This window comes from Echiichthys vipera (genome assembly GCF_963691815.1).
Source record: "Echiichthys vipera genome assembly, chromosome: 4".
Lineage (NCBI taxonomy): Eukaryota > Metazoa > Chordata > Actinopteri > Perciformes > Trachinidae > Echiichthys > Echiichthys vipera.
In genome coordinates this window covers 5,838,731-6,082,523 of record NC_139829.1, presented here as the reverse complement: position 1 = coordinate 6,082,523, position 243,793 = coordinate 5,838,731, and the positions used below count along the sequence as shown (strand labels likewise).

The following is a 243,793-nucleotide window of genomic DNA, read 5'->3' as shown; positions in this document are numbered from 1 at the left end:
GGCGTAAAAAGACCAATATTCACCTCTGAGGTTGAATATATGAAGTGTAAAGTAGCAGAGAATGTAAACACCCCAGTGAAGTCTGAATGTGTACTTGAGTAAATGTACTTATAAAGCTAGAGGTCAGCTAATGTTATATAACAGCTCTACATGTGCATGTGCTGATCCCTTCCTGTTAGAGGATCCGTTTGCATTAATGCTGCATTAAATCTCCACAATCATAATATGGGATAAATCCTCGGGGTCACATGTGATCTAAGTTTACTGACATACTTTTACCCACACTATTTAACTAAACCACATCGTTTAATGAGTAACACAGTTTAGAATTGTCTCCAGGCAGAGAATGTTTCGCTTGTTTTATGCAAAACATTCAAATATATATTATAACACTCATATCACTGTTAAGCAGCCTGGAGGTTCATTCCTATTGTATAACTCATAAAGCCTCTGTCTTTTATGCATGTGAAGGTCGGGGTTCACTAAAATGATAAATAAAGAAATATCTTATATCCCAGCAGTGACATACAAATACAATAGAAATAAGAAAACCTTCAAGTATAATTAGTCTGAAAGTACTCTGGCAGGTTATAAAACAAATAAAAACTCAAATTGAATGATTTCAGTGTGTAGCTGTAAAAAGGAGACTGCATTCCAACTGTCAGGACACTGAACCACAGAACTAAACATAATTACTGAGGTGGAGACGTTTGGCTTTACACCGGCCTCGCTCCAGAGGAAGCCACTGATATATACATTTTATTTATATTTATATATGTATATGTATATATATATATGTATATAACAGAGGTAAAGGAAATACATTTGTATAAATACGGGACACTTGTGTGATTCCTGGAGAGTGATCAGGCTGAAATGAATTAGTAGGAGTAAAAAGGCAGAAAGTGAAGAAATACATGTTGTTCTACTACTTCTCTTATGTATGTGGAGATAGAAAAAAACAATGGTCACTGATATTATTATAATGGTAGTATTATTGTTAGAATTGTCATCATTAATGTAAACATTAGTGTAAACTTTACATATATAATAAGAAATGTTTATTCATTGTTTTTTTAATATTTATTTTGTTTTACCCTGAATAGTCTGTTTTAAGTGTGTGTGTGTGTGGGGGGGGGGGGGGGGTGTGTGGGGGGTGTAAATATTAATGTACTGTGCCAATAGAAAGTCATGATACCCTTTTTTTCAAGTCTTTATTAAATAGGAAAGACAGGAAATGGGGTGAGGGGGGGGCATGCAGGGAAGGGCCGCAGGTTCGACTCCGACATGCTGCCTCGAGGACCTTCAACCTCTTTATATGGGGCGACTGCTCTAACCACTGTGCCACCGGCCGCCCTCGTTGCCCTTTTGAAATAGTCACTTTTTTGTTTTACAGCCAGAAATGATAATGTGTATGTAAAGAATATATTTTTACACATTTTGCCATACAACATTCAAGTGGATTTTCTTTTTCAAAATTTATAAAGAATAATAAAAAAAAAAAATGAAAAACTAGAAAAGCATTGATGGAAAAGTGATGAGTCCCTTTAGAATAATCATTATAAACATTCTCAGGTTCAACCAATCACCTTCCAGATCACACACAAAGTTAATTTGCCTCCATCTGACATCACCTGTGGTGTTTTTGATTTGACTTTAGAATAAAATCAGCTGTTCCTTCGCTTTGACTTCAGAATAAAATCAGCTGTTCCTTTGATTTGACTTCAGAATAAAATCAGCTGTTCCTTTGATTTGACTACAGAATAAAATCAGCTGTTCCTTTGATTTGACTTTAGAATAAAATCAGCTGTTCCTTCGCTTTGACTTCAGAATAAAATCAGCTGTTCCTTCGCTTTGACTTCAGGATAAAATCAGCTGTTCCTTTGATTTGACTTCAGAATAAAATCAGCTGCTCCTTAGATTTGACTTCAGAATAAAATCAGCTGCTCCTTTGATTTGACTTCAGAATAAAATCAGCTGTTCCTTTGATTTGACTTCAGAATAAAATCAGTTGTTCCTTTGATTTGACTTCAGAATAAAATCAGCTGTTCCTTCGCTTTGACTTCAGGATAAAATCAGCTGTTCCTTTGATTTGACTTCAGAATAAAATCAGCTGCTCCTTAGATTTGACTTCAGAATAAAATCAGCTGCTCCTTAGATTTGACTTCAGAATAAAATCAGCTGTTCCTTTGATTTGACTTCAGAATAAAATCAGCTGTTCCTTTGATTTGACTTCAGAATAAAATCAGCTGTTCCTTTGATTTGACTTCTGAATAAAAATCAGCTGTTCCTTTGATTTGACTTCAGAATAAAATCAGCTGTTCCTTTGATTTGACTTCAGAATAAAAATCAGCTGTTCCTTTGATTTGACTTCAGAATAAAATCAGCTGTTCCTTTGATTTGACTTCAGAATAAAATCAGCTGTTCCTTTGATTTGACTTCAGAATAAAATCAGCTTTTCCTTTGATTTGACTTCAGAATAAAATCAGCTGTTCCTTTGATTTGACTTCAGAATAAAATCAGCTGTTCCTTTGATTTGACTTCAGAATAAAATCAGCTGTTCCTTTGATTTGACTTCAGAATAAAATCAGATGTTCCTTTGATTTGACTTCAGAATAAAATCAGCTGTTCCTTTGATTTGACTTCAGAATAAAATCAGCTGTTCCTTTGATTTGACTTCAGAATAAAATCAGCTGTTCCTTTGATTTGACTTCAGAATAAAATCAGCTGTTCCTTTGATTTGACTTCAGAATAAAATCAGCTGTTCTTGAGGAGTCCTCTCTTGGTAGTTCATGGTAACACAAAGGAGAATTCACCACGGTTGGAACGATGCTTTCAAAAGAGCTCCAGGATAAAGTTGTGGATAGGCACAAGTTAGGAGAAGGATATAAAAGATTTCAAAGGCTTTAACTCTCCCTCTGAGGACCGCTCAGAGTATTGTCCAGAAGTGGAGGCATATGGATAAGCCTGTGAATGTTCTCATGTGTCCAGGTCATCGTTCTCCTCAAAGCAATGTCAGTCAAAAGCAACTGGACTTGGTTATTTGTCTAGGAAGACGTTTCACCTCTCATCCAAGAGGCTTCATCAGTTCATGTACGCATCTGACCAGGCTGGGACTTAACCTCTCACAAGGAGTATGGATCCACCCAGACCTGGTCTAGATCAGGCAGCCCCTCCAAACTGGAGGACAGAGCCAGGAAAAGACTGATCAGGGAAGCTGCCAAGAGGCCCATGGTGACCTTGGAGGAGTTAAAGTCCTAATGGCAGTTGGTCGATATGTGCATGTGACAACAATTTCACAAGATCTACATGTGACAGGGTGGAGAGAAAGAGAAAGAAGCCTCTGCTGAAATAAATGACTCAGAGTCTAGTCAAGTTTTAGTAGAGTCCTATTATTACTTTCCAAAACAGTGAAACTAAAAAGCACCATTAAAACAACAAAGATGAAACTGAATAGTCACATCTCATAACTTCTTAAATCTGTACAGAAATGAAGACAAAGACTCAACATTACAAGAATTTGCATTTTATTTGCTTCAAATGGTCCATTAAAACAAGACTAAAAGTCATTCTTCTTTACAAAAGAATTAAATCCATATGTCTGGATTGATATGACATTCATTCAGAGGCCCTTCCAGCATTTATTAAAGTGCATGATGTCGCTCATCTTTTCCAAAGCCCTTGTTTTTCCCCCATGTAAGAATGTGAAAACTAACAAAACCACTGTGTGCTTTTTCTGTGAATTAAACAACAACCTGCCCTTTGAACCTGAGGTGAACATTAAGACATTTACGGTTAAACAGGGCCAACACCTGCTCACATTAACTGACATGATTTTTCTGTTGCTCAAACATCAGCTACAGTGACTCCTGAGTACAAACCGCAAGCTTGTTTTCTCCTAACATTTCAGACAACCACGTTTAGTGTTCCGAAGCCACTCGTTTAAGGCTGTTGCCCACTCTGAATACAAATCACTGCATTTAAAACTGTTATCAAATCGCACATTTGGCTCTTCTGCAGCACTGTCAGTCCTCTCTCTCCTACACAATAAAAACAATAAATACAGGACAGATGGAAATAAATACTCCGGTCTGTCATTCACAAAACCCTTACATCTGTTCATTCATTCTTTCGGGACAGGGGTGGAGAGAGATCAAACTCACATGTGCAAAATCCTCCTGTTAAGGAACAAAAACATTTCCTCCTATAGGCAGAAGTGTTAAATATTAAAGCGCCTATTAATGCTATATCTGCCGTGTAAATAGTACTCAGAGCATCTTGGTTTTAGTAGAGTTGCGTAATACTGTTGTGCTCATCTTAGAAACGACCAAAGCCTTCAAATGTCACACCAACACGAAAAAAAACAAAAAACAGGACGTTTTGCTCCGGCACCAAAGTGGCAGGAAGAGCAAAAAAACAACCTTTGGTCCCCGATTCTACAGATCATTCACATCCCTCGCGTTTCTCCTTTCAGCTCTCAACACTTTTTTATAAAAACATAAATAGCAGCAGCATGAGCTCACAGAGTCCATATCCTCCACCTTGGCCTTTCCTGACGTGCGGTGTCCCTTCTCGCCTTTCGTCAGCTGACATTCACAGAATGAGATCGCTCCACGAACCCCCAGAGGGCCCACTGGGATTCCATAGCATGTAGTGGTGTGAGGAAGGGAGGGAGGTCAGGGGGTGAGGGTCACTCGTCACATTAAAGCTTCATTAAGTAACGTGACAGTGGGAGGGGGAGTTTCAGCGTGATTTCACTCCCAGCTGTGTCTTCATGTGCTCGTACACCACGTAGCTGATGCTGACGGCGGGGATCACTTTGAGGAAGTTGGGGGCCAGGCCCCTGTAGAGCCCCGTGGGGCCCTCGGTCTGCAGGATCTGTCTGAAGAGACCCGTCATGGTCACCTGCTGGCTGCCTCCTGACGCAGCTGCAATGATAAAGACAGGTTACCCTTCGATTACAGGAGAAATTACATTACTATTTAACATGACTAGCTTTCTTTTATTATTCTTAACATTTATTTCTCCCTCATTTCATTTTAAATAATTACTAATTATTATTTTCATGCTATATCACTTTTAGAATGTTAATGCTTTATTTTATTATTTTCATGCTGTATTACAATTATTATTATGCATTTTTAATTTCATCATGATTATAGCTCAGGTCCACAACAAAAAAAATGTTATTAATGTGAGAAAAAAAAAAGGCCAAACATGAAGTTACAGGTTCGCAAATGTAATAATTATTTGCTGCTTTTCTTTTGGTTAAAAGTAAATGAAATACTTTTGAATGTTTTAAGATAATTTATAAAGCAGACAATTCAGAAGACAATAAGCAGATTCGTTTATCATGAAAGATTTCCCACACTAGTTACATTTACCAGAAACCAGTAAGGATATCAGTTCAATATCTGCCCTTTTATTGGCCAATAGAATCATTGAATCCTGTCATAAACCTCTGATATGAACAGCCCTCCCTTTACCACAGAAACATTAAAAACAGGTGTGGTCCTTTAAAAAGGAGGGACTTCTACGTCAAATAACATTTTAATGCTCCATGTGTCATTTTTCCCCAGAAAACTATATTAGTATTATTAAAAAGGTGGAAGAGGGCCTCACCTTGTGCTTGCATGCGGGTGCGGACAAGAGCCAGAGGATAACTGGCGAGCTGGCCGCAGGTGCTGGACACAGTGCCGCAGGCCAGCAGGATGAGTACGCCGGGGTTGGCGCTGTTGGTGCCGTACTGCTGCAGGTAGTGGTTCTTCAGTGTCTGAAGAAGGAAAAGAAGAGATTTAGATACTCAGTCGTGTCTTTTGGTGCATTAACAATAAACAGCAAATGTGTTGAATTTGCAGCTGAAAAGATTAACACTCTTGCTCTGATTCGAAGCTACATCACAATAACAGAAGGTTTTATGGCTAAAGAATGAAGATGTAAATGCTCACCTCGTACACCGCCAGGTCGATGCCAGCGTAGGGGATGATGCCCAACATGTTGGGGACGTAGCCTTTATAAAATGCTCTGAGTCCTTCTCTTCTGAAAATCTGCTTCGCACAGTCTGAGATACCAGCGTACTGCCCTGTCATCCTCAGAGCCAGCCGGGTTTTCAGGACCTGGGGGGCAGAAAATGTCATGATTTATGGAACAGTTTAGTATAGAGAGTTCCTGAATATGGATCTGTTAGCTAGTATTTGTATAATTCATGTAATCCAGCTGATATTCACCTCCATGGGGTAGATTGTGCTCTGGGCGATTACTCCGGCCAGAGACCCGGCAACAAACCGCTCCACGATGCTCACAGTGTCCTTCTCGCTGCAGATTAATTGTTTAATCTGGAGAAGACGATTGAGAAAGAAAATCACATTAAACACACGAACAATCACACACTATACACATTGAGTACATTAAGAGCCATTTCTCATACCTGCTCATACGCCATGAACTTGAGGGCCGTTTCAGGGGCGATTTTGATTATGTTCACTCCGTTTCCGCGCCACAGCGACCGCATACCGCCCTCTTTGATCATCTGCATCATCCCGCTCATAATGCACATGTTGTTGGTTCGGGATCCATAAACCTGAGGGGGAAGAAGTCGTCATTTAAGAGACAATCAGCACACTATTCCGAGATTTGACTGGATTACTATGGCTGGTGAAATAATGAAGATGATGGTTGAATTTTGGGTTGAATCGTGGAGCTGTGCCATGTAGAGCGAGGGTTGAGTTTTCACCCAAAAACTAGGCCCGTTTAATTAACCATGAGGGAAAATAACCAAAGCATATAAACTCTTAATCGGCTGGGGCTCAAAGTCGACTCTTCACCAGACAACTGACGCACACCAGGTTCACTGACCCAGATTGTGAAGCCACACAGTTAGACCTTCATCTCATTGATGACGCTGACACTAACGCGGCAAAGGGTGTGACACCTGCATGAGCGCGGTCATTGGTTGGCAGAGTGGCCTGGCTTTGACATACAACCAGCACCTGGACTCTGGCCCCCCCTACTCCTACACACACACACACCTGTTAAACATTAAACCATTTACAGCCCTTAGGTAACCCAGTCTTGAGCAATTGTTACTTCATAATTGTGACACCTGCAGTTATGAAAGAAGCTTAATTATGGCCTCAGAGAAGCTCAATTCAAATGCAATTTATAAAAAAATGTTTTTTTTAGGTTTAAATCTCTTGATTCAACTTAAAAATTGAGCATGTTTAATCATGATGCACCTTCCATCAAAACAGCTGACAACCGGGTCATCGTCCTTCAAACACACTGTCCGGCTCCCAGACTCTCCACCTGGCCTGGACACCATAACTTTCCCCAGCTTCAGCACCACTTTAAACAAACAAAGTTTAAGCTGCCATGTTAGTCGTCTCACCTGCATCATGACTTTGAGTCGATCCAGGGGTGCGGTGCACGTCCTCGAAACCGCGCCAGCTCCTCCACCTGCCACCAGGTGCCTCCACCACATCCCGGTCTGCTTCTCCTCTATAGTAAACTCATCGGGTACCATCAAGTTCTCACCCACATCAAATATCTGCCAAGAATAGAGACATGAATGATTAGGGATGGATACAAGTAAGTGGAGAACAAGAAGCCTCTTTTAACTTTTAGAACATTTGTTTTAGCGTTCTCTCCAAAAGAGACTTGGTAGAGGTGGATGTCACATGGACAGCCTTTAGATGTTTTAGGAGAAGTTAGTTTGTTTTCACCACCACCTGCCATCATGTAGAGTTCCTAACATTTTTCTTGTTGGCAGCACAAGTCACCGGTAAATGGTCAACCAGCGTGACTGTCATTGAGCACAAAGTTTGTTTTCACAGATGGCGGTCGAGATTTAACTGATTAACTGAGCATGGACACACTGTACTGCTCTGAAATCTGAGTCATAATGTTAATGGCGCTCAACGGACAAAAGGGTAAAGTCTATACGGAGACAAAATGATCTGGGTCAGGAGCAGAACACCGACATATATATATGTTACAAGTGGATCCGTTTAAACCTTTTAAAATGCAACTTCACATGTAGAAATTCATAATTATCACAAAAAAGCTGAGCTGAATGACAATCTTCTTTTCAAATAAGATCCTCCTGTTTTTTTTTCTGTGAAATTTATTTTTGATTTATCATAGGTTACAGAATTTTATTGAGCCTATTAATTGCCCTTCTCCAATTAGACGGCATCAGCAACCTCCTTGTTGTAAATAGCTGGTTGGGGGTCTTAATGTCCCTTGAGGACACGCTGGCCATGCTGCAGGGATTCAGTCTGTGGCCACACATCGCATTAAACATCTGATTTTGTGCACACTGGAAATGACCCAGCAGGTCATGTTTCACCAGTAATTTGGCTGTGTTCTGCTTGGCCTCACAGGAGGGGTAACTCCAGCACTATTTTTAGCTGCATCAGTGTCCTCTGTGCAAACTTGAGGCTGCTGGATTTGATGCGACTTGTACAACACCTCAAAGTCACATGAGTCTCCTGTGATAGCAGAACTACATCAGCCCAGCCTCCACCTGCTCTCTTTTACATAACAGCCAGATAAAGTATGAACAAATCCTTCCGACATAATCCCCCCCGAAATGGGACCAATTCCTTTCATAGCTTAATGGGGCTTAATTGCTGACGTACGACTTGTGCTGATAAAGGCTTTCAGGGAATTTGCTCTTCAATCGACCTGTTTTTCCCCAGACACCAGGAAGGTACAACACCCTCTGAACTTTGATTAGTTCCAGAGCAATACTGTTATCACACCCAAGGATGGGGGGGGGGGTAAGACATCAGGTTTCTGTAACACCAACATCTGATACCAAGAGAAGAATTCTCTAGTTGTTTCCACACTAACTTTTTTTAAACTATCAATTCAACTTCCCTGTTTAGGTTCTGTCTCTATATCAGTTCCCTTTTGTGGTTTAAGTGCAGACTGATTAACTAACCGTGGAGTGCTTCCAGTAGAGGATGATCTCAGGAATGTTCTCCGTTTTCTCCACCATGGCATACTTGCTCCAGTCTTTACTGCTGATTGTTATCATTCCGTTCTTATCCATGCTTTAAAAAAAGAAAAGAAAAAACAAACATAAAATTGAGACCCTTAATCTAACAATCCATGAATGGCTGAAACAGACAGATGAAATAAAAGTACCTCTTAAGGGCTTTCTCTGCATGCTGTGGGGAAATATGCACACCAAGGTCCTGAAGAGACTGCATGAACTCCTTAGGATCAACGTGGCCTTAAAAAGGAAACAAAGACAAGTTGTAAGAAATGTATCATTCTGTGGGTGAACTACTGACAGAAGCAACCAGGCGAGCGCTGGCACATCTGAGGCGGCCTCATACCTGCATTCTTCCTGTTGAGGCTTTTCACCACAAGCTTCAGGTCTTTCTCATAGTCTTGCAGATAGTGAACAAACTCGTCAAAGTCCAGCTGTCCATCTGCATTGTGTTGTTCCCTCTTTAGGGTTTTCTGCAAGGAAGAAAAAGAAACACATAGGGAATGAGATGAGGCACTTTGTAATAAGGCAAGTAAGAAGACAGAGGGGAGTTTGAATAATAAGGGTCGCTGGGAGACAGAGTTCCACTGTAATTATTTTTTCACATGGTTTCAGAGAGAAACCACAGGAGCAGACTATATCTTGCAGTGGTACGCAGACAAGTAATTTGTGCTAACACACCCAAATAATTTACAGTCACTTATGAATCAGGTACAGCAAGTTGTGAAATAATACTCTCTGTCTGAGTGCCGTCCTGAATACGGCTGTTTTAAACAAGGTGGACTGGTTGGCTTGTGTTTCATGACCTCACTGGACAGCACCATGACCCATTTGCTAAGCTGAAAATGCTCTTGGCATTCTTGAATGACGTCCATTTCAGAGGTAATTAGGTAGTAACCGGTCTATCTTTGACCTCAACCAAAAGCCGCTCCGCCGACAAATTTAATCCAGTCTAAGCTTGAAGCTCCCGAGTTAAAAGAAGATAGGGACACCGGCACTCGTCCAGAGTACAGGCCAACAGAGCAGATACCTGACCCTGCTGTCCACAGTACACGAGGCATATGACTGTAATGATACTCTGCGAGACATTCTGCGCTCCCCTGAAATGCACAATAAACTACCTGCACAAATGCATTAATGTGACTCACAGCCAGGAAAAGGGGAATGTTGTGTCACTAAATTTACTCCATTGATATTCCTGCACTACAGGACACATGTTGTTCTTACTGCTATGTCCCCATCACTTCATAAACAAAAAAAAACTGTTAACTAACTTGGGTGCAAAGAACTGAAACAGCTGACAGGCCAGTGTCCAATTGATTTCAGATGGAGCATGAGCCAGTTTAACCTCTCAGCACTGAAATCTAGGTTCAGTTTGACAGTTTCGACTGTTAGTAACAAGACTTTATTAACCCCAGTGGGAGAAATGTGCATGTAACAGCAAATCAAGAAAGCCCTAAGAGTTAGAGAACAGATATGCTTTATATTTGGAAGCAGACAAAGCAGCCACATATGTCTAGTTGCCTGACTTGCGTTGAGCTTGTGTCTTTGTTTGCTTTTCTCTACAGCAACAAGTGAGAAAATGTACTGCCAGATGTACTAATTTAGTTCTGGTGGGCACATGGGATTTGATGAAATACAGTGTACTGTAAAAAAACGCAATAACAGAAAGACAGGAAAAAGAGAGTGTAATTGACATTAAAAGAAATAACAAAACTTATATATCAAATAATTTGTAAGTAACAAGTCTTTATTAACCCCAAATATTGCAATGCCCGAATTGTTAGAGTTTACATTTGACAACTGCTAATTTGCGCATTTGAGGCTATGCTACGAAATAAATGCATAAATTCCTTATTAGGGTGGATTTTCTCTGAATGAATGAATGACAGTCAGCGCGCGCATGTGGTTCAGTTTCTGTTTTTTAAACTCATGGAAATTATATATTACTATTGGACAGGCGGAAACTAACTAGCTTTTGCATTAACTAAGGTCAAAAATGTATAAAGTCGTAAAAAAATAGTTTTTACGCCAACATTAAAAAATGTTCTCGTGGCGACTTTTCCAGAAGCCGGTCAGGTTTGCGGCCTAGTCGTAAGGCTTCACTACCCCAAAGCTAATCCTTCCGGCGCCCGGGAAAAAAGGATTTACTGACGGTTAGAGTAACGAGATCTAAAGACGTAGGTGACTATAAATGGCGAACAGACTGTGTTGACATACAAAGCGATAAAAAAGTTCGTGTTTTTAGTGGGGTTTTTCCGCTCACCTTCCGCCATTTTTGGTAGGCTGAAAACTCCTGTGACGGCAGCAGCACGCTCAGTTGGTTAAAGAGAGACTTCAGCTCCGACGGCAGCCCGTTAGACTCAAAGTATTCCACTTCAACCGTGTCTGAGTTGGACACGGGGACGTAAAGGCACAGGCCGAGCATGTTTGGCTTCGGAAAATTAAAAAGAAACTACAATAAATAAATAAATACAATCACCAAGGCGTGTCTCCTCCACGGACTAAGACTGAAATGCCGGTAAGGGAAAAAACGCCGGCTTCTAAAGAATGCCACGAAGGTCGCGCCCCTTCCCGGAATAGCTCTACGTAATTGGCTGTCCCGCCGGCCACAGTGACGTCACGTTACTACCGACCAATCGCTGAGGCCACCCATTGATGGCTCGGCTTGGTCCCGCCTTCTTCTTGTGTAATGAAACGTAAAAAAGACCAGCCAATCCCAGCCCTGCTTTCATCCAGCATGTGAAAGATTGACCAATCCTGTGTATTGTTTCATTCAAACTGTGGCAGAAGCGGACAAAAGAGGCTGCTAGAAATTGTAATTGTAGAAATGACCTTCTACAATTACTGATATAAATAAAATGTAATTACAAAATGGTATATTGTTTTAATCCCAATAATACTATGGGGTTCATAATAATTGACTTTATTTCTTTCTGTCATAATATGCAAATAACACAAAATCAAGAACTATAAATTACATGCATAATGTGCGGCTGTGGATCAGAGGTAGAGCGGATCGTCTTCCATTCGAGAGATTGGGGATTCGATCCCCGGCTCCTCCGGTCCGCATATCGAAGTGTTCTTGGGCTGGACACTGAACCCTGAATTGCTCCCCGTGCTGCGCATGGGTGTGTAAATGTGGTGTGAATGGTTAGATTAGAGGGTATGTAGATTTCCACTGCCATCAGTGTGAATGGATGAATGTAGTGTGAAAGCACCTTGAGTAGTCAGAAGACTATAAAGGTGCCATAGAAGTACAAGTCCATTTACCATGATAAGAAGTCTTTATTTGAAAAGTACCTTTTAAAACAAACAAAATAAAAAATATGACAATATCTACATGTCCAAAATAATCTGTTTGCTAGATGTTAATTAAAGAGAAAGTTACAACCTGTTCGGGGTCCTGGGGCAAATATTTATATTTATAGTCAGACCACGACTGATCCTGACAGGGCCACAACATAAGCTAATAATGCAGGGCCTGCCTCCATTTATTTTGTACTTCAATCATGCAAGTTCACAAATAATGCAGTGCAATTAATTATAAAAAATGCATGGAAAATAAAAATTTTAACCTTAAATAGACCCAGAAAAATGGTATACTTTATGTGTCATTATTAACTTTTAAGCATCTTCATTTATTATTATTTTTCAGGTCAAAAATGAATCATGAATGCTTTATGCTGGTTTCAGTTCAGTCTTCATTGTCACAGACACATCAAAACAGACTTACCCATCAGTTACACATGAAAAGAAACTCACCACAGTGATAAAAAGGTAAAAACATGTCAAATCAATGGACAAGTTTTTATTTTAACCAATAGTGAGTGAGTTTAAGAAAACCCCACTCTCCATCTGTTCCCTCACTTCATTTCTGCTACTTCAGTCTCACTTAAACACCTTCTGCATGTCATATTTCACTTTTTACGTCTTTTCCTTTTGAGAAGCTAAAATGCTGCAGTCTCTGCAGCATTTTATCCGTGTTGATGTTCCTGCAGACACTGTTACATAATGTGATTTGGCCGCTGATTGTAGTGATATCTAAGCCTGATGGCTCTATAAAAACCAACCGACAGGCTGCAGGATGAAGGCTGCAGAGATAAACTGGGACACCAGATGAGCGCCAAAAGGTGCTGAAGGTACGCCAAGTGCTGCCATGAGCTGAAGCCCAGAGGCTGTCAGCTGGTCCTGTCTGGGTTTGCATACGACACACACACGCACGCACACACACACACACACACACTGTGTTTACTAAGGTCACTTTTGGGGATAGACTTACATTAAATTCCTGGGGACTTATTCCAACTCTAACAACTACGTGCCTAACCTTTACTTTAAAGGGCTCAGTTCCTAACACTTTAAATCACCAAACTCACACAATAACACAAACAAACGAACCGATTTCAGCAGTAGAAAAGTAACTCCTGCGTTCTGTGAGGTAAAATTACTGTTTTTGTCAATGGACTCTGGTGGCATTGAAGAGAGCTATCTAAATAACAGATAATAAATGATTTAAACTAATATTACTTTCTTATGTGTCTAAAATGTGTTTACCTGCTGCCTTATCCACAGCAGGACATTTCTGTGAACTATCCCCTTGACCTGTCTTCAAAATTGTCCTTGAGTAAATGTAGAATACATGTAGTGCAATAAAAAGTAATTGCAGTAGTGGAGCGTAACTAAGTACAGTTACTCAAGTACTTATGTTGAGGCAATTATACTTTGAGAAGCTACTTTATAATTTTTAAACTACATTTCAGAAGTAAATATTTACATTTTAAGACAGATATAACAAACAGGAAACATTACAATAATAAAATCCTACAGAGAAAAATAGTTTAATATTAGCAATAAAAACAATATCAAGATATAAAAAGAAACAAAACAAGTTAAAGAAATAATGAAGAAATATCAAATCATAGTTACTGTGTTGAAAAATGAAATAAACAGATATATATATATTTTTTTAAAGTAGAAAGGGACTGTGTTTGTTGCATGTGCTGTGTATGTAAGTATTTATCATCGTCAACAACAGCAACAACAACAACAACAACAAATATGAGTTTGATAATTTAATCAGCTCCCTGTGATCACTGCAAGTCCGTTCTCCTGGGATTTGGACATTTTTAATCATAATACTTATTAATATTAATATGATTTAATATTTTTTCCCCTAAAAAGGATAATCAGTGGAAAAAATGTGTCCTATCTGTGATGCAATAAAAAGAATAGTTTCTTAACTCAATATAAAAAAGAGAAAGAAATATCAAATGATGGACATGATGTTAGAACGTTTTACTTTTTACATAAAAAACATGATATTCTTATGTGCTTTTCATTGCAGTATATATATTTCTAACCAACTCATTAGTACACAAAGTATTTCAAATTAGCTCCACGTTGATGAACTACAACATTAAATTGTTGTACACACTGAGTACTTTTACTTTTGACGTTTGGGGTTCATTTGGGTGATAATTCTTCTAACTTCAGTACAATTCTGAAATGATAACTTTAACTGTGTTTATAGAACTTGTATTTATTGTATTTAGTTACTTTCCACTTCAGGTCTGATGTTTACGGTCATTCCTGTGGCTCACAAACTCCAACAGTTAAGACAGCAGCTAAAGTCCAGTGTGGATAAAACAACATGCTGCTGCGTAACTCAGATGAAGGTAAACGATAACTGCTGCGACAGATGGAAACACTTTAACCTGCAGAATCAGACAAACAGTCTGTATCTGCAGGAGGGCAACAGGTGAGAGGTGGGGTGACGCAGTCTTATCAACAGGGAGGTCCAACACAATCCTCTGTTGTCAGGAAAAAGGTGCACTTTCACTCAGATAAAGATGTTTGTATAGTCGCTAATGGCTTGTTATTGTTTTTGTTGTTGGGACAGACAGGTAACAGGATGTTCCTCATTATCACCTTAAAAAATAAATGTGTTTTGTTAGGCACTTGATCAAATTGTATGAGGGCTTAACATTATGATGGCCATGCTCGATCATATCTCATTAGAGAAACCTATTTGTTACACACTTGATGCTGGAGAATTGATCAAAATGGTCAAAAATCCTCTAAAATCCCACATTAAGACACCCAGACCTTAAGGAAAACCAGAGAAAATCCATGCTGTGATTTGGTGTGATTTGCATTCATTTCTGCGATTGTATGGCGAGTACTTGTGTTGTGTTGTGTGGTCAGAAACCCTCTTATATCATGAATCTCCTGGTGAAAGCCATGCATCCTCTGAATGCTCCAGGTCTCTAGTTTGTGGCTGTAAAGTTTCATGAGGCTGTGATTTTCCTCGAGGTCACAACGAATACTTTTAGACAATGAAATGTCTCCTCTAGGGACAGACGTCATCACACATGAAGACAACTGGGCTCATTGGATCCACAAGAGTCTCATGTTTACAGTAAGACCCAGTGTATGACCTTCAGCACTGTCGATGGACCCCAGGATGCAAAAATATTACAATAGTCCATTTTAAAATAGAAAATAACACATGTGTAGGTCAGAGGTCAACAGACCCCTTTGACAATGGGCAGGCCAGTTTTTCCCCATGGCAACATTTAACTTTGGAGCATTTTTATGGCACTTTCTTCCACTATGATGATCGACAGTATCCAGCCATAGTTATGTAAAAATACAATAAAAATCCAGCAATAAATAAAGAAAAGAGTATAAACTGAGCTGATACTGTATGATAACTGCACTCATATGTGTTGAATGTGTCTGATTTTTCTTATTATTAGTATTAGTATCGAGTATTAGTATTGCTACGTTTACTTAAGGAAAAGATCGCAGTACTCCTTCCACCTGGTTGTTATATACTTTAGGATTAGTATAATTCTAACTCATTTGACCTATTTTCGCGCAGCGTTCAGTTCGCCTATTTGGTCCCCCGCAGGCTCCCGTACCAAAACAAAGACGAGGCAACACTGAAGGATAACACAAGAACCAGACGAAATACATATAATCTGCATGTGTTACTTTAACTAGCTACATGACGACTTTAGAAACTGCATATGTATTTCCTAACATGGCTTAAATGTATTTGTTTTGATAAGTATTTGTTTTATTTTTTATTTTAACTATGTTGGTGCTAACGTGGCTAGCTAAGTAGCTAGCTAGCCACGTTAGTTAGTAGCGGTGCAAAAGAAGAAAAAGGGATATTTCTGATATTTAAAATGGTTCAGAACATGTTCCGGACCGGGTTTGTGGTTCGGGCCACACACACCCTGCTCACCTGGGTCATAACACTCATTCTGTTCCTGCACAACACCGGTAAGTTCCTTCAGACTGGGCTAACCCCCTAAAACAACACGGAATAGTAAACAGTGGAGTAGTTTGGGGTGTTCCAGGACGACCTGTCCAGATCCAGGTTCTCTGACCCAGAAAGTGTTGCTTTATTTAATTTGTCCTGAAAAACTCAAATACCTCCTATATAATATATCAGTGTCCAGGTCCCTTATTTAAGTAAAAGTATTAATACAGCACTGTGAATATACTTTGAATACTCTAAATATAAGTTTTTCTTTTTTTCAGCTATTTATCTTGTTTCATTTTCTACATGTGTATAATGTATGTATGTGAATCTGTTTTACCATATTAATAACACAATAACCACAATATCATGCCTCAAATTAAACGAAACTAATTTCAATCAAGTTAGTAACCAAACATGTCATGTAGACTGAATAGAGCTACATCTTATTATTATTATTATTATTATAGGTCAATCTGTCGAAAGAAAAATAATCGCAAACAAAAAACCCAACAACGAACAGAAAACAAATACATTTCCTTACATTGAAAATGCATTATCAAATATGACATGTCCAAGGTTTGTTTCTTTGATCTATTTGCTGTTGATCACTTTATATTTCCATATTTTTTTGATCTTGTGAATTGAGTTATACATCTTTAGTTTCTTGTCAGTTTTATCCCATAAATTCATGCATTTATTCATGTATGTATGTCAGACAAATGTAGGACAGTAAAAACACAATATTTGCCTCTGAGATGGATTTGAATAGAAGTATAAATCAGCATAAAATACTTAAGTAAAGTACAAATACCTTGACCATGTACAGCCTACTTTAGTAAATGTACTTAGTTATATTCCCGACTGTCTGAGATCTTTATTCAGCCTTACTGAATATTATTTATGCTCCATGTTGTTTAAGATGTATTTTTATTCTGTGTGTGTTTTTAAATGTTATTTATATTTTCTCTACTGTTTTACTGGATAATTGTCTTTTGCTATTTAAGTACTTTGTTGCCTTGGGGAGTAAGACAAGAAATATTCCAATGTACCTACTGCCCTGTACCGTGCAAATGGCAACAAAGTTCATTAATTTACTGTTGAAGAAGTAAAAATCCAAAAGTGTGAAGCTGGAACCATATATTTTTGTCTTTTCCCTGCTGGGGATCAATAAAGGTTTATTTGATCTTATCTTATCCAACTTTTTCCACAATCAAAGTAGTAAAATCTGAAATAAATCAGTGGAGGACCCCCGTTGATATAATTATATATGAGATATAACACATTATCCTGGTGTTTGGTTGTTGTAATATTGTGATGATACATCCTAAATGTTAGGTTTACTGCTGCATGGAAGCACCAATAGTCCAAAATATCATTGATCATTGCCTGTGTGTGTGTGTGTGTGTGTGTGTGTGTGTGTGTGTGTGTGTGTGTGTGTGTGTGTGTGTGTGTGTGTGTGTGTGTGTGTGTGTGTGTGTGTGTGTGTGTGTGTGTGTGTGTGTGTGTGTGTGTGTGTGTAGATTTGCGGCAGTGTGAGGAGCGAGGAGAGCTGCTGCTGCCGGTTCTGTTCTTCCTCCTGGTCGTGCTGTCGGTGCTCTTATACTTTGCTGTTTCTTTAATGGACCCCGGTTTTGTCCTCACTGACTCCGTCACGGTGAGATGAACTAACAAGCAGATACATTACAACATGAAAAAAGGTCACGTTGTGCTCAAAAATACATAACGGTGCAATAATAATAATGCAACTGTGACCAAAATATCGACGTTTACTACAACAGAAAATCTTTTCACTCCATTGCATGTTTTACAGTCCGTGAAATTGATTTTCTTACAGCTGGAGTTAAAGTGATAGTTTGGATATTTTGAATTTAGGTACTTATTCATAGTCAGTGTGTTACCTATAGATGACAGCTAACATGCTGCCAGTTTGGAGAAGCAGACAGGAGTATGGACACAGACGCTGCTGTGGACAGGGACAGCAGCTTAACATATTTTAGACACCTACAAGTATTGACATCACTTTAAGTGTAGACTATATATTTTTTCACCACTTTACCTTGCTGTCAGAAATTCCTTTCCTTAGGGGAACTAAAGGTGTTATCTTTACTCCCTTCAAAGCCACCAGACTCCTTTGACAAAAACAGTCATTTTTACCTCAACTCAAACTTTACGGTCGACCAAAGTGCAGTACTGTCCAGTAAACAATACAATAAGAAAAATAAGCATAAAATACAGTAAACGAGTGTCTTGCTCAGCCTGAATTGAAAAAACGTGGAGAAAAGGTGGATTAGGACCTAACCCTCCAGGGTTTGGGCTGATCTAATATGCGAGGGCAGGCTAATCCAGAGACTAGGGACAGCCTCCGAAAAGGCTCGATCACCTCTGGTTTTTAGTCTGATCCTGGGGACTTCCAGCAGCAGTTGATTTTCCGACCTTACCGAGTGTGACAGTGTAAAAGTTCAGATAAATCCAGAGGTTCCAGCCCATTTAAAGTTTTAAAAACAAATAACAAAAGCTTAAAATCAATCCTGAAGAGGACAGGGAGTCAGTGTAGCGAGGCCAAAAATGGTGTAATATGGTCTCCCTGAGTTACAGTAATAAAGGCATGGATCACTCTCTCTAAGTCTGTGGGAGGAAGATGGGCCTTAATCATGGATAGGAGTCAGAGCTGGAACTAACCTGCTTGTCAAATTTTAAAGCACCATCTAATGTCACTCCAAGGTTCCTGACACAGGACCAGACCAGCAGAACCTCACAGCAAAGAGGAGTTGCTGGTCTATTGCTGCGTCCATCGGTGAGTTTGGTTGTGTTATTGTGTGACTTTGGTGAGTCTGAACTAACCATTTGAAACACCAAAGCCACACAATAACAACAACAAACTAACCAGTTGAAGCAGCAGTAAAACAGCAACAAGTTCTGCGACGTAAAATCACAGTTTTTGGCAATGGAGCCTGGTGGATTGAAAAGAGAGCATAGATAACATCTTCAGTTCCCCCTGTGTAAATTTAAAATTATCTTTTTAGGTGTCTAAAATCTGTTGAGCTGCTGCCCTCGTCCAAACTGGAGCTGTGCCGACCTCGATCTACCTCAGGCTACACACGTAAAACATGTTTCAGTAAACAGACTAAAACATGATGTAAGATTAGAGTAAAGTCCTTTAAGTCAAGGTCACAGTGTGCGTACTGTATGTGTGTTTGTGCACGTATGACCCACATCAATCTGTGTTGCATTCAGGGTTCAAATGAGGAAATGGAGTCAATGATTCCTCAGTCTCCAACCCCGCGGCTGCGGCGCTGTGGACACTGTCTGCTGCAGGTAACCAGCTGTTACCTAACACCAGTTGGTCTTTAACCTCCTCACATTTTTGTTATATTCTTTGTATATTTTATATTCTGTTTCATTTTCAAGCTGTCCAACTCAACGGAGATTTTTTTGTTTATTAATATGTATTAAGCCGCAACCTCCTGATCTGAAAAGTGAAGTCAGTGGTGGAGTGGTGAAATGGTGCCTTAAAGCTACAAGAAGTGTGATTGTATAGAAGTAAATGAGCCTAAACTTCTCTCTTGATTTTTTTCCTCAGTAAACATTTTCCTAATAGAGTTTATGTCTCAGTCTCTAGTTTCAAGTCTTCTTCAGTACAGCATGATGTTCATTTAGTAAATGATGGTCCCATTTAGAGTCAAATGGACCATGAAGCAGGGGATGCTTTAGGGCGGGGCTACCCTGTGATTGACAGGTTGCTATCGCGGTGTTGTCCCGTTTGGATTTGTCCTTATTTTTGTGTTTGAGTGTTTTAAGTTCATCAAAATGAGAAAGATTTTAAGAATTTTGGTGGCCTATAAAATGACTGGATTGTTTAGGGTTTGGTTGTACTAAAAGACACTCTTAAAAGTCGTCTGTTCATTTTTGCACCTTGCTATAGAAGTTAGCTAGCTAGCAGTAACACCAGCGATCATATTGAATAACTTTGCTCCACCGTCTGTTTCAAAAATGGTCACTTCTGGCCAGGTACGGGGCAATCATCATTAAATCAAGACGCTTCCCCAGTTTATTACTGATATTATACAGTTATTAGTGTTTTGAAATGTTATGTTTAAATATGCAAATGAGGCATTATCTAATGAAGATGTAAGGAAGGAAATCATGTCAAAATCATGACATAAAATAGTCTATATCATTTTTCTCTCTCTCTGTTTCTCTGTCTCTCTCTCCCTCCCTCTCCCTCCCCTTTTTCCAAGCAGCAACCAATGAGAGCAAAGCACTGTCAGACATGTAAACGCTGTGTTCGCCGCTTCGATCACCACTGCCCGTGGATCGAGAACTGTGTGGGAGAGAGGAACCACCGCTGGTTCATCGTCTACCTGCTGGTGCAGCTGCTCACTCTGCTGTGGGCGCTTCACATCGCTCTGTACGTCTGCTCAACACTCCCCGTCTGTCTCCTTCAAGATAAACCTTCCTATCTGATGGAATATGTGTGTTCCCCGTAGTTATGTGTCTTTGAAAATGTGTCACATCTGTTCCGAAGGTTTATCTCTTCAACGTGAGGCCGCATTAGGAAACCTGAGAGTTTGAGAGTAGCAGTGAATTGATTAATCTGTTTACATTTGGTAAACAGGGGTTTTAATGTGTTGCTAAAGTACAGTTTCAAAGTTCAAAGTGATCCTCATTTCAGAAATTGATCCAGCATGCTTTTATAGTTGCAGAACTGTGGAGTGTATTTAATCAGCTCACTGGTTTGGTAAAAGTAAAATATAATCTAGCAGACCTTGGTAAATGGATTATTAAACCTGTGTTAGGCAGTTTATTTTTGGCATTCTTGGGCAGAAAATCCATAATAACACACCATCATATTGTAATTCAAGTGGTTTTGGAGACATCAAAACTTCTGTACCTCCTCTCTGCTCTGGTTTCAAGCTTTAGAAAATGTAAGGCCAGAGGGAGAAATGTAGGAAGAGGTTGCACTCTGCCTCAGATTCTAGTGTTTCTTTTTGCTTTTGACCAAATGCAGCTTTAAAGTGTAATTCCGGCGCAAAATCATCCCATGGTCTTTTTCGGCACTTACATACATCAAACAAGCCATAGAGACATCTGGGAGAGTCGCTAACAGCCGGATGTGGCTAACAGTGATTAGCTTGGGGCAGCACGGTGAAGGCATTTAAACGTCTTTTTTAACCACTGATACTGCTGAAAATAACAGCAAACCTCTGCAGCAGCATGAGAAGAGTCCCTACACAGAAACAAAGCAGCAACAACGTAGTTAGTGAACCCAGAGTTTATTAAAACAGTGTTTTAAAGACTTACCTACTGGCCCCTGTACCAGCTCCTCTCATAGTAAAGTCCATTCAAGTGGATTACTAAAGTCAATCCAAAAGGAAGGAGCCCATTGGTGCTTTGTTTTCTGTGTAGGGACTCTTCTCATGCTGCTGCAGAGGTTTGCTGTTATTTTCAGCAGTATTAGTGGTTAAAGAAGACCTTTGAATGCCTTCACTGTGCTGCCCTGAGCTAATCAGTGTTAGCCACGTCCGCTGTTAGCGACTCTCCCGGATTTCTCCGTTAATAGTTGTCACATGAAAAAAAACTCGCTCGATGTCTTATTTGATGAATGCAAGTGCTGAAAAAGACCATGGGATGATTTAGCTAGAATTACACTTAAACTATAAACTGACAAGCATGCGACTGTTTAATGCCAAAAGTACAGCCGATGTAACCCGCCTGTCCTAATCCATATAGTGGCATGTAACTGTCAAGTAGCTGTTGTTGTGAGCGCCGTCCAGCAGTCAGACGTAAAAGCCATGAACTTAAAAGGAAAAAAAGAGCTCCCCTCTCCCCACGTCTAAAAATAGAACTATTTAAAATATACCTGTTTTTAAAGTTGAAGAACGGTGCAGTTTTTGTCCAGGAACATGCAAAAATATTGAAGGTGCAAAATATTGACCAGGTTATGTGCAAAAGTTTACAGTATAAAGTGCAAAGAATATGTGCATGGGGAGATGGTAGAGATTTGTGTTATTGTGCGTGTAAGTTTGTGTCCTTGGTGGGAGGGGTCAGCCACAATCTCTCCGGCCATCTTGAGTCTGAAATTATTATTGTTTTTAATATATTACTCATCCAGAAAAACTCCTCTCAGCTTTGCTCACTGATGTAAAACCCAACCGGTGACCGCCAAGAGATAAAATAAATCAAAATCTAAAATAATAATGAATGAGTGTATCGACACAACAACCACATAATCTACATAAAAAAAAAAAATAATAATAAACGTTAGTGTTCTCTTCTCCAGGTCAGGCATCTCTCCCAGCATCACATGGGAGCTGTGGTTCAGAGCGAACGGGTTCCTGCTGGCGGCGCTGGCCGTCGTTGGCGTCTTCTCCGCGGTGGTGGTGCTGCTGCTGGGCTGCCACCTCTACCTGGTCTCCATCAACTGCACCACCTGGGAGTTCATGTCGCGTCACAGGATCTCGTACCTGAAGAACTGCGGAGACGAGGAGAACCCGTTTGACCGCGGAGTCTTCTGCAACCTCTGGGATTTCTTCTGCATCTGCAGGGCGGTGGCGTGGGAGCAAACGTACGACAGGAACACTCCCAATTCTGTCTGACCTCCCACCAGACGGAGCTCCACCGCCCACACCGGAGTCAGGCGCTACTCTCAGGGAATTAAAAGTCATTTTTCAACATTAGTGGCAGAGTTTTACAACTGAAGAGGAACGTGAAATGCTTCCTAACTACCTGCAAAAATGACTTTTGACTACAAACACATTTTTTGTTCTGTTCATTCCACTTCTTCAGTCCACGCTGAATCGATACTGGATCGATTGCGAGTACATTTATCCAGACGTTCATGTTCCTCAGAGGATGAAACCTAATGACTTTGTTGAAGCGCATTTAACAACATACTGTACAGTAGTAACACCGCATTTATGGGGGGCTGAACCTGCCAAAATCAAAACTAAATACATACATTAATGCATGACTTTATAAATCAATTAATATACAAAATAAATGTAGGTATTAATTGATCAAATGTGACAAAAATGGATGCTAATTTATTTATTTACCTCTGTATTAATTCCTCTCTTTATTTACTTTGCTGTTTATTATTCTCTTTTATTTATTTTTAAGTGTATTTATTTTTTATGTATTTAAAATTTATTTTTAAATTATTTATTTCTGTATTTTCTTTATGCATTCCCTCTATATAATGAAAGAAATACAGAAATAAATATATTAAAAAATATAAAAAAAATTGTAAAAAATAAATAAAAGAGGAGATGAAATAGGAAGGTAAGTAAAAAAAGAAGTTCATTAAAACAGAATGATCTTTTAATGCCACATGTTCTCATCCTCTGTGACGTACAAACACCAGATTTCTGCCGTTCTAACTGAAGCTTAATGGTGGTTTGTGACTTCTCCTCAGTTTTGACAGAAGATTCCTGAATATTTACTTAAACTCTTTGGACCCTGAGCAGTTTGGGTGTTTTTTGTTTACATCTTTAGTCACCACAGCCCCTTTTTTACGAAAGCACATTGCCTTTACAAAAGAAATGGAAATAAATTGGACACCTTATCTTGTCATTATGAGTTAGTATTAATACGATCTCATGATTACAAGATATTTTCTCAAACTTACGAGATCCTAATCTTATTATTAGATCTGTTCCTGTTATCTTGAAATGGTAATTCGTAATTACGAGATACGGTATTTTATAATTGTTGACTTTTGTGAATGCAACATGGTTCTGTACCTTTCTGACCAACTGAGTTTTAACGTAAGTACAAAACTGTACTTTCTGTCTGTTTCGTTGAAAGTCATTTTATTCTCAGGTGACCTCCACACTTGTTGCCTTTACATCTGGCACGATTCATGTCTCGTGCCTTTGGTTTTAATGTAACTGCTCGCATATGAATGATTCTTTTGACTGCTACAAAATAACTGAGATGATCTTCGAAAGGAGGCAAATATTTGACTGTACTGTATTTTGTTCTGTTTGTATTTATTGACAACAAGAGTACATTAAAACACTGATGGTGTGCATGTTGTTATAGAGTACATCTGTACAGAATACATAAATACAGTCGGGACACACAAGTAACATTCAGCAGCATGAACCTAAAGTGCTACAGCAGCTAAATCGACGCCCGGCTGGTTGTCCTCTAGAATTGAATGAATTCAGCTGAAAGGCTTCTCAAAAACAGGTGGACGGTTCAGTGACTTGCTCAGGGACACGTCAGTAGGACATACTGGCTTTTAAAAAAATGTTTTTTACCCTTATTCAGTTTCAGGACAGGCTTCATATTATTTAAAGAGCAACTTAACACCCTGTTGTTACTCTTATCTACCTATAGAAGTAAATCAATAAAAGAACTGAGAGAGCATGAAAGAGAGACGGAGCACGGACCCTCTATAATGTATAAAGAAATTGCGTATTAAACTGGGCCCACAATAGCATGTAGGGACGCCCTAAAGTCTATACACGTACCTATTTAAGGTACATATAGTAAATAATAATGACATTCATACATTAATACATCATGTTTTGATGTAAAACATACGAGTGGAAGAGAATCCTTACCTCTAGGCATGAAAACCTGTTTTGTTGTTTGTTCTTTCACAAATGGGCTGAATTATTATTAATATGTTTGAGTCGTGTTAATGTTTATTTTCAGACATTTTCTGAAAAAAAAACAACATTATTAAACAATAATTTTGCAACTCCCAAACACTAAACACAGACTAGTTTAATTAATAGTATGATAAAAAGCCTGCACGTATAATTTGATTTAGTGTTAAGTTACTCTTTAAAGTCCCTTATCTGATTTTGATGTTGTGCACAACAGTTCCTCCAGCTCTCCCTTTAGTTAAATAAACAATGAGCTTAAAGGATTTTTTGGGTGCACGTCTTCAACAAAATCCAGACATGCATGTTAAAGCTTCGTCCCTGCCGCTCTTCTTCTTTTATTCTTTTATTGCACTGACATCATTAAGAGCTTCATGTATCACAGAGTATGATTTGCTAAATTTGCTAAAAAATAAAGTGTTTTTTGTACTATTATGGCTATATTAGATTCTCTATGGCTTCTCTTTATATATATATATATATATATATATATATATATATATATATATATATATATATACACACACACACATATAGGCTATGTATCGCTTGCACATTTACAGGGTTCCTAGTGCACAGGTTAACCACGGTGCCATGCACTTCTACTGTTAGTCCGCCGGACACTGATATGTGAATATGAGTCTTTGTTACGAGGGAATGGCAAATACTTGAAACATTTCCATGTTTTTTAAAAAAGGCTTGTAACCAGAAATTGGGTTAGCTTTCATTTGTTTGGTCAAGGCAGTGGGCGAAGCCTGTCACAGTGATGCATAGAAACGGCAGCACGAACTGTACCTCTGAAGATTAAATATTGTAAATAAATATATATTAAGCAAAGGCCACAAAGCAAGCTCGATCTATCTCAAACACACAGTATGCTTGCAGAGACTATACAACTGGTTATTAGAGGCAGGAATTACATTTTATGTTCATTGAAACCATTCATTAAAATAGCAATAATGTTTGAACTTTTAAACAGAATTAGTGTGTGTACTGTTTTTGACAAAAAAATTACAATGTCACTGCTTTTATGTTTAGCTGACCCTGATTATTTAACTAAATGAACAGGATGTTTCAACATGATTAGCATGAAACTGGTAGAAGTTAGCATCAGTCAAGTCGAATGGGAGCGTACCTATGTTCCCCGGGTCCTGTGTTCCCCGCTTTGTATGAGAGCAGGGAACATAGGACCCCTTTTTTTAAAAAACAGTCTGATGTTCCCCGCTTTGAAGGTGACCCTGAGAGGAAAGGGCCCTATGTTCCCCGGTCTGTTATATTTTTCACAACCAGTGCCTAATTCCGCGGTAAGTAGGCCTATGTAGACCCCAACCCTATACCCCCAACACAATGCTGAATTAAATCCTCAAAGGCAGAGGCTTATGAAACCTTGCAACATAGTGATGACACCAGTCAAATAATGCTAATGCATTGTTATCTAACGTGATTAATGCTAATCATGCCAATGACTGGCTTTAGTAATAGTGGTTAGCATAAGTTAATTCAGTGTGATTTAACAGGCCTAATTCTAACAGCTAGGGTTTTACTAGAAGAAGTTAGCATTAATTAAGTCCATTTTATCTGACTTTAGAAATGCTAACTGTAGCTAACTTTCAGTTGTTGCATCTAGCATTAGTTAAGTAAATGTTATTTACAATGCTAACAGCTACGTTACAGTTGTAGCAGTTTGCAGCTATGGTTTCTCTAGTAGCAGTTAGAATAAGCCAAGTCCATTTGATTTGACTTCAAAATGCTAACTGTTGCTAACTTCCAGTGGTTGCAGCTAGCATTAGTCAAGTAAATGTTATTTACAACGCTAACAGCTATGGTTTCACTAGTAGCAGTTAGCATTAGTCAAGTCCATTTGATTTGACTTGACAAATGCTAACTGTTGCTAACTTTCAGTGGTTGCAGCTAGCATTAGTCAAGTAAATGTTATTTACAATGCTAACAGCTATGTTTTCAGTAGTAGCAGTTAGCAGCTAACCACTGTAGTTTCAGTAATAGCAGTTAGCATTAGTTAAGTCAATACAATCTAATATGACTAATGCTAACAGCTATGGTTTCAGCAGTAGCAGTCACTAAAGAAGTAGCTACCTAACTAATTTAGCTACCTGGCTGAACTAGCTCTAACAGTTGGCTAACTATGCTGAAATTGTAAAAGACTTGGAGTAGTGCTGTGAAATATTTGATTTACGTGATCACACTATCCTTTTGGCCGCGGCCAAAACCGGTTTTTCAGCTAAAGTCTAGTACCTTAAAGGGCGCGCTCACACTATCCTCCCGGACCGAGACCCGGACTTTAGGGTACTTGTCCCCCCTCCCTCTCCCCCCGCGCCCCAGCCCCGTTTGTACTCACACTACCTGGGCCTCGGCCAATGCTTCTTGCTGTCCATACGCCTTCAAGCCGTAACACGTCACACGCATTGATCGCGTGTGTGTGGCTTTGTTTACAAATCTTTCCACAGACCTCGGAGTTTTTGTGCGTCTTGTCGACTGTTTTTGAATATTTTCATCCGACCAAATCTGCAGTAAACACAACGTGAACCTTTCACCACCATTGTTGTTGTTGTTAAATGTCCGCGCATGGTCCGTCCTTCTATTTACATGTCCGAACAGGCGGACATAACGCTACTGCCGTAGGGCTCGTGCTCGTGCTCGTACACGTGCGCACGCTCGTGCTCGTACATGTGCAAACGGCTCCGCTAAAGCCCACCTCTTTCAAGCGGGCCGTGGAGGGCCAGCTGGCCCCAGTTGAGCGCGGAGCGGGTGCGCTCACACTACTTAAAGGTACTAGACTTTAGCTGAAAAACCGGTTTTGGCCGCGGCCAAAAGGATAGTGTGATCACGCCCTTAAGTAGTGTGAGCGCAACCGCTCCGCGCTCAACTGGGGCCAGCTGGGCCGCCACGGCCCGCTTGAAAGAGGTGGGCTTTAGCGGAGCCGTTTGCACATGTACGAGCACGAGCGTGCGCACGTGTACGAGCACGAGCACGAGCCCTACGGCAGTATTGTTATGTCCGCCTGTTCGGTAAGTACCCTAAAGTCCGGGTCTCGGTCCGGGTCTCGGTCCGGGAGGATAGTGTGAGCGCGCCCTGAGTTCAAACGGGGCTGGGGCGCGGGGGGGAGAGGGAGGGGGGACAAGTACCCTAAAGTCCGGGTCGTGGTCCGGGAGGACAGTGTGATCACGCCCTTAGATCTATTTTTTAACACCTCATGGATTTGTAGCATTCAAAATGTTACTTTTTGTCTTAATATGTTGACATATCTGCGTATCTGCACTAAGTCTATTCCCAAGATAATCGATGTGAAATTACAGTTAAAGACAGTGGTGTAATATATAATATAATAAACAATAATAATTTGGTTTTCATTGAGACTATGGCAGGTGTTTTTATGCTTTTGATTTGAATCATTTCTGGTAAGGAAATTTCAAGGGTCTTCAAGTCAGTGTTGTTGTTCCTCTTTGTAGTTTTCCTGTCTGATATTATGTCATGATTCTTGCGACATTTCCTCTCTAACCATATTACATAATTATAATATTTGTGGCTGATGCACCAGCAACTGAGGCAACCAACAGAGGTGCTAAAGAGGTGAATACGAGTCAGCATTACAGTAGGCCTATGCATTAAGGTATGACAGTCAACATTTTATACATGAGGCAACCAGAGGCAGCTTACAGTACAGAGTCCAGACAGTTGCTGCCTAAACTACTGGTAAATCCGGTGCAAAATTAGTAAAATTATATAATGTAGAAAGAGTTAAAGTGTCTGAAATGATGACCTCAGAGGGGGAACACTGGACGCATGTAGGGGTTCACCAATACTGACTGAAAGGCCAGGATACATCTTAAACTTCAACCTTAAAAATGACAGGAAATGGACTCACCTCTTTTGACAGTCTTGCTATTTTTTTAACCCCGGTACAGAGCAAATCCTCCAGCACTGAAGTATCGAAATGAAACCGTGAAGAGGAATAAATACGGGTAAGAAACTCTTCAAGCATCCTGTATGTGTTTGTAAAACATTCCACCTGCGCTGCTAACAGTCACAACCACGCTCAATTCTCCACAGAGAATAATAATATAAAGGGTTATTATAATCACTTTGTTTTGCTCTGTTAGTTAAAAAAAAAAAGGGATGCTGCTTGGTTTATTAGATAGACGACTGGCTGTCAACTGGACGGCGTTGAGAAAACAGTCAGCAAAATCAGCCATGGGATCGTTCGTACGTAGAGTCTATTTTGACAACGACTGAGCTGCAGAAATATCCAAAACTGTTCATTTTATTTGGTCGTACTATCAAGACCAGGGTGGGAAACTTTCTTTTGGTTTGAAAGGTTGTTGTGTCCACAGAGGGGCCAGTTCCTTGCATGAGTCTTTAAGTTGATAAACTAATCAGCAAATGTATAGTGTTTGTATTTAGCACAGGAGTCCTACATCTAAACAGCTAAACCTTGAGTGTTTTTAATCTAAAATATATGTAAATAAACTTGCTAAATCACTTGGTTGTTGAGCTACACACTTAAATGTGATCATTTTCCCACCCTGGTCCTTTCGGCTTGTCGTCTTTCATCCGTGCAAAGCGCAGAAGTCAAAGTCAGCAAACGCTTCCTGCTGCTCTGCAGAGAGGATGAAGGGTTTGGAGGGAGGCGACATGATCGGCTGGAGTCGAGTGAACTCGCTGTCAAAGTTTCCTACGTCCATCGACTCTTTGATTGACGGCAGGAACGGCGGCTTGACCGTCTTGGCCAGAAGGGCTTCCCAGTTGATGGTCTGAAAGACAGTTCAAAGCCTTTCATGTCGAATCAATATTAACTGCTGCCCACCACGAAAAGACGCAAAATGACTTAAAAAAAGATGCTTAATCACCACGAAAAGATGCAAAATGTGTAAAAATAGATGCAAAACAATCACAAAAAGAAGCAGATTGTCTAGAAATAGATCCAAAACCAGCACAAAAAGATGCAAAATGACTTAAAATAGAAAAAAACAACTAAAAATGGACGTAAAATGAGCACATAGAGAAACAAAATGACTGACTGGCTGAATCAGTTATGTCTGCAGAACTTCAGAGAGGTTTAGTAGCTATAACTGTTTATTCAGAGAGAGCATAATGTTAAAGAAAGTGATTCACCTCAAAGAATTTCTCTCCTTTGACCTCGTTTGCATCCCTCTCTCCGGCTCCGAGTCTTTTCAGAGGATTCTTCTTCAACAGCTGTAGACAAATGGTCCAGGTTTGTAAATGAGTTATACTTCAAATCAATAAGTATATATATATATAGATATATATACAGCATATACACATGTCATGTAGTGAGTCGGACTACCTTCTGGATGATGCAGACGACATCAGGAGGAAGAGACCCTGGATACTGCACATCATCATTGACGATGCTGTCAAACACCTCCTCCTCATCCTCACCAGGGAACGGAGACTGGACTCAAAGGAAGAGAGATGCCCAGTTAGAGACTTAACTCTGCTATATTCTGAGTATCCAACTGATGAAAAGAAAAAGAAACTACCTCTCCCACGAGCATCTCGAAGATGAGGACGCCCATCCCCCACCAGTCCACTGCTTGGGTGTAGTTGTCGTCTGTCAGGACCTCCGGAGCCAGAAACTCTGGAGTCCCACAGAAAGTCGAGGTCCGATCTCCGTGACCCATCCCTGCACGGAAAATATTGACAAGAGAATCGACTCTTAGATCAACTTAAGAGGCATTTTGAGTTAAGATTTAAATCAAGAATCGTAATCACAGAGCTTGATAGCCTGCAAACAACGTGTTCATTGATTTTCACTGGGATTTTCTCATTTTTCTGCAAACAAAATCCTCACAAAAAGACACAGAGGCTTTCTATGAATCTGTTAAATGTTTTACGGAGTGAATCCAGAAATAAGTTGTAGCAGGAAACCAAAACAGTAAGGTGACGTTTTATTTGTTAGAGATTAAAAAGTGCTACATCAACACACCTTCTTTACAAAGTCCGAAGTCTGTGATTTTCACAAATCCATCTGCGTCCATTAACAGGTTGTCCAGCTTCAGATCTCTGTGTAAGATTATTCCTATTATTAATTATCACAACTGAAGCAACAGAACAGTAAACTGTACAGTGACATGTACAGCAACATGTACAGTGACATGTACAGTGACGGTACGACTCACCGATAGATGATTTTATTCAGATGCAGGAACTCTAAACCCAGCAGGACACATGCTGAATAAAACCTGTAAACAACAACAACAACAACAGATTATGAGTTAAAATACTGAATATGACTTTTCCCATACCATATAAGTTTTCTTTGATGTACCCTTTTATAAATACATTTAAATTATTTAAAATTAAAACTACTTTATTGGAAGAACAGTTTTTACTATATTTAAATTTTAAAAAAGACTGACCCTCTGATTTTAGAGTAAAGTGTAAAAATGCTCAAATATAGAAGCTTTTACATTACACCACAGGTGGAAGTACTTTTAATTAAGTAAAAGTAAAAGTAGTAATACTGTGGTGTAAAAAAAACCCCTCTGTAACAAGTACAATTCCATAATTCAAAATTTTACTTAGCTAAACGTAGCATCAAGTAGCACAAATTGATCACAAAGAGATGCCAAATGACCACAAATATACACAGAACGACCAAAAATTACCACAAAGAGACAAAAAATGACTATAGGGATGCAAAACAACCATGAAGAGATGCTAAATGACTGAAAATAGACACAAAATGACGACAAAGACACACAAAATGATAAAAAATAGATGCAAAAATCACAACAAAAAGATGCAAAATGTCTAAAAATAGATAGAAAACCACCACAAAAAGATGCAAAATGACTAAAAATAGATGCAAAACCACCACAAAAAGATGCAAAATGTCTAAAAATAGATAGAAAACCACCAAAAAAAGATGCAAAATGACTAAACATAGATGCAAAACCACCACAAAAAGATGCAAAATGTCTAAAAATAGATAGAAAAACACCACAAAAAGATGCAAAATGACTAAAATTAGACGCAAAACCACCAAAAAAGATGCAAAATTAGTTAAAAAGAAAAAGAAAAAGAAAAGAAATAGATGCAAAACAATCAAAAAGATACAAAAACAGTTTGAGATGGTAAAAACTGTTTTGAATGCATATTTAAGGTTTCTCTCTCTTGATCAGTGAGGGACCCTCTCTGTGTGATGCTTTTACAGCCTAAAAAAGCTTTTTACATTACACCAGTGGAGGAAGTACTCTTCCTCTTCCACCCCTAATCTGTTTTTCTGTAAAAAGTAGTAATACTGCAGTGTAAAAATACTCTGTTACAATTACAATTCCTGTATTCAAAATCTTATGTAGCATCAAAAATTACCTTAAGTAGCTTAAGTAAGTAAGTACTTAGTATCTAAATGGCCCATTTAAAGATAATATATTATACTACTGGATAATTATTGATGCATTAATGTGTCCATCACTTTAATGTTGCAGTTGGTGAAAGTGGAGCCTTTACATAATGTTGTCAGATAAATGTAGTCGTAAAAAGGCGTAGCAGTATAAAGTTGCATAACATGGGAATTATCAAGTAGAGTTCAAATAAGTCAAAACTGGACTTGTAAATGTTTGAGTTACTTTCCAGCAGCGTTTGCATGTTTAAAGAACAGGAGCAGAAATACGAGCCTGGTCTGGGCCTCGGTGAAGACGTCGTTGTGGATGTGGATCATGAGGTCGCCGCCCGGTAGATACTCCATGACGAAGCAGACGTGGTCCACGGTCTGGAAGCAGCCGTGGAGGTTCACCAGGAACGGGTGTCTGGAGGCGTTGATCATCTCAAAGATCCTCTTCTCGCTCATAAGGCTGCAGAGTAAAAAAAAACTCACGTTAACACCAGTTCTGAAGCTCTTTGTTTTACCTCGGGGTCTTCTTTTATTTTAAAACCCCATTAACTTTGAATTTGACCTTATTTCTCTGTAATGGCTTCACTAATGTGTTAATGAAGAATCCAATAAAGGCTCTTCACTCTGTTAAATGGAGTTTAATTAAGTCAAATGCGTTAACAGAGTCAATAAAACGGAAACGGAAAAGTGGACTGTGTGTTTTGTTTTATCTGAAGCAAACTCTGTAGAGAAAAACTCACAAAGTGGGTTATTAATGTTTGAATTATCTTCTCTTCCGGTTAATGTACTTCATGTGGTGTAGTGTCCATGCACATGATTTGATATATTACGCGCTGATTGAATGGAAGTTATAAGTTGTGAACAAAATGACTAAAAATAGATACAAAACCACAATAAAAAGATGTAAAATGACTAAAAATAGATGCTAAACCACCACAAAAAGATGCATTTAGAAACAGTTTTTACTACAGTATATTTACGGTTACTCTCCTACCCTGTGATTTTAGAGTGTGATGATTTTTATATTTTTATACTTTCTACTGAAGAAAGAATGTTCTGTAATGTGGGTGGACCCTGTTATATCTGCTCTTTAAAGCTTTCCTTTCACACACACACACACACACACACACACACACACACACACACACACACACACACACACACACACACACACACACACCTGTCCACTTCATCACGAGTCACAATGTCTCTTTTCTTCAAGGCTTTGATGGCGTACAGTTTCCCTGTCTTCTTAAACTCTGCCAGCAGGACCTAAACAGAATCAGTCACAACCAAATGACTGAGGACAAACACCACAAGAAGAAGATTTTGATGAGCTTACATTAAAAAAACAAATTGTTACCTTCCCAAAGTGTCCTCTGCCCAGAACTGAAATATATTTAAAATCTTCCATCTGCGTTCTTATGAGAAAAGACAAAAATACAATTATTATTCTTAACATCCACAGTCTATAAGACATAGAGTGTGTGTGTGTGTGTGTGTGTGTGTGTGTGTGTGTGTGTGTGTGTGTGTGTGTGTGTGTGTGTGTGTGTGTGTGTGTGTGTGTGTGTGTGTGTGTGTGTGTGTGTGTGTGTGTGTGTGTGTGTACTTTAGGGCAGATACAGGCGGATCTTCACTTCCTTCTATGTTGTTTATCGACGACTGCAAACAAGAGACAAACATTTGTGACATTTTTACATATGTTTAAAGACACAAATCATGTTGTCATGTTTCTCTTCTGTTTCTCCCTGACTCACAAACTCTTTCACTTTGGATAAAAGCATAAAAAGAAAGTACCCCAAAAAGTACCCTTTTTTCCTGCGATGCAGTCGATGTTTTGTGTGGCGCTGCAGTGATGAGGATCGGGTCGTCTCCCCGGTCAAGGCTGACGGGAGACGGCGGCTCGTCCTCAGTGAGTCTGATGCGGATGTCTGGAGCTTGGCTGCAGTTGTCGCAGAGACAAGAAGGACAACATGTACAGTTTTCAGTCTTTTCTGAATGACCACTAAAAAAAAAGATGCAAAACCACCCCAAAAAGATGCAAAATACAAAAAAAAAAGATGCAAAACCACCCCAAAAAGATGCAGAATGGCTAAAATTAGATGAAAAAAAACACACAAAATAACAGAAAAATGCTTAATGACCAGAAACACAAACAAAACAACTGCAAACGACCCAAAATGACTGCAGAGATGCAAAATGAGCATGAAGGGATGCTAAATGATTGACACAAATGGATAAAACATACACATATTGACTACAAACAACCAGCAGAATGCAAAACTACTAAAGATAGATGCAAAACACCGCAAAAAGATGACAAAAGGACTAAAGCATAACAATCATAAAATGACCACAAGGAGTTGCAAAATGACTGAAAGTAGACTTTGAGTTTGGGTGTCTAGTTCAGGGTGGGGGGCCTTTTACGTGTCTGTGCCCAGGGACTCGTTTTTTCTCATCATACGTCCATGATCTGACAGCTTAGTTCATTTACAAATTAAGATTTTTGCATAAAAACACACAAAAAGTTGATAAAATATGATGCATTGTCATAAATGCATAAAAGTACAGCTGAAATGATTAGTCCATTAATCAATTACGTGATGGACAGAAAATCAATTGGACACTTTTAATAGTTTGATTTAATAGCTGAATAGTTGAAGTCATTTTTCATAGAGCTTTTCCGATAACGATACCAGTATCGGAAATGTCTCCAGTAACGCCTGAAATGCTGGTATCTGCGAGTACGTGAGTCTGAGACCCGATACCATGTAGCTTAGCCCGGAAATAATTCTACTTTAAAGTCATTCATTTATGTTCTTTTTCCTTTTTTACTGACTGTCACACCTGATAATAAAAGAAGGCTCTCTGTCTGTATGTGTTCATGTCTTAGAAAGGGATCAACTTGAGCCAGGACATACAACAATGGGAGCAACAGATTTCTTTTACGCACAGGTATTGGAGCAGTCTCAGAATCAGAATTGGTTTCAAAAAAGGAAAAAATTGTTATTGGAGCATCTCTCATTTTTCATGTAAAAACATTTCCCGCTGTTCTTCCTTCCAATAATGTTAAGAATGTGAAAGTATTAGCAAATAATGTTGAGGTGTGCACAAAACAAACGCTGTGAAGATGCCACTTTGGATTAATTGTGACGCCATTTCTCCCCATTTTTACAAACCCAACAATCAATCGATTGTTGGAGAAATCAATTCAAATCGAGAGACAGATGAATGCATGATGGAAATAATCATTAATGTTTAATTCTAAACGGAGTGTTTCTGCAGTGGTGGATTAGTACTTTTACTGTCTGTAAGTATGTATATATATCTGACCTCGGCAGTGGAGTGGTGGTTTGAGGCTCCTTCTCAGTTGGACGTGGCGTGTTGTTGGCCACCGGGTCGGGGGTCGTGGAGAGGGGCGAGCTGAAGGTGGTGAAGGAGCTGTAGCGAGGGAGAACGCTCATCATCAGATGACCCCAGGTGGCAAAGTTCATGTTCATCTGAGCCGCTCTGAGGAAGTTCTTCCCTGGAGAAGAAACACAAAAATCCTACATGAACAAAGAAGAACAACACGGTAGAGAACGTGACGACTTGTTGGTCTGTACCTCTCTCTTTAGTGAAGATGCATCGCTGACGTCTCAGTTTCGGCTGACGCTCAACAACTGTGTCCATGAAATGAAGCTGTGAAATCCACAAAAGGTTTTTTCAGATATTCACTTTGTGTTTATGTCTAAAATGATTTGCATCTTTTTGTGGTGGGTTTGCATCAGTTTTTAGTCATTTAGCATCTTTTTGTGGTGGTTTTGCATCTATTTTAGTCATTTAGCATATTTTTGTGGTGGTTTTGCATCTATTTTAGTCATTTAGCATTTTTTTGTGTAGTTTTGCATCTATTTTAGTCATTTAACATTTTTTTTGAGGTGGTTTTGCATCTATTTTTAGTCATTTAGCATTTTTTTGTGGTGGTTTTGCATCTATTTTTAGTCATTTTGCATCTTTTTGTTGTGGTTTTACATCTATTTTTAGTCATTTTGCATCTTTTTGTGGTGGTTTTGCATTTATTTTTAGACATTTAGCATCTTTTTTTGGTGGTTTTATATCTATTTTTAGTCATTTTGCATCTTTTTAATAGAATAGAAATACTTTATTGATCCCAAGCTGTGAAATTGCAGTTTTTTTTTTTTTTTAGAATAGAAATATTTCACTTTTATGGTGTTATTGTATCTATTTTTAGTCATTTAGCACCTTTTTGTGGTGGATTTGTTATATAATTATTGAACATAGTCATATAACAGTAGGTCATTGTGTGGTTACGTTACCTTAGCGTAGAGGCGGCCCTGCGGCTCCAGACTTAACTCCTGGTTGTGGTTCGGATCGTCCATCAGCTCCTCCAGTCGCAGGAACTTGACCGCACACATCGGCCTCCGGTCCCCCCAGAAGACAGCGACCTCCAACTCCCGGGACTATCAGTCGTCATAATGCAGCAGACACAAGAAGCACACAAAGAGTCACTGAGAAATGTGAATTCACACCCGAAACAGAGGGTTTGTGTGTGTTTTTTTTCTTTTCTTCAAGGTTGTACAAAGTGCCTGTTTGGTTTTTTTGAATGTTTGTCTTGAGTATAAATGTATGGGTGCACGTGTGTGTATGTAGATACATATGTAGTTATTTTACAGTAAAGATATATTTATCCTTTACTGTAAAATATCTTTACAAACAGAAGTTTTTATTTAATTTTTACCTATTTATTTTGCACAATTTAAAAACATACATAGAAATGACAAAAATGATAAACTCTGCAGGAAGAGGAAAAAACCCCAGAGGGATTATTTGAACCCTTCACCATAAAAAAAAAATCACAAAGTTATTGAGATTTCAAAATGCAGAAAATAATAGAAGTAACAAAATATGTTTGATAGCAACAATGATAAGAAAGAACAATGATAGATTCATAAAACAGCAGTTAAATGCTTTTTTAAACATCTTGTGTAACTCTCAAGATGTGATGATTTATGAGTTGCTCAGGAATATTCCCTTCGCTTAAAAGTATTTTGTAAATGAAAACACTGGGGTGGACGATTAACTTGAGGCCGTTGATTGTTTGACACTTGAATTAACTTTTGCCGGAGTGCCACTTTTGTCTTTCCCCCCAATAATATTCTGAGAATTCAAGGTTTTTTGATTTGTAGGTTAGCACAACAACAACAACAACAACAAACGCTTCAATCAGAGGTATTGATGAAACTTTTTTATCCTCTTAATTCAAAGTTTTAATTGGGTTTTAATTGAGTGAAACTGAAGTACTTTAACACTGAGTTTAATTTAGTTGTTAGCTGTGATGAATGAACATCTGCAGGTATTAGGGAGACACCTGCTGGTCGCACACAGAATTACAACAATAATGAATAAACCAGTGTGAAATATCACTGATTTGATTTGATTTGATTTGATTTGACAATTATAAAACAAAGCAGCAGAAACACAAAAACACAAGAAATGAAGCAAGTTGTGAAGATAAGATTTTAAAATGACCTAGAGGCTTATAGAATAAATCTCATCTTAATAAGTATTATATTGCCTCTTGGAGGCAAAGTGCAGTTAATATGAAAAAAACAAAAACAATAGATGAGTAGAAAACTTGTTTGCTATCCGGGTCCTACGTTTGCATAGCTCACATTGATTTGACTTCGTATTTATCCACAAAAGTAAATGCTGTGGCATTATAAGAACAATATTTGGCTGTAAATAGACACAAAATGATCATATAGAGACAAAAAAATAGCGACAAAGACATGCAAAATTATTAAAAATAGATGTAAAATGACCACAGAGAGAAACAAAACAACGACAGAAACATAAAAGGTCTAAATATAGATTTAGAGTATCCCAAAAAGATGCAAAATGACTAAAATAGATGCAAAATCATCACAAAGAGGCAAAATGACTAAAAGTAGATGCAAAACCACCACAAAAAGATGCAAAATGACTAAAAATAGATGCAAAACCACCACAAAAAGATGCAAAAAATGTCTAAAAATAGATGCAAAACCATCACAAAGAGGAGAAATGACTAAAATAGATGCAAAATCATCACAAAGAGGCAAAATGACTAAAAATTGATGCAAAACCACCACAAAAAAGATGCAAAATGACTAAAATAGATGCAAAACCACCACAAAAAGAGATAAAATGACTAAAATAGATGCAAAATCATCACAAAGAGGCAAAATGACTAAAAATTGATGCAAAACCACCACAAAAAGAGGTAAAATGACTAAAATCGATGCAAAATCATCACAAAGAAGCAAGATGACTAAAAATAGATGCAAAACCACCACAAAAAGAGGTAAAATGACTAAAAATCGATGCAAAATCATCACAAAGAAGCAAGATGACTAAAAACAGATGCAAAACCACCACAAAAAGTGGCAAAATGGCTAAAGTAGATGCAAAACCCACCACAAAAAGATGCAAAATGACTAAAGATAGATGCAAAACCACCACAAAAAGATGCAAAAAATGTCTAAAAATAGATGCAAAACCACCATAAATAGAGGGAAATGACTAAAATAGATGCAAAATCATCACAAAGAGGAAAAATGACTAAAATAAATGCAAAATCATTACAAAGAGGCAAAATGACTAAAAATAGATGCAAAACCACCACAAAAAGAGGTAAAATGACTAAAATAGATGCAAAACAACCACAAAAAGATGCAGAAAATGTCTAAAAATAGATGCAAAACCATCACAAAAAGAGGGAAATTAATAAAATAGATTTAAAACCAGTACAAAAAGATGCAAAATGACTAAAAAGAGATGCAAAAACCCCCACAAAAAGAGGCAAAATGACTAAAAGAGATGCAAAACCACCACAAAAATATGCAAAATGACTAGAAATAGATGCAAAACCACCACAAAAATATGCAAAAAATGTCTAAAAAGAGATGCAAAACCCCACACAAAAAGAGGCAAAATGACTAAAAGAGATGCAAAATGACTAGAAATTGATGCAAAATGACTAGAAATTGATGCAAAACCACCACAAAAAGATGCTAAATGACTAAAGTAAATGCAAAACCACCACAAAAAGATGCAACAAATGTCTAAAAATAGACGCAAACCCACCATAAAAAGAGGAAAATGACTAAAATAGATTTAAAACCAACACAAAAAGATGCAAATTAATTTAAACATAAACACAAGTGAATATTTCACAGCTTCAATTCATGTTAAATGGCCACAGAGAGAAACAAGCAAATATAGAATCAAAACATGAAGTCAGCAACATATATCAAGCAAACGCATGAAACAGATCAAATCATGTAGTATCGAAGGTCATCAGTAATAAACTGGAATCAGACATTTATAGCTCCAGATTGTTAACATTTCAAACTGCATTTCAAACTCCCCATCTCCCTTCATTCTTGTTGAATTTGAATTGTGGAGATAGCCTGTATCATCTCTTATAAAGAAGACCTTGGAAACATTTTTATCCGTTTATATTTATTGAATTAAACACACTGCCAGCATCGTCTGGGTCCAAGCACGTCCTGAGTCGTGACAGCTGTGCAGTTAATACAATTAAGTTTCATTATAGATCATTATGTGTTTTTAATGTTTGTTTGTAACCTCAACTGTCAAGTAAATGTTGTGCAGTAAAAAGAACAATATTTCACTCTGAAATGTAGTGAAGGAGAAGTATAAAGTAGCATTAACTGGAAATACTCAAGTATACAGTATAAGCTTTTTTGGGGGACAAAAGCAGTAATCTCCTTGTTAAAGCGAGTCGTCCTTTTCAGATCTGTCAAGTGTATATTTGCTGCAAGGTGTGCTTGTTTGGTCTGTAAGGTCCTGTGGTTTCTCTCTTATGTGTGTCAGCACATGCAGCCGATAAGCTGCTGATGCTGTTTGTATCTGCACCAAAGTCAAAGAGACAAAGTCCCATCCATCCATCATACAAGGAGCACATGTTGTCTCTGATCTGCAGTATTTCACTGGCGTCTTGTTTCTGTAATTCGACTTTATTTCAGGTTGAAACAGAATGATCTGCAGGGAGTGAAGAGGACGGAGCGCTCAGATGTGGGCGGCTGAATAAACCAGAAAAATGACTCACAAATACTGGCTCTAAAGTTTAAAGAGGGTTTGAATGATGACAAATCTGTACTGGAGCTTTTAACACAGATATTATAATTGATCATTATTTTTTAAAACTACTGACTGCAAAAAGTGAAGACCCGAGTGTAGATGTGCTGGGACTGACTGCATGTGAGCATGAATGGATTACTGAACAGGCATACTGGGCTCAGGCCCAGGGGCCCTGTCTCTTAAAATGTTACTGAGAAATGATCTTTAAAAGATGCTAAAAGACCGCAAATATACACGAAACGACCGAAAATTACCATAAGGAGACAAAATGGTTATAGGGAGGCAAAACCACCACAGAAAAAGATGCAAAAAGATTAAAAATACATATAAAACCACAACAAAAACATGAATAGTGACTAAAAAGAGATGCAAAACCATCACAAAAAGATGCAAAAAGATTAAAAATACATATAAAACCACAACAAAAACATGAATAGTGACTAAAAAGAGATGCAAAACCATCACAAAAAGATGCAAACAGTCTAAAAATAGATGCAAAACCATTACAAAGACATACAAAACAACTAACCACGGATGTAAAATGACCAAAAGAGACAAAAAATGACTATAAAAAGTAAGCTCTGAATATGGGTGTCCTGTTCCTATGTAGACCGAAGTGGGGGGGGGGGGGGGTGGCTCTTACATGTCTGTGCCCAGGGGCCCATGGCTCAGAATACATCTATGACTGTGAGTAGTTGGACTCACCCGCTCCAGCTGGATGCAGAACGTCTGATCCCAGTTCAGCCTGCTGACAGCTGCCCAGCGCGTCCGGCCGACCACCCGGTTGTCGAGTCTGAGAACCGCGCTGATCTCCACTGAGGGACAGAAAAGATATAATTCACCTCGATCCAAACAAATGCCAAATGAATGTTCTGAATGCTGAGTAAGTGTTTGGGTGCAATAAATGAAATGAGTATGTTCAAAAGCTGCACAGTTGTGGCCAGCTTATTGAAACAAATTAACTAAAAGGGGACCTATTTTTGCTCATTTTCAGGTTCATACTTTTATTTTGGGTTTCTACAAGTACATGTTTACATGCTTTTCATGTTCAAAAACACTACTACCTGTTTTCACCCTGTCCGTCTGAAACGCTCCGTCTCTTGAAGCCTCTCTCCTAAAAAAGTCCCACGTTGAATCATGTTTTCTGATCTCACAACACTGACTGGGTTGTCTTATTTCACTGTTTGCGGGTTGGTAGGCCCCTTTAAAGCTGCATTAATCATTTTGTTGACACATATCGCCATACTTTCCATCTACTTGCACATCCAGCAGACACAGAGCAACATCGTCCTGTCAGAATTCCTGTTTGATGAACGTACGTCAAATATTCACTCTGCTTTTACCTCTAGTTCGGTCTCACCTCAACTCCTGAGGGAAATCGCTGCCTCTTAGCTGCTAAATGTTCCTCTTTTCTCCACCAGCTAGTCTCTAAACTGTGTCTTCCTGTTGTTGAACAGGTGGTGTCCTGCAGGTTTATAGGAGCAGCTGCTGCAGGAAACAACACTGATGAGAGCAAACAGACAGCAGACACTACAACTAACATCACCGGCTTCATATAAAAATCAACCGTATTCCCTCTTAGCCGCAAAAGAAGACTTTAACAAGTTTTTTTATCATTTATTTTCTATTCACTTTTCATGAAATTAGAGAGTAAATGTCATGCCATTTAGAAAATGACTTCCAAACATCCTTGGCAGAGGACGTAATGTAATAAATTGCAATAAGCTCACTGATCGAATTAACCTTTACACAAGTTATTTCATACTTTACAGCAGACATCGGAACGTAACAACTTTAAAATAATAATAATGATCGACTATAAAACTAGATTGAAAGCTCTGACTTGTATACAGACCTTGAGTTAACTTCTGTTCACAAGGTCAAAAACTTTCAACTTAATGTCCCTCTCATGAATGAATTCCTCATTTTTACATACATATGTATATACACCGTGACCCTACAAATGTTTAAATTGTACTCTTTTATCTAATTGTCTTTTTTGAGACATTTTATTTCATTGGTTTCCATCTAATTTACATAAGTATTTATGTATCATTAGAAAACCTCACTCTCCATAGTTGTTGTTTTGTATTCTTGTCACGTCATTGCAGGAGAAGAATATTTTAAGATATCACCATGAAACTTCCCCAGTTGACATTAAGACTAATACTCTTTATATTACACGTTTTTTTTTGTTGTTGTTTTTTCAAATATGAAAATGGGGCATTAACTAATGTTAACTTTGGTGAATATAGACAAAATCTACACAAACAGACAAAATGAAGTCAAATAAATGTTTTCTTTCCACCAGTCTATCTAATAAAGGCACGAAAAGGCCCAAAAAATAATCTTTAAAAAAAAAAAGAGCCTGTTTGCAGGTTTGAAATATATCAGACCTCAGTGATGTCTACCCCAAAATCCTTTTCCCATGCATTTTTAGGTGAGGCAGTGGGAACTGGACTCAAATGAGCAATCTTATTATAAATGACAGATATTAGTCGCTTGTGTTGTACGTTAAGAGACAGGAATTGGTCCATGTCAGATTCAGGGGGCGGTTTGAAAAATGTAGGAATTGCTGTTGGATAAAATGTCTCATTTCAAGGTACCGAAAAAAGTGGCTCTTAGGCAGGCTGTATTTGTCCGACATAGATGCAAAGGACGCAAAAACACCTCCATCATACAGGTCCTTAAGTGTTTTGATGCCCTTATCTGACCATATGTGGAATGTAGGGTCGGTGCAGGAATGGTGCAGGAATGGAAAAACACATAGAACAATTATGTTCAAAACTGGGGCAAGGACCGAAACTATTTGCAAGCCGTAAGGCTTCCTGAACTGGATACAAATTTTAATGGTACTGACAACAACTGGATTGCATGAGACCTTGTGGGCAGTTATGGGAAGCTGTGAGAAAATCAAAGAGTGCAAAGAGCAGGAGAAAGATGTTATCTCAGTATGAGCCCAGGGCAGGCAGACGTCTGCAACTTCACCGCGGAGCCAATATAAAAATGTATTATAGTTGCAGGCCCAGAAGTAGTGGTGTAAATTAGGGAGTGCTATTCCCCCTTCAGGTTTAGAGAGTTGAAGAATATGTTTTTTGATAGGGGCTGGTTTATTCTGCCAAATAAAGGCGTTGGTCCAGATAAGTAAAAAACGATATGTTAAGACAAATTGGGAGATATTGAAAAATATACAGAAACTTTGGGAAAATTACCATCTTAATACCATCTTTTGGAAAAATTACCATCTTAATCAGATTAACCCCACCCATCTAGACAAGTCTGACTTGTATTTATCTAATAGGGACTGGAAGTTCTTTTGAAAAAAGGAGCTGGTGATAAACACCCCCAAATAATTGAACCCTTCGTCAGCTGTTTTAAAGGGGAACACGGATTGTGGTAGTGATCTCACCAAGTTGATGTCAAAGAATAACTCACTTTTCTGAATATTCAACTTATACCACGATAGGTGTCCAAGCTGATTCAGGATTGATAAATCTGGGGGTTTGAAATAAATAAGAGAAGGTCCGACCGAAATGAGTATTGCCTTTAAACTAATTTTGGTTTCGGAGCCAGACGGCTAAAGGCTTGATGGCTATATTGAACAATAAGGGGGAGAGTGGAAAGCCCTGCCGGGTTCCGCGTTTGAGAGCGAAATGTGCTGAACGGACACCATTAGTGTTTACAGATGCAGAGGGGGTTACATACAGAAGCCTAACGCAAAAAATAAAATTAGAATGAAAGCCAAATTTCTTCAAATTAAAAAAAGAAAGCCCCACTCTACCCGGTTGAAGGCTTTCTCCACATCTAGCGCCACTACAACCGCAGGAGTGTCTGATACATGTGAGAATATAATGTTGAGCGGTCTTCTGGTATGGAAGAAAGAATGTCTCTCTAATATGAAGCCTGTCTGGACTAGTGAAATTATCGATGACATCACACTTTGGAGGCGGAGGGCTAAGACTTTAGCAAGGATCTTACAATTTACATTTAAAAGTGAGACCGGTCTATAGCTGCCACATGAAGTAGGGTCCCTGTCCTAGGAGCAATAAAATAGATGCCTCATACAAAGTCGTTGGTAGTCTCCCCTCAGTAAAGGATTCATTGAAAATTCTCACAAGGATGGGAGCTAATAGCATCGAGTACACCTTAAAGAACTCGACTGTAAAACCATCGGGACCAGGAGATTTCCTGTTCTGCATAGACTTGATCGCTTCATGCACCTCCAACAGAGCGATGGGTCTACCGAGTTCCCTAGCGATATTCATATCAATCTGAGGGTACGTTAAGCGGTCTAAGGGATTAGGGGTCGATGCAGTAATTGGGCTGAACAGAGGCCATGTTCCGAATGCAATAGTAGCCGTTTCTTATATAAGGAGGGGGCAATTTCCACCAGCCTAGCCCGATCAGCCCTTCTCATTTGAGAAACATAGGATATCACTTGTCCCTGAACAGTAGCTTTAAGTGCTTCCCATAGAGTGCCGCTGCTGACATCAGGGGTGTCATTAAACTCTATGTAAGAGCGGATTTGAGTCGCAACAAAATCTTTAAACTTACTATCTGACACTGAGTGTGAGTTGAACTTCCATGGTGAACATGGAACTGTATCCCATAAAAAACTGACTGTGGTAGGAGCGTGGTCAGAAGTGACTATTGGGTGATATTCACATGCATTCACGCAGTCGAGGAGGTTATCGAGTAAGAAGAAATCAATTTGGGAGAATGTGTGGTGTACATGGGAAAAAGAGAAAGCTTTCCCATGGGGGTTTCTAAATCTCCAGGGATCAGAAATTCCCAACTGTGATGCATATGTTTTTACTGTGTGTGCTGATTTGGATAGTGTAACCTGTGTAGAAAAAGATCTGTCGAGAGTCACATCCTGCACCAGGTTGAAGTCTCCTCCTATGATAATGCGGTGACTATCAGCGTTTGGGATTTTGGCAAATAGCCTTGTAAAAAACTGTTTATCGTCCCAGGTGGGCGCATAACCAAAACTAAGACCACCGGTGTGTTCTGAAGTATGCCCGAAACTGTGACATAGCGGCCGCCAGTATCTAGGATTACATTTGTTGGCTATGAACGATGATAGCTGCCCCTCTAACTCTATCTGTACATTTCTAATAGAATAAGTGACTTATCCATGCCCTCCCTTAACTAACAGTATTTGACCCCTTAAATCACATCGGAATGATAAAAATAAAATAATAAAAATAACAATTCAGAAGAGACAGAGGAAGCTGTGTAAAATAAATTAAATTAGCCAGCACAGGGCGCCAAGATGCCTTAGGGCAGGCAGGCCATGGAAGCCTTTATCAAACAAGATGAATAGGATGGGTGTATGAAGCCCCACCGTCCACCATGGGCCAGAGTGCATAACACTGCACTGGTGCAGGTCGCTTCCGCACATCAGCCTATAAGTGCCAGGCTGCAGTAAATCCCTTCGACCGAACGAGTCACAGACAATAAAATACTTTGGATAACCCTATGGCGATGGGTGATAAACATCTAAAACTAAATTTTTTAAAAACTGTGAAGAAAATATATGTGGACAAGCTCCCAGTACCTGGTACAGAGGCCAATTAAGGATAATCCAAATTCACATTATAGTGTAAGCAGGCACAGAAAGAAGGATGAAAAAAACGGGAATTAAAAAAAAATCAGAAAATATTAGAAGACACCGGATCTCGAATCAAAGAATCGAATGTCCACAGTGTGTTAAAATGTCAATTTAGCAGTTTCTGTTCAAAACTCTTAACAGACAGAATATCAGCAGCCTGCCAGGACTTTAACTACTAACACTGCAGCCTAAAAATAAGCTCCGGCCAGTCCGGGGCTGTTAAAGCACAGCTTTACAGTAAGCACCACATCGACTCACGGTTATCCAGATAACATTACAGTGGCTCGTCTGTGGAGAAATCAACAACCCTCCAGGGGTCATCAGGGTCCGCGCGGGTGGATGCTATTAATGCTTTCGCCTCTGTGAGGGAAGAGAGCCTCTTCCTGCCTCTGTCCTTCATTGTGATGACCAGCCTGGCAGGGAACAGCAGTGCTTCTCAGCTAGCGTGCGTTGAGCCCTGCCTCATTCCGGCGGTGACTCCAGGATGCCTTCGCCAAAAACCTCCATGAGCAGCTCCACAAAGAAGGCTGTCGGCCAGGGCCCCTCCACTGCTTCAGGTAGTCCAACCACACAGAGATTATTGCGCATGCTGTGAGACTCCAGTTCACTGACTTTAGCTAAAGCTTAGCGTTGCTCTCTGTTAGCGTTGCACAGAAGGCCTCCAGCGGTAGCAGACGCTCATCTTGTAGATTCGCATTTACCTCGAGGGAGCCTATTTTCTGAGCGTTGGCGGACACTGTGACATGGACGTGGTCCAGCTTTGCTTCAAGCGTTGAAATGGAGGCTTTGAGATCAACAGAGAGGGCTTTGAGATCGACGGAGAGGCCTTTGAACTAGGCGGATAGGGCTGCATGGTGCTCTGCCCTGAGGTTAGCAATAGCCGCCATGCTAATCTTGCCACCTGCCTCGTCTGCGGTGCTAGCCTTTGCCCCCTGGTCTTTTACAGTCTGTCTGGTCGACATATTTCGGTGGTGTATCTGTCAAACATGACGAATATTACTCTTTGTAGTGACTTACAGGGTCCTGAAACGTGAAATTATCAAAAGTTGCAGGAGCAAGACTCGACCCGTGTCTATTCCATCTCAGCCAAACCGGAAGTCCTTATTTTATTTTATTTTTGTATGTGTGGTCTAATTTTTTGTTGACTTCTTTGTTTGAAAAAAATACAACAAATTACATAAATATACAAATACAAAACTCTAAATCCAAAAATATGTTTTTTACTTTATCCATAATGAATCCAAAATGTCGTTGATCTTTCTAGAACTTACCCCATGAAATGATGCAGAAATTACAGACCTGTAAAAATGAAGAGCCACCTTTTTCTTTCTCTTTGCATCAGTAACATTTCATCCTGCTGTATCTTCAATGGAAAACACAGCCAAGAAACAAGTTAAACTAAACTATAAGTTTAGTCACTTACCGGAGTGTCCGTCCGTCCTGTGAGCAGCAGGTGAAACGTCCTCAGTGAGTCTCGTATGGTTGTCCTGCTCTAGTATCAGTAAATCCTCACATCCCAGAAGACTGACTTCAAGTTTGCCTGAAAGAATAAAACTGAATATTTGACTCTGAATGTAGAACTAGAGCATCTGCTTTCTAGTGCCTGGTGATGAATCTTGGTTAAGTGAATGCAGTGTTTTAAAAATAAAACCTTTCATTTGTCTGCATGAATAAATCTCTCCAACTGAAGCCTCTAATCAGTGCCTGTCTGCAGCTTTCACATCCTAATTTTCTTCACTTCACTGTATAGCGCTAACAGCTGTGGCGCCAAGTGTTTCCACCGCTCTGAGACTCAGTTCTCATTCTTCGCTGCCAACAGAGCAACTCCAGGATTTGTCTCCTTGTTACATCATCAAAGGCAGAAAGGGACTGGCTCATAACTGAACCGTCCAAAACCAAGAGATTACATGTCCTCATTATCCACTGCCAGAGGTCAGCATATGGAAAACCATGTTCAAACACTGGATATACATGATTCTACTGAGAACAACTGCATATTGAAGTGAAAAAAATACAGAAATACAGGTTAAATATGTGAGAAAATGTTTGACTTCATCCAAATCAGGTAAACCTGAAGCATCATGTGGGGCCTGAAGTAAAATTAGGCATGCGAAATAGACTTGATCTTTTTTAGATAGATGGAGTACTAGAACCAAAGGACAAAGATATAGAGGAAAAAAGACAAAGATATTGAGGAAAAAAGACAAAGATATAGAGGAAAAAATGCAAAGATATAGGAAAAAAATACAAAGATATAGAGGAAAAAATACAAAGATATAGGAAAAAAAGACAAATCCCATCTTTTTGGTCAGTATTGCAGTGATACACACCAGTCAAGGCGGCAGGTCTGATGGAAAAGATAGACGGCGAGGTGGACAGGGGACGTTCAGAGTCTCGGGGAGACGGGGGACCCTCTGAAGGGTCAACTCCCCTTGCAGGCTCCTGTAGAGGCTCTTGGTTCTTTCCCTTCATGCATTTCTCCATAGACAGCCGCAGAAGATCCAGCTTCTGGGAAGACTCCTGCGCCCGGGTCTGAGCCTGACGGGGGAGACATAACATTGCGTATTTTATTTTAGTATCCAAAAGAAACAAATATCTACATGTTTCATATTTACAAGAAAAACAAAATGAACAGAATAACGGGTGAACCTGCATCAGGAGTGTGAGACTAAAACGTAAGTTAGTCTTATCTCTTTACAGATTGGCATTAGCAAAGTCTTTCTGACATTTTATAAACCAGCAACTTGAGAAAATTAAAATAATCATTAGTCGAAGACCTATTACCCACCAGATCTCCTATATCTATGTCCCATCATTCAGGACAAAGATAAAGATGAAGAGGAAAAAGGACAAAGATAGAGAAAAAAAAGACAAATATAGACAAAAAAATACAAAGATAGAGGAAAAAATACAAAAGTAGGGATAAAAAGACAAAGATAGAGGAATAAATACAAAAGGTGGGAAAAAAAGACAAAGATAGAGGAAAAAATACAAAGGTGGGGAAAAAAAGACAAAGATAGAGGAAAAAATACAAAGATAGAGGAAAAAATACAAAGGTAGGGAAAAAAAGACAAAGATAGAGGAAAAAATACAAAGGTGGGGAAAAAAAGACAAAGATAGAGGAAAAAATACAAAGATAGAGGAAAAAATACAAAGGTAGGGAAAAAAAGACAAAGATAGAGGAAAAAAAGACAAAGATAGAGGGAAAACAACAATGGTAGAGGAAAAAAGACAAAGATAGAGGAAAAGAGAAAGATAGAGAAGGAAAGAGACAAAGATAGAGGAAAAGAGAAAGATAGAGAAGGAAAAAGACAAATATATAGAGGAAAAACAACAATGGTAGAGGAAAAGAGACAAAGATAGAGGAAAAAGGACAAAGATATAGAAGAAAAAAGACAAAGCTATAGAGGAATAAAGACAAAGGTATTTTTTATAGACCAAACCACTTAACCAAATGAAAGTAATCATCTGTCACAGCCCTATCACCCACCTGATGACACTCCTGTATCTATGTCCCATCATTCTGGCTCCCCTGAACTCCAACTATACTTTCAAATAAGATGAATCAAGAGTCCCCACCTCGGTCAGCGCCTTCTGGTCCAGCGAAGAGATTCCCTCCAGCTGCTTCACCACATCTTTGGCCAGCACCAACGCATCCATCTCCCTCTGCAGGTAGTGCTGCAACTCTGCCAAACGAGCATCCGCGCCACTGACCGTGACCGCAGAGATCCCTGAGAGAAAGAGGAAGACGGAGAGAGGGAGAGAGAAAGAGAGAGAGGGAGAGAGAGGGAGAGAGAGAGAGGGAGAGGGTATTTCAGTACGAAGGAATTCACTTCAGATGAGCGATACATCCCTGAAATCAATATTTATACCTCTGAAGTGAGCTCCTTTTTCTCTGAAATGTCACTGTTCTCCAGGCAAAGGGCATAACATTACATTTTTTACGTTCCTGGCATTTAGCTGACACTTATCTGAAATGATGAAAGCTCTAAAGGCATAGAGGATAAAAATGTCAGGGAAAAAACCTTCACTTGTTGCTGAGTTAATACAAGGAGACAAGATGTAAAATGAAGTACTTTAGACTGAAAGAAGCATACTTTTTCCTCTTGCTGCTCGGTGGCTTTGATAATATTGACTTCTACGTGCCTAGCTTTACAAAATTGATCCATTTAATCACTCAGTCTGCAGCAATCTGCCCAACTTAACATTTTCTGCACAGCAAACATGGTGAAATTGTGTCTGTGCTTTGTATATTTGTATAGGAATAAACCTAATTAACCATATACCTAATTTCTATTTATCTATGTCCTGCTTACAGGGTGTGAAAAATGATGCTGCTGCTAAAAACAACAGTTATTTTAAGTGAAAGTTGGGTAACCACACTCCATTGACAAAAACAGTGATTTTATGTCACAGAACACAGGGGTTTCCCGCTCTACCGCTGCCTGCATTGGTTAGTTTGTTTGTGTTATTGTGTGACTTTTGTGTTTTTGAAGGGTTAGGAACTAGCAGAAGTTATAAACTAACTAATCGGGTCGAGGCAGCGGTGGACGGGCAACTCCTCTATTCTGCAAAGGTTAAATTACTGTTTTTGTCAATGGAGTCTGGTGGCTTTTAAGAGAGCACAGAACGGCTACAGTCCTTATCACGTAAACGTATACAGCTGTCCAACAGCAAGGTAAAGCTGTGAAAATATTCCAAATATAGCGTGCACTTGAACTGATATTGATCTTTTTATGGCCCACCGTCGTCTACTGTATGTACGAAAGTCGGAACTGAACCTTTAATCTCTACTTTGATTAGAAATATGTTACTTTCCTGACACAAAGATGAGTAAAATGGGACCAAATGTATACATCAACCTGTTTTATTTTTATGCTCCTTGCTGTTAACTGTTTACTTTACAGTATATTTTAAATGTGCACCTTGATGTTAACATTAGCTTTTTTGCACCTTATTGATGATCTTTATTGTTTATATTTTGTTCATGTGCATTTTCTTCCTAATTTTGTGCTGCAACTGCTGCGCCGTTTCCCCTCCAGATAAATAAAGTGTTTGTAACATGCCCTAATGTGTTAGCATTTGCTTTTTCAAAATTTAGCTGATGCACAGTGAATAAAACTGCTTGCAATAGTAGACTCCAATTACCTGCAGACCAGAATATTACAAAGACTCAATGAGAGGAGATAAGGTCAGGGGTCAGGGAAAGGATATATGAGCCGAGGAAACACAGTTGCCCGTCTCCTATTTCATACTCTTTTTTAAAAGTGTTATAAATGACATATGTCTCATTTACTCTCTGTCTCTCCCTATTTTTGCTGCCAGAGTGGTTTCACTTTCCGGATTATACAAACAACACCCACAAAGATGACAGTTGGCAGGAAGCACGGTTCAACCACTGTGGGTTTCTAACAGGCAGTAAACTGTCACTCAGTATCTCCGAACTTGACCTTTGTTACACTGGAAACAGTATTTAAACTAAAGTAAAACATTTTTTGCAGCTTGTTACAACATGTCATCTTAAGCTCTGGCATTCATTGCTGGCTTTGGTTGAACTAAATCACAAAATGTTCAAACCACAGATCTAGATTAGCATTGGCAGGAAAGATGCAAGATAATGTTTTCAAAAATGCCTAAGATACATCAGAGAGGAATGTCATTTTAAAAAAGTCTAAATGTTACAATTTCACACAGAACTGATGCTCATAACCCCGACTTTTAACTCAACATCAGTGACTCAGTGATCCCACATCCTTTTAGTTTTCAATTTCTAGGGCTTCCCACCTCGATAAGTCGACAAATTATCATTTTGGACTATGTTTCTTCAGTTCTTTAGTCATTTTTTTGGCCTTTTCATGGCTTTATAGGGAACGGTGGAGAGAGAGAGAGAGAGAGAGAGAGAGAGAGAGTGTGAGGATGACATGGTCAGATTTGAACCTAAGCTGCTGCAGCGAGGATTTTAGTTTTTTCGCCCACTCTACCACTGAGCCACTGGGCGGCCCCTATTAATTATTTTTTATGCTCTTTTCCATGCTGAATGTCTTATTCCCAAGAACACATCTCCAGTCAACAAAAGCTTTAAAGTGGTGATTTTCAAAGTACAAATTCATACGAGTGTTAGTCGAGTAAAAAACAGCTTGGCGCTTTATTTTCCTCTGTATAAAACATCCCATGGTCAGTTTTCTGTCAAAGTTATTTTGTAAATAACAAATGTACAAACAGACGGTTAAAAATGCTGTCAAAAACATTTGATTAGGAAGAAAAATGATCTCTTAGAAACAGTTGTTTATCCTGTAAATATGGTAGTCACTTCTGTTTCTCCGTTGTTTTTTCCTCTTCTACTCTTAAAATATAATTCAGAACGTCTGAACACTAATATTTAAAATAGACTGATAATTAGTATTTTTACACTCTGTCTTTTGAATATGTGTGTGTGTTGTTTTAAAATATAAGCCAACACAGGTTTCTACCACACCCTCACATGTATATTTCATTTGTCTTATGTGAGTGAAACAAATAAATGACCAATATATGTTCTTTGGAGGTTAAAAGGTAAGCCAAACAATGGCATAGCAGTTGATAAATGTTTGGTTTAATGAGCCGTCTTACTCCTCTGCCTTTAGAAATTCTGACTCTAAACAAAAACACTTAAGTTGCGTCACAGATGGGTTGATGTTTCTGGTGATAAAAGACATCATTTGATTATTGCAAAAAGATTATTTCAGCATTTGCATCTAGTTCATTCACTAGAAGAAGGTGGAAATATCCATCATTTTACAAAATGAAGGCATGTCTCTAAAATAAAACTAATTATGACAAATCATGTGAATATAAAAATGCAATTTTTAATATCAGTGCAGGACTGTGTGACCTTCTATGAGGAGGTCAAGGCCCTGGACTCTGACCTCCATGAGTGGAGCTGTTAAGGTGTCCGTCACCGTCTCCGCCAACACCGCCCCCTCTGCTGCTGATGCTGCTGCTGCCAGCCTGGGTGACTTTGATAATCTGCAGTCGGATCAGCTCGATCTTGGAGCGGCTATCCTGCAGCATCTGCTGAGCTGTGGACAACATCTGATCCTGGATAAGGACATCACATCAAGAGACAACAAGCCCCGCTTTATTATCACCACGCTTTTTTATCTCCCCTGACAGGTCAGCTGGGACTGAGGGGGAGCTCTGATTGAATATGGTTTAACATAACAAGTGGCAGCAGACAGCACTGCACACACACACACACACACACACACACACACACGGAAAAGTCATTTCCATATTGGAGCAAAAACAAGTGGCAAAGAAGAGATGGGATAACAACATGACTTTGCACTTCACTAACCTCAGGGTGATGCTCTCGCTCCTTGCTGAATAAGGACTAATCTGTCATCCTGTGTGGAGGTGGAGGGGAGGACTTCTCAGGTTGCGCCTCTCCACCTTCACTATCCTTGAAACACAAGACCCCTGATGTTTACACACACATACGCACGCACACTCTGACTGAGGGCTCTTTTGATGCGGCTCCTACATCTTGAGACCTGGATCACACAGACTGTCCTCTGGTTTGTTTTTGCCTCTGTGCAGCCTCCTCTGCAACATCGCCTTCCCACTGCGTCCTTATCCTCCTCGGCTCTGTAACCAAATCCCCCTCTCTTTCTCTCTCTCTCTCTCTCTCTCTCTCTCTCTCTCTCTCTCTCTTTTAGGGGGCTTTCTTTCTGCAGGGGGACGGACAGCGGAGTTTCTCTCCAGTGCCAGCACTGCTGCTAGTCTGACAGTGCTGATCGCCTGCTCTGGGCTCGGCATTGGCCGCTGCATGACCACATGTTTGTGTGCTGTCACCAACCAAAAGACAAACACAGAGCTGCTGCTGCTGCTGCTGCTCTCTTCGGGACAAGGCAAAGACCAGCCTGCATGCAGTGTTTAAGAGATTTGTTGAACCTGCTCTGACAAGAAAGGGGGTGTGAGACATTAATAACCACAATGATAAGAGTCAATATGCATCCAGGAGGTGGGGGAAGGATGGAGCCGCTGCTGAACATGATCCCGGACATAAAGCTTACTGACAGAGCCGCGGATGTTTACAAGCCCTGGATGCATGTACACGTCTTGTCTGCAGCATACATGACAGTCCTGGTGTCCTCTTCTCGGCTGTCTGTTGCCCTGACAAAGGATAATGGAGATTGATTGATTTTTAGGAGTTAAAAGGATATAAAAGGACAGCAGTGGTGGAGGAAGTATACAGATATTTTTACTTTAGTAAAAGTACAAAAATAATCTATACTATACTAAACTATAAGGAAACAAAATCTTATGTAAATTACAAAAGGTAGAAAAGGTATTAGCATCCAAATAACTCATTGTGCGAAATGGCTATTTCAGAATAAAACTATTATATCACTGGTTTATAAAATAAAGTATGTTTTCCTATGTTTATATTGTCGTAGTAGTAGGGTAGTACAGTTTTATTTATTTATATTGTAAATTGCTAAAGCTTTTTTTCTTGTGTTGTGTATTGAGCTATTTTACTGAATTGTATCTGATGTATTTATTTGGATGTTTCCCTCACTAAAATAGGCCAATTTACCAATATGACTTAAACATGGCTTTGTTTTATAGATTCAAGTAAAAATAAACATACATTTATTTTATTTCTTTGTTATTATTATTATTGTTATTTCTGTATTTATTTTCCAAACTCAACTAATTTGTTTTTTTTAACTTTACTTATCAAATATCTTTCAAAATACATTGTATTTCTTTCTTCTCTATAATTTCTTGCATATTTATTTAATTTAATGAAAAATGAGAAACTTATTGATATATTTTAGAATCCAAAAAATAAATTAAATCAGAATTTTAAAATAAATAAATAACAAAAAATACAAATACAAAATAATAATAATAAATATGAGGGCAAGGGAAATTAAGAAAGAATAAAAGAAATATATGAAACGGGCTAGTTTACAATGACTAACAGGACTTAAGTCTCACCAAATAAATAAATAAATAACTGCATAATAGAGGAATAAATTTATAAATGCACAAATAACAAATACAGAAAAATATAAATGAATAAATACATGCTTAAAATTAATTGATATAAATCTAAATCATTTATTATAAATTTATTTATGCATTTTGTATTTTATTTGTAAATGTTTTCATGCATTTATATATTTTTATTCATTTATTTCAGCATTTATTTATAAATGTATTCCTGTATTTATTTGTTTATTGAGACTTAAGTCATGTTTAGTCCACCTCCATATGGAGGATTAAACATAAACAGACTTAACAAGTATCTTACAAAATACAATGTATTTCTCATATATTTCTATGAAATATACATATATATATTATAATTCATTCCATATGTATTTTATTTAATCAAAAAATATAAACGCATTGATATATTTTAATATCTATAAAGCAATAACAAAAAATACAAATAATTATTTAATAAAATAGTGGGAAAATGGAAATGAAGAAAGAATGAAAAATATGCAAACATATGAATAAGTGGGCTCATTTTGCACTGAGTGACCACCAGAATGAGGTTCCTGCTGCCTACACTGATATTCAGCATCTTTTTTTAAAGTGCGCAAGTGCGAGTCGGTCCAACTGACGGTTTGGCCTGGCCTGAATAAAGGTTATTTTTCGGGGCATTAGTTGATGTAAAAATCGTTTATGAGATAAATACCAGTACCAATTGGAGGTTTATGTAATTTCGGGTGTCCTTCGAAGAGGAGAAAGAGGAGTAAATTGGTGAATTGTAGCCGAGTAGTGAGACCTACTTTGAGAGGCGGAGCTCAACGCTTCTCCATTCGGCGAGGCGCGTTCGTAATGAAAGGAGCGCGTGAGCGGCGGTTGCTGTGACTTCCTCGCGCATCGGGCAGCTACATTGTGTGGAAGGAAAGAAGCAGCACGTTGTTGGCTTCTTCTGCACGCGCTGAACTCAACGGCCAAATTCTCCTGTTTAAAAAGGAGAAACCAGATCATTTTTTTCTTCAGACGTCTTGTAAGTTAACCCCCGAAAACATGTCGGCCTCGGCGGCAAAAGTGAGTAAAAAGGAGCTGAACTCGAACCATGACGGAGCGGACGAAACCTCCGGTAAGAAGAAGAGGAATGGCGGCCTCCTCCACTGTTCAACCGCCATTTTTTTACTTTCTTCTTCTAACGTCATTTGTTGCACGCGGGGTGAAATATTCTGTACGGTTATTATTGTGTGTGGCGCTTTGCTTGTGCCCCGGAGACCTTCTTTATATAGTTGACCAACGGCCGCGCGTGTTCAACATTAGCTCGCGCATTTATTAGCACGCGCCGCTGTTGTTCAGTTCAGACCGGTGCTGAGAGGCCGTGTTAGCATGTTGAGTTAGCATCATCAGCGTGGCCAGTTGTGTCGTTGGATACTATCCGAGTGACCGCACGCGATGCGGGAGGGTCGTTGTTCCGCGTGCTGTTATAAAATCACCTCAAATTCACCCGTATATATTTAAATTTTGACTATGTTGTTTAAACTCAACCAAACTTTGTCCATTTCATTCGTGCATTAGCAGTTAGCCAGCTAACTAGTGTTGTTGTTGTAATGACGTTGTGTCAAAATGCATTTAAATGCACCAGACTTTAAATCAGTTCAACTATGCATTTATTATATTTAGACACATTGATGCAGGACTACAGGTTTAGCAGTTTAAAAGGATTTATTCTGGCTTTGTTTCTCACGATATGTGTGCAAGTCAGATGTCCCCACATTTTTAAACCACGCGGCCTTGTCTTGTGGGTAACAGCCGTGCAGGAAACGGCGAGTGTCTGAGCCCGCTAGAGCTGCAGCTTATTGGACCCGCTCATACTGCCTTAACCTCCGGGGAGAGCCTTGTATATTAAATCTGCTTAAATAACCCCGAGGATTACCGCGATTCACCGCGAACTAATGTTTGATTTAATATTTTAAACATCGAAACTAGTGGAATTGGCTAAATATCCCTCGCTTAGACCTCCAGGACTCTTCAGAAGAGCAGAAAACTTTAACTCTATATGATCCAAATAGACTAATTGAAATACGCCTGATGTGTTGCATGCGTGCACGAGTTAAAACACGTTTGTATTGATTACAGTATCCATAATTTGTTTTTTTGTCATTAACAATGCGGAGTTTATAACTAATGTCCCCTTTTCCCATACAGAGAAAGAGCAGCAAGAAGCTATTGAACACATCGACGAAGTTCAAAACGAAATTGACAGGTAATAAAAAGTTGAAAGTCACACCTTGTCCAGGAAACAAATGTGCAAATATATTTTATTATTAGGGGGTGGTTGTCATGCCAATCTACATGATATCAGCCCTCTATGGTGCACTGTTTGACATTCCTGTTCCTAAATTTAATCCATTAAAAATAAGCTTTTTTAAATTTTATTTTGCCTGTGTGGACAGTTAAAATTGGTTTTAAATTGAGCCGTCAATTTTTGAAAACATTTTTTCCCCTCCTTCAGGTTGAATGAGCAAGCCAGCGAGGAGATCCTGAAAGTAGAACAGAAATACAACAAACTCCGCCAGCCATTCTTTCAGAAGAGGTCAGAACTGATCGCTAAAATCCCCAACTTCTGGGTCACCACATTTGTCAACCATCCACAAGGTAAGCCATTCAACATGTTATTATTGTCATGGTCTGTCTTATTGCAATAACATCACAAGGACAAAAGTAAGTGTGGTCTGTGTAATCCGTTCACACTCTTAGTATCTGCCCTACTGGGAGAGGAGGACGAAGAAGCACTTCATTACCTGAGCCGAGTGGAGGTGACAGAGTTTGAAGACATCAAGTCAGGCTACAGAATAGATTTTGTAAGTATTGTAATGATGCACACGCATACACAACAGTTGTCTCTTATGTTCTTACCTTTTGGTCATTTTTATCTTCTAGTATTTCGATGAAAATCCGTACTTCGAAAACAAAGTACTTTCCAAAGAGTTCCATTTGAACGAAAGTGGAGACCCATCTTCAAAGTCGACAGAAATCAAATGGAAATCAGGAAAGGTATGTTTAGCTCTGAGTTTGTCAGAAAAGTAAACTACAGGGGCGGGTGGACTCGGAAGCTTCTCTTTTTACCTGTAATTGACCAGACCGGCTTACAAAGTTTTCAACTGTTGCATCGTATTTTTATCCATGTGTTTGTAGGACCTGACCAAGCGCTCCAGCCAGACACAGAACAAGGCAGGAAGGAAGAGGCAACACGAAGAGCCAGAGAGCTTCTTCACTTGGTTCACTGATCACGCTGACGCTGGCGCCGATGAACTCGGGGAGGTCATCAAGGACGACATCTGGCCAAACCCCCTGCAGTACTACCTGGTATGTTTCCAACTATTTTAATGTATCCGTAGCTGCTGCTTTGCACTATAAGCAGTTGGGTTTCTTTTGTTGTTTAAGACAAGTTTTGACGGTCATTTTTATCTCCTAGGTTCCTGACATGGATGACGAAGAGGGTGAAGGTGAGGATGACGAAGAGGACGAGGAGGGTCTGGAGGACATAGACGAGGAGGGAGATGAAGATGGCGAGGAAGACGAAGAGGACGACGGAGAAGATGGAGAGGTGAAGTGATGGCAAAGTCAAGCGGTTGTGGTTAAAAGTAAGTTAGTTTTCAGGAGTCACTGACTTTTCTGATATCTCGTTCTTTCAGGATGACGAGGGAGAGGACGACTAAGAAATAACATCACCGACCCAGACCCTCAACCTTCTATTCCCTGTTTGGTTTTTCCACTCACGTTCGGGAGCAAAGGTTTTAAATTTTTTTTTTTTTTTTTTTTTTTTTACTTTTTCTTTTTTTATAAATCTGTGTGCGCTTCATTTTCCATTCTGAAGCCTCGTCACCTTGTTGGTGTTATGTTATGTTCTCCTTTGACTCATACAAGGCCCAATGGCCCTTTGCCCTGAATTGTGAGTACCATCTCAAAAATAAAAAATTGTATAAAAATAGAATCAGCACGGCATCCCGAGTAGAATTTGAAGACAATTCACACAGAATTCCTCCTGTTAACGGTTGTGTGGTAAATTGACTTAAAGCCATGGTGTAGTGACCCAGCGCTAGTTGACCTCAATTTTTTCCCCCATTTAATTTTTTTTTCAGTTGGGGTGTTGATCCCCTGAAAAAAAAACTTGTTCTATTTCCCCCCTATGTGGTTAACGAGTACCAGCTCATTCCTTTGACTTGTAATGTTTCGGGGGAGGGGGGTCGGGTAAGATGGGGAGGGGCAGGTGTACGTCGGTTTTTGGGGAGAGTGGTTATTTTGACACCATTTCTATGGGAATTTTTTTTTTCATTGTATTGTTTTACAGATATCCATGAGATTTGAAATGACATTTTTAATAAAGAACAAAATGGAAAAAAAACAAGCTTGTAAATTTTGGCCCCCACTGCTTCATGGGTAAAATAAAAATACACACGTTCTCTCAGAAATCGCATTTAATCACCTTTCCTTTTCGCTGGGGTGGGGGAAAGAAACTGTTTGAAATTTGAGGTGTTAAACTTGCTTTGTTACAATAATAAAACTTACTGTGTTTACATGTGGGTGCATAGAAATTTATTTAAAAAATAGATTTAGGTAGCAGCAAAGGCACCTTGGTTAGTCGTACAGTCAAAAGTCCCATCAGCTCATGAAGGATTTTGGAGTCACTAACAGGCTCGAAGCAAAGTCTTCTCTTAACAGACTGTGGGTGATCAAAGCCAGGAAAGTGTCCTTGGACTCCTCAAATGTGGTTTTCGTTACGGTGTCCGGCCAGTCACTGGGCTGGAAGGCCCAACCTGGAGCGAGAAAATGAATTTATCAGAAACATAAATGGTGACTTGTCAAGGTGTTTATAAATGAGCCCCACACTATATCATTACACAATGCAGCACATGGACCTGGGAAGTTGGCCTCAATGTACGCAACTTTTCCTTTCAGATGGGAGCAAGTAAGTATGAGATCCAAATCATGACTAGTATTTCAGTGTGTATTACTAAAGCGATTTGGACTTGGATAAGTTAATTACATGCTCCTTAATCAAAATGTACCATACTGAATTCAGCACAGACAGACGTAGAACATGTCTCTTAAGTTACCTTAGTATTCATAACTTTCAATATTTTTTTCCTTTATTTTTCTCGAAGTCCTTTTAAAACTAATGATGATAAAACCCGTAAGAACGAGTGCAATACATTAAATGGCATAGATATTTATTAGAATATATTTTGGTACACTAGTTTTGGGGCATAAATATAAGTATTCCACTCTTCAAAGTGAATCTGTAGTATACTCATGGACGTGCAACTGTTTACACAAGAGTTATTTCTTGGTGGAAGAAGTTCTTCCTGTCTCATCTCAATGTGCACTGCTACTGGTTCTTAGACCTTTTCTAAAGCACGTTTCAAGCATTTAAATGTGCGTTTTCATGCCATAGACATACAGCGCTGACAAACTACACTAAGTATACAGTATACTTATTACACTTGTTCATCCCATTAAATTCGATGTTATTGTGCTATAAACAACCAACATGATGGCTAAACGCTTTCTACAGATGACAAAGTACAGGGAAATAGACTTCAGAGTTGATTCAACGATAAGTCGACTAGCAAGATCGACAGAAATATAATAACCAACTAATTTGATCATCTGATAATCGTCAAATAATTTTTCATGCAAAATGTCAGAATGCTATTTTTAGTCTTAAATATGGATATTTCCTATTCTGTGTCATATGTATGCAATCCCATATAACATAAATGTCAAGTAGATTCAAGCACTTTATTCAAAATCCAAGGACTTCAAACCTTGAAGACACCAAAATAAAATGGAGTGTTTTTAAGGATTTCCAGTACCCGTAAGAACCCTTAGAGCTAACACCACAAAGTACACAAGTATTCCACTAAAAAATAGATAGTGTTAGTGTATTTAGCAGATGTTTGCAGTTACCTAAATGAGTGTTACAGCGAGGGCAGGTGGCCACCGTCCATGAGAACCCGGGGAACCAGGAGAAGTGTTTGTCTGCAGGCCAGTGCTGGGTAACGTCTGCTTTTCTGAACGTAATAACCTCAAACTGGTGTCCGTGCGGGTTCTCGAAAAGCTGCACATTAACCCTTCTTCCCCCGATCGACGTGTCGTTGCGGCTGGACAGCGCCAGTCTGCTTGGAACCAAGTGCATGTCGGTCCCGACCGCCAGCTCGTGTCCACACGCCCTGCACAGTATCAGAGTAGCGGCGCTGCTGGTTCCCCTCTCCTCCGCCCCGGCACCACAGGCCTCACCACCGGGGTGGAATGCAGCGGAATACAGAAGCAGTGCAAATGAAATATAATGCATTTTTAACCTCTCCAGCTGCTTCATCAGCTTGTACATCATTGCTGCCTCTCACGCACATGGAGGGCTAATCACAAACTAGCTTCAACTTCTAGCTAGCTTGTTTTTAGCTGTGAGCTAACATTGATGCGTTTGGTTCGTGCGTTATCAAACACCAGTGGAAAAACACCATATTCATCACTGTAAGGGTGTCTACTCGGCTAAAAACATGAACATATACTAATATAGTGTGATTAGTGAACTTAAAAAGCGAGTAGCTAATAAACTGCTTTTTTTTAGGCTAGCGGGCGGAAGTGACATCGAAAGAAACCGGAAATGCAGTCATCTTAACCATTTCCTAAAGTCGATGCAGCGTCTATGGCTCTAATTAATTATTAGTAATTCTTAACAACTCCAAATATTCGGCATAAGAAACAGACGGAACTAACATAATTAATTTGATCATTATCTTAGCAAACTACTATATCCATAAAATGATTTGGTTTAAACTACCCTTCTTTTATGTATATTCTTAAAGATTTAGATAGGATTTTAAATCCCATTTGCCCTCTATGGAAAACTAAAAAAGAGAAACAAGTCAAAAACTATTATATTAGTTACGCATTAACAATTTACTCCCTTGTAGTTCAGCAGACCACATACTTTTTTTTGGGTCTTCAGTCCTTTTTAAAATTTGTTTACAGTCTTTATACATTTGTTATTATTTATACATTGAGGATACATTTTTGTTATTGTGTATATAACTCCGGAACATGTAAGAAAAGTATTGTTTGTATTGAATCTTTTCACTAAAATAAATAAATAAAACACAGCTCTAACTGCGTACATTTCACACAACAGAAAGAAATCGGCTAACGGGCGGAGGTGACATAGGAAGAAACAGGAAATGGAATCATCTCAACTATTTCCTACTTTAACTCGTTTTAACTGCGTACATTTCACCTTCACGTTACGGTCACACAACGGTTGAATTGTTATTTAACGATACTTTTATATACAGCTATATTTTCAAGAGTCATTTCAGTTGTTTATAAGCTGCCTTTTGGCGCTGTAATTGCGTTTCAACCGTAGGTTTTAACATACATCATCCGTTACTTTCAGTGGTTACCACGGGCAACGCTCACCGACGCACACCAATCACCGACGCAGATATTGCAAACGAGCCAATCACAGAGGTCGTTTGTCCATCCAAACAACACAACCGTCCGCTCCACAGACATACGGAAGTCCAGATTTATCTTTGCACGGTAATAACGAACTTTCCATTTTATCTTTTTAAAACATCAGTTTGTTTTGGTCTAAGTTGATCCTGAATCAATGTTGTTGTAACGTTTGGAAAGAATGAAAACACGGGATTCACCGCCGACGCCGGTTCACGTTCACGTACCGGAGACCACACCTGTGCATGTTCATATGAGGAGGAGTCCCAGCAGGACTCCACAGGTATTCTACTGCTTTAATACACTGATATGCATGGTGATCAACGTTTCAATAGGCCACAGTGATATATGCATGGTGATCAGTGGTGGAAAAAGCACTCAGAGCTCTAACTTCAGTAAAAGTAGTCACACCACACCGTGGAAGTCCTGCGTTCAAAATTCACTTAAGTTAATGTACTAAAGTAGCATCAGCATGTACTGGGGGAGAGTAAAGGTATTTATTATGCAGAATGAGCCATTTCAGAACATTATATTATCAGATTGTTATTTTTGATAGATTCATGTGAATATCACTTTAATGTTGCAGCTGATAAAGGTGGGAGGCATTTTTATATTTTGTATTTGTTGATAATATTTTGTATTAATAGTCTAAATCTGTAAGGTAACTAGTAACTAGAATTACCCAAAGAATCTTGCGGACTAAAAAGTACAATATTTCCTCTTAAATATAATGGAGTAGAAGTATAAAGTAGCTTACTTACTAAGTACTTCACTTTAGTCAGTTTTAAGGTACTTAACTTTGAGTGTTTCCATTTTCTGCTGCTAAATACTTCTTCCCCACTACATCTCAGAGGGAAGTATTAAAGAAATATAGTACTTACGCCACTACATTTATTTGAGTGACTTTGCCGAATACTAAACATAATTCAACTTTAGATTCTTCTGTATTATAAGTTAAACTACCCAGCGATGAACACATTAATGAATGAATCATTTTTAGTCAAATCATAAAATATAGATTATTCTGGAGTCATTCTGCATCATGAATACTTTTTACTTTAGTATGTTTAGTGTATTTGTATGCTAAAACTTTTAATACTTTTACTTAAGTAAAACAATAAAAGCAGGACTTTCACTTTACAGTAGAGTATTTCTACACTTTGGTTTTACTTAAGCAAAGGATCAGAGAACTTACTCCACCACTTTCTGTGACAAGTCAAATTCCGGCACACAGTTTTTTCACTGAAGTAAATGTACCAACTTATCACCATCAGAAAAGATGCTTAAAATACCAAATATTTGACATTATTGTATTATATGATTGATGACTGATTAACTTGTAAGTCACTTTGATGTTATATTTGTTTGTATTACTTAATGCTTTATCTGCTGGTAATTTCACCCCAGTTAAAAGTTCAATATTTTCCTCTGAAATGTAGTGGAGAAGAAGTAGAAAGTAGTACAAGTACATCAAAATTGTACTTGTTTCTTTACAATACCTTGTAATGTTTACTTTTTCAAGTGTTTCCAATGATATCGACTAAATTATTATTGATTTATAATAAAGTTTTGCCCCTCCTCTCTTCCCCTACAGAACAGGACAAAAGAAGCCCAGGTGAGGGGAGATGGAGGGAGGTCAAAGGTCCGGACGCCGTGGATTCCTCCAGGAATACTGTCCTGTAGAAGAGACGTGGGCTCATACAAGTGTCAGGTCTCTATTATAGTGGTTCTCTCTCATTGCAATGCTTTTTCAACCAGAGCCAATAAAATAAACAATATGCTGGCAAAAGGAACACAGTTGGGAAGAAGAAGGGAGGGATTTTCTCTCCCAACTAGACAGACCGGTTTGCAGAGGAGAGATTTGAACACAACAGAGTGAGAAGTGATAATCCCATTTCATGGCTTGTTGAGGAAGTTTGCTGAAATAACTTCTTTAGATTTATGGTCATTTAGAACAGCAACATGCAGAGCAGCACTAACTAAACAAGCACTGAATGCTTTAGTTGCATGATTTTGCAATAACTAAGCACATGAAACATTTTCCAAGCATGATGACACTCTGAATTTGGATAAAATGGAAGATATCCCTGACACGCAGCAGGGAATAAAGCAGCACTGAATCCTTTAAATACATTACGGCTCGAGTATCCTTTCCTTTCAGAAAATATATTTCAGCCCCTGGTTTGATCGCAGCTACTTCAGATATTTATGTTTGTCGTGCAGCCCTGTACAGTACATTTAGTTGTGAGTTGTGTTTGTCTTACGATCAGAGAAGCAGAGCGGAGCCTCGATCAGAAAGTGGATTCGGACATCAGGTGGATGAAGAGGAGCAGGAAGAAGAGCAGTCCGCGGTATCCAAAAACCTCAGCGTCCTCCTCAGAGAGCAAGAGAGCATTCGTCATTTAAAGAGGTAAGAGTCTCTACTGCAGCTGGAAACATCAAAGCTCAAAACGAACTGAAGTTATGGGCTTTTTTATTACTGGGGACATTTTGCTTTGTGATGACATGTTGTTCTTCTTTCTGTGGATATTGTACCTTTCGAAAAGTGGACAATCAGTTTCATGCTGTCATTCGTCTCCTAAAACAAAGTAAAAAGCAAGAGCTTCTATCCGTCAGACGCCATTTTCTACTGACATTGTAAACACAGACTTTGATCATCATAAGTGCTGACTATTTCTGCCGTACCTTGATCTCTGAAAATAACGAGAAAATATTCAGGCCTGTGATAAATACGACAGCTGTACATACAAGGGATGGGCCCGAGAAGCTCATTCCAAGATCGAGGGATCTCATCAATCCCTTGAGAGCAAATCAAGTATTTTTTTTTGCAAATCTATTTTTAGTAGTCAACGCATCTTCCTGCAGGAATAATGATGCACAGCAGTACAGCCTACCCAACACCTACAATAATGCTGATTCTCAATCATAACAGTCACAGTTCCCCTTTTAAGGATTGATTTTTTTCACAACCACAACTTCAAAACATTGTTTCCTCTCAAAAACGTGATTAAATCCTCATTCTCATCCTGGTAATGATCAGTCCTGCTGTGGAGAAAAGGCGCTGCTCTGGCTCAGAGGTGGCAGGGATCAACAGCTGCTACTTTGACACAATGCTCAGTTTTTTTGTCCCGGTGCCTGTTGGACTTCCACCACTCCAGAGGGTTTTTTCAATGCATGGCTCACTGAACTAGTCCTGCTGAAGAGGGTGTCACTTTTTTCCCCTTCATGTCGTCTGGGCCTGGCACAGTAACCCCCATCATGTAGGTCGAACAACCTCTCTGATGGTGAGGAGAAGTTCAGTTCCAAAAAAAGCAAAGGTGTTTGTGTCTCGGGTCAAGCACAGAAGCAAGAGGTGCTGCACAAAAACAAACAAACTGGAGTGCCGTTGTTTACCAGTCAACAAGTATTTACACATTGGTATACATTTCTATACGTATCATACTATACCTTTATTCTGCTGTACTACACAATGTTGTGTTGTACATTGCCTTGGTTTTGGATGCATACAATAAACATACTAAGGTTATTAAATACAAGCAAAGTACTGCTGCAGTCCATAACAGAAGTAAAGAAAAAAATGAAATATATTACTCACAAAATACTATGGCAAATATTTATCATATAACTATTTTATTCATTGGAAAGCTGCACAGTTTTGTGCTTGGTGTAAATAAATATGTAAATAGATGTGTGCAAAAGTTCACAGTGTAAAGAATATGTGCAAGTCTTAGTTTTTATCACATTGCCCCTTATTATTATTTATCTACTATTCTATACTGTCTTACTATTATTATTATTATTATTATTATTATTATGCTGCTAATAAATGAGACACACTAAGGATAATCACTTAATCATATAACTTATTATTCTATGTACGCTGTTTACATATACTAGACTTGCTGCTATTAACCAGAAAGTTACTGTAACCTTGTCTTCCTTTGCTCTTGTATAGTTTCTATTTTACTACTATTCTAGTTTTGTATTCTTCTAATTATTTTTACTGTTCTATCTGTATATATTTCTATGGTGGTGCTGAAACACCTGAGTGTTTTCTCTCTGGCTCACAGGTCAGATTCCAGGGGTCCACACAGAGACACAGACGTGCTCCTGAGGGCGCTCGTAGAAGCAGAAATTGACGGCGTAGCAGTCGCCAATCAGCTGACAGCCCTAAAGGAAACTATCGACAGCCTCTCTAAAGTAAATCTGAGAGCATAGATGCAGGATGAACGAAAGGACGAGGACTTGTTTGGCTTTGCATGATCATCTGCACCATTCTTCTTCTTTGTTTTTAGGACAAGCGTCTGTCAAAGTCGCACGCCACTTCCCTGGGACGGCAGCAGGAGTTGATGCTCGAGAAGATCGAGATGTTTGACAACACGAATCGCAGCCTTCGAGAGCTCCTCAGAGAGCGGAGTGAACATGAGGTGCGAGGGTAGAAGAAAGACTGAGGGAGAGCAAACATTAGCGTGAGATAATTCTCTTCCGACTCTTATTTGCATGCTGTGTTTTGTTTTTGTTTGTCCTCAGAGAGAATCGCTGCTGTGGGCGGAGCAGAAAGACGCCTTAAAGAAGAGATTGACCGACAGTGAATCAGAGAACATTGTGAGTCATTACGCAGCGCTGCACTTTATCATCAGCTACCACATATCTGACAGCATCTCCTTCTCTCGCAGCGACTTTCCGCCAAACTCACCAACAAGGAGAAAGAGGCGTCTAAGCTTGCCGAGCATTTGGACTTTGAGAAGGTTTGGATCAGATTCTGTGGTTCACGACAACGTTGACACGACTTGGTAGAAAAATATCTCCCACACACCTTTTAAGGCTCAGGTCTCCACAAATAAAGAACTGTCCCCCTCCCCCCTCTGCTTCTCTCTGTCACGGCAGGACAACGCCAAGACGACGGCGGAGCTTTCGAGAATCCTGCAGTCGACCCGCGAGCATCTGGAGTCTGAGCTGAGCAGAGCAGAGGCTGAAAAGGTTCACCTGGCCGCTCAGATTCAGGTCTGTCAACGTAAATGTACAATAACACAGACTTGAACAGCGATGGAGGAAATGTTCACATCCTTTATTTAAGAAAGAACATTAATGCCACACTGTGAAAATATTCCTGCATTGTGAAAAGACTGGGGACCATATTTGAGCATCATCAGAGATGGAAATGTAGGCTTTACCTGAAAGGAAGATGTAGGCAACAAACTGTTTTTATTTTTATTTTTTATTCCTTATTATTATTATTATTATCATTATTATTATTATTATTATTTAATTGTATCTATTATTCATGTATTTATTTATTATATTTCTTTATTTTATTATAATAATATCATTCATTAAATATATTATATTTCTTTATTTAATTATAATACATATTAATTCATTATTTATTATATTTCTTTATTTAATTATAATACATATTAATTCATTATTTATTATATTTCTTTATTTAATTATAATACATATTAATTCATTATTTATTATATTTCTTTATTTTATTAAACTAAGTATTATTAATTCATTATTTATTAAATATCTTTATTTCATTATAATTATTATATTGAATGAATTATTCATTCATTATTTTTTATTGATTTACTGTCTGATATTTGTGCAAGTTCAGTGTTTGTGTGTGTGTTTCGTGTGTGAGTAGAGGTGTATGTCTGCATTGAAAAGGTTACTTAATAAAAGTGTAATCAGGAAAATGTGCTATTAAGTGTTCGTAAACGTATTAAATATTCTCTGCAGAAAAATCTCAAAACTGAACTAAACTCAAAATGATTTAAAGAATATTTAAATGATTAAAATAGAAAGTAGCAAATCCTCACATTTGTGAAACTGGAACCATACATTTGTCATTTTTGCACAATTAATGACTTTAACTTTTTGCAAAATAGTTCTGATTTGATTCGATAAGTTAACTAACTAATTTGGTTGTTTAATATATAGCAAAATATAATATTTTATATACTCTGTGTGTTTTGTGTGCAAAAATCTTAATGTATACAGTAACTAAAGCTGTCAGATTTCCCTCTCAGATGTAGTGACGTAGAAGTAGAACGTGGCATGAAAAGCAAAACACACAAGTAAAGTACCTTGAATGGTAGAGTCCCTGAGTTCATATGCTTCAGTTAGTTTCCACCAGCGAAACTGAACGTCTGTGTCCCGGTGTGTGTGGAGCAGAGGATGCAGCAGAGCCACGGGCAGCAGCAGGAGGAGCTGCAGGCTCTGCAGGACGAGCTGCAGGACGAGCTGCAGGCCGCAAGGCAGCGCAGAGAAGAGGAGAAGGAGGAGGAGCGGCGAGACCAGGAGGCGCTGGCCCTGCTTACCCAGCAGGCCGAGCGAGCAGAAGAGTCCGCCAGGCAGCTCGCCGCAAAACTGCAGGAGAAGGTCAGTATTAAGAGGCACCACAGGGTGTGAAAATCCCAGAACATCGGAGCGGTGGGCGAGGAGGAGAGGAGTCCTGTAGCAAAGCAACACAGCTTTCCAGGAGAGAAGGACCTCTGTCCTGCATGCTGAGGAGTTCTCTCACTGGTGGCGCTGTCTTGTCTCATCAAACGCTTTTATGCAAATCAAGTTCAGAGGAAGTTCAGCCAGCGTCTCGGGTTAGCAGCAGAGAAACACACAGGGTTCCGCAGCCCGTCTTCACTGTGAAAGACCCGTTTGTGCAGCTATACAGCCGACAGTACACACGTGATAGTTTGACCTCCTGCCTCCTTTTTTTTCAGCAGGGTTCATGCTAGGGCTGGAAATCCTTTAAAACACTTGAATTTTAGTGTGATGTTTTCGAGGTTTGAAAAGTGCTTGGAACTGCTTGAAATTAAGGTTATATGATGATGGCATATATGATAGAAAACAGAGAAAAGAAGATCCCCATTTTCGAGAGCCTGAAAAACGCATTTTCTGACAAATTTCTGGTTTTTGACGATTCTTTCGTCTGTAGAAATAATTCCTTCTGTAGAAAGCTGTCACAAATTATAATTTTAGTTGTTTATAGCACAATAACATCTAATTTAATGTGATGATCAAGTGCATTAATAAGTTTAATGAATCTACTGTATGCTCTGTATACAAATAGGTTGTTCACTACAGCTGTAAGGTGCTGGAAACGCATGAAAATGCACCTTGAGATGCTTGAAAAGTGTTTGAACTTGACTCTGGAAAAGCTGAAGGAACCCTGTGTCAGGAGGCTCAGAAACAATTCCTAAATTACAAGTGTCTAAACAAAAGATGAGACAACATGTGTGTGTTTTTGTTTAAAGGACTCCCAGTTGGCTCAAGCACTGTCCACATCCAGTGACTGGTGCCTGCGCCACTCTAAGGAGGCGGCTGCTAAAGGACAGCTGGAGGAGGACATTTCTGCTCTAAAGCTGTGAGTACATGTCACACACACTATTTCACTTTGTCTCTGTAAAAAAAAGAATATGCGCAAAAGAAAGGCCCAAAAAACATATCCACTGTTTACTTCACTTTGGAGCACGGAAGAGTAGAAGAGTAAAGAGGCAGACATAAGGGGGGAAATGAGAGGAGGAAGATACTTTTTACTTTGAATTTTGATTATAGTAAGTTCGACAGTTTGAGTTTTTTCTAAACAGTTTGACCAAAAAATATCTTCCTCTTTGTTTTTTTGTACCTTATGCTAATCCTAATACTCTTCTGTAGGAGGCTTTTTCATGACAGAATTTAGATCTTTTATTTATTTTTATAGCACCAGTTTATTATCTACTTAAAGTGTAATTCCAGCGTAAAATCATCCCATGGTCTTTTTCTGCACTTACATACATCAAATAATCCATCGAGCCGGATTTTTTGTGTAACAACTACTAACAGAGAAATCCTGATAGAGTCGCTAACAGTGATTAGCTCGGGGCAGTACGGTGAAGGCATTCAAATGTCTTTTTTAACCACTAATGCTGCTCAAAATAACAGCAAACCTCTGCAGCAGCATGAGAAGAGTCCCTACACAGAAAACAAAGCACCAATGGGCTCCTTCCTTTGGGATTGACTTTGGTAATCCACTGTAATGGACTTTACTATGAGAGGAGCTGGTACAGGGGCCAGTAGGTAAGTCTTTAAAACACTCTTTTAATAAACTCTGGCTTCACTATCTACGTTGTTGGTGCTTTGTTTTCTGTGTAGGGACTCTTCTCATGCTGCTGCAGAGGTTTGCTGTTATTTTGAGCAGTATTAGTGGTTAAAAAAATCAGTTTTTAAATTTCTTCACCTTAATGCCCAGAGCTAACATCCAGCTGATAGCGACTGTTAGCTCAAGTGTGTATAGTTTTCAGTGTCTTCATTTGAAAGGTTTGCAGTTAAACCGTCTAGAAAAATTATTTGAAGATATATTTTTATACAATTAGAACAATAGAAAATCTAATTTACGTCCCTCACAGTCGGGTGACGGAGCTGAACGCTCAGCGTCACTCAACGGAGGAGAGGAGTCGGGCGGAGAGGGAGGAGCTCAGGGAGCAGCTTCATCAGCTCAGCGCTGAGAACGCCTCCACCCAGCTGGACAACCAAAGACTGAAGGTATCTCCAGAAACACCTGCACCACTGCTGTTCTCTACATAATGATAGCTGAGCGTTTATGCTGATAGCTGAGCGTTTATCATTACGTAAAAATTAGTTTTCTTGGATTTATTTTGTAACTTGTCTCTACAAACGTGTGACAGAAAATATTTTTCAAAGCTCAGTTTTAATAGCTTCTTCTTCGGTTATTTCATCATATCTGATCTCTGAAAGGAAATGTGTTTGAGTGTCATTTATTATAAGCACGTTTATTCTAGTGTCAGCTGACGTCCTGTGAGGAGAAGCTCAGCGCTCTGCAGTCTGAAGCCCGTCGACTGAAGTCGTCAATGAAAAAGCAAGAAAACCTGGTGGAGAAATACAAGACGAAGGTGCAGACACACTTTCAGATCCACTTCCTGTCCAGTAAAAAACACCTATCTACAGATGTGTTGAATGTTTGTGATAGAATGAAAGATCAAGTCTTCCTTCATGTGTTGAGAAAATCCTTGTATCATAAATATCCTTTATTTAACCAGGTAAAAAAACTCATTGAGATTTAAAACCTTTTTTCCAAGACAGCAGCACAAAAGCATAACGGTTACAGCAAACACACAAGACACAAATAATATGATAAATATGATCACACACTACAGGAAAACAAGAGTGGGACTACATGATTAGTAATTCTGGCGTAAAATCATCCCATGGTCTTTTTCGGCACTTACAGACATCAAATAAGCCATGGAGACATTTTTTTTTCAACTATTAATGGAGAAATCCGGTAGAGCTGCTAACAGCTGGCCGTGGCTAACAGTGATTAGCTCGGGACAGTACGGTGAAGGCATTCAAACGTCTTTTTTAACCACTGATACAGCTGAAAATAACAGCAAACCTCTGCAGCAGCATGAGAAGAGTCCCTACACAGAAAACAAAGCACCAACAACGTAGTTAGTGAACCCAGAGTTTATTAAAAGAGTGTTTTAAAGACTTACCTACTGGCCCCTGTACCAGCTCCTCTCATAGTAAAGTCCATTCAAGTGGATTACCAAAGTCAATCCCAAAGGAAGGAGCCCATTCTTAAGGGCGCACTAACACTGTCCTTCCGCACCGCGCCCCGGGCTTTAGGGTACTTGTCCCCCCCTCCCTCTCCCCCCTCGCCCCAGGCCCGCTTGTACTCACACTGCCTGGGCCTCGCGCAAATGCTTCTTGCTGTCCATACGTCATCACGCCGTAACGCGTCACAAGCATTGATTGACGTCGTCGCGATGCGTGGCTTTGTTTACAAATCTTTCCACAGACCTCAGAGTTTTTGTGCGTCTTGTCGACTGTTTTTGAATCTTTTCATCGACCAAATCTGCAGTAAACACTCCACCTCCGCATCACACCAACGTGAACCTTTCACCGCCATTGTTGTTGTTGTTGTTAGATGTCCGCGCATGGTCCGTCCTTCTATTTTCTATGTCCGAACAGGCGCACATAAATGATGTCAGAACCGCCGTAGGCGTCGTGCTCGTGCTCGTGCTCGCGCGCACACTCGTGCTCGTACATGTGCAAACGCGCTCTACAAAAGCCCACCTTTCTCAGGTGGCCGCAGTTATGCGCGGAGCAGGTGCACTCACACTGGTCAAACGCACTAGGCTTGACCCAAAAAAACGGTTTTGCCGCGGTGTGGAAGGACAGTGTGAGTTCGCCCTAAAACACTTTTTTAATAAACTCTGGGTTCACTAACTATGTTGTTGGTGCTTTGTTTTCTGTGAAGGGACTCTTCTCATGCTGCTGCAGAGGTTTGCTGTTATTTTGAGCAGTATTAGTGGTTAAAAAAATCTGTTTTTAAATTTCTTCACCTTAATGCCCAGAGCTAACATCCAGCTGATAGCGACTGTTAGCGACTCTGGGATTTCTCTGTAAATAGTTTATACACCAAAATGGCTTATATGATGTATGAAATTGCGATAAAGACCAGGGGATGATTTTCGCGGAATTACACTTTAAATTCCCCCAGAGCTACAAGATGTGTCAACTTCAAGTCCTTCTTCACATCGTTCCAGGCAGACGAGGCAGAACATTTAAAATATTTCTGCCCAGTTTAGTTCTGACTCTCTGGACCTGCATCTGTGTGATGTCCTGAGAACACAGGCCATATTGGCTGAGGTTTCTACACATGTGTAAACACAAATATGTAGGCAGAAGTCCAAGAATAGATTTAGAAAAGTCAGCCAGTGAGAGAGTCTACGGACACACAAAGATGAACAGCGTTCATAAAAAGCAGGTCTCCGTCGTTCAACAAGGATAAAAATGTTGTGGGGATCAAATGTTTCCTGAATTCGCCAATGAAAAACATGATTTACATCTAAAAAAATAAAACCCCTTTTCAATTTCTTGATATGCAGTTTAAAGGACAGGTTCTCATCAATTAGAATGCCTACGTGTTTATACGAGGTGACCATTTCATCCCCATGAACAGTTGACAACCGAGGAAGTTGGGATGGAAGCAGATTTTTTTTGCAAACATGCCTTGGGGAGGAAACAAAATACACACAATTTCTCTTTTTTTTTGCGCAGGTCCAGCAGGCTCGTCTGGAGTCGGAGGAGCACCGCCTGAAAATGGAGATGACGCAGAAGGAGGCGCGGGAGGTGAAGGCGAGCCTGGAGAGGGAGACGGAGCAGGTGAGGAGGGAGCTGCTGGGCCGGCTCAGAGAGCTGGAGGCGCTGCCTGACAGACTGAGGAGGAGCGAGCAGCAGCTCAGAGAAGCCCAGCAGGAGGCCGACGCCCACGAGAGGAGGAACATGGAGTACAACTGCGCCCTCTCTGAAGTCAGACACAAGGTGCTTACACAGCCTGTGAGACATGTTAACGCAGACAGAACCGAGGAGAGGCGAGAGAGTGTGTCCTGGCTGGACTCGAACTGGAGATGTTTCTATTATACGTCCAGAGGTTTAGTCTACACCCACACTACTACCTTTTCATTTTAAAACTCACATCTTTTGCTTTGTTTATGCGTCACGTCCACACTACCCTGGTGTTTCTGAGCCCCTAAAACGGAGACTTTTGTAAACGCGACTGAGCCCGTTTTTGTGTGAAAACTAATTTGGAGACGATGACGCAGACAACCACGTCAGTCAGTCTTATCAGTTAGGCAGGCTGACAGACCTGACTGTGATTTCATCCTGACTGTGTGGCTGCTCCCTTCCCTTTGCCATGGCTTACATACATCAAATAAGTTAAGATGTTTTTTTTATGGTAAGGACTCTTCTAATGCTACTGCAGAGGTTTTCTGTTATTTTCAGCAGTATTAGTGGTTAAAAAACCCGTTTTAATGCCTTCACCGTACTGCCCCGAGCTAATCAGTGTTAGCGACTTTCGCGAATTAGTAGTTGTTGATAGTTGTTAAATGAAAAAAACTGTCTCATGAGCTTATTTGATGCATGTAAGTGCTGAAAAAGACCCTGGGAGGATTTTGCGCCGGAATTACAATTACACTAAGTGTCCTTAAAACCAAATATTTCCCTGAGCTAAGTGGGTGAATTTAGGAGTGTTGCATGAAGCTTCTTAGGTCATCTCCTTGCCTAAGTGTTTAGACTTTTACAACAGTTACTGTCAAAATACAGCAGGTTACGTTCCCATGGTTACGCATACTCACATGTCGGCCTCCTTTGAAAATTGACCAAAGTACAAAAAGAAAAAGAAAACCAAACCAGATTAAGACAACAAGAATGGCGTTCTACAAGAATATAGAAAACGTAAAAAAACTGAGAGATGCGCAGGTCTCTCCATATGCAGAGCTTATTTCTGATAAGGAGCTAAAACGCTGGTGGATGGAGATGGTTCTTTTTGTTTTGAAAGTTCGTTTTCCGATTAAAAACGTAGTAGTGTGGGTGAAGCCTTAGACCCCTGAGCCAGCGGGAATTCCCACGGAGGGGGATGTCTATTATAACCGACAGTTGATGGTGTTCCTCCACAGGTGGAGCAGCAAGGCACTCAGTTGGAGACGTTTCAGCAGAGGAACCTGCTGCTGCAGGAGGAGAACAACGTTCTCAAAGAGAAAATCCACAACGTAGAGAGGTACAGACACGTCCAGAAGTATCTTTGAGTAACAGATAGATACGTTTTTGAGTTTCTATACCTTTACCCAGACTGACGCTGTAGATTTCTGTCAGGTCTAAGCTCGCTTAAAGAAATTCTTAGTCGATATTGTGGGAAATCGTTTGTGCGGGCGTCGTCAGGAAGAGTGCCCTGAAGGTCAGGCTCTGTAGAGTTTCAATATAGATCGCACAAACAGCCCAGCTGGCATCACGTTCACAGCAACATCTCAGAGCACAAGGGCGACTTGTCCAGTATTTTGATACAGGCACACAGTCATAATTATAAATTTCAGTCCCACTCCTATCACATGATAAAGGGTAGAATCTTCACAAGATATACAGGGCAGTACATAGGGAGGGTTTCGTTGCCACCGTACTCTATGGAGGAATTGTTGGGTCTATGTAAATCATAAATAAGTCATAGAGTTTGATCTTTACCTACTCTGTAAAGTGTCCTGAGATAACTTTTGTGATGATTTGGCACTATAAATAAAATTGAATTGAATTGGTGGAGTGGTGGTTAGAGCCGTCGCCTCACAACGAGAGGGTTCCTGATTCGAATCCCGGCTGGGGCCCTTCTGTGTGGAGTTTGCATGTTGTCCCCGTGTCTGCGTGGGTTTTCTCCGGGTTCTCCGGTTTCCTCCCAAAGTCCAAAGACGTGCCTGTGTTTGGTTAATTGGTGACTCTAAATTGCCCGTCGGTGTGAATGGTTGTCTGTCTCTGTTCGTCTCTATGTGCCCTGTGATAGACTGGCGTCCTGTCCAGGGTGGACCCTGCCTCACGGCCAATATCAGCTGTGATCGGCTGCAAATGCTAATAGTAGTAAATAAAAAAGTAAAATCACATAAATGGATAGAAGATCGTGGTAATACATATATAAGATTGAATTAAAAGCCAAACTAAAAAGGTGGGTCTTCTGTAAAACTGAGTTTCTCCACAGAGAACCAAAACACTTGAAGTCTTGCGTTTACCAGAGATGTGCCATAAGGTTCTTGGAAATAAGAAATTCAGCATAAAAAACAACTCAACTGAAGAAATCTTAGTGGACTGAGACCAAGAGGAGCCCTAACTTCTGTATTGGTTTTGTTGCAGGAGGCTGGAGGACATGAGGGCAGAAAACAAAGAGGCATCTCAGGCTCTCCTCTTAAAGGACGCCAGCATCCGCAGCGCTCAGCAGCAGCTGGAGGAGAAGACGCACGAGTGCAGCGTGCTGTCCAGACAGCTGCAACAGACTCTGGACGACGCACAGAGACAGGTCGGAAACTACCAAGTCACTTCTTTGACCTGTCCGTCAGCGTCCACAGGACAACTTTAACCTCGATTCGATCTAAGGAGTCATGTTCAGACTCTTGTCATCTGTTGCAGTCTCATCCCGCTTCTTCACCTCTGTGCTGCTTCTGTCGATTCAGGGAAGTTAAAGCCTGAAATTAAAGGAACACTTCACCCATTCGCATTAAGCTTTGTATCGTTAGAAACCCAGTCATATTTTGGAATGGTCGTGCATCATTCCCTCATTTTCCCCTGAGACGGGAGAGAAATGTATTTACCTCTAACACTTCCTGCTTTAAATGACGCAAAATCGTCATTTCGCGACATTTAAAGCAGGGAAGTGTTAGACAGACGGGCTCTGGTGAAAGTAATGGGACCCACTGACGCTACAAACATATTACAGATCAGTCAGTGCGTCTACATGCAGTATAAAAACCTGATTAAATTCGATTTAAGGCAATACTCCGTCTTCTCAAACGCCATGTAAACACCGTACCTTGGGTAAAATCTGAGTTCTCATACCCCAGTTTACAGACCTGGAGAACTCCTTCAGTACCCCAATTGTTAGACTGCGTCTGCACATGCTCCGTGGGTTATAACTGCCCCTCCCCACTTTTCGGCAGTGGCTTCTGAACAGGAAATAGAATAAACCAGGAAGCAACGGCGCCGAAACCAACTTTAAAAAAACAACAACAATAGAGCGTTACATTTAAACCTAGGGAGGACTGCAACGGCAAGTAGCATCACTACCAAGAAGATCTGTTTCGGTCGTAATTTCGTCCAAAAGTTGGCTGTTGTGATTTTGACAAAGGGGAACCGGAAGAAAAAGCTGTATTCAGATCAGCTGTATGTTGGTGGAGCGAACTTCAATAATCTGGTTATTCCCTTAACAGGGGTAAGGCCATTTTCAGGTAACTGCTGTGCATGTGGGGGGAGGACGAGGTGCATTATGGGAGTTGTTATTTTTAACCCACAAGCGCCATAGAGTCAGTTTCTGCCTTTTTTGGTCATTAAGGCACTAAATTAGAAATGTTTGTTACATAGTATTCCTTTAAAAAGATGGGCCTAACTGAATCAAAAGTGCAATGAAGGTTTTAGTTGGACCACAGAATGCCTTCAGTTATTCTGTTCAAATATATTTTCAATATTTTTGTCTTCTTGTTTAGTCTTTAAATAACTTTTTATAGCAACATTCATACAATAAATGCAGTTCAAAGTGCACAAAAAACATTTCTGCATCTCTCAGTAATTCAATTCAAAGTTGTTATTGTCGTGTGCACAGTAAAGAAGCGATCTTCCCTGTACAATGATAGTCTTCATTTGCTGTCCACAGAATACAAAACAATGTTAAAACCTAAGTATGAAAAAAGATAAAGAAAATTATACAAAAAACAAAGCAATTTTAAGAGACAGCTTATTTGCCAAATAAATAAAACAACAATAAAAACAGTGCAAATGTAAATGTAAGCTGTGCAATAATGAAAATAAAAGCATGATAATGATGACTAATTGTATTTATGAGATATGCGTTATCATTAATGAGCTTACTTTGACTGGTGTGCCGTTCAGATGGTCAGAAAATGCTGTTTGTTCTGTGCAATGCAGTGCATGTTAACATAGTGAGAAAACTTAAACTCTTTTGCAGGTGGATGACAGCATGCAGAAGGTTTTGTCCAAAGAGAGAGTGTCTCAGTCTAAAGCCCTGGACCTGCAGAGCCAGCTGAGCCGAGCCAAAACAGAGCAGAGTCAGCTGCAGCGAAGCAAGGAGGAGGTACGTTCCGATGTCAGTGGGGTTTTTTTTCCCCGTCGGACGTGCAAACTCAAGGTTCTCATGTGCTGTTTCTGTTTCCCTTCAGATGGAGCGTCGTTTCCAGAGTCAGCTGCAGAACATGAAGGACAGACTGGAGCAGTCGGACTCCACAAACCGCAGTCTGCAGAACTACGTTCATTTTCTCAAAACCTCATATGGAAACGTGTTTGGCGACTCTTTGCTTACAAGCTGACTGCAGAAACCTGAGCAGCATTCATCTGTTCCCAAAGCATTATAGCGGTAGAGCTTAATGACATTTATTGACTTGAGAGTTTTATACTATCTATGAAATTAATAATAATGATTTTTAAATGAAATGCTGCATTAGTGATGCCTGAAATGTATTTATATTTTGTATAAATATTTTTCCTGCACAATTCTTGATTCTGATGAGTTTTTTTTCTTCTTCTTTTTGTATTTAATGTCAAAAATCTCTTTCATCTTTCTGCAAATGTATAAATTATGTTATCACAGAACACATTAAACACTCAAAATTATATTTAATAGCAGTGTCACGTTTTTTGTTAGAACTGGAAATAAATATATGTGAACTGCCATAAAGAGATCACCTCGATTTATTCTTGTCTTGCCCAAAACCCCATTATGAACTTCTGTAGTTAAAGATTTCTTTGCTCAATCGCAAACATAAAAAAACCATATGAGGAATAAATAAGGATATATTAAAAATCACCTGGGTCTGAGCTTTAAATCGGCATATTTGATATAAAATCTTTAGCATAATTTAAATTTAAGCAAGTATATGGTATTCGCAGAAAGGGGCGGTAACAGCAGCATGTGCATGTACCTGAGGAAACCGATACATTGAAAAAAATGCATAAAGATGGTTCTTATGCCGAATGTCTCCATGTGTCGTACTGCAATCGCGTGTTAAGTTCGGGGCCTGATATGTGAGTATTTGTATCAGTACATTAATAAAAAAACAAATAATAGAACAAATGTTTTATTAGACGGACTCCCGCCTGAGGGACTGGTGTTTCGGGTTGAGCGACCGGGTCAGAAATACACTCAATCGTAAAAAAATAAACAAAAGAAAAATAGGAAAATTCTGGTTAAAAGTTGGTTAAGCAAATAACAAAATATTAATAGTAATAATATTTGTATAATTCCCAGCCGGAAACGTGTTCTGTTTCTCGTCGGATATTAATTTATGCAACACCGTCCGGCGGTTCAAAAGTTAGCCTGCAGCTAGCATTAGTTTGTAGTTTTGCTTTTTGTTTATCATCCTGTCGTGATGCCGGCTGAGAACCTGAGATGGGAAACTTTACAGGCGTTAAAAAACTCACCGAAAGGAAATATAACATACGACCCGTTCTGGTCCGAGAGAGGAGAGGTGAGTGGAACTAATGTTCTATTAGAAAACTCTCACACGGAAGCTAACTGGCTAAAGGCTAATCAACGCCAACCAGGCCAAGATGTCCCTGTTATTTGCGTATTAACTTAACCAGTCCATTTTCTTTATTTAGCTTAGGTGACCGTTTAAACGCTTATATCCACCAGTTAATTACCACAGATTAGTAGTGATTAGTATCACCATTTCATATGAAGCAGGTGGAAGCTCTGTATTTAATTAGTCAACTTTATTGAAGTCCTGCACATTAAAATACATGATTTAATAGTTTCTGTCGTTCTCAAGCCAAGTTTTCAAAAAGACATACATCATATTCAAGATAATACAAGTTATATACAACATAAACAACCGAGCCAGTGACATCAATAACAGATAAAGAAGTTCTAAAATAAAATGAAATTCAGTCAAAAACAGGGGTCAGTCTTGAAATAAGCTACACACACATTAATACAGAAGTGGGGCTTTGCATAGTTTTATTGTAGTGTCATCCAATGTATAAAACACATCAATCAATCAATACGAGTAGTATTTAATCAAACACATCGGCCTCTTGTTCAGCTCCATGGCAGGTGAATGCAAATGTTTGTGAACCTCCTTTAGCAACATGCAACACCTTCACTGCAACTGTCTCCAATCAGCTGCAACTTTCATGCAAGACAATGTCCCCTGTCACACTGCAAAACAGGTGAAGTAGCTCCTTGGAGCTGAGAATATTGAAACAATGAAATGCCCAGAGTCCAGATCTAAACCCCATAGAGAATCTCTGGAAAATCCTTGTCAAAGTAATGTGTAAGAAACCCATTCCAGTTAGTGAACTGTGGAAGAGAGGGAGTCAGAATGGAACCAGATCAAACCAGAGCAGTGTGAGAAACTAGGGATGTCCTGTGGGCGCAGGTGTGCTGAAGTCCTTCAAAGCTGTGGCCTCTACACTTCCTGTTCATTTTTGAATCCTAGAGAAGAAAACATTGTTGAAATCTTCTCTTCTGACACAATGAACACTGTTCTCTAATTTTGATCACTGTTTTTTTTCACAAAATAAAGGTTTTTGTTGAAGTGCCTTGGTTATTTAAAAAAACAACAACAACAACATGCTAGTACAGCAGTGGTTTAGACAGCGGATATTATATATCAAGTATTTCTTGCATATCATTTTTTCTCTGATTTTGATCTCCAGTGTACATATCTATATATACGATTGTATATATCTGACTACTATATTATAACCAATCAAAAATCAAAGCCCTTTGGTATATTCGAACCATAAAACATGTAGTGATGTATCTGTGTTCTTGCAGCATATTTTGGCAGGATGCAAAGAGGCCCTCAGCCTGTCCTCCAACTCTGGGATCGTGCTGGAGCGTCTCGGCTCGTTGCCCCTGCAGAAGTCCTGCTTCCTGGGCTCCAGCTCCGGAGACTCCAGCCCCGGCCTCTCTGAGGAGATCTCGGCCTCGGTTTCCTCCGCGGGATCCCTCCCCGACCTCAATGGCAGGCACACCGCGCTTTCTGCAACCCCGTCTTTGAAGACAGAGCGTGAGCAGGCGAGTCTCTCGTCCTGAGTACACACAGACATTTCTTTGTTTTTGCATGTGACGCGACATTAAAGGAAACACTGTGTTTTCTGAAGTTATCTCATAATATTTTTTACTGTGACTTTTTTTGAGCTTAGTGTTATTTTGGTGTCGGCATGCAGCAGAGAGCAAATTATACAGAATATATCTATTTTAAACAACCCATCTAACCCCCCACCTATGACATTTGTCTCAAAAAGTCATCAAATTATTTTAGCGTTGCTTTTGCAAAGACACGTGTTTATGAGAATTTACAAGAATTTGTGGAATTGTGGTAAACATTTTCTTTAATTTAATTCCATCTATGAGATCCTAAAAGTTTTAATATTGACTCTCTAAACCTGCAAACTGCAAAGTTTTTAAAGGGATATTTAACTTTTCTGGCTAAATTTACTCAAAATAAGGCCTTAACAAAATAATTTGTTTAGGCCACACACTCCTCACAAATCTGTTTCGTATCAAATATGCATATGAGTAAGAGTGTTTGTGTTTTACTTGGTAAATAATTCTATTCTAGGGCTTAAAATCTCTACTCATTATTCATTATATCCTTTATATATTGCCAATATGGACATGAAGTTGGTAGTAATTTCTGATATTACCTGGAATTTAAAAAGTCTAAAATGTAACTGAGAACCGTGGCGTACCCTGTCCCTATGAAATAAGAACCTTTGCACACATATTTCTTTCTGTGACTCCGTTTGAACTCTGAATTTCTGACTCTGCTCTTAACGCGTTACAGGCTTTTAGTGACGAGGTGAAGGATGAAGATCCAGAGGAAGAGGTCGGCAAAGTTTCCAGTCCTGCATCACAACCCGCCATTTCCCTGCTGTCGCCCAAAGCCATGGAGATGGCGGGCCGCATCATCAAGTTTGAGGTGGAGCAACGAGAAAAGGCCAAGGTCAGTCAGACACAATCATCTGGATGACCCCACCTGAACGGAGATCTGACAAAAGTGTGTTTCAAGCAAGAACATAAACGTGTTTCTATAAGAATTCATTTTTAAAAAGAGCGTCTTTATTTTAGGAAAAAAATGAAATCAACAGAAAACAAATTGAGAATTATTTAGATTATTTTGTTAATGTTTTAAAGCAAAAATACCAAACATTTTCTAAATTTGATCCAGTTTATATTAATGTACATTTATTGCTTTTGTCCTTTGGAGTGTTGGTCAGAGAAAAAACCCTCAAACAATCGATAAAGTGATCGACAGTCTGAGTATTTCAGTTTGTGAACCAAAAAATATATTTGTTTTTGGGAAAACCCTTCACACCTCTTCATTAAAGAAATACAAAGAAAATAACAACAATATATTTTTAATTAGTTTGATTGTTAGTTTTTTAAAATACATTTTTTTTTGGTTTTATTTTTGGTTTTATTTTGATATTACTTGAGATGTTTTTTTATTTCTTTGACTTATTTCATGACTTGTCAACCCGCACATGGCAGAAATATCTTTACAATCTTTAATATTTAAGTATATATAAAAATACATGATAAATTACTTTATGCTTCTTTATACAAAATGAGAAGTCTGTTTTCTATACACCTGTGTTTATGTATATGTGATGTCAGATGGCGCTCAAACTGCGGCAGGAGATGCAGGAGAAGCTGGTGGCAGCGGTGGCGAGCTCTGAGTCGGAGCAGCTGAAACGCTTTGAGGAGTTCATGGAGCTGAAGCAGAGGCAGGAGTTCCAAAGCATGAGGGACATGATGGACAGAGAGTAAGAGCCGCTGTCTTATTAATGAAACCTTTCTGAAATGTTCTATACGTGCGACCAAAACTCCTATAACACTTTGTGCACCGTAGAACTAAAGAGAGCATCGGACGTCAGGAGAAGCTGAAGGAAGAGCAGCGACACAGAATGAAGGTACCATCATCAGCTTCAACAGTCGAGGCACAGAATCGGTCTAGTACCATAAAAGGATACGCCTGATATTTGTAGATCATTTAAAGGTCTGATGTAGTCTGACCGGGCATGGATGGTTTACTGAACGGGCTCAGTGTCCCATAAGGTCAGGGGGAAATTATCAGAAAGAGATGCAAAATGACCGCAATTGTACACAAAATGACCACAAACGGACAGAAAATGACTGTAGGGATGCAAAAAAGGCCACAAGGCTAAATGACTGAAAATAGACACAAAACGACCACATGGAGGTAAAAAATGATGACAGAGAAAAGAAAATGTAAAATGACCACAGAGGGAAACAAAATGACAACATAGAAACTTAAAATGTCTAAAAATAGATGCAAAACCACCACAAAAAGACGCAAAATCACTAACAATAGATGCAAAACAATCCCAGATATGCAAAACAATTACCAAGACATACAAAACGTAAGAATGAACATAAAATGAGCACAAAGAGAAACAAAATGTCTAAAAGTAGACTATTTAAATTTGGATGTCCATAGCACGTTGGCTCAGAATTTGTCCATGTACATCCTGGTCCTCGGAGCTGAAATATAAAAAGTGATATGTTCCCCCAAAATGATACTAATATGCTCATAACAGCAAGTAAAATATCACAACTCTTGTTTTAATAGACACAATGACATCAAACTCTGAGTATATACTCGTAGTGGTAACATCTTTATTTCCTGATCCTTGATAGTAAGTTCTCTGTTGCTATAACAACTGTTGCTAAGGAAACCTTGCAGCAACAAATATTCCTTTCAAATCTTTCTACTTAAATCTGCGGTTTAAAGGACTGTAACTTTACTTCACATGAACTTAAATTATTACTGTGTTAATCAGCCGAACATCAAATGAATTGGATGGAAAATTGAGAAAGCCCTGATGATTCGAACACATTTTGCATTTATTATGAATTAGATGACTCCGTTACCTTTATTTGCCTGTTTACATAAAGCCTGCATAGAAATATATATTTCTATTTTACAGCTGTCCAGTCCTCTGAGTTATCCCTCTCTTTAGGCATGTTTCCATTTGCCCTGTAGAGTGGTCTCCTGGAAAGTTTAAGGCCACGCCCTCTAAAATGGCCGTTCACTCGCCGTGTTTCCATTGCAAAAAAGGCCAGGGATTTAAGAGACTCCGGAGGTGACGTATCACTCTGAATGGGTTTAGATCTCCGCTGATCAGCTGATCAGGGATACAGTGGAGCGCCGCTCTTCCTCAAAGTGAGAAATACAGAATAGTTGTAGTTTGAGTTAAGGTGGCCTGTAAGATTCACAATGTCAACTTATGTACAAGTAACATAAAAGAAAACACTCCACCTTAAAGATTTGAGGCAGATCATTTTCTATGTTGTGTTCTCTCCCACCACTGGATAAAAGTGTCTACTCTACTTCGCCGTGTTGTTGTGGCGTCGGTTCTACCACACGTCACATCCCGCTGAGAGTTACACTCAATCAGCAACCGGGTAAATCTCGGGGCAAAAGAGGCCTCGCTCTCTGATAGGGCCTCTTTCTAGCCATTAAAACGGCCTCCTGAGCGACTCGCATGCAAAATAGGGGCCTTTTTGTTAGACCCACCTCATTCAGGGTAGTCAACCATAGTGGACACCTTTTTGCTGATAGTCTGTGCAGGAAACCTGATCATAACTGAAGTCAAGTGTTCTACTTCCACTTGTGAAACACCTGAACTCACAACTTTCCTTAGCATGCTTGCATGTTTTCTACACTATGAATACATTTTCTGTCCTCTGCGTCAGATCATCAACCTGCGTCTGAGGGAGGCGGAGCAGCAGCGCATGCGGGAGGCGGAGCTCGAGCGTCAGCGGCAGGTGGACGGCAGGGAGCGACTGCGTAACCTTAACACCATCCAGGAGGAGATCCTGCAGCTCAACCAGCTGCTGGAGCCGTCCACCCAGACCAAAACTGATCTCCCTCCGGCCAGCCTCAGCTCCTACTGCACCCGGGGGAACCAGCTGTGCTCGCAGCTGTCAGAGGTGGTGCGGAAGACGGCCGAGGTCAGTTCCACTCCTGAGTCGTGTCTCCTTCCTAAAAAAAACCCAGACAGGAAACAAATCTGATCGTGGTTGCGTCCTTCCAGGGAGAATTTCCCAGCGTGGACGACATGACCGTGGCCGAGCGAGCCCTCCACGAGATGAGGGCGCTGATCCGTCTGCTACAGGAGGAAGTCGCCAAGGCTCAAGAGAAGAAGAAGAAGGAGCAGGAGGACGCAGAGGAGCGCAGGAAGCAGACGGAGCTGCAGGCACAGCAGGAAGCGCAGAAGAAGGCGGCGGAGTCGGCCAAAGAGAAGGCAAAGAGGAAAGGTGTGAGAGCTCAGTCCATCACATCACAGCGACCTCTTTCTCACTACATTTAGTCAGCTGACTGTTTAGAGCAGCTGAGTTGTAACTTTGAGTTTTTGTTCTATTTCTCTTTCTGAACTTGTTTCTTTCAGACTGGTGGAAAGAAAACATTAATTTTCTTCACTTTGTCTGTTTGTGTCTGTAGATTTCTCCTAAAGTTAACGTTAACATGAGATAATGCCTCATTTGCAGATTTAACCAGAACATTTCTGACGGATTTTACATTCACAGCCTCATTTAGACATTTATTCAGAAAAACACGCAGAGAAATGACTTTCATGAGTGATAAAAAAATAAAACTGATTTTTAACCTGCTTGTAGCTAATGTTCACAATAATGTTTGGAAATGGATGAAAATTAGCTCATATTTCATAACATAATGCGTCATTTATGTTTCATGGTGATATGTTAGTTAATTTTTTGATCCTGTTCACCTGTAGTGTCTCCCCTTTTTAAGATAATAATGGTTTTTGGTCTGTAATCCAGTTTTACAGAATACCACGAGTACTTTAAAACGTTTAGCGGTTCTGGTTCTCCAACAGGGCTGCAGAACAGCGCAGAAGTGAGTACTCTGAAGTGGTTCAAGGATCTGCAGGAGTCGGCCGCTCAGTGCGCTCAGTCCTTCGAACAGATCAACTCTGCAAAAGACGTCCAGGTGAGTTTGAGCTTCTCTGCATCAAAGTTTCTAATCTAACTGAGGCGTCTAACTAACAGAAACAATAGTGGGAACAATATTTTATTTAAATGATAGCTTTCTTACACAACATGAAGCTTAAGTTTAGAAAATGCTTAATTTGAATGCATGATTTCCAACATAATCTGGTGTTTTTATCTACACGATCACTCCTGCAAATAATATCTCAAAACAGTCCTCAGATGTGCTGATAAAGGCTTTGGGAGGCGGGAAATCTTTGGGTTAGGTGCCTTGAAAGTGCTTTAAATGTAACTGTCAAAAAGCTGCATGAATTCTGTTTACAAATGATAGAAAAGAGCAGCATGATACAAATTCAGCTTTACCGTTTGTCCCAGTATAGAGTTATTTATAGAGGATGGATTCAGCCATAAAATGACTTTACCTGAGTAATAAAAAGTCTAAAATATGTAATATTTAAAAACTAAATCACAGAAAAAAAAGCAAGAGGATTCTTGATTGGTACTTTGAGCGCTGTTTTGGGGAGGGGGGAGAAAGTGTTGTAGTTAACATTTTAACCACAAATGGATGTAGCATACCCGTCGGGGTCCGTTCTCTTAACTTGATCCAATCGTCCTCACCTACGGGAGTCACCACCTTGTCAGACTTTGACTCTGCCTCATTTCCTCTTACCATAAAAGGGCATGTATGTGACGCTGGGGGGAGGGTGCGTTCATCTGGCTGACGCTCTGAGGAGAAGTGAGGGCTAGAGGCTAGCTGTCACTCAAGAGACCACGCCCCTAATTATTCATAGACTTTAACCTCCAATAAAATAAAAACTAACATGGCACAAAAAAAATCACCCCCTCAGTGTTGTCATGGAGATATGACCATACAGACTAGAATATTTTTTTGTTCCAGGCCTTAAACAGGTTTAATGATGCTGTGAAAACGGCCTGTTTAACATGGGGGTCAATGAGAAACTGCTCTATTAGGAAACCCTAGACCCTAGTGGACACTCGGAGAACTGCAGTTTTTGGCACTTCCTGTTTGCATCAACCAGGAAGTCGCTCGGTTTTAACTGGTTTAATGTCTCATCTCTGCACTCAAAAGACAAAGAAGCTGAAGCTGGAGCTCCAGAAAGTGGCCAGCATCCCCGTCAGTCAAATCTCCAGCAACTCCGGCTCGCAGCTCCGAGAAATATTTGACAAGATTGACAAGCTGCTGTCGGGACGCGGGGTGGTGTCGGGGGGGAAGTCCATCTCCACCTCCCAGCATCCCCAGGGCCTCGACTTTGTCAGCTACAAACTGGCCGAGAAGTTTGTGGTGAGTCTGTTTTTTAATATGCAGTAAATGACAACAGTGGAATATTCCTAATATTTTAGCCCACAACAAACCAATTATCCTCTCCGTAGAAACAAGGAGAGGAGGAGGTGGCGTCTCACCACGAAGCTGCGTTCCCCATCGCAGTGGTGGCCTCCGGCATCTGGGAGCTGCACCCTCGAGTGGGCGAGCTCATCCTCGCCCACCTGCACAAGAAATGTCCGTACGCGGTCCCACACTACCCTCCGATGAAGGACGGCACATCTGTGGAGGAATACCAGAGGTCAGGGGAGACAGAAACGTGGCGCCGCTGCACTTCTCTTTTAACTCCGTTACTATTGTGTTTGATTAATCACAACAATAATCCTTCATCAGGATTCTTGGGTACCGCGTGGACAACTCCGGGGTTGAAGGTCAGGACAGCTTCCTGAAGAGGATGTCTGGGATGATCCGTCTGTATGCCGCTGTGATCCAGCAGAGGTGGCCCTACGGCTCCAAGCAGGGGGTAAGAACGCTCCTTCTCCCCGTCGGTTCCTCCTGCGTCACGCTTTGAAATGACGCCTGAAACCTTTTCTTCTTTCTTCAGGCTGCTCCTCACGGTCTGAACCACGGCTGGCGTTGGTTGGCTCAGATGCTCAACATGGAACCTCTGGCTGACATCACGGCGACGCTGCTGTTTGACTTCCTTGAGGTGAGTTAGTTTCCCTGTTTAGTCCGAACAACCAGAGGTGAGGTTTTTGCATCTTTGCACATCTGGGTCCCTTGTCTTGAAGTTAGTGTTTTGTTTTGCTTTTTAAACGAGCTTTGGTTTAATGCCTGAAATAAACTCTACGAGATTTAGTTTTATGAGATAAAATACATGAGTAAATTATTCGCTGTGAATTTTGAAGCTTGTGCGTGTTGCTAACAAGAAACTAAATGAGACTATAATTAGGGATGCACCGATCCAACTTCTTCATTCTCGGTTCTCGATACCTCTGGGGTGAACTATGTAGCTGTGAGTTAGCGACTGTACCCAGGCGCTCAAAGCCTGGGTCAGCTGTGACATGAAAGTCGCTTTCTTTTAGCCTCGCTGTATCACCATGGTAACTGATGCTTTTCACCAAACCTGGGCAGGACGAGGTTTTCAGGTAAAAATTTTAAATTCCTGTCTGAATTTTTGAAAGGTTTGGGTGAATGTGACAAATAGTGTGAAAGTGCCCTGAGTAGTCAGAAGACTAGAAAGGCGCTATAGAAGTCCAAGTCCACTTACCATCTATTTTAAAAACAAGTTAAAATGAGCTCATCCTTAAACATCTAGAGCAGGGAAATGAAACGGACACATTAATGCAGCAGGAAGATTCCTCCACAAACATCAGATATAATGGAAAACATATTACTAAACTACACAGACTTTTACTTTCACTTTAGTAAGGTTTTTTTTCGGGACTTTTACTTGTAGTTAATTTCCATGCTTCAGTGCTTCTTCCGCTGTGTGTTTTTAAATAGGTAAACTAAAGGTTTGTCTTTTTGTTCTCCTTCAGGTTTGTGGTCACGCGTTAATGAAACAGTATCAGGGCCAGTTCTGGAAACTCATCCTGCTACTGAAAGAGGAATACTTCGCCAGGTACACGCTCACTTTACCAGGGTTCACAAGTGTCCTGGGAAACTTTGGGAAAACAGTTGATTCATTTTCAAAGGTTGAGGTCTTCAGCTGCAGCTCAAATATTCATTTCTCATGTGTTGAATGTTTGGTTGTTTGTGCAGAATTGAAGCGGTGACCAGCAGTGGACAGATGGGCTCCGTCATGAGACTCAAACAGTTTCTAGAGGTGCGTTACCCTCCGCTAACGTTCCTCGCTGCGCATGCATGTTTTAGTTTATCTTGTACGTTGCATGCGGACCTCTTCTCTTCCGCGCCACAAACACAGAAAACATAAACAGGGCAAAGTTATTGAATTAAATAGGACATGGCTTGTTTCTTGTGAATGAACTAAACGTTTCCTCTTTTTCTTTTTGATCAAAGTTCTATTGATTGATAACATACATGCATACAAACAACAACAAGAAGACATGAGACAGACTTCCAAACCCCCACCCTTCCCACCCACAGGACTTGCAGACAAATAATACGTTATAGTAATACTTTTACCCTTTCCGCGGAATCAACTAAAACATTCAAGTTCTTGTGTTTCGCACAGTGTGATCTTGCAACCGACCGTTCCATGTTGAGAACATCCAAAAAAAGCAAGAAGCCATTGTTGTCTCTGAAGAGACCGCGGGGCCTTCCAACATAACGCACCTGTTTGTTTGTTTTTGCTGCCGTTAGACTGGGCCAGCTACACTCGCCTTCGTTGAAAAGAAAAACGTCGTTCAAAAGCAGAACCAGTGGCGAAAATGGAACAGTGCATTCCATGATCACTGATACACATGAAGAGACACATTTCCAAAATTTAAGAACCTCCGGTGCCCAGAATACCCTGTGAGCAAAGTGTGCAGTTAGGGGATTGTCTGGCTTTCATCAGGAATCATTTCCGTGGTGTACAATATGTTCTCGAGACAAAATTATAATGAATCCTGGTTAGGGTTTCTTAAAGAAATTAAAATATTGGACCAGACCCTAGGAAATGAATGATAAGTCATTTCTCCATACATTATCAATTGGCATAGGTTTAAAAGTTGCCTTTAGAAACCAGACCTCACGTACCAATACCAGAATATATAGAATGCAATGACTGCAGTGGAAGGAAGGTTTTTAAGGCATTTAAAGCAGAACGCAGCTACAGATAGAAGAAGAAAGTAGAAGTTGGTAGGTTGAACTGCTGCTGAAAGTCCTGAAATGAGACTGAAATCATTTGTAATATCTGAGATTGTATGGATCCCTATAGGGCACCCTCCCGGTAGTAAGTCATAGTTATGAAATAAGGGAAAATGCTGATTCATTTTTATGTTGCTCTTGGTGTGTTTGCTCACCAGACTTACATTAAATGGGAGATTACAGACCCAAATTTAAGATTACGGTGTTTTCAGACGCATATTACAACGTACTACGTCTTGCAGTCAATGTGGGAACAGTAATTTCTCCTCTATAGGACGCCAGGACACAAAAGAATCACCATTCAACCAAAAGTGCTGTACTTAACGTTTCCTCTCTCACACGCAGACGTCGCTGCAGAGCCGACAGATCCGTCCGCCCAAAGGCCAGCTGAGCTCCATGTTCTGGGGCTCATGATGATGATGATGGAAGAGAAAGGAGAGGAGAGGAGCTGCCATGTTGGATGTTGCTGCATGATGCCGTTTCTGAGGTAGAGAGGCGCAGATGTGGTCTGATGCTGAGAGACTGTCTTTAGTCAGTGATGAGGGAGGAAGAGTCGAAGCTTCTGCTGGAGGACGACGGTCGCTCACACCCACTGAAGCATCAACTACACCTCCTGTAAACACTATATTCCACATGAATTCAACAGATTAGGAAGAAGTTTAGAAAGGCTCACAGCTAATGGAATGGTTTCTAGGTCATCAAAAGGAGCACTTTCTATTTAAACGTGTGTTTTTAACTGTTGTCGTTCACATAACCTGCTCCTTCTTTCAGCTTTAGAGAAGGAAACGAAATAACGTGATTGTGTTTGCAGCAAAATCAAAAGAAAACGTCGCTTCTTTCTTCGGAGTTTTGAGATGATAAGCTGTTTTACTGTTATAATCTCTTCATTTTGCTCTCTAACTTCGGTCACTACTACTGTTTTTGTTTTTATTCCGACCGTCGCTGTTCAAATCCAAAAACGCTGGGGAAGTACTTGGACTTTTTTTTAATATTTATGTTTTTATGAATCCACCGTGTGGAGAAAAGGCTCGATGATCATTGTGAATGAAGATTAGAAATGTATAGATGTATATAAAAAAACACAAAATGGTGAAACAGGAATCAGAAGATTTAAAGGGAACTGAGCGTTATTGAGGAGGTTTAGGATTATATTGTTACTGTTATTATTATACAGGTTCATTATCAGTGATTGTAAACTCCATCTTTAAACCAAATGTCTGAAATAAAACCTCATCAGTAGTTTACTGGAAGTCTTTGTCCTCCTTTTCATTTGAGTAGTAAGAGTCACACGATTCTCTAGACTTGTACCACACGAGCGCCCAGTGGTCAAATTGAAATAATTTATTTAAAGTCGCAGATCTTGCTTCTGATGTGTGATTGATATTTATTTTGAATAAGTGAGAAATTAAAACACTTTCAACTTATCTAGTCTGGTATCGATAGTGGGTATTATATGAACATGTCATATATGATAATAAAAAGCCATAATAACCATAATTACACCGTTCTATCAATGTATATAAATAAGCATAACTATACTTATATGTAAATATAAACAGTTATACATAAACATAAATAACTCTATAGAGATATTTTAGTGGTGTTTGTGGGTTTTGAAAAGTGACTGTATACAAATGTGTAGTTAGTAAGTGCTGGGAAAGCCTGAAAATACACCTGGAAATGCCTGAAAAGTGCTTAAATTGACTTTTTAAAAGCTGCAGGAACACCTGTTTTACCTACACGTCAAGAACTTTCAAACTTTGTGTTTACAAGGATTTCCAGCACCTCTAAGATTATTTTAGACGGCTAAAAAAAAACCATCCCTTGTTTGTGGAAACCTACTGTACTTTAGTTTAAAATACTACATTATAGTATTGATGTTAGAAAGATCTGTGCAGAGAAGATGTAATACTCTGAAAACGTGAACATAATTCAACACATCTGACGTTTAAATATGATCGATTGGAAAAACGACACTATTCCTAATAAGTGAATTAATGCTCAAACAAAACACACAGCTCCAGATGTCCTTTTTTTATTTTCACCTTTTTACAACTATGCACATGGAGTCTGTTTTTAATACAATGGATTCAAGAAAAGGATCTGCAGTTTGCATATGAAGTACATTCAGTTCACCAGTTCATTTTCTTAGATTTTACTCCAAAGAGAAGAGCAGCAGAGCAGAGGAGTTTATCGCTGTCAGACTGATCCTGCATCAGTTACAGAGAAACTATCACCTGAAATAAATACGAGATGACCCGATGTGTAACAAGCTCAAACTTCTGAACCAGACGCTGCGATGATCTCGTGTCTGCCTTTAAGAAATAACTGACAACCAAAACATCCACATTTAAACTAAGCGCTGCATCCTTGACCTCCAGAAGAAGCTAGTTATTTCTCTTTGTTAGTTTTTTTTTTACAGTCAGGAGGTTGAGAGCCACACTTTATTTATGAGAGAAAATGGGAAATAGATTTATACGTTTTATTTTTAATAAATACAATAAGCTTGTGAGTCCTTACAGGAGCCCAAATCTCAGAACTACAACGATGTTTTGATCATGTTGAGGAAATATTAAAGTGTTTTTGTGACATTATTTAAGCCCTGGAAATGTGTAAAAAGGATTTTTCTAGTGCTGCATTCATGTGGCGTCAGAATAATTAGAGAATTGAGTTTTCTCAGAAAGTCTGTGACAAATTTGGTGCACGACTTGCAGAATTGGGTTCATATTATGTGGAAACATGGCGGACAAAGGGAAATGTTTTTTTTTAATTTACATATTGAATATGAACATGTCATTTGTAAAATGGTATTAGGTAGAGGGGCCTAGAGAAGTTAGAAAAGTTATTTATTAACTCTGATTTTAGTGGTTGTAGGGAACGTACGGGTACAGCAGCAAGTCTGGGACAAAACAAATAAAACTGTATGTAAAGCTTCAAATCTTGGGAATATCAACGTGTTGTTTCCACATTACGACTTAAAGCTCCTGAACGCATCACAGTAAGAGGAACGACTTCCCAACTCGAGGAATCTGAGGAGCACCTGAATGCAGCACAAAATGATATTTTCCCCTCCTCATAATGAAAAGTAAGGCAAACACGTTTGTAGGACTTGACAGGACGGCTGCATCAAAGATGTTCTGACTTTATTGTGTTGATGAAGGGGAGACGACGTCTTTTTTAAATAATTTTGGTCTATTTCTCTTCCTGTTTGTTCTCCTTACAGACTGGCGGAAAGGAAACATTTGACTTCACTTCTGAATTCACCAAAAGTCAACATAAGATAATGCTTCACTTGCATATTTAAACATAAACTTGGAATACAAAAAACATTTGTCTTGATGTCAGTAATAAACTGGGGGTGTTTCATGGTGATATCTGTGACCTAAATATATTTGTTCACCTGCAGAGTCTCCCCTTCACTGTTTGCTGCGGTTCCCTCAGTTCACCAGTAGATATCAGTGAAACACCTTTGAAATGAAGAGCAGCAGCTTCATTTACGTGCAATTAGATTTCTGACAGTGTTTTCATGTGTGAGATCTCTTTATGTACATAAATGTCTGTAGTTAACAGGTTTAGATTCGTGTGTGCCAATTAGGAAATCAATCGTGACCGCTAAACAATTTACAGAATCAAACTTCTCTGTGCTGGCGGTTCGCTGTTCAGTCTTTCTGAGGCGGGAGGCGTCCCCCCGGTCTTTTCTGCGGTCACTCCTTCCTTAAACCTGTTTCTATTCGAATCCAGCTCGGCTTGGTTCATTCCCGGCCCTCGTGGTTGAGCGAAGCCCTCTCCATCCGCCCGTACCAGTATTTGACCTTGGTGTTCTCCATCATGTCGTCAAACGCCTGCAGGCCCTCCATCACTCTGAGGACGCCGAACACAGCCTGGCAAGACGAGACGCCGTGATGTTTAGGGCATCAGACATCACAACAGAGGCGTGTGTGTGTGTGTGTGTGTGTGTGTGTGTGTGTGTGTGTGTGTGTGTGTGTGTGTGTGTGTGTGTGTGTGTGTGTGTGTGTGTGTGTGTGTGTGTGTGTGCTCACCAAGTCGGCCAGGTTGGGACGATCTCCTCCCATGAACTTCCTCTTCTTGCCGATGGCGGCCACCCAGTCGTTGACGGCCTTGTAGAGATCCTGCCTGACATCCTCCTGCAGGTTGTGTCTGTGGGGGAGGAATACAACTTAAAGTGTAATTCCAGCATAAAATCATCCCATGGTCTTTTTCAGCACTTCCATACATCAAATAATCCATTGAGACCATTTTTTTTGTGTAACAACTAGTAACAGAAATATCCTGTAGAGTCGCTAACAGCCGGACGTGGCTAACAGGGATTAGCTCGGGGCATTACGGTGAAGGCATTAAAACGTCTTTTTTAACCACTAATACTGCTGAAAATAACAGCAAACCTCTGCAGCAGCAGGGAAGAGTCTCTACACAGAAAACAAAGCATCAATGGGCTCCTTCCTTTGGGATTGACTTTGGTAATCCACTTGAATGGACTTTACTATGAGAGGAGCTGGTACAGGGGCCAGTAGGTAAGTCTTTAAAACACTCTTTTAATAAACTCTGGCTTCACAAACTATGTTGTTGCTGCTTTGTTTTGTGTGTAAGGACTCTTCTCATGCTGCTGCAGTGGTTTGCTGTTATTTTCAGCAGTATTAGTGGTTAAAAAAGACCTTTGAATGCCTTCACCGTACTGCCCCGAGCTAATCAGTGTTAGCCACGCCTGGCTGTTAGTGACTCTACGGGATTTCTCTGTTAAAGGTTGTTACACCAAAAAAACTGTCTCAATGGATTATTTGATGTATGGAAGTTCTGACAAAGACCATGGGATGATTTTACGCCAAAATTACACTTTAAAAACAAAAAGAGCATTAACAAACATTACTTCACGTGTTACTCACCGACTCTTCAGCCTTTTAGCGATGAGAAACATGGCCGCAGCGCCGACATACTTGGCAAAGAAACCTTCGTAATTGCCAAACTTGCCCTCGCGGACAATGTAGTCGAAGGATGCCAGGGCCTCGCCGGAGGTCCGGTACACGTTGGGAGAGATCAGATGCACGAGCCAATCGTCGGCCCACTGACGCCACTTCATCTCCTCTCTGAAAAACAAAACGCAGAGTTTAAATCTCTGCAGAATTATTCAGGACAGATATCACTTTCTACAAGTGTGCATCCTTTCAAAACTTTTACTGTAGACTGGTTCTCTACTTCTGGTTACTTTAAAGTCATTTATTTATGTTCTTTTTCCTTAATGACTGACTGTGAAACCAGACAATAGTATAAAGTTTTGTGGCGTTCACTGTCTGTATGTATTTGTTCATGTTTTACAAACCTGAGTGAGAAAGTAAAACCATGATAGCAACCATAACACATCCGTACAAGGTAAGTTGATAGTGTACAGCTGATAAAACTTTTGAAAAGTAAAGGATATGTCGGGTCGACAGCTGCAAGTCGACAGAAAATAAACAGCAACTATTTTTGATAATTAACCGTTAAAGTATTTTTTAATGCAAAAATGCAGGAAAATGTTGTTTTCAGCCACAAATGTGTTTTCTGCTTTTCTATGTTTTATATTATATTAAATATATCTTACATATCTGAACACTTTTCTTCTTTTTTGTGCAATCACCTTATCCACCACTTAAGTACAATAATTAATCTTGCTACTCATTTCTGACATATACAGTCACACATATTTGATCTTATACATTTCCTCTATATTTAACTTATCTGATTTCATTTTCTGTGAATTTTATTTGACCTTTATTCTTACATCTACCATATATACACCCCCCCCCCCCCCGCCACTTTATTAGGCACCCCTGCTTCTTAATAAAGTGTCAGTGTGGTCTTCTGCTGCTGTTCCCTCTCTGTAGAAAGTAGGTGGTGTTGTGTGTTCACAGATGCTCTCCTGCATTCCTCTGTTGGAACCAGTGGAGATTTGAGCTACTGTTGCCTTTCTATCAGCTCCAACCAGTCTGGCCATTCTCCTCTGACCTCTGGCATCTACTTCCCCATTCTGATGCTCTTGCTATTGGTTATCCTAAACTGTATTTTTATACCTCCCTTGTGTTTTTGGAAGCTGCTGGAAACTCAATTTCCTGCGGGAGTTCATCCCAAAGGATCAATAAAGAGAAATCTACGTCTAAGTCTAACTGAATATCTTTGGGTTTTGGACAAAACGAGACATTAAAAAAGGCAACACCATTTTGTTCACCATATCTGTGGAGGAAGGCCTGTAAAAGTGTGGACCATCTGCAGCGAATCAGGTCTGGACCGTACTTACTTCTGACTCCCCTTCTCGGGGTACACGGCCGCGCTCTCTTCCTCGCTCAGCATCACCCAGTACTTATTGTTGTACTCTGTCACCTCCTTCCCGCGGTCGTTCACCGCCTTCATCTCCGGGTAACAGCTGAGGATCTCAGACACGCTTTTCTTCCTGGAGGATAAAAATAAATAAATAAATAAAATGCACAAATGACACAAGTATACAGATTATATTCTCCCTTACGCTCTGGTGCTGTATATGCATGCAGGATAGTTTTGGTTTTATCTGCCGGATTGCTCTCATTATTTATTAACCTGCTGATCACTTTCTTGATGAATCGCTTTTTACATTTCCTAAAAAACGAAAGCGACGTCTTCAAATGTCTTGTTTTGTCCAACCAACTGTCCAAAACACAAAGATATATTTAGTTTACCATCATGCACGACGTAGAAAAGTATAAAAATCTCACATTTTAGACGCTAATCTGAGGTATTTTGGCTTTAAAGGTGACACGTAGTTGCAGAGTAATTTTAACAGTGGAGCTTTTTGTGATGAATGTATAAGAAACTTTTTATGCAACAATTCCCCCCCAAATGTTTCTGGGATGGATGCTCAGAGTTATAACAACAATAATACTAATAGATGATATAACTACAGAGAGAAAAGGTATAAGTTAAAACTTACTTGCTGATTAAATATGTCTTGAGGGAGCTGATGATGACGGACGAGTCGTTCAGTTGCTGCAACAAAAAGACACAAAGACTTGAAGGGTTTCTTTGAGAATAATAACGGCACATTTATGGAATAAAAAAAACTTTTTGATTTCAGTATTAAACCAAATAGCAGCCCTGTGACATTGTCTCACATGTTTGATATCCAGATTATCCAATATTTTAAGTTCTGGTGATTAATCAAGCAGTTGTTTGGTCGATAAAATGTCAGAAAATGTTTAAAAATGTCACGATGACGTCCTCAAATGTGTTTTTTCATCCACAACTCAGAGATATTCAGTTTACTTTCACAGAGGAGGAAAGAATCCAGAAAATATTCACATTTAAGAAGTTGGAATCAGAGAATTTGGTCTTTAAAAAAAAAAAGACTCAAAACGATGAATTGATTAACTTAATAGTTGACAACTTATCGACTAAAGGTAGCAGCTCTACTGTAAAGGCGACTTTAAAGAAGGATTTTAGTGTCTTACCACGCTGTCATCCACCATCAGGATGGGCACTTTCCTGTACGCCGACCACTTGAGCTCCTTCCTCATCACCGGGTTCACCTCAACAATCTCGTACGGCAGCCCATGGTAGTCCAGGAAGGCTCGCACTTTGCTGCAGAACGGACATGTCTTGTACTGGTACAGGACCAGCTTCACACCTCCTCCTCCTCCTCCTCCTCCTCCTCCTGACACCTGCAGCAGGAGAGACGATTATAGGTTGGTACTAGAGGATTACAGGGCAATTCTACATTATCAACAACAACCACCATTATGTTTCTATACAATTACAGAAGTGGAAGAACTACTCCATTTTCCTTTTAGGGTCATTTTTCATTCTTAGCTTCAAGGAACTGCTTCACCTGTTTTACAGCGTTACAGGGGACATTGTCTTGCATGAAAATTGCAGCTCATTGGAGACATTTGCAGTGAAGGTGTTGCATGTTGCTGAAGGAGGTTCACATGGACAATTACCTTCCCCTTCCATGTAGCTGAACAAGAGGCCCAACTCCTGCTGCAGAAGAAAACGTCCCCAAACCATGACACTTCCTCCTCCAAATGGAACTGACTTCTTTACACACTTTGGGTTCAGTCTTTCCCCAGTCCTACGCCCAACATAATGTTTCCCAACAGACCCAAATAAACTCAACGTCCTCTCATCACTGAAGTCACTTTCGACCAGTTCTCCTCTGTCCAAACAACATGCTCCTCAGCAAACGCAAGTCTACTCTTTTTATTCTTTCTGCTGATGAGAGGTTTGGTCACTGCAGAGTGGGCTTTCAGTCCAGAAAGTCTAAACAACGAGACACTGTGAACCGAGACAGATCCTTGTCCTGGATTACTTCCCCATTAAGAGTCTTCTCATCATCCTGTCCTCTCGAGCACTTGTTTTATGTGAACGACCGGCCTTTTTGAGGGACTTAAAGGAATCTGTGTCCTTCTAAAGTTTCAATCTTCTTGAAATCACAGGCTGTGAATGCCCAGCCTCTCTCTGTTGGCTTAGAGGGTCATCCCTTTGGCCTTCATCTGGACACCTGCTGACTCAGGGTTTCAGTCTCCTTAGAGCAGATCACCATCTTACAAAGTAACCAGGAGAGCTGCAGATAAGTAAGGTGTGTCCAACAATGAAGTCAAATGTCGTATAAATGTAGCATAAAAATGAAATACTAAAGTATGTCATAATATTTTCGAGTGCATATACTTAGTTACTTTCCACCACTGCACACACACAAGTACTTTAGATTTGTTCTTAAATGCGGTGCTTGTGTAGTAATAGTACTTTACTGCAGTATTAGTGTCATTGTACTGAGTCACTGTATCCAGGTGACCCTGTCTGTCTGTTTGTCTGCAGACATGAAGTTAGGTAACAACAGAAAACTTCCACCGGAGATCAACGGGACACCAACCGACAGTGTGACCGCGTTAGACGCTCAGGTGACCGGACTCACCTCTGTCTCCTCCTCGGCCAGGTGCTGCTGGAGCCTGAACTTCACAGTCTGATATAAACCCAGACCTCCACCGAGCAGGACGGCACAGCCGAGCACCCTGCCACCTCCTGGACCTACTGCTCCAGTCCGCAGGGAGGACAGCAGTCTGGACCGGTACCCGCCGGTACCGAACCCTCTACTAGACCCTTGTGCACTCACATTACCAACCGGGTAGGAAATGGTACCGGGCCGGCGGGCGGCTGCAGACTGCAGGACTCTCCAGCCGACCTTACAAAGCGCTTTGCTGCAGGACGCCGCCATGTTGGTTTTACATAAACGGCCCAGAGTGCACCGCGAAGGAGACGATGTAAGGGTTTAGTGTCCCTGAGTTCAGCCTGTCAGGCATGTTCCTACTTTCATTTTATTGTATTTTATTTTCGCAGTCAGTAATTATTTTAAGAGTCTTTCTAATATTGTTCTTTTGAAGGATGATTAGTAATTTGTTTCAGCCATTTTATTTATTACTTTAATTCCCTCATGTATTTCTTTATTTATTATCTTTATTTGTATTGTTATATATAATTAAACGCATGCATTTTAATAGTATGTATTTTCTAAGTCTTTTTAAATTAGTCAAACACGTTAGTATTTTCTATCTTTTTATTTGTTATTTTACTATCTTCATTTATTTATTAATTTTATTTGAATGTTATGCATGATTAAAGGCAAGGATTAAAGGTATTTTTTGTTAAAGCCGTTTTAAATTATAAAAACATTATATGTACTTGTATTTTATAAATTTGTGTATTTGACTTATATTTTTGTCTTGCTATTATTGTTCTTTTTCAGGATGATTTGGAATTTCTTTCAGCCATTTTATTTATTATTTTATTATCTTCATTTATTTATTTATTTTATTTTAATGTTATGCATGATTAAAGGCAAGGATTAAAGGTATTTTTCTATTTTTTGTTAAAGCCGTTTTAAATTATAAAAACATTCTATGTACTTGTATTTTATAAATTTGTTTATTTTACTTATATTTTTGTCTTGCTATTATTGTTCTTTTTAAGGATGGTTAGGAATTTTTTTCAGCCATTTTATTTATTATTTTATTATCTTCATTTATTAATTTATTAAATTATCCAATTTATTTGGATTGTTATATATAATTAAACGCATGCATTTTAAAAGTATGTATATTTCTATTTGTTAAAGTCTCTTTAAAATAGTCAAACACGTTTTATTTTCTATCTTTTTTATTATTTTACTATCTTCATTTATTTATTCATTTCATTTTAATTGTTATGCATGGTTAAAGGCATGCATTTTAAAATAATTTGTTTTCATTATATTTCATTTTTTATAAATAATTAAAAGTATGTATTTTCTTTTTTTTTAAAGCCGTTTTAAATTATAAAAACATTGTATGTACTTGTATTTGATAAATTTGTTTATTTGACTTATATTTTTGTTAGAATAAAAGTGTCTGCTTTCATTTTTAAATTCTCTTTCGTTTGACATATAATTAAAAGTGTGTATTTTTATTATAAATAATTTCTTACAGCCTTTTAAATTCATAAATGTATGTTTTAGAATAAAAGTGTATTTTGTATTTATTTAATTTGATATTTAAGTAAAAGTTTGTATCTATGTTATTTTAAAAAATATAAATAAATTAAAAGTATGTTCTTTTTATTTAATTATTTTTCATATAAATTAACAGTATGTATTCTTATTATTCTCATTATCTACGTTTTTGTTATAAATATTTAAAAGCATGTATTTTATTATTATTCAAATCATCTTTTTGAATAAAAATGTTATTTTTATTATTTTTATTTATTTATTTCATTGTGTTGTATACTATCCAAATGACATATATGCATTTTGATTTTCCATATAATTAAATGTTTGTATTTTTTATTATTCTGATTTTTTAAAACTTTATTAACGTATTTTCTTTTTTTTAATTAGTTTTATTGGGGTGTGTTCAAGATCGCCTTTTTCGCGTCTGCGCCGTTCTACGTGTGGTGCGTTCAGGAGCGTAGTTGTTCTGAGATGCTCTGCTTCTCTGCAGCCGCAGCAGCAGCAGCAGCGTCTTCTTGTAGTGAAAGCTGATTCTCCCCCTTCAGCAGCAGCAGCAGCAGCAGCAGCAGCATCCATTTAAAAGCATCAGTGTGGTCAAATCAGCCACATCTTTCCCCGGGATTGACCACTCCTCACTTGGGATGTCGTCGTCGAACAAAACGGGTCGGATTGAGTCGTGAGAGCCGATGAAAGAGGAGCTCGGATTCTTTTGATGAAGCGGAGCGGCGATGGATGGAAGCAGACGGAGGAGACGGATAACATTTGTATAATAGCTTTAGCTCTGCACGCTAACGTTAGCTGGTTGCTTGTTTTTCCCCCATGAATAAACACTCCTTTTATCTGCATATGGATGTGGGGACCAGCTGGACACAGTGAAGGCATCTCTTTTTTCTCTTCGCCGTAAAGCTATTTAAAGCTCAAAATCCATCCTTATTTATTATTATTATTTTTTAAATTCTTTTTGTATCTCACCCGTGAAGATGAAGACGCGTGCAGAGCAGCAGGACTAAACTAACTCTAAAGGGTCTAACCGGTGAGCCTCCATGAAGGTCATGATACTGAGAGAATGATCATGCTGGAAAAACAGGTAAGGAAAAAAACATATTTGTGACGTCACTAGGCTCACATTTTTTACACCTGGGCTCATTTGCATATTATTTGTAATAGGGTGTTTAATTTGACCTCCCTTTCACAGCTCGTATGTGATGAAACTGTCATTTTTTAAATAGTAAGAATAATAAGACATTTGATTTATATAGCACTTCTCTTATAAAGACAAATCAAATTAAAACAACACAGTAAATTAAACCTCTTCTACCAATGACACATATTCCCCATCATTATATGTATTTATTCATGGTTTATTTCATAGGGACATATACAGTACAGAGCCCATAGACAAACTGAGAACAGCAAGTATCATCGTTAGTGTGCTAATTATGCAATTCTTTCCACAATTATAGTGTATTTTTTATTACTGCTATTTGCTCCTTTAAAGTATGTATAAAAACAACCTGTAGTTTCCTCCTAAATCATTTCAAGTGTGTATGTTTTAGTATTTGTATTTATTATTTATTGGGTGATCAGTTACACCTCTTCATCTAACGGCACATATTTCCAATCATATTTATTTAATCATGGTTTATTTGATAGGGACAGACACAGGTAAAGTGAAGTATCACAGTTAGTGTGCTTATTATTTGAAAAATTTTTTCTACAGTAAAAGTGCAGTTTTTATTACTTTTATTTATCGTACCATTTTATAGAATTAAAAGTATGAATATTTATGGTTATTTATTTGCCACAGCTGTTTACAATGAGTTAATACTGTAGACACATGTTTTGTTTGATAATAAAAGTATTTATTTTATTAATAATATCTTTTTCATATCACATATATAATTAAAAGTTTGTATTTATGCTCTATATATCAATAATAATAAGTATGTATGCTTTATTTATTTGTGTAATACTTTTTCATATAGTCATTTTTTTCAGGTGTTTAAATTATACCTCTTCCAAAGATGACACATATTTCCCATCATTGAGATTATGTATTTATGTTTATTTGATAGGGATGTCATAAAAAAGAGAGAGATTAAAATAATGAGGCAAAAAAGACAATAAACTACGAACAACAAGCTACGATAAAAACAGGAGTCCAAGTTTGTTGCTGAATAATCAGGATTCCGTAACCCTTTCTCTCTGTCTCTCCCTGTCTCCCTGTCTCCCTGTCTCTCTCTCTCTCTCTCTGTCTCTCTCTCCCTCTCTCTCTCTCTCTCTCTCTCTCTCCCCTGTCTCCCTGTCTCCCTGTCTCTGTCTCTCTCTCTCTGTCTCTCTCTCCCTCTCTCTCTCTCTCTCTCTCTCTCTCTCTGTCTCTCTCTCCCTCTCTCTCTCTCTCTCTCTCTCTCTCCCCTGTCTCCCTGTCTCCCTGTCTCTGTCTCTCTCTCTCTGTCTCTCTCTCCTCTCTCTCTCTCTCTCTCTCTCTCTCTCTCTCTCTCTCTCTCTCTCTCTCTCTCTCTCTCTCTCTCTCTCCCCATGTCTCCCTGTCTCTGTCTCTCTGTCTGTCTCTCCCTCTGTCTCTGTCTCTGTCTCTCTCTTTGTCTCTCTCTCTCCCTGCCCCCCCCCCCTCTCTCTCTCTGTCTCCCACTGTCTCTCCAGCTGTTATTTGTTTGTAGAAATGGCACCTATGGAGTTTGGCACCGTAGTGATTTTTTAAATGTGTTTTTATTTGAAGGACTTTCACACAGTACATAAATAGTGCTGATGCACAGCTGTAACCGTTCAGGGGGCTCAGAACATGTGTATATCCTTCTTTTACCTGTAAATATAGGTTATAATATATAAATAATAGATATAATATGTAAATATATATATCAGAGATAGTGTGACTTGTTGCTGCTCATGAGGGAATTCTTGGGTCTCTGTAACTCATGTATAAGTTGTGTGGTCTTCGCTGACTCCATATGTGAAGTGTCCTGAGATCACTTTTGTTATCAGTAAATCAAACTGAATTCAATTAAATGCAGAAAAGGCACAAATTGTGTCATAAAATTCACCAGAATGCAGGAAATTAAGTGTTTGACGCTCAAAATTGTCGCCCATCATTTCATATTTCAATAACAATATCATCACGATATTGCATTTGTTCTGGTAAACGGTGAACGATAAATGGTCTCCATGGTAAAACCTATTATTATATGCTTCTGTGTGAATTAAATGCTTCTTCTAAATCTCATTTTAGAGCAAAACGTAAAGCGTCGTCCAAAGGATGTAAATATTGGCCAAACAAAGCGTCGCCATAGAAACGTTCCTTTTTACGGTTGATTATTTTCTTGATTAACTGATTCGAGGGCTGACAGTAACAGTTGCCAGGTTGCCATTCGTAACAATTTTAGGAAATTGGAAAACAATTCTTGCCGTTTGGTTTTGTTTTTTTAAGTGTTTTTAATTTGTATTTCCATTGGTGTTTATTTTTTGCTCACTGATTTTAATGTTTGTGTCTTATTTTAACAGTTTTATTATATGAAGCACTTTGTCTGTAAAAGGTGCTATACAAAATAAATGTATTATTATTATTATTATTATGATTATTGTTATTATTATTATTAGTATTATTATTATTATTATCAGCGCCAACCTTTTAACAGACAAAAAATAGGGACAGCAAAATGTGTGCCACCAAATGAATCCATTTTTAAATATTTGTTGCATTAGTGATATTAAGATATTGCTGTTAGAGTCAGAACCAGTCGAGCTGCAGGTGCGTTGGTGCGTTTCTTCAGATGTGCACAGGCGTTTGTTTAGAGACGACTGAGAGGCTAATTGAGTTTGTTTGACTGTGGGGTGAATAGTTTGAGTAACGAACGTGTAAACTGACCACATGAACATGAAACTAAAAGGACTTTTGTCAATTTTGAGGTATTTTATGTCACATTTTTTATTATAAGGCTGACATGATGGCAACCGTATCTTCAGTTTTGCCCACCAAAAGCTGCTGTTTATCACTTGTTGGTCTATGAAATGCCACAAAATGGTGAAATATTCAGTTTAGTGTCATAAAGGAGGAAATAAACCAGGAAATATTCACGTTTAAGTAGAAGAAAGTCCGAAGAATTTGGACTTTGTCTTCTTAATAAATGACCGAAGACAATTAATGCATTATTAAAATAGTTAAAGTAATTAAGTTTAACAGTATCATAAACTAGTTTTTATTGTCTTGTGACATTATGAAGCTGCAGTTGCCAGTCACTGTAATTGTTGAGTCACAATAAAATGTCAGAGAATCCTGAATAATGCAATCACAAGATACATGCATGAATAAGTTAATGACATACAAAAATGATGAATAGGCTATTACTGTATGTACTGACCACTTTATTAAACAATAATTCATATTCCATTATATATACCGAAATAATATTGAAAATAAATTAATATGCCACTATTTGTTCCAAAAATAATATTGGAAAAATAATTAATATACCATTATCATACCAAAAATAATATTAGTAATAAATTAATATGCCATTATGTTTACCAAAAATAATATTAAAAATATATTAATATGCCATTATATGTACCAAAAATAATATTAAAAATGTATTAATATGCCATTATATGTACCAAAAATAATATTAAAAATGTATTAATATGCCATTATATGTACCAAAAATAATATTATAAATTATTTAATATGCCATAATGTGGACCAAAATAATATTATAAATTATTTAATATGCCATAATGTGGACCAAAATAATATTATAAATTATTTAATATGCTATTATATGTTCCAAAATTGAAATTTTATGTACCAAAATACCAGAAATAAATAAATAAAAAATGACATAAATGGATATCTGTGTTTTAATACGTTTATTTATTTACCTTTGATTTAAGTCTGGCTTTATTAGTGTTGCAGAATGTAATATTTCCACTTGTTGCGTTTCCACCGTCACACTGTTCCTTCATCATCACCTCTCATTTGTTTTTCTTCCAGGCCCGACTGTCCACGTTTGTAACAAATGTATTTATTTGTTTTTAAGCATACATAATAATAATAATAATAATAATAATAATAATAATAATAATAAACATTATCAGTAATTTGATGATTCAACATATTTATTTGAAAAAATCCCTGAAAAAAAGTTTTAAACAAACACAAAATATATCCATAATAGAATATACAATATATAATAAAAATAATAAATAATAAAACGCGTAACATTTTTACATAAAAGACGGCCGAGGAAAAACAAAATAGACAATAACAACAAAGACAAGGCCTGTTTATTTGTGTAGCACAATTCAACAACATGGTCAAAGTGCTCAACATAAAACATTAAGAAAGAAGAAAGAAAGAAACGCATATCAAATGACATTTAGATTATTACAAGAAAATAAAAACAAGCAAATAAATTAAATTAAAATATAAAAATAAAACTTAGAATATGAAAGGAATAAAAGTTACAGTGCAGTATTTGTTTTGTTTACTGTAAGGCACCGGGAAACAGAAAAGTCTTCAGTCCTGATTTAAAGAGCTGATGGTAAAGGCACATTTAAATAAATCGACAGCAGATAAATACATTTACAAGTGTGTTATAAATAATTAAAAGTATGTATTTTTATTATTATTGAAAATATCTTTTCAAATAAAAGTGTAATTTAAAAATTTTTAATTATATATATAATTAAAATTATATATTTATGTTTTTATTATTTTGAATATAATTAAATGCATTTTTATGTATTATTATTATAGTTTTTTTGTAAAATTTATTGATGTATTTTCTTTTTATTTTGTTATTCTTTTTATTGGGGTGTGTTCGAGATCGTATATTTCGCGGTGCCGTGCGGGTCTATGCGTGGTGCGTTCAGGAGCATAGTTGTTCTGAGATGCTCTTCTTCTGTGCAGCAGCAGCAGCAGCGTCTATTTAAAATGATTAGTAAGCATCAATGATAACGGTGATGAACGGCTGCCAAACTTGATCCCTATATTAAAAATTGATATGAAATGTTCATTATGTTTCAGCTTGTTGGAAGCCAGAATCATAAACCTGAAAATAAGTTTGGATTAATCTCCTGCATCACAGACAATCATGATGCATGTGAGTGAAGTTTCCTCTGTGAAGCCAGTTTAAAGGGTCTATTATTTAAACCTCTACACTCTGTAAACAGCCGTATTCTTCTCGTCTCTCCCTCCGCCTAAATCCTGTTTCCTCTCGCTGGTACTCTCCCTGTTTGGAAACATTTATTCACCACTGTTGTAGGAATCCTAGATAATGCTGTAAAGCCTTTTTGCTTGTGTTTCTGTTGCTCCCATTTTGTGCTCCGGAAAAAAACCCAAACACTCTGTTCTTGAAGCTTGACTTCACTCCCAAACATATCGGACGTCTTTGTCTGATGGAATGTGACAAGAATCAGACATTTTTTTCTCCAGTTTTCAGTCCAGAGGGCCTGTTTTCTTCTTTTTTTTCCACAAGCATTAGTTCTGTGTGCACGGAGGAGGACGGGGGCCTGTCCTTGAAAACGTCTTGTCAAAAAGCATCTTTATGCTCTGAGGAGAAATGTATGAAGAGTGTTGCAGAATGTAATATTTCCACTTGTTGCTGAGCGTTTCCACCGTCAGACTGTTCCTTTCATCGTCACCTCGCATTTGTTTTTCTTCCAGGCCCGACTGTCCACGTTTGTAATTTCCAAGTGACTGGATCAGGTGTGTGTGTGTGTGTGTGTGTCTGCGTCCATCTGCGTGTGTGTGTGTGTCTGCGTGTCTGCGTCTGTCTGCGTGTGTGTGTGTGTGTGTGTCTGCGTGTGTGCGTGCGTGTGTGTGTGTGTGTGTGTGTGCGCGTGCGTGCGTGCATGTGTGTGTGCGCACTGTAATCATTTGCAGGCGTGTTCATGCTGAGTGAAGTGAGAGTTTTCCATCCAGAGACTCTTTGCAGAACCAGAAACATGAAGTCCGTCTGCTGCATTTTCAGACTTTAGTTTGATTTGCGGGAAACCCGTTTGTGTGTCCGCTCCTCGCTCTGACCGTACCCGGTATGGGGTGGCCCTCCTGCTCGACCCCCATGGGACCTCTGAGATCTTAATAAATGAATGGGTCTCAATGCAAAAAATGTAATTATTTGCTGCTCCCAGTCGTTATATGCTCCAGATTAGAAATATGTTGTTTGTGGATTTAAATGAAGCTTTTTCATGTCAAGAGTTTGACCATTTATTGCGCAATTGTTCAGTTTAAGTTTAAGGCTGTAGAGAAAACACAATGAGAAAGACTAGATGTCATGTTGCGTATGTGACGTCATGTCATCTCCCTTTCTCACAGCGTAAGTAAAACTTTCCACTCATCCCGACTTCTAATGGTTTTCACCGCTTTCAGTTCTGCATATATCAAAAAGTGCTGAAGTGCAGCACAGAGATCTCCATGTCTGTACCAGAGGACCAAGCCTGGATAGTGATGTAAATCCTTTGCGTCAAGAGCAGTGAAGAGTTGTAGTTCACAAAGCAGCCTCACACAAAAACCGCCATTATCAAACTTCTTTGAGTTAATCACAGTCTTTAAAAACCACAAACAACATTTGTGAAATTCATGGCACAATTCAAACTGGAGCAGAAAATCCTTTTTTTACGAGAGAAGTTTAGGCTCATATTTTCATTGACTTCTATACAATCACACTTCTTTCCGGAGTCACTGCTGGACATTAGAGAGAATGCAGCTTTAAGTGGAGTGTCCCCCTGCTGGACATTAGAGAGAATGCAGCTTTAAGTGGGGTCTCCTCCTGCTGGACATTAGAGAGAATGCAGCTTTAAGTGGAGTCTCCTCCTGCTGGACATTAGAGAGAATGCAGCTTTAAGTGGGGTCTCCTCCTGCTGGACATTAGAGAGAATGCAGCTTTAAGTGGGGTCTCCTCCTGCTGGACATTAGAAAGAATGCAGCTTTAAGTGGAGTCTCCTCCTGCTGGACATTAGAGAGAATGCAGCTTTAAGTGGAGTCTCCTCCTGCTGGACATTAGAGAGAATGCAGCTTTAAGTGGAGTCCCTGCTGGACATTAGAGAGAATGCAGCTTTAAGTGGAGTGTCCCCTACTGGACATTAGAGAGAATGCAGCTTTAAGTAGAGTCACTGCTGGACATTAGAGAGAATGCAGCTTTAAGTGGAGTGTCCCCCTGCTGGACATTAGAGAGAATGCAGCTTTAAGTGGAGTCTCCCCCTGCTAGACATTAGAGAGAATCCAGCTTTAAGTGGAGTCTCCTCCTGCTGGACATTAGAGAGAGCGCAGCTTTAAGTGGAGTCTCCTCCTGCTGGACATTAGAGAGAATGCAGCTTTAAGTGGAGTCTCCTCCTGCTGGACATTAGAGAGAATGCAGCTTTAAGTGGAGTCCCTGCTGGACATTAGAGAGATTGCAGTTTTAAGTGGAGTCTCCCCCTGCTGGACATTAGAGAGAGCGCAGCTTTAAGTGGAGTCTCCCCCTGCTGGACATTAGAGAGAATGCAGCTTTAAGTGGAGTCTCCCCCTGCTGGACATTAGAGAGAATGCAGCTTTAAGTGGAGTCTTCCCCTGCTGGACATTAGAGAGAGCGCAGCTTTAAGTGGAGTCTCCCCCTGCTGGACATTGGAGAGAATGCAGCTTTAAGTGGAGTCTCCACCTGCTGGACATTAGAGAGAATGCAGCTTTAAGTGGAGTCTCCTCCTGCTGGACATTAGAGAGAATGCAGCTTTAAGTGCAGTCTCCCCCTGCTGGACATTAGAGAGAATGCAGCTTTAAGTGGAGTCTCCCCCTGCTGGACATTAGAGAGAATGCAGCTTTAAGTGGTGTCTCCTCCTGCTGGACATTAGAGAGAATGCAGCTTTAAGTGGAGTCTCCTCCTGCTGGACATTAGAGAGAATACAGCTTTAAGTGGAGTCTCCTCCTGCTGGACATTAGAGAGAATGCAGCTTTAAGTGGAGTCTCCTCCTGCTGGACATTAGAGAGAATGCAGCTTTAAGTGGAGTCTCCTCCTGCTGGACATTAGAGAGAATACAGCTTTAAGTGGAGTCTCCTCCTGCTGGACATTAGTGAGAATGCAGCTTTAAGTGGAGACTCCCCCTGCTGGACATTAGAGAGAATGCAGCTTTAAGTGGAGTCCCCTCCTGCTGGACATTAGAGAGAATGCAGCTTTAAGTGGAGTCTCCCCCTGCTGGACATTAGAGAGAATGCAGCTTTAAGTGGAGTCTCCCCCTGCTGGACATTAGAGAGAATGCAGCTTTAAGTGGAGTCTTCCCCTGCTGGACATTAGAGAGAATGCAGCTTTAAGTGGAGTCTCCACCTGCTGGACATTAGAGAGAATGCAGCTTTAAGTGGAGTCTCCTCCTGCTGGACATTAGAGAGAATGCAGCTTTAAGTGGAGTCTCCACCTGCTGGACATTAGAGAGAATGCAGCTTTAAGTGGAGTCTCCTCCTGCTGGACATTAGAGAGAATGCAGCTTTAAGTGGAGTCTCCCCCTGCTGGACATTAGAGAGAATGCAGCTTTAAGTGGAGTCTCCTCCTGCTGGACATTAGAGAGAATGCAGCTTTAAGTGGAGTCTCCCCCTGCTGGACATTAGAGAGAATGCAGCTTTAAGGCTCTTCCCTGTTGACTTCACTTTTCAGAGCCTGAAGATAAAGACGAATCAAAGATGAATGAAAACATAAATGCAGCACATTTCCACGTTTTCATACGAACCCAATCCTCCTTTTTGTTTTGTGATTATATAACCATGGGACTGGAAATCTTTCAAGGTTGTTCCTGCTGCAGAAATCTAACAACAACAATGTTTCACCAAAGTAAATGTTACATGTTGAAGTATTTCCGCTCATCTCCCTCAGTGGCTGCAAACAATACTGACCCTGACTCCAGGTCTGCAGTTGAGTCTTATGTGCAGACGTCCTCCTCCTCTAGTAAACAGGACACATGGATGACTGGGGTCTACAGAGAGAGTGTATGACACCGCAGCCACGCCTGTCATATGTATCATACAAGAGGGAACTCCACCTCCAAACTGTACTCAATGTTCACAACATTAATAATAAGAATAAGAATTCCTTTATTAATCATTAATTAAAAATTCTGTTTTTTCACTCTGTTATTATAATTATACAGGTTACACACACACAGGCCCGAAATACACACAGATGCACAAACAGGACCTATATACATGCAACCAATGGAGAGATGTCAGAGCGAGTGGGCTGCCAATGGATCAGCGCCCCGAGCAGTTGGGGGTTTGGTGCCTTGCTCAAGGAGATGAACTGGCACCTCTCCAGCCACCAGTCCACACTCCATTCATGGTCCACATTCATGGTCCACCACACAGGGACTCAAACCGTCAACCCTCCGGTTCCCAGCCAAGTCACCTATGGACTGAGTACACATATTTTTTATGTAACGGTATAGTGCAGGATGTATGCAGGTTACACTTAATATATTTTAAGACCCTTTTTAAAACTCTTTCCAGACATTTTAAGACGCAACTTGTAGTTCTAACCGGTTACATCAGCGCACACTTGCGTACATTAACTTAACTTACATTAACTACGTGTTGATTATAAGACCGCACAGGTATCTTAACACCTGAGAATATTGGGACCGTTGTGTCATTTTATGAAACGGTTTTTCTTTATTGTCGAAATATTTATTCACAGCCTCTCTGTCGCCAATAAGTGGTTTTATTTTTTCAGTTTACTCTTGTTTTATATGAATGTTTTTGTACTGATTGTTTTAGTTGTAGTGTGTTGTTTTGTTTTTGTCTTTCCTGTTACATTAGTGTCTTTATTGTTTATTACTTTATCTGTATACGGTTCCTCTCAAATGGTTTATCCTAATGAATAAACATAACTGTCATGGTCTGCCACCGGTCGCTCTTTCACTCGTCATATATAAATATATTAATAACAATAATAATGTATAATTCAACTCAATTTTCAATTCAATTTTAATTACAGTAACAGAAGTTATCTCAGGACACTTTACAGAGTAGGTATAGACCACACTCTATGACTTATTTATACATATCTTAGAGCACCTTTCATCCACAAAAGACAGCCCAAAGTGCTTTAGCACAAAGGAATAAAATGTGCTTCGTATTAAAAAGACACAGAATGAACATAAAAACCGGATTATATTATATAAGTGCCATATTAATGTAAAATAAGACGAAAGATAAGAGTAAAATACACGGAATTCATCTTCACGTGGATAAACCCCACTTGATAATACTAACCACAAGTAAGGTTAAAAAAAGAGAAGATTAAAAAAAGACAATAATAAAATAAAAGTTTTGCACCATATTACGAATTGTTTTGCATTCATTTTTCATCACATATCTAAACTGTAAAGCGTCGTCATGTTGTTGAAGCAGCATTTAACGCGAAGAGACGACCCAGAGAGCGGCGATGCTGGTTCTCGGTTTGATGATGAAGTGAACCTCGTGTACCTGCGCCGTCGCCACCGCCGCCACCGTTGCCACCGTCGTGTCCTGCCTTTGTCTGAGTGCACACAGGAAGTGTAGCTGCAAGTCGCAGTCCGGCTTCCTGTCCTGGCTGGTTTATCTGTAGTGGAGGAAGGGTGGAAGAGGAGGAGGAGGAGGAGGAGGAGGCGGGGTCGGTCTTATATAGCCCTACGAAGAGCCGGCTTTGCCTCCCTGTTTCCATGACAACAGCTCTCCTACAGTATTCAGCTATGGGACGGCCTCTGCATCTGAAAGCAGTTCCCAGCGGTGTTTCAGACCCTCTCTTGCTCTTTTCCCTTCAGCTGCACTCTCCTCTTCTTCTTCTCCTCCTTCTTTCACTGTCTCTGTGCTTTAAAAAGCAACAGCACTTCATCTCCACTCGCTGCTGTACGTTCAATTCACAGCGTCGAACATGACTTGAATGTGGATCGGGGAAGAATTGTGCCTTTGTTCCCCTGTTTTTAAATTCCCACAGACTCACTCACTTAAACACTTAAAATATTTACGCCGACCGTCCTGTAAGAATGCAAATATGAGTGAAAGAAAGAGACGCTTTGAAATGTGCGCCCACGATGCTCTTTTTCTCATTGTGCAGGCGGTTGCGTTTTATTTTGCTCCGTATTTCCCCAAAGACACGCAGTTAATGATCACTGAGCGTGGCTGTTGAATTGAGCTCAGTTCAGTTCAGTTCGGTACGCTCGCACGTTGATGCCTCGTGTGATTGGTGAGAAAAAAACAACACCTCAGAGGCTTTCAAAAACAAAATTAAGACGCACGGCTCTGACGCTTTTTGTTTTTCAGGTCAAAGCTAAACTTTCCGTGTGACCTACATACAAACCAGATTGACTAGATGTCTGTTTGAATTTGCAGGAGGCTGTTTGAGCCTTCAGGTTCAGGTCCAGGTGGAGGGGAAGGTGTTTTTCTGATGTATGAGTTTGTCCTCATACAGGGGGAAGCCTGAGAATATTCTGTGTATTGCGATAGTAAAGGTTCTGTTTCTCTTCAGATGCAGCCAGAAGCCTCGGTTCATGTGTTGTTGTTGTTGTTGTTTTCCACCCAGAAAGAGTTTGACTGCAGGCTTTGAAAGCTCAGTCATGTAAGAGCGTCTGGATGATGAAACTAGACTTTACAAAACGAATCACGAGGCCCACGGTATACTGTATAACCTGACTCGTAAAGGAGGCATGATTGGGATGGGAAATTACCTGGCAGCTGATTGGACGAACCATCTGTCAATCAAACTCTTGCTGGAGTCAATCAGGAGAAGAGAGAAGAGCCTTTAGTGTGAAAACTCTCAAACTGATGCTACTGCAGCATCTTAGCTAACCTCTTCAGGAGCCGCCATTGTTGTTTTGACGAGCTGCCAGTAGCTCCTCACAGGACGCTGATTGGTCAGATGACTTATAGCAGAAACACTAACGGGATTTGGATCTTTTTATTCATCTTGCTTCCTTTTTAGCCATTTTGCATCTATGAGGAGTAATTTTGCATTAATTCTTCTGTAATTTTTTAAAGTTTTTTTGCATCAATTTGAGTCAGTTTCCATTAATTTTAGTCATTAATTGTCATTTTGCATTCTTTTTAGTCATGCCATATAGATTTTTAGTCACTTTGCATCCATTTTTGTCATTTTGCATCCCTTTTTAGTAATTTTACGCCCTTATCAGTCATTTTGCGTCTCTTTGTAGCCATATTATGTACCTTTTAGTCATAATGCATCCATTTTTAGTTATTTTGTGTCCATTTTTTTGTAATTTTAGTCATTTTACATCCTATTTAGTCATGGCACATCTATTTTTAGTAATTTTTCGTCCCTTCATAGTTGTTTTGAATCTGTTTGTTAAGTAATTTATTTTTCTTTTTTACGTCATTTTTTTCGGATGTTTAGTCATTTTTATTTTTATTCATAATGCGTCCATCTGTAGCCCACTTTACGTCTCAGGACCTCAGACCTTTACAGTTAAAGTTTCCAAATGTCTTTGGTCAATACCTTACAGTTTGTTACACATTACTTGGAGCCTGACAAGATGGATTTCAGCGTGATCTTGTGGTATTGTTATCCAGAATCAGAATCAGACACATGCATGTCAGAGGAGAGCTAATTTTCCTTTCATTTCTAACAGACAAAGCATTAAATCCTCACATCTGAGAAACTGGACCCACTGTAGTCAAATGTTTGGCTTTTTTGCTTTATGATTATTTGTTTACACAACGGTCTGTCAATCAACAAAAGCTCATAAAAACTGCAAACTGATAAATGATAATAATAATAATAATAATAATAATAATGATGATGTTATTATAAAACATGCATTTTTCTAATCTAAATGACAGGTAATCATAAATGTCTCAGATTGTCAAAGGTAGCACAGCTGACAGACCATCAGAGCGATTCACACGAACATCACTCTCACGCAGAAGTGTGACTTCTTCACATTTAAAGTGATAATCTGTGACATTTTCATGCTCATCACTGAGTCATCTTGAAAGCTTTAACATTTACTGCTCAAAAACACCTGGTGGTTCAGCGGTTCCTCTATGGGGAAATGTGCTGGTGCAATTTCTTTATATGACTGTTGGGTTTTACACAAACTAAAATATACCAAAACCAGGTTATTTTCAGACACAGCAAGCTCAAGATGTACCTTAAGATAATATTCTTATTTGTACAAAACAATGAATGATAGTACATATTATAAACTAGAAGGGCACCACAGGGGTTCTATCCCACAATGTAAAGAAAAGTGAAAAGAAATCTGTGTTTCTGCACCAAAATGTAATGCTACACCCTTCCACCAAGCTTCATGCAAAACAAACCCTGCTGACAAACAGAACGTCACAATCAGTGATCAGTCATCCATTTGATCCTTTTTTAGTCCTTTTGCATACCTTTTTAACCATTTTGTGTCCTTTTTAAGCAATTTGAAAACATTTTTAGTCCTTTTGCACCCAATTTAGTCATGTTGACTCTATTTCGGATCATTTTTTGGTCCTTTTATAGAAATTTTGCATTTATTATGCGTCCCTTTTTGTCATGTTACATCTGTTTTTAGTCATTTTGCGTTCATGTTTGCCCCTTACGTCTGTTTTAGTCATGATGTATCTATTTATAGTAATTTACGTTCTAAATAGGTTATTCTGTTTATTTTTAATCACTTTGAATCTTTTTTTGTCATTTTGAATCCCTTCGTAGTTTTTTTTAATCTATTTTTAGTTAAAAAAAATTCAATTTTTAATCATTTGCATCTATTTTTATTCATATTGCATCCATCTATAGCCCGTTTTATGTCTCAGGACCTCAGACCTTACCGTTGGGTAAGTCTTTTTCTAAAAGTCATAAACACAAGACAATGACATTTCCATGTTCTTCCCATGTAAAAATGTAAAGCAACAAAAAGACTTTTATGAACTATATCAAATATATTTAAGGGAAGCAGCAGGCACTTTTATAGACTTAGCTTCTTTTCATTTATTCTGGAAAATGAATGTCTTTTAAACAAATGTTAAGAACTCTGTATCAGATTGCATTGAACCACACCTTATTGTTATTTATTAAAATATATTGTTCTCTCAATTGCATCGTAGCTCATGTAGATACATATCAGATTGTGTAATAGGAGAGAGAGACACTCCTGACTAGTAAAGCATGATAAAGGGCTGCAGGGTACCTTCTTAACAGGTTGTATTCACAGTAAATTAAATTAAATGGGAATATAAAGCAAGCAAGGACAGGTGGTTTCTGTGTCTGTGACTGACTTTCTAAACAAGATCCATCAAAGATTCAAAAATGCTCAGTAGAAACGGCGCTGCTGGAGGATTTTTTATTATCCCTGATCCCAGCAGATATATCCACAAAAGAAAACAATCCTCAGATGCAGGTTGGTAACCTCCCAGAGCGTCTGCATCCACCTTTACCAGCAGCAGAGCTGATTCATACATCAGCCTCAGAAGCAGCAGCCAGCCTGCTTCATCTTTAATGGGCTCACACAGACAGTCTGGCACTAGAGGAGCAAAAAACGCAACCGGTCCTTCGGTCTTGATTAAATCGCTGCAGCATAATGAAGCAGAAGAGAGTCAAGACGGCAACTCGGTGAAGGCCTCTGTGTACCTGCTGCATTTCATTTGGCATGGTTTCTTTTGTGTGTGTGTGTGTGTGTGTGTGTGTGTGTGTGTGTGTGTGTGTGTGTGTGTGTGTCTGGCTGTATGCGGCTGTGTGGCAAGTCTGAGCGCTTGAGCCTGTGCCGTTACAGAGCAAGAGAGGAAAAGCAAAACACACCACTGCGGTCGTGACATTAACAGCTGAGTGTCGCTGAGCTGTTGGGCAATACCTCCAGAAGACGGAAAGACAAGAAAACAGCTGCTGACAGTTACATCTGTTCCCCGGTGAGGGGAGGGAGGCAGGAGGGGGGGAGGAAAGACGAGAAGAGGAAGAGGGAGTGAAGGAAACGAGGGGGTTTGTTGGTGGCTGGGAAGAAGAAGAAGAGGAGGAGGAAGGAGGTGGATGTGGATGTGGAGGGGTTCCTCTTTTTTTTTTCTTACTCAGACGGATTCCTCGCAGCCTTCGGTGAGAGCAGCCTAATTGGAGTTCCTTCTTGATTTTTCTTTTCTTGTTATTTTTAAATTTTTGTATGTTTTGTCGCGAGCGGCAGCAGCGCGGTGCCTTCAGTGTGCAGCAGCATGGAAACCAAGTCCCTGTTCAGCCTGCACAGAGCCCTCGCTCAGCCCGTCAGGATGTGCATGTTCGATTTCCCCATCACCATCCTGGAAGACCTGGTGAGAGTGTGTGTGTATGTGTGGGTGTGTGTGTGTGTGAGGACCATCACAAAAAAGAGCAATAAAATCTCTAATTTCAAAGAATTTTAGCAGAAAACACACCAAATATTATACTATATAATTAAAATACATACTGGCGTAATATCCATTTATTTGTAGAAAGACCCCGTACTCATGCGTGTGTGTGTTTGTCCATTGCCGCAGTGTTTCACGTGTGTTTGTAGATCTTAATGTCCGTGTGTACATGTCAGTGTGTTTGTGCAGGCCTGCAGCTGTGTCTGAGTGCACGTGTTCAAATGTAAATGGATACTGTGTGAGTGTTTTCTACGTGCGTCAGTGACATATATTTGTGTGTGATGTATTATTAGCATGGTTTAAGAGTGTTGTGGATGTACAGGATGATGGTTTTCTGATCTGGAATTAGGGCTCATAAACAAAAGTCACATGACTCACTTGTCGTGCCTTGTAGTTTAATGAGACCTCTCAGCCCTGCAGGGTAGAGATTTAACCCCAATTTAGAGACGTGAGGATTAACCGATTTTGCCATATCAGCAGTTTTCGTAACCGTAAGAATTGAGGAAACTGCGATATTTAAAATGTCCTGATTCCTGCTTTGTTTTCCTGTGAAAACCAATCTCACGACTCCTATGCTGGTTTGTTGAGCTGTCAAAATCTCAGAGGGAACTGATATTCAGCCTTATATCCACCAAAAAATCTCATTAAATGTCCAACGTGGAGCATTTATTAAGTGTCCGAAATGAGCAGGGAGTTGTTGGAGAAGATGGATCTCCCTTTATCAAAGCCTGGTGCAAAGGGTCCAACACTGTGAATCTGTTCCATAGTGTTGGAGAGAATCCTCCAGCCCTTTCTGCTCAAGTCTGTGTGAAAAAGTGAACTAGAGAATGTAACGTTACTAAGCTGGGCCAAACTAGTTTAAACTGAGCTGGAGGAACGAACCAGTTTAAATTGGACTGGAGGAGTTCACAACGTCTTCCTGTTTCCTGTCTACATCTGCTGGGACATGCAGTAGTTACCTGGATGTAACTCAAGTTCTATGAGGACCTGCTCAACCCTCACCTCGTCATGACTTTCACTTTGATGTGTTCACCTGGATCCATGTGGTTTTCTACCAAAGAGAGGAACTAATTGATCTTGGTGTGAATGCAGCTTTCAGTCAGCTGTTTTTATTTATCTGTGTGTGTGTGTGTGTGTGTGTGAGTGTGTGATGCCAAACCCTACAACTGTCTCCCTGCAGAGGAGGGTGTGTGCCCGTTTGATATTTTGACATGTTTGGTCATGTCTGGGATTATCCCACAGCGCCTAATGAATATGTTCCCATGTCAGCTTGTTAAAAAATCCTCAATCTGTAAACAGCTGACAGAACTGAAGCTGGTTGTTGGTGAAGCAGATCATTTTTACAGCCTCATTGTTTACAGCCTTGTTGCAGTTTTAGATTGTTAATTCTTCTGTATTGGTGTCCCCACTGAGCAGTTTTACGTATATATCCATATCCAAGGTAATGTATTCTTTTGAAGGAGTGTAGTATCCCTCCTTATTCCTAAAGTCTTAAAAGTGATTATGCATAAAACGGTAGCTACTTAAGAACGGCCTTAGAAATGAATGAAAGATGGTGTTGTTCCCTTCGAGTGGTGAGTGAAGGCCGACCCCCTCCTCCCAGAGGATATAACGACGGCTTCTAAAACTGTCGCCTGTAATAAATCTGAGAGAACGATGATACGCAGCATCAAGGGCCTAACTGACAATGGCTTATAGGTTTCGGACCGAGATGGAACTCCACTTTTTGACGTGCAGGTGTTAGACTGGGCCGTCTGCCAAGAACAAATCCTTATTTTACATGTCTGTGGTGCTACGGTTGGGTTATATAGCTCCGTATTCAGCTTTTAAATACAGAAAATGGCAGGTTTTTTCCAATTAAAATATATAACTTGTAATAGTTTATAATACAATATAAAGACAAAAGTGTACTCTGTACTCCTCATGTTTCCTCCAACTTTGTGTAATGTTTGGGTTTCTACATTTTTTGTCCATGTAGTCTTTTATAATGTAGTATTTCCTTCTTTAGAAAATCCATGTGGGGGCGGCCTCATATAGTCTCAGTTCTTAGCGGCGGCTTGGGTTTGGATCCGCCCTGCTGTGGCCCTTTACTCTCTCTCATGAGCTGGTAAAAAAAAATAATAAAAGGCCTAAAAACTGCATTCATGTGCAGTTACACAGGTACATGTTGATGTAAACACAGGCGTTCTGCACAGGCGTCAATAATTAGCCTTCGACAGACTGTTTTAGACGGAGTATAGCTGCACTTTTTTCACTTTTTTTCACAGTGAGAAATCAGCAATGAAGGCTTCTAAACCAAAATGACACAATCAAACATTTCCAGCAAGAATACGATCGGAAATTAGGTAGAAATTTACAACATCAGCAATCAAGATGCAGCTTTCCCTTACGTTAGCATGTAGCTACATGCAACTTAGTTAGCAGTGTGAAGTAATGTTTAAGCAGCACTTTCTACTGTCAAAAAACTCCAATAAAGGCTTCTAAATAAAAAAGATTACACCATCAATCAAACATTTTCCAGCGGAAATGGGAAGAAATTAACAACATTGCCAAACAAGCTTATCTTTCCCTGATGTTAGCAGGTAGCTACATATAGCTTAGCAGGAAGTGGATGGACTATGGATTAACGTTATAGCAGCACTTTCTACCGTCACAAAAACACCAATATAGACTGCTAAGCCAAAAACTACACAATCAAACAAGTTCTATCAGGAATAAGATTTTAAATCAGGGAGAAATTAACAACATCAACCAAGATTATAGCTTTCCCTGATGTTAGCATGTAGCTAGCTACGTGTAGCAGTGTCGTAAAACCGTCTGCTGTTGTAATTAAAACACATTCCGGCACGATCTTGTTGGATTGTGTAGTGTTTGGTTTAAATTGTATTTTCTGACATTTTCTCACATTCCGTAACTGCCTGTTGAAGCTGGGTATTGATGCAGTAGTAGCAGTATGACGTCCCAGACTTCCCTCTTCTTATTTTTGGCGGCAAAACAACAAAAAAAAATCACTGCTCTAAGACGACCCACGACTCATTTTCACGCTTGTTGCTCTTCCAGTCAAACATTGTAAGTCAGTTGTTTAATTTGCTTGGTCCATTGCTCGCTTCCAGCCAATCCCTGGAGGTTCGTTTGTAGAGACCGCCCTTTCTTTGCGAACTCAGCCTGAACAACTGTTTTGAACGAGCCGTGTGTGAAAACTGAAACAGAACTCTGTGAACGCAGGTCCGTCTCCACCTGTGGAAAAACTGAGGGTGTATATTCACTGCTGAGTTCTAACTCGCCGCAGAGCCAAGAACATCCCGATCTAACAGCCAAAATCACGTCCTGTTGTTTCCAGTCTGTGTGATTAGCTTGTTGTTCAGGTTTAGAGCACCTGAGGTTACGTCGTTGCATGAAATGTGCTCTCAGAATAATATTTAATCACATCTGATACTCTGCTGTGTGGTCAGCGTGGGAGGCTTTTCCCTCTCTCTCTCACACTCTCTCGCTGTCTCTCGGCTGATCGTGTTTCATGTGGCCTGGATTCTTCCTCTGGGGTCAAACCGATTCGCTCGCTCTCCCCCTGCAGCGAGCCCCGGTCGTGTGGTGTGATACGATTTGGATTTGAAACATAGTCGTGTAGTCAGGAAAGATTGGTTTTATATTAAAGGCTGTGAAAACTTTAGTGTAAAGCGCTCTGTGGCTGTGGAGGAGCTTTGTGGAGTCTGATGAAATCACGGTGAAGTCATCTGGGTTATCTCAGCCTGGAGAGCACACATTTATAACACGCAGTCTGTGTTACAAAGAGCCTGTGTGTGGGCTGGGTATTGTCTCAGAAATTACCATACCAGTACCCTTAAAGGGATACAGATGAGTCTGGCGATATGGGACTTTTGATAGCAACTTTAGAGGGGAAATTTCACTTTTATTCAGACGATACAGTGAATTTTTAAGCTGGAATTGTGCAAATATGTGCTTTCCCAAACAAATAACTTAATAAAAGGTTGTTGAATATTATTATACATTACATATATATATATATAATATATATATATATTGCATTACAGTATTGTCAACCAATTCTAGAAATGAACACAGAGAATAAAGATTAATTAACAGTGAAATAGAAAACTAAATACAGATCAGTACTGTATGTTCAAACGACGTCATGACACCATTTCTAAATCACCCAAAGCATCATTTCCTGCATTATATGTTCTGTAAATAAGTGAATTTTCATATCCATATTCACATATCTGTGGATAGCAATATGTTTGCGGTAGTCGATATATATCGGAGTGGCCATATAACAGAGTACTTCATTTGATACCCATCATGTGCAACAGAGGCATTCAGATGCATGCAATGCCTCCATCCAAATGATTTATTTAGTGTGCAAATTAGTAAAATATGTAACTAATTTACCTAATTTGTCTGACGTTTAAACAAAGTTAAAACTTAAAAACTAACTCGTCTAAGGCTCCGTTCACACTGCAGTTCCAAGTGACCTGAATCTGGTTTTTTTTCGCTCATATGTGACCCATATCTGGTTCTCTTTTGACAGTGTGAACAGCACAAGCTCCATTGAATCTGACATTTTCAGAATCAGAATCAGGCCTCTTTTAAATGTGCTACAATGTCCTACAATACCGGTGCCGTTGCCATGTTCGCTTCCGTAAACACCGTTGTGGCGTGATGTCATCAATGATCAACTGCTCATGCAGGTCACTTCAGGAGTGTGAGCTTTTCACACAGCAATCTGTAGACGGGCCACATTCAAAGATGTAATGTGAACAGCCGAACAAAAAATCGGATTTGAGAAATAAATCTGAATTGTGCATTAAGACCTGCAGTGGGAACGGAGCCTAAAACTAGGGAAACACTCACTCACAATTGACTCTATAAGTTTAAACATTATCCAAAAATATTGCATGTATCATAAGAAATTGCATGTATCATAAGATAAGATATCACGAATAACGATTTCTAATGGTCCCGTCCCCTAGAAAGTTTTTTTTAGACCTTTTCCCCCCTTTGCCATTTCACAGTATGTGAAGGCTAAAGGCACTGCACACCCACACAGGGTTAGCAGCTATAAGTGTGATTCCATCCCCCTGAGTTGAAACAAGAAAAACACAAGGATTCAGGTGATTATACACTAGTTATAAATATTATATTCCATTCCAAAATAGATCCCTCTAAATCCTCCTTGCTGCTCCTTTAATGCCTCACTTTTATGAGTTTTTTAAATGAAATGTAGTTGTTATAACAATAGTTCTTGATGAAGCAGGTCTGAAGAACAAGCCAACAACAGCAGCCAACTGTTTCTCAGCTGCCAAGTGGTCGAGCTGTCAAACTGTCACTCAGCTGAACAGGAAATGAATGGAAGTCTGCAGACGTGTTGATAATAATGTTCTCCGTCAAGTGTTGGTATCTGATCAACAGCGTCAACATTGAGACCGTTTTTTTTTTTTTAAACAAACAAGTGGGGCATTTTATCGTAGAAACTGACGATTAAATCGGAGACATTTTTCACCATTACCCCCCTGTTGGTTTTTAACAGTATGCAGATTTTCTTCTTCCTCCTCAGGCAGTTAGTGTTCTGTGAGTTTGTACTCACTCTTGGTCCCTGATCTGATGCTGATCTGAGTCGTTGGACTTTGTTGAACATGCAACGGAGTCCAAAGGGGCTCTGGGAGGGAGGCGAAGTCTAGAAAGGGCAGGCAAGGGTCATAAAACGCAAGGCGGCCAGGATAAGTAGACTCAAGGCTGGAAAGCTACAGCTTGGATTGCACAATGGGCAGTCTGGCAGGGAACAATGGCTCAAGGGCAGGTATGAATACAGTGAGAACACACTGGAGACAACACATTAGCTGAGAGGACAGGATAGGACAGGGAGAAGATGTTGGCAACAGAGCAAAAAAGACTTCTTGACTCTTTTATCCTAGGCTCCCCACTGTTGTTTATCTTTTTCCTCGACTCAGGAAGCTAGTTAACGTCCTGAAATTGTTCAACTTTAGTAAAGGGGAGTTAACAGTCACATTTTCCAGCACATAGAGCCTAACTGTGAACCTGGAAATATTGTTTTTTGTTGCAAATGTGCAGTATAATGGGTCCCCAGCATCTAGAAACTGCCAGATAACTTGCATATATCTGTCAAATTGCATAGACAGTATAAAAATTAGTTTAACTATGCTGTGAAAACGGCCTGTTTAACATGGGGGTCAATGAGAAACTGCTCTATTATGAAACCTGCCCCTAGTGGACACTCAGAGAACTGACGTTATTGGCGTTTCCTTATTGGATGGACCAGGAATTCGCTGTGGTGGGGGCTTCACAACGAGACAAAACCCTTACAGTAGATCATTGCAGCGCTGTGAACTGACCCTTCTTGTCTGGACTCAAACTGGCTCATGGTGTCGCCTGAGACTCTGCTTGTCAAGTCTCCAACAACTGTTTTTTAGAACGTAAGATGCGTCAACTGATTCAGCAACCAGTCAGCTCAATCAGCTCGCAACCAAATCCACTGGTAAAGTCACTTACAAACTGTCAGCTGGGCGTAATCAACGTTTTGGCCGGAGGCTCAACGAGAGCGAGAGAGAGGGTCTGGTAAGCTAGAGAATAAATGAAGAGAGGGAGCGCTGTTAACGAGAAGAAAGTGGGAAAAAAATAAAATAAAATAAAATCCTCACAACTAGAAATGCAGCTGTAGCAAGTATCTCACTATATCTGTCCTCATTCGTATTTTATAATGCTACAAATTATATCCAGCTATGAAAAAAAGCCTGAAATGTCAGAGGTTAGAACAGATGTACAGCGGGTCGTTGATATGGGGATGATATGCTGCCTCATTGGTGTAAACTGGCAGGTTTCAGAATGTTGCACACCTGCACGTTGTAAGTTTCACCTGACCACCAACCATTTATACATCCCTATCGTTTATTTTCAATTTCCAAGGGCCGTGCAGAACGGTGCAGAGAAAATGCTTCTGCACGCAATTAGATGTACTCACAAACATTCACAGCAACGAAACGGGCGGGGGCGGTCACGCACTTTCTTAAATTACAGCTAAACAAAGACTAAAATGCAGTGGGTGCAGCGTTTTTTCTCTAGGCGGCCACACACGCTCCTCTCATCGGGAACAATTGAAAAAAGACACTTGTGCTCAGAAAACAATTCAGCTTTGATAGTTTTTGTAGCCCAGCTAATAAGTTGAATTGTTGTTATCCGATAGTTTTACATTATCTGTGCAGTTTGGTGGACAGTTTGTTGTTTTGTCACAAATAGTAGAACCATTCATTTGTGCAGGTTAGATAATAAATAATAAATAAACCCCCTTGGTGCCGACCGAAATATCTCTAAAGAAAACAAACAAACCAGTAAAGTGAATGAAATGTAAAAGGTGGAACTCGATTTGATAACAGATTCTAAACAACGTTGTGGATAAATCATTAAAAAAAACGGTAGAATAATTTTTCTGACATCATTTAACAAACAAAGAGAGAGAGAGGCTGGTTTATTTATTTCTCAGCCTGGGCGACGGTTGTCAGGTTGCCTCTCCCAGTTGGCTGCAGTTGACATGAGAAAGCATTTTTAAATGCCAGGACCTCTGAGGAGTACCTGAATGGCTCTTCTGGCTCATATGATGGCAGGCGATAAATCCTGAGGCTGTTAGAGGCGGATCAGAACAGCTTCACTGGGTGTGAAGGAGAAGCTTCTTCTTCTTGTCTCTTTCTGCAATCAGTCCTTCAAAAACAGGCAGGAAACACAGAATGTGAATCACTGATTGCATAAATCGCATGTTTGTGCAACACTTTTGACTTGTTCATAGCATCGTAGCATCAAATATTAACCGTAGATTCTTACCAGCCTGCTTAGTATCATTTGACAGACCACAAAGATTTGCACTAAAAGAGAAGGTGAACCTCAGACTTCTTATTACATTTAAGCAAAACAACAACAAAAAAATGTAAATTTACAAAATTAGATGCAAAACCACCACAAAAAGTTGCAAAATGACTAAAATAGATGCAAAACCACCACAAAAAGTTGCAAAATGACTAAAATAGATGCAAAACCACCACAAAAAGATGCAAAATGACTTAAAATAGATGCAAAACCACCACAAAAAGATGCAGAATGACTTAAAATAGATGCAAAACCACCACAGAAAGATGCAATGAGACGGACTCAACATGATTTAACTCCTCATAGTCATACAGCATTTGGCCCTGTGTTGACTCATATTAGGCATATGTAAACTTGTCAAAGTAGGAGTATTGGTTACACAACCTTCGAAAGGTGGAACATTTTAACAATGCATGTGCGTTATTGGTGCGCTCAGGTAGTTTAAAAAAAAAATCACTAAACCGCTGCTAAGGTAGGATTGGACAGTGGCTGTTCTGGGAGGAGCAAGAGGAAGCATAATAGAAAACAGAAGGGGGCCAAGACCGGAGCCTCTGGGACCTTTTAGAGGGCATGAGGTAGAGCCAACCACTGCTGATATCTCTGATCATTGGCCTCTAAGATGAAAGTACAGTAATTCCCCTCCTCAGTTAGTCGAGGAAGTCCCTTCATTGCCCCATCTTGAGCTTTCATTTTCTGTTTGACAACGTGTCTCAACACCACAGAGTTGCAGTTGTTCTTGTTGTTGTTTGGCACCATGACTAAGATGTTTCACTTCACCCTTTGACAGACGTGCACCGACCTGCCGAGCCTCTGGAAACCCATTTTCTCTTTTCCCAGCATAAGTTAATTTTTTCTAGTGTTGTTCCTGGCGTTGTTGACACAGCTGGTAAAGTAAATATGCATGAGCAGAGCGTCGGCGGGGGATCAGGCCAATCTGTGACGAGGGGAGTGGGAGCTCCGGAGGCTCGTTGATGTCTTTTTTTTTGCTCAGGGAACATTTTGGATCCCGAGAATTTTTTTGTCTGAGGGAAGTCGTGATGTTGTGCCTGAGCCGGTGGACCTGCGGAGTGCTGCTCAGGACAGGTTTCTGCTGGGACAGCGAGGATTATTACGGGACAGTCCGGAGAGCAGGCAGACAGGTTTGGTTCATGCTGTCTTTTTATTAGTCTCTCTACTCGGAGTTCAGTGTCTCTCTGAGGGACACGCTGATAAAGATTGAACTTGCGACTTTGCTGTCAGTAAAACTTTGTGTAACCAAAAGGTCGCCCTGCTCGTACTGGTGTGATCCGGGCCGCAGTTTCTTATTGATTGGACCATGTTGGGACACTCTTTCCTGGAAAAACAATGATGATGAAATGATCAGACATCTTATTTAGATTCTTTTGGTTGAGATGCACATCATGGAAACACAATGTTTGATTTTGGTTTATTTAGCGGTCGAGGTCGTCATCCTAGCCCTACATTAAACCGTCTTTCTATTTTCATTCAATTAATTTAATTTCCAACAGACACTCACACAAACAACACTGTTACATATAAATGCACTAATACTGCAACAGTATGCTGATCACTGTGTGTATTTTTATCTGCGCTCATTTCACATTTAAAAAAATAGGAACTTGAAGTTTTTTTAGACAGATTATTCTTAAATTGTCATGCAATGTTTCCTGACTTTGCAATGTAAAGAATATAGAAAAACATAGACACATACTAGACCTTTTCATATTGTTTTGCTTGATTGATTTCTTGAAATGTTTATTTTTCGAATATGTAAATAAATTAAAACTGAAAAAAAGAAAAAAACAAATGATCATATCATTGCATACAGACACAAAAAATAAAAAATACATTCACATATTCAAAAAGGTATAGTATAACGCAAGAAGAACTTTATTCACTCCCACCCCTTTTTCATAAGAAGTGGTATTTAATTATTTATAATATTTATAATTCTTATAATTAATAATAATAATATAATTATAATAACTTCAACTTACGTATCTTTAATTTATAACAAGATATAAAACAATTTCAGAATGTTTATCCTGCAAATGATTCTTTGCTCTTACATCAACTACAGCTACAACAAATATTATTTTATATTATGCTTTAATGATATTTATCGTCTTAAATAAGATTTCTTTTTAAAGATATTACTGATGTAGGTATAAAACAGTAATGAGCAGACTTCAGACTTTATTCTGACTGCTGACACTTGACTTACTTGTGATTCACACATTTACACACACACATACATAACGGTATAGGACAAGTGGGACCTTACTGCAGAACAAATATGTATGCTGGTGAACGGTGAGAGACAGACAAAGTCCCATTCTATTGTAACAAACACTGCTCACCCAGCCACGCTGGCCATTGCCTTCTTTGAACCTGAAGCCTCTGAGCCAAGTTTTTCTCTGTAGAGGGAGAACAGCTGACATAAAGTGTGGGTCTATAGGGCGACCATGAGCCAAATTTCTTCTGGAGGATTCATGAAATGTGTTGCTTATACCTTCGTCAAAGAGACAAAAACGACGATAAAGACACAAAATTAAAAATATACACAATGACAACATAAAAATGTAAAATACCAAAATCACCACAATAAGATGCAAAATGACTAAAAATAGATGCAAAACCACCACAAAAAGATGCAAAATTAATTAAAAAAATGCAAAACCACCACAAAAAGATGCAAAATTACTAAAAATAGATATGAAACCACCACAAAATGATAAAAATGATTATAATAGATGCAAAACCAGCACATAGAGATGCAAAATGACTAAAAATAGATGCAAAACCACCACAAAAAGATGCAAAATGTCTAAAAATAGATGCAAAACCACCACAAAAAGATACAAAATGACTAAAAATGGATGCAAAACCACCACAAAAAGATGCAAAATGACTAAAAATGGATGCAAAACCACAGCAAAAGGATGCAAAAATACTAAAATTAGATGCAAAACCACCACAAAAAGATGCAAAACCGCCACAAAAAGATGCAAAACTACCACAAAAAGAGGCAAAACCGCCACAAAAAGATGCAAAACCGCCACAAAAAGATGCAAAACTACCACAAAAAGAGGCAAAACCACCACAAAAAGATGCAAAACCGCCACAAAAAGATGCAAAACCACCACAAAAAGAGGCAAATTGAGAAAATGCAAAAAGTATGCAACATGATTTAACCCCTCATAGTCATAAAGCATTTGGCCCTGTGTTGACTCATATTAGGCGTATGTAAACTGGTCAAAGTATGAGCAATGGTAACACAGCCTTTGAGAGGGCCCCCTGCTGATATCTGTGATCATTGGGCCTTAGGAACAGCTGACATACAGTGTGGGTTTAGAGGGCGACCGTGAGACAAATTTCTCTTCTGGAGGATTCATGAAACATGTTGATGTACCTCCGTCCTCCCACTCAGTCAGTCACACCTGTCCGTCATGTGGATGAGCGAGCTCCTGGCTCCTTCACAGGTGCAGCAGGAGCAGACAGGAAATGCAGGACCAGGTCTGAACATTTAGCACCGCGGCTTTTCTTTTCCAGCTTGTTTCCCTCTCCAACTCTTTTTGTGGTATCTGCAGTTTATTTACCAGCAGCATACAAACATATATAAGAAGCATGTCTCAAGGCATTTTTGACACTGCAACAATGAATGGATTAGTTGTCAGATATTCAATTAATCGCCAACTGTTTTGATTATTGATTAATGGCTTTGGAGCATTTTTTTAAAAATTCCAAAATTCTCTGATTCCAGCTTCCTAAATGTGTATATTTTCTGGTTTGGAGGAGACAAGACACTTTGGGAAACACTTATCCACGTTTTTCAGCATTTTGGGACATTTGAGAGACCTAATTCATACCGTTTACTTTCTGTTTAAATCAGGTGTTTCAAATGTTCTCACTCCACTCAATGGTCGTTAAAAGTGACACTTAGTCTCATAGATATGAATTTGAAGTCTGTACACATGGTCAGGACCCCTTGGCATCACTTTTTAACGCTCAAACAAAACAAAACATTACTTGGTTTGGTTTAGGAAAAAGATCGTGGTTTAGGTTAAAATTCTGATGTTCATAGTGTTTGTTAGGAACGTTACATAATCCGGTCTTTAAATCGCGATGTGACGCCTTTTTTAATTGTCCTTTTACATCTATCAATTCAAATTTGTGTCACTGAAGAAATCTTCATTTATTTTAAGACATTTTGTATTTCTTTGTGGTGGTTTTGAGTCTATTTTTAGTCATTTTGCATCTTTTTGCTGTGGTTTTGCATCTATTTTAGTCATTTTGCATCTCTTTGTGGTGGTTTTTCAGCAACATTTTAGGATTCAGGGCCCCTGAGAAGTAAATGTTTCAAAGCTTGGGCCGTTGATGTATGTTTTCTTCGATGGAGCGCTTGGACTGGGAAATATATTTTGAAACGATGTTACAACACACTTAAAGACTAGATAATGTTAAGTTCAATCAATAAACACGTTTATTACGACATTACAGCGTGTTATTTAACCTTTGCATAATGCTAAATGGAGGGGGTTTAAATGAAACACTTTTTTCAATTAAGTAATTAATAATATATGGTGTCACTGTCACTGCACACCTCTGAAAACATTGTTGAGTGCATTTTTAAACAGAGGAAAACATGAAGCCTTACATCTAAAGGTTTGCACCCCAAAAACCACAGGAGGTCTTTTTCTTCATGAGCAGGCTTTTGTACGTCTTTGCTTTCAGTTTATCAGTTTATTCTCAATTTATTAGCCTGTTTCTCTCCTTTTTTCGTCCTCTTATGTAACTCTGTTCTCTGTCAAATGTCTGGCGCTCTCATTGGCTTTTATTCGCTGCAGATTTATTGTTTGTGGAGCACTTTGGGGGGGAAGTTGTGCGCCTGGCAGCAGCCCAGTGCAACCGCAGGCCTCCACTGCTGCCCGGTAAGCCTCCACCACTGGAGGGGGTGGAGGAGGAGGAGGAGTGCCTTGCTAAATGGCACCCTGACGGCAGTCCTCTTGCAGAACAAAGAACTTTTTTGGACTAAAATACCTCCCTGTGATTTTAGTTTGAACCTCGTCACGATGGAAATCCTTTTGCCTCGTCGAACCTCCTTGCGGGTGCGGTGGCCTTCTTTAAGTGCGCCGTTTCTATTTGTGTTTGCAGTGGGAGCGTGTGGTTTGTTGAGAGAGTGAGGAGGTAAAAGGGGGGGTCACATAGCGTCACTCTCCTCAGGGAACAGTAAAGCATGCCGGAGCTTCAGCCAGAGCCACAGCATCCTCTGGTATTGATTTCCAGCAGATGGAAGCAGAGCTTTAGTTAAATCACAGCACACTCAAATGTTGGCCGTGTCTCTGAGCTCTAGAGATCTCTGGGATTCAGCCAATATGCAGTTCTGTGAGATTGTTTATATACTGACGCTTCTTTGGAGTAAAAATGTGATTTTTAAGCACCCAAAATGCTAAAGAAAAAGTCAGTACTTAGTGTTTTATTTTCTTCTCGCCTGGATGCAAAATCCTCTGAAACAGCGTTTAGATCAGAGGTTTCAAACTGCAAAAACATATTATTATTATTATTATTATTATTATTATTATTATTATTATTATTGTTATTATTATTATTTAAGGGGAGGCGCTGCAAGTAAAAATGTCATGTGTTCATGCACTGATCAATTTTATTTCAGACTGGTGGAAAGAAAACATTCATTTTCCTAACTTTGTCTGTTTGTGTCTGTAGATTTCTGCTAAATTTAAAGTTAACATGAGATAATGACTCATTTGCATATTTACACATAACATTTCAGAAAACTTGTAATATAAAAAAAACTGTCTTAATGTCAGTAATCAACTGGGGAAGTTTCACGGCAACATTAGAGTTAAATATTTGACCTTGTTCAACTTTAAATATCTCATTTCCACACTAATGTCGGCAGAACAGCTTTCAGATGCGGGCACCTTTTAAATTAGGGTTTAAAGTGCCCAATTACATCGTCTCTGTGATTTAAAAAGCTTTATTATGGGATGTTTTTGTTAGGGTTCTTGTTACTGCTCCTAATTCCTTGTTGCTGTATAATTGTGTTGATTGTGTCTCTCTTAGTCTCAATTAAAATGCCTGATCATGCAAAGACTAAATTCAAATCAAATCAAAAGCAGACAAACACGGTTTTATGGAGGGGAACATTTGCATATTTTGTATTTTGTGGCATGAAAATGAACAGATGTGAAAATCTGTTGATATTTTGTTGAGTATTGGCATCAGTATTGATCTCACACACACGCACACACACCCACACACACACACACACACACACACACACACACACACACACACACACACACACACACACACACACACACAGCTGCAGATTACTAAGTTGTGATGTGATGGGGCCGTGGAGGTCAGATGTGTTTGTGGTCGCAGCGTTCAGCCTCAGCTGGTGAAGCCAATGTTTTCGTTACAGTTTTTTGGTCGATCTTTTTCACACCTGTTCTTCCTGTGTGTATTTTTTTTAATCTGCGCTCATTTCACATTTCAAAACAGGAACCTTTGCCCCAATATAGAAAAACATATAAAATAGACATTTTCATGTTGTTTTGATTGAGTGATGATATGTTTTTTTTGGCATATGTAAATAAACAGAAAAAAACACAATTAAAAAAATACAAATAAAATATACATATTTGACAAGGATTGGGAAGAGGTATTACTTTATTTAATCCCACCCCTTCTCCATAAATTGTAATATTTACTTATTTATAATAATAATAATTTATAATATATAAATCACCACTTATCTTTACTTGATAACAAAAGATCTATTTTCTCTAATATCAACTACAACACATATTATTTTATATTCAACTCAATATAAAAGAGAAAGAAACCTTCCAGACAGAGAATAACATGAATTAAAGTGCACATCAATCATGTGTAAAATATGTCTTTTGTAATTGCTCCTCCAGTGAAAAGGCTGAAATCATTGGAGTTTTTCAGCTGATAGATGAGTGTGACAGTTGTCCTGACAACCACCTGCAGGAGGCACTGTTGTCTTCAGTCAGGAGCAGGGGCTGATGGGTAATTCAGGGCTTTCTGCCATTTCAATGATGGACAGAATATTAATCTTTGTGTTTGACAGTTTGACTGCTTTTGGTGCCATTGGACTTGGACTCGTTTGTGGCTTTTGTTTTGCTGACTTTGGTTTTGCTGCTTCGCTCTGATTTATATTCTGCAAATTAATATATAAATATATATATATATAAATAAAATTTTAGACTTTGAGTCGATCAAAATGATATGTTTTAAAACGTCACCTTGCATTTGTCAATACTTTGTGACATTTTATACGAACAAAACAAACCAAATGACAAAAGAATTCATATATAATAATAATAATAATTGACAGATTAATCAATAATTAAGACAATCAGTAGTTGTAGCTCTACTCAGATCATTTAATTCAGTAAAATAGAATCTACACAAAGTACATGTAAAAGTCATTCAAATACTTAAGAAAGTTAGATTAATTTAAGGTACAACAACAACAGTATAATAATAATAATAATAAGGACTTCCGAAATGTAAAAATAAAATGTAACAATATAAGATAAAAACTAATAATAAAATAGATCAAATCAACCGTTGAATTTAATTTTTTTTTAAAATAAAAACAAATACAAAATTAAATTAGTTCATGAAATAATAAGAAAAAATAAATACATAAAGCCTGTTACAACATTGACACGTCTGAAAATGAATGCTAGAATGAATACAATGGCCCTTATAGTGTAACATACTTTATATTATGTATTGCATTTAATCTTATTATCTATTAATGCATTTTGGAGCAAAAATGAATCCTCCCTGGGGTTATTAAAGTATTTCTGATTCTGATTAACATGCACACAGTGAAGTGTTTGCTTTGTATTTTACTGATGAAATGTGTGAAAAAGAAAACATTAAAGTACAAGTAGCTTTAAAGGAATATAAGGTGTTCTATAAGGTTAATATAAGGTTCTTTTCCCAGCAGACAGCAGGGACAGTGAAGTGCACATCAGTGTGTTTTCTCTTGCCTGCTGCCATAGTGAGCAGAAACATGACGTAACACTGCCTTCAGGGACACCTCGTACATTTGCACTTCACGGTATACACAGTGTAAATGTTCACGTATACGGTCCTTGTTAGAAAACAGAAAAAAAGGACTTTGTGACAAAAATAGTTGTTTAATATATTTTGCTTTAAGGAACTTGTTTTATGTTGATGGATGAAATAATATTCTGATATTATTCTAATATTCGTATAAGTGTGTAATAGCAGAATTCATTCTATAAATGCTTAATAAATTTCCTTTTTTAGTTGATAAAATTGAAAAGAAATAAATATGTAAATTAAACTAATTGAAAGGGTGATTATGATATTTTTGAGATTAATCTTCACATGTTCATCTCTATACAAACACCACAGAGCATTAGAAATACAGCAAAAAAAGTGCAAAACAAACATTTAAATACACTGTTCGTTCTTAGGTAAATCTAGATGTTTGAATATTAGTAATCAGTCAGTTTCTCTAAATATAATATTTCTGCTAAAATGTTTTTGAGATCCAGCTGAAATCAGTCCAAAAGAACAGAATAAAATGATTACAATAATAATAATAATAATATCAATAATAATAATAATAATGAGATAAATAAGATAATCCTTTATTAGTCCCACAGTGGGGATATTTACAGTGTTACAGCAGCAAAAGAAGATAGTACAAATAACAAAAGCATCAATAACAGATACAAAATATGAATATTACAGTATTTTTTTATTTAATTATTTTTGAGGGGATCAATTATACCTCTTCTTCTAATGCCACATATTTCCCATCATTATAATTATTTATGTATGGTTTATTTGGTAAGGACAGATACAGTTTACATCGACACATATCATAGTTAGTGTGCTTTTTTTTTTTTTAAATAGAATAGAATAGAATTACTTTAATGATCCCAGACTGGGAAATAATAATAAATAATAATAATGTATTTTTTATTACTTTTATCTTATTCATGTTATATATATATATATATATATATATATATATATATATATATATATATATATATATAATAATAATAAAAAAAGATGTATTTTTTATAATTAAATATATATGTAAATAATTAAAGGTGTGTATGTTTAATTAATTAATAATATGTTTATTTGAAAAAACCTTAATCCTCCGGGTTTCTGATATTTCCGACGGTCCTGAAGGCAGCAAGCCTGTGGGCGGGTCTTAGAAAACCCCCAGCGTGAGTCATGACTCCCCTGAACGCATCACGCAGCAGCGATGACCCTACACAGCGGCTGAACTGCAGACAGCAGACCCGACTCTCTGGTTAGAAACACGGATAAAAAAACTGTCAAAATGTCGGAACCGTTACCGTGACTACCACCCGGCGCTAGCGGGCATCCATGGTCTATTTCCCGGGGATGCAAACCAGCGTCCCGGGACAGCTGGTCGAGATGTTTGACTCGTCGTGGAGGGTGCGGAACATTTGGGACGGGGTGAGGCTGGAGGTGGTGGAGGACCCCAGCCCGGTGGTCCTGCACAGCCTCACGCACCTGGACCCGGACCTGCCGCTGATGGAGGTGAGGTCCCGGGGCGAGGGTGACGGAGAGGCGGGGATGAGGGAGAGAGAGGCCCGTTAACTGATGTGGTTTGTTGTGTTCTTTGCTTTTGGAGGATGTTCGGGATCTAGAGTGGTTTTGAGGGTCCAAAACAATATATATATAAAACAATATATACTATTGTATTTGTTGATAATATTTCGCTTTAATAATCTTAATCAGTGTAGTAACTAATAACTAAAATTACCAAATACATGTAGTGCAACATTGTGGAGTGAAAGAATAAAGTAGGTTAAACTGGAAATATTCGAGTAAAGTACAAGTACCTTAAATTGTACTTAAGTGCAGAGCTTGAGTAAATGTACTTCATTACTCTATAAAAACTAATACTATATAAACTATATGATTGAACTGCTGTCTCTGGCTCTTTCTTGTCTGTTTATTCTACTTTAAAACTACTTATTACACATTTAAAACAACCTCTTAAACAACTTCATCCAGTAGAGCTGCAACATTTAATCAAATATGAACTAGTTGTCAACCATTGAATAAGTCTAAATCTATCACATGTCAAAGTCATTACAAATACTTAGGAAAGTTAGATTATTAAAGGTACACTTTATGCAATATGACAACAATAATAATAATATAACAATAAAAAAGTTCAATATATAAAATATATATTAAAAATAAATATGAGATAAAAACTTATAATAAAACAGATACGATTCTTGTCCGTTTACCCTGCTTTTAAACTACTTTGTTACACATTTAAACTACTTAATCCAACAATTAATCGATTAATTGAGTAGTTGTCAACTATTTTGGTAATTGATTAATCGCTTTGAGACATTTATTAAGTAAAAAAGTGCACATTTTCTGATTTAAATGTGAATATTTCCTTGTTTCTTTCCTCTGTGACAGTAAACTGAATATCTTTGAGTTGTGGACAAAACTAGATCCACATTTTTCACCATTTTCTGGACCAAAAAACTAAACGATTAATCAAGAAAATGATCGACATAATAATAAATACCACTGTTAGTTGCAGCCTTGCCTTACATATACAGATGATGTAATGTATGAAGACATCTACTAATCCTGTGTTTAAACCCTGTAAAGCCTCATTATAATAGTATAGATGCCCTTTAAACAGCTTAGCGTCGTCAAAGCTGAGTTGCCATGTAAAAAAGGGTTTGTGTGAGGTAACATAAAGGACATAAACACAAAACAATAGTAGAAATTTAGAGGGACACTCCTTAGACGTTGGCACCAGAGTACTGTAACAGGATGACTGGCTTTTTTCTGTGGTTATCGGTCCTCCCTTTTGCACGCACACGTATCCAGTTCAATACTGAACAGACGCCAAGTGAAACCTTCCAGTGCAGGTGTTAATGAGTGTCAGCGTAATGGAAATATTAATAATAATGATATTGAAAACAGTTTGATTTCTAGAAGCCACATATGCCCACACGTTATGCTGTTTGTCAGTGTTTGTATCCTGCAGAAAGAGAAGAGTCTGTTACAAATGAATAATAATAAAAGTCAGTGTTTTAGCCTGTGGTGCAGTACAGCTGCAACTGATTGTTTTCAGTATCAAGTCGTCTGCTGATTCTTTTTTTCCTCTTAATTGTTTGCTCCTTAAAATGTAAGAGGATGTTTAAAATGGCATCCAGAATTTCTTAATCCACTTAACTTAATTAAGTTTTGAGTTGGTATAATAGACCTTTTTCTTTTGTCATTATTTGCAATGGGAGTGACAATGCATGTTTTTTTCTGGTCCATGAAAGTTGAAAAACGTGAAAAATGCAGCGCTCAACACTGTCGTCACTCAGCCGTTCAATCACAGTGCAGGAGGGGTGGGACAGGCTACCGTAAAGATGGTCACATCCGACATGTGCAAGTGCTGAACCAACGTATTCTCATGAACAGGTTTATAGGATATTGTGTGATATCTAACGAAAGTCAGACGAAACAGGGTGACGGACCGGCCGTGGGCCGTGACAACAACGCACCGAAACTACCATTACCGTTAGTACCGCGGCTCTACTCCGAGTTCCTCACCGATGGCTGAACTTCTCACCCTCTCTCTAAGGGAGACTCCAGCCCCCCTCCTGAGAAAACCCATTTCGGCCGCTTGTACCCGCGACCTCGTTCTTTGGGTCATGACCCAACTTTCATGACCACAGGTGAGGGCAGGAACCAAGATTGAGCGGGAGATCCAGAGCTTTGCCTTCCGGCTCAGCTCTCTTTTCGTCACAACGGTGCGGTAGAGCGACTGCAACACCGCCCCTGCTGCTCCGATTCTCCGGCTAAACTCACGCTCCACCGTCCCCTCACTCGTGAACATGATCCCAAGATACTTGAACTCCTTCACTTGGGGTAAGGACTCATTCCCTACCCGGAGTATGGAACATGAAGGTCTGAACCAAATTTTATGGCAATCCATCCAATAGTTGTTGAGATATTTTAGTCTCCAATCGACGGATTTTGCCGTCCCCAGAGACCAATGTTACCCTAATGTTCTTTTGTAGCTCATTTCATATCTATAACCTCACTTCTTTATGTCCCACTACGTCACTTTTCTCTGCATCCCCCTGACCCAAGATACTGTTATCTGTGAAAATGTTCTTTTTCTCTTAATGGATTAAGTGGAAACATTCTCCAGCGCAGCGCTCCTTACGTTCCGTACATTTGATCAGATCAGGAGGAGGGAGGATGAGTAATCATATTTATTATTGCTCTTATATAAGGCCCTGGATCGGACGAGGACAGCGTGGTAACTGGTACCACATGGGAGACGATCTGATCTCTGTTGCACTTAGTCTTTTTGATTTTCTCCGGTGTGTTTGGCATCAATCAGACCTGGGCTGACATCACAGCAAGCTCCGTTTGTAAGTTTGTCCTGAGCTCAGAGAGGTAGCTCCAGCTAAACCTGCTCTGCCTCAACGTCTCTCTCTGCTCTAATCTAATCCTCTCCTCTAACACAATTACCTAATGCTTAATCCCCCTCCTGCAGAGGCCGAGAGGGCTTCCTCCACAATCGCTGCCTTTCTTCTCGTCAGGCTGAGTTGGACTTTCTTCATTGTCACGGTTCTTTTACAGTATAAAAGGTCACTGGGGCGGATGTGTGTTGGTTTCAGTTATATGATGATCTCTCTGGCTCCATGTCACTGTACTGTATCTGTATCATATTAGCTGCAGGGATCAAACCACTTTGAAATGGAGTTTTTTCTATAACGTATCAATTTACAGCTGTGTCACACGGAAGAATGATGCAGCGTTGACCCAGTTAATGCTCATTTTCCTTTTATACTTGTTTCCTTTATTGTTTAACGTGACTTTGGCAGAAAAATGAGTAATGGTTGGTTTTATGCTGGTTTGAATATTCTTGGTTACAAACAATCTGGAGCCTCAGTTTTGGTTTCTGCCCGGCTTATTGCCTTATTCCTCTTCTTTTGATTTATTTGTTAATTTATCATGTTGTGGCCAGACTGAACCTTTCTCTGCAGCGTTCTCTGCAGACAACCCTCACACGATGAGGTCTGCGTACATTTTTTGATAACGATATTCCGTGCAGTTTTGTGTAATGGGGTAGAGTAAACTGTTTGAATATAATGCATTTAAGTCTGCTTTTTTTTTGTGTTTTGTTTGAATTTATGTAACTGTGTAGTCCCACTGTAATCATGTTTTCTTGGGAGCTGCAGCCAAACACTATACAACAGTGTATTCAAGCTAAAAATAGTCATAATTAAGAGTGGAGTTCTTAACAAACCAGCAGGATTAGGGGCCAAACAAACATGAAACACTGCAAAACAAAGAATGGACTGCTGCTGCTGCTCAATTTGGGACAAGTAAGTCCTTTAAATGTCGGACTCCCAGAACAGTTGAGACCAGTTCAGGACCGCTGGGGTCTGAACAACAGTCACTTATATAGAAGTCTTCAGATCTATTTTTAGGAAGAAATCAATGCCCACAGCAAGAAAGTGAAATCAAAGACACAGAGCGGATGTATCTTGATACAGTAGAAAGAAACCTGATTGTCCTCAGTGCTAAAGTGACTCAGCCAAGCTTACAAGCAAATGGATGGCCTTAATAACAAAGTACGACTATAGTTGTCCCTCATTTGCAATAAAAAAAAACCTGAATATCTCATTTCAAAAACAGGAAAGTAAACAATACTGGTTTAAAGTTTCCTCATTGAAAAAAAATGGAGAATAGTCTTATTCATTTTTAGTAACAGTAGAATCATACAACTCAAAGAACCCTCGTGCTGTTTCATCCAAGTGTTGTTTATCCAGTCGTATGCTCGGTTTTAATAAACTTAATTTATAAAGCACTTTTCATAAATTAAATTAAATTCAGCTTAACGTGCTTTACACAAAATAAAAAATAAATTAGCAACATGCGTATTAAAAGATGTGACAGTAAAAGTGACAATAAAAACTAAAGTGGAAATGAATTCAAAGCAATATTAGTTTTAATATATTTTAAAACTAAACGGCGGCTGCTCGTCTCATGTGTGGTGGGAGTTTCACAGTCGGTGCATCACTACTTTTTTTTCTTAAAAACAGATGAGCCCCCAAAATTATAATGTCCCTATAGTGTCATAGGGACATAACAATTTTGGGGGCTCGTCCACTATGGGCCAATGTGTCTTGGAGAGGGGACTGACCCAGATGACAAAATGTGACGTCAGTGAGCTTATTATTGATGGCAAAACATAAACAAAACAGGTCTTAGACACGGGAGGAAGAGATATTGGAGCATGGGAGCTGCGGTGAGCAGAGATTTACTGAGATTTAAGCACTGATTGAAGCGCAGTGCGGACAAGGTTTTGGCCGAGCGTCTCTGTGAGAAACAGGAGCCAGTCCGTCCGAGGTCGATGCACACAGAGGAGCTTTTGTTTCCACGGTTTCATTTTTGAAGAGAGTCGAAGAGCCCGGAGTGCTGGATCTGAGCATCAGACACAACGACAGAACCAGAAAGCAGGCTGGAATGTGAAGGCCTTCGACGCCTGGAGAAATACTTAAAACCGTCTGAGTCTGTCTGCTCTGGTTTCATTACCTGGACTGGACTAACTTAAAGAAAAACAATAACTATAAGTGTGTTTTATAGAGATGTGATCATGAAATCTGAAGGTTTTTAATTATGGAGCCGCCTTTTTTTATAGTTCCCATCCGGACAAATCCGATTCTGAGATGTGCAACATGAATATTTCAGGGTCTTTAAAGCCTAGATTACTAAAGGAATATTTCTACAGTTTTGGAAAGCAAGAAAAATATTGTTACTCGTTTTCTCATGCAGATCTTGGTGGTAGTAGCAAATGTTCAAACGAGAACTTTGAAGGCTGAAGTGGAGAAGGGTTCCATGTGAACAGCAGTTGATACATACTTCTCGTATGTATCTCATGATATAAGAGCCACACCGATGCATCAGTCTACTCATTGGCCAAAGATATGATGCAGAAAATGATGCTTGGTGTGATTTTAAAATGTCATCATAGTTATTTTTTATTCAACTGTTAAAAAAAAGCATAATTCATTCTAAACACACAGTTCTTTTTAGCGATGTCATTTTTTATTTATTTCTTTATTTAAATATAAGGACCATTTCACAGTCGTCAACATAAACATTATAAAAATGTTTATCCCCTGTTGCGGTAAATGACATCAGTTGACAGGAAGTTAACAAGGACCCAGGCTGTTTGCGTACCAATAGAAAAAGGTCTGAAAACTTAAAGACTATGAGCCACGCCGCTGCCCTCTGGCAATCAGATCTCCTATCGGCGATCTCGAGTAACCACGATGACAACAACGATATGAAAATAGAAATGATCGCCCAACCCTAGTAGACTCATTTCGTTTGACACTTAAAGTCTCCTTTCATCACTGAAACAGTTTGGAAAACAGATCTTGTGTAGTTCTTACTATAAACAAACTATGGCTGTATTAAGAGAACTGTAAGCTGAGTGGTGCATGAGGCCAAAAAAGTTCAGCTGCCGCGTCTAAAAATATCCGGATGATCAGCACTGCTTCCGTGTTGTGTGGCCTGTAGAGCAGGCGCAGCAAAGACTTCCTGTTTAGTGCTCCCGCTAACTTGAATGGGGATTCAATTATTTAATCACGCAGCTCTTCTAGACTTTCAAAATGTTATCGGACTAAGATCAAATTAGTGAAGTCAAAAAAAGTATTCACAGATTTACAGAAGTCTCTTTACCTGTTTAAAGCAGTTCTTACCTTTCTGGCTTTTTAACACTTTTCTTTTGTAATCTGTAAATGCTCCTAAAAAGCATATGGCACACTAAAATGTAAAAAAAAACAACAGTTGTTGAAACTAATCAATATTAAATTCTCATATATTTATGAGTCTGGCCAATCTTTTTTTTTTTTTTGTCCGAATAAAATTATTTACAGGGCTTCCTGCCTGTCATCGTCACTTCGTTTCACTTGCGAGGCTCATGCTGTGTTCAAGTGTCATGGGAACGTGCAATGGAATACCTGTCAAAGTCGAACCTCCTACTAGTGAATTCTGGATAGGTTCAATCTCCCCCGTATTCGCTAGTAGGAGGTTCCACTTTGACAGGCATAAACGTCCAACTTCCCATGGTACTTGAATGCAACATTTCTCTCTCAACGGAGTGTCAGAGGTCAGGCAGGGGGAAGAGGGTGGTACTTTGGAGGGAAGCGCTGAGTGCTCTAACTGAAACATGCAAGATAGGTAAGAATTGCTTTGAGTCGATGGGAAAAAGTATTTTTTTTGGACCAGAGGGCAACACATGATGGACTCGATAGTTGCTATTCAACTTCTTCAAATTGGCGTCAAATTGGCTTCAAAGCCCGGCACACTTCCTGAGGGCCCAGTACAGACATGTAGATAAAGATATCTAAAAAACAAAAACCGGTACGAGCAACAGTTGAGAATTAGGACACAAAAACTGATTTAAACTTTTCATCAAACAAGTAAAAGATAAAGTACATCAAAAAGTTCTAGAACTCAGTATTTACCTTTTATAATTAGATGAAAACAAGACTTTGTTTATATGCTTGAGCGTTTTGAGTTTAGGCAGCAGAAGGAAGCACAGAGCAGGGGAGATCTGATGGGATTATCTGGTTCCTGTATGTAGAGTATGAAGGTCTTTACTACACTGTCTCCGGACAAGGCGGAGAGGTTTTTTAGGTTTTTAAAGAAGTTCTTGCTCCTGTCCTGGAGCTTTTGACCATACTAAACGGTCCTCATCATCAGTAGATCAACATCTAAACAGGTTTCGCTTAAAAGCTCTCGAACAAGCGAGAGAATAGACCTTGACTTGAAAATGTTTTGTCTGGCAAACAGGTGATATAAACTGATAAACATCAAGTAAATACTCATATTTGAGAAGCTGCAATTACTACATTTAGTGCTTTTACTTTCATTCAGGAAAAACCAGCCCAACAGAAATGTACAATCAGCAATAAAAGCAACTGGGACACGGCCGTTGCCAGAATCCCCACCAGACAACGTTGAAAGATAAAGAGGTTTAATCTCCTGATGAAACTCTGTACACGCATGTCGGTGATTGATATTGGCTGACAAAGCCAGTTTAGCTGCTGGCGGGTGTTACAAATCCCTGTCACAACAGCTCTGTTACCAAGTTTTCGGCAACACATGGACTGAAAAGGGCACGTAGTCACGGGTTAAATCAAGGTTTAGTTTTTATGCCAAAGATAGAAAGTGAATCAAGAGAAAATATAACAAACTGTGCGGGCGCAAACAAACCTCTTCCCCATTACTTTGAATTTAAATAGATTTCTTTATGCTGTAAACAAACAGACGATTTGAAATACGTCTAAAGTTAAAATAAATAAAATAGCAATAAAATAAATTATCTGATGGCAGGGAATGTGGATTGACGTGTTCTTTTTCCAAAATCGAATCAGTTGTTCTTTGGCCCCCGGCTGATCTGTCAACTTAATTTCACAGAAAAGATCTGTTCATGTTCATGTTGTGTGTTGTCGTGGGAAGAGGCACAAAAATAGACGCTTTGTGTTGGTGGCAATTTGGAAAGAAATGATCCAGAACCTTTTGAGATTAGCCCAGATGCAGGGGAAAGTACTGCTAGCGTGGTTCAAAGAGAAGAAGGAAAATAGAAAGGTAGAATCCAACACTTTTAGCCAGGCTAGTGAGGGGGCTTTAGGGGTGAAAATGTCGGTCGGCACGGACTGAAATATCTTAACAACTAGTTTATGGATTGCAAAGAAATATTGTATAAAACATTCATGTTCCCTAGAGGATGAATCTGACTGACTTTGATGGGTTGGATGACATTTCTATCGAGCAACTTGAGGGAAACCGAAAAACAAACAAACATCTGAGGGTGAAAAAGAATGCCGATATACGCAAAGATGCCAACAAAAATGTCAAACTGGAGATACGACAGGATTCAGGAACTTCTGTCGGTAAAGGCAGACAAATTCAAGGCAACGGACTCAGTTGGTTATGACCAAGTGATGAACTGCGTGACCGCGGTGTAATCCACACTATGTCCTCCTTTCCTACACGCTCTACCCAAGTGCCAGTCTCGGAAACCATCGGCTGTCTATCTGACGACAGGGCAACGGCTAATATTTTGAGATTTTCCCTCTGTTCGACGTTCCTGCCTGTTAATAATTATTACTATTTTTATTAAAGATAGTGCGACTTGTTGCTGCTCATGGGGGAATTGTTGGGTCTATGTAAATCATCAATAAGTCATAGAGTTTGGTCTTTACCCGCTCTATATGTAAAGTGTCTTGACATTATTTTTGTTATGATTTGGCACTGTTAATAGATTTAATTGAATTTCCGGTGTAGCCAGTGCCAAGATATCTTCCTCCAAGCAGCTGTCTTTGTTTATGGTCCGATTGGCAACTGGAAGAGTTGAGAATGAAGTTGGAGTTGAGAGTAGGCATCTCTATCATCTCTGACGAAATGCCCTTTCAGATCACCATTACCAGGTCCAAGCCGGTCCAAGCATATTTCTAGTTCCCATTTTGAAAAATGACAGAATTGTTATTTTAACTCTTTCCTATCGATGAAAAAGAGAAGGAGAAGAAGAAGAAGAAAGAAGTGAGCGTAAAATGTTCACAGGTTCGGCCATTGTTGTTCGTGTTGTTAGTGTTTGGACCCGGAAATCGCATTTTGAAAAGGCATCGCGTCGGACTGAAAGACCGGATTAAACAATAAAAAAAAAGTGTAATTCCGGAGCAAAATCACCCCATGGTCTTTTTTGGCACTTACATGCATCAAATAAGCCATTGAGACAGCTTTTTTTGGTGTAACAACTATTAAGGGAGAAATCTGGCAGACGTGGCTAACACTGATTAGCTCGGGGCAGTACGGTGAAGGCATTAAGAAAAAGAAGAAGAATTACTTTATTAATCCCGCAACGGGAAATTCGATTTTTTCACTCTATTATTATTATTCATGTTACACACACACAGGCCCGAAATACACATATGCACAAACAGGACCTATATACAGGCAACTAACGGAGAGATGTCAGAACGAGGGGGCGGCCAGTGGATCGGCGCCCTGAACAGTTGGGGGTTTGGTGCCTTGCTCAACAGCACCTCGGCAGTGCCCAGGAGATGAACTGGCACTCGAACCGGTGACCCTCTGGTTCCTAGCCGAGTCACCTATGGACTGACTACTGCTGCCCAAAAAAACCCGTCTTTTTTAACCACTATTACTGCTCAAAATAACAGCAAACCTCTGCAGCAGCATGAGAAGAGTCCCTACACAGAAAACAAAGCACCAACAACGTAGTTAGAGAACCCAGAGTTTATTAAAAGAGTGTTTTAAAGACTTACCTACTGGCCCCTGTACCAGCTCCTCTCATAGTAAAGTCCATTCAAGTGGATTACCAAAGTCAATCCCGAAGGAAGGAGCCCATTGGTGCTCTGTTTTCTGTGTTTGGACTCTTCTCATGCTGCTGCAGAGGTTTTCTGTTATTTTAAGCAGTATTAGTGGTTAAAAAAGACGTTTGAATGCCTTCATCGTGCGCCGGAATTACACTTAAAGGGAAAGCTCTTTTGAATACTCCAATACTTTTCTTTGTATGTTACAATCAGTCAATCAATTTGAAAAAACGATGACATTTAGCTCTTTAACAGGCTCTGGCGAGGTGATGATTTCTGCTTGTAGTCGAAGTGACGCTGCCTCGATATTTTGACCTCTGAAGAGTTTTCTCCTCCCCTGTCAGTTGCCCCCTCATCCAAATGATCTAACTGGCTGTCAGCAGCCATTGTTAGCGAGGGGAAGTCACTGGCTTGTGCTACAGGCTTGTAATTGATTCGTGCTATTGTTGGCTTTGTTTAGGTGTTGACCGTTTTGGGGGCAGGTTTTCTCTTTCCAATGGGAGTTTCCCTGAGCTACATTTAGACATGGGCTCCGAGGAGCTTTCTAATGCTCTTGTTTGACCACCACTTATAGAGGCAGGTGTGTGTTTTCTGTTGATGAGCGCCGTAAATTTGGCGGACGCCTTCGAAGGCGCTCCCACAGCAATGTTTGGCCCTGAGGGTTTTTTGGCTCAGAACGAGGGTTGACTTTTTGTGTTTGTTTGAGTCTGTTCCTGTGCCAGGTGGCTGTGTTTATAACGACTGTACTTTATCAGATATAAAGATGGGAGGTTTGTTATGCAGGATAAACATTTGTTTTATTTCAAGACGAAGAATTGTGATTGTATTTCTAAGATTAAGAACAGGTCAGCCAACAGTTCAGCCTGTTATTAAGCCTGAGGGTGAGGTTGGGTATGTGTATATCGCTCCCTTAAACATAAAACTGAGGTCTTATTTTTAGTTCATTCCTATCACTGGTAAGAACTTTATACGTTCATGTCTGAGACCAGAATTTATCCTAACGTTGGAGCATTATTCAGCCGCCTTCCTGATTCCTTTTATCGTCGCGTTTCATATTTCCAAATATTCTTTTTATGATCGAAAAAACCTGCATGGCATTAAATCTGATTCTGATCATACTGAATTGAACTGAATTGAATTTTAATTTGTTTCAGACACGAAAGAAAAACTAATACAAAATTATACAAAATTAAATTAGTTAACAAAATACGAAGAAATTAAAAAAAAGCATGTAACAACATGAATTCATTAAGCAACACTGACATGTCTGAAAAGGAGTAGGAATAAGTATAAACTTATTGAATCCTACTCCTTCTCCAAATCAGTTACTTGTTTGTACTTTTGTTCCTGGTTTACCTTTGCATGCTATAATGTAACTATACAATAAATCATATTCAATTTATAAATAACATATCATATATAAAAATACAATATATATATAGTAGCAGAGATAACACTGGCTCCGGGAGTCAAGTACAGCCAGCATTTATGATCTCTGATTTAAACTAATATTCAACACAGTACCATACTCATAGACTGTAAAACACCGACCCTCACGACCCGAATCCTCCCGCTGCTCCAAATTAGCATCTAGTGTATGTGCCATAGACAGCAGACTGTATTGCAAGTCATGGTGCAAGTGCGGCTATTTAATTAGCATAACAAAGCTAACGTTAACATGGTTTGCTCCTAAACCATCTGTTGGTTCAGTTGATTGAAGAGCACACCACCACAGGAATGACCACAGTCCAGGTCGAGATGACGGAGTTAGCATGCTAATAATGCTAATCCTGACAATTAGCCTCCAAGGAGAAGTGAGGGCCAGAGGCTAACTGTCACTCAAGAGGCCACGCCCCTAATTATTCAGAAACTTTAACCTCCAATAAAATAAAAACTAGCATGGTACATGGTGTTGTCATGGAGATAGGACCTGAACATACAGACTAGAATGTTTTTTTTGTAAACAAGTCCTAAATAGGTTTAACGATGTTTAACATGGGGGTCAATGAGAAACTGTTCTATTGTGCAAACTGCTCCTACTGGAAGATCGGAGAACTGCAGCTTTTGGCACTTCCTGATTGGATCAACCAGGAAGTGGCTGTGGTGGGAGCTTGGTCTCTTTGTCTCTTCTTCTCCGTTGTTGGTGTATTTCTGTGGCCGTTACAGCGCCACATCCAGGCCTGGCATGTGTATTACAGAGTTTTTAGCCGGTTTGACTGGTTTCGTGGACGCAGATATTTCTTGAGCTGAGTCCGTGTGGACGGAAAACTTTTTAAGAACAATGGAGGCAAAAAAAGGTTGTTTTCGATCGTGTGTACCCTGAGTCACAGTGTGAGCGTTACATGTCATTGTACAGTCACAATAGCTGATGGAGCCAAAAATCTCTAAAATGAATTCCCTTCATGACGGGCCGTCAATCACAACACAGTGTACAGAGACAATTAGCTTAGCTTATCGGGACAGAGGCCTGAGACACGGAGAGACAAAGTGAAATAACAGTGATTAACGCAGCAGAGTCAAACAGCTGTCAAGCAGCCGAGAACACATTTACGTAGCTGGTCTATGAAACGCAGGAGGGATCACTTGGTTTTTGTTTTTGTTGACCAACGTTTATTTTGAAACTGACTGATCATTTTGTTTGTTGAATGGGTTCCTGAAGAGGACTATTTCTGGTTCGAGAAAAAAGACTCATTTTGTTTTGGTTGTTGGAACGGTGGGTTTGAAATCATTGGATTGAGAGTGAATACTTGTTTTTTGTTAAACAGGATTTGGTCTTCAAAAAGTATTTTTACGAAAATGATTCCCCTTCTTATATCCGGGACAATACGGTAGATGTGCTGTGATTTTTTTGCTTGCTATGCGGGGAAAAGTGCGTTAAACAAAATATGACAGCTGACATTTGGAGTGAGGCGGGGTACAGCAACCATTCACACTTACATTCACACCTACGGGCAATTTAGAGTCATCAATTAACCTAACACCTGCATGTCTTTGGACTGTGGGAGGAACCCGGAGAAAGCCTACGCAGACACGGGGCCCCAGCTCCCAAATACGACTTTAATTAAAAATGTCTATTAAAACAAAATCAGTAAAGCCATTTATGATTCTCCATTACAGCTCTTGTGATGCTTCTTACCCCCTGTTCCTCTTTGTGGAAATGTCTTTCCTTTCTCTCTCATCATCACTCTGCTGACACTTTTATTCGCCTCACATTCCTCCAGCCCACATATACATCCACGGTCATTCAGTCAGGATGGCGTATGTGAACGTACATCTGATGAGTGTTGGAGGAGCGAGTGTGTGGAGGAGGCCCCGCTCTGGATGCCAGACATTTCTGGTGTCCCGGTTGGAGTTTTCTTTTTCACTTTTTACTCCCAGAACCGACACGGGGAGCCAAGAAACACATCACCTAATATTAATTCATTATAATATTAATTAGATAAGGTGAGAGTCTTACATTGCATTTTACATTTAGCAAATACAGCAGAGAGTTCAGGAAGGTTACTTTTTGGTGCATTTGTCTGTTGATTTGTGCTAAACTAGCATCAACAAATGCTTGCCAGTGTTTGTTTTACAGTGCTTTCTGAATGTTACTATATATATTGTGGATATTAAAGATGCACTTTGCTGTGGTTAATTACTTAGATATCAGTGATAAAACCACCACCCATCTGGATAAAACAAACATATTTTTATTATACATACTTAGCAAAGTCTTTGTTAAATGCAGGAGCATGTGGTGTTTAGATTTAGAGCCATAAATAAAAACCTTCCCTCTGGTAGAACGACTGTGATGCATTAGTTGCATCGTTCATTACAATAAAGCATGAATATGTTTCCAAAAATAAAAGTGCCTTTCTGTTTTTTAGTGCATGGTATTCAAAATGAAATGTGCTGGTTCAGCCAGTTTATTACCTGCAGGAAACACTGAACAATTGTGATTTTATGGAACACTCAAAATAAACAGAAATGATGTTTCAATATTTGTTCTAAAAAGGGTTGAATATAAACTATGCAATGAGAGACAGCTACTTGTTTAGATATATTTATTTTGACATAAACATGATGAGGACATGATTACACCGCGGCCACGTAGGCCATTCAAGAATTAGCCATTAACAACAAAGTCTCTGGCCGTTCCTTAACTGTGTCTGATGATTTCAGCTTCTATTTTTCGTTTCCGACGCCGTTGTTGCAAGTGTAAGAACTTCTGGACACGTATTTGCAGTTAAACCGAAAGCTGTTTTAGTTTCAATGAGTTTAGGTGAAAAGTGGCAACTGGGTAGAGCAGCGTACAGCAGTGTTTGGGATAGTTCACTTTCTACATGAACTAGTTCAAAGTTCAGTTCACAGAGCACTGTTGCCTCCCAGCAGCAGGGTTCCTGGTTCGAATCCCGTCCAGGGCCCTTCTGGAGTTTGCATGTTCTCCCTGTGTCTGCGTGGGTTTTCTCCGGGCTCTCCAGCTTCCTTCAACAGTCCAAAGACATGCAGGTGTTAGCGTCATTGATGACTCTAAATTGCCCGTAGGTGTGAATGTGAGTGTGAATGCATTCAGGCACAACACTCTCAGTCACGTAGCCGGTTTCGGAATCTTGTCGTCTCTCCGGTTAGACATTTACCTCGGTGTCTTTGTGTAAATCACCCGTCTTCTTCACCCTTGGGTGTTTGTTTTCTTTCGGTCGGTAAGGACGCATGATAGAAACATCATCAACACGCCCACTGGCTCACCGTGAATCCTCCACACAACAAGCTGCTCTTTTCACACATGGGCTCAATCAGTTTTTGTTTCGTTTTTGTGCATATAACCAAACATTTTTCTTCAGAAAATATGGCTCTAGGTTTCCACCATCAAAGTACAAATCCAGTCACTTTTTCCATAGTGTAAATCTCTTCTATAATTTCTAACCATTGTTTTATAGTAGGGGGTTCAGTCTTGTGCCAGTTTCTTGTAATTACTTCTTTTTGTCTAGTTTTATTTTTTTTTACTTGTGATCAATAGTATCTTGGCTAAATATCCATAATCACCCAAGACACAATCATTTATATTTCCGAGGTACAGAGTAAAATTTGTTTAATGTCCAGTCTCCTCCTCTGGGTTAATGTCTACATAAGTTCAAGTTTGCAGTGAATGAGGAAAACTGGACTTGTCCAATGAAGTATTATTCCCCCTTTATTTTAAGCAGTGTAGTTTTTGCCAAACCAGAGGGTGCTGAGAGGGCTGTCTATCTTTAGAAGCCACTTCCTGTGTGTTTGTCACCAGGGTGGTGCTGATCTGGTCCACGAAGTACTGAGTCAGGCTAAAGGAATGTGAGACAAACTCATATTTATTTAGGGATTCTCTCTTATTGACTCCGAGTTTCGTATCGACTCGATCAGTAAATGCTAGGCACTGTGGCCACTATAGTCTGCAGAAAGACTGCAACCAGGATCTAATTGCAAAAGCCATTTCCACACTTCCACAGGCATCAAATTCAAAATGAGTGGCTTTTTTCTTTCAGAGCCTCCATCTTGTCACATTCATGGTCAATATGTGTGTTGACTCTCTTTATTGAAACACATTCGCATCTCTACTTCCTGTCCGTCCCCTATATGTTCCCCTCTTACACCCCCACACACATGTTCCTGTTACACTTCTGCCCTCACTACAAGCCTGACTCAGAAATTGGAAGTTCCAGATTTCAGATTACAAGTGAACACAGACCGACCGCTGTCAACTGCGCACTAACATGGCGGCGTGTTTCCACTTAGGGCGCACTCACACTGTCCACCGTACCGTGACCCGTGCTTTAGGGTACTTTCCCCCCTCTCCCTCTCCCCCCGTGGGCCAGGCCCGTTTGTACTCACACTACCTGGGCCTCGGCGAATGCTTCTTGCTGCCTATACGTCATCACGCCGTAACACGTCACACGCATTGATGACGTCATGGCGATGCGTGGCTTTGTTTCCAGATCTTTCCGTAGACCTCTGAGTTTTTGTGCGTCTTGTCGACTGTTTTTGAATCTTTTCATCGACCAAATCTGCAGTAAACACTCCACCTCCGCATCACACCAACGTGAACCTTTCGCCGCCATTGTTTTAAATGTCCGTGCATGGTCCCTCCTTCTCCTACCGCAGCTAGGCGCGGTACGCTTGCACTCACACTGGTCAAACGAACTAGACTTTACCCGTAAAACCTGTTTTGGCACGGTACGGATGGACAGTGTGAGCGCGCCCTAAGAGAGGGAATGTCTCCACAGACACACAGATGTGACCGACAACAAGTGCTTTCATTAGCGGGTCACATGTTTTAACTCACTCTTTGATAGAAATTAATTTAACAGACAATTAAATCCATGAACATCTGAAGGATTATATCTTTAAGACAAACCTGACAATGTGTCTAATGTGTTTTTTAATTGAAGTGTTCTCTTATCAGATGTGAGATTCCTGACTTTCTGGTGATGGTTTGGTCTTTACTTCCTTATTTGGTGAATTTTTTAACATTCAAAATCTTCAGAAGTGACCCTGAACCCTTCAGTTTGAAGAATTGATCGCTCTGTGTTTTGTTATCGTGTCTCTGTGAGATGAATCGGAGCATTATTGTGGGAATCGACCCAGCGGGTGGAGCGGGGCGCTGCCCTTGAGCGCACTGCGTTTCTCAGTGCTTGAAGTGGTATCAGCAGCGCGGCGGCCTCTGTGTTTGGGCTGATAAGCACCTCTCCTGCTGTCAAGGCCCTCAGCTGCAGCTGCGACTCAGACATTATTCTCTCTGCAGGATTTACAACAGTCCAGGGGTTTGTCTCCCCCATTTATCTGTCACACACACACACACACACACTCCCTTCTGTAACACACTATGTGAGGAGGTTACTGAAGTTCACGTCCTGTGTGTGCATGGGTCATGGTGGTTTGTCCCAAAACTCACAGATTTAGGATAAAACTTAAAAACTTAAATGCAGGAGCAGGAGCAGTGCTTAAAGATACTGTATCACTTTTTCCAAATTCACAACCGCCATCCTCATTTTGAACTTGTCTCCATGGCAACGGAGACTCAGCGGAGGGGACTTGGCGGTTGACCGAGATGTTAGCGAATAGATGGCTGAGCAGAAAAAGAAAGTAGGCAGTGAAGCACAGGGAGTCACACAGAGCCTTGGAAATGGACACTGATGACTAACGCTCCCAGGATGCACAACAGGGGAGTCGAGAACCGCGCGCACGCCAGATTACACGCCATTCCTCTGCGGCGGCCTCGGCTTTAATGATTCACACTGACTGTGGCTCTGCTATTTGGAGTTGTAGATGTGTTCAACTCTGTGGAGGTTTCTCTTCCAGCAGGAACGCAGGCTGCTGAGTGGAAACACATGCTGTTCAGATGAATTATTGAGTTATTAACTGCTTTAAAGTTGTGCTGCTGAGTTGAGTGATAGCAGGCGGCTTAAGTCCTTTTACAATATAAACTATTTGGCTTTTATAGTTTTAACAAAGACCAGAAGCTTCCAATGTTGGAAATATAAAAACATACATGCTATTTTTTATTTTTTTTTATTTTTTGTTTTATTTAAATGGTCAGCAATTGACTGATACTGAACATAAGGTTTATTATGCTATTTACTTTTATTTATTCTTTATTTAAATGGTCAACAATTGACTGATACTGACTGAACATAAGGTTTATTACGCTATTTATTTTTATTTATTCTTTATTTAAATGGTCAACAATTGACTGATACTGACTGAACATAAGGTTTATTACGCTATTTATTTTTATTTATTCTTTATTTAAATGGTCAACAATTGACTGATACTGAATGTGATGCTTATTTAGGTATTTATTTTATTTTTTATTTTTTGCAGATTCGCATCAGTCCAAACTCCACTAAAAAGAAGACAAAAATTTAACGAAAAGATTTTAGGTGAAGTCAGATTTATTTTATAAAGGCTAATAAAAAGAATCCTCTTTTCATACTTGGTAGCATAAACACAGTGATGTATGGTAGAAACAATATCAATGACTTTGACCTGTTTCCCACTGCATGCTGTGATTATTTTCCAGATGAATCCCTTAGTCAATAAAATATTATCTCAGTTCCTCAGAGTCCTATATTTCATATTTAAATGTCTTGTTTTGTCCCAAATACATTCGGTCAACAAAGATATTAAAAAAAGCACATTCTCACTTTGGAGTTCATGCTTTAAACAATGTTATTTCATCTATTGATTTTACTTATTTCCTTCAAATATCACAACTATTTTTCTTTTCCTTTTTATGCTTTTTACTGCGTTTTATATTTGATATTTTATTCCTACTGTGAATCTTTTCAGCACTCTGACTCTTGTTTCTGTTAATCAGCTAATCAATAAAAGACCCATATGGAAGAAATGATCAAATATATTTGATATGAATATATAAGAAATAAATGGTATTTTGTAGTTAAAAAACATTTGGTTGAGTTTAAAAAAAAAAAATATATATATATATATATATATGTATATATATATATATATATGTATAAAATATAAAAAAAAAATATATATATATTATTTATATGTGTGTGTGTGTGTATGTATATACGATAAATACATTTTTTTTTAAATGTATGACAGAGGAAGCCGTTAACAAACTAATAATACAGTATATGGAGAAGGGGTCAGATTAAATAAGTGTTTACTTCTTTCCACTCTTTTTTGGACAAGAAAAATCAAGTATTTGTTATTCATGTATGAATGTTTTCCAGTTGTGTACTGTTTATTTCACGTTTGAAATCAATTGAAATGAAATGAAACAGTTGCAGCTCCACTTAAGTAAAAGGATCAGGAACGGTGTGGTTTCACTCCTAATCTGTCAGAAGTCACTCTGCTCACTTTGCTTTAAAGTGGACTTTAGTAACACATGGATTGGTTTCTGTTGAGAAGCGTCCAGCAGCGCTAACACGCAGCTTTGACATGTTGTTGAATGAAACCATCTCTGTCAACATCTCTGTGTGTCTTTTTAGTTTTTCATGTTCAGGAGAAAAGACAACAACAAAAAGCAGAGATCGTGACATGATGCAAACAAGCTTACAGAGCTCACATTCATGCAACATGCGGCTTGTGTTAATTCCCTGTTTGGCTTCATACAGGCCACAGCTTGTATTGTGGTGCCAGTTATCCAGTAAGCTCTGTTTGGTAACAAGCTATTGTTTTGTTTGTGCACGGCCGCACACATGAATCACAGAGTGTGACTCAGAGACCAAAAAGAGAAGAGAGCCAGGTCACACACGTGCTCATAATTAAAGGGTTTCATACCAAAATGAGATGTCGGGAGGTTTTGAACGCGACGTCCGGCGTGGTAACGACGGCCTCTTTCCCTCTAATCTGCTCAGAAGAGATATTTGAAGAGCCCGTCCCAATGTGTTATTTCTCTTACAGAGCTCGACGCAGGAGATCGGCGAGGAGGCCGAGGAGGACGCCATCTTCACCATCACCCTGAGGAAGGTGCAGCTCCATCAGTCGGCCAGTAAAGGGCAGCGATGGCTGGGAGTGGAGACGGACTCGGCCCTGAGCCTCTACGAGACCTGCAAGGTGCGGACCATCAAGGCCGGCACGCTGGAGAGGCTGGTGGAGTACATGGTGTCGGCGTTCAGGGGCAAAGACTCCACCTATGTCACCATCTTCCTCTGCACGTACCGCTCCTTCGCCACCACCAAGCAGGTGCTGGATCTCCTGCTCAACAGGTAACAGTGACTCACCTGTCTGTCTGGATGATTAAAGTTTAAAGTGACATTACAAAGACAAGTTTATTTCTGTAGCACAAAACGACATGAGCCCGTGGATCGGGCCTACTGGGCCAGTTAAATCCTAAAATGTTGCTCAAAAAATTATCACAAAAAGATCCTAAATAACCAGATGTAACTAGATATAACTAGATAACTAGATGTAAAATGACCACAGAGAGAAATAAAACAAGGGCAGACACATAAAATGACTAAAAACAGATGCAAAACCACCAAAAAAAGATGCAAAATTACTAGAAAGAAAAGAAAAAAAAGATGCAAAAACCACTAGAAATGGACGTAAAAGGAAATGAAAACAGAAAGAAACCCCTTTATTTTAAGTTCAGCTTATGTAATGTTATGTTCAGGGCTGCCACTAACAATTATTTTCATTATCTATTAATTGATTAGGTGTTTATGGTTTATAAAATGTGGATGAGTGTTTAACAAAAAGCCAACAAGACAACGTCCTCAAATGTCTTGTTTTATCTTAAGATACTGGTTTTATTGTCACAGTGGAGGAAAGAAACCAGGCAATATTCACATTATTCATCATATTCACATTAAATTCAAGATTCAAGATTCAAGATTCAAGAAGCTTTATTTATCCCGAGGGAAATTATTGTGCAACAGTTTCGATACAAAGGCGGAAAAGGATCAGAGTAACAATAAGCATAAACATAAATCAAATCAAAATAAAGCTAACGTCAGATAAATCAAGCAATGAACCAAGTGTGACAGAGTGCAACAGACATCGTGGTTAAGCGTAGTTATATACAATATACAACAATACGCAGCGTGCAGTTTAGCAGCAGATTGAAATAAAATAAGTACAAACTAGATAAGTGAGAAGGAGCGATAAGTTATAAGTGTTAAAAATATTAAAAATGTTAAAAATGTAGCAGCATGTCCTACAGAACTAAGTGACAGTATGGCACAGTGGAGTGTAGCAGCATTTCGTACTTAAGTAAGTTACGGTAAACCACAGTGAAATGTAGCAGCATGTCCTAAAGCACAGTAAGTGTATCAGCAGATAGTTACAGTAAACCATTAATAAATAAATAAAGTGATGTAGTGGTGATATAAAGTGACAGTGTAGTATAGCAGCATTACTTACTGAAGTAAGTGACAGTACAACTGAATAAAGTACAACTGAATAAAGTGATGCAGTGATGGTATAAAGTGACAAAGTGACATTTTCAGGATACAGTGTCTCCACTGTTCCTAACCTGACTGGGGGGAGATGAATTATAAAGTTAAAGAATCGTTTTGAGTGATTTTTCTTAATAAATCACTCAAAGCGATTAATCAATTTTCAAAATAGTTGGCGATGCATTTAATAGCTGATATCACGTTAAAATGAATGATCTCTTTGAAAAGTTTCTTTTCATTAAGTCGGCTGAACGACACGTGTTTCCTGTTTCAGGTACGCAAAGCTCCCAAACGTCCCTGCAGCCGCAGCACACAGAGTCTCCCAGGACGACTGCACCGAGCTGAGGAAGTGAGTCCGCCGCCGTAGTTTTACACCATTGCATTAACTACTACATTAATTACTATTACACCATCATTTATATCTATGGTTAAACTTAAACTTTAACCAAAAACTGGTGGCACTATGGATTTACTCATCTCACACTCTGTGAAAAACTGTTTCTTTGATCAGCTTTTCTCACTAAAAAATGATTTTATTTATATAGTTATTTAATTGATTAATTTATTGATATATTATTAATCAAATGTTTACTTCATTTATACTTTAATATTTTATTTCATTAGGTTATTCATATTTATTTATATATTTATTTTAAACTTAATTTAATTAATATATATTATATTATTTAATTTATTTATATATATTTATATATATATATATATATATATATATATATATATATATATATTGTTATTTAATTTGATTTACTTTTTTACTACTTTTTTACTTATATTTATATTGTTATTATAATAATCTAAAAAAAAAATCTAATTTAATAACATAATAATCTTATGTTATTAAATTAGATTTTATTCATCATTACTTTGTGTGTATATATATGTATTTATCATGGTTATGTTTAGTCTTCAGTATAGTTTGTTAAATGATGCTGGATATGTATTTCTAGCTGTAACACAAATATATATTGGTAATTTGCAAATACACATACTTATATACTTTATACCTTTATGTGTATAAATATCCATCCATCCATATATATTTCTTGTATTTATTTATTCTTTTTGCTCCTTTTTTTTCTTTCTTTTCCTTTGTTAAAAAAATAAGAACATTTCTAAACACACAAAAAAAGATGGATTTATATTTATATTTAGCCAAGCATCTTTCTTTATTTGATTGCGTGTGTGTCGCAGCACTGTGTCGTCTATCCTGGGCGCGTGGCTGGACCAGTACTCTGAGGACTTCTGGACCCCTCCCACCTACGACTGTCTGCACCAGCTCATGTCCTACCTTCGCCACCACTTCCCTGGCTCGGACCTGGAGCGCCGCGCACGCAACCTGCTGGCCCACTTCCACCGCCGACAGCAGTGTGAGCCTGATCCCGATGGTATGAAGGCAGGACAGGAGAGGCACAACAGCAGGGCAGGGACTCCAGACAAACGGGGTCAGGGAGAAACGACTGGATCTGTTTGTGATTTTAAATGTACAGTTTGTCCTCGTGTGCAGCTGCACATTTCATGCAGCATGTCGTTGTAAAGAACACTTTGGTGATAAGTGATAAGGAGCAGTTAGCAGTGAGAGGAACGAAGGTGAAGGTCAAAGGAAGGATGAGGAGAAGTGCAGGAAGTGCGTTCACATACGTTGAGCTCAGGTCGAGGCGGTGTTGTAAAAACCGCTGTTTGTCTCTCTGCAGGGGAACACATCGGCTGCCCTTTCGCCACGCAGGAAGAGAGCGGCTTCGAGGACGAGCTTCCTGCTTTCAGCTTCCTGTCCTTCGACCCCATCATGGTGGCGGAGCAGTTCACGCTCATGGACGCGGTGAGCGCGTTTCTCCTTTTTTTTCCCCTCTGACACGTTTAGTCTCCTTCAGGCCCCGTTCAGTCCCGACAGTCACTCAGCTGCAGAGTTTCACAGCGTTCCAGATCGGTGAGAGGTGTTTGGGTTCTTCATCGAGGGAACATCGGCCGTGACAGCGAGGCTTTTATTCAGGGTTTTTTCAGGGGCTGGAAATCCTTGGATTGAAATCCACTTGAATTTTAAAAGTGTTTTTTCTCTTTTATTGACGTTCATCAGTAAACACATTTCCTTAAAACAGGTTTCAGGCAAAAAGCTATATAGTAGAAAATGATTAGAGCACAGACAGGGTTTGATCAACATGAAGTGCAAACTGTAAATTTCCCCTTTGCGGGATGAATAAAGGATCATGTTGTTTTATGAACTGAACACGTTAAGTAGCTCTAAAGATCAGCAGCTTTTACAAAAATATATTTTTATTTTGACTTTTTAAGTTTAAGTGTTTTAATGATTAAAAATAGATAAATAACAAGAAAAAAGTTCCAAATTCTGTCATCTAATATTTTACTCCTTTACTTTTGATGATGCTTTGTTCTCGCCGTGGTATTGTTTCAGTATCGAGATATTTTAGACAGGTATCAAACCTAAGTCAGAATTTGTAACACTTATGTATGTTTTGAGTTTGCCCCTTTGCCCGCTCTCCACCACATAATCAGAAATGAGTTTGGCCTATGAGGCGTAACAAGGTTAAACCTGTTTTCCCAGTGTGACACAAATAAATACAAAAGTGCTTGAAATGTACAACTTACAAAAATATTTTCAAACATAAAATTTGATGTGTCTTTAAAAAATTTGTCATGAAACGGAACTTTGGTTGTTTTTAGCAAAAAAAACAAAAAAACATCTGATTTATTGTGATGAAGACGTCCTTAAAGTCAAGTATCGAGGCACCGTGTTGTTAACGCCTCACATGTCTTGTGTGTGCAGGATCTGTTTAAGAAGGCGGTGCCCTACCACTGTCTGGGGGGGATCTGGTCTCAGCGGGACAAGAAGGGGAAGGAGCACCTGGCTCCGACCATCCGAGCCACCGTGGCCCAGTTCAACTCCGTCACCAACTGTGTCATCACCACCTGCCTGAGCAACCCCGCGCTGAAGCCCAACCAGAGAGCCCGGCTGCTGGAGCGGTGGATCGACGTGGCCCGGGTGAGTGGATCTTGATCTTATCCAGCTTACCAAACAGAACGGGAGAAAATCACTTACAGGAGGGTCGAGTTTTGTTGTATCTGTCTCTGATTGTTCTCTGTTGTGTTCAGGAGTGTCGGATCCTGAAGAACTTCTCCTCACTGAGAGCCATCCTCTCCGCCCTGCAGTGCAACGCCATCCACCGCCTGAAGAGGACCTGGGAGGAGGTGTCACGGTACGTTTTGGGTTGTTGTGTGCACATTGAATATCTTTGTTTGTGTGCACAAGTTTGCTGGATTTATACTGTATATAATAACTAGAATTATTACTACTTCTATCAAAGATAGTGCGACTTGTTGCTGCTCCTGGGGGAATTGTTGGGTCTCTGTAAATCATCACTAAATCATAGAGTTTGGTCTTTACCTACTCTATATGTAAAGTGTCTTGCGATAACTGCTATGATTTGGCACTGTAAAAATAATTGAATGGAATTGATTGAAAATTGTTTGTTTGTTGTTCTCATGCTCTGACCTCTCTGCGTCCGTTTACAGGGAGAGTTTCCGCACCTTCCGCGAGCTGTCGGAGATCTTCTCAGACGACAACAATTACTCCCTCAGCCGAGAGCTGCTGGTGAAGGTGAGTCCAAGCTTCTCCACAGCACACACACACGGCTACAAATGTTATAACTTATAAAACTAATGATAGGAGATGTGAACAATAGTAATAATAGCAGCAGCAAGAAGCATCATGCAGGACCACGGCAGCAGGCACCACCACGATCAGCAGAGACCTGAGAGACGACAAAGCACAAACTACTACAACTAGTTACATGCAGTGATGAGACATGAATGATACAGACAGAGAGGAGAAAAGCTCAGAGGATCAGGAACAGGATTAGACAAATACAATCAGACAAATCAATCAGTGTTCAGTTGTATAACACCTGTTCATGCAGCAGGATGTTCGGCCCGTTGACCCGTTCATCTGTGAACTTCCTCACGTCTGTTGCATAACATCCTGCAGAGGAGAACAAACAGCATGTACCGTGTCCTGAGTGGGCTCCCTGCAGCTGACAGACTTCTGCCATCATTTATCTGATTGACGGAGTTAAATGCAGAGATGCAGACATCTTTCTCGCGCTGCCAACGCTCTCTCTGCGACGCCAGCAGCAGCGGCAGAGAAACATTTACAGAACAGGAAAACAAGACGGCAAACCTAAATGATGCATATGAGATTAGAATGATACCAGTGTCGTTTAGAAATATTAAGAATAATACACAGACACGATGCACATGTTTTTACGTTCACACTCATTTACTCTTTCCAAGGATGCTATTGTCTTACATGCACGCTCAAATAAACATCCACAAATGTCAGACGTTCCTTTATAACTGCAGAACTTGCCTGAGAATCATCACGTTTTTACATTTTTTGAGTATTAAAATAATCCAGTGGCACTTGTCCGTGCATCCATGAGAACACTGCAGACAAGGAGCTTCTTATGGTTGATTCAGCGTTCTTTAAATGGTGCCAGTTTACCAAAATGTAAACAAAACATCACGTTAAATGTCACACTGGGGCAACATTATACTTCCCGTTTACATCCCTGAAACGGAGCGTTCAGGACGGTCTGAAATCTGATTTTTTTTTTTTAATTACTTTTACATACGTTTTACTTCATTATTTGAAGCCGCGGCCACATTTAATAACAACGTCCGACATTAGAACATCATATATATGAGGAAAATCATAATAGGTCTCCTTTCTTTGTTCTGCTAAAACCCCTGTTTTACTTGATAAAGTTGATCATCTCAAACAAGGCATTGCTGTCTTGTTTATTACATATAAGAGCTGTAAAATGTCAACAATAAATATCAATGTTTTGATATAAAGTCAGGTTCATTGGTTCCTACTGAAGACGTGCATCTTTTTTTTTGAAAGATTAATTTTTTGGTAGTTTTCAAGCCTTTTTATTACAGAGGACGGATATGAAATGGTGAGAGAGAGAGAGAGGGAAACATGCAGCAAAGGGCTGCAGGTCGGAGTCGAATCTGTGGATGCTGTCTCCAGAACCTTCAGCCTCTTTACAAGGGGTGACCACTGTGCCACTGGTCGCCCCAAGACATGCATCTTTTAAAAAAGTTTAGAAGTATATAGTTAATTGGTCGGGGACTATTTTCAGCAGCGGATTGATCCACATGTCGAGTACTTGTGGCAGCAACATGTGGAGTTCTGTGGCACAGAAGAAGAAGATATATTCATTGTTGGTTTGTGTCTCTCTTTACGGGATTTTAAGAAATACAGAATCTTACTTCTATATAGAGTCGTTCTCTGATGTAACGGCGAGTGAGCACCTCTGCCTCCCTCTGAGGGAATCCCCGCTGACGTCAAAGGGAGGAAGAAACCTTTGGCAGGTGAAGATAACAGTCAAGAAAACCTCAGGGTGTCCGTCTGTTGTGGTCGCCCCCCCCCCCCCCCCCCCCCCTATCTGCTGGGGCCAGGCTGCGTTCACTCAGCTCGAGTTACAGAAGGCTGCAGAAGTTCTCCGAACGTTACGTCACCCTGAGGAATGTGACCAGGAGGTTGATTTCCCCCCATTGCCTCTGAAAGTCAGCAACAAGGGGAAAAAAAGACGTTGTGAAGAGCAGTCAGCGTGAAAATATGTTCATGTTCATTTTAATGCTTTTTAAAGACACCAGAAAACTAAACTAATCCACTTTTATGCACCATAGAAAGTATCAAGGAAGTAAAAATTTAGTTTAAGCTTAATACTACTGCAGGTTAAAAGTGCAACAAAAAACACAACATCTTTAAGTGAGGAAGTGTGTGGGGGCTTTTCCACTTTGACTCGATGCTGCCCCACATTGAGATGTGCAGAAATACTGAAAAGCTTAAAGTGTTTTGCAGCTGCAGTTACAGGACTTAGAAACCAACAACAGAAATGAAATGTGCATTTTAAATTGTGTATTTAACATAAACATATCTTCTGTGGTTATTCTGCAGGAGGGCACCTCCAAGTTCGCCACTTTGGAAATCAACCCCAAACGAGCCCAGAGGAGACACCAGCAGCAGAGAGACCTGGTGAGTCCACAGACGACACTAAACACTTTTTCCATCTTAGTGCTTCACTTTGTTTCACTCACACGCTCATTTGCTCCCACACTGAACAACCGGCTGCTTCAGTTTTGAGCCAACAGCCTCATCTAGTGGCAAGTGGAGTTGCTACACTTTGTCTGACAGAATTATTATCAAATCAAAGCTGTTTTCTTTTAGATGTAATAAGAAAGTCGACCTTTTTTATTTGGATTGTGCACCAATATGACTCGGCAGAGCTAATCAACAGAGGACTAGAAATAAATCAATGGGGGCTTGACAATTACATATTATGTATTTTATTGTCAACCAACACTGAGAAGGAGAACGAAAAAAATGAAATCACTAGTAACATAAGTAATATATGTTCACTGTCAGTCAGTTGCTGCCCATTTAACCCATTTAGACTGGATGCAAGGTCTGCATATATAAACCTATAAGACGGATCCAACGTCTGTGTGTATATACCTTTAAGGCCAGGTGAGACGTCTGTTTGTATATACCTTTAAGGCCAGGTGAGACATTTGTGTGTATATACCTTTAAGGTCAGATGAGACGTCTGCATGTATATTCCTTTAGGACTGGATGAGATGTCTGTGTGTATATACCTTTAAGACTGGCTGCGACATATGCGTGTATATACCTTTAAGACCGGATGAGATGCCTGCGTGTATATTCCTTTAAGACTGAATGAGACGACTGCGTGTATATACCTTTAAGGCCAGATGAGACGTCTGCGTGTATATACATTTAAGGCCAGATGAGACGTCTGCGTGTATATACCTTTAAGGCCAGATAAGAAGGTCTGCGTGTATATACCTTTAAGGCCAGATGAGACGTCTGCGTGTATATACTTTTAAGACTGGATGAGACGTCTGCGTGTATATACCTTTAATGCCAGATGAGACGTCTGCGTGTATATACCTTTAAGACCAGATGAGACGTCTGCTTGTATATACCTTTAAGGCCAGATGAGACGTCTGCGTGTATATACATTTAAGGCCAGATGAGACGTCTGCGTGTATATACCTTTAAGGCCAGATGAGACGTCTGCTTGTATATACCTTTAAGGCCAGATGAGACGTCTGCGTGTATATACATTTAAGGCCAGATGAGACGTCTGCGTGTATATACCTTTAAGGCCAGATAAGAAGGTCTGCGTGTATATACCTTTAAGGCCAGATGAGACGTCTGCGTGTATATACTTTTAAGACTGGATGAGACGTCTGCGTGTATATACCTTTAATGCCAGATGAGACGTCTGCGTGTATATACCTTTAAGGCCAGATGAGACGTCTGCGTGTATATACCTTAAGGACTGGATGAGACGTCTGCGTGTATATGCCTTTAAGACCGGATGAGACGTCTGCTTGTATATACCTTTAAGACCGGATGAGACGTCTGCGTGTATATACCTTTAAGACTGGATGAGACGTCTGTGTGTATATACCTTTAAGACCTGATGAGACGTCTGCGTGTATATACCCTTAAGACCAAATGAGACGTCTGCGTGTATATACCTTTAAGACCAGATGTCATGTCTGTGTGTATATACCTTTAAGACAGGCTGTGATATCTGCGTGTACATACTTTTAAGACCGGATACGATGTCTGCGTGTATATACCTTTAAGGCCAGATGCAATTTCTGCTACATATACCTTTAAGACTGGATGAGACGTCTGCGTGTATATACCTTTAAGACTGGATGAGACGTCTGCGTGTATATACCTTTAAGACTGGATGAGACGTCTGCGTGTATATACCTTTAAGGCCAGATAAGAAGGTCTGCGTGTATATACCTTTAAGGCCAGATGAGACGTCTGCGTGTATATACCTTTAATGCCAGATGAGACGTCTGCGTGTATATACCTTTAAAGCCAGATGAGACATCTGCGTGTATATACCTTAAGGACTGGATGAGACGTCTGCTTGTATATGCCTTAAAGACCGGATGAGACGTCTGCGTGTATATGCCTTTAAGACCGGATGAGACGTCTGCTTGTATATACCTTTAAGACCGGATGAGACGTCTGCGTGTATATACCTTTAATACTGGATGAGACGTCTGCGTGTATATACCTTTAAGACCGGATGAGACATCTGCTTGTATATACCTTTAAGACCGGGTGAGACGTCTGCGTGTATATACCTTTAAGACAGGATGAGACGTCTGCTTGTAAATACCTTTAAGACTGGATGAGACGTCTGCGTGTATATACCTTTAAGACCGGATGAGACGTCTGCGTGTATATACCTTTAAGACCGGATGAGACGTCTGCGTGTATATACCTTTAAGACCGGATGAGACGTCTGCGTGTATATACCTTTAAGACCCGGATGAGACGTCTGCTTGTATATACCTTTAAGACCCGGATGAGACGTCTGCTTGTATATGCCTTTAAGACCGGATGAGACGTCTGCGTGTATATACCTTTAAGACCCGGATGAGACGTCTGCATGTATATACCTTTAAGACCGGATGAGACGTCTGCTTGTATATACCTTTAAGACCCGGATGAGACGTCTGCTTGTATATACCTTTAAGACCCGGATGAGACGTCTGCTTGTATATACCTTTAAGACCGGATGAGACGCCTGCTTGTATATACCTTTAAGACCGGATGAGACGTCTGCGTGTATATACCTTTAAGACCGGATGAGACGTCTGCGTGTATATGCCTTTAAGACCGGATGAGACGTCTGCTTGTATATACCTTTAAGACCCGGATGAGACGTCTGCATGTATATACCTTTAAGACCGGATGAGACGTCTGCTTGTATATACCTTTAAGACCCGGATGAGACGTCTGCGTGTATATACCTTTAAGACTGGATGAGACGTCTGCTTGTATATACCTTTAAGACCCGGATGAGACGTCTGCTTGTATATACCTTTAAGACCGGATGAGACGTCTGCTTGTATATACCTTTAAGACCGGATGAGACGTCTGCGTGTATATACCTTTAAGACCGGATGAGACGTCTGCGTGTATATGCCTTTAAGACCGGATGAGACGTCTGCTTGTATATACCTTTAAGACCCGGATGAGACGTCTGCTTGTATATACCTTTAAGACCGGATGAGACGTCTGCTTGTATATACCTTTAAGACCGGATGAGACGTCTGCGTGTATATACCTTTAAGACCGGATGAGACGTCTGCATGTATATGCCTTTAAGACCGGATGAGACGTCTGCTTGTATATACCTTTAAGACCCGGATGAGACGTCTGCATGTACGTATATATAAAATACATATTTAAAAAAAAAGGTTTTCAAATTGTAAAAACATGACTACAGACACTGGTATGTCTGTGATCGGGCTTCCATACCCTCCAAAAGAGTTCCATGTTTTTTGACGTCCTCTCTGTCGTTTGTGATCAGGGAGTGATGCAGGGGACGATTCCTTACCTGGGCACCTTCCTGACGGACCTGGTGATGATGGACACTGCCATGAAGGATTACACTGAGGTCAGACCTGTGTTTTTTACTGGTATACATGTTGTGTTTTTACAGCCTCTTTTATAAGTTCTTTAACACCTCATGTTTTTTGTTATTTATCAGGGCGGTCTGATTAACTTTGAGAAGAGAAGAAAGGTTAGTTCCTTCTGTGGTTTTAACAATCTCATCAAATCAAAACATTTCTACAGGTGGAATTAAACCCCTGTTCTCTGCTCTTCTGTCCCCCTGAAGGAGTTTGAGGTGATCGCTCAGATCAAACTGCTCCAGTTGGCCTCCAACAACTACAGTTTCACTCAGGACAGCCACTTCAGGGAGTGGTTCGCAGGCGTGGAGAAACTCAGCGAGGCGGAGAGGTCAGTCCGTCTGTTTCTCCCTTTGTCCTAGCGAGGTTAATGCATTAAAACGAATCAGGACAAGATCAAATGTTACAACGGGAGGTTGTTGGAGGATCCTTAATACTGCTGGTTGTTTAAAAGATGATTTTAAACAGATTTCAGTTTTGGATGACTGGAATTAGGACCATTGACATATCGTAGTAGCTGGTGGTACATTTACATTGTGGCGATGAGGGGAAATCTTTTTTTTATTTTAGCCATGACTGAAGCATTGGGGTTAATATTATCTGCCTGTATTAATACATTTTAAAAGTGAGAGATCCCGCCGGTTAGACAAACTGCTTGTGCTGGGTGGTGTTATTTATTAGGCTCAACATGTAAATTAGGTGTCCAACCTTACATTTGTGAAAGTGTTGTGTTGTGTAGTGTTGCCTACATTTTAGAGGAATGAGATGGAAGTATATCTAGTTTTTCGTCACCTTGGATTGGGAACTATTTTACAGTCCTTGTTGCTCTCAATTATCCATCCACCATCGATCAAAAGCAGGAGATGCCTGATAGATTCATACACTACTGGTGAAATTTTTGGGATATATTATTTGCCTGTATTAATACATTTAAAAAAAATAAAGTGATAAATCCCGGGTTCTAACCCTGGCGGGCCCCCATTTGTCATATCCCGGCTCTAGAACAGCGAAATCTCACTGCCGGTTGGACAAATGGCTTGTATTGGGTGGTGGTATTTATTTGGCTCAACATGTAAATTAGGTCTCCAACCTCACATTTGTGAAAGTGTTCGTTATTAGTAAGATATTAAAGTCCCTTAAGCAATTTCAGTCAAAAGCAACTGGACTTGGTTATTTGTCTAGGAAGACGTTTCACCTCTCATCCAAGAGGCTTCATCAGTTCATGTTCACATCTGACCAGGCTGGGACTGGTCCAGGACCAGGACCAGGACCAGGCTGGGACTGGTCCAACTAACTGGTGTGGAGATCCAGGTATTTAACCTCTTACAAGGCCGATGATGTCACTGGAACCCTTTGTGCTCCAAGTGCCAACGACCGTTGTTAGAGTGGCAGTCGTTGGTGGGAAGGTTGGTTTGGACTTGGTTAGTGCTCTATTGAGTCTGGGCGACAGTCGTTGGGGTCACAGGAGGCCATTGTGAACAGTTGTTCTTTGAGGTCAGATTGTTGGATCTCCTGGGAAGATGAGAATGTGAATGAGTTCATTCACAGGCTTAAGATAATCAAGCATCAAACTTACATTTTAGAAGAATGTGATGGAAGTATTTCTAGTTGTCCGTCGCCTTGCTCAGCATCACAGCACCATTGAGCAGTGCTTTCTACCCGGAAGTTATTGTAAACAAACCTGGGGATTGGGAACAATTTTAAGAGTCCTTGTTGCTCTAAACTATCCATCCACCATCTAACAAAAGGGAAAATATGCCTGATAGATTCATACACTGAAACCTAAACAAGACAAAGTTTTAGAGCTGCACCAGGGGAGTTGTTTAGTTAAAAGTCTGCAGCTGGTATCAGGATAAATGAAGCTCAGGGTTGTGTTGTGTTTACCTATCAGTGAAGGATTTCTGGTCGTCCTTTTCTCTTATCGTTGACATGAGTTCAGAGTAACATTATCATCACGCTTCTGACTTCCTGTTCCCGCAGCTACAATCTGTCCTGTGAGATCGAGCCTCTGTCAGAGTCGGCCAGCAACACGCTGAGAGCCAAGAAGAACGGAGGGATCATGAAGCGCTGGAGCGAGTAAGTGACAGCGTTGAGACAGGTCTTTGTAATATTCATCTGTGTCCACTGGTGTTGTTAAACCTCTTCCTCCCGTTCATTTCATTTCCTGTGCAGCCGGCAGCTGACGGAGGCCGGTTGCAGCAGCGCCCCGGGATCTCATTCCAAGTCCTTCGACCACTCGCACTACAGGCCCTACCAAGGAGGCGGGGGGGACAGTGGCGACGCTCTCAGTGTCACCTCCGTCAGCTCCAGCGGTTCGGACCTGGAGGACGTGAACCCCAGCTTCCTGTCCGATTCTCCCGAGGGACACGATAGAAAGGTGAGGAAGAAAAGAGACCATTCATTCATTCATTCATTCATCTTCAACCGCTTATCCCGGGGTCGGGGTTGCGGGGGTGCTGGAGCCGATCCCAGCTGACATCGGACGTGAAGCAGGGTACACCCTGGACAGGACGCCAGTCTATCACAGGACACATAGAGACGAACAGAGACAGACAACCACTCACACCTACGGGCAATTTTAGAGTCATCAATTAAACTAACACGTGCATGTCTTTGGACCAGAATATGTTTATTTTACATAATTACATTTAATCAAGTATTTAAGTGTTCAAGTTTCAGGTAATTTACTGGAGTCTTTTCTCTTTGTTGAACCACTCTCTCTCTCTCTCTCTCTCTCTCTCTCTATCTCTCTCTCTCTCTCTCTCTCTCTCTCCGTAGACGTCGACTCCTTCAGTGAAACTCACCGTCTCTGCTTTGGGGAGAGAAGCTCCGTCAGCAGACACGACGTCAACGGTAACAAGTTTGACCTTTTTTATTTGTAATGTTATCCTTGAAGCTTGATCAGTATTGCAACATTAATAGTTTCTTTAGTGATCTCCTGATATTTATCTAGGCCCACCAGCAGCTTAAGCAAACATATTATTTGTTTACAGTTTTTTCAATTTTTTTCATTTTTATAATGTTGTTCATTTAAAAGTACAACCATACACCTCCTGAATTCAATTTCCTCTCTTTAAACTGAACTAAAACGTTTTACTTAAATGACCTCTTTAACTTATGGAAACGTCATTCAAACTGGACAGAGACTAAATTAAAACTCATCAAACACGTCTTAGAGTCTTTAAACTGTTTAGACAATCACCAACTCTGGTTTGGTCCAAATAAAGCCTTCATTCACAGAGTCAGATGAGGAAATATGTCGTCTCTAAACGCAGCTCTTGACAGCTGTCTTTTAGTAAATTAGAAAAAATAAATAAGGTTATAACAAAGGCCTAAATATGCCCCCAAAAACTACAACTAGTGATGTACTCAGTCATTGCCAATATATCGCCCAACCCTTGTGGTCGCTACTGTTGCCGTTATAAAACGGTGGATAAATTGTATTGAGCATCACAAACTTCTCAAAATTACTCATTTCAGTCCGATAACAATTGTTAAGTCCAGAGAGCTGCACAGTTTAATACATTTTCTGTTTTAGAAATAAAAAAGTTAGAGATCCCAGGTTCTAATCCTGGACGAGCCCCCATTTTGTCATAACCCAGCTATAGAACAGCCACATCATACCGCCAGTTGGACAAACTGCTCGTGCTGGGTGGTGTTATTTATTTGGCTCAACATGTAAATTAGGTCTCCAACCTAACATTTGCGAAAGGGTTGTGCTTCCTACATTTTAGAGGAATTAGAGGGAAGTATTTCTAGTTGTTCATCATCATTCAGTTGTTGGGAACTATTTTACAATCCTTGTTCGGCGTCTAACAAAAGTAGATTCATACACTACTGGTGAAATCCTCTGGGAAAATCCATTACAAATTTTCATCACTGAAACATATTCTATCCCCAAACTAAAAGCTCCTCTGCTAGTGACGATCAAACTAAAAAAAAGAACACCGGATCCTACATTTCCCATGATGCAACTGGATCTCACATCTTTATGAGTTCTCCCTCGTTATGACATGTTAACTGGTCTTTATGTGTCTACAGTCGTCCTTTAAGCCAAGAGGAAACCAATGTTTAAAGTCCGGTGCTGTTTTGTCTTCACCAGCTCCTCTGCTCTCCCGTGCAGTTCTGGGAGTGCACGTCTCTGTCATCCCTGGACACCTCCGGGACGGGCTCCAGCTCTGGTTCGGCGTCGGGCTCCAGCAGCGCCTCCTCCTCCTCCGTCTCCTCCTCCACGCCGCTGTCGGCCTCCCGCTCGCACAAACGCTCAGTGTCGGCGGTGTCGAACTACTCGACCCTGTCGCTGCCGCTGTACAACCAGCAGGTGGACGACTGCTGCATCATCAGGGTCAGCCTGGACGTGGAGAACGGCAACATGTACAAGAGCATCCTGGTGAGGAAACGTCCACAGTGGTTTGGATTTAGAAACGAATCACGGTCTCTGTGTCTCTGTGTCAGTGTCTTGGTAAATGTGATATCATCATTATCATTTTGTTTCAATGTGACCTTTTTACTGGCAGATTTTGCACAAACCAAAGACACATTTCTACCTTTTTGCATGAAAAAGTAGACAATAAAGTTTTTTCTCTTCTATTACAATTAAGTCTAAGAGCATTACTGCTTATTAACAAATGTTAGGACAACATGTACTTAGCAGAAAAACAAGATACCCATAATAGACACAAAAACGCAGGACTAGCTCTAGGAAACATCCCAGTTTTCTGATCACACCGGAGGTGATTAGAATGAAAACACACAAAACATAAAGTCATAAAGTTTGGAACACGACTCTTTTTGTTACATGGTGAATTATTTTTTAATAAATAAACACACAATACATACTGTAGATTCAAAACAAGAGTTTATTTCAGTCAGAAAAGTCCCATATTTGGTAAAGTGGTCACTTTTACATGGCAGAGTTTTTAAGACTACAACTATATAAAACCGTTTCTGTACCTTATGAACATGCTGATGAGTCTGTGACTGTGAAACCAAGATGACACAGAAGACACAAACCTCTGACGTTTGTCCACTGTGATCCAGGTGACGAGCCAGGACAAGACTCCGGCCGTCATCAGGAAGGCGATGATCAAACACAACCTGGAGCGAGAGAAGACGGAGGAATACGAGCTGATGCAGAAAATCACTGAGGACAAAGGTAAAACACTGAAAACACTCAACAAAGAGCCGACTGAGGCTCTGCAGACTGTAAGAGATGTAAAGACTGAACCCTGGATCTCAGCTACAAGGTATTCATTAAGAAGCATCTGTGCCTTCTGGCTGTTCACGTCCAACAGGAAGAGGGAAAGATGGAGTGGAGTTTTTATATCTGATATAGCTATGTCAGTATCTTGTTATGTTCTCGTTTCTCAAATCTCAAATTTGGCAGCACCACTCAGGTTTTAGAGTTGCAGAGTTTTTATCTCATCCTACGTTTACACCTCATGTCACTTTTCTCTGGTGTTTCCAAGCCCCTAAGACTAAAGACTTTTGGAAACCCTACCGACCTTTAGTTTGAAAACTCTAAGGTTGTGTTTTATATTGTGACGTGTAGAACAGACACTTTCGGGAATGATGACACTGTCCCTGATTCCCCCCCCTAACAATTCCTCCCCCGAGCTCGTATCCCTCCGGCCGCCCTGCTAAAATCACATGACATAACATCTACCACAATAAAACGCAAAAATGACCTGTTCAACAAGAATTCTGCTGTCTCAGCATCTCTTTTAAGTCTCAAATGCTGGCGTAGCCTTCTCCACCGCTCAAAGGAATCCCCGATGTTGACTCCTCTTTGGTTCCTATGGAGGTCACATTTCTGACATTTCCTCAGTCGTCTTATGTTTTCTCCAACCTTCTCCGTTGGGGCGAGCAGAGGCCTCTTGCTGGTATCGGTCTTTTCCATCTCCATGGTAGCAGGCGCTCCGGTAGATGAGCTGCTAAGCTAATCACTAGCCGCTCAGAGTTTACAACGAGGGGAGACGAGGGAATTGGATGGAGGGTATGAGCCAATGGGAGCATTTCGGACCAGTTGGCTCTCTTTGGTCAATTTCTACGCAGGCCTAGGACTGATAGACTGGATGGATTTGTTTGGTTCTTTTTACTATTCATATTGTGTAATGGCCTACAGGACCATAATCGCCATATAAAAGACGTTAATAATAATTACCAATTATCCAAATAGTAGACCACAGCTTTAAGAAAATGGTCATTTTCTGAAAAAAAAGAAGAAAAGGTTTCATTTTTCATAGTTGCTGCAGCTGTTACTATATCCTCACATCACTATGAGACAGACGGCCTGTGAAAGAGGAGTTACTGGTTTCTGACCAACTCCTGTGTCCAGCCGCGTAACCATAATCTATTTTTTCAGGTTGTTCAGGATGTTTGTTCTAAAGGGAAGAAACTCAAACTGATACCAAAGATTTGTTTTTATTCCCGAACCTTATCAAGTCTGTGTTGGCGCCACCGTGAACAAATTGAAAAAATAAAATAAAGATTGTGGTATAAGGAAACAGCCAGTCGAAGTCGATCTTAAATACAACAATGACTAAAAAAAGCAGTACATACAACGCACCTTCAGAGATAAACATAAAGCTTAGCACCAATGTTGCTGTTGGCATTATCAATTCTTTGGAGACATAAACGGAAAAATAATAAATACATAAAAGAAAGAAACTGCTTCCTCCTTGAAAAACAACTAAATATTTATTTAATCATGTCCTCAATATTGAACAATATTTATTATCAATAATCTTTTGGAACTGTGGGGTCTGAACAGTATTTTTCCAGCAAAGAATAAATCATAATATTCTTTTTCCTTTCATTTATCGTCATTGCTGCTCAACACACACATTTCTACCTAATAAGCATATTCCTGACTTAATTTCTTCTTCTTCTTCTCTCTTGTCTTGTCTCCACAGAGCTTCGGATCCCGGACAACGCCAACGTTTTCTACGCCATGAACTCCACTGCCAACTATGACTTTGTGCTTAAGAAGCGCGGCCTGGCGCGGCCGATGCGGGCCAAGAACGTGGCCAGCTCAACGCTGCCTCGCATGAAACAGAAGGGACTGAAAATCGCTAAAGGGATTTTCTGAGGAAAGGAAAAACAGACAAAAAAAAAAAAAACTGCGCCACTTCCTGCCTCCCCTCTGCCCCCTTTAACCCTTCGGGGTCTCCTCAGAAGGAACATTTGTGTTTCGGGTCAAACTAACCTGAAAGTATCTGAGTTTTGGTTTCAGACAAAGACTCGAGACGCCGGAGGAGATGAATGACCAAGTAACCTTTTTCTGTGGACGACCAGAAAGCAGAGGAGCACCTTAGCACTTAGGAACAGCTGTGGCGTCATCGGGAACCTCCGAAGACTTTGAAAAGGGCGAGCGCGCTGGGGGAAAACGCCCCGAAGAAGCTGTGAGTTCACAACAAGAGGACGCGTTTGGGTCTGAACCAGTCCAACGCTGCGCTCGCTCTGAAATGAACCGCTTGTGCCGGCTTGTGGAGATCCGTTTCATTTCCTTTTACGTTTACAACTGTTTACATGTTACATCGGTCAGCTCTTAAAAGATTTTCGTTGAAGCCTCTTTTGCACCTTCGATAAAACCGTTTTTTAACCCCCTGTGAGCAGCCTTCATCCCTGAACGTCAGTCTTCACGGCACGGAGAGTGTACACACACACACGGACAACACGAAGCCGCAGCAACATCTGGGTGTTTTCGAATGTGTTTCTACTTCTTCAGGGAACTTTTCTTGCGAGTGTTACCATCTTCATATCGTTTCCCGATGTCGACAGCGTTTCTGGAACGGCAGCACTGAACGTTGGACGCCGCTGCCGTCCGGGACTCGTTTTTAAACACCAGCGACGCTGATGTGGAGGGATCTTTTAACCTCTGAACGCTGCCATGTTACACACACACACACACACACACACACACACACACACACACACACACACACACACACACACACACACACACACACACACACACACACACACACACACACACACACACACACACACACACACACACACACACACACACACACACACAGAAGGTCAGAAATGGAAACATGGTGTCAAAATCCAGTGGGCACAGCCATGAATCACATGCCACTGTTCCTTTTTTTTATTTTAAGGAGTGAATCGTAACCACTACACCGTGAAGGATCCTTTGACTGGGACACAAAAACGATCCTGAGGGAAGAACAAAGTGAGCTGAAAAACAAACTTTGAGTGTAAATATCAATTAACACCAACTGTGCAGTATATTCTTTTCCGGACCATGAGATTTTGTTAATAGACTCGTCACGATATCAACATGAGTTGTTTTTTTGTTTTGGTTTTTTTAAAGCTTTGTACATCTCTGTGCTCTGATACGGTGCTGCTAACTGTCCTTATCACTTCTCTTTTCTTTCTCCTTCCTGACCGCCGGCCGCCATGTTGGAAGACGACGGAAACATAGAACTTTTTTTAAATGTTGCTCTTTTGAGGAAATTCAGTCTTAAGGTATGGAAGCTCATTTCTGCCAGGATAAACGTTTAAAAAAATAATGGATGAACCAAAAATGTGATAAAAATAAATAATGACATGATCAAATGGAGTAAAAAACATTAAGAACTGCTAAATATATGTACATACATACTTAGTTATACACATGTATTTAAAGTAATACAAATAGACAAACAATTAATAAATGAAATTAAGCAATTTCAACCAAAACGTTGAAGAACAGTAAACAAAGCACGTAGCCGACCAATCAGCGCTGCGCTCGAGATCAAACTGGATATGTGACCACTCAAAAGAGGGTTCCTGCGTTTGTAATTCTGAAATAGGAAGCACACATTTGATATTTTGATATTTTAAAGTAAATGACGATACAATATTGTCAGTATTGTATATTAGCGGAAACCTTGCGCTCCCTGGCGATCTCCTTCCCACCAGCTGACACTTTTTCTAGTGAAAGTAGGAGGTATCGTAAAGATAACTCCTCATCCTCATCCACTGCGACGCCTTCAAAGCGAGCGACAAGAATAAATAGAAACAGGGCGTTGGATAAAAGTTCAGCTCTCAGTGTCAGTTTAGTTAAGTCATAATACAATAAGCAATAAAAGAGACAGAAATCTTTATCTGACACTGTGCAGAAACCAGGTTTAAACACATCAAATGCCAGTGTTATGATTGAGACCTAATATGTTCTTATTGATTAATCTTCTCATCATTTTCCAGATAAACCATTTGGTCAATAAAACAGAAAAAAAAGTGTCTTAATTAGCTTGTTTTTTTTTTGTCTCATAAAACAGAAAATGTGAAGCCTTCGCAAAGGTTGTTTTTTTAGCATGAATAATGGTTTAAAAGATTAATAAATTATCAAAATAGCTGCTGATAATTTAGACTAATGGATTAATGGATTGTAAAAGATCTAGCCGAGTGTTTTTCTTTTTGTGGCATGAATGAGCTTCCATACATCAGGGTGAAACCTCTTCAGTTTTTCCAATAAATGTATTATGATCAAAAATATCGAATATAACTCATTTTTAGTATTTTTTTCCCCATTAAACATGAATTCTTTGGAAGAATCCAGGGAAATAACATGTTAAAAGACGTTTACGCCCATTTAATCGTATTTATCCAAATCTATTCCTTCTCAAAATACCGCAGAAGAGAAATTTATGAAAGGAGAAATAAAAATAAAAAAAAGAGTATAAAATAAGCAACAAAAAAAGTCTGTCAGTGAGAACTTCTATCCTCACGCTGTTTCTGAAACACTGAACTGGTGTTTTGATTTCACTCTGGACTCTTGCTGTTGCACAGGAAGAAGAGATGGACATTGTTTTGGTGGTTTAGTTCTTCCAACATGGCGGATCATCCTTCATATCCATCAGTAACCACTTTTCCAAATGTGCCATGACAGGCGTGTGTTGCAGACGCACCCGATACAGTCCTGCTGATTTATCCTGCAGGACGTTGGGTTTTTTTATTTTGTTTTTTTGTAGTGTCAGCTGTGGTTTTTACATGCCGGTGATGACAGCCGAGTCTTTCCTCTCTGAGCTGTCTTTCTCTCTCTCTTTCTCTCTCTCTTAAAGAAAGTGTGGAAAAGAGTTGGCAGAGAAGCTGCTTAAATCAGGCGGTTTCAAATCTGTAGTTGCGTCAGAGCCCAGGCGAACGATGGTGAAGCTGCCAAACTTCACACAGGGAGGGAGCAAACTCTTCTCTCTCTTCTTCTTCTCTCTGTGCCGTCCGTGATCTCTTTAAAGGGAAAAATCCAACCTAAAACACCTTATCACTGTTTTAAAAAAAAGCAGTTTTTGGTGATGTCCTTTTCCACTTTTAGGAATCAGATTTCTTTTACTCCCACGGATACAAAGTAGTAGTGATTTTAGTCAAACTTCTGTGATTTCAGCTTCTTAAATGTGTATATTTCCTCCTCTGTGACAGTAAACTGAATAACCTTTGAGTTGTGGACAAAACAAGACATTCGAGGACGTCAGCAACAACTAATTGTCTAATCACGATGAAAATAATCATTGGTTGCAGCTCTAATACGAACTTTCCTGGATTCTGCACAGTTCCTCTCTATTTGCACACGACACTTAACACTTAATGATCTGCTCTATTGACTGTTAGCTTAGCCTCAACCTCCCTTGCTACATATGCAGTTTAGAAAGACAACATTAGCAGTTATGTCTGCAACAATGTGTCCTTCATTTCAGACATTTTCAAGCAATGAAATGACAGCCGTCAACAGATTTTTTCGACCTCCAGCTGACTCGATATTAAAGGAGAATCCTGTAAAAAGGGCTCTGAAATGTGCACTTATGCTTCATACATGATATCATGCATAAACCTGTGGTAGGCAGTTTATTTTTGTTGATTTTGGGCCAGAAAAATCCATAATAATCATTCATTATATTTGAATTCAAGTGTTCTGAGGGGAAACTAGACTTCTGCACCTCCTGTTGGCTTGAGAAAATGTAGCCAGTGATGGGAGACTATGGCTAATCACAGGTCATTTCAGAGAGAGAGAGAGAGAGAGCAATCCCATTGTCTCAGGACAGAGAGCGGCAGGGGGTCTCTTTGCTTTTGCCTACTGCAGCTTTAAATCCTGAGGCTAAAATCCAACATCTTTAGTGCAAATTTCATGCAAAAGGCATGGAAATAAAGAAGAATTAGAAGTAAGATGAGGAGAAATGTATCGTGATGCAAATCCCAGTTTGGCTGCTCAGCTCACATACTTTTCACATCTTCTCGCTTTAAAGATGACGTTTCCGACACACGTAACGCTCTCCTTGGTAACAGTAGAGTGTAAACGCTCCTGAATCCAATAAGGAGCAGGACGGTGCTGCTAATGTAAGCCTAAACTCTGATAGCATCCAGGACCGTAGAGATAAAAAACTACACACAGGATGTGTTAGTCGTGAGTGGGAGGAAAAGCTTTTCGTCCCTGAATGAAACACTCGGTTACTCCTGCAGGTTGTAGGATTGATAGCCTTACATGCTAACGTTTTGAAGCTTACGTTAGAGCACGTAAACATGTCGCATAACATCCTGGGAAATGTAGGAAATCACAGAAGAAGTAAAAGTGGATTCACCAAAAACACTTGGTTGGATTTTTCCCGGACCTGTTCATAATATCACTGTCTGCAACAAAGTACTACATTAGCCTGTTGCACTGCGACCATGTGTTGCCTTTTTGCTTTATTTTCACCTGCATGAAGTTCATTATTCTGTTAACGATCAAATGAATGAAGCCCCCAAAAGAAAAAAATATCTTGCGAAAGCAATACGGCGAGGAGCAGGAGGCGAGTCCGTCGTGGATGTCGTCGGTGCCGCTGTGGCGTAAAATCCTTCGCCGTTGAACACTGTGACCTTTGACCCTTTTCGCTCCGCCCTCTCTGCCTGTTGGTCGGCGCGTCACGTCGAGCACTGTGAATTAAAAAAAAAAAAAAAAAAAGCTCAATGGTGTCGTAGTGAACATCCGCCCTTCACTCATCCTTGTTGGCGAGCAGCGAAGCCTCCATGTGCCAAAAATAACAGGAAAGAGAGAAAAAGGTTGAGTCCTCTGCCTTTCACAGTGAGAAAAAAACAAGTTTGTGTGTTTAATTGTTGTTGCATTTGTTCTGGAAAACAAAAAAGGGCAAGAACACTATGAGGTCTGCGGAGGATTAAAACTTGGAGCAAAGCTGAGCTGCAGATGAAGCTGTTGTAGAAACCACACTTTCATGCATTTCCTCAAGTAGGATTTTGAGGTACTTTTTTTTTTTGTGCAATTTTATACTTTTCTACTCCACTGCATTTCAGAGACAAATGGAAGGGATTAACACAATACTTCATCAATAATTAATCTGAATTAATCTTTATTGTCATTAATCAGGGTGTACAACGAAACTTTGTTGGTCATCCCCTTGTGCAAGAAAAAGAAAAATAACATAAAATAAGTAACAGACAAAGAAATCAACAAAACAAGCATTAAATTAATAGTGATTGTGCAACAGAAAGATGTCAGTGCAACTTAATCATAAGTAATTATAAAATTACTTAAAATTATTATTACAACTGGACTTGGTTATTTGTCTAGGAAGACGTTTCACCTCTCATCCAAGAGGCTTCATCAGTTCATGTACGCTTCTTATTTTTAAGTTTTAATGTCTTCTTTAATATCTCTGTAATCTCTGTCAGGATCAACAGCTGCCCCATTTGCAAATATTCAAAAGCAGCAGCTTTGAACCATAGAACAAACTACATGTGAGATATTAACGACAATCCTGGCTGAAATAATGACCATTTACGACATTCTACCGCTAATCATCAGAATATACTTAAAATAACACTAAAAGACACTGGAATCACTTTTATTAATGATTTATAATTGTATTAAGACACTGATACTTTTATTGCATCACATCTTTTTTTAGTGAAAAACAAACAATCTTACAAACTATACTATGACTTTTTTTTTGAAAAAGGACACCTAATGAGTTATGATAACTAACTTATTAAAATAAAGAAATACATTTGTTGTCATAAATCATGAGGTCTCCTATTATTAAAAAAGTCGTAGTATAGTATCTTTAGTAAGTAAAACCCCTTCGGTCTTCTTCCATCCTACCTTTTTCAGCCATTATGAACCAGGATAACAATAACAACTCAACTGAAACTAGTCAACTCCTCAAAGAAATACATTGAATACATATGCATTCCTAAAAGGAACTAAAACGAAAGTGAAATAAGAAACTAAATCAAAATATAAACACATATTTCCTGAGAGAAGGCCTAATTTGCGTATTTAAACAGAACATTTCATAAAACTGGGGAGGTTTCATGGTGATTCCAGATTCCTCCAACAGGCCTTGAACGCAGCATCAGCTCCCTCTGTATGAAACATCTCCTAGTATCACAGCTTAACTGTTTCTGCAGCAGCTTCACCTCCACTTTGACGCAGACTGTGCACGAGTGCCCCCCCCCCCGAGCGTAGGTGTTGGACTGGTTTGTGTGTCGTCGTGGCCCGTGTTGACAATGAAGTACTTTTTTGTGATTTGACCCGATTCTGTGCGAGTTTGAACAAAAAGGCTGCGTTTACCAGAAGAAGAAAAAAAGTGGGAACCAGCTGGCGTGGTGTGTGTGTGTGTTTCTGATTTCTTGTTTTCGTTCCCCTGAACTGTGCTCGGGTGCCATTTTTCCATTTGAACAAAAAGAATTTCCAACCTTTTTCTAACAGCGGTCTCTTCTTTCTTTTACTTTTCCCCCCAAGAACACAAAAAGTGTGGAATACAAACCTGTCCTTGATTAAGTCTTTGTTTATTTATTAATTTGTATATAAAGATTTTTGTTTTGCATTGTACATTCTCTCCTTTCTTGGTTATAGATTAATATATTCATGTATATACAAATAAACATTAAGTTTATAAAAGTCACTTTTTTTCTTGTTTCTGCAAAGTCTCTGCACGACAACAACCACTTTCATTTGTACAGTTTCATTACAATGCTGGATTTAAATCTGAAAATATGTATTTCGTTATTGGACAGATAGCTAAAACGATAAAGAATATTGTACTTTTAATAATCAGACATTTCAAACATTATAATGTCATTTTTGTGTAGTATGTGAAAAAATGCACTCAAGAAAGTTACTTTTAAAAGTTCTGCTAAACTTTATTCATCTTCATTCATGTGATAGTCCAAATGTTCAGTATACACAGTGGCCTAAGTATAAACAGTAAATATAGGGCATACTAAAGGTATACTAAAATGTGGGTTGATGATTATCTGACTGTGTTTGGGATGCAAATGACCTCTAGGTGGATTTATTTATTATGATACTTCCAGACCTGTTTGTCCACTTTTAATGAGCCTGACTTTCATAAAACACACAATAACTTATCATAATCTTTATTACATTATGGACATATAATCACAATATTTTATTAATTTACTATACAATTAATTATACATTAAACCCAAATTAAGTTCAACAGAAGCCTGTGAAATAATTATAATAATTAATAATCAATAATTGTTGATTAAACGTTATTCAAAATTGTAAGTAAATACTTTTAATTTATTAGACTGATTGGCAGATTGAGTGATTGGTGGGATGTAACTAAGTCCATTTCCTCAAGTATGATTTTGAGGTAATTGATTTATTTTGTGCAATTTTAAACTTATTACTTCATCAATAATTATGAATGACTGAATTATTGTCATTAATTAGGGTGTACAACGAAATTTGTTCGTCATCCCTTTGTGCAAGAAAAAGAAAAATAACATAAAATAAGTGTTATTAAAGACAGGGAAATCAACAAAATAAGCATTCAATTAATAGTGATTGTGCAACAGAAAGGTGTCAACCTTTTGCCCAAAATGCAACTTAATACGTAAGTATAAAATTACTTAAAATTATTATTAAATAATAATTAGTAAATTCTAATCCAATAATATATATATATATATATATATATATATATATATATATACTGTATACTTCTGTTGATTATTGATAGGGCAACACGTGGTGTGGTGGTTAGCACTTTCGCCTCAAAGCAAGAGGGTTCCTGGTTTGAAGTCTGTGTGGGTTTTCTCCGGGTTCTCCACTTTCCTCCCACAGTCCAAAGACATGCAGGTGTTGGGTTCATTGATGACTCTAAATTGCCCGTAGGTGTGAATGTGAGTGTGAATGGTTGTCTGTCTCTGTTTGTCTCTATGTGTCCTGTGATAGACTGGCGTCCTATCCAGGGTGGACCCCGCCTCACGCCCGATGTCAGCTGGGATCGGCTCCAGCCCACCGCGACCCCGATAGGGACAAGCAATTGAAGATGGATGGATATTGATTCATTTGTTGATTGACATTAAACTAGTCGAACATCATCCCCAAAGCAATTTCAGTCAACAGCAACTGGACTTGGTTGTTTGCCTAGAAAAGATGTTTCACCTCTCTGTGGGGCGGCTGTGACTCAGTGGGTTGTCCTCCATTCGAGAGATCGGCGGTTCAATCCCCAGCTCCCCTGGTCGTCCTGTCGAAGTTGGGCAAGACACTGAACTCTGAATTGCTCCCTGAATGGTTAGATTGGATTAGATAGTATGTAGATGTCCACTGCCATCAGTGTGAATGGGTGAATGTGAAAAATAGTGTGAAAGCACCTTGAGTAGTCAGAAGACTAGAAAGGCGCTATAGAAGTACAAGTCCATTTACCATGAATCTCATCCAAGAGGCTTCATCAGTTCATGCATGCATCTAACCAGGCTGGGACTGGTCCAGGACCAGGACCAGGCTGGGACTGGACCAACTAACTGGTGTGGAGATCCAGGTATTTAACCTGTCACAGGGCTGATGATGTGAACCCTTTGTGCTCCAAATGCCAACGACCGTTGTTAGAGTGACAGTCGTTGGTGGGAAGTTGGTTTGGACTTGGTTAGTGTTCTATTGAGTCTGAACGACAGTCGTTGGAGTCACAGGAGGCCATTGTGAACAGTTGTTCTTTGAGGTTAGATTGTTGAATCTCCTGGGAAGGGATGAAAGGGCAGCATTGTAAATTGGAGATAAGTGGTGTCTCAGACCTCCTCCTCTGTTTAGCGATGGTTTCTCCACTTTTACATAGACGGCTTCTTGTGGAGGCTCCTGTCATTCTCCATATGGACGTCACAGTCTAAGAAAGGCAAATTGTTGTCCTTGACTTCTTCTCTAGTGAACTTGAGGTTTCTGTCCACTGAGTTGATATGTTCAGTAAAAGTTTGCACCTCTTTGGATTTGATTTTAACCCATGTGTCGTCCACATATCTGAACCAATGGCTCAGGGTTACTCCTTTGAAGGAGTTCAAAGCCTTGCCCTCTACCTCCTCCATGTATAGACTTGCCATGGCACAGCCGTGTTTCTGTCTGTAAAAAGTGCCATTAAACTGTAAATATGTGGTGTTCAGGCACAAATCCAGAAGTTGGCAAATGTGGTCTGGTTTGAGATTTGTTCGGTCGTGTAAGGAGTTGTCCTGTGTGAGCTGCTCTCTTACTGTGGCCAGAGCCTCCAGGGAAGTCGAACGTCATCTCTCAGCGACAAAGCGTAGTTGCCATTCGCGCCTGCGCAGTATCACACAGCTTTGTTGTTTCACGTCAGTATGGCGCTTAGCAAAACGTTTGGTCAAAAACCGGTTAAATTCCAGCTCGAGGAGGATGGAGACTTCTACATGATCGGGTCGGAGGTTAGTATTTCACCTTCTGAACAAACCGACGCTTTTATTGCAATCTTATTTAGCAGAAAAGTGTCGTTTAACCTGGTGACCGGTCCGCTAGCAGCTAACTTAGCCAGCGAGCTAACGAAGCAGCACCGAACCTCATTCATTCATTGTGGGTTCTAATGTTAAATTCATTTTCATCACACCACAGATCAAACATATTCGCCTCTATGACGATTCAACGGAATACATACTGACCTCGTAATGTTCGTCCTTGTCCACAAGTTCACACAGATTTATTCGGCTGAGCTAGCTGACGTTAAACAATGATGCTAAGCTAACCTGCTAACGGTGATTATCCGGCACCAAGCTAACCAAAGCTTGCGGTAGTATTTTGTTACCTAATGCCTGTTAGCTATAACATTACTAAAACCATAAACCTCTTATCTCCATAGTAACTTATTTATGTAGCAATGGTCATCGACACTGTAGTGTTGGTACAGAAACATCCCAGCCAATAAACTGTGCGACCATATTTAAATACTACGGATGCACCATGTTTAGTAACAGCCATCAGAAGAAGTAGAAGAAGAATTCCTTTATTTATCCCGCAAGGGGAAATTCAATATATCCACTCTGTTATTATTATTATTCACGTTACACACACAGGCCCAACATACACACACATGCACAAGCAGGACCTATCTACATGCAATTAATGGAGAGATGTCAGAGGGAGGGGGCTGCCAATGGATTGGCGCCACGAGCAGTTGGGGGTTCGGTGCCTTGCTCAACAGCACCTCGGCAGTGCCCAGGAGATGAACTGGCACCTCTCCAGCCAATAGTCCACACTCCATTCATGGTCCACACAGGGACTCGAACCGACGACCTTGCGGTTTCCAGCCGAGTCACCTATGATTAAAAATGTGTTCATTTCCAATCTGAAGGGTCACAGAAGTTTTGTAAACACAGTTTTATATGAATAATCTAAAATGTCGTGTGCTTAGGTTGGATGGCAAACCGACACAATAAATCTGTCACTGACCTACATTTACTCCTGTTGTAGTATTGTATGAATGATGAAGCCCATACAATCAGAATCATAAAGTTATGTAACCTTGGTGTCCTATCAATAATATATCTGTAGTTGTTTATGTCAAAGTTAAATCATTCAGGAGCCCATACACCTAAGGCCACACAATGAAGGAAACGTCATTTGCGGATGTTGTTATGTTAAAAGATAGATTTGTTACCCAGGTAAATATCGTTATCGAGATATGAAATCATCAGGATAAAAGATTTTGGCTGTACAGCCCAGCCCTAATGTGCATTGTCGCTGCTAAATAAATGAATAAATAAACCTGGAAATGTTTACCTTTTCAAAGCTTGAATCTGCCAAAAACGACAGTCATTGTCACCAAGTATGTCCATGTAGCTATAGTAGTCTGCCTTCTTGTTAATTCTCTGTTTGTTCTTTTTGTGTGTGTGTGTGTGTGTGTGTTCAGGTGGGAAACTACCTCCGTATGTTTAGAGGCTCCCTGTATAAAAGATACCCGTCATTATGGAGAAAACTGGCATCGGTAGAAGAACGGAAGAAAATAGTGGAGTCATCACATGGTCAGTAGAGTTCCTCAGTCTGAACACATCCACAGCTGGGTGGAAGTTATAGACGATACACTGTTAAGTACTGTTACCAAGAAAGGCCTGTCATTTCAGTAACATGGAAATAATCATATATTCTTTTTAATAATATTCTCCCTAGAACAGTTAAATTAGTTTATCCACAAATAAGAAAACTGCAGTGAAAATGATCTAGACTGTTAATTATGAAGTGTTAAAGAATGCCATCTACATCTGTTTCTCAGCCAAAAGTACATTTCTTTTAAGATTAAAAAATATTCATAAAATGAACAAGCGTTTCATGTCAAATCCAGTACTATACAACTGATTGTTAAATGCATTTATTTTGCTTAAGATGTTTCAATTTATAAATGATTGGGATGAGGATACACAATTGTACATGCTCATTTAGATGGCTGACCACCGTGTACCCCCTTCACATCGGGAGTTCACCCAGGTAGAGTTTGTGTTAGAAAGGGTTCACCCAAGTAGAGTTTGTGTTAGAAAGGGTTAACCCAGTTAGTTTGTGTTAGATAGGGTTCACCCAGGTAGAGTTTGTGTTAGAAAGGGTTAACCCAGTTAGTTTGTGTTAGATAGGGTTAACCCAGGTAGAGTTTGTGTTAGAAAGGGTTAACCCAGTTAGTTTGTGTTAGATAGGGTTAACCCAGGTAGAGTTGGTGTTAGAAAGGGTAACCCAGGTAGAGTTTGTGTTAGAAAGGGTAACCCAGGTAGAGTTTGTGTTAGAAAGGGTTAACCCAGGTAGAGTTTGTGTTAGAAAGGGTAACCCAGGTAGAGTTTGTGTTAGAAAGGGTTAACCCAGGTAGAGTTTGTGTTAGAAAGGGTAACCCAGGTAGAGTTTGTGTTAGTAAGGGTAACCCAGGTAGAGTTTGTGTTAGAAAGGGTTAACCCAGGTAGAGTTTGTGTTAGAAAGGGTTAACCCCTGTTGAGCAACTTGCCTTCAAGACCCAGGTCATACTGTACGTCATTGGTTGCTATTGGGGGTGCACAGTCGTCGCCCACCATAATACTGAGTAGGAGTGTTTTTCAGCTACAGAGGAGTTGAACAGCTGACAATTTGAACTTCATGTGGCCAGACTTTGAAGTGCTGTAGCTCCAGGGTCGTCCTTGATGAGAAAGTAATTAACGGTTACATGACGGGAGCGGTGAGGGACAGCATAGTGTTAGCCTTTGTGAACATAAGAGAGAGACACTTGCCGGTCACAAAACCAGATTGAATGCACAGAACAAGCAGTAAAAAAGCAGCACACTGCCCCATCCTAATACAGTGTTCAGAAACATAATCAGCAGCAGTAATGAAAGGAAGTTATTAAGTATTGGGGTCGGTGATATCATGACCAATGCTTTTAATCAATCCAAACAAAGTTTACATAAACTTGCACGTTATCTTTTCCCTATTTAATTTCGAAGTCTACTCTGTGCTTAAAAACATGGCGCTGACTCTCGATCTTCCCTTTCAGATCACGGCTACACTCAGCTGGCCACCAGCGTTACTCTGCTGAAGGCTTCGGAAGTCGAGGAGATCCTCGAAGGAAACGACGAGAAGTACAAAGCCGTCTCCATCAGCACCGAGCCCCCGGCCTACCTCAGGTTCCTCCGCCACTTTGTTTAGACAAAAAATATTGACGTTGAAGCATTTTCAGCATCGTCGTCATTGATCACGTTGACTAATCGCAGCAGCCGTAAATCCTGTAGTAATCATTTTATTGCCTCTTGTCTCCAGGGAACAGAAGGCGAAGAGGAACAGCCAGTGGGTTCCCACGCTGCCCAACAGTTCTCACCACCTGGACGCGGTGCCCTGCTCCACCACCATCAACCGCAGCCGACTGGGCCGGGACAAGAAGAGGACTTTCCCACTGTGGTAAGGAGTCACTGGCCTTCACCGTTCCCTTAATTACAAACACTCAATAGTTTTCTCTACGGTATCGTGTGTCATTTTTGCTGCAGTCAGTAAGAGTTCTCCTTGTGTGTTGGTGCGTTTTGTCTCATCCAGCTTCGATGACCACGATCCAGCAGTGATCCACGAGAACGCCACTCAGTCCGAAGTCCTGGTTCCGATCCGTCTGGACATGGAGATCGAGGGACAGAAGCTCAGAGACGCTTTCACCTGGAATATGAACGGTAACCATCCTCACGTCTCTCTCCGCTCAGAGAAGGATGGCGTCAAAGCAAAAAAACAAAAACATCCTTTTTCAAAATTTCCAGAGAAGCTGATGACGCCTGAGATGTTCGCTGAGATCCTGTGTGACGACCTGGACCTCAACCCGCTGGCCTTCGTCCCAGCCATCGCCTCAGCCATCCGACAGCAGATCGAGTCGTATCCGACAGACAGCATCCTGGAGGAGCAGACGGACCAGAGAGTCATCATCAAGGTGACGCTCTACACTGCCGTTAGCTCGCATGAGTATCTTTTAAAATGAAATGTATGGTACCCGACTATAAATGTTTTTGGTTTCCAGTTGAACATCCATGTCGGGAACATCTCCCTGGTGGACCAGTTTGAGTGGGACATGTCTGAGAGGGAGAACTCTCCGGAGAAGTTCGCCCTGAAGCTTTGCTCTGAACTTGGACTGGGCGGAGAGTTCGTCACCACCATCGCCTACAGCATCCGCGGTCAGCTGAGCTGGCACCAGAGGACGTACGCCTTCAGGTACCAAAGAGGAGCCAAGTGTGTGGTTTTAAAAAGTGTGTTTGTAAGGCGTCCGGTGGCAGATTCACTCTCACCAATCGAGCTTATTTCCTCATCATCTGCCTAGAGTTTGAAGATTAGTTGACGTCTGTGCTTTAAGACCGACGCATGCTTTTCATACAGGAAACAGTCACAAAAGAGAATGTGGATTTCTGCACACTTTTGTCCTCTACTGGAATCACAAGTGGTGCACAGTTTGTGATGCACTTTCATTAGCCAGCAGTGATTGGTCGACCGGAGAGGGTAGTCAGCGATAACGAAACAGACTCGCTCTTCCACTCACTTGCGTGTGACGCGGCACTCGCACACTAACGTTAAAGTGGTTGCTGTTGCTGTGTCTCAAATCCTGCACGTCCACCCTCGAATTGGCTCTTTTGAGGGTGTCAAAGTCAATAAAATGCAGTATTATGCATTTATCCGGTCCCACCCTCAAAAACCGCCAAAATGTTGAACGCTGGACATTCGTTCATTTTGGAAAAATAAACAAGAAGAAAAGAATAAATACGATCGTCATTTCCGGTAAATGCTCAGCGGCAGTGTTTGATTTGAAACTTAAAAAAACCCTCAGATCTCTGGGAAGTGAGGTCCCAAAACCCACCTGCAGTTACATGTTATTGCCACAGGTGCTGCCAATGAGGACAAAACGATCTTGTTTTGTATTTTATGACTTTAAAGAGACATTTTAACACATTTTATTGAGTTCTTTTTAGGGCCCATCCACACGAAGAAGACGCGTTTTTCTGTAACCCCACAACAGCAGCCGGCGTTATTAAAGCCTGAAAACAGGATCTTTAGAAACCGGGTCCCAGAGTGAGAAGATTTGAAAACGCCCCCCCCCCCCCCCCATGGCTTTGTCGTCTAGATGGCGAAACCGCACACTTTAACGATGCCGTCATCGCCCTATAACACACATAACAACAACAGTGCTGTTGCGTGAAAGGAGACAGACCGACCCATAGACTGTTTACTGAACTGGACTCTGAGCCACATGCATGGGAATGAGATTTCTCCCTTTTCCCCGATGATCTGAATAAGTCGCTAAGCTGCACCCTCTGCTCGGTGAGGACACTAACTGCAGAGTGATTGGTGCACCATGAATCACTCTTTTGTGGTGTCCAAAACATATATACCCATTATACAGTGTCTCCCTGTCTCTTCTTCTCCTTGTTGGTGTATTTCTGTGGCATGTGTATTACTGCGTTTTTAGCCGCTTCACTGGTTTCGTGTGGACGCAGGTATTTCTTGAGCCGAGGCCGCATGGCCAGAAAACTTTTCAAGAAAGACAGAGAAAAAAAAGGTTGTTTTCGATCGTGTGGACGTAGCATTAGTCTCATCATGTCCAACGAGAGACATCAGCAAAGTTTACTTCACACGTCTTGATTCCTGGTTTTGAAAATTTGAGGGAGATAAAGAAACAAACACTGTTGCATCTCTGTTGGTGCCACAGTGCTGTGACCTTTGACCTCTTATCTGTTGTTGTTGTTGTGACACTGATCCTGAAGCCTGAGATGTGTTTTAGTTTTGTTTTATGTAACGTCCGGACTGAAATTATGGGAGGTTAAACTGAGGTCGTGTTTTGCTGCTCTGCTCGTTCTTCTGTGGGTGAAATGTAGCCGACGGTCTGCTGTCTGAGTTTTTTTTTTTAGTTTTCCAGGATGTGAAGTAATGAAATATTTCAAACACCCAGACAGCAATGCTGACCTCTAACACAGTGGAAGAAATAGTTTATTTTCCTGCTTATTTCATAAGATTTGATTTGTGATCTAGCATGCACAACGTTCAGATCTTCACCTCCCACGCTTGTTTTCACGTTTTCTTTCCTAAAATGTTTGGCAATTTGGTTTTCTTTCATGATCCTCTTTATGTCGATGTGCTCATAATATTTAATTACTGTAGCAGAAGCATCATCTTTGAAGCTTCAGGTTCAATTTGGTTTCAAGATTTTAGTCATTTTGCATCTTTTTGTGGTGGTTTTGCATCTATTTTTAGTAATTTGGAATCTTTTTGTGGTGTTTTGCATCTATTTTAGTGATTTTGCATCTTATTGTGGTGTTTTGCATCTGTTTTAGTGATTTTGCATCTTTTTGTGGTATTTTGGTCCCACACTTGTTTCTTAAAATATATGCCATTTGGTTTTCTTTCTTGATCGATCCTTTTTGTCGACGTTATGTTCATGCTTTCAGTTCCATGTCATAATTTTAATTACTGTAGCAGAAACCTCATTCAGGTTTGTCTGCATGTTTCAGGGTCGTATTGACCTTCGTTTCACACAAACTCTGATCTGAGTCGCTCTAAAGATCAACTCACTGCTGAAGCTTTGCATTTGATTCACCTCAGCGCTCAGTTACAAAGTGTTTTTGTTGTTGTTTTGTAGTGAGAACCCGCTGCCCACAGTGGAGATAGCCATCAGGAACACCGGCGATGCCGACCAGTGGTGCCCCCTGCTGGAGACGCTCACAGACGCAGAGATGGAGAAGAAGATCAGAGATCAGGACAGAAACACGAGGTGAGTGTCGGCCGGATATTTGGACCTCCGGTCTGCTTTTCTTCCAGTCAAGGCCTTCAAAATAAGATTTTTATCCGGTTAAATAACAGAATAATAAACAGTTAACAGAATAAAATGGAATATGTGGTGCAGTTGTAAAACGTGTTCAGGTGATAAATGAGTGAACAGAAGGGAGGCAACGGTGACTCTTCTTATTGAGAGTGGAGTCCGTGTGTGTATATCATTCCTCAGAATATAAATAGAAGAATTATTAGTGAGTATAAAAATATGATAAATATGTAGTTGGTAAATATATGAAACTGATACAGACACCATACTTGTTTTAATATTTATGGAAAATAATACAAACAAAACAAAAAGAAATGCCAAAACAAAGATCCTTATTTATGCTCATAGCAAATATCCGTAAAAGCATTATATTCTGTTTGAAGAAGCTTATTCATAGTTTTAATAGTCTTAATAATAAAAGTAAGCGTTTGTTGCAGCTAATTTGAAGACGTCACCTCTAAACTTTGGGAACTTGCGATCAAGGCTACAACTAACGATTATTTTCTTTGTCTATTAAACTAATCCATAATTTCTCTCGGTTATTTGTTATTTATTTGGTTTATAAATAGTCAAAAATGTGGATCGAAGCCCAAGGTGACATCCTCAAATGTCTTGTTTTGTCCAAAACTCAAAGATATGTACTTTACTGTCACAGAGAAGAAAAGATTTACATTTAAGGAGCTTAATCAATTACCAAAATAGTTGATTTGGTAGTTGACAATTAGTCGTGCAGCTCTACGTATAGAGTTTGTATATGCTTGAATTTGAATATACTCTTTGAAAAATGCTTGTTTTTTCCCCAATATAGACTGTTTCATTAACAGCATCACTCGTGTAAACCAAATGTCTTTAATATTGAAGTGATAATAAGAGTTTCAAGAAGAAATGTTTGGGTTTGTGTACCTTTTGGAAAGAGCTTGAATTTAACTTTTAAGAAGCTGTGTGAGCGCTGTTCCTTTTTAAGTATTTAATAATGACTTAATCGATAAAACACTACTTAATTGTAGCTCTGAACTACAGCAGATCAGTTTGTCGCCGTTGTTTTTATTTGAGGTGTTGACGCTCTTGTTCCCATTCCCTCCGCAGGCGAATGAGGCGACTGGCGAACACGGCGCCTGCGTGGTAGAAGCAGCAGCATCACCAGCGCCCCCTACAGCAGCGGTACTCGTCTTGATTGAGGTACGACGCCATCATGGTTTCGCAACATCAGCAACGAAGATGTCCCCTCCATCGCGTGCCAGGATGTCTTTTCTGCTCGAGCGGGGTTCTCCGTCAGACGTTCACCGTGTCATTTCTGTTTATTTTTTATCGTTAATGTTGATATCCTGTTCCGTTTGGGTAGAAAGTCCTTCGTGTTTCCCTCTCGACCCTCGGCGTGGAGAAGCTGCTCTCTCACTCTGACCACTGACTCTCTTTACTTGACCACAGAGGGAGAAGAAAAATGAAAACCGCAGGCTCAGATAATATATTGTTGTGTTGTATTTGTTGTCTTTTTGTACATTTTATTAATTCTTACAAAATAAAAAAAAAAGTGAAAGAGCTTCATTTGCTGCCTTATCTTGTGCATTATTTAAAAAGAATATTTTTGTTTTAGCAAATCCTTGTTTTCTCCCAGGCACATTCATTTTTTTTAAATGTTCAACGTGTAATCTGAAGTTATGCAATCTAAAGCTGCTATTTTAATTACAGCTGATGTAATTAACAGTGTAAACGAGTCGTAGCAGGTGATAATCAAAGGCGACAACTGTCCGCCACTGTAGCTAAACATCTGAGTCGGCAAAACCATGAAATGATTTTATTTCCATATTCTGTGTACATTTACACTCGGTCAAAGATGGTTTTGTTGAACAGGAAACATCACTCTGTCATTTTGGTGTGATGTGTCTGTACACTGTTTTGTTCCAGAAATGTTTTTAGGATGTTTCTGGATGAAGCATTTGAATAACTTCGGTGATCCTCATCTTTTTATTGTGCGCTTATTTTCAGACGCTTTTCTGTTTGGTCATTTTGTTTCTCTTTGTGGTTATTTTACATCCATTTTTAGTTATTCTGCATGTTTTAGTCTTTTTGCATTACTATGTCTTTTTCTCTCTGGTCATTTTACATCTATTTTTATTCATTTTGTGTCTTTGTCGTCATTTTTGGTCATTTTATGTATACTTGTGGTCATTTAGAATCACTTTGTGATCATTTTGTGTTGATTTCTCAGCAACATTTTATGAGTCAGGGCCTCTGACTTTATGGGCCCCTGGGCCTTTGCCAGGTAGGACCCTTCAGTCATCATCCACGCGTTGCCAATTTCTGAAAATGTTTGTCAATTGCAACCCGGCAACTGTTACTGTGGAACAGCTACAGTACTGCCCTGTAAAGACAAATAAAAGGCTGTTTACTTTGCTACCGTTTAAATCACAGTATTAATCAGCAAGATTCCCTTTTGTGAATGAATTCTTCATTTAAAGGACAGTTTGTATCTCTGTTTCCTGTAAAGATCAAAACAATGAAGAGAACCTCAGAGCAGAATCGTTTTCTTGACTAGTACTTATGAACAGTGCTGTGTTCTGAGCATTGATGAGTGTGTTGTTGTTGCCACAGAGACTTGTTTGCGTGGTGTTGTGCTAAGCAGTTTCCATTTTGTCCCTCAGTGTATGACCCACAAAAGGCAGCGGGTGAAAGTGCAGAGTGTGCAGACGGGGCTGATGGGATTTCAGGCCTGTCGGCAGTTCTGTGAACCAGCAGCAGCAGAGACACAACTCATACCATGTTCGTCCTGCTCCTTTCAGTTCTTACAGAATAACTTGACTCATCTGCTCATGTTGGCACTAGAGAAACTAAGCTTATGTTTCCAGCTGTTTTGAAACCTTTTACACGGTTACTGTGTGCTCTTTTAGGGTGTTTGTATTTATTTATGCTCACAGAAAAAGTGAATATCTTTGGAAGCAGATGAGTCATAAGTACGTTACATGCACACTAATATTCCAAGTATGAAAATATTCAGAATTTGATACAGGTTGTGTCGTTGTGGAGCAGACTGCATTTACAGCAATCTTTTTGGCGTTAAGTCTTATCTCAAGTGATGAAGACTATGAGATGCGATCGGAAGCTTAATTTTTTTTTTTTTAAAGCTAGTGAGCGGATGTTTAAAGATACCCCGTGGAGTTTTCTTGAGACCTGCCTGTGAATGTTCTCATTTGTCCAGGTCATCGTCATCCCGAAAGCAATTTCAGTCAAAAGCCACTGGACTTGGTTATTTGTCTAGGAAGACGTTTCACCTCTCATCCAAGAGGCTTCATCAGTTCATGTACACATCTGAGCAGGCTGGGACTGGTCCAGGACCAGGACCAGGCTGGGACTGGTCCAACTAACTGGTGTGGAGATCCAGGTATTTAACCTCTCACAAGGCCGATGATGTCACTGGAACCCTTTGTGCTCCAAGTGCCAACGACCGTCGTTAGAGTGACAGTCGTTGGTGCTCTACTGAGTCTTAACGACAGTCGTTGGAGTCACAGGAGGCCATTTGTGAACAGTTGTTCTTTGAGGTTAGATTGTTGAATCTCCTGGGAAGGGATGAAAGGACCGCATCCATAAAGAAGGCCCATTGTCAGCAGCATAAACTCTGTCACTTACAACATTGCCAATATCCTGGCACCACTGGTGGGCAACACCCCACACCACATCCAATCCTCCATAGACTTTGTGAACAAAGTCAGAGACTTAAAAATGGATCCAGATGAAACCATGGTGTCCTACGACGTGACTTCCTTATTCACCTGTATTCCAACCATGAAGACTCTGGCCACAGTAAGAGAACGGCTCACACAGGACAACTCCTTACACAACCGAACAAATCTCAAACCAGACCACATTTGCCAACTTCTGGATTTGTGCCTGAACACCACATATTTCCAGTTTAATGGCACTTTTTACAGACAGAAACACGGCTGTAACATGGCAAGTCTATACATGGAGGAGGTAGAGGACAAGGCTTTGAACTCCTCCAAAGGAGTAACCCCGAGCCATTGGTTCAGATATGTGGACGACACATGGGTTAAAATCAAATCCAAAGAGGTGCAAACTTTTACGGAACATATCAACTCTGTGGACAGAAACATCAAGTTCACTAGAGAAGAAGTCAAGTACAACAATTTTCCCTTCTTAGACTGTAACGTCCATATGGAGAATGACAGGAGCCTCCACATTGGGGTATACAGAGAACCCACTCACACATATCAATATCTATTGTTTGACTCTCACCACCCTTTGGAACACAAGCTTGGCGTTATCAGAACACTGCAGCATAGAGCTGATAACGTACCCACTAGCTCACAGGCTCAAGGGGAAGAACGCAAGCACCTGAGAGGCGCCCTCACAACTTGTGGCTACCCCAGCTGGACCTTTGTGAAAACGGCAGCTGCTTCCAGAAAGAAAAACAAAGTTGTTGAGAAAGAAAAACAAAACAAGAGAAACAACATAGTTATCCTGTATGTGGCTGGGGTATCCGAGAAACTCAGGAGGACCTTTAACAAACACTGCATCCCTGTATATTTCAAACCCGGTAACACACTCAGACAGAGATCAGTACATCCCCATGACAGAACACCACACACCCACAAAAGCAATCTGGTTTATTCTGTTCAATGCAACGAGGAATGCAAAGATCTTTACATTGGAGAAACAAAACAACCACTGCATAACCGCATGGCCCAACACAGGAGAGCTAACTCCTCAGGCCTGGACTCCGCTGTCCACTTACATCTCAAGGAGAAAGCCCACTCCTTTGTAGGAGGATCCAGGATGTAGACAACAATGTCTACATCCTGGACAGAGAGGACAGATGGTTTGAAAGAGGAGTAAAAGAAGCATCTATGCAAAAGTAGAGAAACCATCGCTAAACAGAGGAGGAGGTCTAAGACACCACTTATCTCCAATTTACAATGCTGCCCTTTCATCCCTTCCCAGGAGATTCAACAATCTAACCTCAAAGGACAACTGTTTACAAATGGCCTCCTGTGACTCCAACGACTGTCGTTAAGACTCAATAGAGCACTAACACAGTTCAAACCTACTTCCCACCAACGACTGTCACTCTATCGAGGGTCGTTGGCACTTGGAGCAGAAAGGGTTCCAGTGACATCATCGGCCTTGTGAGAGGTTAAATACCTGGATCTCCACACCAGTTAGTTGGACCAGTCCCAGTCTGGTCAGATGCGTACATGAACTGATGAAGCCTCTTGGATGAGAGGTGAAACTTCTTCCTAGACAAATAACCAAGTCCAGTTGCTTTTGACTGAAATTGCTTTGGGGATTCATGAGAACAAAGTTTCTGTTTACAGTCAAAGCTCATTTTGTGTAGTGCATTTCTGTCATCATAAAACAGTTGCAGAGCTAATTTAAGAAAAATATTTGAAATACTGCGTTGTTTACATCCATGTTTGCTTGCCCGGGGTCGTCTTCTTCTGATTTCTCCTCCGTCTTGGTTCAGTTGTGCGGCTCGTCGTCCTGCTGCGGACCTCCATCCTGCTGGTAGTCTGGGTCCTCCGGTCGGTCAAACAAGACCCGTCTGTGAGGAAAGAACAAGTCCACATGATGCTGACAGAAATTATATCTTTCTAAATGACACAATTACACTGATATACTGTATCTGGGTGTATTAAGTACAACTGAAAAACCTACTTCATCAGTTTTGATTAAAACCTGCAACGTGCATATGACATTTGAATCAAACATGTTTACAGAAAATTTTAATTTGTTTAAACCTGTAAATACCTGAAACGTAGTTTCTCGTGTGAGAGATTGAAGTAAACAAACCAAAGCATTTGATGCCATTTAAGTCGGTGTTTTGATACAAACTCTCAATTCTGAGAAAGAGTTGGATTCAAAACTTCATCTCTTTCAATTTAAATGTCTAAAAGTAAAACAAAACAAAAAACCCATTCAGATGAGTTCAGGTTCTTACAGAAGTTCTGGTGTCGTCAGCAGCTTCCGTCCTCCTGGCTGGTTCGGAAACACGTCTTCTAGGAAGTAGTACATGTGTCCGACGCTGATACCTGAGAGACACACACACCATCCTGCTCACACACAAACAACACCAGAGCACCAAATGTAGATTCATCCGCTGCTAACAATAGTCCCCAGAAATGCGCCTTTTCCTCCTGTTTGTTTGATAAAAACTACAGTGAGCAGCTGGAAAAATGATTAGTGTTTATTTGTGATCATGCTCCTTTGTTTCTTTTTGCAGCTGAATAAAAGCAGAACTGACATTAATGAAGATAGAAATATATAGTTTACTGATTCTACTTGTAAAAATAGAAATAAACAATAAGTAAACATTTACAAAAATAACCAGACGCTCGACAAAGACGAGACAGATTCAGCTTCCATTCAGTTTTGTATCGTTATGTCTGACTGCTGCATGTGCGGGTTCTGCTTAAACATTAATGAAACCATAATAATAAGATTTGTGAGCTGTTGTTTTTTTAAGATTGGCACTAATATTGATAATACGGAGAGCTCTAAGAAACTTAAAAAATATTGAATTATTCTCCCAGGTTGACCCTGTAAACGTAAATGTACAGTACTTTTTATGTTTTCTGATACAATTAATAAACTTTAAATTGGACTCAGGATCAGTTTTTAAACTGCTAAAAGTTTGATGAGGCACTTTATGCATTTTGAAATTATTTTTGTATTCATTTAACTCTGTATTTATTTATTGATTCCTGTATTTATTCATTCATACATTTATTTGTGCATTTATTTATTTATTTATTTATTCCTGTTTTTATTCATGCATTTATTTGTACATTTATTCCTGTATTTATTTATTTATACATTTATTTGTGCATTTATTTATTTATTCCTATATTTATTTATTTATTTATTTGTTATTTATGCATTTATTTATTTTTTCCTGTATTTATTTAGGCATATATTTATTTTTGTATTCATTTATTTATTTATAAATGTATTTGAGCATTTATTCATTTATTCCTGTATTTATTTATACATTAATGTATGCATTTATTTATTCCTGTATTTATTTATACATTTATTTATTCATTTATTTATTTCTGTATTTATTTATTTATATATTTATTTATTTAATCCTGTATTTATTTATTTATACATTTATTTATTTAATCCTGTATGTATTTATTTATACATTTATTTATTTAATCCTGTATTTATTTATACATTTATTTATTTAATCCTGTATTTATTTATTAATATATTTATTTATTTAATCCTGTATTTATTTATTAATATATTTATTTATTTAATCCTGTATTTATTTATTTATACATTTATTTATTTAATCCTGTATTTATTTATTTATACATTTATTTATTTAATCCTGTATTTATTTGTGCATTTATTCATTTATGTATTTCTTGAGACTTAAGTCGTTTTTTTTGTCCTCCATTGCCTCCATCTGTTAGTTAGTTAGTTAGTTAGTGTTATTGTGTGACTTTGGTGTTTTTTTAAAGGGTCAGAAACGACCAAAACAAAGAGACTAACCCGATCAAGGCAGAGTTAGACCAGACACTGCTGCTCTGTTTTTGTCAAAGGAGTCAGGTGAAAATATTCTAAATTCAGCAGGTGTTTTAAATTTGTGGAGAAATAGCTCCATACAATCACACTTATACATCAGATGTCTTGCTTTGGCGGTGAAATGTTTTTTTTATACCCAGGAGGTCGACCACAATGGAGTTGCCGAGCAGCAGCGAAAACCCCATGAGCACCCAGGGGAGGAGCGGCGCCTGGAAGTTCAGGAGCCCGAAGAAGTTCATGCGTACGAGCGGATGTCTTCTACTCCACACGTACACCAGCATGATGATGAAGGCCTGGCCCAGGAAGAAGACATTGGCGAACAGGCCGAACAGCTGCCGACAGGGCTTAAGGTTAAACTCATAAGTTTATTATTTTCATTCTGACAGTAACAATCAACACCTGGGAGCAGGAAAAGAGTAAAAAAGTTAAAATGGTAAATAATATTAAAGCTGGGGTAGGCAGTTTTGGTTTTTGGAGGGCCGGGTGCCAAACCCTTCACAATAAAAGCAAGTCTCTGTCTATGAAACAACATCACAGGGCTCCAGACAAACCCGTAAACCTGCACGCTTACAGTTTCACAGCTGCCCAGAGGGACGTGTGTGCCGGACAAACCCAGGACCGTTTCATTAAGCTGGAATGTGAACGAGAGCTTCTGGCTTCAAAACTGCTGAGCATCATCAGAAAGACGGGACTACACGTACAGTATCTGATTTTACACGCTTTTAGCCTGAAGGCAGCCTTATTGAGGTATCTCATAAAGAAATATGCAGGATGTTTAGCAACCAGCTTGACCTGAAAACTCAAACGTCTCATTCTCCACCTTTTTTAAAGGGTCTGTTCATCTAAATTACAAAAACACATTTCATCAAACAACTCTTTTAGCATTGAACCCTGCAGATATTTTTCAGATTATTAAGAACCCTTTCTCAAAGTGTAATTCTGATACAAAATCATGCCATGTTTATTTGGGGGCAGCTGTGGCTCAGTGGTGGAGCGGATCATCTTCCATTCGAGAGATTGGCAGTTCGATCCCCGGCTCCTCCGGTCCGCATGTCGAAGTGTCCTTGGGCAAGACAATGAACCCCAAATTGGTCCCCGTGCTGCTCATGGGTGTGTAAATGAGGTGTGAATGGTTAGATTAGATAGTATGTAAATGTCCACTGCCATCAGTGTGAATGGATGAATGTCACAAATACTGTGTAAGCACCTTGAGTAGTCAGAAGACCAGAGAGGCGCTATAGAAGTAAAAGTCCATTTGCCATTTTTCAGCACTTATACACATCAAATAAGACATCAAGACAGTTTTTTTTCATGCATGAACTATTAACGGAGAAATCCAGGAGAGTCGCTCACAGTCGGACGTAGCTAACAGTGATTAGCTCGGGGCAGTACGGGGAAGGCATTAAAACGTCTTTTTTAACCACTAATACTGCTGAAAATAACAGCAAACCTCTGCAGCAGCATGTGAACGGTCCCTATACAGAAAATAAAGCACCAATGGGCTCCTTCCTTTTGGATTGACTCTGGTAATCCACTTGAATAGACTTTACTATGAGAGGAGCTGGTACAGGGGCCAGTAGGTAAGTCTTTAAAACAATCTTTTAATAAACTCTGGGTTCACTAACTATGTTGTTGATGCTTTGTTTTCTGTGTAGGGACTCACTTATCATGCTGCTGCAGAGGTTTGCTGTTATTTTGAGCAGTATTAGTGGTTAAAAAAGACGTTCGAATGCCTTCTCCCGACTGCCCCAAGCTAATCAGTGTTAGCCACGTCCGACTGTTAGCGACTCTCCCGGATTTCTCCGTTAATAGTTGTTGCACCAAAAACTGTGTTGATGTCTTATTTGATGCATGAAAGTGCTGAAAAAGACTTTTGCACCAGAATTACACTTTACAGTGTTTTTACAGCGGGCAGTCACACTGTAATTTGCAGACTTTTATATCTCCGGCCTGATTTAACACCTAATGTGATATCTCGGGCCCTACTCTTAGTGGCGGCTCCATTTCCATGTAAATAAAGTCGATGCGGCTCAGTGTCACAGGCGTGACTTGGGCAGAGGTGTCTATGACGTGAACTGTTGTGTGACCCACAGTCGGGAGTTTTCAAACCGGTAAAACAGCTGATCACAGGAACGAGAGACGGCAAAATATCGTACGTCCCGATGAACGACTGGAAAGCCTGTGAAACGCTGACACTCTTGATTGATCAGATCACGGGGGGAACTTTTTCACACGCAGATGTTGGACGTCACTGTACGCCCGACTTTGTGCTTTACATCACGTCACATGCTCACGCCCATCCCAAAAAGACGTCTTTTTAGAAAGGAGGAATATTGCGCCTTGGTTTCACACAGACAGGACGGCAAATTGCAGCCTTTGTCTGGCCGCAAATGTGAACCATTTCCTGTATAAAAAAAACATTTAGATTCCCAGGTAGATGCATTCACACTGCACAATGTATCTAAAACATAAATATATAAATATCTTTGCAATATCTTGTTAAATGCTAAGCTGCGTGTCGTTCCTCTGATACAGTAAAAACAAGGTAGATGTCTTTTTGTTATTTGTGTCAACTGACCCTTTAACGCAGCGGTGTCAAACTCCAATTCACAGTGGGCCAAATTTAAAAACTGGGACAAAGTTGCAGCCAAACTCAATATCTACTAAAAAAAAAAAAAAAAAAGCCTGTAAATGTGCATGTTTCCCTTCTCTCCAGATGTGTAATGTTGAACATTTTCAGTGCAGCTTCTTGTTCTTCTCGTGGTGTTTCTTTTGTTTGATTCTTTGGTTACAGCCACAGTGACAAACACCTCTTTACCTTCAGACACAGATCATCTGCTGAAAGCTCCTGTTCTCCATCTTTCTTTTGGACGTTTTTGGGGAGGGGTGGATTAAGTTTGTCTGCAGAGACTGGTAGCATGGATGCTCATGTGTGTAAACAGAAAAGTAGACGTGTATGTGCTTTATACTCGCGGGCCAGCTCTCACAGAACCTTGATATGATCTTGTGGGCCAAATATAATTACACTGCGGGCCAGATTTGGCCCACGGGCCTGAGTTTGACACCCTAGCTTTAAGGAATTAACATAACATCAAAACTGAAGTTTGAGCATCATTGCAGTCAAACTTTAGATATATTTTTTAAGGATACCGTCATGACGATTCCTCCAAACAGGAACATGAAAACAAAATCTGCCGTCCTCCCCCGGAAACAGCCTTCCTCCAGCATCCGACAGTATCGATACCTTGCTTCAGTTAAAGAAATCCCTTTTACAGTTGTTATTTTTTTAAAGATAAACTGAGGTATTATTTCTGTGATTAAAAGATACAGAAAGATGATGTTGAACACGAAACTGAATCCAAGAGAACCAAAGAAGAGGAAGCTGGTTATCAGGCGCCATATCTGAGCAAAATAGATAGAAAGCAATAGTGTAAATATAATAAAGTACGCTTTAAATGTTTAGTTAAGTAATACAAGTTACCTGGTATCTTCTGATGATGAGGTCGGGGTTAAAGTAGAGCTGGAAAGGAGTGATGAACTCAAGTTGCTAAAGAAAATAACACAGTTTGATATTTATCAAGACATTATTTAAATAATAAAATACTTTAAATTAGAAGAGATCAAATAGAACAAAGTATAAAAAGTAGCACTAAAGGAAGAAATAAAAATGAAAACTAGTGTACATACACATATAAACAGACATTTGTACTATAAACTTTTTCAAATGTTTCAACTGCAAAACTTTCACAAATGTAAACTTTTTCCAATTAATTTAAAGACACATTTATTTTCTCAGTAAATGTAGAAAAAGCACATGGATATGTATTATTTATTTATTTCCTATTTGTTATAAAGCATCTGAAAACTAAAATTCAGCTTTTATTAAGTAGCGTGATTGTAAAATGTCCCTTACTATATCTAAAAAAAATGATTTCCTGTCAAAGGATAAAATTATAAAGTTAAATGATTTATTATTATAAACTTACCCTTACACATCCTTCATTACTGTAACCGAGAAGTTTCTTTTAACTCGTTTATACTGTTTCAAAATCTCCAAAGAATCAGTGTATTTTAACTTTTTCAAATGATTCAACTGCAGATTTTTCAAAGAGTTTACCTCTTCTTATTCAAAACACATTTATTTTCTCATTAAATGTGGGAAAAGCACAGAACTTTATGCTGCTCAGCGTCTTAACCATGTATTTTCCTTTTAAAAGCATCGGAATTGTTCATTTAAAGAACAAAAATGATCTTTATTATCTAATTGATAATTTCCTCTCTGATCTAAGGATGAAAAAAGGAAGAAATAAAAAAGAGAAAGAAATTATACTTACAATAAACCTACGCTTCACTAACTTTCTAATTTTTAAACATTTTAACTTGTGGATATCGTCTCAAACTCCAAAGAAACTGCAAAAAATTCAAAAACTTTACCTTTTCCAGTTGAAAAACCCCTTTATTTCCCCAGTAAATGTGGGAAAATGACAGAAATGTTCCTTACTATACCTGAATAATAGTTTCCTGTCTGATCAGATTTTAAACATCTGTTTCTGTCCTCACTGTAACTGACATGTTGTTGTTGTTGTTGTTGTTGTTGTTGTTGTTGTAGTTGTTGTTGTTGTAGTTTCTTACCACGGCGGCGGTGGTGAGGACGCAGGCAGTGGTGTACGCTCGGGTCACCACAGGGATGTGAAAGTACTCCTGAGTGAAGCCTGGAGCCATCACTGCTGCTGCTGCTGCTGCTGCTGCTGCTGCTTCACTGTCACACATCAGCATCACTCTCTGAATGAACAGCACAAGCCCCGCCCGCCTCACTGCAGCAACCAATCACATCCTCCCACCAATTAACACCATCCAACCCGAAACACCTTTAACACATTTGAGGCCAGAACAAAATATATAAATACACATCTTATTATCAAATTAAATGCTGCAATAAATTGAGAAATAACTATGTATGTGTCATCATAATTAAATAAATACATAAATTCAATGAGACATGAAATATATAAACGTTGAATTAATTTGTGTATTTATTAATTAATGTATATTTGTACATATATATATTTCTTAATTTGTATATTACTTTATATTTCTACTATTCATTTATACACACATTTATGTATAATTTTACATTTTTTATTAATAAGAATTATTATTTTTATTTATATGTAATTTAATGTCAGCAGAATTTAATGAATACTTAAATTCAACGACATGAAATATATACATATTTAATTTATTTGTGTATGTTATTTGGATTTGTTAATGTATTATGTATATTGTATATTTATTTGTATATTATTATTCAATCTACTTTTTACACGTACTCATTAATTGATACACATTTATTTATATATTTTTAAAATGTATATATACTTTAATTATGCTGTAGCTAAATAAATCAATTCAACTTTAAATTAAATTACATTATTAATTCATTTATTTAAAAATGTTATAAATATGCATATGTTTATACCATGTTTTCCTTGTTGATTTATCATTATAAAAGTATTTTCTTATATCATTTCTTATGTATTTATATATTTAGTTTTTGGCCCTTAAAAGTCCACTGCTCTTCCTTTTTTTATTATCATCCTTTTTATTTTTAACATTTAAAGTAACTTTTAGAAATAAAATGTCCATCAATGTTCGTGGGGTTTAATTTAATGAAATAAAGTATGAATTAAAAAAGCTTAAATAAGTTGCATAACTGACATTTCTTAAAAAACCCATTATTTTTTATAATATTATATTATTGTAATAATAATTCAGTTATTATATAGATACCAATACCAATATATACTAATTGTTATTTAAAATATTGTCAATAATAATTGTAATACATAAAAATAATAATAGAAATTATTCATTTACAAAGTTACATTTAAATTACACAAACATATATTATTCCTCCCCAGGAACCACCACCTTATCGTGGTGGAGAGGTTTGTGTGTCCCTGTGAACCTGAGGGCTGTGTTGTCTGGAACCTAGTGCTCCAGGTAGGGTCTCCCATGGCAGACTGGTTTCAGGCGAGGGGCCGGACTAAGAATGGTTCACAAAGACTCTATGGACAAATGAGGAAGAGGAAGAGAGACCCTGCCCGGAGGAAGCCCGGGGCCCCCGTCTGGAGCCAGGCCCAGACGGAGGGCCCACCCGGCGAGCGCCTGGTGGCCGGGTTTGCCACGGAGCCCGGCCAGGCACAGCCCGAAAAAGTGACGTGGCACCTCCCTCCTCTCCATCCTGTGGGCCCACCACTCGCAGGAGGAACCACTTGGGTCGGGTGCGCTGCTGCACGGGTGGCAGTGAAGGTGAGGGGCCTCGACGGACCAGACATGGGCAGCAGAGGCTGGCTCTTGGGACGTGGAATGTCACCTCTCTGTCTGGGAAGGAGCCAGAGCTTGTGCGGGAGGCGGAGTGCTACCAGTTAGATCTGGTGGGGCTTACCTCCACACACAGTCTCGGTTCTGGAACCGTACTCCTGGATAGGGGTTGGACCCTATTCTTCTCTGGAGTTGCCCAGGGTGTGAGGCGCCGAGTGGGTGTGGGGATACACACAAACCCCCGGCTGAGTGCTGCAGTGTTGGAGTTCACCCCAAGAGAACGAGAAGGTCGCCTCCTTACGCCTGCGGGTGGTAGGGGGGAAAATTCTGACTGTTGTTTGTGCATATGCACCGAACAGCAGTTCAGAGTATTCAGCCTTCTTGGAGACCCTGAATGGAGTCCTGCATTTGGCTCCATTAGGGGACTCCATAGTTCTGCTGGGAGACTTCAACGCCCAGGTGGGCAATGATGGAGACACTTAGAGAGGCGTGATCGGGAGGCCTCCCTGATCTAAATCAGAGCGGTCGCCTGTTATCAGACTTCTGTGCTAGTCACGCATTGTCTATAACTAACACCATGTTCGAACATAAGGATGCTCATAAGTGTACGTGGTACCAGAGCACCCTAGGCCCAAGGTTGATGATCGATTTTGTGATCGTATCATCTGATCTGAGGCCGTATGTTTTGGACACTCGACTGAAGAGAGGGGCAGAGCTATCAACTGATCACCATCTGGTGATGAGTTGGATCAGAGGATGGAGGAAGATTCTTGACAGACCAGGTCAGCCCAAACGAGTAGTGCGGGTGAACTGGGAACATCTGGAGGAGGCCCCTGTCTGAGAGATCTTCAACTCACACCTCCGGCGGAGCTTTTCTGGCATCCCTGTGGAGGTTGGGGGCATTGAACCGGAGTGGGCAATGTTCAAAACTCCATTGCTGAAGCCGCAGCGGTGAGCTGTGGCCTCAAGGTCTTAGGTGCCTCAAGGGGCGGTAACCCTTGAACACCGTGTTGGACACCGGTGGTCAGGAAAGCTGTCCGACTGAAGGAGTCCTTCCGGGATATGCTATCCCAGAAGACTCTGGAGGCAGTTGCAAGGTACTGATGGGCCGGAAGGGCTGCAGCCTCTGCTGTGTCAGAGGCAAAGCAGCGGGTCCGGGAGGAGTTCGGAGAAGACGTTTCTGTAGTGAATGAGCTTTAATTTCACTCAGCGGCGTTGTTGGTAAACAGGTTATGACTTTATTAGAAAGAAAACAATATGCAGTTCATACATTTCAATGTCCAGGCTCGAGGGTACATGTGAGTAAAAAATAATAATAATCAAAGACATGTATGTACAACAAATAACTTTGTCGAGTTGTTTGTGTATAAATATCAGATTAACACTTGAGTTGTAGAAATGATTAAAACAACAACAAAGTGTGAAAGATGAAAAGTGTAACGACTCGTCAGCGTCCTGCACTGAAAAACAAAACACGCAACCAACATAACGGGGACGCAGCGGTTCTCAACCTGGGCCACCGGACCCACAGAGAGGCCGCGGCGTGACTTTTATCAGGTCCGTGAGATCCTTTCACTTTCCAGCAGCGGTGGAAGAAATATTCACATCCGCTCATTATACAAGAGAAATACTTTCATTTAAATGCACTGAAAGTAGTCAAAAGTAGTCGATCTGCAGTCAAATGGCCACTGGGACTGATATATTATCATATGTGACGGTATTATGTTATTAATACTGAAGCAAGTGTTGTCAATTTGCATGTATATTTCCCCCAAACTCTCCAAAAGTTAGCCTCAAAGTTAGCATCAAAGTTGGCATCAAAGTTAGCGCTATTTGGGCTATTTTTAGAAATTTAGCATCTCTGTTTTCATTAAGCACCATTTTGTGTCTATTTTTAGTAATTTAGTGTTTCTCTGTGGTCACTTTGTGTCTATTTATAATTATTATTTTTTTTAAAGTAATTTTGTGTCTACTTTTAGTCATTTAGTGTCTCTATTTAGTAATTTTTAGCATTTTATGTGGTTATTTTATGACTGTTTGTGGTCATTTGTGTCTATTTTCAGTAATTTAGTGTTTCATGTAGTTGTTTTCCGTCTCTTTGTGGTCATTTTGTGTTTCTTTGTCGTCATTTTCGTATCTCTTTTTAGTAACTATAGGGTCTTTTTTGTAAATTAGCATCTCTTTGTGGTCATTTTGTGTCTCGTTATACTCATGTTGTGTTTATTTGTAGTCAGTATGTGAATGACTTTAGTCATTTTGTGTCTCTGTAGTCATTGTGTGTCACTTTTGTGTTCATTGAGCGTCTCTTCGTGATTGTTTTGGTAGTTTAGTCCTTTGCTTTCCAACCACCAGTTAAATCTGATTAATAGAAGAGGACGGAAGAAAAACTAATTTATAGTAGTTTTATGGATTCTTCTCTAAACGTTTTTGTGAAATACTGAATAATTTGAATTCTTTAGGGCGACACACTACAGGAAAATACATTAAAATGAACATTAGATTTAGGGCTATTTTTGCTTTTTGCATGTATTCTCTCAGACTAGTTAAAAGAAAAAACACATTGAAGTGTTTATTTTACTACATTTTTGTCACTTTGCATGTAGATTTCTCCTAAATTCTCCAAAAGTTAGATATTCCAGATAAATAAGTAGAAAAGTACATCAGAATGTATTTGAGTAAATGTACTCAGTTACTTTGCACCTCTGCCCTCCAGCTGCTTAATCTGTGTGAGAACTTGTTGTGAAACACTGGCTTCGTCTAGTGATTCAGGGTGAAAGTTGGTTGAGAACCGCTGGTCCACGCAGCAGCTGCTGTCCCTGAATGTGTCACACTGACTGACCTGAATAAAGCACCGTGTTGTGTTACAGATGACCAACGACTTCATTAAGCACATGAGAGAGAGAGAGAGAGACATAGAATCTGAGGAAACCTCTCTCTCTCTCTCGTCCTGCGGGGTCACAGTGCTGAACTCTAGATGGAGCCCCGGAGTCACAGAGGCCCTGCACACTGGAGAGCTTCATGTGAGAAGAGTGACATCAAAACTCCACCCACAGGGATGTTATCTCCTCTTTCTCCCTCACAATAGCACCTTGTTTATTTGAAACGCAGAAGCCTTTTTAAATAAAAATCAGTTGACATGACGTCTCAAAGCTACACAAGGAAAGGTCGAATGTAGCAGCAACATTTCCTCAATTAGACTCTAAAAAAATAAATCTAGATTAAGTTCCTCGTACACCAGACCCTGATAAGTGTGCAAGAGAGGTCTTTTTTTAATATTAAATGACATCTGTCACAGCCCTACTCTGCCTGTGATTGGCTCGTACTCGTCGCCTTTTTCACAGAATCAAAGATTCTCTGAAATAAAGAACCAATGGAGAGAAAATGGTTGACACTTCCTGTCTCCGAAGTGGGTGTGGCCTCCTTTGAAAGTGTAGTGAGCGTTATGTGGATGGATGAAAACGAAATCAAAATGGTTATAATACTATGGCTGGACTTGAATATTCAACAATTCAGATGGTCTTACATATTCAGTTTTTAGTTTTGGTATTTAAAAAAAAAAACGTCTTTAATTAAACGAGAAACATGTTGTAACCAGCCCCCTACCACGGCGACTTCCTGGTTGATCCAATCAGGAAGTGCCAAAAACTGCTCTGAGTGTCCACTAGGAGCAGGTTTCATAACAGAGCAGTTTCTCATTGACCCCATGTTGAACAGGCCGTTTTCACAGCATAATTAAACCTGTTTAAGGCCTGGTACAAAAAAACATTCTAGTCTGTATGTTTAGGGCATATCTCCATGACAACACTGAGGGGGTGAATTTTTTTGTACCAGGCTAGTTTTTATTTTATTGGAGGTTAAAGTTTATGAATAATTAGGGGTGTGGCCTCTTGAGTGACAGCTAGCCTCTGGCCCTCACTTCTCCTCGGAGGTAAACATCAGCCAGATGGACGTACCTCCCTCCCCCCAACGTCACATACATGCCCTTTTTTGGTAAGAGGAAATGAGGCTGAGTCAAAATCTGACAAGATGGAGACTCCAATAGGCGAGGACGATTGGATGGTCTATTGTCGCAGCACAGTTTTTGCAGAGTAATTTCTGTGTTTCGCTGTCATTTACGGTTTCTTCTCTCTTTTCAGCAGCTAACTTGTTGTTCTGTGACCAACATTAGCTGCTCTGTTTCAACAATGTCAGGCTTAAAAGTTGGCATGCAGGCTGAAATTCACCACGCTGTTTGGAGCAATTACCAGTGATAAGACACCAATTTTTCAATTCCACTGAAACAGTGCAGCGCTGTGCCGTCCAGGAGGCCTCGGTGGCATCCAACTGTGAGATTTGCGTTATAACTTAGCTGTCTAGAAGGCTGTTGTTGTTTTCAGGCCACTTGATGAAGATGGACGTCATATTTCGTAAGATATCATTTGAATTTTTGTGCATTACTTTTTGTGCGATATCCTACGAACCTGTTGATGAAAATACGTCAAGACTCTGCAGTAAAAAACCATGGTACAACTCCCTACAGTTTCACCCTTTTAAATTCTAAACTGTGTTTGATTATCACACTCTAAAAACTTTAAAAACTGTCCAGCATCAACCAAAGTGCCAAAGTTAGTATGAACAGGACTTTTTTTTTTATCAGATTCATGATGCATTTTGCTTTGAGATTTTAGCCATGTTTTGTTGTGGGAAATCTCTTTTATTCTCTTTTAGTTGTGGCGGTTCCTTGTTGGTTTCATCTCTGTTTTCCAAAAAGTAACACAACCTTTGTTTACAGTATATGTTGTGAGTCACGGTCAGTGTGAGTCAGGCTGACAGGGAAATGAACTGCTTGCGTGATCACATCCTTAAACCGTTGTTTATCAGCCTCACGTTGAAGTTTTTTCTGGGTTTATAAAGTTACAGTATTAAAAGTAAACTCTTGCTGCAGCAAATGAACAAATCTACCTCGTGCAGCTTTTAGGTTCGATGTCACTCTTCAAAGACACTCAAGGATCACAGAGTCCATCCACGACGAAAAACCCAGGAAAGCAGAAATGGAAAAACATCCACTAAAGTCTGTCCCGATTCTGTCTGGGAAACTGAAACCAGTCGAACATCTCAGGCTCAAAGACAGGAAGTGAGAGCGATGCAGCATCGGGGCCCAGATCTCAGCCTTATGGTGACAAAAAATGTGCAAAATAAATATGAGTACAGCTGCACAGGAGGTGCCAAGTCTGAGGAAACATTAACTTGGTTTTCCTGAGAAGAAGGTGTAATTTGAGTAAAGCATAAACAGATGGAAAGAAGGGTCGTCTCATCCCTCTTGAATCCGCAGGTCAGGATGAACACATGAACGTCTCTGCTCCAAAAACTCCTCAGTCTTCCTCAGATGAAGACTCACGCGTTTCTGCAGCCAAAAAAGTCCACGCCAATGTAGCGAGGGTAGCCCTCCAAAGAGTTCATGCCGACAGGATCAAACTTCCAGTACTGTCGACCTCGGATGAAGTGAGCGTAGCCTGGAAGACAGAAAACGGAAATGATCAGTCTAAATATTATCGTGCCACAAAAGGACTTAAATGACCTTTTTTGGGGGATACATTGTTTTCCTGGAGACCAGAAGAATCCCAAAACTGCAAAATTTAGGTTTCATTTTTTTCTGGCAGATATGTCAAGCCCCTCGCCCATTAAGACAGAATTACACTCGTCATGGCCCCATGTAGACCAGTCACAACTGTTTAAAATAATGACAGTGTCATCGTCCAGTCTGCAGGTTCAGCACAATTATGACGTTTTATCTCATATTTTTTATCTCATAATTGACATTTTATCTCATATTTTTATCTCATAATTGACATTCTATCTTATATTTTTTAGCTCATAATTATGACATTTTATTTCAGAATTTCTATCTCATAATATTGACATTTTGTCTCATATTTTTATCTGATATTTATGGCATTTTATCTCACAGCTGTTTGTCTCATGTGGGGCGGGGTGAAGACGATGACTGACAGTGTCACTGTCCAGTCTGCACGTTCAGAACAGTTTTTCAGCTTTTATGGGCAGAGGAACACCAGCAAAAACTCCCTTCTGCAACTAAATGAATGTTTCATACAGATCCATCCATCATCAAACAAACTTGTCCGTGAGTAAATTATTTAGAGTAGAATAGAATAGAATAGATGACTTTAATGATCCCAGACTGAGAAATTATTGTGTAAGAGCAGTAGTGGGTCAGCAAATAAAAACTTTGTACATAACATAACACATAACATACATAGTGTATATATACAGTGCACAGTGTGCTATAAACAATAAACAATAATAATATATACAACAAAAATATGAAAAATATACTATAACAATAATAATATATACAAAACAAAAAAACAGTAGAGAGAGGGAATGTTAGGATGCAGCGACTCTTTATTTGTGCTGCTTGATGATTTTGGCTCCCTGTACACAACAGAGTTGAAAGAGGTAATTATTCCTTTAAAAACCTCTTGTAAACTTTCATTCTTTCAGTTTGTTTCCATTCATTTTTCGGAACGACACAAGGACTTTAAAAGATCCTGACTGACTGTTACTAAAACAATAATACGTTTTTCTCTGCAGTCAGAAACTTTCACATTTGATCGTCTCTAAAACAGACGCTATTTTTGCCATGCATTTCTATTTAAAAAAAGAAAATCTTATTTATATGCCATTTAATCTCATATTTTTTAATCTTAGCATTTTAAATCTTTAATCTCACAAATGTCTCTCATAACTATGTAATTTTATGTTATAGTTCTTAATCACATAAAAATGACATTTCATCTCAAATGTATCTCATAATTATGACTTTTACGCCATAATTGTTATTTCATAATTTGATATCTTTTATCTCATAAATTTCATCTCAAAATTAAGACATTTTAGCTCATAATCTTTACCTTATAATTTAGACTTTTTTTAACCTCATAATGCTTCTCTTAGTTTTGTGATTTTTATTTGCAAGGTTTTTTACTTTATCTAATTTAAAAAATCTCATTTATATCTTTTTATATCAACTTTTTATCTCATATTATTATTATTGTTAGTAGTATTAGCTGTATCATTAGGATATTATCATTATTATTATTATTATTCAATATAATGTGATATAGGCTTATTATTGTATATTACATGAATCAAGCAGGCCTCCAAGGCTACAGGATTTGTAGACAGTTTTACCGTAGATGTCTCTGAAAGTGGCGTCCACGTCGTCGGGGACGCCGCTCCAGTCCTGCATGCTGCGCGGGTAGATGGACTCGACCCGGTTCTCCCGGGGACTGAACCTCCAGTAGCTGCCCGACTTGAAGAAGTAGGTGTCGTAGTTGGAGTCGTGGCCCCAGCGCAGTGCCGCCTGGATCCCGGACACCGACAGACCCAACCTCCTGATGGACTCGGGCCCTCGGACCTGCATCTCGGCGTCGAACACCCAGTAGTTCTCACCTGCCGGGAGAGACACGGAGACGACGGACGCCATTCAACACTTGTTGGTCGAGTTCATGTTTCTCATTATTTTTTTTTGCCCTGGAAACAAACATTTCAAGATCTGGCCCTTAAAAGATATGATAAAAATGCATAGATACCACATTTCACCATTAAGAGAAGAAGCTCCCCTTGTCCAAGATGGCCGCCACATTGACTTATCGCTCCAATGAACAGCAGTGGCCATCTTGGACAGGGGAGCATGTTTATCTATGGAGGCAGGGGGTGCATCAACTATTAAAATCACCATTTCTCGCTGAATATCATTTTTGATATATGGATACTTAGTTACATAAAAAAAATATGGGTTTTAATCATAGGTTTTTAAAGACCAAAATACCTCATCTTGTGTGGATAGTAACAGTAAGTGGCTCTAAGTCTTAATATAATTTAAACGATGAGTTGCATAAAACTTCCCCTCCAGTACAGTTATCATAAATATAAAATAAAATATGAATAAAACTACCATATAGGCATGGATGGATTCTGTGGTTTTGCATCTATTTAAAGTCATTTTGCATCTTTTTGTGGTGTTTTGAACTATTTTTAGTCATTTTGCGTCTTTTTGTGGTGGATTTGCATCTATTTTTAGTCATTTTGCGTCTTTTTGTGGTGGTTTTGCATCTATTTTTAGTCTTTTTGCATATTTTTTTTTTATGGTTGTTTTGCAACTATTTTTAGACATTTTACGTTTCAATGTTGTTTTGTTTCTCTCTGTCATCATTTTACATCTATTTCTAGTCATTTTGTGTGTCTCTGTCATTATTTTTTGTCTCTTATGTGGTCGTTTTGTGTCTATTTTCAGTTATTCAGCATCTCTTCGTGGTTGTTTTGCATCCCTATAGTCATTTTTTGTCTCTGTGACCATTTTGTGTTTTTTTTCAATTAGTAGATTGAGAGAACTATTTTGATCTTTTCAATCATTTTTCTTGTTAAAGAAAACAAACAAAACATGTTTCCGGCTTCTCAAATGCGAGGATTTCACTTTTAATAGGTACATACTTGTAGAACTTGTAGTACATACTTTGACTTCCGCAGCTGTGTGTGCATATAATATAGACCTGAAACTTCTTTGCTGCTGCCTCAAATGAACAGTTTCCTTCTGGTTACCATTAAAAGTTTCTTTTTTCAGACTGTTCAGTGGAGACAACAATAAAAAGAAAAGTCTGTTTTCAAGCAGGTTAGAGCAATAGCTAAAGTGTTTATCTCTTTAAGACAAGGTAAAAAAATATTAAACTGACTTTGTAAAATAAAGCATTTGTCCCTCACAGTATGGACAGTTAACTCACATCTGGTTGAAACAAACACACTACCTTTACCCACATCTGGAAGTGCTCACACAAAGACTCAATTGCAATGATTTCACGGCGTGTAAATTAACATTTTACACCCGTTTAAACTTACCTATAAGAGTGCACAGTGATACTTTACATCTGCAGATGATCCTGAAACTATAAACCACATAACAAGCACAGAATCAAACGTCCTCGCTGCCCACCTTGAAAGAACCAAATATTCCCCGACTTGTCTTCAAAGGCGGCGTCGATGTTGTCGGGAATCCCCCTCCAGTGACGGGACGCCAGTGCAGGGTAACCACTCTCCAGATGCCCATCCCTGATCCGCCAAACGTAACCGGACTTGAAGAAGAACAGCTCCCCACGGATCATAGACACGGCATCAAAGTCCGTCTGGCAGGCGTCGGGCTGGAGAACGAGACACAAGCGTGACGTCTTTCTAACGAGGGGTTTTAAAGTGTTAAGAAGCCGTTTTATTGGATCCCAAAATAAAGTCAAGGTCGAGTGAAAAAACTGTAAAGTGAAACAGGTTTTACAAGAGAAAAATAATCTGAAGTGGAAAGTTTTCAAAGGGCGCGCCTGCTGTCAGACTGAAAGACGACTTTGTTGTTTGACCGTCATTCATTCATCATCATCATCATCATCATCATCTGTGGTTCATAAATACACTCGTGTCTGATGTGGTGCAAAGATTTTCACTCTATTAAAGTGTGTTATAACCACAGAAACCGCTGCCTCTTCAGGGAAAAGGGCTTGTGGTTGTTATTCCACATTTTCTTCTTGTCATCAAATTCTGTAAATTAAAAAAGTGTTGCCTATGTACTTCTTCTTCCTCTGTGACACAACAAGCTCCACTGTTGCTCAGAACACATCAGTGACATGTTCCTTCATTACCATGAACACACACACACACACACACACACACACACACACACACACACACACAGTGGAGTTTTTGACTCAATACAAACGTCGTCCTGCTGATAATCAAAAGTCTATTTACTGTCAAATTAAAACATATTTGGAGTTTTAGAGTTTAGCGTGTGCAGGATGATGATGCAGAAACACACAAGTGTTGATAGAAATACATGGGTAGAGTAGCCCGTTCTGTTGTTATGGCACAAAAATGACTCTTTTGTAAAGGGACCATGGGGGACGAATGCTGTGACGAAAAGAGAGCTGAGCCGGAAGGCAAAGCTCTCCATCTACCGGTCAATCTTCGTTCCTGCCCTTACCTATGGTCATGAAAGCTGGGTCATGACCGAAAGAACGAGGTTGCGGGTACAAGCGGCCGAAATGTGTTTTCTCAGGAGGGTGGCTGGAGTCTCTCTTAGAGATAGGGTGAGAAGTTCAGCATCCGTGAGGAACTCGGAGTAGAGACGCTGCTCCTTTGCGTTGAAAGGAGCCAGATGAGGTTGTTCGGGTATCTAGTAAGGATGCCCCCTGGGCGCCTCCCTAGGGAGGTGTCCCAGGCACGTCCAGCTGGGAGGAGGCCTCGGGGAAGACCCAGAGCTGCTGCCCCCCTAACCTGACCCTTGATAAGAGATTGAAGATGATGATCCATCCATCCATCCATCCATCCATCCATTCATCCCTCCATCATCTTCAACCATTTGTCCCTAAAGTTGTCTCAGGGGGGCAGGAGCCAATCCCAGCTGACATTGGGCGTGAGGCGGGGTCCACCCTGGACAGGACGCCAGTCTATCACAGGGCACATAGAGACAAACAGAGACAGACAACCATTCACACTCACATTCACACCTACGGGCAATTTAGAGTCATCAATGAACCTAACACCTGCATGTCTTTGGACTGTGGGAGGACTTAGACTTCTCTTTATTGATCCTTTGGGATGACTCCCGCATGGAAATTAAGGAAGCCGGAGAACCTGGAGAGAACCCACATAGATACTGGGAGAACATGCAAACATCACACAAGAACCAGGAACCCTCTTGCTGTGAGGAGACAGTGCTAACCACCACACCGCCATGCCGCCTGAAGAAGATGATGATGATGATGATGATGACTATTGGGGAAAAATGCCCCCTGCCTGGCGAAAGGAGCAATACAACTCAAAAATAACTAAAACTAGCTAACATTTAAGTTGTACTCTGTCAGATTTAAGAGTTGTTGTTTCTAGCAGCCTCTTTGGCGGTAAGATGTAACTGCAGGTGAGCCTGTTCATTCAGAGCCTCCATTTTCTCACGGTCACTCTGTGTGTTGACTTTTTTTTTGCTCTTTTGTAAACTTTATTGAAACACATTCACCTGCCTACTTCCTGTCCGTCCCCTATTTGTTTCCCTCTTAAATCCACACACACACACATGTTCCTATTACACTTCTGCCCTCACTACAAGCCTGACTCAAGTTGGAAGTTCCAGATTTCAGATTACAAGTGAACGCAGCATAACTGTTAGTGACGAGCTCCAGCGGCAGACCGACCGCTGTCCGCAGCGTCACTAACATGGAGACTTATTTACATGTACATGGAACATGGAATGTCTCTGAATGATTTAACTCACTCTGCGACAGATAGGACAATTAACTAGATGGAAATCTTACAGAGTACATCTTTAACTAAAATCCAAAGTCTAACTCATTGATGGATTATCTAGAAGTTTCTTTCATAGTTTTGATTACAGGAAGTCAATAATCGTCATAATTTTAGCTACAATACTCTACTGACACTACATGTACTATATGAAGGCGCATCCATACTTTATGACATATATACTACAAAATCTAACTTCTCACTTAAAGCCAAGCTCTTAATTTTGCAGAACTTTAAGTCTTAAACTCATTTAAACAGGTGAGTTAAATAAAAATTCATCCCTGTACAGTCTTAATGAATGGGGAAATTAGTGTTTTTGTACCAGGCTGTCAACGTGTTTATGGACTCGCTCTTGAAACCAGCCTCAAGTGGCCACTCGAGGAACTGCAGCTCAGTGTTGCCGTCAAAGTTGGCGCTTATACTACACTATAGCAGCAGGAACTGGAACTGCAACCTGCTGCCATTACTTCCACTTCCAAAATAGTCTCTCATACTGCAAAATAAATCCATTTAACAGTTCTTTTTAAGTATTTTCTCCTCTTTATATTGAGTTTTGTTGCATCAGCTCCACTCACATTGGTGACGATCTCGTTTGTCTCCGGGTTTGAAGGTGGCGGGGGCCGGGGGGGCGGCGAGGGCAGGACTCGTGGCTGAGCTCCGTACAGGTACTGGATGCCTCGCTTGTCGTCCTCACTTAGCCTCAGTGGGTAGGAGAAGGAGTAGTACGCCGACATGATGGCTCCGGGCTCGCGGGAGTGCTGCAGGCCCAGGACGTGCCCGAACTCATGCGCGGCGACCTGGAGAAGGTCTGTGCCTGCAATGGGGAGGTGATCGACAAGAACAAGAGCGCCTCAGAGGATGCAACACCACACCTGCTTCGAGCCGTTTGTTTTCACCTGCTTGCAGTGGCACGATTTTGCTACCTGAGAGGACTCAGTGCCAACAAAGAGGATTGAATAAATACCTCACTGCTTCCTGTTCCTGTCTGTGTCAAATATAATTAACTCTTCATACCTGAGCTGACGGCTGATATCATCACATTTCAGTATCTATCGGTATCAGTGTGTATGTTTTCAGATCTTTTCACAGAACGTGTAATGCAGAATAGATGCCTCAGGGTTTAGAAGTGGTGTCATGTTTTTTATTCATTCTTTATTTCCCCAGGGCTCATTTCTAGAATTGATGACAATGGAATACAGTGTGTGTGTGTGTGTATTATATATTAAAAGATAAAGTCAAAAACAATAAATCAACGTCTGAACTCTTTCTCTCACCCATGTGGTTTCCGAGGGTCCACGACTCGTCATAGTCAAAGTGAATGTCGCCCTGTCGGTGCGTTTTGGGGAAGAAGGCGTGAGCGAGAATTCCACCCGGGCCGTCGAAGGGCAGGTTGTCTCCGTGCCAGTACCTGCAGGTCCGTAAATGATTATAAATAATATTTAAAAATAAATAAACATCATGAATGAAGATTTACAGACGACAAAACAAGGAGACTTATCGAGGCTGCCTGTTTGTTCGACCAACATTTTAAAAACAGAAATATTGTTTTGTGTTTGTGTTTTCTTTGTTTTCCCTTGTGGACATTTTACGCCCACTTTTAAGTTGTTTTGTATGTCTCTGTGATTGTTTTGCATCTATTTTAAGTCATTTTGCATCTTTCTGTGGTGGTTTTGCATTTTCATTTTACCTTTTATTTTAATATTGTTTTTATTCAGCTCTGTAGTACTTTGAGGTTGTTGAATGTAAAGTGCAATACAAATTAAATGTATTAAAAAATACTTTAATAATCCCAGGGGGAAATTATTTAAAGTATTATTACTATTACTAATATGTATTTTTAGTCATTCTGCATCTTTTTGTGGTGGTTTTGCATCTATTTTTTTAGTAATTTTCCGTTTCTATGTCGTTGTTTTGTATCTCTCTGTAGTCATTTTACATTCATTTCTGCGTGTCTTAGTTTTAGTCATTTTTATCTCTATGTGGTCGTTTGTGTCTATTTTCAGTCATTTGGCATCTCTTCACAGTCGTTTTGCATCACTATAGTTATTTTTTGTCTCTGTGGGGTCATTTTGGGTTTTTTTTCCATCCATGGTGATCAACACTGTTTTGTTTAGGCACCTATTCAATGTTGAAAGTTTACAGTGTGTAAAAGGGTTTAAAACATCATAACATGACTTTAAGACGCCCATTCTCAGCTCTTTTGTGTCTTATAAGTTGTTTAAGGTTGATGCCTTTAGTTACACAGATTTGTTCTTACTTTTTTAACACTTGAGAATAGATAAGAGTGCCTTCAGCCTTTCTTCAGGAAACCCACTTGCATGATTCGGACCAATAGCCATTAGGCAAATGCGTTTTTTCATTCTCATTATAAAGGGAAAGCCAGGGGTGCGACTATCCTTGCTCCTTTTGAGCCCTCTGACATCACAGCAGATAAACTTGGACGTTTCATCATTGTTTCAGGCAAACTCTACAATAAGTCAGTGGTTTTGGCCAATGTGTATGCGCCCGATGTTGATGACGTACAGTTCTTCAATAGAATTTTCTCTGAACTCCCTGATCTAAATTCTCATACTTTAATTCGCGGAGGGTGGATTTCAATTGTCATTTGGAAGTATCAGACCGCTCCTCCCCTAAACCTACCACTCTCAGCAAGTCCCCCAGTTACACTAAAGCATTTCTCCATGATTGTAGCCTTTCAGATCCCTGGCAGTTCTTGTATCCTACAGAGAGAGAATACTCCTTCTCTCATGTCCACCACACTTATACCCAAATGGATTCTTTTTTTTATAGATAATAAATAAATCTCAAACCTCAAGTCATGTTAATAGGGGGGTATTATTATTTCTCATCACGCTCCCCTGGCTCTAGTATTAGCTCTTCTCAACGTTGAGTATACAAGGAGACACTGGAGACCAGATCCATTGTTACTCTCTGACGAAAGCTTTCTCTTACACATTTCTACACATATTAAAACTTTCTTAAGTATCAACAGAACAAGGGATGTGTCTAATGAAGTCATTTGGGAAGCTATGAAAGTGGATTTAAGAGGAGAAATGATATCATTTGCAGCTTATAAAAATAAGTGTCCAAAGCAAAAACAGCTAATTCGATTTGAAATATAGACAAACACTATGCAAATTCTCCTTTTGCAATTTAAAATAGTGCATGGTATCCTCGTTTCCACAACCAAACTAGCGTGAATGAATCCTGATGCTGACTCTAAAGGCGCACCTGCTTCACTCCACCACATGTACGTATGTGTTTAAGTAACTTTTGGTCATCGCGGTCTTCCATGCATTATCAGAAACTCTTCTTCACCAACCTGAGCCGAGTCCCTTGACTGGTATTTTTGGCATTGCTTCAGATTTGGACTTACAAAAAGCTATGCTCAACTTTCTGGTTTTCGCCCCATTACTAGCTCGACAAACTATTTGACCTAAGTGGAGGGACTCAGCACCTCCTTCCTACTCACACTCGCTCAGAGACATGTATCCTGTGTGAATCTAAAGAAGATTAGACACATTATTCAGGGATCAGACTACAAAAATCTACAATGTATGGCGCCCCTTCCAGGTATTCTATGAGAAACCTTTGACAATAGTTAGATAGAGTAGTAGAGTAGCCCCCCCTACCGCCTTTTTTTTCCTCCTCGCTTTCTTCTTCTTTCTAAGTGTGCTTGTTAATCGTTTTTTTGATTTTTACAATCCGATTCTATTCACATTTTTTAATTTAATTTCTATTTATTTATCTATTCTTTTTTTCTTAGTGGCTGAATGAGTATGTCCATGGACGAGGGGTTAGGTTGTGTCGTGGGTGGATGTTGGACAGAAAAATCTAAAATGATCTTCCTGTGCAGTGATTGTCTTGCATGCTTTGTCAATAATAAATGAACCATTGAAAGATAAAAATGCCTCCAAAATCCCACATTGAGACACCCAGACCTTTAGGAACACCATAGAGCACCCTTGCTAAACTCTCTTTGCGTGTGTTCGTGCAGCAGGTCCAACAGATCCTGCTGTAACATGAAGAACAATAATAAAGCTTTTTGATAGGATGATTCCAAAGGAGAAAGAAGAAACAAAACAAGCCACATAAAAGAAAATGAAGTCATTTCAAAGATGACACAGATCCCCCATAAACTATCTCTGGAGTTTTTAATCTGTCCATCTCTTCTTTTTATCATCGACTCTCTGAAGCTCTTTGTCACTCAAATCTTTCTCAAAATACGATTTTAAACTGAAGAAAAACAGATTTAAAATGCTGACTGGCCTTGTGGTGAAGAGAAGAGAGAGAAAATCACGAGTTCATTATGGTGTAAGCTTCCATAAATTTTTAGTCATTTTGCATCTTTTTGTGGTGGCTTTGCATCTATTTTTGGACATTTTGCCAGTGGCGGCTGGCCCATAGAGGGTGATAATTTTTTTTTATTGCTTTTATTTATTCATTAGTTTTATCCTATGATTACAATTGTGTGGTCAAAGAGAAGCTTATAATGACTGCATTGAAATATTGATCTTATCTCTCATCTCTGTGTCTGCCAAGCCGAGCCGAGCTGCTTCGGAGGCAAAGGAAGCTGGTCTCGCAAGTTTACAGGTCTCGGACGAGATTGAGGGCGATTTTCAGAGCACCCATCAGTTCCACATACACACTCATTAAAGGGTTACGCACGCAGCTTGCTTTGCTCTATGGGACGAATACATCGAACCTCAGGGCGCTATTTCTATCGCCCCAATCCACTCCCCTAAACTCTTCCCAAGTCTGGCCCGTTGTGTTTCTGATGGGTGATCGTCAGCCTCGTGTGACCGGAAACTGAAACGATAGTTGTACTGGGCTGCTCTACTATGTACATATATGAAAAAGGGAGATTAAATTATTTGCAAAATGAAATATGGAAACAACCTAAAGAAAAGGTTTAGTTATCTCTGCTTCAGCAATGACGTGTCAGTCATTCTCTTAAAACGATGTTTTTGAGGTTATTGATAGGAACCAAATAGAGACAATATGAATTGTGTCTGTGTTCATTATACTGAAACACAATCTTCTCACTGTTTTGTGCAAGAACAGGTTATATTTTTCTGTGAGAAAGTCTGCTTCATTAATAACAAAGCCCCCCCTGAAATATACTCTTTTTGTGGTGGTTTTGCATCTATTTTTATGATTTTCAATTAAGTGTGTGTTTTTGTTTTCAGACCTAGTGAAGTCGATGCGGATGTCGGCCTTCCCGTTGTGAACCTCTGTGAAGGTGAGCGGGGGTGACGTCGCTCCAGATCTTCAGCGCTTCCCGAAAGACACGTCGAACCTTCTCCTCAGTTATCTGCCAGGGAAACCGCACAATCCTGAGGGAAGGATCCATGCAGGTGTAAACACACACACACACACACACACACACACACACACACACACACACACACACACACACACACACACACACACACACACACACACACACACACACAGAGGGTGTTCAGTAGAGCAGCAGAGAGGGGACCACCAGCCTTGATGGTATCCCTCTAATCTGATATCTGCAGTGGTCTCATCAGTGGGAAGGTGTGCTGTTACTGACGCCCTCAGGCTCATCCCTTTCCTTTCAGATTAAACCACCCAGTGTGATCAGTAAGGGAAAAGAAAACCTCCTTATCTCACCAGCAGGACTCCAACTGTTCCTAAATTATATTCACCATTCAGTCAATTATATGTGAAAGTTACTGCTGCAGTAAAATGAGAGGAAATACGTTCACTTCAGTTTGGAATAAAACCCAACAGGTCTGAACGCGATCTGTTGTTAATTCATGAGAGCGACTTTGACTTCTGTCATTAAAGTATCATTTGGCTCATGTCTGTACGATGATCAGTGTGAAGCTACATGTATGCAGCCAGTTAGCTTAGCTTAGTGTGAAGCCTGGAAGGTATACTGAAGGTATAACATGTTTTTTTTAATCCATATGTAAAAAACACAGTGTTAAATCAATACAGTGAGATATTAAAAACATTTTGGGGCTCTGAAATGGTAGTTTTGACACATCATAAATAACATATAACCTGCTAATTAGTGAGCTTTAGCTAACAGTAGCTGGATTTTGTAACAAAAGACCCATGAATGACACACCAGTCATTTCATGGGTTAGTTCACGCCATTTAGTCCCTTAGTCTCTTATCGGGAACTAGTGGAAAAAGTCTGTATGGAGGAAATCAGGGTGGACGGATGGGTCAAACAAACCAAAGGTCAACTCTGATTATTTTAACGCACATGCACAAGTTAATCTACTTAACAAACAAAGTATTTGAACCCAAACCATCATCTTTTCCTACACAGAATAAGGTAGTTTATCCTAAATTCACAACGTGTTAAAAACAGACAATTTGGGAATGAGAACGAGGTGTTAAATGACACGTGAGAAGCCTTCCCAATGAGATACCGCTGTTTTACCGTGACCCTCTGCATTTGGCAGCAAAGCACAAGGACGCATTGTTTGTCTGTGCCAAATGGTCCGAGCATTGGCTATAAACCCGTCCACGGTGATATTAAATGCAGGATAAACTCCACGTGAGGAGACAGGCAAGGGTGTTGGACTTTCACCCAGGAGACATTTCCCGTTCACGTGTCAGGGTAGTTACTTTATAAACTCACAATCTTTGAGTCCACAACGTTAACCACGTGTTCCTCGTGTTTAAAACAGGGAGCGTAGTGGAGCGTAGTGGAGCATCATGTGTTTGGCGCTCAGGGTTACCCAGACGGCAGTTTGTGAGGAGTTTGAATGAGGACGGGTTGTGTATACTGAGAGTGAGACGAGAAGGTGGAAACCACTCATGAGGGTGAAGTGTGGCGCTGTCAGGACGTGTTTCACCTGTATTCTGTGCAGCGCTTCTGGCTACAGAGCAGGTTGTCAATTCCCACTTGTAAGCACAAGTCTGTGGTTGTGGCACAATGGTGCCAAATCTGGCAACCTGACTGCTCAAAAAGAAATAGTTCCAGCACATAACTCCTGCCTGACAGATTACACAAACAGGATACAAAATGTTCATTTACCAAAATTAAAACGATTCCTTTAACCTCCAGCTGATCATTCTGAAAATTAACAGTTAAGTTAATCATGAGTTTTCCTGGAGTCGACATGTACAGGTTTTATTAGTGTAAAAATGGTATAAAATCAGAGGTATTATGTGCAGCATTATCAGCATTAATGAAGAGGAGTTTAGATATTTAATAACATTGTCTGTCCTGAGCATTTTGGCTCACCAGCAACAATTTATACTGGCTATCATAAGATCATGCGGAGGGTCAAGATGGCAGAGAGCAGCAGGGTTTTATGGGATATATGGTCTTTATTGAGAGAAACTATATCATGTGAGTGTTCATCTCAACCACTGTCTCTTTAGTTTACATACAGTATGGACTGTATAACCACCACAAAAAAATGCAAAATCACCACAAAAAGATGCAAAATCACCACAAAAAAATGCAAAATCACCACAAAAAAAATGCAAAACCACCACAAAACGATGCAAAGCAACCACAAAAAGATGCAAAACCACCACAAAAAGATGCAAAGAAACCACAAACAGATGCAAAACCACCACAAAAAGATGCAAAGCAACCACAAAAAGATGCAAAACCACCACAAAAAGATGCAAAACCACCACAAAAAGATGCAAAGAAACCACAAACAGATGCAAAACCACCACAAAAAGATGCAAAGCAACCACAAAAAGATGCAAAACCACCACAAAAAGATGCAAAGCAACCACAAAAAGATGCAAAACCACCACAAAAAGATGCAAAGAAACCACAAAAAGATGCAAAGAAACCACAAAAAGATTCTTAAAACAAGATAAAAAAGATGCAAAAAAAGAAGTCACATTTGATTGGCAAAATCAGGCATTTACATTTGTAACATAAAAATGTAAAGAATGAAGCCGTAAATGTGAATAAAAGCGAGTGGAAAACCAACTCTGCGACTATTCCGCACCGAGCTCAATCCTTTAGCTGTTTCAGCCACCTGGGAGCTCCTTTTCAGCTTCACCAACGGCCGTTAAAGCTGTTAAAACAACCCGGCGCTCGGCTGACTTCAAGCGTCGTGCCAGAACCCGCTTCATGAGCTCAAAATGCTGACTGACTCCACATAAATAAAAAGTAAACACAGGCTCAAGGGTCGGCTGTGGATCAGAGGTAGAGCGGGTCCTCTTCCATTGAAGAGACTGGTGGTTTGATCCCCAGCTCCCCTGGTCCGCATGTCGAAGTTTCCTTGAGCAAGACACTGAACCCTGAATTGCTCCCCGTGCTGCGCATGGGTGCGTGAATGTGGTGTAAATTAGTTGGTATGTAGGTGTCCACTGCCATCTGTGTGAATGGATGAATGTGACAAGTAGTGTGAAAGCTCCTTGAGTAGTCCTAAGACTGGTAAGGCGCTATAGAAGTCCATGTACCCTGACTCATCATTAACTAGGCTCCACTCTTTCGACACTCATATTGGAGTTAAAAAGCCAACCACAGCACTTTGTCAGGTGTCACTGTGAGCGCTTTATTGGTTTCTCGGTCGGTCTCTCTCCGTCTGTCTTAATAGACTGTTGAGTTAAAGAATGAGTACAATGAAAGGGACCCCGGGGGACACAGACAGAGAGGCAGCAGCCAGGAGAGGATTGCCAGACGCTCAACGGTGCCAAGGCCTCAGATGAAAGGAAACCAGCACCCGTTTGTCAGAATCATCATTTCAAGACTTCACTTCTCTTACTCTATATAAGCCTCTCATGTTCAACATGTTACCCTCCAGTTCATCACTCAAATGTAGCAGATCCTGCCTGCGATAGTCATCATTTCTGTTCTCTGTAATGTGCTACCTCGTACAAAAAGTCCTTCTTTAGATCTTCAGTAGCTTCTTTCCTGGCCACTTGGGGGTGACAGAAACAAGTCGACCGTGACACATTATCATGTTTTTAAAGCTATTCATCCCTTTCTTACATGTCCCACAGCACAGACTAAAAATTTGAACATGAGCTCCGTGAGCAGCATAAGTGAAACGGCTGGTTAGTTTACAATAACGCTAATGCTAATCTTCCTTGCACAAATACCACAGTATTACAGAACTATAGTAACTGATAGCATCTGGATGCTGCGTTATCTCATGTAATGCTGCATTCTATCCATCTTCAATCGCTTGTCCCTATCAGGGTCGCAGAAGGGCTGACAACGGGCGTGAGGCTGGGTACACCCTGGACAGGACGCCAGTCTATCACAGAGAACATAGAGATAAACAACCATTCACACTCACATTCACACCTACGGGCAATTTAAAGTAATCCATTAACCTAACATGTGCATGTCTTTGGACTGTGGGAGGAATAAACCAAAGAACCCGGAGAAAACCCACGCAGACACGGGAGAACATGCAAACTCGCCTGCTGCGTTCTAGGATCAGTCAAACTAAAAGGACCTGTCCAGAAAGATGGAAGCATCTTCCAGGTCTGAAAAGTGAAGTCAATAGCGAGGTGCCTATTCTACTCTATTCTATTCTATTCAACCAGTCGATTGAATAGAAGTCATGGGGAAAATGCCCTACTTGTGTCACGGTAGTTGTGTCATAGGGCAAGACACTTTACCACCTTGCCTTGTGTGAATCCACCTTGAGTACTGAGAAAGGTGCTATATAAATCCAATCCATTATGGTTTCAGATTCAGAAAGAGAAAACAAAAAAACAAACTCAGACAATTAACGTACAACCTGTGTTCCTAAAAACAAATTAAAAAAACGTATAAAAATAATTTACACAGGATAAAATTTCAAAATAGCCTTTTATTTAAGATATCTTTGGCAGTTCGAATGAAGTAGAAGAAGTAGAAGGTAGAAGTATTTTTCTTGACTTATAGCAGCAGCCTGATGGTAGCAAATGTAAAGACTTGCAGTGGAGTGCCCTTAAACCAGCAGATCGTATAGAAGTCAATGAGAAAGTGAGCCTACGTCTCACTTGATTTCTTGGCTCAGTAATTGAATGTGTCATGTTATCCGTACCTGTAGGTGAGGTCTGTCTTCTCCAGACGTCCTCCGTACAGGACGAAGCGTCTCTGTCGCCCCCGATAATTTACCTCGTTGTGAGCGGGGTAGTCCGGCACGCCGCAGCGAGGCCGGTTCCACGTTAGAGAGGTGTTTGTCGTCTCCTTTATCAAGTCCTGAGTATGAGGAACCTTCCCCCTCTTCTTTAGGTCAGGGAACTTTTCAGAAACCTGCAACAACAACAACAACAACAACAACAACGGCGTTCATGAGCGAAAAAAAAGGAACATTTAAAAAAAAGTCTGGTTACACTTGCAAGCATGGACGTATGATGAGACAATGGGCCCCTGGGCAGAGACATGTAAGAGGCCCCCCCACCCTTAACTAGACACCCAAACTCAAAGTCTACTTTCAGTCATTTTGCAACTCCTTGTGCTTAATTTTTGATTGTTTTGCATTTGTTTTTAGTCATTTTGTCACGGTTTTGTGGTGTTTTGCATCTATTTTTAGTCATTTCGTCATCTTAACGTATGTTTTACGTCTTTTTTTAGCTGTTCCTTTACTGTTCTGGGGTGTTTAGCATTCATTTTTAGTTGTTTTGTCACCTTTTTGGGGTGTTTTGCATCTATTTTGACTCAATTTGACACCTTTTTGGGATGTTTTGAGTCTATTTGTATTCGTTTTGTCATCTTTATGTGATGTTTTGCATCTATTTTTAGTTGTTTTGCACTTCCTTGTGGTAGTTTTTCATCTCTGTGATTGTTTTGCATCTATTTTAGTCACCTTGCATGATTCTGGTTGATATTTTTTTATCGATTTCAGTGTCAATCATTTAGCATCTCTTCGTGCTCATTTTGGATCTCTGTGGATGTTTTTCTGTTTGTGTTCGTGGTCATTTAGCATCTATTTGTGATTGTTTTGTGTTTTATTACAACAACATTTTGTAACTAAGGGCCCCTGACCCTATGGGCCCCTGGGCCTGTGTCCGATTGGCCTGTTCAGTAATCCATCCATGCTTGCAAGGACTTGGAGACATGGTTGCTTGTTTGTTGCTACTCCTCAATGAAAACCTGTATCTGCTCTTTTATAGAGCCTATAGCTCCCCCACAGAGTCAATATATGTTTAAAAAAATCAAACAAATGGAGACTAAACGCCAACAGTCTTTAGATCAGATATGGTTCAGCTTGATAAGGCTTTATCTGATGTTGTTGACAGAGAGAAACCTCATATCACACGTAAAAAAACCTCCAGAACAAGCAGCAGATTTGAGCTCATCCATAACAGCACTAACAGGCCGTGAGCAGAAACATCTCCCCCCTAATGTGAGTAAGTGGTTTGAGCAACAAAACAAGCAGCTTACATTTTGTTTAAACAAAGTGAAACGCAGGAGGTGGAGGGGTCGGGGGGAGATCGGGGAGGTGTGTACTGTTTGTTCTGTGATCCAGGACCCGTCAGCCGCCGTGTTTCTGCAGTCTGGAGCACATTCCACGAATCCTGCTGGGTTTTGTTCCCCTTAACTTACAACAACGACACGGTTTGAGTCCTGCCGGGCCGAGCCAGGCAACAAAAACATCATTCAGTTCTATAGTTAATGGAGCTAGTATGAATTAATGTCTATGTTTTAATCAAACATCTTAAATGATGCTGACAGTAGATGTTCAGTTAGTCAGGGCTGAAAATATAATTTAAGTTTTATGATCACAGAGAGATGAGGTATTAAACTCATATTTGTGCATGCATCAAAAACAAACCGTGAGATTGAAAGTTTCCCTCGAAATATAATTGAGAACGCCGTTAAGTTGCAGGGGAACCTTAATTGGTGGCTGCTGTCTCGGGTCTTTCTGGTGTTTTGAAATCTATTTTTAGTTGTTTTCGTCACATTCTGTGTGTTTTGAGCCAATTTTTGTCGTTTCAGCATCTTTTTGTGGTGTTTTGCATCTTATTGGCTAGTCATTTCGTCACATTTTGTGTGTTTTACATAAATTTTTAGTCGTTTCGGCATCTTTTGGGGGTGTTTTTCATCTTATTTTGAGTCATTTCGTTACCGTTTTGTGTGTTTTGCATTTATTTTTAATCCTTTGGTCACATTATTTTAGCTTTTATCTTTCTCTGTTTTCCTTAAAATAAGGGCAAAAACCTGAATACTGTGTGCATGTAAATGTCGTCACTGACTCGTCCATATTGTTTCAGAGAAGGATCCATTTAAGCAGCAATCCTTGCAGCATTATTATGTAATGGGGCATTCACACCAAACGCGGTAGATGCAAATTGAACAACAACTCTACATTGAAAATCACTGTAAATGGCACTATGACACGCAATTCAGGCAGAGGCGGCCCTGAATGATGCGTCAGGCGCGACAAGACGCGGTGCGAGTGGTGCATCTAGAGCATCTGGCAAGTCTGAAGTGACGCGAATAAAGTTAAAAATATTGAACTTTTCAGGCGACATTGCGGAGCGACAGCCAATCAGCGTTGAGATTGCGGTTAGCGTCATGGAAGTTCTCCGTGACATCCAGGGGCTCACCAAAGCCACTATAGTTGCAGTCCTTGGGGGAAACCAGTCTGTTCCTGTGGATATAATGTAATGGACATAACTATGCACTGTGGATGGCAGCAATGTGTCTTTAGGCATCTAGTCTGCCGGAAATCCAGAAGAAGAAGAAAGCCGTCAGTGCAGAGTGAAGTTAAAGGGGGAGACCGGGCAGCACCTGTACAGCTACGGAGGTTAAATCACTGACGGCCTGATCTCACTGCAACACAACTACTCTTTCAAGAGCCACACACTTCATCTGAGAGCTCATTTCTGTTCTTTTTAAGAAGCATTCAGACCCCTGTTAGCACTAGCATCGATTTCCTTTTAGCACAACAGCAGAGCAGGCTGAGCCGGGGGTCAGCTTCGGATAGGTAGCCGCCTCGGCTGCTACCTGTGATAGACACGAATGAAGCGATGATCAAAAATGTGACAAATGTGAGCAAGCGGCATGATACAAACACCTGAAGCGATTGTATTCACGTCATTCACGTTTGGTGTAACCGCAACATAAGAGAGAAGATCTGCACAGCATCCGCTGATAGAAGTAATTAGTTTCATGTCAATAAATTGAGAGCATCTTTTTCCCACAGGTTGTTCTGAGCTGCAGCAGAAAAGGAAATGTGTGTACAGTCACAGTGTAATAGGAGGAGAACACCCAGCAGTGAGTGTGTAACTCTGCAGATGTGTTTGACTTCAGATGAGGAGGCTCTCCTCTGTAATTTGCTTCAGTGGAAATGACCATTTCCTTGTTGCCGATAATAGGACGCCCTGGGACGGACTGTCCGGGATGAACTACGTGGCTCTGTGACCTGATTATGAGCGTGTGTGTGCTGTCGCTTACCTCAGAGAGTTCAACATGAATTTAAACTAATGCTGATCCAGCTCTGAGATACATGTCTGTCTCCATTCCCTAAACTGCCTTCTAAATTACGTTTACTGGGAAACTGATTTTCCGACGGATCGGGCTGTCCTCGATCCACATATTAATTTCTGTAGAAATTACTTTCTGAGCTAAGAAAGAAATCGGGTGTATAAGAGGAGGATCGCGGTGGTGGACGAGTCACAAAACACAGGACTGCATTCTCTCTAATGTCCAGCAGGAGGAGACTCCACTTAAAGCTGCATTCTCTCTAATGTCCAGCAGGGGGAGACTCCACTTAAAGCTGCATTCTCTCTAATGTCCAGCAGGGGGAGACTCCACTTAAAGCTGCATTCTCTCTAATGTCCAGCAGGAGAAGACTCCACTTAAAGCTGCATTCTCTCTAATGTCCAGCAGGAGGAGACTCCACTTAAAGCTGCATTCTCTCTAATGTCCAGCAGGAGAAGACTCCACTTAAAGCTGCATTCTCTCTAATGTCCAGCAGGGGGAGACTCCACTTAAAGCTGCATTCTCTCTAATGTCCAGCAGGAGGAGACTCCACTTAAAGCTGCATTCTCTCTAATGTCCAGCAGGGGGAGACTCCACTTAAAGCTGCATTCTCTCTAATGTCCAGCAGGGGGATACTCCACTTAAAGCTGCGCTCTCTAAAATGTCCAGCAGGAGGAGACTACACTTAAAGCTGCATTCTCTCTATTGTCCAGCAGGAGGAGACTCCACTTAAAGCTGCATTCTCTCTATTGTCCAGCAGGGGGAGACTTCACTTAAAGCTGCATTCTCTCTAATGTCCAGCAGGGGGAGACTCCACTTAAAGCTACATTCTCTCTAATGTCCAGCAGGAGGAGACTACACTTAAAGCTGCATTCTCTCTATTGTCCAGCAAGGGGAGACTCCACTTAAAGCTGCATTCTCTCTAATGTCTCTCATTCAGTCTTATATACAGCAGTGGCTCCAAAAAGAAGTGTGATTGTATAGAAGTCTCTAGTTTCAAGTATTCTTCAATACAGCATGATGTTCATTTAGTAAACTGTGGTCCCATTTAGAGTCAAATAGACCAGAAAGAAGGGGATGCTTTAGACATTTGAGTTCTCACATTAAGCTCCTCTGGGTGATGAGGAGATAAGTTCAGGCTCACAGTGCATGTGTGTTAAAAGGGGCTCAGAGAGAGTTTTGTGGCCCAAAATCTTCACGTTGCATTAGTAATAGAGCTCCTCATCTTGGCAGGATTAACCTGTGGCCCCCCGGGCAATGACCTCTACCGACCCCCGACCTACTGTCGCCTCCAAGTTCCCATTAAATCCAGTGAAGCCAGAACTCCGATGCTGGCGTAAAACTATATTTGTGTAGTGGTAATATAAATCACCTTTATTAGGAATATGCATCTTGTGACCTCTTGTGGTCATGTTGTGGTGTCTGCATTCTCTCTAATGTCCAGCAGGGGGAGACTCCACTTAAAGCTGCATTCTCTCTAATGTCCAGCAGGGGGATACTCCACTTAAAGCTGCGCTCTCTAAAATGTCCAGCAGGAGGAGACTACACTTAAAGCTGCATTCTCTCTATTGTCCAGCAGGAGGAGACTCCACTTAAAGCTGCATTCTCTCTATTGTCCAGAAGGGGGAGACTTCACTTAAAGCTGCATTCTCTCTAATGTCCAGCAGGGGGAGACTCCACTTAAAGCTACATTCTCTCTAATGTCCAGCAGGAGGAGACTACACTTAAAGCTGCATTCTCTCTATTGTCCAGCAAGGGGAGACTCCACTTAAAGCTGCATTCTCTCTAATGTCTCTCATTCAGTCTTATATACAGCAGTGGCTCCAAAAAGAAGTGTGATTGTATAGAAGTCTCTAGTTTCAAGTATTCTTCAATACAGCATGATGTTCATTTAGTAAACTGTGGTCCCATTTAGAGTCAAATAGACCAGAAAGAAGGGGATGCTTTAGACATTTGAGTTCTCACATTAAGCTCCTCTGGGTGATGAGGAGATAAGTTCAGGCTCACAGTGCATGTGTGTTAAAAGGGGCTCAGAGAGAGTTTTGTGGCCCAAAATCTTCACGTTGCATTAGTAATAGAGCTCCTCATCTTGGCAGGATTAACCTGTGGCCCCCCGGGCAATGACCTCTACCGACCCCCGACCTACTGTCGCCTCCAAGTTCCCATTAAATCCAGTGAAGCCAGAACTCCGATGCTGGCGTAAAACTATATTTGTGTAGTGGTAATATAAATCACCTTTATTAGGAATATGCATCTTGTGACCTCTTGTGGTCATGTTGTGGTGTTTTGCATCTATCTTTAGTGGTTTCATTATATTTATTTGCCTCAATTTTTAGTCGTTTCGTCACCTTTTTGTGGTGTTATGCATACATTTTTTTGTCGTTTCGTCACCTTTTTGTGTATTTAATTTTAATCTTTTTATCATCACTTTGTGTTTTTTTGCATAAAATTTTAGCCTTTTTATGGGGTTTTGCATTTATTTGTAGTAATTTTGTCACCTTTTTATGGAATTTTGCATCTAATTTTAATCATTTCGACACCTTGTTGTGGTGTTTTGTATCTACTTTAAGTCGTTTACGCAAAAGCCACAACTTTAGTGGGGAAAATTCCCTAAATAAGAGCAATTAATCAAATTATCATAAACATTATTGACCTGGAGCGGCCACTGTGCTCTTACCTCTGTCCCCCAAACAAGACTGTAGCCGCTGATCCCAATCAGTGAGGTGGGGTGAAGGGAGTGTCGGCTTTCAGGGTCGTAAAATTTTGGCTAATTCTAAGTGGTAGGTGCATGGGGAGCCGCCTCTGTCATTTCAAAGGAAGTGTGGTTAAAGGACTGAACCCCCCTCTACCTCCTGTGTGTCAAATGGATTGTTTGACCCGTCTGACCCCACAGCCGAGTTAAACCCTAAATGTGCAGGATTCCCAACAGGTTTCACATCAAAGGTCAAGGTCAAACCCACATAAGAGCATTAGCTCCATCCTCACTTGTTAAATCTCTTTTTGCTCTTGAATGCAGTATAATAAAGAAATAAAGACAACCAAATTCAAAGAGTCTACTTTTAGTCGTTTTGTAGTCATTTTTGGTCTGGATTGGTGTCATTTTGCAATCAGCACTGTTTGTACACGTAACTACGACAAGTAACGCAGTGTAACTTGTGTGTCATCATCACATTTTTATTACTGTAGAAATTACGTCCAGAGCAAAGAAGAAAGAAATCAGGTGACGTAGTATCAGAGCACCAACACCCCCGTAGGGAGGAGGGTCAGGGTGGTGGATGGTCCCAAAACACAGGACTTTCACCTGGAGGTACGGTGTTCAAGTCCTGAAGAATTAAGACAAACCACCACCATTATATGATCTGAACCAAGTCCTTTACTGACTAAACTTAATCAACACCTTTAGTTACTAAACTTAACCGTCGCCTTTTGTCGTTTAAACTTAACTGTCACCTTTAGTTGTCTAAGCTTAACTGTTGCGGTGCACTTCCCATCGCTATTTCACAGATCTAAATAGATGTCATATTTGAAAATCATACGAACATGTTGATGAGAACACGTTGAACATTTACTTCATAATGAAGCTGAAGTTATTTATGCCACTTTTGCTTCTATGGTTTCAAATTAAGGTTATCTTTTCAAGTGATGACACAATATGGTTCAAAGTGTCTTGATGTTGGACTCAGAAAAAAAGGTTTCTTGGTTAAACCTGGTACTGTAACGCAAACATGTGAGGCCCCTCCGCAGACCTGACGAAACCGAAGCCTCCGTATGTGACCGTGTGCTGGATGAACAGGTAGATTCGCTCCTTGGTCGTGTCAGACTGAAGCACGGTGACCTGGTGGAGGTGATGGCGGTGGTTTTGTTGTCAGACAGAGCCGCTGTTCAAACGCCGTGTCCAGACATGTTTCTCTGTGAATACCAATGTCAGATCCCCTGCACCGCTGCTCACACATCGTGTCATCACTGGGTTAGGGTTAGGTAAGCAGAAGCTAGATATGTCCATACTTGTAATGGACCCCCCCGCCCCTACACACACTCACACACACACACACACACACACACACACACACACACACACACACACACACACACACACACACGCGCGCGCGCACACAAGCTCTCGACAACCTCCACAGCCGCCGTCACCTTCATCACAAACTCCTTCACATGTTCATGATGCCTTCGGGCTGTTTAGGAGTTTCATGTCTCATCACCGGCTTCTTGCACTCTCAGCAGAAAGTGACAGACTAATTGTCTCAAGGGTATTTTTGTTAAGTCGTCACAAAGTCTCCCGAAAGGATTTCTATTGTCTGCTCAGAAATGACACATGATGCGTGGCCACAACACTTCTGTGTCAGCGGCTGACTCACTGACATCTTAGCCGTTTAATAAAAACCCTGGAGTTAAAACAAATGTGTGTGTTCAGCTGTTTAACTTTACTTTGGAGGATAAGTAAATAAATCAGACAATAATTTTTCAGAAATATGCTTATTCACTTTCTTGACGAGAGTTAGATGAGGAGATTGGCGCCGCTCTGATGTCTGTGTCAAGCTACAGCCACATGCACCGCAAACCTGAAATTGCCTTAACATTACCTGGAGGAGCTGTACGTGAGAACGCAAACATGCGATTCAGCACAAAGAGCGTTTCATCCCTGGGTGAGCCCATGTGTGAATAAAGCCGCTCATTCTCCAGCCTCACCTAGAGCGAATCTGCCTATTGATGATGTTTATATCATGCTGCAGACAACAAACCTCTGACGGAGAAGCAGAAAAAGGATAATTTAAACAAAAACGGCAACGAAAACGAGATTCAGCAGCAAAAAGCACGAGACAAACACGCCAAAATCACAAGACAAACTCAAGGAACGGCAATAGACTGTTGTTCATGACCGAATAAAGAACAGGCTCCGTCTGTGCGCTGTAATCCGCATCATGTCCTGGGGCCGTATTCACAAAAGACCTTAAGGCTCAGAGTAGGTCCTAACTAGCTGATTTAGGAGTAACTCTTAAAAATAAGGGGTGTTCCACTCCTAATTTTAGGACTCCTAACTTTTTAAGATAAGTGTAATTCACAAAGCATTTTAGCAGTAAAAGAAGCTCCTAAATCTATAAAAGCGTCACGCCGAGTGTTTTTTGACTGACAGGGAACGGGTTCTTGAACCGGTGCCGTTCAGAAGTCTTTGAACCTTGGTGCTCCTAGCGAAAGTATCCGTTTTGTGGGAACCACTGTAATCAAGGATGCGTCAGCAACTGAGGGCATGTACAATGCAAAACATCAGTAAATGTATAGTGCGCAGTGGGCCTGATTTGTTGTGTGTTATTGGGGTGCATAAATGACCTGAACGTGCCATGATGTGGAGTTATTTAGTTCCATGTTAAAGTCTCTCTCATCACATTGTGTTGTTTTCTTCAGAGGATTATAAGACAAAAACAGAGGTCTGCTGTGTGCAGACGGAAAACTATTTCTCTACTTCAACCTTTGACAAAGCAGTGCAGATAAATTAACTTCTTCGGTTCTTACCTTTCACAATAAAAGCTATAGACACACACTATAAAGCTATAGACACAAACTGCATAGGTAACTGTTTACCAGAGGGAACTCAAATTCATTCAAAGCATTTCATTAAGATGAAACAGTTCAGTGTCAGCTGTTTCTGGTCAGAAATCACAGGAGGAGACACTTTTATTTTGTCTCCTGTTCAGAGTCTCCAGAGCTGACCTCCGTCACTTCACACAGCAGCAGAAACAACACACGGGTCATTATTAGTTCTCAAATGAAAAACTGTAGCTGCTGTACATCCACTGATATCTTCACACATATCTAATAACGTTTATTCCTCCTCTGCTCTGATCGCTCTCTCTTATCCACTCAGAACACATCTCCTCTCACATGTTCACGTCCTTTATTGGTCACGGCTGCATTGCTCTATCTTTTAATTGGCTCAGCCACTGATGTTGTCACGGTTGAACCGGTTCACACTGAAAAAACCCCAGCTATCAGCTATATATCAGCTATAACAGCGTCTCTCAGCTGTCAGTCAGGAGGATTTTTCTCCAGACGACAAATTTTCTATCCAGACCTCACAAAGTGCTGCAGTTCATTCACTTCCCCACTGAAGTGTTTCTATCATACATTCACTCTTAGGGACTCATTTCTTCTCAGCCAATCACTGTGGGCATAGAAGGGATGAACATGATGTCATCCATAGCAACGAGGTCAACCCCGCCCTCTAGTCTAATCTAAGGAGTCCCTCCCACTCCTTAGGAAAAGGTGGTCTCAGAGGTTTGAAGAAATTACTCTGAATTAAGAACTTGTAGCGCTCCTTAAGGTGCCTTCAATAAATTAAATTAAATTAAATTAAATTTTATTTACAGTGCCAAATCATAACAAAAGTTATCCCAGGACACTTTACAGAGTAGGTAAAGACCACACTCTATGACTTATTGATGATTTACATGGACCCAACAATTGAGTACACAGTGGCAACAAAAACCTTCCCTTTAACAGACAGGAACGTCGGACAGACTCAGCTCGATGGAGGACGGACATCTGTCTGCATCGGTTGGGGAGGAAGAAAAGGAGAGAGAAAGAGAGAAAAGACAGACAGATGGACAGAGAGAGACAAAGACAGACGCAAAGACAGACAGACAGACACTTCCAGAGATGCAAGCATCCACAAAAGTAACAGTGACTATAGTGATAAGCATTTTGCGCTGGGCTCACCGCGAGGTTGGGTGCAGAGACCCAGTAAACGGCTAAATCAACGTTAGTATTAAAACAACCGTTAGCTCATAAACTGCCTATTTACAAACCTGCTGTGATGCTTATGAACCTTGAAGCATTACGTTTTCTTCCCAGATCATGATAAGACTTTAATGCAACGTTTAATAGTTTGGGAAACTCAGACACACAATACCTTTTACCTACATCTTTCTAACCGGCTTGATGTCGCTCACTGGTTGCTTAGGAAACATAAACATCACACTCAAAGGTCTCATTGGTAGCGCTTTTGAAAGGTCAGCGGCAACTGATTTGAACTTTGAGCGCAGCGGCAGAGAGGCAAATCTGAGCAGTGCGCGCTGCTACCTTGAACGCTTGAACAAAGCGTTGTTACCGGGTATCATGTGTAGGGGTCTTTAGGAGAACTCTTAGCGCTGAGATTAAATGTTTTGTGGAATACGGCCCTTGACTCCTGCACGCTCTACCAGGCGCTCCCTCACCCTGAACCACACTGAGTATTTTCAGTAATTGATATGTGTGTGCTGCATGTGTGAAAGGAAAATTCAGTTCAGAAAAGCTTTCATTTAGCACAAAGACTGAAAACGTGAATGAGCTATAGCTTGCATGTTTTGTTTCAAGTGGAAAAGATCAGGTATGAACTGATTGGTAACTGAGAAATTCTTTAGGAAATGGAAACTCTTTATAACATATTTCAACTCTCTAAAGGTCTCACTGCCAGACTAAACCTCAATCTCCTTCGTCCTCCCTCAGTCTTCATTCTGATTTTTATTCATTGATTTGCTCGTTACCTGTTTCATTATTGCTCCTTTAACAGGGAAAATGTGTTAAGAGGAGGAGTACTTGAGTTACATTGTTTTGACTTTTAAATGTCTGTTAAAGCTAAACTCTCTAATACAGAAATTTATGCAAAACGTAATCGACACACTTCCAGCTCCATTTCCAAGGATCTTTTCAACTTTTTATGTTGGAAAACATATTTGTACAGCTTTCTTTTTTAATTTTGGTGAAAGGAAAAATCATTATAACGCCCGCTTTGGACCGTTTCTGCCTCTTCACCACAACTCTTTCTTGTTGCAAGTTTCTAGCAGCGCAGACCCACGAGTTTGACATCATTGTTTTGAAAATGAACTGTTCAATTAAAGGAATTCCTAAACTCCGAGGCATAACGATTCAGGTTCTGACTCCAATTTGTTACTGGTCCTCAACTGGAACCGGTTCTCAATTCCTGTCCTTAAACAAGTACAGTGTGTGTGTGAAAGAGCAAATTCAAGCAAATCCATCACACGTGCAGAGACCAATTTGTTCAGAGGAACAGCATCGACAGACCAGCATGCATTGCATCGACATGTGTTTTGCATCAGCAAAGTAGGAAATGTATAAACTGCAGCAGAAGAAAGACGGAGAGGCTGAGGGAGTGCGGCCCAAAAGGAAATTACAAAAGTTGATCGAAAAATTCCTCCTGAAATCCACTGAACATCTAAAATTGATAAAATCTGAAAAAAAAGAAAACTGATTTGAGGGTGCATTGACACATATTTGAAAGCAAAATACTATTACTGATTGTTGGCAGGTGCAGCAGCTGATTCTTCTAACGAGAACGAGCATAAAAACTGAGAAGTAAGAAGATTTTTCATCAACCTGATATCTGTGTTAACCTAGTAACAGTGAAGCCGGATGATAGGAAGTAAGTCATAAGTGAGAGTTTACTCGAGGAGACAGATAAGGTTTCAATTTGAAGGGTGTGCTCTCATTGAAAAAACAGGGACAAAGGATTGCTTACAGTGAGACAGGATTTACAGTGGCTGATAGGAGGACGGGATGTACAATATTTCATCAACAAATCCCTCGTTATCATTCTTCTTACTCTCCTAATCCAATATATCATCTGAAAATCAGAAACACCCCGCAGTGGAAGGTGATATAAACCATCTGGGCATCTACTCGAATCTCTTTATCTTTCCTGGCACAGAAAGCTCTTCCGCTGAGACCTCAGACTTCTGTTCGTCTGGCTGCAGGATGACTAACTGGTGATTTCACTGTTGGTTGTGAATATTAATCACAGCATTTCCACAGGGGAGTAATAGTTACCGGGGAAATGATGCAGCCCGTATCTTCTGCTGGAGGTTTCTTTGACCATCTTTTCTTCTTTTTATTACATTACAGGAGATGAGCCTGGCCTGCACAGAATCGATCACCGGCAATCGTCGCACAACGAATGCCGGTTAGATTTGTGTCCGACTAGCCCTGACGTCATGCATCATCTAGTGGGCAACGGTAAGCTCACGAGATTGAGGAGGTCTCAGTTTTTAGAAGAGCCACCAACTGCATGAAAGACCTGGCTGTAGAAGCTTATGCTGCAGTAGGTTGCGTTCTGCCAACAAACAGCTGGTCAGACCTTTGTCAAAATCACAACAACTTGGAAAATGGCTTTTGACTTTTGGACAGAATTGCAACAGAAAAGGCTCTTCTTGGTAGTGATTTTGGTTGCCATGTCGAAGTCCTCGCTGTTTTTTTCGTATGGTTTTTGGTGCCGCGGTTCCTGGTGTATTCTATCTCTGAGTCAAAAGCCCCTACAGCGGAGTGGGGAGGGGGAGTTTTTACCCACGGAGCATGCGCAGACGCGAAACGCGGTTTACATGCACGAACACTCTGATTACTAAAGGAGTTCCCTAGGTCTGTTAACCTAGGTACGAAAACTCCAGTTTTTACCCGGGGTACGGTGTTTACATGGCGTCAACGGAGTTTTGCCTTAATATGAATATAATCGGGTTTTAAAACTGCATGCAAAGCACTGAATGCAAAGGTTTAAATGTCGCAAATTCCATGCAAGGATAGAAATTCACATCATTTGAGATTCTCCTGGAGAAGGAAGAAACAGAGCGGCGTCTTGTTGTCCAACGTATCTGGGACTTCCACAACAGGGACAAAGCCGCAATTCTGTTCATGTTGGGAATTGTTGATGGTGGAAAGAAATGTTTCTTGCGCTAGTAACGCAAATAAACACATAACATTGTCAAATGAGCATGAAAGTTCACTTTGCCTTTGGTTTGAACACAGCACTAGTCTTGTTTCCTTATGTTGGTCAGTATAAACACAGTATTTTTTATAAAATGAGTTTGTTCATTTTAGAATTTAAGCTGGTTCCTGCGTTCCTCTGACATAATTATCAGTTCTTCATAGGAATGAAATGAAAATTTAAGAGTTGTTATTTCTATGAGTTAACTTACAATAGCCTGTACAGCTGCGTTTATCTCCTCCACACTGGTTTTCTGGCTATATTGGCTAAGATGACATCCGCATTCCAACTCTGTCAGTCTCCATTCGTTGCCACGGTCAAAGATAAAAACCGGATATTGTAATGGGGTATTGTAATTTGTTTGGGACAGGAGATGGAGACGCAGTTTGTGAAATGAATCAAGATGCAAACTGGGGCTCTGCGCCAACCAGAAACTCAGTGAAGTGCACTTTAATGAATTCATGTATGGACACCATCCTGCACAAACTCACCTGACATCCAGCCAGCAGAATCACCTGAGCTGGAAATACCTGCCGTCCTCTCGTTAGTGAGGGATTCCCAACCTCTCTACCGCTTACTAACAAAACCATCTGATTAACTTTATGAGGGAGGGGTGCATGCCTTTTAACTGCACCCCCCCCCCCCCCCCCCTGTTGTGTCCCATCAACCACTCACAGTCCGGCGCAGCTGTGACCTAGATCTGCTCGATGGGAACCCGGGCCCAGCTCTGATGTCACCTTTGCTCTCACGGTTCCCCGACCAATTGCTTCACCAGAAGACATGGATAGGATGGGGCAAAACAGAAAGGAGAACCAAAGGGACTGTGGGTTTATTGACAAAAACAGTTAGCTGTTAGCTCCCCCGCTTCACTGCAGAGGGAAAACAGGCACTTTGTGAATCCCGCTGCCCCGAATGCCACAGACACTGAGGCCTGTCCGGGCCTGCGTAATCACTCACTCTTTTGTCAACAACACAGGAACAAATTGACAAAAAATACAGATTAGACTTTCCCGTGAGATGACCAGCAGACATAACAAAGCTGTCATCACAGGTGCTACGCAGTTCTGATAATGTGTTGCTGGGAAAAAATAAAAATAGAGTAATTTTGCATGCAACTCAACACATAATCACACCGTCGACAAAGACATGTCATAACACTGCAATGGCCCGGCTTCTGATTACTGTGGATTAAACTGTACAGAAGTATTTCAAGTATGCGAAAACATTGTGCGGAGACTAATGAATCAACACAAAAGGACGCACGTTAACTGATAGTTAGAGCAGGATCTGTCTCCAGACAATGTTTTTGCCATTGTGTCAGATCAGGTTTACGACCCTTTAAAGTGAATTGACCTGTCTTTACCCCCTTACATGTGTCTACCAGTTGTGACCAAGTTTAACCAAAGAGTGTTTTTCCCCCCATTTTATTTCAATAACCTTTAGGACCCATGTATTACACAAATGTCCTTGCTTAAAGGGACATTTTGCTATTTTTAAACCCAGCCCCCCACCTTCCCAGGTATTTCTGTGTAAGTAATCGAACGGGGCACCTGCACACCGTCAGTATGTACGTCTCCTAAAAGTATTTGTTTTTTGCACACAGTGCCGTGGATACACATTACTGAACCTTTTGCTCTATTTGACTCTAAATGGGATCATAATTACTAAATGAAGAACATGCTGTATTGAATAAGACTTGAAAGTTAAGAATACATTTACGGGATCATTAACCATTTAGCAAGTACAAATAACTGGCCAAACTCAAGCTCCATTATCAGTACTTCACACCTAAGCAGCTGAAAGCAAAGCCAATCAAGTTACAAATCATCCCACTCAACTTCTGCATTAGTCTTTTCAGTTGCTATCATCTTCATCGCTATACAATCAAGAAAACTAGTTCTAAAAACTCCTTCATTTCCACTGCCATAGATATGTTCCATAAAAGGCTTTATTGAAATTTTAATCCTACATGAATAAGTTTTACAAGGTTTTTAATCCGTTTTTAGGAACACAGGTTGTGCATTTATTGTCGAGTTTGTTTTTTGTTTTTTTAATCTGAAACTAGAGATTGTGACCATGAACTCATTAGGTTTATTGAGGTAATAAATCAAAATGAGAAGTACGCTCATTTTCTCATTGACTCCTATAAAATCAACTGGTGTAAGGGCACCTCAATATTGACTTCACTTTTCAGACCTGGAAGATACGTCGATTATGCAGCCTTTGGTTCCACATTAAATAATCTTCCTCTACTTGAGTATAAATCGCTCCACAAAAAGACGGAAGTCAATGGTACAAATACACCTCTTGAATAAACAATAATGATGATTAATGAATGCGAGCTGTTTCAACACCTGCGTCCCCTTTGTTCCCCGGCTCACTAAAACACATGACTGTGACTAACAGTCCAAGTGTAACACGCGCCACTGACGCCGTCGTGACGGGTCCATATGGTGGACCCCTCTTTTTTATGGTGTTGTTGACAAATGCCTCCAAGACCTATTATTACTGCTTCCTGCCCTGCAGACGGGGGAACTCAGCAACCTTTAGTTCTTTCTCTCTCTGAGCTGGCTGCACTGAGGCAAAACCAAAACACTCTGCCATCACCCTGCATGCACAAGGAGAGAGGAAAAGACGTCAGGGTGGTGTCGCATGCAAAGTCATCAGTGCTTCCAGAGCTGCTGCTGCTGAGCACACAGAAAATAAACAGAGATGATAGTCATTTCTTCAAAGTAAGAGCAGCTCCCCGGGCTAATTACAGTGACAGGTCAGCTCCTGTGCGCGCCTACAAATAGCCATTTTCTTAATTACAACATTAGTGTCATTTGGTCCTGATGATTCCGAGGAGAGGGCGTGCGTGTGAGCACGTGGGAGGAGGAGAGGGGGGTAGGGGGCCGTGTAGCTGCAGAAACTTCAGTAACTCTTCAAAGAATGTGGATTGTATTTAATTTGGAGTGACAGTGAGGCATTCTGCTACAAAGTGTGCACAGGAAAACAGTTGCAAACGTTGTGTGAGTGCGTGTTTGTGCGTGCGTGTGTGTGCCGCTTGCGTATGTGTGTGTGTATATCTGTGCGTGCCTGACTGTGTATGTGTGTATGCGTGTTTGTGTTTATGTGTGTGTGCGTGTAGGTTTGTGCGTGTGTGTATGTGTGGGCGTGCGTGTGTGTTTGCGTGTATGTGTGTGTGTTCGTGCGTGTATATGTGTGTGTGTGTGCGTGTTTGTGTGTATATGTGTGTGCTTGTGTGTATGTTCGTGTGTGCGTGTGTGTATATGTGTGTGTGTGTGTGTGTGTGTGTGTTTGTGTGTGCGTGTATGTGTGTGTGTTTAGGGCTGGCGGAGTCACTTGTAGCAGGAGAAAGAATGGAGAAAGTCAACACTGCAGATTCTTTATAATGCAACAGAATAAATCATTTCTGGTGCAACAAGTCAAACCAAACCGACTCATTTTGCACCAAAACAAACAAACAAACTACGACCTCCAAACTTCTGCAGGAAACAACTATCTCTTTTTTTTTGTTCAGGCTTTGCAAACATGTACAAAAACACAATCGCAACTCACCGGTGGCACCTTGTACCTGCCGGATCCCCGCACTGGAAGACAAAGCGTGCTCGGGAGGCATTGCAGCGCAAAGACGCAGCAGCACGCGAGCAGAGAAGTCCGCATCCTCGCCGCCGTCGGGAGCCGTGGGGGTGCACAGCAGGCTGGATTTGGCGCAGCTGTGAGCGTTGCGCAAAGCCGGGAGTCACACGGCTGCAGGATCCGGGGCTCCTTCTCTTTAAATAGACTCGGATTTCTTTGTTCTCCTAAAGGTTTTTTTTTCTCCTCCACATACACTTTTTTTTTTTTTTTTTTTTTTTTTTACAGCTCAGGGCTGATAATACCACCCGCTACCATGTGACTCTTAACCCTTTCTCTGCCGCGTGCCCGTCAACTCAAAACAGATGATGATGGCTTTGCGTTTTTCACCCACCTGTGGTTCCGGATTTTTATTATGAATACCAAGAAAGTCAAGGTGAGGTTGTGGCAGGAAATGACTAATTAAATACACAAAATGTCCCACATTAAACACTGCAGTGACAGCATGCGGGCTCTCTGCAGTGTATGGACATATTATGGGATTATTATAAGAGTATTACAAAAACACAATCACCTACAGTGGGGAACTAACCAGCCTACCACAAAACACTCTACAAGTCTATTTGAATCGTTTTTTTTACGAGGAGAAAACATAAAGTCAGTGTTAAACAGAGCAGATGTGTGAATTAAAGGGATGTTGTTTTGAGTGGTGTGAAAGTGACCTGCACCAAAGATAAAGTCTCACCGTTTCATTATGCCCTTATGTGAAGGAGGACCATACGTTTCCAAAACTGCACTTTCAGTTCAACAGAGCATAAGAAGTGGAATTTTCTCAACCTATAATACACATCTGATCCTTAAATTAATCTGAAAAAGATTAGAAATTGCAGTTTTTGGAGTTAGTTCTTGGAGATACACAGCGAGGGGTAAAACTACGAGTTTCAAAAAACAAACTAAAAAGAATGTCAAGAATATCTGCAAAAGTAAAAAGTAAACTCACTCCAGATAAAACTTGTCCATCCCCAGCATGCCACTTCTTGACTTTTGCAGGTCATTTTAACGCCCCATTCTCATATTCAATTAATTTGAATTCAATTCAATTCAATTCATTTCAATTTTATTTATAGTGCCAAATCATAAAAAAAGTTATCTCAGGACACTTTACAGAGTAGGTAAAGACCACACTCTATAACTTATTTAAGATTTACATATCTCTCAGCTCATCACATACGGAGGCTTTCAGGACCCCTTGACATTGCTTATAAGCACCAAATCCTTCACTACGGTCATTGTTTTGTGAATTCAAGCAAAACTTAATTAGGCAAAACTACTACCTTGAGGAAAAACATTAGGATTTGAGTTAAAATAGGGAACTGCATTACGTAAATGAACTAACACATGTAAATTGAGTAAGTTACACTAACTCAATGTAAATAACCAACATCAGCGGTTAAGCCAACCAACGTATTCTCATGAACAGGTTCGTAGCAAATCCTACGTAAAGTTTTGCACCAGGCTAGTTTTTATTTTACTGAAGGTTAAAGTTTGTGAATAATTAGGGGCATGGCGTCTTGAGTGACAGTTAGCCTCTGGCTCTCACTTCCCCTCGGAGGCTAAATGTCAGAATTAGCATGCTAACTCCGTCAGTGGCGTAGCTCACTTATCTGGGCACCCCCTGCAGAGTCCAACCACGAGGCCCCTCGCACAAACCAACATAGCTCTACCACTCACTTTGCAGATTTAACCACGGAACTCCACATTCCTTGACTGGCTGGCCAGCAACACATTAAGTCTATGTGCCTACGTTACATTTACGTTTGCTGTATATGAAACAATGACTATCTTTATGGAAATAAATGTCATAGGAGTGCTGTCTAATTAGTGTCCATATTCATTGGTGTCAATATTTGTTCATGTCTGTGAAGCAACTGTAGGTTCAATAAACTCAAAGGGCATATTTCTACCAGCGCTTACCAATACAGACATTACAGAACATACATCTTTTTCAGAAATGTATTCAGAACATCGCAAGTACAGTTATAACGAAAATAAGTAATTTAGGCTGGGACTAAGGCTATATCAGGACAGGCAGGCAATCAATACGGTAGGCTTTAACATGCCTAAGCAGTGACTTGCTAGTCTACAGATGCTTTTAAAAAAGACCTTAAAACCTCCCTGTTCACCAAAGCATTTTGCTGAATGTCTTTTAGATGTTCTCCTCTTTACATATTACTTACAGTATTTTTCATTTTACCTTTTATTTTTATATTGTTTCTGTTCTGCTCTGAAAAGATTGTTAAACGTAAAGTACAATACAAATAAAATGTATTATTATTATTATTATTATTATTATTATTATTAATTTATGTCCTTATTAATTCACACTGCAACATTGTTCATACATCACAATAAACAAGAGTTTGGCCTTTTTCTTCTCCTCCTGGGCACCACTTTCATATTTCCCTATCATTTTTGCTGTGTCTGCTTTTTTAAAAATTCTACAAACTAACGTGTATGCACATTTACGGGCACGAGCGTGCGCACATGTACGAGTGCGGGCATTGATGGCGATCATGATGTCTTTTTATATGCGTCTGTTCCTCGTGCCAGACATTTAAAAAGATGCCACTGCACGGTTTGCGGTGGTCTGATGCCAAGGTGGAGTGTTTACTGCAGATTTGGTCAGATGAAATGTTCAAAAACAGTCAGACAAAACTAAATCCCGAGGGGTGATGACATATTAGCAACAACCAGCCGAGGGGAAAGAGGGAGGATTGTGCTCAAGCACGGCACGGATCATCTGGGCCATGTTTAGTACTCACTTCGTGTAGATTGTGTAGAGACACAATTACGAGGCAGAAATTGCACAGAACTTGCTTTACACAGAGCCGATTTAATCTCCACTAGAGAAATAGGAAATAATAAAACGGTCCCGAAAAAAAATCTCAACATTGACTCCCACTCCTGTGGGCGGTGGTGCTAATGTGGCTAATTCTGTAATCGTCAGCCAGACAGACATATCTCCCTCCCTCCAACATGGTAAGAGGTAAGAGGCGAGTCCGATTGGATCAAGTTGAGAGAATGGACCTCAACGAAGGGGCTATGTCAATTTTTTATACAGTCTATGGAAAAAACATGCTGACAGACTGCCGGACCGGATCTGAAGACCAAAGATACAAAACCTGAAGTGCAACAGCACACAAATAAACATAATGTGACTGATTTTAGCCAACAAAAGATGACAGTTAGGGTTAGGCATGAAACCCACTTGCTTAGGATTAGTATGGACGCGAATTGAGCCCAGGGTAAAAGTCCTGTGTTTTGACATGTAAAATCAGTGGCGTTTCCCTTTAAAGTCCAGACACACCATCCCGACATAAGGGGCGACTGTTGCTTTGCCTCAGGTTGCCTGTGTCTTGCCCAAAAAGTTGCACTCGAACGCACCGCAAAGACTACAGCGGATAGGAATTAGCACGTATGTTTTGTGCCTGCATGAGACGCTGCAGAACAAGCTAGTTGTTTACTTCCGTTT

At 39.9% G+C, this 243,793-nt stretch overlaps 12 protein-coding genes across 17 annotated transcripts; 6 read left to right on the top strand and 6 right to left on the bottom strand.

Annotated features, from left to right (window-relative positions):
* Nucleotides 1-3,516: 3,516 nt before the first annotated feature.
* On the bottom strand, nt 3,517-11,490 carry slc25a25a (solute carrier family 25 member 25a). Its single transcript, XM_083912973.1, has 10 exons — nt 11,265-11,490; nt 9,345-9,471; nt 9,151-9,238; nt 8,945-9,056; nt 7,388-7,546; nt 6,428-6,580; nt 6,228-6,335; nt 5,949-6,116; nt 5,623-5,773; nt 3,517-4,928 (listed from the first exon to the last, which is right to left on the bottom strand). Exons 1-10 carry the CDS (start codon nt 11,424-11,426, stop codon nt 4,744-4,746), a joined length of 1,413 nt encoding a protein of 470 aa, XP_083769099.1. The 5' UTR covers nt 11,427-11,490; the 3' UTR covers nt 3,517-4,743.
* A 4,455-nt stretch (nt 11,491-15,945) lies between these two features.
* On the top strand, nt 15,946-24,231 carry zdhhc12a (zDHHC palmitoyltransferase 12a). Its single transcript, XM_083912936.1, has 5 exons — nt 15,946-16,291; nt 17,795-17,928; nt 19,509-19,589; nt 20,516-20,682; nt 22,555-24,231. Exons 1-5 carry the CDS (start codon nt 16,195-16,197, stop codon nt 22,868-22,870), a joined length of 795 nt encoding a protein of 264 aa, XP_083769062.1. The 5' UTR covers nt 15,946-16,194; the 3' UTR covers nt 22,871-24,231.
* A 5,223-nt stretch (nt 24,232-29,454) lies between these two features.
* On the bottom strand, nt 29,455-53,494 carry LOC310946681 (serine/threonine-protein kinase N2-like; the record flags this gene model as incomplete). Its single annotated transcript, XM_083913215.1, has 20 exons — nt 53,363-53,494; nt 52,965-53,103; nt 49,606-49,757; nt 48,357-48,564; nt 47,450-47,566; nt 41,118-41,227; nt 36,584-36,727; nt 35,870-35,945; nt 35,598-35,790; nt 34,074-34,206; nt 33,874-33,926; nt 33,628-33,685; nt 33,445-33,536; nt 32,548-32,724; nt 31,048-31,110; nt 30,855-30,931; nt 30,409-30,551; nt 30,213-30,320; nt 30,020-30,100; nt 29,455-29,658 (listed from the first exon to the last, which is right to left on the bottom strand). The coding sequence occupies exons 2-20, from the start codon at nt 53,095-53,097 to the stop codon at nt 29,455-29,457; spliced, it is 2,322 nt and encodes a 773-aa protein (XP_083769341.1). The 5' UTR covers nt 53,098-53,103; nt 53,363-53,494.
* A 2,366-nt stretch (nt 53,495-55,860) lies between these two features.
* On the top strand, nt 55,861-59,424 carry seta (SET nuclear proto-oncogene a). Its single transcript, XM_083912244.1, has 8 exons — nt 55,861-56,131; nt 57,205-57,262; nt 57,512-57,654; nt 57,757-57,860; nt 57,940-58,053; nt 58,195-58,365; nt 58,475-58,606; nt 58,695-59,424. The coding sequence occupies exons 1-8, from the start codon at nt 56,059-56,061 to the stop codon at nt 58,716-58,718; spliced, it is 819 nt and encodes a 272-aa protein (XP_083768370.1). The 5' UTR covers nt 55,861-56,058; the 3' UTR covers nt 58,719-59,424.
* Nucleotides 59,425-59,568: 144 nt separating this feature from the next.
* LOC310945980 (uncharacterized protein) lies at nt 59,569-61,424 on the bottom strand. Its single transcript, XM_083912245.1, has 2 exons — nt 60,970-61,424; nt 59,569-59,816 (listed from the first exon to the last, which is right to left on the bottom strand). Exons 1-2 carry the CDS (start codon nt 61,391-61,393, stop codon nt 59,662-59,664), a joined length of 579 nt encoding a protein of 192 aa, XP_083768371.1. The 5' UTR covers nt 61,394-61,424; the 3' UTR covers nt 59,569-59,661.
* Nucleotides 61,425-62,465: 1,041 nt separating this feature from the next.
* On the top strand, nt 62,466-78,404 carry LOC310946425 (outer dense fiber protein 2-like). The gene is made up of 18 exons (XM_083912882.1): nt 62,466-62,598; nt 62,692-62,794; nt 64,106-64,222; nt 64,782-64,921; nt 66,582-66,711; nt 66,807-66,938; nt 67,042-67,116; nt 67,188-67,259; nt 67,399-67,515; nt 68,692-68,898; nt 69,771-69,880; nt 70,902-71,037; nt 71,295-71,405; nt 73,579-73,842; nt 74,979-75,079; nt 76,192-76,354; nt 78,014-78,139; nt 78,225-78,404. Exons 2-18 carry the CDS (start codon nt 62,693-62,695, stop codon nt 78,369-78,371), a joined length of 2,250 nt encoding a protein of 749 aa, XP_083769008.1. The 5' UTR covers nt 62,466-62,598; nt 62,692; the 3' UTR covers nt 78,372-78,404.
* A 963-nt stretch (nt 78,405-79,367) lies between these two features.
* Nucleotides 79,368-91,319, top strand: gle1 (GLE1 RNA export mediator). The gene is made up of 15 exons (XM_083913144.1): nt 79,368-79,529; nt 80,843-81,085; nt 81,858-82,016; nt 82,691-82,839; nt 82,926-82,986; nt 84,794-85,051; nt 85,135-85,357; nt 85,939-86,051; nt 87,141-87,353; nt 87,443-87,633; nt 87,726-87,855; nt 87,937-88,041; nt 88,874-88,956; nt 89,097-89,160; nt 90,492-91,319. The coding sequence occupies exons 1-15, from the start codon at nt 79,431-79,433 to the stop codon at nt 90,558-90,560; spliced, it is 2,160 nt and encodes a 719-aa protein (XP_083769270.1). The 5' UTR covers nt 79,368-79,430; the 3' UTR covers nt 90,561-91,319.
* Nucleotides 91,320-92,217: 898 nt separating this feature from the next.
* On the bottom strand, nt 92,218-99,381 carry ptgesl (prostaglandin E synthase 2-like; the record flags this gene model as incomplete). Its single annotated transcript, XM_083911691.1, has 7 exons — nt 92,218-94,027; nt 94,187-94,304; nt 95,048-95,248; nt 96,436-96,588; nt 97,102-97,157; nt 97,619-97,828; nt 99,082-99,381. The coding sequence occupies 7 exons, from the start codon at nt 99,379-99,381 to the stop codon at nt 93,899-93,901; spliced, it is 1,167 nt and encodes a 388-aa protein (XP_083767817.1). The 3' UTR covers nt 92,218-93,898.
* Nucleotides 99,382-101,258: 1,877 nt separating this feature from the next.
* Nucleotides 101,259-178,623, top strand: LOC310946130 (ral guanine nucleotide dissociation stimulator-like; the record flags this gene model as incomplete). Of its 6 annotated transcripts, none has more annotated exons than XM_083912479.1 (18): nt 101,259-101,737; nt 153,724-154,028; nt 155,494-155,568; nt 156,432-156,625; nt 156,932-157,056; nt 158,020-158,235; nt 158,346-158,449; nt 158,766-158,850; nt 161,218-161,295; nt 164,693-164,779; nt 164,873-164,905; nt 165,002-165,123; nt 166,773-166,868; nt 166,965-167,169; nt 167,571-167,645; nt 168,895-169,182; nt 169,833-169,947; nt 171,707-178,623. In XM_083912479.1, the coding sequence occupies 18 exons, from the start codon at nt 101,717-101,719 to the stop codon at nt 171,880-171,882; spliced, it is 2,400 nt and encodes a 799-aa protein (XP_083768605.1). In that variant the 3' UTR covers nt 171,883-178,623. The 6 variants fall into 6 exon arrangements, with proteins under 6 accessions (XP_083768605.1, XP_083768606.1, XP_083768604.1 ...); XM_083912480.1 differs by lacking the exon at nt 101,259-101,737 and adding an exon at nt 116,680-116,893 and having other exon boundaries at nt 168,916-169,182; XM_083912478.1 differs by lacking the exon at nt 101,259-101,737 and adding an exon at nt 116,680-116,893.
* A 2,743-nt stretch (nt 178,624-181,366) lies between these two features.
* On the top strand, nt 181,367-189,828 carry smarcb1a (SWI/SNF related BAF chromatin remodeling complex subunit B1a). Its single transcript, XM_083912980.1, has 9 exons — nt 181,367-181,469; nt 182,948-183,059; nt 184,541-184,670; nt 184,804-184,941; nt 185,074-185,201; nt 185,286-185,452; nt 185,540-185,730; nt 188,144-188,275; nt 189,410-189,828. The coding sequence occupies exons 1-9, from the start codon at nt 181,386-181,388 to the stop codon at nt 189,447-189,449; spliced, it is 1,122 nt and encodes a 373-aa protein (XP_083769106.1). The 5' UTR covers nt 181,367-181,385; the 3' UTR covers nt 189,450-189,828.
* A 4,444-nt stretch (nt 189,829-194,272) lies between these two features.
* LOC310946503 (derlin-2-like) lies at nt 194,273-200,641 on the bottom strand (the record flags this gene model as incomplete). The annotated part of the gene is made up of 6 exons (XM_083912981.1): nt 194,273-194,367; nt 196,008-196,203; nt 199,022-199,115; nt 199,200-199,273; nt 199,353-199,418; nt 200,504-200,641. 6 exons carry the CDS (start codon nt 200,639-200,641, stop codon nt 194,273-194,275), a joined length of 663 nt encoding a protein of 220 aa, XP_083769107.1.
* Nucleotides 200,642-207,296: 6,655 nt separating this feature from the next.
* Nucleotides 207,297-240,355, bottom strand: mmp11a (matrix metallopeptidase 11a). Its single transcript, XM_083912025.1, is given in 9 exon segments — nt 207,297-207,687; nt 209,387-209,647; nt 211,185-211,389; nt 214,108-214,346; nt 214,807-214,940; nt 218,724-218,782; nt 218,784-218,868; nt 223,537-223,748; nt 240,244-240,355. Coding segments are annotated over 9 exon segments (1,419 nt in total). The 5' UTR covers nt 240,349-240,355; the 3' UTR covers nt 207,297-207,568.
* Nucleotides 240,356-243,793: the final 3,438 nt, after the last annotated feature.

Coding starts and splice junctions, on each gene's coding strand:
- LOC310946425 (XM_083912882.1), top strand. CDS start 62,693: ATGAAAACACGGGATTCACCGCCGACGCCGGTTCACGTTCACGTACCG. Junction 68,899..69,770: donor CCGCAAAACTGCAGGAGAAG/GTCAGTATTAAG, acceptor TTTTGTTTAAAG/GACTCCCAGTTGGCTCAAGC. Junction 73,843..74,978: donor TCTCTGAAGTCAGACACAAG/GTGCTTACACAG, acceptor GTTCCTCCACAG/GTGGAGCAGCAAGGCACTCA.
- gle1 (XM_083913144.1), top strand. CDS start 79,431: ATGCCGGCTGAGAACCTGAGATGGGAAACTTTACAGGCGTTAAAAAAC. Junction 87,856..87,936: donor CCTACGGCTCCAAGCAGGGG/GTAAGAACGCTC, acceptor TTCTTTCTTCAG/GCTGCTCCTCACGGTCTGAA. Junction 88,042..88,873: donor TGCTGTTTGACTTCCTTGAG/GTGAGTTAGTTT, acceptor GTTCTCCTTCAG/GTTTGTGGTCACGCGTTAAT.
- smarcb1a (XM_083912980.1), top strand. CDS start 181,386: ATGGCGCTTAGCAAAACGTTTGGTCAAAAACCGGTTAAATTCCAGCTC. Junction 185,731..188,143: donor CAGAGGACGTACGCCTTCAG/GTACCAAAGAGG, acceptor GTTGTTTTGTAG/TGAGAACCCGCTGCCCACAG. Junction 188,276..189,409: donor GATCAGGACAGAAACACGAG/GTGAGTGTCGGC, acceptor TTCCCTCCGCAG/GCGAATGAGGCGACTGGCGA.
- zdhhc12a (XM_083912936.1), top strand. CDS start 16,195: ATGGTTCAGAACATGTTCCGGACCGGGTTTGTGGTTCGGGCCACACAC. Junction 16,292..17,794: donor TCTGTTCCTGCACAACACCG/GTAAGTTCCTTC, acceptor GTGTGTGTGTAG/ATTTGCGGCAGTGTGAGGAG. Junction 19,590..20,515: donor GTGGACACTGTCTGCTGCAG/GTAACCAGCTGT, acceptor TTTTCCAAGCAG/CAACCAATGAGAGCAAAGCA.
- LOC310945980 (XM_083912245.1), bottom strand. CDS start 61,393: ATGATGTACAAGCTGATGAAGCAGCTGGAGAGGTTAAAAATGCATTAT. Junction 59,817..60,969: donor TCGCTGTAACACTCATTTAG/GTAACTGCAAAC, acceptor TTCTCGCTCCAG/GTTGGGCCTTCCAGCCCAGT.
- seta (XM_083912244.1), top strand. CDS start 56,059: ATGTCGGCCTCGGCGGCAAAAGTGAGTAAAAAGGAGCTGAACTCGAAC. Junction 56,132..57,204: donor CGGAGCGGACGAAACCTCCG/GTAAGAAGAAGA, acceptor TTTCCCATACAG/AGAAAGAGCAGCAAGAAGCT. Junction 58,054..58,194: donor TCAAATGGAAATCAGGAAAG/GTATGTTTAGCT, acceptor ATGTGTTTGTAG/GACCTGACCAAGCGCTCCAG.
- slc25a25a (XM_083912973.1), bottom strand. CDS start 11,426: ATGCTCGGCCTGTGCCTTTACGTCCCCGTGTCCAACTCAGACACGGTT. Junction 9,057..9,150: donor GCAGAGAAAGCCCTTAAGAG/GTACTTTTATTT, acceptor CTTTTTTTAAAG/CATGGATAAGAACGGAATGA. Junction 6,336..6,427: donor AGTTCATGGCGTATGAGCAG/GTATGAGAAATG, acceptor CGTCTTCTCCAG/ATTAAACAATTAATCTGCAG.